Source organism: Ostrinia furnacalis, unplaced genomic scaffold, assembly GCF_004193835.3.
Source record: "Ostrinia furnacalis isolate ACB-3 unplaced genomic scaffold, ASM419383v2 OfSCF2101, whole genome shotgun sequence".
NCBI lineage: Eukaryota > Metazoa > Arthropoda > Insecta > Lepidoptera > Crambidae > Ostrinia > Ostrinia furnacalis.
The window spans coordinates 114519-384988 of record NW_021132340.1 but is presented as its reverse complement, the minus strand read 5'-3'; the positions used below and the strand labels follow the sequence as shown (position 1 = coordinate 384988).

The window sequence follows — 270470 nt, the reverse complement described above, 5'->3', positions numbered from 1 at the left end:
ATGCAAAACTTCAAAACCTGAGCAGTATTATGATCCGATAACCATAATGGTAAGACATAGCCATGTGGATTCATAATGTTACTTATTATTAAATCGAGACATGACTTGCCTCTAGTGGGATCGTTTATANATGTCACTGCCTTCCTTTTCTTACTAGAAGATTTAGGAGTTTTACAGATGTGTGTTAATTGATTAATTTTTAGTTCGTACTCAGCAATTTTTTTCGTCAAGGTGTAGTTTTCTGTTGCCAAGATTGATAATTCATTTTCAGCTATTTCTAGTTTTTCTTCTAGTTTTCGGGTTTTCAGTTTTAACTCACTGATTTCTTCTGTATAATTTTCGCGTAACGATAAGCAGCTTCGGTTTAGGTCGATTTTTGGTGAAGACATCAGAGAAGAATATTCTGCTTCTTCCTCAGTCAATGAGTCAAATGAGTTATGCGTGGTTATATTTATTTCCTCCTTGTTTTGCAGTGCAATATTCGCCCGCCCTTCGCTAAAGTTGCTCGTAGAAGCGACAGGGGGACTCATAGATTGGTATAACAGAGCCTTTCTTCTTGTAGTTGGTGCAGAGTAGCATGAATTGCATATATAGCTTTTTTTGTTTGCCGCTGTCATTATTTTAAATCTTTGGAATGATACCTCCGTACAGTCCAAATGGAAACATTTATTACATACAGAACAGGTCAGAAGCTGTTTATTCACAATTGCTTTGTTGCATTTTAAGCATTTTGCGTAAGTAGATGCCATCTTCCGACCGAGTTTTGCACTTTTTGCTGCAACTGACGATATACTGTGCTTGTACACTTTCTTAGTACTATCGGTGTTTTGTCGAATGTCAATAGATGGCGTTGTTTAGAGTATGTGCGAAATTGGCGTTATGTATACGACCATAAAGTTCAGTTTCCAATAACACAACACCAGATTCAAATAAAATTAACTGCCGGTTTCACTGAATTTTAGATTTTGGTCTTAAATTAGTTGTATTTGTTGTCCTATTGTTTCACACAGTTTATATTAAGTTCACAAAGGTTCTATTTATAGTTTTTTCCTAGAATAATTCACTAAAAGTTTATTTATTTAAAGGTACCACTTTTCGGTTTTTCGCTTAATCCTCGGAAACTATGCGTCCTAGTGACATGACTACTATGAACCAAAAAAAGCTTATTCAATTTGCTACAGGCGAGACCGTCAAGTTTTTCTATATCTTGTATAGTTTTTGCGGCATCTGCTCTAGAAGGTCTGTAAAATTGGAAATTTTATTTTTGTCTTACATGTTCCTATCAGGAGAAAATCGACTAAATCAACATTGAGCAAACACTATAGACATGCGGGAGCATGTTAAGCCTAGTTCCAGGGAGGGGACTGCACCGTGCGTATATTTATACGAACCAATTGGAGCCACTTTTGACTCCTCATCATTCAAAAACTACTGTGCATTAACTCTTCAAATTTGGCTCATGTATTGAGACTTGCAAGATATACATCAGCTTTAAATTTCATAAATATACCTCAAACGGTTATTTAGGTATTGACGTTCAAAAATCGACATTTAGAACACTAATATCTATCTATCACCTGTGAAATGTTAAAATTTACTGGTTTTTTATTTGTTCCTTTGTATTTACATAACTACCTTTCTGGATGCCAAATTTGAACCTTCGAGGTCATCTGGAAGTGGTTAGAATTTGGTATATAGGTCAGACATGTAGATTTTTGGACGTCAATACCTAAAGAACCGTTTGAGGCATATTTATGAAATTTGAAGCTGATGTATATCTTGCAAGTCTCAACACATGAGCCAAATTTGAAGTGTTAATGCACAGTAGTTTTTGAGTGATGAGGAGTCAATAGTGGCTCAAAGTGGTTCGTCTAAATATACGCACGGTGCACTCCCCTCCCTGGAACTAGGCTTAACATGCTCCCGCATGTCTAGAATGATTGCTCAATGTTGATTTAGTCGATTTTCTCCTGATGGGAACATGTAAGACAAAAATAAAATTTCTAATATTACAGACCTTCTAGAGCAGATGCCGCGAAAACTATACAATTTATCAAAAAAGTTGACTATCTCACCTGTAGTAAATTGAATATGCTTTTTTTGATTCATAGTAGTCATGTCACTAGGACGCATAGTTTCCGAGGATTAAGCGAAAAACCGAAAAGTGGCACCTTTAAACCCCCCTCTCCCCGCCGGCTCAAGGGCTAAGGACGGGGACTTTTGCTATGTTCACCTCCTAACTAGTCTAAATAAAGTCCTGAAGTCAGAAATTGTGTTCTACAGTTTTCCATCTATAATGCTTTATTGACTGGACTAATAATAAATAAGACTTTCTATCTGTACTATATCGTATTCGTTAAACAATTTCTAAAGGATTTCAATGTACACAAAGAGATAACTTAGTTTTATTATTCAAGAATAATATTTACAAGTTCGCTTTTCAGATAAGTTACCGCAACTGATAAATACATAGGTATACAGGGTGTTAGGTAAATGGGTATATGAGCCGACACTAGCCCATGTTAACATGGGCATATAAATGGTATGGTGAAGTCAGAAATTTGATATCATCAATTTAATTTTTTTAATTTTCATACTAAATAAATTTTATAAAATACGATTTGTATGAAAAATATAATAATAAAAATGAAGATATAAATTTTCTGACTTCACCATACCATTTATATGACCATGTTAACATGGGCTAGTGTCGGCTCATATACCCATTTACCTAACACCCTGTATACATGAAGGTATAACACCTTCTAATTTCTTGGAGAAACTACAAAAGTATCATTAAAAGCCCTTAAGCGTAACCTTAAATATACTTACTTGATGTGCGTATCAAGATTATGTTCATACCTTCCTAAATTACATTTAATATCATGTAGCTACGCTTTTATAAAGATAATCTTCTTAATCCCTCATTACGATCCACATTTACCTTCATAAGACGCTCCGATATTAAGAAATAATTTGATAAAGTATAATTTATATTTCACTTCAGTCGTTACAAAGTTTTAACATGCGGGCAGGTTTCAAGTGGGGATTTGATGGTACTTTAATCCCATTAAACGAGGGTGAAACATCGATTACGTGATGGAACTATTAATTGATACCTCTGTAATCTATTTTGAAATGTTCGCGGTTAGCTTTCCGATAACCCTACATAATATCTACATGTTTAATCTTGATTAAACAATACGAGTATGTATTATACTCGTACAACACAGATTTCATTTTTTAAACCAGTTACTAATAACATTTCCTCTCAAAAATATTATTTAAGTATTTGCTAATTGTTAACTAAACCATAGTTCGGCACACTCAAACAATTCCGAGAAGGTAAACAGAATACAGAACAAGTGTTATTTCAATCTAAAATACGTTTCATTAGGTATTCCCAAAGCCCCGAAATGTTATTGTTTTAATTGGCTTTAAGATCAAAGGTTACTACGGAGGTAAAGCCTGTGAAATGGGCATTAGAGTTTACGATGTAATTTCAGATGGAATAATATTTCATGGCGGGCTCAATGTCACTGCTAACGCCGTATTGCAGACTTTGCTTTCTTTGCCTAAAATGGACCCACACAATTTCGTGCCAATTTTTTTTTACTTGTGCTTAAATATTGCGCATTTTTGGTGCTCTTTAAAAGTTTATATTTTCTTGTCTTTATAGACCTCACTTTTTAATCATTTTACCATTAAATGGATCGTAACTACTGATTGATTTTTAAAGTCAATAATTTTGCACAGATGATCTTGATTGCTGCAACAAACACTATCGAAGTACTATTAATTAATATGACCTGGATTGAAAACCTATGCCACTTCTGAAGTGTAAATACTGCTCTTGATAAAAGGGCTGACAAACACGCAATTAATTCTTGCATAATATTAGCCCGTATATTATTGCGTAGCTTACAAGTTTCATCTTTCCAAAAGCTTTTTGTTTCCACCGCAATTTGGGTAATGACCCACCCACGTGTGCTCGCCGGCGGGACGTATCAACTAACATCGTTACTGGGGGTATGTCCGACAATCAGGTTAGTCTATGATATACTTTTAGCCTAAATGAGGGTAAGCAATGTTTAGGGTAATAGTTGGCTAAACTAATTGTACAGATTTTTATAGAAACAACAAAATGACGCACATTGACGTATTTTTTGGTTAATAGCATCAGCTATAATTTTTTTACTACTATGTACGAGTATGTAGTTTAACACAGGGGCAGGTTTCAAGTGGGGATTTAATGGCATTTTAATCCCATTAAACGAGGGTCAAACATCGATTACATGATGAAACCATTAATTGATACCTCTGTAATCTATTTTGATTTTTATAGAAGCAACAAAATGACGCACATTATCGTGTTATGTGGTCAATAGCGCCAGCTTACAGAATTTTTACCACTCCATGGTACTTACTGTATAATATCTTACATTTCCCATGTACGAGTATAAACTATTCACTTAACGTACAGTAACTCATGTTGCATTTTTTAAATTAAATTTTGGAAATGTAAATTCATAAAAAAAACCTGCTAAAAGTACCTACTTTGTAGCCGATAACTGTATGTAGCTCCAAGAAGATTTACGAGAACATTTTGCTCTTATCTTAGACAAGTTATAACCTGTCCTGGGAGCGGGAACTTTTAGCTGTCCCCAGGGGCCCGGGACAAAATATTATATCACCCGGCCCCGAACTACGCGCGAAGTGTTTTAAACAGCCACGCTCAGGGTTAAATAGCAAGTACTTGTTCTTACGAGTTTGCAGAGCGTTGTTGAGTAAGAGCATTTGAACAAACGTGCGTTACAAACATTCCTGCCAGTTGTAATAAAATGTATCTCGGTTTTAAGGCTATTCCTTTGATTTAAGGCTTTTTTATATATATTTTTGCAATTTAAAAAGACGTTTAATTTAAAGTAATAAACCATCATTTTAAGACTGACAATTGAAAAAAAAACAAGCTTTGGCAAAACACAAAAATAAAATCAATCAATATAAAAATCTAGTGTCTACGACTACGAAAATCCTGTATCGTAGTAGCTACGAACATGGGGCCTACGTCACGAGTCGTAGCCGTGCTACGCGAGGACGAGATGCTACGCCGTAGCCTACGAGATAATTTCATTTTACGCCCGACCGATTCCTCTCAATGGGAATTCAATTACTTTCACCATTATGACACTTAGGGTGGCGGTAAAACACCCATATTTGTATTTGGTCGTAAAAAACACCATTTATAAATCATTAATGAATTCGGGGATCTTAACGTTACTTTTTACATTAATTTAAACGAACACATAAAATTATGGTTAAAAATGTTTGTATTGTTGAAATACGTCTCGCAATCGCAAACGTTTTATTTAATTCCTTTTCAGATATATACATATAATAGAAATATAGGTGCCCATCTAATTAAAATCAAATTCAAAAACACATCTGAGAGCTAGAAAAATAGATGCCCATTTTAATTAAAATCTAAATTAAAAACATGTCTGAGAGCTAACGACAAACGACGATCTGATACCTATCATTACTGTGCCATGCATGCGTGTGGTCTATAATAACCCTGTTGTCAGATTTTACGAGCTGTCATGCGCTTGACATGACTCATCACGTAACGCCCACCATCAGAAACTGTAACTGGGAGTGACAGCTTGATGTCCTCAGTAGTCCAAACATGGAATCAAGACATGACTTTTGACGCAATCAGACCAGAGTTTATCTTGCATGTGTTAATAAAAGGGACATTATAAGTAATCCAAAGTGACTTTTTTAATTACTTTTTGTGTCTCAAATAGGGCTCAAATTCAAATTAAAAACGTTTATTTGCTAAAAACACAGTAATACAGGGTGACAATATTAAAATAGGATCATGTGTTAGTCTGATCGCAGACGTTTAACGTAGTAGTTGCTCGTAGTAGTTTAACTGCTAAAATATAAGTTATTAAACAAGATTTTTAAACAACAATCTGCAATACATTTTAATGGTTTTTCAGACTCACAAATGAAACATGTTTCCGTAACTCTAGCTACTAGATTTCAAGAAGTGGCAGAGTTCGAGCGAACTCATGAAATGGTAGAGTACGTAACATGAGCAACAACAATGAAAAGTATATGTATGTTGCTCAGCTACACTCGCTCTAATTTTCGAAGAACTTGTACCTCTCGTGAAACTACAATCCAGTACAAGGTTCCAGTACAATTTGATGCTTTTAAGATAACTTTACTTTAACCATATCTGACATAAAAGTTCGAGCAGTTAACCTAAAATAAAAAGGAACTCAACAAAAATCCTAAAAATATGACGGATCGTCAAGGAATTATGCAATTACTCTGGAAAAATAACAAATCTAAAAATCCTGTACTTTTCCAGCAACATTGTTTTACGATTACGTAAAGCAAGATGTTTAGATGACGCAACGTCTGGCTGCAGACTGGAGTAAGGACCCGTGTTCGCGACGTGACCGCCGAATTTGGCTTATTACCATTATTTTCAATTCAACATCTGCCCGGAATAAATGATAAGATAGGTCACGAAAACCCTCGAAAACCTCTGGAATTACGTTGTCTTTACTTCTGTTTTTGATGCTAATTTATTTATAAAACTTTAGCTATCAGACTGTCATCGACTTGACCTGGTTCTGCAAGGATAAAAGAAAGCGTATCGGCACTTACAATCTTTTTCACTCAAGATGGCGTAACAGGTAGAATGAAAGTAATTGTTAAAAATATATATCATTGTGGTAAAACGAAAACATCAGAAATTCCAATTGGTATTACGTAACCAATCAGGATTCCAATTAATTGATATCTTGGAAGTCACTTTAAATTAAATATTGTACAGTTAATTCTTGAGGTATTTCAAATGTTCATAAATACTCGAAATAAGTGTAAATACCTATGTTATAATTAATTGCGCTAGATTCTAAGCTCAAACGCGTCTATTATAAAATTACTGTTAATATTCATCTTTTTTTTATACTACATAATACAAATGAATTTCTTGTTTGCTGCTCGCACATGGCAGACAGTACAAATTAAGAATTTGACTAAAATCGATTAAATAAAACTAATAACTGCAAATGATAAATCAAGTGTAAATATACTCCCAATCTAGCGCAGTCCGCTCCATTACACGGCTTGGATTCTCTCGCAGACTTGATGGCTTGCTGAACAATACATTAGGTCTTAAACAATGTAGGTCACTGCTTATTTAGGCCTTCGGAACTGTTCTAAAGGGGTCGCGGGGACGCATTCCCGGTATTTACTTACTCGTGTAATGAAACTACGTTCACTTGTTTATTTATGGAACTTCAAACGAAACGAAAGTCATTGGCGTAATTAAAGTTTCTGCAACAACAGTTAGAGCAATTCATTTCTTTGGTTATTTTATTGGTTCTTAGTAAGATAAATAGTTATTTAGTTACACTAATATGATATTTAAAAAAGTAAGGTTTGAATTTAACTTTCCTCCGGGACAAACTTGACCTTCACTGGTTGGGTTTTTATTGGTGGTCAAGCTTAAGATCCTGGCTTCACAGGAGTTGCAGCGGTGGGGACGAGAACGAGGTGGGAATTGCAAAAAGTTTAAGAAATTGTAAAAAGTAATCTTTTACTCTACAAAACATTTCTTGACCAGTGACATGGGTTTTATATTTTTGTAACAGACCGAATCATCAAAATTATACTTTTGGCAAGGATTAAAGTACTTTTGATTGAGAGACACACTTTTGATAAGATATAAACTATTTATGGAATGTGAAAGATGAAAGACAATAAAAAATGCTAGGTATAGAGTTATTACGTCACTACCGCTTAAGTCTTATTATTACATTTTAGGTAGCTTGGATACACGAAGCTTCGCCAAGATCACGTTTCAGGAGCTCATAAAATAATCAAGCCTGTTCCTAGTTTGCAACATGTCCACCCTCGTCTTGGTGGACGTTGAGCTCAGACTGGTCAGAGATGTGACGTTAACTGTCTATTTCTTAAACAGTCTTAGGCCTTGTCCAAGAGGGCGAATTCGCCGCGAATGTCTTCGCTCGAACACGAGCGTATGTATGATTCGATTCACGCGCGAATTTTCAACTCGCGCGTGTCTTGTGGACGCAATGTATTGGCTGCTAGTATCTCGCCAACGCGCGTAATATTCGCCCTCCTGGACTCCTCCTTCTTACGCCCGTACGTTCGTTCGTTTCAGCCAAATGACGTCCACTGCTGGACAAAGGCCTCCCGCAAGGTTTTCCACAATGAACGGTCCTGCGCTGCCCGCATCCAGGCTCTTCCCGCGACCTTTACCAGATCGTCGGTCCACCTAGTAGGAGGCTTGCCCACGCTACGTTTTCCAGCCCGTGGTCGCCACTCGAGAACTTTCCTGCCCCAACGGCCATCGTCTGTACGAGCTATGTGCCCCGCCCACTGCCACTTGATTTTAGCAATTCTTCGAGCTATGTCGGTTACTTTGGTTCTCCTGCGGATCTCCTCATTTCTGATTCGATCACACAGGGAAACTCCGAGCATAGCCCGCTCCATCGCCCTTTGGGTGACCTTGAGCCTTCTTATGAGGCCCATAGTAAGCGACCACGTCTCAGATCCGTATACCATCACTGGCAACACGCATTGGTCAAATACTTTCGACTTGAGACACTGCGGTATTTCGGACGTGAGTATATGGCGAAGCTTCCCGAACGCTGCCCATCCGAGTTGGATTCGACGATTGACCTTACGCCCGTATTCACAAACATTTCTATGAGGTCTCACGGTGCGCGTGGACGCAGAGGGTCCCACACGAACCAATCACAGAGCTTTATTCTGCTTCACTTAAGCAAGCATCGTTTGTGAATACGGGCGTTAGAATCCTTTTCTCTTCTTGAAAATAATACATTTTAAGAATTATTTTAAGCCAAGCTTAAATTAGATTTATTTAAATAGGTTCTAGTTTCACAACAAATATGGATATTGTGGGATTCTGTTAGGACTTTTTAGTTTACAAAATAGTAGCGTTTAGATTTAAGACAAGGTAACCTACTTTACATTCAAAATAAATTGATGTTTAACAGTTATACCAGTTATACTGAAACTTGGAATATGCTTAAAATCTCTTGAGATTTTCTTTGGATATAAAATGTAAACTTTCAAAGTTAGTGTTTTTAATCAATGAGAATTGGCTGTGGATTAAATGAAATAAAGTAAGGCTCAGCCTCCATCAATATTGCCAAACTTTGATTCTCTTAATTAATTCAATTAATTAAGTAAGTGGACTTCAGAATATTACATTTTCATAAGTCGTAGATTTATAAGTACCTATTAATTTGATATTTGAATATTTCTTCGTTAGTAAGTTAGTATTGAATAGCGTTATCACAATCATGATTAGCAATCTTTATGAATAAAAGAGTTAACTTTTTTATTTCCAAAATTGCCTATTTGACATTATCGAACTGATTGTCACGTAGTACAGGAGCGGTCATTAATTATATTTCGAGGCAGTGTACCTACTAAAAGCGAAACCACAGATTTTCATCATCAATAAATACCCCTTTGTCGGGTAGGCACTGCCTTGGTCGCGGCATGTGGAGTGCCTAAGAGCCGTGAAGGGTAGCTCGTCTCAAGAAGGACAAGTACCACTTCTGCTGCTAGTTCTCTTCACTTTCTATGATTAAACCAAAGTTTAAACCAAAAACATCTTAACAAATGAAGATAAAATTTTTCGTCTTAATTTATTAATGTTGGGTGATTTTCATGAGTCACAACATTAATCACGACATGACAAAAGGCTTCTAAAATGATAATATTACGCCTGGAGGAGTAGGTGATTGACGTCATTGCGCCGTAAGATCCTTTAACGAGAAACTTATAATCCACCCTTTACGTTCTAGACTTCTAAAGCCTTCCAATTAGAGAGTGTTCTTGTTTAAAGTTTATTTACTTCAGCAAAGTGCGGTCAATTCTCTTTCCTTTTGTCTGCGAAAGATTTGTTTATTTCAACTTTTTATTCGCCATGTTGGAACCGCGATTCCATTTTGTTTTCCGAGAGCTTAATTGAAACGTTTTGTGAGATTCACCCGCTTGTTTTAGCGACAAATATTCGGATTTCTATTTCCATTCTGTTAACAGGAATAATATAAAGCAGTTCGAACATTCTCAAGTAAATTGGGAAGGGAGAAGGCTCATAGCGACAGCACAGGTGTGGATCGATAAGTCTGTGAGAAAATTGCCTCCTGCAAAGGAGAACCTTTCATGTGTAAAGGATTTGGTAAAAACGTAAATTAAACTTTACTCGTGTATGACGTAGACATGGATTATTGTTTTTTTAGTAAGCTGAAGACACAACAAAATAGAAATACTCGATACATATTTGCAAACAAAACATCGTATTATATTTATAGCGTAGATAATAGAATAAAAACGTCAATGCTTGGCCTTTTTATAATTCTTTGTGTAATGCCCTTGAGGTGGCGACTGGTCTCCATTTTATACGATAGGTATTTTCATAAAAACTTCAGCTTAGTCTAGTTAATTTGAGAATCCGATGAAAATCTAAATCAATGTTGGTACACGTGCGTCGGCCGGTGGGCGGCCCGAGCCATCGATTGTACGGAACTAGCGGCTGATCCGGACTTAGGGCTTCATAAACAAGCGGCTGTATTATCCGCGCCCGACAGCGATACAGCGGTGCGAATAAATCCCTTGTTATACAGATTGGTCTTGCTTTAAGTGCAGGAAGGAAAACTTGATCTGCTTTTAAAATTCATTACTTAGGTAGTAGTTACTTACCCCTTAAAGAAAATAAAACTGTATCGAAAATCGAAATCTCATAACGTAGGTACCTACTTAATCAACCTCGGAAACTCAGAACAACTTTTCGGACGTTTAGAAGTTAGGCATCCAAGACAAATATCAAGACAAAATGTTTATTTACAAAATGTGAACTAAAATGATTATTTTTGTTATAGGCATTTATCAGAGTAGGTACATAATTAAGTCCCATAGTAAAGGTACACAGTTAATTTATGTATTAAAATAAGCATAGTTCTAAAATGCTAAATCCATTTGCGCTTGTGTGTAATCCCTATTCATACAACCCACAATCAATTAATGAAACCATTCACTATCCAATATGCTCCGATAATTTACACATCATACCCGAATAACTGATTATACATGTTTTTGAACTCGGTGCTGGGATTATCTATTTACTCGTTAGCTTCTACGTAAATAGCTAATTATGTATTTTGAGTGTAGATTATATTTCTGAAGTCGTGACGTGCTCTATGTATCTATCGTATACTAATATAATTATGTAGGTACCTACTTACTTACTATAGAGAGTGGTAGACTAGCTCCTTAGGAGTGCGTATCTTTGATTATGAGAAGGATTTACATAAGTAACTATAATATGAGCGTGTATTAGAATGAAATCGAAAACTCGCTACAGTTTCAAGCATACAAGTAAGTAGATAGGTATATAGAGAAGGTAGGTTTCGTTTTCTGTATATCAATTAATTGGTTCGATTGAATAAAGTTGGACCCAATAGTAAAGTACCTAAGTAAATGTTTCTTTTTTTTCTATAGTGACTCATAAATCTGAAAGATGAATCATTATTCTAATCTGACTCAGTTGTTACAACCTCGTATGGACTAGAAGGCCGAAATAAATACATTTTTTGAATAGGATCGCGAGTCTTGTTTCAGATTAATTTATTGCAGTTTATTCCAAGTTGCACTAATTTACTTTAATCGTAACTATAGCAATGACCGGTGTTTTTTGTATGGAGTTTGACAGATTTTTGACGTTTGTTAAAGTTAAAGTAAGATGGTATAACTCAGCCTAGATCATTGATCATTTCCAACTAGCTGAGCATAACATTAATTCTAACCATCGTATCACTTAGAAGCCAGTTTCAGCATTGTTGTGTAGTTTCACAAAGCGATGCGTGCCGAGGGGATCGTTTGAGGTAGCGATTGAAGCAAGATTTCATATTGTTCTGACGTGAACACTTGAACATTGAACACGACCATTCAGTCTGCGAACTTGTTGTTTCCATTGTTACTTTTAAGACAAAACATTTTAACGTCTCACTTGAATTACATTTATATTTTAATACTTATTTCAAGTAACTTTTTTACAAAGATGATGGGTGTGAATGATAAAAGGATAGATGAAAAAAATTATAACAATGTAAAATTGTTTTGCATTTTCGTAACTATTTAAAAGCTTAGCAATAAATGTCTGTCAAATCCATATCTATCCATGACACTGACATTTCACTGAATAACACGCCCCCTTAGACAAAACGCACTTTTTGATCGAATCGAAAATCGAATCCGTCAAAACTCCATACAAAAAAGGGGCTTTTCGACCACTTTTCGACTGATTTGCGATTGTAATTTGCACTTTGTCTAGACCCACAGACAAGTAAATAGCTCGCGCAGTAGGTACTTCCCCTACTAACGAGTAATTCCGAGACATAAATGTCATTTTTTGAGCATAGTCATAGGGATACCATACATGATAAATTCAAAATCTACTAATTTTGAAAAAAGGTTCATAAATATCCGATACGTATAAAACAAATAAGTACTCAGTATTTATAAAAGGTCTTTACTTGGTATAGTTATTACGTTGAGCAGTCAAATCGTTGCGTTATTTCCATGATAATATAACAATTATTTTGGATGATCGTTTCCGTGACCATCATTACCGGGAAATAAGGAAAATCCAGTGCCATTCGGGCAAACGCGATCATTTGCCCGAACTGAGTACGTGCGAATCAGTGTTCCTGAATATTTTGTAGCGAACGGACCTGTTAATATGACGGGGAATAGCATTTTCGTATTCTATTATTTTCCTACACTTGGGGATTAAGGTTTTTGTATTTCATTGTTTATATTTTGTAGTAGCTACCTACATTCAACACATTGTTTTCAGATTCGAGTTTTACAAACATTTACTGAAATCCTCTAGAGGTCAAGCTATATCAAATAAACAATTCAACTGTGTTCCGGCGAGCCGACATACTCCAACTTATTTTTGGTTTTAAACTTTTGAATTAAACTGCGAAATGGTTTTCATTTAGGAAATGACTACTAAATAAGTATCTAATAACGATTTAGGTACAAAATGCAAATGTATTTTTTTTCTTCGATTGTAAGAAATTCGTTTATAACCTTTTTTGATGGCGTTAAAAATAATGTTTCCGTCAAACTTCATTTGTTTCACAGATTATCATAGAGTATGTCCAAGTGTGATGTTTAGTAATTTCTGGTAATTTTTTTATTGTGCTAAGTTGAAGTATAATTTTGCAGTGAAATTCCTGAATAGCAATATTATGAAAGGGCAAGCGCTTATAAAGATTATAAAATTGCTTTACAAAATTTACAGTTGTAAGTATAACCACAGAATAATAATAAGTAGGTACTATAACATGTAGATAATTAAATCAACGTTAATTTAAACCCCTCAAATTCCACACATCGAGAGTTGAATCGATTCCCTTACCGATTTTGAATCTTTTTAATATTTTTAAATCATGATATGAAGGTGCAAGCATGAGTGTTAGTTTTTAAAAATGAAAGTACATAACATAATACGACTATATTTCCTATTTAACTTTATGGTTTTAACAGTGTATGTAAGTAAAAAACATCTAAACCCAGGCAAGACATCGGACTGTACATTTTAATTTTTAATAGTAGTTTTAGAGCTCTTTAAAGCTCCTTGCTTGGCATTTTAGAAGTTACCGGAGAAAACTCAGACTGCCGAATACAGGGTTGAAATTTTTATTAACCTGGCTGACTCCACGATATTCTCAGGTTGTAGTCGGGTAGGGTAACTAACCGTCAGGATTTCTCAGGACTTTGGATAACTCAATCAGACAAAAGAATCCCCTGGTAGTTTTCGAACTGGATGTTGCCAGTTCGAGTCCTGTAACAGTCTTGAGGTGATGTCTGAGAATGGCAGGCTTGTTTTATTTTGTGGTTAGTGAGGTTTACAAACTTCAAACCACAGATTATAACTAAGAATACCGTTGAAAATGTAGGTTTTTTAATTTAATAGTTCTTCCTGTGCTCTACTTTGTGACAGTTGAAAAAAAACAGACCTTCCAGTTGACAGAAAAGTGGTTTAGATGTTTTACACTGCACCGTCCCAGCTTGACAGTGTCAGGAGGGCGCTACTATAGTTTTTGATTTTTGCCACTAACGTTTCAAAATCGTTGGACTAATTGCCTTTTTAGTCCTTACTTTACTTTTTTCACTTTAGTGATGCCATCAATTACTTTATATTTTTCGCAAACCAAACTTTCTTAAGGTCACCCTATACCAGACTATATGACTTCACCCGATTGGATTTCTCCCAACATACGCGAGCGGGGAATTTTCCTATAAATCGTTCCCCTGATATAAAACCCTGTAGGAAAATAAAATGGCTCCTATTGTGCTAGCAAATGGACCGCATAGCATAGGAGTTCTTTTGTTTTATGCCTAGAAATACCGGCCGCTTGGTTTGGTGATTCGAGTATTCTTTTGCCTCTTCATTTGTAGTTCGAATGTAGGTAATAAGACGTAATAAATATTACGTAGTATAATCATTACAGCGCCAGCTATTGGTGGCAATGCTTCTTTAGTGGCCGTATTCACTCGCAACACGAATTGTGAAAATTAAGGATAAAAAATAAGAAAGAAGCATGTTTGTTAACAACACAAATCCTCAATGTTTTTTGTTAGACATTTTGACGAATCGTGAAAAAACACGATTCTGTATGCTATTGTTTGAACCAAATAAACTATTTTTCTTTCTTTCTTTCAACGTGAACGTCCGTCCATCATGACGTATCGTTAATGACGGATCCATTGTGAACGCGCCCGATCACATGTTGATGATGATGATGATGATGATGATGATGATGATGATGATGATGATGATGATGATGATGATGATGATGATGATGATGATGATAATTGTTTGTTGCAGCCGGGGCATGGCACAGCGCCACGGTGTGGGCGGTGGTGGGCGGCGCGGCGGCGCTGGCGCTGGCGCTGTTGGCCGGCGTGGCGTGCTGGGCCGCGCGCCGCAAGAACGCGCTCGCTCACAAACTTGGTCAGTACATGCAGAGTTCGTTCGTTTCAGCCAAATGACGTCCACTGCTGGACAAAAGCCTCCCCCAAGGTTTTCCACAATGTACGGTCCTGCGCTGCCCGCATCCAGGCTCTTCCCGCGACCTTTACCAGATAGTCGGTCCACCTAGTAGGAGGCCTGCCCACGCTACGTTTTCCAGCCCGTGGTCGCCACTCGAGAACTTTCCTGCCCCAACGGCCATCGTCTCTACGAGCTATGTGCCCCGCCCACTGCCACTTGATTTTAGCAATTCTGCGAGCTACGTCGGTTACTTTGGTTCTCCTACGGATCTCCTCATTTCTGATTCGATCACGCAGGGAAACTCCGAGCATAGCCCAACATGCAGAGTAAGAAAGAAGAAAGAAAGAAAGAAAATAATTTTATTTTGACAACAACAGATTCAGGGAACAAAGACATACATAAAAAAAATTACTTTGTTGCCAAAAAAGGTCACCCACTCAGTAATATCTTGACAGTGTGACTGTCAAGACACTGATTTTCAGTGGGTGCCTTTTTGCAGCGCTATTTAACAAAAACAGAAAGAAGAGTAAAAAATAATAATATAAACCATAAATTAATAATTCAGTAAATTAATCAAATACAAATTTTAAATTAAATAATAACAACTTACATAATTAATTAAATTAAAACATAACAATATTAATAAAATTCATACATAAACATGTCAAAACAAAAACCATTTCTACTGCATGGCCATAAAAAGTCGAGGCAGAGACAGAAGAAAAAAAAATACATAAAAAAAATACAAATGAGTAGGTCATCTTCATAGAAACGCACCGAGCGCGCTCACATACAAACCGCGCTCGGACGTTTCTATGAAGATGACCTACTCATTTGCATTTACTCTGGTACAGGTCTACTTACTACTTCAAACTCAAATAAGTGAACAGTTATTTAAGTCTCCCTACCAGCCACAACCATTCATCGTAGCTAAAGTTTACTCGTAGTACAAAGAAAAATACAATAATCTAAATACATGATAACAAAATAACAATACAAGTTAACAAAATATTCACTACTGCCTAGGCGCAGACCTTCGATTTTTAATCGGCCGATAGTTGAACCCGATTTTAATTTGTATGAAAATCAAATCGGTGAAATATGCGCACTTCCATACATGCCCATACTGATTAACTGCCCGACTAAACTATCGGGCGACAAAAAATCGGTGGTCTGCGCCTAGGCTTACAACTACACTTATGTCGCAGAAGTATTTAGTTTGATGTGCAGTCGCAGGGAAATTGATATAACCAGGACTTTACGTTTTCCTGAAAGTTCGTAAGTTTATTTTGTGGGCCAGACTAATAGAAACTTCCCCAGGTTCAAAACTCTTCTTAATAGAATGATAGATCAATCTCTATCTAGTTTATCAAAAGGATTCAGTAACTGTCAGGAAGGTAGCGAACGTGGTTAGTAAAAGCGTTAAATATTTATTGCTACAGCTTCCGTTTCCGAAGTGAATTGTTTATTTCTATGCGTTTTATAGCCACTAATGTAGTGTAGGCGCATCTCCTGAGTGACGAGTGGGCGCGTATCGTAAAACGAAACGACATAAAAAGCTTCCTTGGACTTTATGGGGTCCCGTCCACGGGAGGACTAGCAGCCCTGTCTCTGATATGGTAGGACATGATAAGTTACAGAGGACAGCACATCAAGTTTTAAAAACACTGGCATCTATGTCTTTGTAATCTTACTTCTTACTAATATTATGAATGCGAAAGTTTGTATGGATGTCTGGATGTTTGTTACTCTTTCACGCAAAAACTACTGAACGGATTTTGATGAAATTTTAAAGTATTTTTGTTGATGAAAAATTTTAAAGTATGACGATCTGTGACAAACTATATTTCACGCGGGTGAAGCCGCGGGCAAAAGCTAGTAGGTTCTATTTTGCAAACAAAATTGTACAGACCTAGGTAATCTTCGTCAATTCCAATGAATGTAAAAAATAAAATGCGGGAATTTAAGTACTATGGGCTTTCATTTTGTAAAATGGGCTTACAAATAGTTAAAAGGCATTAGTATTTTTCCCCTTCATATTTCTGTCCGTTTGAATTTTTGAAACAAAATATCCTGAAGGAACATCTGAAAAGGAATAAACTGCAATAAAAATAATTTCATGATGCTTACCTGTAAGGGTTCTCAACAAGCCCTTTAGTAGGTACTTTTTAAAGCGATACATTCACATGCTAGAGTTAAGTTTAATAATGACTTTAAACTTTCGCACTCAAGTTCAGTGAGCTCTGTTAATTAGTTTGTGTTATTTCGTCAAGTACAACATTTGCTTACCAACCTAGTAATTACAAAACAAAGCTTGTTATTTTGTGGGTAAATATGTTTGAAGGGTATGATTATAAGGGTAACAAAGTTACACTGTCAATTGGCGACTTTTTATGATTAACAACTTACGATTACCTGTCACAAAATTGTTGATAACGTCTGAATTAATTTGAAGAATCTTAACATTTTGTGATAGATTCTTCTAGCCCTATCTTTTGCTAAAGTCACGCTACATTACAGGAGGCAAGCGTGGCCCAGACAAGGCGCTGGTGTTCCAGCCTCCCCGCCGTGCTACCGCGGTCCGTTCTCCGGGCTCGGCCACGCATTACCTGAGGAAGTCTCCGTCGCCCACGGCGCCCACTGCGCCCACGGCCACCTCCCCGCCCAGGCCACAGCCCACGCCCACGCCCACGCCGCAGAACCCGGTGAGTGAAGAGAGCAGGGATGAAATGGATTATTCCCGTTCGTCCTACCAAGCTTTATTCCACTTGTGGGACTAACCCTTCTATTAAATTTATATTCCCGTTCGTCCCACTGGACTTGATAGTAGGACAAACGGGAATATATATATTTTAAATTCCCGTTCGTCCCACTCAATCAAATAGAAAACAATTTTGGGATGGGTAGTAAGAAATTCACCTTTTGTACCCGTTGCACCACCGGCCTGCACCACTGGTGGTGCAGGCCGGTGGTGCAATGGGTGCAATCCCGGGTTTAATCCCTTTTACACCACCAATAGTGCATTGAAGGCGCATTTGTAATATGACCACCTTCCGAGACAACGATCACGATCTTGCAGCAACAGCAACACAAGCCGGTGAATGCATCACGAGTAGGGACTACTTATTACGCAGAATGAATACGCATGACACGGGACTATTCCCACCTCTCGTTCCCACCGCTGTAACTCCTGTGTAGCTAGGATCTACATACAGCTTGACCGCCTATAAAAACACAACCAGTGAAGGTCAAGTTTGTCCCGGGGGAAAGTTAAACTGTCATTGGACCCGCAAATAAATTAATCAGAAGAACATAGGAGGAGTTCGAAGTTAAGGTTCGACTTCCCTCCATTGCAAAGCGGATGACAGGTGACAAACAAAGGTTTAGTAACCTTTATGAAAAGATATGCACCACGTATGACAAACGAAGACCAGTGTATTGACATTAATTTGTGATCTGATGAAAAAAAGTGAATTTTACTTACCCACCAGCACACTATTTGGCGAACCTATCTTGATTTTAATATAAACTGGACATCACTTAAAAGCCATTGTCATTTGTTTCTTTCTGTTTACACTCGAGGGAAATCGCCTTTAAGCCTTCAGCAGTCATTCACCTTCGATTAATTTCGTTGTGAACCCAAAGTTAAGGTTTCCCCTGGGACCACCTAACCTTCATTGGCTGGGTTTATTGGCGGTTGAGCTGTCAATCTATCAATTGCAGTGGTGGGATTATTCCCTTTAAGTGCAGGGTTAAAGTATCGCCGCTGGAACAATGAAAATAAAGAATGTATGCTCTGTGCAAGTTCGGGATTTAGCTTTGACCTCAGGATGCCATACAACGTCGGGCAACCGCATATTGATCGACAAATACGGTTTTGAGGTTTCGTTGTTTTGGTAGGATGTATGAAACCTCTGGCATTAATGGAAACTATAATAACAAACACTTTAAAACGCAACAACGAAAACTGAAGTAACGTGAAAAACGGCAGATAATAATTTATTGATTAATCTTAAACTACTAAAATCAAATGAATAATATTTTATTAAATTTTGTCCAATATTTTGGCACTTGTGAATGTTAAAGATAATTTTAAAAAGTTAGCCCTGAACAACGGCCCTGTGACACTTTATAATTATGTCTCCTTTCTTTTGGGCTTACCTACTCTTTTATTACTGTAATATTATACAAAGATTTTTCTTAAAACATTTTATATTGTCTAACGACTACTTTTTTACCTACAGCCCACTCAGATTGTACTTATTTACTACAGATAGACAAGAGAGATGAAGCAAGAACAAATCTTATTCCCAAAACCTTAAGGTCTGTTTCTCTACGCAGCCATCCGGAGGCACCAGCCCCCACACACCGACAGCGCCGGAACCGGCCCCGCTCAGCAAGGAGCTCGCCGACGCCAACGCGACCGAGAAGCCAAAGCCGGTAGACAACGAGCCAGCCAACGAGGGCCGCCTTGGAGACCTCCACTTCAAGCTCCGGTATGTTGACGTGGAAGAAGTGGTCTGAGAATATATCGATTTAATGTGTTCGAGCGTTTTATTCAGTTTAGTCACAGAATAATAATAAGTACTACGTACAGAAGTTTTGCTTCGCGAAGGTATTTAAAAAAATGTATGCTCAATGTCATTAACAATATGGTGTAATTTAGCCTGTCTCAAGAGTCAAGCACCATTTTGTTGACAAACGTCAGTGATCGGCACTGCGCCGAAGCTATAGGGCTGACTTCGGTAAAATGATGTGACGTGAGGTGCCAAACTGCGGAAAATGGCGGAGGAAATACATGATTTAGCATGAATTATCATGAATAATATTAACTACTTATTTACCTCTCAGTGTCTTGAGGCAACTGAAAAAAGTACATTTTGTGTTTTTATTATTATTTAGGCAGTTGAATACTGCACAGTATTTAGTACACCATTTTCTTTATTTTCTCCCATCATACACAAGAATACGCGTGCGTGAGTCAATGTTCGCTCGTATGTGAGGCCTTGTCGAATAGTATCCTGTAGGTGGGCCATCGTGCGTGTTTTGTTTTCGATGTAAACTCGCGGAGATGAACAGGCCTGTTTAGTCACAGAATAATAATAAGTACTACGGTTTAGTTTTGAAATTAACTACAGATCTAGCGCTTATCTGAAGCAGTGTCAGCAGCGGAGACTTTAGATGTGCTTCTTTGTATGCTCTGTCACGTCTTATATGTCACCTCCCCCGTGTCGCTCCCATACCACAGGCTCATTTATACACTAGACCTGTAGTTTCTTTTGGAAATTGACTATTTTTTAATAAAATATTACAAACAGATTATGGAAAGACCATACCGTATGGAAAGTAATTCCAATGGTCTTACAGTTAAAAAACTTATTTCAGTTTGGACAATATTTTGAAGGTAAGTAGAGACCTTAACTAATTATAATTTTTATTTATTTGAAAGAAAGACATACAAGCAGGAAAAACATAGATACACAATGAAGGAGATACACAAATTAATGTACAGATAGCTGCTTGTGCCCCTCTGACAAAAAGGCACCCGATCAGCTAATTGGTAGAAAGCGGGTATTATGCTTTGTTTATTTATTTATTTATGCAACATAATTAGCTTACAGAAAACCCAAAGCGCTTACATGTTTAGTCACATTGATTACAACTAATTACAATTGGTAATTATTCAGTACTGGACTGTCATGTGTATATTAAGCTGAAATGTTGAAACTAATCGAAAGTTCGTTTACCTAAAGATAATTAAGTAGGTAACGCACGTATACGGTACTCTCATAAAAAGGCGGTTTAATAAAATAGCAAACAACCATCACGGTGATGTAATATTATGATGATTAGCAAAATAATTTCTAAGCGGCTGTCGCCCGAGGCATCGAGTGGTGGGCGGCACTGGGCGGGCGGCACCGGCGACGGTAGTAATCTCATTACTGGGCCCAAACTCGAGGTCAAATGCTAATCTTTAGTTATATGCCCGTAGATTACTAAATTATTTGGACATTTATTTAATGGAAAAACATAGGTATAATTTGTTTTTTAATGAAGAATAATTTTGGCACATTGACAATTTCAGTATGTCAACGACAATGCCACATAATGTGAATGTGCTAATGTGGTTAAGCAATAAACGATTCAGTATAGAGTAGTGTAGAGTAGAGAGAGTGAACAATATTTTACAAGCTTTTTATTACTTTCACATGTCTGGTGTCTGTCGTCAAATCTTGCAACTTAAAATTTACCCACTTCCCGGTTTTCTATTGAGCTGGAATTTTGCATGCATGTGTAAGTCGGATGACAATGCAATATTATGATGACACGGAGCTGATCTGATGATGGAGCTGGAAGGTAGTCATAGGAACTCCGCAATAAAACGACACAGGCCTATCGAGTTTGGGCTCGTTTAATTTGTATTGACGAGAACTATAATCCTGTATGGTAACCATTAGGGTCTGATGATGGAGCCGGAAGGTGTCCATAGGAAATTCGCACTGAAACAACACAACCTCGTCGAGTTTGGGCTCGTTTAATTTTTATTGACAAGTACTTTAATCATAGATGGTAACCATCAGGGTCTGATGATGGAGCCGGAAGGTGTCCATAGGAAATTCGCACTGAAACAACACAACCCCGTCGAGTTTGGGCTCGTTTAATTTATATTGACGAGTACTTCAATCCTACATGGTAACCAGGGTCTGATGATGGAGCCGCAAGGTAGTTCAAGGTAGTCATAGGAAATTTGCAATAAAACGACACAATGTCATCGAGTTTGGGGTCATTTGATTCGTATTGACGAGTAGGTACTTTAATCCTACATGGTAACCAGGGTCTGATGATGGAGCCGGAAGGTGGCCTTATGAAATCCGTACTAAATCGACACAACCCCGTCGAGTTTGGGCTCGTTTTATTCGTATTGACGAGTACTTCAATCCTACATGGTAACCAGTGTCTGATGATGGAGCCGCACGGTGGTCATAGGAACTTTGCAATAAAACGACACAATACCATCGAGTTTGGGCTCGTTTGATTCGTATTAATGAGGACTTCAATTTTATATGATAAACAGGATCTGATGATAGAGCCGGCAGGTGGCTATAGGAATTCCACACTAAAACGACACCACCTTATCGAGTTTTCGCTCATTTGATTCGTATTGATGAGCACTTCAATCACATAATATGATAACTAGGGTCTGATAATAAAGCTGGAAGGTGGTCACATGAACTTTGCAATAAAACGACACAATACCATCGAGTTTGGGCTCGTTTAATTTGTATTGACGACAACTTCAATCCTATATGATACTAGGGTCTAATTATGGAGTTGGAATGTGGCCATAGGAACTCCGCAATAAAGCGACACAACCCCGTAGACTTTGGGCTCATTTAATACGTCGCAAGTCGTAACCCTATCAAATGGGAATAATGTTCGTTACATTTAGTATGAATGTAAGTAGTTTCATTTTGATTAGATGAATAACCCATTGCAAAGGTGCACGAGCTGAGAGCTGAATATGAATATTATGAGGGTGTATAAAAAATAATATGTCATAATCACTAACGCTGCGCCTTAACCAAAATGTTTCAATAAATTTCAACTTTTCAAACCCGCATTATAAATACTAAAAAGTCGAAAATAAAATTAAATAAAAAAATATTTTTCAAAAACAAGCTTTTAATGCTCTAAAAAGAATAAAATAAAACAAACCCATCAACTTATTACTTTACTCAATTTATATGATTAAAAGCTTGTCGCGAGATTTACTTGTATAAAAAATACATTAAATACGTAACTTGATCTTGCTAAAACTTTGATCTTAGAAAAAAATCAAATAGTTAAATACATACATCTAGTAAATCTCGCGACAAGCTTTTAATCATATAAATTGAGTAAAGTAATAAGTTGATGGGTTTGTTTTATTTTATTCTTTTTAGAGCATTAAAAGCTTGTTTTTGAAAAATATTTCTTTATTTAATTTTTAACTTTTATCGTTTCGTCTGAATCGAAAAATACCATAGATAAGTTTTCCAATAGCTTCTGTTCGAATTTATCGAATGAAATTTGGCGACATTGATGTAGGTTTAGTCGACACCGCATTATGCTGGCTACAGACAGTAATCCATTTTATATAACTTATAGGCGAATTAGTTCATGTCGCAATACTTTATAGGACTTTAAAAAAGTATGTTTACTACTTTAAATCGTTCTTATAGTTTACATTTTTTGTTTCTATGTAAAAAATACGAGTATTCTTTAATTATAGAGAAGAAATTAATCACCTAGTATCTTAGTTTTAATTCGTTAACTTCCAATTAATTTTGATGCTGATCACAGACATTTTGTTTAATCCTGACTTCTCTAATTGACATCCTCTTAAGAATTCAGAGAGTAAGATATAAGTTTCAGGGAGTATCTCATTAATGAACGAATGGTCCCAATTTGCGATTCGTGAGAAATGGCGATGTAATTGAACAATCGAGTAGACCTACGTCAAACGTTGACAACTTTTTTTGGCGTCTGCGAAATACATTCGTAATCGCCTTTTGTTTTCCAATATTTGCTAATGTGGGAGAAGCTAGGGATTTACCTTCATACCTCTGTACTCAAACAAAATCTATCAAATTTTATGTCGTTGTTACATTTTATCAACAGAGACTGACGTGTCGAGTCGAGGGAAACCCAGTTATTATAAAATCGATAGCGATGTACAGTCGCGGAATGAAAAGGTTCGTCACCTTAGTGTCGGTTTTCGCTTGCACTAGGTACTGTAAGAGTCAAACTTGCCAACATAACCGTGCAAGAAACAATGCTGCTAACATTTAAATAAATATCGTCCCTTAGCTAACAACACCGCGTAAGTCATTTTTAGCAACTTTTCAGGAGACGAAAAAAACTGTTTATTTGAAAAAATCGGTGGATATTTCCTATTGTTACTTATTAAATACTTTATTTAGCGGTTAAGAAATAATTATTTATACTTAATTTGACGATTTACTTTATTTTAACCTATATTATATGACTTGAGCGGTGTTGACTGATATTTTTGTAGAGTTAGGCGGTGTTGTTTGCCGAAATGTAAAGGAATAAGGTATTAATAGATGATTTACAAAGAAAAATTATATTAAGAATTATTTAAAAAATAGTTAAACAATCATTATAACCTATGTATCTTTAACCTAAATCTTAGAATCACAGTGTGTAGATCAAATATTGTGATGGGGGGCCTTCAACGCGAAGCTGGGCAAACGAAACGACAATGAGCTGGAAGTGGGGCAATTTGGGTACGGAGAGAGGAACGCACGTGGCTAACTGCTGGCTGGCTTTATGGAGAGGGATGATGAACTCCTTCTTCAGAAAGCCAAAACAGCGAAAGTAGATTTCGCTGCATCCCAATGACGCTATGAAATATGAGATCAACTTCATCTTGTCGACGTAGAAGCATGTTGTCTGTGCGGTCAATTTGGTCAAAACAGGAAGCAATCACCAAATGGTAAGAGGCACATTAAATATATGTCCGAATCTCGATAGATGTCGACTGATAAAGTCTACACTCCGCCCAGCGTCCATCCAACCCCGAAAGCTCAACTCGAGTTGCAAAATCGTTCCCAATGCCAGGACATTGCAAAAATGTGGAAAAGTACAATGGCAGGTTCTTGGGAATTGTCCAAATGACTGGGTGTAAGGTTTTTAAAACCCGTCGTTTAAGAGAAACAAAAAAGATCTCTGATCTCATCAACAACCATATAGAAGATAGACGAAACATGGATCTGCAGTCATCTGAAGATGCTACTCAATACCGTCGTCTTAACAGATAGATCTCTAAATCTTTTGACTCGCGACCTACGCATATACTCGTAATACAGACGATTGAGCATAACAAGGACTCTAAGGTGTTCGTAAGAGATCAGCCTGTCTGTTGGCCAAAGCCAACTGACCAAGCTGAAGACCGAGAATAGTGTCGGGGCTTGAGATATTGGAAGAGGTTGAGAAGGTCTACGGACAATTATAAACGTCTGTGTTCACACCTGTCACAACACCTGTCTAGCCGAAGACACAAGAGCTAGATTGACCCGACACAATACCTAAGATATCCAGAACGCCAGTCTACATGAGCTTGGAATAGCTCTGGAACAGCTGATAAACAACAAGGCCCCGGGTGATGCTGGAATTACGGCTCAGCTTTTGAAAGCAGGTGAAATGTCGATGCTAAAGGCTCTTTGGAAGCTGTTCTATTCCGTCATCCTCGAGGGAAAAACCCCTACGGTACGGCACAGAAATGTGGTGATACTCTTCTTCAAAAAACGGCGATGAAACCTTGTTGAAGCCATCTAACTTCTGAACCATGTCTACAAGCTGTTTTCGAGTAATTATGAATCGTCTAGCTCGCAAACTCGACGCCTTCCAGCCTCTTGATCAAGCTGGTTTCCAGGCTGGCTGGCAGGCTTTAGTGTCTTAGATCACAATATACACGCTGCGGCAGATTATACAGAAGACCGAGGAGTATAATCAGCCACTTTGCCTGGCGTTTGTGGATTATGAGAAAGCCTTCGATTCGATTGAAACCTGGGCAGTTGCTAACGCCGTTTATGTCCTGTTTATTGTAATTGTGCACATAACAATTCATCACCTGAACTCGGAATACTTCAAGAATCAGTTCCTTCTCCATCAATAGTGTTTGACTTGTATAGCTTCCTAAAAGAATTAAAATACAGTTTGAAACACCGCCTAAGTTAGAAAAAATACAATTGTAAACACCGCTTAAGTAAATGAAGATATTTTCTATTATCATTTCCTTATATATTAATACGCGTAAATCATTAAAAAATACATTATTATATAGCTTACCTCTTAATCTTCTATTAAAACTTCTTTCATAGACCTTTTCGCGATAAAACTCACTTAAAAATATAAAAATTACGGAGCGCGAAGGAACTTTACGAGAAATGTATGGCAGACTAACGACTTGAGCGGTGTTGCGAGGCAAACCGACTTGCGCGGTGTCACTAAAATTCAAATTACGGCTTCTTATTGGCTGAAATCTATAACATGTGACCAATGGTTAGACGCGCGATGAGCAGATCTATCCAATGGCATTAAAATCACAGAATAAGTAATAGTACAGGTACAGAAGGATTACTCCGCAAGACGATTTAAATAAATGCGAGTCTTCCTACGACGCGATACAGTGGAATTCAGCTCGCACAGCACTAAGTACCTACAATTTTATTCATCTACAAGTTTTGTCTCTTTCTATCGCGTACTCTTCTTGCGCTGTTAGGGTTGCTGTCTAGTGAAAAAATAATTAATCTACTTATTTGTAATGAGGTACGTATATAGGTAAGTACGCATTCATTATGGAAAACCTTGGGAGAGGCCTTTGTCCAGCAGTGGACGTCATTTGGCTGAAACGAACGAACGCATTCTGAGCAGTAGTCATGGTAGGTTAGGTTCCTATACTATCCTAAAAATACCTACATGGCCAACATACCTTTCAGCATCTTTGGGAAGCGAAAAAAAGATAAATCCGGTAGATTTCTTTCCGAATTTAAACACCCGAACGCCGCACAATATTTCTTTCTCTTTATGTCCATTTTTAAATAATATTCTCTATAATATTATCTTCGATCATAGAATTAGGTACTACAACGCACGCCAGCGTCCTGGACGGGCGCGCGCATGACACTCGACTGATATAATACCCGCCGGCGGGGCGCTTCGCTGTAGGTAATTATCGGATGTACCGCGCGGAGTGAGCCAGGCCTGCTACGGTGCTACTCTTCAAATATACATAGAAAATAACTCCACACGAATTAAATGTAAAGTGATCTACCCCTTGATGAGTCTCTTTTGAAACTCTAATGTGTAGTAGTGTTGAATAGGATCTCTCACTTAAATAAATGAAAGGTGTTCACTTTTGTTCACCTTGTTTGTCATTATGTAAAGGATAATGTCCAAATTTTAGTAGTTAAATAGACTATCATAGGTACTTAGTTGTTAAAAAGTAGTTAGGTCACGACCTTTGAGCCGCAGACAGTCGTAAAGGCATCAATAGCCCGTTTTTAAATTCAAGTAAGTAACTATTTAGTCTTTAGGGCCCAAACAGTCTGCAGAACGATGTTACCTTATTACAAACAGTTAAGGTTCAACGTCAGTCAGTTATAAACATACTTGAACCGACTGTACGTCGAATACGTCGAAGTTTACAGCCGCATACGGCAACGACATAAAACTTTCTGTCTGCAGTATTTTTCTCAGGTCTTTATGCGGTATAACTGTAATATTGCTGATGTGAAACAAATATCTTTAGTTTTCTTATGGATCTTAACTTTATACGTTATTGCACGGTTAAACGATAGTAGCATAATCATATGACTGAAGCCGTGTGGTGACGGCAGAGTAGAATACATTTGTCACCAACCCCTACTCTTCCCGCGGGTGTCGTAAGAGGCGACTTAGGGACTACACATCAAACAGAGAATGGGCAGCAGCGCTCTCTGAAAAACATCAATCTTTTAAACTGCGATCTTCAACCCGCCTGCCAAGCGTGGAGATTATGGCAAAACCCTCCACTTTAGTGGAGGAGGCTCATAGTCCAGCAGTGGACTGTAAAGGGCTGTTGATGATGACTGAATGTACCCAATGTTACTCAATCCAATGGGCTATACAAAAACAGAACATATAGATCGCCTAATATTTTAATTTGGACATTTTAAAGTCAAAACTCAAACTTTTAAACTGACAGCGTTAACTACGAGTATAAGGGCTATACCAGTGACGTACTGAAAAAATAATTAAAAATCACTGTAATCAATAAATAAATCACTTCACAAAATTAAAAGGAGTCATAAGCCTTGTTAAATCCCAGTTTCTCCCACGCAATTTGTATGTAAAGTTATTAAACTTCGTGGCTCAATCATTGGATCTAAAGCCTTTAGCTTTATATCCGAAAACAGATGTCATTGGCTTAAAATGCAAACGAGAAACAACCTTATTAACCAAGTCGTAAGTTAACGTTAATACAGTCGCAGTAGAATATGTTGCGACGCTATTTGTCAGCGAAATTTAAGAGGCTCTTAAAAGAAAATTGGTAGCGGTACTCACTGTTATAGCACTCTTAAAAGTTGTTTAAGACGTTATGAGTAATACAATTTCGGCCTAAAGTAAATTAAATTGTCAGGAAAGATTTATTAAGGGTGATGCTCGTGCTTGAATAAACCTTACATTACTAAACATGATGATACCTATAACACACTCGATGTGGTTCAGCTAACATCTTTTAGTGTTTGTTTCAATTAAAAGATTTTTGTGTATTATAGAGCTATCAATAACTCGTAACTTACAAGAGTATAATCATCAACAATAAGCTAAAATGTAAGCATTTCGCAATGATTTTAATGGTTTTCTTGGAAAAAAAAACTTAATCCATGCTTACAAAAGAAAGATGGAGAACTTTGGCCGAGTACATTTATTTTTTTACTAAATGTAGAGTGTATCCAGTGAACATTATTCTGCCTGTATATTTATTCCAAGAATAGGTCCTATTAGATAAATGTCTTGTAAATGAGTGTTTGGTTACACTCGGACCACTTTGTAGGCTGAGCACGTCCGACGGCCCTTAGCCCTATTTTTAGATACCGCAGAGAACTATTGCTGAATTGTACGGCCATTTCCTCCTTCGTATTGAGAGTATTATGTACTTGTGTTATTACTGACCCTTTAGCCTTAGGTGCCTACTTGACCGAACCGTTTTATCATAAGGATAATAGCTTAGGATCTATTCAAGTACAGTTCTTCAGTAAGAGGCTCTTTCACGGAATATTTTTGGCGAGTACCTAAATGCTTTTAGTCTGAAGTATAATCTTTCTACGATACTATATATTATTTAGGCTAGATAATTTTGCTTATTGTAACGTAAATGCCAGATTTTTGTACTGAATGAAACTTGACCGAGCTTAATTGTATTGATTATTATTATGATATTATGAACACCTATAAAATTTTTGCTTGTGGTGTCAAATACAGAGTTTGTAGACAAACTATATAAAACTTAGCGAAGCGATTACCTATTTCAGATCTTTTATGGTATTTTATCGAAATTGACAACAAATCATCATTATCATTTTCAGCCATAGGACGTCCTCTGCTGAACATAGGCCTCCCCCAATGATTTCCACAATGGCCGGTTGGTGGCGGCCTGCATCCAGGCCTAACAACAAATGCTACACCGTAAAATAAAAAAAACATGAAGGGTGCATTGAAGAGCATTACCTAACTTATAGCGTGGCGTGGATCTAATGTCGATTATTTCTATGGTGAAAACCAGTAACAACTAGTTGCATGTGTACCTTACTTTACCGTACTGTACCTTACCAGTAACTATTAGTTTTATGTGTACCTTACCTTACCAGTAACAACTAATTTTATGTGTACCTTACCTTACCGTACTGTACCTTACCTTACCAGTAACAATTACTTTTATGTGTTCACCAGATAAATATCATCTAGTCTAACCTCGGTCCTTTTGCCGCAGATATGAAAACGAGAAGAACGCTCTGGTGGTATCGGTGGTGTCGTGCCAGGGCCTCCCGGGCAGGGAGCCGGCCGGGCCCGACCCCTACGTCAAGCTGCAGCTGCTCCCGGACAAACAGCATAAGGTCAAGACCAGGTATGTGGGCAAGGAAGTTTATATTTAAGTCGCGATTTCATAATGGCAGTGGGCGGGGCACATAGCTCGTAGAGCTGATGATGGCCGCTGGGGCAGGAAAGTTCTTGAGTGGCGACCACGAGCCGGAAGACGTAGCGTGGGCAGGCCTCCCACTAGGTGGACCGACGATCTGGTGAAGGTCGCGGGAGGCGCCTGGATGCGGGCGGCGCAGAACCAGTCTTTGTGGAAATCCTTGGGGGAGGCCTTTGTCCAGCAGTGGACGTCTTTCGGCTGAAACGAACGAATGAACTTCATAATGATGGCTATCGTTTTAACTTTCACCCCTTGGCGCCACTGTGGAGTAAGGTCACTGTCACTTGCTAGTGGCGAAGACAGTGGTGCCAACTAGTGTGTGCTGAAGCGGTAGGAGTGATGAGGTAAATTGTTGCCCAAATGAACCGTATGGTTAGGTTTTAAAGTTATCAGGGCTTATGTAGAGCCAAGCTATGCCCTAACTCTACACCTTAGTCAAAATCTGGCATGGCCGTTTCGCTATCGTCATACGAGCGCAATGCTAGGCGCTCCCCATACTAGTTTTCATTTTCTAGAAGCCAAGCGTCGAATTTGAAGACGCTCTTAGCCTGACAAGTTTTCAGGGCTAAATTGCCATGCCATTAGGAAGTATAGAAACAGATGAAAGAACCTTCATCGTTCTTAATCTTTACCTAATTATGCTCCTACCACTTCCAGGGTGGTCCGCAAGACCCGCTGCCCGGTGTACGACGAGGACTTCACGTTCTACGGCATCGCGCCGCACCAGCTAGCCGCCATCACGCTGCACTTCGTCGTCCTCAGCTTTGACAGGTTTATACACCTATTTTGTTGATATCAATAGACTATTCTGTTTATCGCTTTTTGTTTAGTTTTATCCCAAGAGTCGATAGTGTTAATGTGGTTTATCCTAGCGTTACGGGGCATGACAAGTTTTCATCCTTGAATCTGATATTTTTGTTATATTTTGTAGTTAATAAGTAAAATGGATATTAAAACTAACTAATGATGACATCATTCTGACACTCGAAATCCGATATAAACTCGAGCAAAGATTCAAGCAATTGGATTAGCTAGATTTCAATATCCATAGAATCAATCAAAAGTTGGGATTTGTTATTGAAAATGAATACTCCACGGGACTAACATAGAATTCTTCGAAAGGATACAGGAGTTACAGTGGTGAGAACGAGAGGAGTCCATCATTTTCCCGACTTAATATGTAACAAATCCGATGTCTCTTTCAATTAACTATCCTGAAGTTTTTCTCAACTTCAATCTAACAAATCCTATGTGTTCCTCGTCAGATACTCCCGCGATGAGATCATAGGCGAGGTGGTGTCCCCGTTGTCCACGCTGCAGCTGCACAGCGGCGAGGCCATGGCGCTGTGCCGCGAGATCCAGCCGCGCAGTCTCAAGGTATCGCCAGTAAGATAAGCACCTTGAGTAGTTATAATAGAGGCTAGTTTGCAACAAAATGTACAGTCTGACGTGAGTCCGACTATACACCAGTCAGTAAGCCACACGATGGATCTTAAGTACAAGATCATAGGCGAGGTGGTGTCCCCGTTGTCCACGCTGCAGCTGCACAGCGGCGAGGCCATGGCGCTGTCCCGCGAGATCCAGCCGCGCAGTCTCAAGGTACACCCAGTAAGATACGCACCTTAACTAGTTGTAATAGAGGCTAGTTTGCAAAGAAAAGCTGTAGTACCGGGTGTACCAGTAAGCTACACTGTCGATCTTACGTGACGAGATCATAGGCTGTACTGCAAATGCACAGCGGCGAGGCCATGGCGCTGTGCCGCGAGATCCAGCCGCGCAGTCTCAAGGTACACCCAGTAAGATAAGCACCTTGAGTAGTTGTAATAGAGGCTAGTTTGCAAAGAAAAGCTGTAGTACCGGGTGTACCAGTAAGCTACACTGTCGATCTTACGTGACGAGATCATAGGCTGTACTGCAACTGCACAGCGGCGAGGCCATGGCGCTGTGCCGCGAGATCCGGCCGCGCAGTCTCAAGGTACACCCAGTAAGATAAGCACCTTAAGTAGTTGTAATAGAGGCTAGTTTGCATCAAAATGTATAGGCGGATGTCGACTGTACTTTCGTCAGTAAGGTACACTATGGATCTTAAGTACGAGATCATAGGCAAGGCGGTGGGTGTGGTGTCTTCGCCGTCAAGGCTGCAGCTGCATAGCGGCGAGGCCATGGCCCTGTGCCGCGAGATCCAGCCGCGCAGTCTCAAGGTACCGCCGCCAGTATTCCTATTAGACGGTTGTTTAACCGTTCCAAGTAGCTCAATCCTTTAATAAATAATAAATAATAATAAATATATTTATTTTCTCTCCACAAACAGATTCTTAAAACTAGTCTTAAATTTAGTTTGGTACATTTGTCTGTGGGAGACTGGTGTCTAAACTAGGCAGAATCCTGCCTGTATCTTAGAGCACCAGGCCTCCAACCCAAGATACATAATTACTAAGGTTAGTAGGTACATCTTACAATTTGAAATTATTTATTTAGAGGTGTTGTGGAGATTTACTTTAAATATGTTTTATGTGTATAACGTGTATGTATGCATGTGTGGTGTGTATGTGTGGTGTGTATGTGTTTGGTGTTATTTATTTAATAAATTTTTCCGTTTCTTCATAGTTCTGACTCAAAAGCCATTTAGTAATTAACTTTTTAACTTCCGATTTAGACTTAGAATAGATGTTCAAAATTTTATTTGCTTGGTTGTATAACTTTTTGCCCAGATAACAAAAAAATCTCTTAGCAAAGACTGTTCGAAATGATTCTAATGTAACTATGTTCAAACGTCTTCGAGTATTCACTACTTGGCTATTATAATAAGTGAGGGAATGCTGAGCTAGCTTAATGAGAATTAAGCTCAAAAGAATGAATAATTGCCTTACAGTCAAAACTTCATGTAGGTAGTTCATTTTGTATTATGTAGTCTTGTTGTGTTAATGAAATTACGTCAACCTGCGATAATAATCATTAAATTTTCTTGAAATCTAATCATTAACAAGAAGTCGCATCAGCAGACTTTAGATACTACATCGTATCGTAGTTGCTGTGTTAATTGTTGTTATTAAAATTTGAACATGTAAAAATTCTAATAAAATTAAAGTACACTTTTGATTTTAACTGTACAATGTACTTACATTCTGTATTTTATCGCTACGAAATAGCGTTTCGAACAACAAACGCTGCGTATTTTATTTAGGAGGGTAGTTTACAGACTCCAACTAATAACCACTTGAACTCTACTAAGAGGCTTAGCGCGGAGCGTAGCGGGGCGGGGGTAGTCAGAAAATTTAGCGGAAAAAAACGTTTGGAAGAGCTTTTAAGCAAAATGGCGATCGCTACGGCAGTTTTCGGCGAGATACGTTTGCTAACAACAATAGTGACGTGTTTCATGCATCAAGAATGTATTATCACACTCAACGGTTGGAATGTGCAGGTGTCAAAATGTCCATACGGACCGGCTGTTAGTGTGGCAAAAAGTATGAACGTCGAAATGAGCAATGGTCAAAATGATGTGAAGTCAAAATGTCTTCGGGTTTATTCGAACAAGCGTCTTATTGTATAATAGCTAACGTGAACACGTGTTTAAATGCATCAAGGTAAAAATGTCAAAAAAAAAACTCTATTGACTGGACTACGAGAACATTGAACATTTTGATATTAAATTTTATTAATTTAATCATGAGCACAATATATTTGTGATGTGTACCATTTGTCACTAAACCATTGTAACCATGGTAATAATGTACATTTTGACACTGGGACTTTTTGACGTTCATACTTTTTGCCACACTAACAGCCGGTCCGTATGGACATTTTGACACCTGCACATTCCAACCGTTGAGCGTTTTTTCGCATTGACTACCCACTCCCAGAATGTTTTATTCATTTACCTGTTTTTAGTAACCCTAAGCCTAGGCGCAGACCATTGACTTTTAGTTGACCGATAGTTGGGTCGTGCTGTTGATCAGTATGGACATGTGAAAGTGCGCACATTACACCGATTTGGTATCGGCCGATTCTTCATACAAATTAGAATCGGGCCCAACTATCGGCCAACTAAAAGTCGATGGTCTGCGCCTAGGCTAGTAATTAGGTACTAAGCTCTGCGTTTGGGGCTAGGTGATTATTTTTATTGTTACAATAAATATTATATTTTGGCGCTGAAATTGTCGCGCTAATACGGATTTGTCCCACTTTGACTTTGCATACAAACAAAATGCATTCAAAAATCAGTCTCACGTTCCCACAGATATAAACTAACAAAAGGGAAATGTGACAAGGGGGCGTGGCCGGTGTCGCAGCAATAGGCCCAAAAACAGATCTTATTTCTCGTGAATGCAATGATGACAGCAGCGACGTCGTAATGCAAACAGTTTACATTGCTTGCGTAGTACTAAAGATTATTCGAACGTTGAGTACTGATACCGCAGTAGATAATGAGCACATATTTTGATTACTTTGTGTGCGTGAATTTCTAACGCGACACTGAGTTTCGAACTCAGTGCATTAGTTGGCATCTCTCTTTATCTCTATGCACGCTCCGCTTACAGCTCCGCTTTAAGTTCCGCTTATGAGCATAAACAGGGCCTTAGAGGCTTAACGGCGCCTTTGCGTTGAAGGGTTAATTTGAGACCGCTTTGTAGGTTAAAGTGCTACCTGTATTAATAAGGCTCGTGACTTTGGCCTGATTTAGGTATTTTTGAGGCAGATGTAAGGCAGACCTCTGAAAATAGGCTTTCAAGTGTTTCTTTCCAAGAGTTTTAAATGTTTGAAAATCAATGACTTGTTTGTATTTGTACCGTAGAAGTACTTATAACTTTAACGCTAGTGATGTAAGAAAGATTTAAATAAATTATTTATTCAGTATGATCACACATGCAAGATGAGAAGCAGTGACACAATTAACTAAGTCACCTGTTTCAAATCTTTTTTTTTTTTCAAAAATTTTACATGATGAATAAGCTAGGCAGTTTAAATAATCTGCATTTTTGTTTATTGAGTACCTCAGGTAGGTATAATTATTAAAATATCTACTTTTAATGTGAATAGGTAATTTATTAAAATAAATTGACAGATTTATTATACTAATTTTATTAACTTATCCACTTGCTTCAAATTTTAATGCATAAAATATCGGAGTCCAAAAGGTGAACTTAATGCCTTTTAGTTTTAGAGGTTAAGAGTAAAAAGGAAAACCTTAGCGTAAGAAGAACAGACACAGATTCATTGTCAACCATTAATGGAGTCCCATGTCTGATGGAACTTTCTTATCATTGCTATTATAAGCTGAAGTTACTTATTACTTCGATTTCCCCTGCTTATGGATTGGAAACTCGGACTCATAGGAAAACTTGCTGTATCAACGAAACGCAATCACTTGTGAGGGACGGACATCGTGGAGACTTTGGATAGTCCGATAGTAAGATAGAATTTGGCAATTCTGCAAACCAATAAAGGTAGTTTTAGACCTATCATCTATCACTGAATGTTTTATATTTTTGTTTCATGATTCAATACTTAGGTACCTACTTAAACATAGATTCTATTATTACGTTACTTTCGGTCGAAATCAAGGGAATTCATAACAAATATATCTATACCAAAAGGCATCCAAACTTCTAGGAGGGTTATGATTTAAAAAAAAAAGAAAACAATAATATTGACCTCCCCATCTCATAATTTTGTTGTTAATGCTTCAACATAGACATTTGGCAAAATTAAAGTGACGCTGTGAAAGCAAAGTAGTAAAACTATAAAAGTTTAATTCTTTATACCCGACTCCGCCAGAAGGAGAGTTATGTTTTTAAAACGCAGAATGAAAACAATTCTGATCATCAAAGTCAAAGTCACTTTATTTGTAGGTATTGTATTTAAAAAGTACTTTTAAATCGTCAAATATTTTGCTCTTAAGGAGCTTCTACATGTCTCATAATCTTTTAACCCTACTAGCGCTTTATCTGTGATTATTATACACCAAGACATAAACCACAGTATTTTAAAATTCTTTCATAACCATCTCAGGCTAGTATTTTTATAGCAATTACAAAGCAATCAAGGTAGTTCGGAATTTCATTTAAATTCATCCAATTATGAAAGACGTAGTGAGAGCGAGCGCGAGCGGAAGTGACAAATTGCAGGGAGGGGGGGCCCGGGACCCCCACTAGAGAGGCCCCGAGCTAGGGTTGCCAGATTTAAAAACAAAAGCCAGACTCGGTGCTTAATTTGGCTGGACATTTTACCCCAAAAGCCGGACATCCATGGGTGTTTTTATATGTGCTAACAAACAACGCCCGTATTCAAAAACATTACTATGGGGTATCACGGTGCGCGCGGACGCACAGGGTGACACACGAACCAATCACAGAGCTCTATTGGTGCGTTCGATTTGCTGCTTCACTTAAGCAAGCATCGTTTCTGAATACGGGCGTAAAAAACAAAAAAGCCAGACTCGGTGCTTAGTTTGGCCGGACATTTTATTACCCTTAAAGCCGTACATCCATTGGCGTTTTTATTTATGTACTAGCAAACTAAGCAGTAGCTAATCCGGCAATGCCTGCATGAAACAATAGGTATATTTGTTTAACTTTCTCCCGGGACAAATTTCAATTTACCTTCACTGGTTGGGTTTTTATTGGCGGTCAAGCTATATATCCTGGCAACACAGGAGTTGCAGCGGTGGAAACAAGAGGTGGTAAAAGTCCCGTTCGCCAGTGTCTACTGCGTTATTGCGTCATTCAAAAGTTAGCACATAAGCCCCTGCAGCCACATAAAAGCCCAACAAAAGGCCGGACGAGAGAATATTTGGCTGTCGTCCGTAATAAGTAAAACATGTCCGGCTAAACCCGGACACCTGGCAACCCTGCCCCTGCCCCCCAGAAGGCATTGTGCTCGTACACGTCACTCTGATGAGTCCGGATGAATGTGCCACAACGAATTACGCTTTTGATGCGTTAAGACAAAGTTTTCGACCGTTTACCTTAAATAAGAACAAAGCTTTATTTAGATTTGAATGGTACATAGCTGTTATATTATTTAGGTTTAGACTATAAAACGTGCTGAAAGCCATAAAACACAATGAGTTTTCAAGGCCAGAGTGAATAGGCACTTACAGTATGTACCATCCTAAACTACATCTCACATAACATCAAGTGCGATTGCAATCAAATACCTGCCTTGTTCTGCATAAAAAAAACTTTGCATTTGAAAAAGAATACTGCCTATGGTGAGATAACTACGAACTTATATCACAACCGTCCGTATGCTGGGCGAATGCTCGAATAAAATGCCGTATTTTAAAAGCAATTTGGAGAAATTTGTGCAAGAGCCACAGGCAAGTCGAAAATATGATTTTACACGTCATAATTTAAGTTTATTTATTGTACTGATTTATATATTAAGGCTGGGTTGCACTATCTTACTTTACTGTAACAACGTCAAAAATCTGTCAAACTCCACACAAAAAACACTGGTTATCGTTATAGTTACGGCCAATGTTTGGTTGTGCAACTCAGCCTAACAGTATAGTGCTTTTGTCTTGCTCCGAAACTTAATAACTAGGAGAGGTTGTGTTGTATAGTGTCACACATTTTTATCGTAAAACTAGCTTTCCGCCCGCGGCTTCACCCGCGTGGAATTTTGTCTGACACAGAAAAACAATATCGCGCGCGTATTTGCTCACCGTTTAGACCTACCCTGGACTATGACAAACATTTTAAAACCAAAATCAGCTCAATCGGCCCAGCCGTTCTCGAGTTTTAATCAGACTAACGAACATCAATTCATTTTTATTTATATAGATAACCAAATAAGTGCTGATGTATTGTCATCTGTTCCTTGAATTGTGAGACCACAGAGCATTGGCACAGACTTGGTAAAAGAAAAGAAAGAAGAAAAGAAGATAAGAGAAGATGGCAGCGATGCTCTTTTCCTCAGGCCATGCAGGCGAAGGAATATGTGCATACCACTTTGTACTCTCTCGCCTCCATGACCTGAGGAACTGGGCTAAATCACCAATCGAAGAAAGAAGAAGGAAATGAAGAAGTGTCAGGCTCTATTTACTGTTATACACAATTTTTGGTATTCTACTGTTCCTCTACATAAGAATTGTCACAAAATTGCATGCTGTGTAAATAAAGAAAATTGAGTGAGACTTCTTGACTATTTTGGTACAACAAGCAATTAACCACACCACTGATTAACCATGAGATTTTTTTTAAACTTAAGGTGTCAGTGTCCAAAATGATTTTACTTTATGTTTATAAGTAGTCGAACTTCTCTTATTCTATTTATCTTCATAGGTTTTGACATACCATTTTCGGGTCATGTACGAGTATATTTGTCTTTCTTTGAAATTAACATAGGAGGTACAAACTCATTTTAATACAAAGACAACAATACGATAAAACGTGTGAAATAACACCGGTTGTGTATTTTGGTCCAAAAATATGAACAATTTATGGGCGATTACGTTATTTGCTTAAAATCCAAATATTATTGAAATAATTAAATATGTGCTTTCATGATCTTGTTGACTCATAGCATTAAATGACTTCGAACATGCTGACAACTGAAATGGTTCGACAACTCAGTGGCTAGAATACTCTCCCAGAAAGTGAAAGGTCGTGGGCTCATTCACATTCGAAACAGAGTTTTCTAGTGAAAAATAATGTATTAAAAGCAATGGTTTCCTGGCTTTCTTGCATAACCCGATATAATTATTATGNACGAGATCATAGGCAAGGCGGTGGGTGTGGTGTCTTCGCCGTCAAGGCTGCAGCTGCATAGCGGCGAGGCCATGGCCCTGTGCCGCGAGATCCAGCCGCGCAGTCTCAAGGTACCGCCGCCAGTATTCCTATTAGACGGTTGTTTAACCGTTCCAAGTAGCTCAATCCTTTAATAAATAATAAATAATAATAAATATATTTATTTTCTCTCCACAAACAGATTCTTAAAACTAGTCTTAAATTTAGTTTGGTACATTTGTCTGTGGGAGACTGGTGTCTAAACTAGGCAGAATCCTGCCTGTATCTTAGAGCACCAGGCCTCCAACCCAAGATACATAATTACTAAGGTTAGTAGGTACATCTTACAATTTGAAATTATTTATTTAGAGGTGTTGTGGAGATTTACTTTAAATATGTTTTATGTGTATAACGTGTATGTATGCATGTGTGGTGTGTATGTGTGGTGTGTATGTGTTTGGTGTTATTTATTTAATAAATTTTTCCGTTTCTTCATAGTTCTGACTCAAAAGCCATTTAGTAATTAACTTTTTAACTTCCGATTTAGACTTAGAATAGATGTTCAAAATTTTATTTGCTTGGTTGTATAACTTTTTGCCCAGATAACAAAAAAATCTCTTAGCAAAGACTGTTCGAAATGATTCTAATGTAACTATGTTCAAACGTCTTCGAGTATTCACTACTTGGCTATTATAATAAGTGAGGGAATGCTGTCTCATTAAGCTCAAAAGAATGAATAATTGCCTTACAGTCAAAACTTCTGCTTCATGATACAGAGCAGTGGTAGGGTAAAGTCTAGGTTTAAACAAACTTACTTTCAAAATAAGTCTTTGTGCTCTCTCTAGTTCAATTAGCTTCGTCTTGGCTGCTCCACCCCATGAGGTTAATTATGCAATAAGACAGCACAGATTGAACCAAAGACTCATAAACACATCTCATAACACTTCGATCTGCAATATGCCTAAGCTGCTTAAATACAAATACCAGTTTTCTAACCCTTTGCGATATTTTATGGATATGCTCTGCAAATGTAAGATTTTGGTCTATAATCACCCCTAAGTATCTAATACTATTTGTACTATTAATTTGTGGACAGTTACATGAATTTTGTGGTGTCGCGGAGCATTTGTGAGCATATAATTTAAAATTTTGATATTTTTTCAGGGCAGAATTGTTTATGGAAAAACATACATATTTCGTCTTTTCTGCATTTAATGTAAGACTATTTTCCGCTAGCCAACATGATACTATATCAAAACCTTCTTGTGCTAACGCAAACAATTTATCCCAGCTTTCAGCAACAAACGTCAAGGCTGTATCATCCGCGTATGAGGTGATATTACAGTTTTTAATATCTAAATTACACAGATCATTAATGTAGCATAAAAACAACGTAGGTCCAGTTATACTGCCCTGTGGAATACCAAAGGTAATTGGTTGTTCATCGCTGATCATATTGCCAATTTTGACCTGTTGGAAGCGATTATCCAAATAATCCTCAAAAAGGCTAAGCTGCGTTCCACGTATACCGAATTTTTTGGAGTTTATTTATGAGGATGGAATGCGAAACCGTGTCGAACGCCTTTTTAAGATCTAGAAATATAGTAAGGCATTTCATGTTACTATCCAAATTTCTTGCCGCAAAATCCACGAATTTATTAACAGCATCATCAGTAGACTTGCCTTTGCGGAATCCAAATTGTGAATCCGATAACAGCTTGTTTGATTCGAGATAGTCCGTTAGTCTGTTGTTCATAGCGCGTTCGAAAACCTTTGATAGTGATGTTAGAATGGATATGGGACGGTAATTGTTTACGCAGTCTTTCTTGCCGGATTTGTGGATAGGGTGAAGAATTGATTTTTTTAGTGCTGAGGGAAAAACTCCAGAATTGAAGCATCGGTTTATTAGATCTGTCAATGGGGGAACAATAATTTTCGTATTGTTTCTCAAAACTTTTGCTGGGATGCAGTCATTCCCGGGAGCACAGTCTGCTTTCAGATTCAGTAATATGGATTCAATTTCTTTTTCGGTCACATCTAATAGAACAAAGGAGTTGATGTTAGTTGGTGCTGAGTTACTTAACGAATTTTGGTGTGTAAAAGATGGGATACTATCAGCTAGAGTCTTGCCCACATTTGCGAAAAAATTATTAACGCTATTTATTGAATCGCGGGTATTGTTTTTAATATTTAGTAGATCATGTGCACTATTTTTTTGTTGATTTAGGCTTGTAACGGTTTTAATAGTTTTCCATAGTTTTTTACTATTATTTTTAGCTTTTTCTAGCTCTTCTTTATCATATTGTCTTTTAATTTTTCGAAGTAAATTATTGCAAAAATTTCTATATCTTATGTATGTTTTTTTAAGTATGTCATTGTTGGGTTCTATTTTTAACTTTTTGTGCATTTTATCCCTAGATCTTATGCAGCGTAATAGGCCAGAGGTTATCCACGGCTTGATTTTTAATTGACTACGAGAACATTTATAAATAATTGTGTTTTGCCGGACTATTTCAGAGATGGTGTTTACAAACAAATTCGTGGCTTTATTCAAATCATTTTCAGCATAAACCGAGTCAAAATTAATATTAGAAATGGCCTGGTTTATTTCGTTATGATTATGTTGGTTCTTCTGCTAGCCTGGGATGCGCGCCCTTTTGTCGATTTTTGACGATAAGCCCAAATATTTGTCGTCTACAATCGACAGATTATATCGTGCGCGCCACGCCATCCTAGACCGGTTGGTCCCTATATTATGAGAGATTCCTACGCGTGCCATAGAGTCCGCACAACTCGCGGAACCACATCACTATTCGATTTAGAATGATTTTGAGAGAGAACATTAATCGCACGCTTCGTGTTGATGAGGACTCAACCTAAGGGACTAGTTGAACAGGCGCGCAGAACATTGTGTTTCGGGCGCAATAATTTGTTTCAGATTTTTTGCAACTGCTCAAGAAACCCATTGTTCTGTTATGAAATGTGCCTTAAGCAATGAGGGTTTTCGCGTATGAAAAATCCGCCAGATGGCAATACTAATGGTCACGCGAGGTCCAAATGCTGCATGATTGGTTATTTTTGACATGACTGACAGATATGTCAAAATCCACCAATCACGCAGCAGTCAGACCCCACATCCACGTCCCGCCATCTAGCGGATCTTTCATACGCGAAAACCCTCATTACATTACGTGCTATGTTGCACCACTAACATAGCTCGATGTGATCAGTGTACGAGGTTATTTCCTTCCAGATGCGGTCGGTGGGCCGCGGCGAGGTGCTGGTGTCGCTGTGCTGGCAGCCGGCCGCCGCGCGCCTCACCGTGGTACTGCTCAAGGCGCGCAACCTGCCCAAGATGGACGTCACCGGACTCGCTGACCCGTTAGTATTATAAAAGAACAAAATAACACGTCTTGGCGCTTTTCATTGCAAAAATAAAATCAATATAAAAACAATCATAGATATAATATAGCTATTGTTCTCATAATCATAGATGTTGTATATGTTCTTCTGATTAATTTCGTTGCGGGTCCAATGACAGTTTAACTTTCCCCCGGGACAAACTTGACCTTCATTGGTTGGGTTTTTGTGACGGTCAAGCTGTAGATCCTGGCTTCACAGGAGTTGCATTGGTGGGAACGAGAGGTGGAAATAGTCCCATATAGTTATAATATAGCGCATAACTGAATCGTTTTCTGCAGTTTAGAGCGGTGCTGGAGGAGGTTTTTGTTACCCATTAACATGGGTAACGCAAGACACGTCACCTCTCCTGCACCGCTCTTCTATCGCAGAAACTCCGTCAGAACTACTCAGACAGAAATCTGTGCGCTATGATTAATTGCAATGAGACTAAGGCTGAGTTGCACCACCTAACTTTGACCGTAACTATGACGATAACCGGTGTTTTTTGTATAGAGTTTAACAGATTTTTGACGTTTGTCAAAGTTAAAGTAAGATGGTGCAACCCAGCCTTAGCCAAGTTTTTTTTAATAACACCGTTTTTAGGTAGACAGCTATATGGGACATGTATTTTGAAAATACATGTAGGTTCGCTGAAATAACCATAAAATCAACGTAAAACATGAAATACATGTATGCTGATTTTAAGGTAATTTTTTGGCTTTGAAAAGTTTGCTTGGATAGTAAATCGACATTACCAAAACAACACTCGATCTTCCTCTCCAGATACGTGAAAATGTACCTGCTATACAACGGCCAACGCATAGCCAAGAAGAAGACCCACGTCAAGAAGCGCACGCTGAACCCCGTGTTCAACGAGTCCTTCGTGTTCGAGGTGCCCGCCGCGCCAAACGCCACGCTCGACCACGTCTCGCTCGAACTGCTCGTGCTAGACTGGGACAGAGTCACTAAGAACGAGGTAAACAGCAAACTATCTCTATCATATAGCAAGAAGGTTCAAAGTTGTAGAAGCGGACCTGAACCCGGTGTTCAACGAGTCGTTAGAGTTCGAGGTGCCCGCCGCGCCCAACGCCACGCTCAACCACGTCTCGCTCGAACTGCTCGTGCTAGACTGGGACAGAGTCACCAAGAACGAGGTAAATAGCAAACCTTATTACAAAGCACAAAAGGTTCAAAGTTGTAGAAGCGGACGCTGAACCCGGTCTTCAACGAGTCCTTCGTGTTCGAGGTGCCCGCCACGTTCGACAACGTCTCGCTCGATATGCTCGTGCTAGACTGGGACAGAGTCACTAAGAACGAGGTAAATAGCAAACCTTATAACCTAACAATAAGGTTCAAAGTTAAAGAAGTGAATGCTGAACAAGGCGTTCAACGAGTCCTTCGTGTTCGAGGTGCCCGCCACGCTCGACCACGTCTCGCTCGAACTGCTCGTGCTAGACTGGGACAGAGTCACTAAGAACGAGGTAAAGAGCAAACCTTATTACATAGCTCAAAAGGTTTAAAGTTGTAGAAGCGGACGCTGAACCCGGTCTTCAACGAGTCCTTTGTGTTCGAGGTGCCCGCCACGCTCGACCACGTCTCGCTCGAACTGCTCGTGCTAGACTGGGACAGAGTCACTAAGAACGAGGTAAAGAGCAAACCTTATTACATAGCTCAAAAGGTTCAAAGTTGAAGAAGCGGACGCAGAACCTGGTGTTCAACGACTCCTTTGTGTTCGAGGTGCCCACCACGCTCGACCACGTCTCGCTCGAACTGCTCGTGCTAGACTGGGACAGAGTCACTAAGAACGAGGTAAATAGAAAACCATCTCTATCACACAGCAATAAGGTTCAATGTTGAAGAAGAGGACGCTGACGCCCGTGTTCTACGAGTCGTTCGTGTTCGAGGTGCCCGCCGCGCCCAACGCCACGCTCGACCACGTCTCGCTCGAACTGCTCGTGCTAGACTGGGACAGAGTCACCAAGAACGAAGTACATAGCAAACCTTATTGCATAGCACAAAAGGTTCAAAGTTGTAGAAGCGCACGCTAAACCCGGTGTACAACGAGTCCTTCGTCAGAGCCTTCGTGTTCGAGGTGCCCGCCACGCCCAACGCCACGCCCAACGCCACGCTCGACCACGTCTCGCGTTAGATTGGGACAGAGTCACCAAGAACGAGGTAAATAGCAAACCTTATTACATAGCTCAAAATGTTCAAAGTTGTAGAAGCGGACCTGAACCCGGTGTTCAAAGAGTCTTACGTGTTCGATGTGCCCGCCGCGCCCAACGCCACTCTCGACCACGTCTCGCTCGAACTGCTCGTGCTAGACTGGGACAGAGTCACCAAGAACGAGGTAAAGAGCAAACCTTATTACATAGCACAAAAGGTTCAAAGTTGTAGAAGCGCACGCTGAACCCGGTCTTCAACGAGTCCTTCGTGTTCGAGGTGCCCGCCACGCTCGACCACGTCTCGCTCGAACTGCTCGTGTTAGATTGGGACAGAGTCACCAAGAACGAGGTAAATAGAAAACCTTATTACAAAGCACAAAAGGTTCAAAGTTGTAGAAGCGGACGCTGAACCCGGTCTTCAACGAGTCCTTCGTGTTCGAGGTGCCCGCCACGCTCGACCACGTCTCGCTCGAACTGCTCGTGCTAGACTGGGACAGAGTCACTAAGAACGAGGTAAATAGAAAACCTTATCACCTAACTATAAGGTTCAATGTTAAATAAGTGGATGCTGACCAAGGTGTTCAACGAGTCGTTGGTGTTCGAGGTGCCCGCCTCGCTCGATCACGTCTCGTTCGAACTGCTCGTGCTAGACTGGGACAGAGTCACCAAGAACGAGGTAAATAGCAAACCATCTCTATCACAGAGCAATAAGGTTCAAAGTTGTAGAAGCGCACGCTAAACCCGGTGTACAACGAGTCCTTCGTCAGAGCCTTCGTGTTCGAGGTGCCCGCCACGCTCGACCACGTCTCACTCGAACTGCTTGTGCTAGACTGGGACAGAGTCACCAAGAACGAGGTAAATAACAAACCTTATTACATAGCACAAAAGGTTCAAAGTTGTAGAAGCGGACGCTGAACCCGGTGTTCAACGAGTCGTTCGTGTTCGAGGTGCCCGCCACGCTCGACCACGTCTCGCTCGAACTGCTCGTGCTAGACTGGGACAGAGTCACTAAGAACGAGGTAAATAGAAAACCATCTCTATCACACAGCAATAAGGTTCAATGTTGAAGAAGAGGACGCTGACGCCCGTGTTCTACGAGTCGTTCGTGTTCGAGGTGCCCGCCGCGCCCAACGCCACTCTCGACCACGTCTCGCTCGAACTGCTCGTGCTAGACTGGGACAGAGTCACTAAGAACGAGGTAAATAGAAAACCTTATCACCTAACAATAAGGTTCAAAGTTAAAGAAGTGAATGCTGAACAAGGCGTTCAACGAGTCCTTCGTGTTCGAGGTGCCCGCCACGCTCGACCACGTCTCACTCGAACTGCTTGTGCTAGACTGAGACAGAGTCACCAAGAACGAGGTAAATAACAAACCTTATTACATAGCACAAAAGGTTCAAAGTTGTAGAAGCGGACGCTGAACCCGGTCTTCAACGAGTCCTTCTTGTTCGAGGTGCCCGCCACGCTTGACCACGTCTCGCTCGAACTGCTCGTGCTAGACTGGGACAGAGTCACCAAGAACGAGGTAAATAGAAAACCATCTCTATTACAGAGCAATAAGATTCAAAGTAGTAGTGGACGCTGAACCCGGTCTTCAACGAGTCCTTCGTGTTCGAGGTGCCCGCCACGCTCGACCACGTTTCGCTCGCACTGCTCGTGCTAGACTGGGACAGAGTCACCAAGAACGAGGTAAAGAGCAAACCATCTCTATCACAGAGCAATAAGGTTCAAAGTTGTAGAAGCGCACGCTAAACCCGGTGTACAACGAGTCCTTCGTCAGAGCCTTCGTGTTCGAGGTGCCCGCCACGCTCGACCACGTCTCGCTCGAACTGCTCGTGCTAGACTGGGACAGAGTCACCAAGAACGAGGTAAATAGCAGACCATCTCTGTCACAGAGCAATAAGGTTCAAAGTTGTAGAAGTGGGCGCTGACACCCGTGTTCAACGAGTCCTTCGTGTTTGAGGTGCCCGCCGCGCCCAACGCCACGCTCGATCACGTCTCGTTCGAACTGCTCGTGCTAGACTGGGACAGAGTCACTAAGAACGAGGTAAATAGCAAACCATCTCTGTCACAGAGCTATAAGGTTCAAAGTTGTAGAAGCGGACGCTGAACCCGGTGTTCAACGAGTCCTTCGTGTTCGAGGTGCCCGCCTCGCTCGATCACGTCTCGTTCGAACTGCTCGTGCTAGACTGGGACAGAGTCACCAAGAACGAGGTAAATAGCAGACCATCTCTGTCACAGAGCAATAAGGTTCAAAGTTGTAGAAGCGGACGCAGAACCTGGTGTTCAACGAGTCCTTCGTGTTCGAAGTGCCCGCCACGCTCGACCACGTCTCGCTCGAACTGCTCGTGCTAGACTGGGACAGAGTCACTAAGAACGAGGTAAATACCAAACCTTATTACATAGTACAAAAGGTTCAAAGTTAAAGAAGTGGATGCTGAACAAGATGTTCAACGAGTCGTCGTTCGTGTTCGAGGGGCCCGCCGCGCCCAACGCCACGCTCGACCACGTCTCGCTCGAACTGCTCGTGCTAGACTGGGACAGAGTCACCAAGAACGAGGTAAATAGCAAACCTTATTACATAGCACAAAAGGTTCAAAGTTGTTGAAGCGGACGCTGAACCCGGTCTTCAACGAGTCCTTCGTGTTCGAGGTGCCCGCCACGCTCGACCACGTCTCGCTCGAACTGCTCGTGCTAGACTGGGACAGAGTCACTAAGAACGAGGTAAATAGCAAACCTTATTACAAAGCACAAAAGGTTCAAAGTTGTTGAAGCGGACGCTGAACCCGGTGTTCAACGAGTCGTTAGAGTTCGAGGTGCCCGCCACGCTCGACCACGTCTCGCTCGAACTGCTCGTGCTAGACTGGGACAGAGTCACCAAGAACGAGGTAAATAGCAAACCTTATTACATAGCTCAAAAGGTTCAAAGTTGTAGAAGCGCACGCTAAACCCGGTGTACAACGAGTCCTTCGTCAGAGCCTTCGTGTTCGAGGTGCCCGCCGCGCCCAACGCCACGCTCAACCACGTCTCGCTCGAACTGCTCGTGCTAAACTGGGAGAGAGTCATCGAGAACGAGGTACTTAATAAACCTTATTGCAGTACATAATGCACCATTGTCATTTATGCAGTTGGCGTCAGTGCCTAGCTAAGCCAGCAGCAGTAGCACTTTCGAAGTCTAAGTTAATAATAAGAAATGTAAATGTGGGACAACATTCTTCATGACGAGGTCAAGTGAATCGCAAAATTGCACACAGCATTTACAGGACAATATAGAGCCACTTTAGCTGTCTTCACTCCACTTATTTCCCAACATCATTGATCTTTCATACAGTTGATTAAAAACTTTTTGAGTTTCCTTTGTTATTCTGAGAAAGTTGTGTATTAGTGAATATTGGTCTTCAACTCTTTAACCCGTTTGGTCAGCGAGAGGGTAGGTAAATCCGCCGTTTGCCTCTGGTACTGTAGTCTCCACTGAGACCTTATGGTGATAATGATGCTAACCGATTGTTTTCCCAAACGATTGAATCCCCAGGGATTCAATCCAGATTTTACTCCAGAGTAATTTAGTGACTTAGTGCTAATGATACCAAATTGTTCAGGTGATCGGTCGGCTGGAGCTCGGCGCCGAGGGCACCGGCAGCGCCCGGCACCACTGGCGCGAGGTGCAGGCGGCGCCGCGCCGCCAGATCGCCGACTGGCACAAGCTCAAGGAGTGAGCGCCACGCCCAACCCCCACCAACCACTCGCCAGAAACCCACTGCGGACTGCTGGGACAGAGATAAGTCCACTCTCCCTTTCTTAATCCTTCAAGGCCCGCTAATCTAGACACAATAGATCAGTTTTTTCAACCTTTTTCATGACACGAACCCCCATATAAAAAAAATTTTTTGGCAACCCCCCGACCGTTCGCTTTTTTTTTCATGCATTTTAAAATGTTGCAAAGATGTTTGTAGAACCGAATACTTCAATCCATATAACATTTTTGCATAATTAGATTTCAGATTAATCTGTCTTTATAAGAATTTTTTTTACTGAGGTACTTTTTACGACTTCTCGCGACCCCCCAGGGGGTCGCGACCCACAGGTTGAAAAACACTGCAATAGATAATCAATTGTTATGACATTAATGAATGCCGTCTGGGACTCAAGCGGTTAAGGTGGCCTTTCGAACTAAGCGTCACAGACGCAGCGCGTCTTTAGCTTTGGTCTTGTGCCACCAACGCCGCGTCACTTACTCTCTTCAAAAGGCTACCTTTAAGACCAAAGCTAAAGACGCTGCGTCTGTGACGCTTAGTTCGAAAGGCTACCTTTAATATCTCTACCTTCTTCGTTCACAAACTGAAAAGTACTTTCTCAAATCTGGAAAGATTTTAGTACAGTCAACAGCACATCAGACTACAATTTTGTAGCCAAAAAGCACCTATTTCAACTACTTATGATGCCCAAGATTGATGTGCTGGTTGATTATACTTATAGTAGATTGTGACAGAATAATAATTACTATTGAACATAATTACATTTTCAAGTTTTCTTTGTTAGACGACTGAAACTTACGGTGCCATGTAATCGTGCATCGGTCAGGAATAAAATGAATTTGTCATACGTAAATTGGCGCCCAACGTGGTGCACAAAATGAATAAAAAAAACTAACCTTTCTTTAAATTATTTTATTTATGTTATGGACAAACCTCTGTTCTAGTATTCGCCGCAGTGTCGAAAGACTTTAGCCCACCTCCCACTATTAGCCTATAGCTTTCCTATTCCTAGGATAAACATTGTAGAGTCGGTGTTTAGCACAGTCATTTACTAATTTATGTTTTCAAAGACCTTGACGAATAAGTAGTCATGACAAATAACAATCCTTTGTTATTAGTCACAAAAATATTCATTTGTGACAAAAAATACTTAATTCTTCACCATTAAAGTACTGCGCTACTAAATGACTGTGCTAAACTACCTGACTCTGACCATCCCCATACGAAACGCATAGCGAACAAGAAATATTAACTTCTTATTGCAACGAGATGATTTGACGATTGGAAATGATTTAATTATCGTTAATATTCTTCACTTATTATCCCCGCACGGAGTCCTGCGGCGAGGGTGGTTATCGTAAGAAGGCCAAGCCAAAGTCCACACAGGAACGAATGCTTAATTTAGCGTTAATTTGTATTATAATGTTACGATATTTTCTATTAGATAGTGAAATTATCGCTTTATTTTGGACTTCATTTTATTAGTAATACGAATGTATAATTTGCTTGTAATATGTTTAACGCACAGTTTGATAAATCCCGAGTGTAGATTCCCCGATGTAATCATAGTTTGTGTCTAAGTAGTGAACACAGGTGATCGTGTGTTTGCTGTAGATGAGCGGTGTACAAGCTGCCTAATTCGGCTTGTATTCCAATTTCTCTAATTATTCTACATATCTAAATGTAAGACACTTGATGTAATGGATACGATTTCATGTATTTAATGTGTCCCGGTGTGGTTTAGAGCTATGTAATTGTTTGCTTCGACAATATTAAGTCTACACGTTACTAGATCTCAGATTGAACCAAAGCATTATACTCAAGTAGTTTGATAAGACATACTATTTAGCACGGAAATTGGTGAATAACACTACAAATGATAATACTAATTGTTTCATAGATGTAACTATAACGCTAAGGATAAATTATACAATTAATTTTGGTCAGACGAACCGTTTATTTGTATAATTTTAAATTAGATTTTAATTTTTAATATTTGTCATTTTATTTATCAATGCAGATTTTTCGGATCGATACGTATGTATTTATTTATCATCTGATTAAATTCAATATTGTTCGTGCTTACATGGTTTGTGTGGGCAGAATAATAAAGTAGAGTCGTTTTAAGGCATAATAAGCACAAACAAAATTGAACTCATTTCAATACTCATTTTGATCAGTAAGTTCATAAATATGTATAGTATTAGGTTAGAGAAATAAATCTATTTTATACTAAATGTAGGTAGTGTGACCTAGAATCTAAATGTAAAAGCTCATTTGACGAGGCTTTGGGCTTTTAGCCGTACCTTCTAGTGCGAACTTATCACTATAGATGGCGCTTTCACTATCAGATCTCATTCCTTTCTGATAATTAAGTTACATGCTTTAATTAAATATTTATTCTGATGGTTTCTGAACATTCCTTTAAACTTTATTTACCTATCCATTCTGTTAGTCCTAATTATTTTGATTTGTGAATTTAATTCTTAAAAATAACTATGAAATCGATATAAAAACGAAAATTTAAAATGAGGAATAATAACTGTACAACAGTATATTTAGAACGTTACGATTGATCTAAGGTAATTATTATCTTTAGTCTTGTATTACGTAACCGAATATTTTAAGAGTTACTTGTATTCTTAAGAATCCGTACTTCTACATTCCAAAAAACTAAATGTAAATAGTCATCGCTTTAGTCATTGAAGACATTCGCTGTCTCGTTCTTATTGTTAACTATAAGTGAATAATGTAATAATAAGTAACATACCAGTAAATGTTTACGTTTAATCGAATCAGTGTTTTTGTATTTTCAATCGATGTCCATGAGTGTTGTAGAAATTATTTGCAGAAAATTGTAGTGGCTCAGCGGGCGTTACTCCATCTTTAGCTACCGAAAAGTACAAAGTAATTTAGTTAGAAATACTTCAATACAACATCATCTTAGTTCAGTAGTTCATGATCATACTATAATCCGGGCCTTTTCAAGGCGAGAGTAAATAGGCACTTACAGGGCAGATATGTACCATCCTAGACTACATCCCACTTAACATCGGATGCGATTGTGGTCAAATACCTGCCTTGTTGTGCATAAAAAAAAACATTCTTGAAGTTTTCAGGCTCTTTAGGTCGGACTGAAAGGTAACTTCTGGCAGGCCTGGCTCACTCCGCGCGGTACATCCGATAATTACCTACAGCGAAGCGCCCCGCCGGCGGGTATTATATCAGTCGAGTGTCAACGCGCGCGCCCGTCGGGGCTTGATGTTTTGCCTTTAATAAATAATTTCTTTTGAATACAATTTATGATGTTTTAAGAATTTTATCGTTAAAATATTAACTATTACCTTTCCGTGTAGGTAAATGAAACGGATGAGTAACATCGATACACCAAATTACGACAAGCTAGTTCTTTTACCATAATGCATAGGTACCCCAACAATATTCAGTAAAAAATAAATTGTTGCCAAAGTACCGCGAGTAACATTAGATAAAGTTTGTGCAAAGCCAAATACAAATATGATTTTCGGGTGTAGCCGTTTCGTGTTTGCGTAGTAAGTAGGTAGGTATGATGACGTCATTCTATCTTCTGTGATAGTAGGTATGTTTAATTTATTTGTCTTATGTTAAAATAGGTATGAATGAAGACATTTTATTAAAATAAGTACTTTTTATCCTAAGTAGGTAAATATTTAAAATGATATTTTTACAAAGGTAAAATAACACTAATACTTACCTACATACGTACCTCATTACAAATACCTAAGTAGATTAATTCTATTTTTTCACTAGACAGCATAGCAACCCTAGCAGCGTAAGAAGAGTTCAGAGGCACGCGATAGAAAGAGACAAAACTTGTAGGTGAATAAAATTGTAGGTACGTAGTGCTGTGCGAGCTGAATTCCACTGTATCGCGTCGTAGCAAGACACGCATTTATTTAAATCGTCTTGCGGAGTAATCCTTCTGTACCTGTACTATTACTTATTCTGTGCTTCTGGTTAATCTTTCCTTTGGTAGAGCTAAGCGGTGGTTGAATATACCTACGCTTTTTATAAAACATGTCAGTAGGTCCAGTTTGAAATTCACATTAATACTTTGTCATTTAGGAGCATTTAACGAATCTTTTACTGATGTTTAGATGGGATTTCATCGAGCTATGTTGAGAGTATCGTTTAAAGTAGCAAAGCATTTATGGTAAAAATAAATAAGACAACTTTTGGCAACGCTTCGTGCGAAGTGCTCTATGATCAAAAACTTGGATGGCGTGTGATTTTTTTTTCAGTTTGCAGGCTATTCCTTCCTATTTTATACTGATGCTACCCATACGTACGTTTTCATTACAATAACTATTAATCTTTACTGTGTGATGATTTTTCTTCAAATAGCAATAATAATATAATCAAAGCAGGATTTTAACATACCAGCTCACTGTTCACTGATACATTTACTATACATTAGGTCTATTGAAATTTTGCTACAGCTATTAGATGTTCGCCTCATGGGTGATCAATAGTGATCAGTTGAAGTAGCGCTCGCTGCCACATCACCGCACGTAGTCATCACCTCACCGATATCAGGTTTATATACTAAGAAGAGATTTTAGTAAATAAATTATTGACTGGTGCTTTCACATAATTGTGCGTTTTATTTATTTACCTTATCCATTTCAGGTGTTATCAAATATCTGGATATTTTTTAATAACTAATATTAAAAATTAGTGTAAATACTGAAATGAATTTAACACTAAAGATCTCCGTTTACTTAGTGTTGGTTTGTTTACTATATGGTTTCCAATTGATATTTTAATAATAATAATAATGACTAGCTTTTTACCGCGGCTTCACCTGCATGAAATTTAGTTTGTCACATATCGTCATAAATTATAGCTTAAATGTTATTCTGGGCTATAAACAATAACACTGCACTGTAAAGATTCAACGAAATCCGTTCAGTAGTTTTTGCGTGAAAGAGTATCAGTACAGTTTCAGAATAGGAACACTTGATTTACTTGAGTTTAAAAAAAGTACCATCTATTTACGTGCCCTGTTACCAACCGATTTTGCATACTCAGATTGCTACTCTAAAGTTCTACCTACAGGAATCAAATCAAAAGAAAAGGGACACATTTAATAAAATACAGAATTCTTATCAATTGTATATTTGATATCAAATCTTATTACAATTATACCACAGCTTAACATCGAAAGTAAAGGTGGTCGGACACGGCCTCCCCACGTCATGGCGTGCTCCGGTGCTACAGACAAAAATACCTTTTGCTTTTCGCTGGTCCAAGAATTTAATCGAAATATCAAGAGGTAAAAGTGTTTTTACAACCCTTAAAATCACTCAGAGTATGTTCTGTGGACTTTGATTTCCAATTTACACATTTTAATCTACACAAGTCTGTGTTACTGTCTCTACGGACTTTGTTTTTCATTTTTTCCACTCTTTTAACCGACTAGTCAGACGCTTTTGGTGGCTCTTGAAGTCTGAACCTAGTGATGTGCCCTAAGTTATTATAATTCACACGATAAAATAGTTTCCGAGTCGACAAAGTGTCTATTATAATAAAGAATTACAATAGTGACTACAAGATATGACTATAATAGTTTAAAAGAGTCAACATAGTTTAAGAGAACTCAATACGTAAGTAGATAGGTATTTCTTGTAATAAAACCTTTCATAGACCAGCGAAATGCAAACGAGAACCCAATCCAAAGCCTGTACATACATTGCTACTAATTATTGTGCTATCGACAAAGTAAACGAATCAAAAAATGCGTTGTGTGACTTAAAAAGTGATCTTCATTTTAGAGGAACAACTATAACACACACAGACTAACCCACTCGTTTTAAGATGTACAGAAGTATAATTATTTAATGAAGAAAACTTTAAAAAAGAAATTCGTCATCTCGTAGGAAATTAGTCATTTATAAAAAGTATTGTTTTATCAAACACACTAAATCCAAGTAACTAGCTTGCCGAAGTGCGATATTTACACTCTACATTTTTTTGTCGCAATTTGTTCACTTTCTTACCAAACCCTTGAATTGAATTGTAACTTCAAAAAAGTATAACTAAGTAACTACCCAAGTAGTAGACAAGTATTTTTGTCACATTTAGTGAGATTTCAGATGTGAGTTTAGTCGATATGTGCATTATAATATTCCCCGCACTAACCGAGAGAGAGTCGCCGAGAGTATAAACACACATAATATTGTCTTTTAATACAACTCCTATATGGACGTCTTTGATTTCGTCTAGCTATGAAGTCGGTGCTCGCTAGCTAGAAACACGTATTCACTTCGTGATAGGGAGGAACCAGAATTACTGCTGTTACTCTTAAAGTAGGTAGGTTAGGTATTGAATGTCAAAAAGATGGTAACGTAACTTACTAATTAATCAAGTTAAGAGAGCTTCCGTCCTTCAGTAGTTAGAAAATATACATATAAACTCTCCCAAGATAGAGATCCTAGGTATGACATCCTCTGACACGTTTTATAAGTTTAAGAAAAAAAATGATCCAGAAGGAAGAATGATTTGTTAATAAGGTAGAGTCGTCAACCAACAGACATTTAGTATATTAGCGTAATTTTTGGTTCCTCCTTCGGTGTCACACATAAAATTGATTAGCAATACAATGTTTTTAACAAGTTAACACCTAAACATTCAAACAAATTACATCACACTACACAGTGACGATTAGGCAAGAGTCGTATGCGGTAAATTTTGGGACTTACTTAAACTTAATTAAAACAATATCATCGTACGCTATGACTACAATATGTCGTTATTGCTAAATAGTGAGATATGAATTGAAGTTCAGATATGTTAGAACTGTTAGATATTACGATTTTGGTCCGAAATTGTGTAAACATTATTTTGTAGAGTCGCTTCAACTAACCAAAACTTCGTATAACAAAAAATAAATATATAAAAACTTAAAATACTAATTACTATTTCATTTTCGAAACCAACAGTATTTTAACCATACCGAATAACCTGAAACTTTATATTTTTGAACATTAATATTACATATAAACTCATACAAGATATTTAGAGCCTATCATAATTTAAGACATAAAAAATATTGTAAATCTGGTAACCGTTACAATAAGTGTTACATTAAAAAATTAGTCAATACAATCATATTTACAATTATTAAATGCAGTATCGAACTTGTTAATTGATACATAAATTAAAAAAGCATAATAATATAAAAGTCTAAAAATCCAGGCAAGCTTTATATACATCGACATAGTCAGATCTCAATGTTTAATTTGGTTGTGTATTCCTTTAGTCTTATAGTCATTTGCTTAATAAAATACTGGCATGTAAGGCAAGATTATAAAATAGGATATTTTGACTACAGTTAAAACGTCCTCAATAAAAAGGTGAGATAATCTTGAGTAGGTAGAGTCATACAATTAAATCATACACGTTCCTACAAACACGACTTAGCTAAACAATGATCCTATTGAACTCGTACGACACCAAATTATTAAACAAATATCATTTTCTAGTTATCCATTCATCAACACACATAAATTCATTTAGACTCCTGAAGATACTATCTCTTCGATTATAAAAAATCTGCAGTACATTTCCCATCATTATACAAAATTAGTACATCGATTATTTCCCTCTAAACCCGATACCCGATCAGTATAAAGACATACGTCATTTATGTTTAGCAATCCATTCTCAACATGAAAATTGTTTAAAATCTTTTCGACGAATTCCTCTGACAGAAATACCACATTTAATAACGAAGTCGTTTTCTGAATATGGCGTAGTAGTACCATAAAAAATAACCATTAAAGATAAGTGCGCCTACTCAAATCATGGCAGAAGCAAAATTAACGCACAAGCAAGAATTAATTTACTAATTGAGATCCTACCGTGGTGTTGACATTCATAACATCATTGGAGTTACAGATTTAATTTGTAAATAGTGTTATGCAAATATTGACTTTGTGCGCTAGATGATATTATACAGAATAGTTTGTAAGTTTCACTGTAAAGTCAGAAACGATCACAATACGAGACCATCACTAATTCGAATAAAAACACGGCCCTAAAACCCTTCCTTGTATACTCCAATCATGTCATCAACAAGTACGTCTGCACGTTGCGACGTGAAAGCATTCCTCGTGACAATAGAAAAATCTTTATTCCTAATAATATCTTTGAATACTTAAGAATAGAAAATCCAATCTCCATTTGTGGAGATAACGATATTGTTGTATGTGATCCCATAGTCGTTCGCTAGAGATACCGTTCATACTCAGTTATCTCCCGTGGATTGCGACGTGAGTCTGCTTGGGATGGTACGCACAGCTTTGGTAGTGGTAGGACGGCACAGGGGGGCGGGCCCCGGGGGATTAAAGCAGGCCCCGGTCCAGTTCTTTGCGCAGCATCCTGGAGAGTTTGAGCACATCCTCGTCGCACTGGCCTGCGAACAGAGAGTCCAGGAGCTCACCTCGGGACGCGAGGGAGAACACTCCGGCAAGTCGCGACACGGATTTGTCTGAAAGGTGGCGCTCTACAACTGATCTGGAATAAAAAACGGTGAATTTAGTTCATGTTTCACTAAAGAAACACTAGATTAATACATTTGTTGTTCATTAATGATATGTAAATAAATAATATCTTACTTGAGCGACTGATGTGACTCGCGAAGAGCATCTTGTAGGAAACCTCGGTCGTAAGAGAAATCGACCTCGCAGAATGATACCACAGCCATCAACACCGTCTGGAAACACGATAAGATTTTGTAAGTTCGGGCTAAAATTTTACAACCATATTCGAAACGAAATCCTATGCAGAACCCTGGATGAAACATGCCCTGAGATGGTGGATGCGTGATGAGGATAGTTCCATTCCCAACAATGAAAACAACAATATATTACACATACCCTGTGCTATGGGTTGGGAAACTTCCACTCTCAACAGTGGTATATCCTACTCATGACACGTAACTTGAAGCATAAGGCAGCACGCCCAGCTTCAGCTATTGATTGTGAAGTAGACCTTATGACGTGGACATAAGACACTAACGTGGAACTTGGAGCGGAAGGCAGCGAGCGCGCGCTCGTCGGCCGGCGACAGCTGCCCGTGGCGCCGCAGCACGCCCAGCTTCACGCGGCCTTGATCACGTGCTTCACCAGCTTGTCACAGTGAAGTAGACCTTATGACGTTGACATAAGACACTCACGTGGAACTTGGAGCGGAAGGCAGCGAGCGCGCGCTCGTCGGCCGGCGACAGCTGCCCGTGGCGCCGCAGCACGCCCAGCTTCACGGCGGCCTTGATCACGTGTTTCACCAGCTTCTCTGCTTCGCGCTTCTCTACTCGCTCGCGAAGGACCGTCAGGAACTGGAAATGATGAAATGTCACTTAATCAACCGCGCGCTGGTATAAGGTAATGTTAAGACATTAACGACTGCTCTTTGATTAATAAGTTAAAATATTAAGAAAATACAGACTTTAAACAACTCGAATCTACGGGTAGTCAATCAATTGTGGCTCTACATCATAAAGTTAATATACCTAGCGGAATATCCGAACCTCATAACCTAGAGAGACAGATGTTAGTAAGATGGTATGACGAAGGAAGATGTTCCCTTATCATACGAACAAAACAGATTTTAATTTGATTTTGATTTTATGCTTTGAAAAATCCAAAGTATTATACATTATAAATTACTAATATGTTCAGAATATTATTAATTTTAAAGATGTATTTGTGTAGGCGTGCGTAAATGGTATGATTAACGTTTTAAAGTTAGTCACTGAGTGCATTGTCGATTAGCCCACAATCAGAACGTGGTGGGACGTGATATCATAATTCTTGATCACGATTTTACCTACATACCTATTCACTAGACTAGTTCGCTGGACTGATTGCGCCATTTTTCCTTTTGGATACACATTCAGGCTATAGCAATTACGATTGTTGAGTTGAAAAATTTATTAGCAATATAAAATATACGATTTCAGTAAGAACGTTAATTTGAAATACGAGTATCATCCGACTAATAGAAATGGCGGGCACATAAATAAATGTTCTTCTTCGTGGTGGTGATCAAGGTTGATAAGAATCTTCTAATTTCTGTGTCCTATTAAAACTCTGTTTTAGCAGGTTATTGATCAGTCCCCCTAAACAAGTGATAAAACATGACAGTTGTCGTGGGGAGGTGGCGCAGTGGTCATCATATAGATGACCCACGCTGAACTGTCCCACCAAACTCAATGACAGGGGGGCGCTACCATCGTTCAACTATATGGTTTCCAACATGGCAAAAATCGGAACCAGCGATAGCCAGCGATCCGGTATTGACGGTGGCGCCCCACTGTCAATGTCATGCATAGGACAGTTCAGTATTTTGGAACTATACTTTTCTGGTATAGGGTCGCCCGTATACCTTTCTCTGAAAATCTGAAGTAGGTACTATTGTGGGCAGCATGATTTAATGTAGTATCAAATTCAAAACTAAATCAGTGGGTATTGATATTACGTTCGACGACTGCTGTCCAGCTAGTCTAGTCTAGTAAGAAACAATGCGTGAGAGAGTCTATTCAATGTTTTAAGCTTATGGCGGATTTATACTACGCGGAAATTAGCCGAGTCAAGTCAAAAAAACAGTGGAGTGGGGATGAAAATCATTCATATTTGACTTGGCTAATTTCCGCGCAGTGTAAATGTGCCTTAAGACTACAGTTTTTAGTACATACTTGGTCAAGTAACTTGGCAGCGTGTTCGTCGAGCACAAGAGCGCGGGCGCTGCTAGTGCCACCGACCCGCGACAGGAACTTCTTCTGCGCGCGCAGCGAGATGTCACGCGCGCACCACGCGCCGCCCTCCATCGCTGCAACAACACAACTACCGTCAAAATATGAAACACAACTACCCTCAAAAGTATATGCAGTCTAGAAGGTACGGAGAAAGTATTACTTCTCTATAACGTACGATTTTCTGTAGAGTGACTTATGATGTTATTTTCTCTCACATCTGCCATTTTTAACCAGTCTTTTGTTCCAGGTTACAGGATATATTGAGACAGAAACACGTGTATAAGAGCTTGCCAGAATAAAATGTAATAGATTGAAACAATTACAATCCGCACTTAAAACAACTAATGTAATAATGTGCAAGCAGTGTAGTAAGCATCAGATCAGAAATTTTCGAATTCGATAATTAACCATCCATTACTCATTAATACATGCGCATTAATGTCTCTGCGTGACGAATAAATTGACATTCCGATTGGTTTAACTAAAATATTTACTAGAACAATACCTCTCAATTATCGTCTCGTCCCAATTAAGTCTAGTTGCATTTTATTGGTAGATTATTCAAAACTAATTTTAACAAGGAAACACGATGCGCATTTGTTATATCGAACACTTCCTTACCCAAACAACAAACAAGTTATTTAAGGATTTTCAACCGACTTCAAAAAAGGAGGAGGTTCTCAATTCGACCCGTATGTTTTTTTTTTCTATGTTTGTTACGCGATAACTCCGCCACCGATTTGAACAAATCTTTTTTCGGCGTATAGGTAATACCTCAAGGGTGGTCCCATTTAAATTTAATAATAGAAAAAACAACCCCCAAGGGTGGAAAATTGGGGATGAACTTTTTTATACGCAATATCTCCGCCGATTATAAATCAATTTGAACGATTATTTTTTTGTTGAATAGGTATTATCAAAAGGGTGGTTTCATGCGAATTTGAAGAAAATATTTTACCCCCAAGGGTGGAAAATTGGGGATGAACTTTTTTATACGCAATATTTTTAATTTTTAGTTTTTTTTTGTGTTCACGCATTTGAAGTCGGTTTTATTTTTTTTAAAAGTTAATTATGTGCGGCAAAGTTTGGTTAGTGCACGCGGAAGTTATTCTTTCAGCGTATACTTTTGCCACAGATATTATAATATACTTTTGCGGGGATATGAGACTTGGAACTCTCACGCGAGCGCCATTCCGGGCTGTTACTGGAGCATCCCGTTCCGAATGATTACTTGCGAGTGTTACATTATCGAATGGATTCGCGTTCTCTCAACACGATGCTGTAAATAAACACTGCGAAATATTTTTGCTCCAATCTTAACTGCATATTCGGTGATGATCGGTTAAAACTTCAATAAAATTGTAAATGCTAGAAGGCTAGACTAATTAATAATACCACTTCAGATCAGTAATCTTTCAATAGTGAAAATTAGATTTATTCGTTAACTGACAGAGACTGAGAAATTCCAGAAAATAAGATTGCCGCTCTATTTTATTGGTTCGAGCGATGTTAGTTAATTAATTTAGTTTATGAAACACACCAATAAATTAGCAACGTATCCACTTTAGACCGGCGCCAGCAGAAGAAATTGTTTTGATCCGCCACTCCAGCGCGATGTAGCACATGGCCGTATCAATTGGGCGGTGTTAGAGCCAGAGCACACGAGGCGTTGCAGAGCCGCACCTCTCGTGTGTGATATTTCTATGTAAGGGCTTGTTACCACGGAGACATCCTGTTTTTGCAGGAATACGTGTTTTAATATTAACGTTTACGCACGAACGAACGAATTCCGTTTGCAATGTCCCGCAAAAAACCGATCCGTTCGATTTTGTAATTCGAATTTCAACACACTGTGTGTGTTCAGAGGACAGTACAGTTTTGTCCTGAATATTACCGTGGGAACATTCCCTAAGACGACGCAGCGATACCGCTCCGGCGTCGCACCGGCGCCGCAACGCATCGTGTGCTTTGGCTCAGTGTTTACAATTGCCTGCGCATGAGCAAGACGAATTTGTATCATCCCGCCGCGGACAATGGACAATTGCACTTCAATTGTATCTCTAAAGTGGAACAATGAACTGCTAACTGCTTGTTTTCGTCACGATGTACTCGTCAACGGACCGCGGAATGTGCTTATATGGGTGGTTAAAATATGGGCAGATTATTATCTTTAATCATGTCTATAACCTATAAGACACAAGTATGTCTTACAGCCAATTTCACTTTATACTAGACTAGCGGCCGCCCGCGACTTCGTACGCGTGGATCCCGTTTTATCCCCTTAGGGGTGGAGTTTCGTAAAATCCTTTCTTATCGGATGCCTACGTCATAACATCTACCTGCATGCCAAATTTCAGCCCGATCCGTCCAGTGGTTTGGGCTGTGCGTTGATAGATCACTATATCAGTCAGCCAGTCAGTCACCTTTGAGTTGTATATTATTTAGAAGAATAAAATCTAATCGATTTAACCTTTGAGACGGTTTAATCAAGATATTTTCTCAACAAAATGATTCAGTTTCTAATTCGCCGTAGGGGTGAACTTATTAGTTTGACTTTACAATGGATCAAGCATATTATGTAACATTGTACACTCATATCCCAACTAATCCCAACTAATATTATAAATGCGAAAGTAACTCTGTCTGTCTGTCTGTCTGTCTGTTACGCTTTCCCGCTTAAACCTCGCAACCGATTTTGATGAAATTTGGCATAGAGATAGTTTGAGTCCCGGGAAAGAACATAGGATAGTTTTTATCCCGGTTTTTGAAACAGGGACGCGCGCGATAAAGTTTTTCTATGACAGACAAAATTCCACGCGGGCGAAGCCGCGGGCGGAAAGCTAGTTATGTAATATGTAGAGCACCTACCCCACATGCGATTTATCGCATCTCCGGCCTACGCCTGAGCTAACAAAGCTAATCTATTTACCCTTCATATTACCTACATCTGACCCAGACCCGGCAAATCTGACCCAGACCCGGCAAATATTGTTATAACACATTTTCTGACACCTTATGGGCCGTTCGCGAAAATTATGCGAAGTTATTAGTGTTTACCGAAGATTTATTTATTTTTACAGCTCAAAAAACAGATGTTTAAACCTAAATAAGGTTGGGACTTTCTTCAAAGGAGTGATTCCACTGTTCAAATAAATTAACTTCTTATGTGAAAACGAAATTGAAATCTCAATAAAAATCACATTCTCACACAAACATAACAGCCGTTCTGATATTTAAAATAGGAAGTGAATTTTCCCTCTGAATTCGAAGTCCAATAAGGAAGGTTATTGCATACCCATTTTCTCATTCCATTCACGTTTCATCGTTACAAATCGCTAATGTATATCGCAATAAATGCATATTTCATTACGTTACGTAACAAGATCGTATATATCTGGGGCCATTGGCGCCATTTTTCAGGCGGGTGCAATTGGTATCATAGCTCATGAGTGTAGGCTATCAACTCCTATCTTCGAATCGGTAGCCCAAAATCGTGGGACCACGGCCTCCCGCTATACATATACGCGCATGTCTGAGACAAAATAACGCGTCGTATAACAGAATTTCGCAGATTTTCAATATAAAAGTTTTTCGGTATATCCCGAGGATGGGACGTGGGTTATCGCGATAAACAAAGTGGGTGTTAGTCGGCGGTTCATAAATTCAGACGGGGAGGTTGTTTTATAAACGGGGAGCGATCTTTTTAAGAAGAGGATAGTTTATCGTATATGAGATCATATCTAATGCACAAGCTGTCGTCATGGTTCCTTTATTCTCATTTTCATTTCTTCATACTGACGTTATTCTAAAACGGTTTTACAGTATTTTGTATTACATAGGTTAGAATCCACTACTAGAATATTTACAGTTTTTACAGCGTCATTTGTCTTCAAAGTTGGTACTTACAAACACCAAATGGAATACGTAGACTCTAGCATGTGATTCTACTTAAACGCAATCAAAACCTTGAATGGACCGACGTTACGGTCTACGAATTTAAGTGCCTAGTCCTACACTTGGATGTTAACCTAAAAAGAACCTTCCAGCGGTTTAATCCTTCTTTGCATAACTAAAGTCGGAATTTGGCAAGACAAAGTGTACCTATTGGCATTTTTATCTGGCCCTAGCGTACCATCACGTCGGGCGCGTTTGTTCAGGTGAATATATTTATTGACTCGAATGTTCTTTGAAGGGATCAATATACCGAGCTAGAGGATACCGATATTATCGCTACCAATATCTGGGGGTGACTGAACTCATTATACATCAAAGTGATTAATGTAACGGAAATACAAACATAATGAGTTATAATCAATCAGGGATGTTTGATTAATAACCTGAAATTATTTGATGAATGTTTCAGTTCAGTTAATAAGTTTCCTAAATTGGGTAAATTTTTTTAGTTAAGTACATACTAATTTTTTCTCAACTCAGATTAAAAAAATCACTTTAAATAAATAATGTGTAAGCAACTAACCAAAATATTTTAATAAAAAACACTTGATTTCAAATGTTATGATTTTCGATTCGATTGAGTTTCATTTTAAAAAAGTAAGCAACTTTGGTAACCCTTACCATAACACCCAACCCAGATAATAACGTTCATAGAATCGTCGGTCCATAGAATTTGCCTAATTAATTAGTTTTCTGACGGAGTAAGCTACCTCCTTTATAAAGAATTGGGGGTAACAACCTCATCACCGAAAGGCAATAAAAACTTTATATCGCTTTCCGAATTTTGGAGCAAGAAACCTGGCTCATGTTAATTTGGAAGATTCCTTGTAAAGTCGTTGACACAGGAAACAAAAGGTATTGAGAACAATATGAGCACTTATGAACGAAATTGGAACTGTGTTTGAATATTTTGTTACTAGGGAACCTTACATGCCTATGAGTGGCGAGCTTTGCGTTGTACCCACTGATCACAGAAACTAAAGGGTGATGTGCCAAGGGGGCGTGGCCGTTGTCGCAGCAATATGCCTAAAAACACAACACATTGCTGCAGACATCATAATGTAAACAGTTTACATTGCTTGCGTATTAGTTGGCATCTCTCTATATCTATGTATATGGTTGTAGCACTTCGGCGATTGTCGCAATGTTCACTGGTCGGACTGTCTTGGTTACAAACCTGCCACCTAAGTTTTTAAATTGATGTTTTCTATCCGCTAATTGCTTCCTTTCATGAAAATTAAATAGTCCAGTCATTATAGTAAGTTCACCTCGGAATTCGAGATACCCAGCTGTAAGTCTGTAAATACGTGTATATTGACACCCTAAAAGTTGTCTCAAAACCTACATATGGTAGGGTGTAAGCAACTATTAAATTTCAAGGTCAACGGTCACAAAAATCGGTTTTTTGCGCTTTTTTTTAGAAATATCTCATTTCCTGTGGGTTTTTTGCTATTTGTATTTATTATCAATATTGTAGAATACTAAATTCTCTACAAATTTTGTTTAAAAACTTTTTTTATACGGTGAACCGTTTTCGAGATAGAGGGCGGAGAGCGCGCGGTCACTGCATCACTTCAGGTCTACTTAAGCGGTTTAGATTTTTCATACAAAAGGATTTTCCCGCTAATTCCTGTGGGAATTTCGGGAATTCCTTGTTGTAACTAAGCTTTGAGTTTACTAAGGTACCTACATGCCAAATTTCAAGCGTAAACAAAATTTGTAGAGAATTTAGTATTCTACAATATTGATAATAAATACAAATAGCAAAAAACCCATAGGAAATGAGATATTTCCAAAAAAAGCGCAAAAAACCGATTTTTGTGACCTTTGGCCTTAAAATTTAATAGATGCTTACACCCTACCATATGTAGGTTTTGAGACAACTTTTAGGGTGTCAATATACAAGTATTTACAGACTTACAGCTGGGTATCTCTAATTCTGAGATTCTTACCTAATTTAAGCTTAAATGACTGGACTAAAATAATTATTTTACTTACCAATTACTAGCTACAAGCCAGGCTAATTATTAATGAGTCTAGAAATGTAGCACGCGTTGATCACACAGTAGTAATTAGTTAATTATTAAGTGTTCTACGCCGCGACTGTTGCACTGCACAACCCCTGAATAATTATGAAAGACGTTTGGCAACAGTAATTACAGCAGGCAGTGTTTTTTAGATTCTAATCACAGGCTTCAGATACTCAATTCCTAATCCTACCTAAATAAAAGTAGGTAAATATTTATGACACTTTCTCCCTAGAACCACCACAATCGATTTAGATGGATAAAACGTAGGATAACGAGAAAAAGTCGCGCTTGCAAGTATAAACACACACATATATATTACTAGAAACTTTAAACCATTTTAAACCCAATTGACCACCCATCTAGTAGTTTAAAAGGTTAAATTAAAACATTCCTCATCGACTGAGTATTCAGTAGTGCATAACATCGAACTCCTGAACGCTGAACACTTCTGAACACAAACACTGCGTCATGGTTGACTGACCGCCCATTCAGCCTGAAAGTTCCGATTCAAACCTCTTTGTTTTTTTTTTACAGAATTCCGCGAAAGACTTAATTGCTATTTCACTATTTGTTAGTGCTGGTATGTCGAATGGAGACACGTCTAAGTGATGACATAGGGCTACATGTGTCTCCCTTTGTCGGGCATATCTCGGACAAACTTTGAGAAGGTGGTCAATATCCTGGACAGTGTTTGGGTCACAATTACATTTATCGGTCGCGACTATTTTGAACCGGTGTAAATATTGCCGGTGATAGCCGTGACCGGTAAGGACTTGCGTTAGGTGGAATGATTGTTTCACTACTGAAAATAATTTTGTGACGCTGTCCAGGTTTGGAAGCCAGGTTCTTGTACGCACTCCTGTAGTTGAAGTAGCATATCTTTCTTCGCTACGACGTCTGTTAGCTTCGCGCGAGAGTCGTTTGACGTGGCTGATAGGGAATTTTGCGAAATCGTGGGCTTGGTGGGAAGTTGCGGCACTTTTCGCAGCTTCGTCTGCTGCTTCGTTCCCTTCGAGACCCGAATGTGCCTTAACCCATACAAATTTCACGTTCCCAGAGTGGTTTCGCAAGTGGTCGTGTGTTTTTGTTGCGAGACTATTGGTAGTATTACTATTCTCTAACTCCTGCAGAGCAGAAAGACTATCGGACAAGATAACAGCGTTTTCAATATTATCATCTTTGACCCATCCAACAGCAAAAAAAAAAAAAAAAAAAAAAAGAACAAAAAAAAAATATATAAAAAATATATAATAATTAAAAAAAAAAGATCTTGTAAATATAACCATCATCATCATTTGCAAATATAACCATCATCATCATTTGTAAATATTGTCTCGCATTAATGTCTTTTTCAGTTTGCTCGTAGAAAATTGCGAGAAACTATCCTACTCTCTCAAAACTTAATAAAAGTAACCTAATAATAACAACATGCAATTAAAAAATAAAAAAAATGATTCTGGTAGCAAAATACCAGTTAAAAAAAAAAAACCTCTTTGTTGGTTTAACGGCTTCAAGGAGGCCCCCAAGGTCACACAGGTTAGCTTCGAGTTTGACATTGGAGAGGGTATGACTAAAGTTTTCCATGGTCAAATTTTATAACGGTAGCAAAGTCATTAATCAATCATTTACATAGCATATGAACGGTACACAGAATTAAGGTCATATAAACTGCCTCTGTGGTCTAATGATTGTTTCGATTGTCAACTGTAGTATATACCTAATAAATAAATAAATAATGGAGTTGGACTCTCGTGACCATGCTGAAATATTGTATCCTCTTTAATTATCATACAGTTATAAGAGTCCCGCATTTAATAAAACTGGCCAAGAGCCAGTCGTACCTTGGCGGCTCTTAAAGACCAATGCTTAGAGATTAATCCTCCCACAGCTGCACAGGAAGAAGAATAGGCTACAATAGCACAAATTAAACGACACTTGACTATATCTGGCAGTTCAATAGTCATGGTCTTATATTTTTTGCAAGAAATGTAGCCTATGGCGTCTCCTTTGGCTAACACTAGTGAAACGACTCTAGGAGGTTAACAAATGATTAAAGAGGTATCGATTCGTTTAAAAATAACCACTCAGTTTTCAACACTTATGTGTGAGCCAGCCACGAATGTAGAATAGTAAATTATAGTTACGTGTAGCGGCTTCCCAATTTCATAAATGTGTAATTAATGTACAGGCATGATTATTATTTATAGGTCTGTATCGTGTTTTGCTGTAAAGCAGTTCAGAATGGTTTATTTGATTTGTGCCTTATCTGGCAATCGAACCCACTAGTTTCTAGGACCACTACGAAGGAATTTATGAGCGACTAGAGCTGATAATTTATTTTTAAACAGCTACTAAATAACAGGAATACAAAGTCATTAAACACTAATATAAAAGAAAATTTACACGAACTCTATTCTAAAATTATTAATTATATTTGAAATTGATACGAGTTTTTTACCGATAACTTAAATCATAATGTTTGTATGTTGACTCATTACCGAATAGTTAAATACAAACGCAATGATTTGTAGTGATTTATTAATGATGATAAGATAAGCACACAAAAAATAATTGGGCAAGTAAAAATAAATCAGATTTCCACCCCAATCGTCAATGTGACAAAAACCAAATTAAATTCCAATCCCACGAAACCGGGAATTTTTTCCACGTGAAGGGCACTTAAAGGGCTTCCTATGGGTTTTAACGCCCTTACAGAACGCCCTTAACTGAGGTCGTTTCAGTTCGCGCCATCGCTATTACCATACTTCCAGGAATATTCCCGAAATCATAACATTTGAATCGGTTTATTACTGGAATCGCGATTGGCATAAGTATTTCACGGAACATTTGAATAAATGGATATTTCGCAGCAACTCGTTAATTAACTTTTTAGGCCCGGCAAAGACGGGCTATGATTTATTTATATTTAAATTTTAATTAACGGCAGTAGTTAGCCATTTGGACTCTATCGACTTAGAAGAGTTGGGTTCGATTCCCAAGTTAGATTGAAATAATGTTTCTCTGAAATAGTCTAAAAATGTGTAATTAGCCGGCGAAGATATGGATACAGAAGTTTAGATATACGGCAAATAAAAGGCCTTACTTAGTCCCCGATTACTTAATTGTCAGCAACTCAAAACATTTATGGCATCTTGATTCATTTTGGTACAAAAAGTTCTTAAAAAAGACACGCAAACCATGTTCATAGTTAACTAAACTTTCATTTAATAATGAGTCACTGTATATTCTACGTAGAAGTCGTCAGTATAGAGCTTTAAGAATAAGGTAATCAGCTTAAAGCAAAAAGTAAGTACATACTACACACGAGCAAGGTACTTCGCATTCAGCGGAACTGATACCGCGATCATTACCATATCGCGTGCTGGCTGGAGGGCGGCCAAAACGGGCGCCTTCACCCCGCAATGTCAAGTACAGTGTCACTGCGAGCCAAGGCTCCGTAATGTACAGTCACGGAATGAAAAAGTTCGTCAGTTTTCAAATTGATTCCTTCAACGAATCGCGAGCACATAATTACCTTTTGAAACTATGTTACAAAATAATCTCGAGTTAGAGAAAATAATCTTTAACTGTTCGCCAGTAAAGTTCAAAATTATTCAGATCAAAGTTGTTTGACGATTTAACTTGTCAAGAAGATTATTATGATTGATAAACTAAAACCTTCTTATTGGTTCAACCTGCCATTATCTATTAAATAAAAAACACTACATTTTGTAACATTGCACTGATGGGATAGAAAAATAAACAAGCAAAACCTTATTTGTTAGCAAACGTCATATTTACTTATTTAAATGTTAGCAGCACTGTTTCTTGCACGGTTATGTTGGCAGGTTTGACTCTTACAGTACCTAGTGCAAGCGAAAACCGCCACTAAGGTGACGAACCTTTTCATTCCGCGACTGTACTACAGCTCCGTTACAACCACAACCACCTCTGTAATACTACCCCACCGCTTTATTTACAAACAGAGGGCTTAGTGTGAGTTTACATCAAACGTCGTCACTAGCGAGCGCGGTAAAAAAATTGAAGATTTTAGTTCTTGAAAGTTTCCGCTAGGGGCGCTGTACAATCCGTCATACATTTAATGTCACTTTTTTACGCAGACGACATCGAATGCATTTGACATAAACTCACACTACGCCCCCTGAACTCATATTCCATTTCAAGTTTAATCTTGGAAATTACCCACCGTATTTTTTTCAGCACAATTTGCTAGATTGTTCCAAGTAAGTATTCCGCAGGCACTTGCCTTCAACTTTTTATTTAGGATGGTATTTGCAGAGGAATTGCCCGAAATCGTGTAGAATTCAAAAAGGGTGCTTTCTCCCCCGTCGTATACTGGAAATGGGGAGTGGAATATGAATGATATTTTAATAATACTCACTTTACTAGCGACTCGGTATTTTAATACATATTAAGCCCATAAAGTTTCCGAGGCATAAATATTTAAGGCGTGAAATGGTATGACAAATCTGGCTTTAAGACGCGGTTCCAAAAATGAAACGAAAACGGTTAATCCGAGTTTTCACATTTTTCACGCAAACGCGAGTTGTCGCCGCCTAAAATAAATCCGAAGATATTGACGAGCCCGAGAACTTTCCAGAAGGAGGGGGTCGTGGTGGTGTTCGAGTAACAAACTTAGAAACACCGTTTTCCTCGCAAGTACTGTTAATCTAGTCGATACACGAACTTTTGTTGCCCTGATTCCTTGCTATAATAGAGCAACTAGGTAAAATACGAAGAAAACTTCAACTATTTTTGGGGTATCTTCTTCTGTTGAAGTCAAATTAAGCTACTTTATTATGGAATCCTATTTCTTAAGATGAAGCACATAAAATCGTGTTGTAATTACATTACCTCATTTGACCCTTACAACTCAACTAAAATCTTTTAATTATAACCACAAACAAAAGATTAACGAGGCCATCACTTTAAAGCGCGGGCTGTAAAAGTGCCGTAACTTTCCCAAGTGCGAGTGTTTCGCGTTAAATTTTTCCTCGGCGAGTTAATATACAGTGTAACGACCAGTGAGTTCAGTTAGCCGGCCTTCGCGCCAGGAAATTGTTCCCTGGGGCCGCCCAGTCCCTAATAACTCCACTATCCGACCCGTAACGAGCCCTTTTTATATTCACCTTTACACCCCCACTTTTAATGATGCACCCGCCGGGTGGAGCCTTTTGTTGCGGCTTTTTCAGCAAGTTTCATTAAACTGAGGCCAAGTGTGAATCAATTATGCGTAAATGGCAAATGCGGTTAATAACCTTGCTGAACTTGCGAATAATAAACATCGAGATTGATAGTAAAATTCGAATGAGTACCTACCTACCTACTACTATTGACCTACCTACCTACTATTTGAGGTGATAAAACTTAACTACAGTTTTCACATCACAACTTTGACCTTTGATTCAAAATCACATACAACTCACAACTCTTTACGAATAAACTAAATCGTATTCATTCGTAATTTGATAGTTTTGATTATTGATTTGGTACCTCGGGGAGTATCTATCATCATCGTTTACGGCTATCCCGAACATCAGAAATAATGTCTGTCCGAATCTTTGGCCAAAGTCAAATTACTCAGCCTGCGAGTTCACACACTCAAAAGACTAAATTGATGTGTGTGAACTCGCAGGTAAACACAAAAATGTTGCGAGTCACCTCCATCAATTTGGCCTACGTACGGCGTCATAGCCGACCTAAACCTATAGTTAGTGAAGCGTTGCAGTACGTGAGTCATCAAGATTTACCCGCCAGTTACTGCTGCGGCGCTAACTTACCACGCGACTAAATGGCAGTGTTGCCAAGGTAGACACTACTAAAATTGGTAGTTTTTTTTTTCTATTCACATTTTGTTTCAGTGTGATTCAGCTTAGATCAGTCAGTGGTAAAGAATTGTATTGTGATGAACTTATACCGATTTTTGAAAAATATATGTACTATGTTGTTTATTATTCGAATAAAAACATAGTAGGTACATATACCTACTTAAATGTCTTCGTAACTATTAAGCTTCATTTGTTAGCAAAAGTGTGTGTAGGTACTAATATTTACATACCGACTAAGTAAATACGCGTACAATATTGTTTACTGAACAATTGTCATCATATAATGGGTTTTAGTGTATTCTTGTAAAGAGTACATAATTCTTACAGCAGATTATGGCATCAAAAAGTTGGCAACACTGTAAAATGGTCATTTATTTAGAAGGCTGCGGCATAATTACAGCTTGCGTCATAAAGTTTAGTAAGTAATAGGGGTTGCACTTACGCCACTAATGTTGAAGGTGATTATTTCCCTAAGCTTTTCTTTAATGTGTTTCATATCGTCATCGATTATAACTTTTCTGTTTACTAATTCATTCAAATTAAGTCGCAATAATGCATGCTTTGCTTAGTTTGTGACTGGTTGTTGGTGATTATGATATGTCTGTCTACCATTTTCGTCTAAAATGTTACCTACTTCGATTTGTTAATATTTGTTATTTAAAAAACACTCCAACTTTGTTACTTTCATCTTTAATTACTTCAGCATATTTATCTATTCCATATTTTGGATGTCCAATTGACCGCGGCCAATCACATTACTTTGATTCCAAGTTAATCCAATTCATGTCACCCAACCCAAAACTACATATAGTTACCAAACCCAATGTCAAATCAGCGTTAACGACAACATTATCTCGAGGAAGCATCCAATTCCTTTCAGTCTGGATAAACCCTTCGTTGGAACAATAGTTTCAATTAAAGCACAGATATATCACCACGAGTGACAACTGGAGGGCTGAGGGCAACGGCCAGGTGGGAGGCAATTAAGACAATCTTTTGTTAATTGATGCTTGAGACCACCGCTTTTAGAGTCCAAACTTCGTACATGTATTGGGAACAGAGGGATTTAAAACGTGTAGTTGCTTGTGTTTCGGTTTTACTGAAGGATGGTAAAGTTTACTAAAGTTATAAGCAGATATGTCGCTACCGATACGAGAAAGATTGTCATTTGGGAATTTAATTTAAAAAATTGTGTATCTTTTCGAAATTAAATCTTTATGAACTCTCATTACATAGGAGTATGTAAGGCTTTATGTCGTTTTTAAGTAACATCCGACTAGAATGTGTATTTATGTTAATTCTGAAAAGATACCATATAACAGTCCGTCAAATCTTTATCCAACAAACCCTACTGAAACAACACTCGCAATCAGTATATGACCCCACGCTGAACAAAAACAAACGCCGGAAACATAAAATTTTCTCGAAACCAAAATTTAAATTAAAGCTTACCCAAAGATTTTTTCACTTTCTTGGCCCCCACTTATACAATACAGCTAACCGATTTTTAAATATTTACCCACTGAATACGATAGAATGTAAAAGAAAAATAAATTCGTGGCTACTAGACCTAACATATACTGATACAGAACAGTTACTACATACCTTAAACTAAAATACATCGTTTCGCACGTACTATTATTTAAAACAACACACTCGAAAACACTTATACTCACAATCACTTACACACACATACACTTGCATACACACACACACACACACACACACACACACACACACACACACACACACAATGCACCTGACATGCAGTACCTAGAGGCTCAATTATAGATTCTTCTAATTTCTCTAAAATTGGATTTACATAATATGTCTGAATCTTCCTTAATTTATCCTTTATCTACTAGCGGTGAGGTGGTGGGAGCCTGGTAATCTGTAACACAGGTCTTACCTAGTACGGACACCAGTCTCTCACAATATAGTTATTAAGCATTTTGATATATTCACAACAGTATTTTCTAGTGACTATATTGTGAAAGAGAAATAAATAAACTTTATATTATATTATATTATATTAATTCCATAAAAATCAACAGTTTGTCCCTTTCGTCACATTTACACCTTTAAAACTTAACAAAAATCAATTATTTTTCTCTTTTATAAAGTTATATTGAAAAAGTAGTATTACACACTAATAACCAAGTATTACAAGACATAAAATGAGTTACAAAAAGAGTTGACACTCGCATTTTTATTGTTTAAGAGATAATATTTATTAGGGGACGAGATCAAACTCTTCGTTACGAAGGAGACGTAAATGTGATGAAGTAGACATCTAACAATTAATAATCAATCTAACTTGAAAACTAATGAGTGTCTCAGCCATTTTTCATTAAGTACAGGCATATCTTTGCTTATTACTAAAATAGATGATGAAAAATATGAGGAAAATCAGCAAAAACCTACACAAATAGGAACTGAAACTAAGAGTATTAAGGAAAAAAAATTTCAAAAACTGCTTCAACTTTACAACAAACGGTTTACTAAACGAATACAAAATTCTTATACCTTTTTCTGAGGTGTTTTTAGTATTCTTAACATATTATCTAACTGCACAAAGGACACATCGTTTAGATGTAGNACACACACACACACACACACACACACACAATGCACCTGACATGCAGTACCTAGAGGCTCAATTATTAGATTCTTCTAATTTCTCTAAAATTGGATTTACATAATATGTCTGAATCTTCCTTAATTTATTCTTTATCTACTAGCGGTGAGGTGGTGGGAGCCTGGTAATCTGTAACACAGGTCTTACCTAGTACGAACACCAGTCTCTCACAATATAGTTATTAAGCATTTTGATGTATTCACAACAGTATTTTATAGTGACTATATTGTGAAAGAGAAATAAATAAACTTTATTATTATTATACCGTTCCTATTATAAAGTAAGGTGGCCACCGCTTATTTTTCAAATGAAGCAATAAAAACACCGGTAAAAAAGATAATGGTTTTATCACAGCTTTTTCAGGCCAAATCCAAATCTTCCAAACTGTAATTCTGTTTCAAGTCGGCTTTTCTAAAATATTATTTCCTGCGGCAGTGAAATAAAAACGTCACAAACGGTGCTCATCAAGCCACAACAAAAGAAAGATTTAGAGTCTGACAAAATGGCCGGGTTTTATTTTCTCTGGCATTACAGGCGCAGGTTTGGAATATTGTACGAGCGATGCGATCCATTTCACGGATGTCTAACTTAAATATCTGGTCTATTCAATTCCAGCTTGGAACTAGTACAGTCTGCAAAGGTAACCTTACTTTTCACAATTTATTTTTGAGTTCACGTAATCAAACTGACAAAGGCACTTAACTAACTAAAGTAACGTTTTACAATTTAAAAATTATGACACGATACGGGATTAATATTGTGTACACGATACGAGATTAATAAAATCAGTAAGAAGCTTTGTTTCCTTCTAAAAAATTATTTCATTTGATTTGAAAAAAAAAATTGTAGCGTGTTAGTAAATGTATAAATACATGCTAAGTACAGTCGCGGAATGAAAAGGTTCGTCACCTTAGTGTCGGTTTCCGCTTGCACTAGGTACTGTAAGAGTCAAACCTGCCAACATAACAGTGCCAGAAACAGTGCTGCTAACATTTAAATAAATATGACGTTTGCTAACGAATAAGGTTTTGCTTGTTTAATTTTCTATCCCATGCAATGTTACAAAATGTAGTTTTATTTTTATTTAATAGAAATAATAATGGCAGGTTGAACCAACAAGAAGGTTTTAGTTTATCAATCATAAACATCTTCTTGACAAGATAAATCGTCAAACAACTTTGATCTGAATAATTTTGAACTTTACTGACGAACAGTTAAAGATTATTTTCTCTAACTCGAGATTATTCTGTAACATAGTTTCAAAAGGTAATTCGTAATATTACCTTTTGATAATATGTGCTCGCGATTCGTTGAAGGAATCAATTTGAAAACTGACGAACCTTTTCATTCCGTGACTGTACATCGAAACGAATCTCATAACCTTTTCATTTCGGATCAGTCGCAAAGTCTTATGATTCCACATGCCTGGATAAAAATGTAGGTCAGATGATATAATGTAATATTTGTGGGCAGAGAAAAGACCGATGGACTGGCAATAATTTGATATTCCTTTCCTCTGACCGATCGCTCTATATTAACCCATTTGCCAAGACATAATACTTCGCGTACTGTGTTCAAATATATTTTTAAGGAAAATACAAAATACCTAGTGCTATTTCCCTACATGTAGTTTTCGCGTGTAAAGTCTTAAGAGAATAAAGTTGGCTCTGTCAAGAAAAATAAATAATCCTTTTTACACAGAAAATTTTGATTCCCATGTGCACGGATTACATGTGTCCTTCTCAGAAAACCGGCGACTTGTGCCTCTACACAGAAATCCACAAGTACCTACACTAAACAAAATATTTCGATTAAACTCCATCTGTGTATTCCAGGCAGGCTCTCCTACCTTTATTCTGAATAAAATAGGATCAAAGGAGAAAAGTAATTCTGACAAAACTCCTTTGAATCATTTACTACATAGGAACCCCTGACATTAAGGCAACCTTTCTGAGTTCTCTAATACCTACTTAGCTTTTAAAAAACAACATTTTTAAGATGTAGAAGGCAGATTTAAGGGAATCAAAAGAAAATACTGGCAATTTAAGTGGCATTAGAGAAGTAAAAGAAATAACATTAAGGATATTTGAATGAATAATTTAAATAAAGGATAAAATACCTTAAAACGTGCTAGGCAGGTAGATACAAAGTAACATACTTGAACGATTAATTTTGGTGATATATGAGTAGGTACAAGTATGTAACCTATCTATATGTAGCGAAGTATTTACGAAATAAAAATGCAAGCGTAAAAACATCTGACACAATCTTCTTTGTCTAAAGGAATAGGTGAAATTAACATAAAAAATAACTGCATATAGTTTATAATAAATGTGAATAATTAACTAAGTATGCAATCACTGACAAACTTTGATATTAAACGAACATTATATCTAGTTGAAACAGATCTTATTGTTTGCACTTTCCTTTGTTGTGGCTACGTTTACGGGAAACTAGAGCGTTTCACCGCAACTGTGCATCAAAATGTACTCTAACTTGCTAACTGAAGTCAAATTGAAACTTATTGAAACGCTTTCAGTACCATGACATCGTCCCAGTTCGCAACAAATGTAACAATTAACCAAAAACGCCTTTAACTTTATTACTTCGTTCGCGATACCTCGTCCTACTATTTTTATTGGCCGTATCGGCTTTTACATCACAATATCATGTTAACCCGATGCCTTATTACATGATACCCCATTTCTGAGCTGACCCAGAAAAAATCTGGCATTAAGGACATGAGAGGAGTGTTCTCGTAAAATAAACGACTACACGCCGACCTCTTTGTAAAACATACAAATTGCATGTCGAATCCTCATGATAATGGGTAATAATCATTTGCCTTTGAGGGTGACGAAGGGAGGTCAGCGGAACCTGACCTTTTCATGTTTGCCAAATGTTTGGCATGTGGTATTGTGTAAATACCAGATATTTTCAACTAAAGAATTAAAAGAGAAGATAATATTTGCAAATGCAAACACTAACCATAATAGTATATCCAAAAGTCAGTAGTGAATAAAATACGTGGACAAGTTTAAAAATAAGGTGAGCTCGGTGAGCTTTTAGAAGCTTTTTTATGTAAAACGGAATCTTGTTTGACCTCTATCAAGCTTGATGGAAAGTGACGATGAGATCTAGGTAAGATAGATAAAGATAAAAAAGATAAAAGGTATTTATTTCAGGCATAGCCCATAAAAGTGTTAGTAACAAAGGTCTTATAAACTATGGTTAGTAAATCACACAGTAACCTAAACACAATTAACGACATAGAGCATGCTTCCTTTACCTTACCTGTTTACACGAATTTCAAAAGGCACCCAGGTTATAAAATCAATATGCGACGTGACCCACATACTCATAACGTTTATTTGCCCGTAAAAATGTAAACTATTTATCAGTGTCCCAAAGGACTGCCCGCACAAAAAATTCGGTCCATCTTTGCATATTTACTTGTACAGTGTACAGCGGATCGGACTACACATTTTAAAGTAAAATCGCATCTACTACAAGCACATAAAGTATAACTTAGTGTCGCGTCGTGCAATAGCGCCGTCGCGTGCGGCACGCCACGCCATCGACCCGTGCGTGCCAGACTTAGTATGGAATAGATTTACCACGTTGTCTGGAAGAAAGCACGGGGAAAACCTGGGGGTTTCAGTATTCAAGCCGGGTAGTAATTTACATCAGAGACCGTAAGTCTCTAGATAATCCACTAAAACGAACTACATACCTACTATGGTCCGTACTTTAAACTTTTTTAAAAATATGAAAATCGAACGTTCGTCTCATCGTTTTTCATGTGGAAAATCTTGGTATTAGTTGTGAAAATGTTCAATAACCCACAAAAGGCCGCTGTAACCAAAACGATTTCTAAGTTATTACTCATAAAAAACCGTCAAAATGTTCGGTAACAAACCCTGAAATTAAGTATAAATATCCTAACACCAATCAACATACCGTAGCAGTATAAAAACTTAAAGGTACAATATCAATAGTGAAATACAGTGTGGGAAACTTTAAGTGGTATCAAGGCTTGGTAACATAACAGCTGTACCTTATTTTTAGCAGTTCATCAAATAATCAACAACATATCGACCACTGTCAATACATTCGGTACTTTCATCGCCCTGACTCTTCGGAGACTGACAGCTACGACGAAGGAAAACCGTGGAGTCGTAACAAAACATTAAACAAGGATCTAGAAGCATTATTATCAAATAAATCGTTCTTAAATAGCTTTAAAATCGACTAGTCTATGACGAAATGTCGTATTACTTATTTAATTTTCTACCTGGCATGACTAATGGGCAATTGTTTTATTTAGAAGTCGTTTTGAGTCCTTAATATATACATTTAACAAGAATTTTTAAGACTGGAGATGAGGATAAAGGATTCTTCGAACAGCTGGTAAAGTTTGTACAACCTGTGTACTTTCCCACAGTAATTTACAGGTCAACATTTTGTTAACGACTTCTCCTTCCAATTACACTGTTGCCAACCCCTGGCACAAGCTCGAAGACACTACAATATCAGAGACAAAATCGAAAATGGTAACACCATCGACCATCGTATTCATACAATATTGCCGCTTGAAGAATTGCGCAATAAAACCGCGTTGTTACTAGTAATGTCGTATTATTCAGCTTTATTTTTCTCATAAGGACCATTTTTCACGAAGGTGACCACCGCTAACTCGCGCTGGGCTGCTTTTAATTTATTACAGGTCGTTATCGGATTTTTGGAAGTTATAAAAATAGACTTGGAACAGTAGAACGAGGAATTCAGTTCAGAAAAGGTGCAGTTGAACGTGTAGCTTAATTGAGACCAATCACAATTAAGCGTTCGAAGCCCTGCCGAGCTTAAAGGAATCAACTAGTGCAGACGTTCATGCACTTGTAGAGCTAAAAAACAAGCTGGTTTTCACTTAATTACTTTTTAAAAAAGATCCAAAGGAACATAGAAAACACTTGCACTTACTGCGGAATGTATAAAATTAAAATATTTCTCCACTATTTCTCAGCTACATTTTCAGACATTCGACAAATCAAAGCCAGGGAATAAATTGAACTTTTACTAAATCAACATTGCTGAAGAAAAGTAAAAGTATTTTCTCGTCAAACTTCATTTAAAGCGTCGCATTGCATTGAAATTGCAAAGTTCCTTCGTGTCAGACTACTATAACATTTCTTATTCGTTAAACTTACGCTTGCAAAGCTTGTAGACTGAAAGTTTGAAGGAACAAAAAGCTGTAGTTCGTGGAGAAAAAAGCAAAACTTTGCCCGTCGATTCGATGTGGGGTGGGCTCGGTGTCATAAAAAATAGGACAGTATCAGCAAAGTATAGTAAGTCGTCTGAGGAAAAATTGTTATTTAATATGTAACAGAAGATATTTTTCTTAATATAAATCCAAGCTAAGTCTGTGGCGTTATAAATGGTTTGAAACAAAATTGTAGCCCGACTTGCCTGTCACCTGTATAAAAAGAAACTAATTTAAGTTATACGTCATCTACTCAACAGAAATGATTGCAATAGAGAGATTAAACTATTCACCTTATCAATCAAAAGATTTAGTTACTTTCTCTTACCATTACGCTCATAGAAATCGTGACAAACTGTAGTTAGTCGCCCTAAGTCCGCTCAAGATCTAAAGCAGTCTGCACACGTGGAAACTAGAAACTACACTCAACATCAAATAAACCGCACCTTCCGCGACGCGAACTTTAAAGATTTTCTTCTGACACAATCATGGTGCCCCAACAATATTGGTGTTATTTGAAAGCCCAATAAATATCGTTAAAGAAAAACACATTTAACTTCTTAATAAATGATTAACATATATTACAAATGTGACTTGAAAAAAGACCTCACTTTGGGCTCACCTCTGGGATCAATTAGACCAAATTTTATGGTTATAAAACCAAATAATGATCACACGTGTCCTCTTTAACAGATGGATAGCAATTAATCCCAACTTAAAAGTTTTATAGCCATAAATATTAGCTCAAGCGTAACTACCAAATTTTTGAAGAAGTGACTCTGGATCCTACTAAAAACACATTTTTGGGATAAAAACCTTTCCTTTAATGAAATGAAGTTTAGAACTAGGCTTTCAAATGCTACCAATGTTGGTGGGAAGTGGGGATGCATACGTTTGAGAAGTGCTTGTTGCGGGAGGTGCGATTTATTTGATGCCGAGTGTATTTGAATCATCACAGGACATTGGGTTCGCAACCGTATGTCAAAGCAAAATATTGGGTCGGCGGAAAGCCGGGCCGTCAGCGGGCGCTCGTAAAGACCGACAATAGTCGTAAAGGCGCGCAGGTGTGTGGACGACTACGACTTCTATTTACTCTGTGGCCGTACCAGACTTTGTTTCTCTAGCAGTGGCTCTCAAACTTTTTGTAGCCATTTTAAGACTTGACTCAAGACAGAATCAAAATCTGACTGCAACATAAATTGCCTTCGCTGATACCATTTTCTTAAATCCTTGTGCTGTCCTGACATTATTGTTGTATGTCAATGTCAAACCAAAATATTGGCTTCAGCGGAAAGCCGGGCCGTCAGCGGGCGCTCGTAAAGACCGACAATAGTCGTAAAGGCGCGCAGGTGTGTGGACGACTACGACTTCTATTTACCCTGTGGCCGTACTAGACTTTGTTTCTCTAGCAGTGGCTCTCAAACTTTTTTGTAGCCATTTTAAGACTTGACTCAAGATGAAATACAATCAAAATCTGACTGCGATATTAATGGCCATCGCTGACACCAATTATTTAATTTCGTGTGCTGTCTGGACAGTTTTATGTCATTTAAAAACAATATCTACTAAGAAAATTAAATAACCGTGAAGACGAATATTTATTTTGCGTAAGGCTCTCTCGCAAATGGAGATATCGCTTTAATGTGATGGCTGTTAGAAGTCAATAATTGATTTTTCGTAGACCCTTCCGTTTGACCCACTTATTTCGGTCCGATGTAAACAACTAATATACGTATTGGAAACGATACGATTCAAAACAAATCTATTTAATTGCTTGCAGATGGAGCACTGAACAATAAATAAGAAACCCGTGCCTATGTCCGATTGCGGTCACCAATTTCCTGTACTGTCCCAGATCGGTAACAAAACGACCTTTGTGCAGAGAGTGAGTTTGCTTGGTCAAGTCAAATTCATTGCCTGAAGTGTAAGAAAATAAATAAATAGTCTTATTTTCTAAATTGTTAATCTACCTAAATGTTCCACAAATCGTAATAAGTTTACAATTACTTTTCTAAACCTCGCGATAAAAGCATTATTTCTTTCTTCCCAAACAAACCATTTTTGGTGTCTGGCTCTACATTTTATTAAATTTTCAGAAGCACTTATAGCCACAAACCAATAGCTGTAAATCGAGCAGATTCGACTTGATGTTTACACCGTACACTGTTTGACTTGCGAACAGACGAAAAGAACCAGTAGACTGACGACAAATATGGGCAAGTACTTTTCCGAAGGCGAGCGCCGGCATGCCTTTTAAGTCATACAACGTTATCTTGTCTATAAAAGATGGCAATGGCGATCCTTTATTAGCAAAACACTGTGAACTATGATTGATAGAGGATATCCGGAGATATAGAAAAAGGCAATATTTTGTTCACGTCACGATTTTTAATTACTGACATCCTTCTGACATTCTATGTTAAATTATGTTTTCGTTTAATGATGTATAACTCGTATAAGATGAAAATAATTTCTGTTCTTTGGGCTCGCTAGAAATCTACAATGTTGTTTAATATCATACAGTAAATTTTTAGTCCACGGAATATACCTTCCTACAGCGTTCAGTGACAGAATAATATCCAGAGCTGCAGCTCATGCAAAAAAGGCAAGAAAACTACCCAATATTTGATCTCACAAATGATAGAAATAGAGGTGAAAAGGGGCCCTCGCCTATAACCGTCACGTCAGTAATAAAATCGGATGAAGGAGATCCATAGGCAGAGGCACGTGTCGCTCCGCCGGGAGCTCAGGCGCCGGTAATAGGGCCCCTTGATATATCCCGAAAGTGAATTCTCTTACTATCTGACAGTAATAGGAATGCTAAAGAAACACGTGCCTCAAAGTTACGTAAAAGAAAAATAATGGCACTTACAGATGATTTTCTGAACCTAAAAATATGTTTATGTCTGTAATTCACTCTTACTTTTTCAGAATACGCCATTTGTCACTTCAAAAGTTCTCACAAATAAGCAAAGAGGGCTTATTAAAAAATCCTTAATTAATGTCCCATAAATCGTTCAAATAAATTAAATCTTTACGCAAAATCTTAACAAACACCCTTAAAATTCATCTCCAGCCTCCAGCGCCTTTGACTACAGAATAAATCTAAGGTATCATCCCAAAATCATTATCCAAATCTCTACAATCTTTACAGCCTTTACACCCAACTTTGCGTGCCCTAACGAGGCACTTGACATTTACCCAGCGTGGCACATCTGCTGGATGAAATACCCCCTGTATTTGTTAGCGGAGCTCTCCGCTAACGAAGGGCCATAGGCTCTGCGGAAACACGCGACTGCTACAGGCTAAAAATAGCCCTCTCATATCCAGGTGACTTGGGGCTGATGAGGTCAGCTTTTACGATTCTATTTCGGTCAAAAAAGTTTTCAGGGAGTTTGTTAAACGATCTCTCATCAAATGTTAATTATTTCCAGAGTTTTTGGAAACTCTTTTAATTGGACAGATAAGCTACGAGTTTAATCTTTGACAAAAAATGATTTCTCCGTAGTTTTATGTAAATGTATTTTAACTATCTTAATATCAACCATCTCAAAGTTTACACCTATAATGCAGAGTTGGGTTTCAACTGGTATTTAATATTGATTAAGATAACTAATAGTAATTGATACTTCTATAGATACCACGCAGATATAGTATCATTATTGTTTGCTTGAACTAAACTTTGCTACACTCGCGACAAACATCACCGTAACTATGAGATGGGTAATTTGTATTTAAAAGACGAAAGTAATTAATGCTGTATGCTTGTAACCACCAGCTGTCTATAAAACGGTAAAAACATCATCGCTACAAAAACCGTAAAGTGCGTGATGTGTTAATAATAAAGGCTGACAACAAAAACAAATTAACTACACTTTCTGATTCATTGAAGCTTAACGAGTAGTCCAGTCATTTAAGCTTAAATTAGGTAAGAATCTCGGAATTAGAGATACCCAGCTGTAAGTCTGTAAATACTTGTATATTGACACCCTAAAAGTTGTCTCAAAACCTACATATGGTAGGGTGTAAGCAACTATTAAATTTTAAGGTCAAAGGTCACAAAAATCGGTTTTTTGCGCTTTTTTTGGAAATATCTCATTTCCTATGGGTTTTTTGCTATTTGTATTTATTATCAATATTGTAGAATACTAAATTCTCTACAAATTTTGTTTAAAAACTTTTTTTATACGGTGAACCGTTTTCGAGATAGAGGGCGGAGAGCGCGCGGTCACTGCATCACTTCAGGTCTACTTAAGCGGTTTAGATTTTTCATACAAAAGGATTTTCCCGCTAATTCCTGTGGGAATTTCGGGAATTCCTTGTTGTAACTAAGCTTTGAGTTTACTAAGGTACCTACATGCCAAATTTCAAGCGTCTAACTTCCGTTAAGCGTTTAGATTTTTCATACAAAAGGATTTTCCCGCTAATTCCTGTTCCCGTGGGAATTCCTAAGTAAACTATAACCTGCCCAGGTGTATGAAGAATAATTGTACCAAGTTTCGTTAAAATCCATCGAGTAGTTTTTGTTTCTATAAGGAACATACAGACGGACAGACAGACAGACAAAAATTTTACTGATTGCATTTTTGGCATCAGTATCGATCACTAATCACCCCCTGATAGTTATTTTGAAAATATATTTCATGTATAGAATTCTGTCCGTCTGTATGTTCCTTATAGAAACAAAAACTACTAGACTACTACTAGAATTTAGTATTCTACAATATTGATAATAAATACAAATAGCAAAAAACCCACAGGAAATGAGATATTTTTAAAAAAAAGCGCAAAAAACCGATTTTTGTGACAGTTGACCTTGAAATTTAATAGTTGCTTACACCCTACCATATGTAGGTTTTGAGACAACTTTTAGGGTGTAACCAATATACACATATTTACAGACTTACAGCTGGGTATCTCGAATTCCGAGGTGAACTTACTATAATGACTGGACTAAGACAGATTATGCATTTTCTATATTTCTGACAGTTCGATAAATGTTATCTACTTAGGCTGAGTTGCACCACCTTATTTTAACCGTACCAATAACACTAACTGGTGCTTTTTGTATGGAGTTTGACAGATTTTTGACGTTTGTCAAAGTTAAAGTAAGATGGTGCAACTCAGCCTTAGTTCTCTTGAAACTGACATTTTTAATTTTACTAGTTGTGCCAGCGACTTCGTACGCATGAATATTATTTGAATAATTTTCCCGTTTCGCAACATTTTTCATTTATGCCCCGCTCCTTCCCCGAGTCGTAGCTTCGTAGATATTTTTGCCTTTCTCGATAAATGAACTATTTTAAATCGAACCATTAGTTCGCATTTAACCAAACAGCAGTATTAAAAATATAACACTACTAAACATACTACTAATAAACATAGATTTGGATATATTTTTGATGTATGTTTATTGTTAGACCCAGTTCCCACTTGAAACGCCAAGGGAAATTATTTGAGAATGGCCTCCCGGAAGAAATCCTTCGGCCCGAGGTTGCTTATGTGGAACACTGGTTTGCCTTGACATGTCATAACACATTGAGCTTTTGCAGCATAGAGCTGCATTGCAACAACAAACACCTTGAAGGAAAGAACGAAACATTATGTTGGATGTGTTAAGGTGATATAAGGCTTTCCTAAACTTCTTACGCTGCAAAAGAAACGTGAACGCAGAACAAAACGTGTAATGTTTGTTTAAAATAATTTTAATTAACTTATAAGACAAATGTCAAAAAGAAACGTCAATACGTAATAAGTAGTTGTAAGTAACTTTAACTTAATTTTAAGTGATTAAATTGCATGTAAACACAGAATTTAGTAACAAGTTACTTGTTAAGTCTGAACTTGTGTTTACATGCAATTTGATCACTTTAAATTAAGTTAAAATTTTGCTATCTACATAATAACTTAACGTGTAAGTCAGCCTTAAGAAAAGTTTTTCCTTCGCAAACTACGATTTTTATTTTGACTCTAAGCTTTTGAAAAACATTTCTTTCAAAAGCAATAGAGCTTAAAGCTAAAAGTTCAGAATGAAGACGAAGTTATGAAGTCTCAGTTGTATGTACGAGTACTTTACGAGTAACATGTCTGCAGATGCCAATTATGTGTACTGTACAGTATAGTAACTAATATCATACCATCCTGTCTACAGTTTGTCAATACAATTGGGAAAAAACTTTTTGATTTGATTTGAAATATTGCAGAACAGCTCCCAAACAGCGCGAGTCCTTGCGCGCCAAGGCTGCGTTCTCCCCTTGACACGGACCTTGCAGATGTTTACTATCCATGATGCGACCACAATGTTACGCGCGTAACCGTGTTATGATATTGGCTATTAGTTTTCTAAGAGCTTCAGATTGGCAATTTACACAGATGTGGCCGAATTAGGGCAGCGAAACATAAAACTTTATTTATGATTGTGACTTTCATCGTTGTTCGTCGAGATTAAAGCTTAGTTATCAATATGATTTACGTACTAACTCTACATATGGGAATGGGTATGCGCACTGATTTGAAAGTCAGTAAGATTGTAATGTATGACCGAAACCTACTAAATAATTTTTACATGTGAAAAATGAGGATGGATATTTGAATGGTAGGATATTTGTTACTCTTGCTTTTGATGAAACTTCATAATCCATTTCGTAGAGCCCCTTCTGTGATAGATAGAACCACCAATATTTGAAGTAATTAAACATCAAACGCGTTCAAACATTGTATACCTTGATTCTACCTAAATAAAGATCATTTTACCACAAACAATCTGAGTTTAGAACTTGATATTAACTCTGCAGCCAACCGTACAGCTCTCAGTTACTACGGCCATAAAATTAATTATAAATCGTAAGAGAATCCGCAGCTCGTTACAATGAGGTATAATGCTTGTATTATAATGTTTAGTGTCGTTAACGTAAAACATAACAGTTAAATTTTAATTAAGACAATGCGATGAATCCGTTGAACCCGCACACACGGGGAAAATTTCCGAAGCATCCCACTTGATATGCGAAAGATGTGCACTAGGGCTGACGAAAAATGTAGATAGATATTACGTGAAAAACTACATGTTTTTTTTTTAGTTTTAAATATGTCATCAGTTCAACCCTGGTATCAGACATGGTACTCCATTTTACATTAGAAAGAAAGAAAAGTATTTACTTGATGCAAGTATCAAATAAATAACAACTTAAAGATTAAATGTACAATACGTCTGATAACATGGTACAGCACCAAAATAGCATCTATGTATTTTCCCACCCATGAATTGAACCCGTCCTGGGTTTTGAGTAGAGAGAGTCTCTCTCTCCTGACACAGAAATGTAATCAGCCAGTTATAGGCGTTTGTCGTAGCTCTGAGAGTGTGCCCCTTAAGGCACGGAATCACACGTATATTTCTCTGTTACTAAATAATTAGACATTTTAATAATGAAGATATTATTCAAGATATTGGTACGCGTCTGCTCGCTCTCGCTTCATGCATGACTGCGAAAACATTAAGATATAAAATGTTTGGAATTTAAACTTTTTTTTTTTATATCCGTGGTCCCAGCGGCAATCTGTAGGGAACTACAATAATCCACTCCTGTGTCCGTTTGCACTGTTCTTTGTCATGGGTAGGGTGGAGTCCAGTGACAATTTAAACTGTATATTTTTTATTATTTGACTGCATGAAGTGTTTTAATTTTAGAATATTAAACTATTCTTACAACGAAGATCGCGTGACGTGAGCCTTTACGTACATGAAAGTTATTTCTATACATCTACCTAAATACTTCCACCTAGTTTGTTAAGATATTATTCCCTTTTCATTTGGTCTTATCTAGAATTCAATAAAAATAATTTAATGGTCATGCCAAAAAATATCCAAAGTAATGCAAAAACTTGCGACGCCTAAAGTTGACTGATTATTAAAATTATGAAATGGAACAACATAATTATGGCAACCCTAACACAAACCTAAATAAAGGAGGTTATAAACCCGAGTGGAGGCGACACGAATCTTAAATAATCGCGTTTTTCTGATTAACTCTCCTCCATTACCACTTTAATTAAGACATGTTAAAGGCTCCCTTAAAATACGTAGAATGCTTCCAAATAAACATCCTGTTTCGTCGTTCAAACGAAGTGGTATTTATTACTAAAATAATTACGGTCTTGATGTACGCTGAGCGGGTGCCTTTTTGTCGGAGGGGCACAAGCAGTTAATTGTCCACTTGTTAATTTCTCTCTGTTTTAATCTATGTCTTACCTGCTTGTATACCTTTCTTGCAAATAAAAAGTTTTCTATTCTATTCTATTCTATTCTACTAAAAGATTTCTTAGCGAATCTTCCCGTTGTGAAAGGAACTGCTTAATTGCTTTTTGTCATTTTGGTAGTAAAGGGGTTCACCCCGAGCAAACGGATGCTGTTCTCAAAAAAGTCTCTTTACATTTTCATAAAAAAAAAAAATATACAAAAGCCCATCATTTATCGCATTTTCTCCACAACAACGAACAACCACGCGTTGATTTAACCCTTAACGTGCCATTAGCCAGCGCGTATCAAAACAAGTGAACTACGCAGCAGCTGGTGCCACCCGATCCATCATTTCGGGGCTTGCCTATCGTCCCGCGTCAATTCGCGGGATCAGATTATACTCGTTACATTCGACGTGTGCGCAATAAAATAACAAGGGTCACATGAGGTCAAAGAAGCAGGACTTATGCAAATAAGATTTGAATTTGGACTTTTATGAAACGTTTTACGTTTTGAATAAAAGGGTATTCGGTTGAGATGGCTTGTAAAATCTGAGATCTCACACTTATGTTGCTAAACTAATGTTATTAGTAGTGTTTAAGTTTCAATGTTTTCCTTGATGTACCGCAGCAGTTGGAAGAATCTGAGATTGAAATCGATATAAATTCCACAGTTTTACACAGTTATTTTATATTTATTGATTTTCATTTTTCATTAGTCTCAGATGTACCATTTACTCAGAAAAAATATTATAAGATAATTTCCATGACATGCAACCTAATAACCAAGCCTTTAGTTTCTTACTCTGTGCCTACTTCAATTATAATAAAATCTGAAAGTAAAGTAAAATACGGAATCCAACATCAAAATTAAATTACAAAGCCCTACTTACGCGTGTGCTCGTAATGGATATGACAGGGACTGTAGACGTTACAAAAATAAACTGTACCCTTGAGTGTATGGCGATTCTTAACATTACTTTAAGTGTAGTACCTGTATTTTGTAATACCTCAAAGTCTAAATAGTACCTATAAATACATCCTGAACTTGAAGTAATAATAGGTCATACCTTAAAAAACTTAGCACATAAAAAAACATAATTTCAAAACAGAAAATAATAATAACAAAATGTTAAATAATAAGAAAAATAAAATAAAACTTACAGGAAACCATGGAGGAAACTTAAAACAACACGAAGACTAACAACGCGCACTAGCCGAACAGCTTCTGTAAAGAAAAAAATAAAGAAACATAAATAAAAAGCAAAAATAAAACAAAAGTAATACAAAACAGGAAAAAGTAACGTAAAAAGTTTGTTTTAAATAAAAGACGATGGGATATTGTTTTGAAATAACGTTTATTTCATGTATGACGAAGATAAAATACACACAATCGTCTACCGTCGTCACGCATCCTTCCATACATTTGTTTACGATGGTCCTCTGCAGCGATTATAGCGCTCTGCGGTTTACCGTTTTCCCTGTTCTATATTTAAATCCTTTTATCTGGATGTGCGTGGCGGGCCGGATGCCGCAGGCAGGAAAAAAAGTAAAAAGAAAATGCGCCCTGAAGCTGACACCATATGCACAGAGCGGTGCAATATCTAGTCGCTTGTTGGACAATTTAAAAATAGAACTGCTTTTTTCTTTTTTTAAGTTTCGAAGCAAAATAGTGAAAGAGGAGTGGATGAAATCTTTTTTGACGATAATATCTGCGCGGTCTAGAGGTTAACATACTTTTTTTTACCATACTTTTCAAAATTTTAAGAGTGTAGAATTAAACCAAATATCCATATCATCAAAACAACAATATGGAACAATGCTCATTAGAGTTGTTCAAATAAACAATCAAGGTACGAGCTTACGTTTTATTTAAATGAGTTCTGTGGAATTTTACTTTTAATTACAAAATTAACCGGTCTTAAAGGTTATTGAACTCCGAAGAAAACAAAACGAGGACGAGCGAATGACTTATCGGGTGTAAGTGCAATCATTAATCACATTGGATTGCAAAAAATGTTATGTGTGGAAATAAGAAGTTATTTTTTGTAGTTTCATCATCATTAACACACTCGACGCTGGATAAGCCTTGAGTGCCGAGTTGATTTGTTTAAAAAAGAATGATGTAGAGATGTCAAGCTACGCACTGAGGCATCTTATTTAATTGTAATTGAGTAATCTCATTAGTAACTTAATCTGTGGTAATAGATGCTATTTTATACACAATAAAAAGTTATAAAAATTAATTTTCTTGTATGCGTGCTGTCTTGTTGGTTGTCCTAATCAATAAAATAAAATACATAATGACAATCCAATGACCAATAGTTGAGTCGGGCTGTTAATCAGTACGGAGATGTATGAAAGTGCGCAGATTACACCGATTTGGTATCGCCCGATTCTCCATACAAATTAGAATCGGGCCTAACTATCGGCCAACTGAAAATCGGTGGTGTGTGCCTAGGCTTCATTTAATGTGAGTTTATTATCATCACTCATTATATCCTTGTTTCCAAATTTGAGTTCGCTTCGGAATGCAGATTTTTTGCTAATGTAGAGTCCATGTCGTCAACCAGTTTGTAGTCTGAGTAAACCTCTTTAATGAGCCAAATTAAGGCAGTGCTTACGAGATGATGGTATGTGAATGGAATGCTGAATAAAGCATGCTTTTGTAAACTGTCTACTGCAACTTTTTAAAGATGTGAAAATCTTTACAATTAAATTAGCTCACGTATCTTTACCAGGTGTTGATTTTGGTCAGTTTAAATAGTTTTATAATTAAATCACAGTGGTAAATAAATAATTAACTCTTCAAATAAAGCACCTGTAGATATTACAAATTATCACTATAATAGGGCCAGGACGTTTGATCAAAAAACAAACACGATAACAGTCACATGTGCAAACAAACTTGTGGGCGCGTCGATGATTCGGACAATGACTCACTTGATGACTTAATTTTAACTGTTCTATAGTCAGAAATGTTATTAAAAATAATATTGAATGTAAGAAATAAAAAAAATAAAAATGGTTTATATCAGTAAATCTTGTACAATAAAATTGTCGGGGCCTTCCAGAAAGTAATCGTTAGATTCTTCTGTTGGTAGTACCTACCTCGCTCTTCCACGTTAATTTCAAATTAGATTTACATAAATAAATAAATAAAATGAATGTTGTTTCAGTGCACTGCAGTGTACCTCTACTGCATGACCGCATATGTCAGTGAATTTTACAATGTAGGTAGGTTATTTCATTCATAAATACGTAGGTTACCTATTTCAATTAAGACTGTGGTAGCCAACAAATTGCAATGGCATCCATAAGGAAAATGCATGTTCCACCTTTTTGCTTTTAATAGATGGTAGCAGTTTATAGCAATTTGTTTTTGTTTTGATGGCAAAAGCAATTTAACAGGAACTCTACTATCCGTTCGCGCTAAGTTTGCCGCTGGCGATATGACGTCATTCGAAGGAAAGCGTCTATAACTTTAACAAACTATATTTATAATATTTTTTTATTTATTATTATTGATAAAAATTGTGTATTTGCGTAAAATAAGACTAAGAATACGCAATTAATGTGTAATTGCGTTTAATCGCGGTTGGGGGAGGGAACGCGGATTTCACGGATCGACAAACTTAGCGCAAACGGGTAGTACCACCATATTTGTTTAGTAAACTTTGATATTTCATTCATTTATTTATTACACTTATAGGAAGTTTAAAAAAAAATAATCAATCAATTCCTTCCATCAATGAGATGAATAGTTTCCCAAATGTTTACTACGAAGTCTAACCCACGCGGGAATCTAACGATTCTGAAAACCACTGATAGGTAAAACAAAACACTACACTGATTCCAACAGCTGTCCGTAACAAACATTGATAGACGATGCAAACCGGGAATTTTCCGGGTTTTATCGAAATACTGCAGTAAATTGTACATAGTGTATATTTAGTTATTTTATGTATCTTGTACGAGCTTTACTTCATTTACTATTTACGTATACTCGTATGCACAGAATATAAAAATTATTTTGTATACTTTACATTTTTGCAACAATGACTCCACACCTACTAAAAAGCCCACTCTATAATCACGAAAATACACATACCATAATATAGATAGTTTATGCTCATACCATCTGCAAAGACAGGAATCGATCTCACAAACTAACAGCTACACAGTACTAAAGGGTATGCCATGTCATCCAGGTAGCCATAGAAAGTTTAAAGAATGAGTGACTCTGTATTTTAATGGAATTACAAGGAAAAAGAAGGAATTACGCACATGCATCACTATGACTCAGTCTGTGGTAAGAACATGCGATATTTTGTGTCGTAACGCGACACCGATCCTTCGTTCGTTTTACTTATTTTTGGTCGACGGGAAATGTTTTGCTGACGTCTTCAAACATCTGCCCTGTTTAATATTTTCATTTCAATTAACTTCAAGCTACATGCTGATGCATTTTAATAGTGAATAATTATGATTCCAACAAATCTACAAGCCGTTATTTTATAAAAAATTTATCTGAGATGTTTTTATAAAACTAAACGAATCAAATGAAATCTTATATTATTAATCAATTATTATTTTTTCTTTTAAGCAGGAATCTTAACAGCGAAACTAATCCAAATGAAACGACTTGTGCATGAAATAAATAAAAATAGAAATGTATTGCTTTTAATTAAAATAAATCGCAGTATCTACATCAATTTATACCCTTGTCAAATTGTTGCAAATACGCAAAAACCTACTCTCCTCGTATCATATCTAAACCTAAATTATTCATGTCCGATAAAAATACTATTTGACTAAAAGCTAAGCAAACTCATTGACATTGCCTCGATAAGGTAATTGTATAAAAACCACGTATAAATAGTTCTTTACTCCTTGTTTTGTTGTTGTTACATTATTATTTCTGATTCTGGCATTCTAAAAGTTTATTTATTACAGTTCTCTTTCTTTTCCTTCCCATTTGGAACAGAAGTAAAAATTTAATGTTATATGTAATAAGTATTAAGTTCTCAAGAGAACTCATTTTTTTTAACCCTCCCTTCAAGATTTCTAGTCATATTCTAGGTACAAGCAATCACCGTTAAATTAGGTTTTACATTATTATTAAAATAGATGCAGAAACGATTTACTCAGTGACGTGCTGTCGACTGCACAACACGCTAAACACTGCGGCATCTTATGTACTTGTAATAAGACTGATTTTGCATCAAAATGTAGAGTCTGATGTGCATGACGTCACACACAGCATGGGTGAATCCTTTGATCACAGGACGTGCCTTTAACACAATAATGACTAACTTTACGTCTGGTCGGTTCCTGTCTCTATAAAAAATATTTTTATCCGTAAAAGAAAGCGTAAATTGAATAGTGTAGGGTTACGTATCATTGAACTGACAATTTTCCCATATTTGATATCACCCTTTTCCCGGAATTGTAATGCTAACATTTTCCTTTCCTTTTTCCTTGATTTACCTTATACCTACCTACTACTATACACTATTTCCACGGTGCTCAAATAACTGGCAGTGCTTCTTAGGAAGCTTACTTAACTTAGGTTAAGCATTTACTGTTTCATACATATGATATTACATGAAATTAACTCAGATAGAAGTTACGCAGGTTTATGTTTTTTTCTTCTTAAATCATTGTGCAAAATAAGGTTTTATATCTGTCATAATATGCTTTGGAATTTACTTCAATGAAATTACTGCACTGTAGTACTGTCCGGGTAATACCCGCGACATCGATGATAAACTAACGGAATCTGTTTTTAATTTGAATACATCAATCCAGTATGCAGAATCTAATTAGAACAATCTATTAGAATACATTTGCATGAACGAGCAAACCGACCGTTGAAGAAACTCTGAAATGTTTTCGATATTCTCGATTACAAATCGCTTGGTGCAAACGAGGTGAGAAACGTAATGCGTGAGAATATTCCAATAACCAACCGGTCGCACCGTTTCCGAGCCAGTGTACCGGTAAATAGCATTAGCAGATTACAGGCAACCGGTATTAGGTTATTATCTGGTTAGGTATTGTAAACAGGGGTCGTTGCACTCGTGATGTTAAAGCGAGCTTTTTGCTGCGTCTTCGGCGAAATTATGCTTTGACTCTGATGAATGCAATTCGAGGTCGTCGATTTTAATTTATTTATTAAGGTTATTACATTACATCACATAATGAATTATGCGAGTAGGTAATTTAGAATGTCGTCAACAAACCTCTCAACCAAAACTGAACTATTATACCTATTCTGCTATTCTATAAATACATAGATATAGGTATTTCAATACTAATAAAATTACAAATACAGTAAACAAACAGCGTTTAGAGGATAAACAATGAGAAATATTGACAAATAAGAGATGACAACAACCAAAATGCACTTTATAAATAGGAATTTAGGTATGTTTTATCGCGATTCACTGTGCTGTATGTAGCTTAGGTTATATTATAAAACATGACTAATTTAAACATTAAATGGGAAGAAACTTCTACAAGTAAATAAACTGATAACCAATAAATAGACCGTAATTAAATGACAATACAACTTTCGCCCATTAGGTAAACATCAGTCATGTAACTCCTGCGCCGCGGAAACAGATGTCTGTGGGTATATGAAACAATAATCATAAAAATGTATCAGCCGCTTTCGCGAGTAAAATCGTGAGAGACATAAAACAATAACTGTGTGAGTGTGACTGCTAGAGACATGTTTCGTAAGCTACCACGTGGTGCCAGGGACAATCGCTCTTCATAATAGATGTTTTTAACTTAGTAATATTAAATTCGTTTCGTTGTGCTTTTTTTTGGACTGACTGTGCTGATAGCTGTGAGCGGCTTTCTCGGCTTCATCAGGCAATAGGTGAGCGCAGATGGCTCTCAACCTCAAAAAAGCAACGAGCTTAAGAGCGTTTACGCGAANACAAATAATAAATCAAATTTATGTTTAAATGCAGTGTATGACATAATTTTTAAATTGTCACTATTAATATTTTTTACTGAATAACCTGTAAAAGTTAATTCTACAATTTCTGAAAAATCACCTAAAAGTAACCTTTTCATTAGTGTAACCTAAAAGTAACCAATGCAGTTCAAAAGTAACCTTCGGGCAACACTGGTTATTGCAGCAATTCCTATAATTATGATTATAAGTAGAGATGAAACGGATAGTTGTTTGGCCGCTCTGTCAGCTGCTAGGCCGGATAGCCGGATATCCGGCGGCCGGATAGTTGGCCCATTGTCTCGTTTAATGTCGTGACGAGTTTAGCGCCGCACGCCTTCGAATGCGATCAGTGGGTCTATTAGTAGACTAGACTAGTCACATTTTTCGAAAATCGAATCTGTCCGAATAGAATGTCAGATTTTGCCACTTGTCTAGGGGGCAGATCAATTCGAGCGATTTCGGTTGCTATTGTGAGTGTGTGATTGAATAGCGAAAATTAAATTAGTTAACTTGCTGCGTAATCTGACTGAACTGCATGCATCATGTCATCAAATTTTAATTTGTGATTTCTTATTGTAAAATGCTTAAATCTAAAAATTTTCTCAGATAACTATTTGCCCAAGGATCTATGCTATAGGTTTTAAATCGTTTTCACAGTATTTTTATAAAAATTTCAGCTTGTAAACTGACGCTAAAGTGGAAATTTACAAAACCTGTGTGGACTTATCTTGATAGAATTCTTAAATACTAAACTAATCGCAATATTTTCTCAATTAACTATTTAGACGACAAAATTGCCTAACTATTTATGCCTATAACATATTTGTAGTATTACTGGTTAATTATTGTAACGAGATGAAAAAGTACTGTTTTTGCGCCAAACGGCGTAAACGCTCTTAAGGGCGCCTCATAGTGGGGCTCGGACCTCGGCCTAGGGCGTTGCTGGGGGACGGTAACCTAACAGTTCCGTTGTGCAAGAAGTCTTCATTGCCTGCTTTTCTGCTGCTTCATCATAATCAGGTCATATAGTCTCCACTGCAGGAACACGACCCTCTAATTGACCAGAGAGAAATGGAGGATTTGTATCAGTCTTATATGAGTTAAATAGACCATGATTGGTCAAAGTGTTAATGCCAGTGTTGCCAGTCGGGTTTTGGCAGAAATGACCAGAAATTTAAAACTTGCTGCGTAATCTGACTGAACTGCATGCATCATGTCATCAAACCATCAGTGAAAAAAAGATCGCCTTTTTTATTTGGCAATATTTCGACATTAACAGATATTATTTACTACAGGGTGGCCCAGAAGAAAGTTCACTTTTGAAAATTCAATGAAACGAAAACTGTACATTTTTGTAGAACTTTAACTATAGCAATTTAAAGGAAATTTAGTGCAATTTAGTTTAAAATTTACTTCCTTTTATAAATTTTATCGTACATGTGATTCCCTTGACGTTTACAACATTCGGTCAACATACCTACATCAAAATTTTGGAAAACTTTCGATACCTCGAAATGGATTCAGGATGGATGAATGCTGCAGAGTTTTTGGATTATTAGAGTATACTCTGCTCATAAGGTAACCCCGCAAAAAGAAGTCTGCTGGAATGAGATTAGCGCTTCTTAGAGGCAGTGAGATTTCATCCCTGCTTTATTGGTTTGTTGCATTGAAAGGATGATTAATTTTTGAGAATGCTATACTGGTAGGCTGAAAAATTAAAGCTGCAAGATTCGCAAGGCCATGACCGGAGCACTTGGTTTCATCAAGATGGGGCTACGTGTCACACTTCAAATGAGAGCATTTAGATGGTAAGAGACATGTTCCCACAAAAAAATAATTTCAGGCAGGGATGACATCTCCTGGCCACCAGGAAGCCCTGATCTCACTCCAGAAAAATATTTTTTGTGGTGTTACATTAAGAATAGAGTATACTTTTATAACCTAACAAACATGCAGCAACTGAAGCTGAGCATTCGGCAAAAAATTGAAAATAGGTTTCGAGGTAATTCTAACAAACGCATTTTAAGATTTTGATGTATGTTGATCGAATGTTGTAAGCGTCAAGGAAATCTCCTGGGCGATGTAATTTAATTAAGGTAAATTTAAAAATAAATTGCATTAAATTTCCTTCAAATTGCAATAGTTAAAGTTCTATAAAAATGTAGGTACAGTTTTTGTTTCCTTCAATTTTCAAAAGTGAATTTTCGTCTGGGCCACCCTGTATTTATGTATTCGTCATTAAACTGAATAGCCCAGAAAAAGAAATTAGTTTTTTGAAAGGCTTTTTGAAGAATGGCTTTTTGTAACTTTTTGGTCTTTAAATAAAAGCCGTCATTATTATAAGCCATTTTATTGATATTTACCTGAAAGATTAATGTATTTCATTTTATTAATAGGAAATTGTACTACTTTAACGACGAACGAACGACGACGACGATCCGGCCTACCGGATAGTTGCCGGATATCCGTTTCATCTCTAATTATAAGCACAAAATATAACAGAAGGTAAACTCATGTATGTACCTCGCTTTGCATACCTCTCTCGCTCGCACGCTCGGCCGTCGCGCTAGGGTTGTCTTGTCATGTGTTGCGTTTATTTGTAAAAATGTAACTCTTAATACTATGCAAGAAAGACAATAACAGATATCCACGTATACTTATTTATATTTAGTACGTTATTATAGTAATAGTTTGCAAACAAATACACGAGAAGGAAGTAGTATTTAGTGGAGTGGTTGACACTATTATCCAACTAATATTATAAATGCGAAAGTTTGGATGTCTGGATGTTTGTTGCTCTTTCACGCGATCACTACTGAACGGATTTTGGTGTAACTTTACAGTATTATTGTTTATAACCCTGAATAATATATAGGCTATAATTTATGACGATCTGTGACAAACTAAATTTCACGCGGGTGAAGCCGCGGGCAAAAGCTAGTTATCTAATAATTCCTAAAACCTCTCTAAACAATTCGATATTCCTAATAATTGAGTTGGCTTTCAATTTCAATTGAAATTCAAATAAATAACTTACTTACCTCCCCGAATCGACTGGTAATTTAAAAAATGAAAATTCGGCATTTAATGATGAGTTTAAGCAACCAAATACCGAACAATTAAAATACGACTTTTTCTGTTCACTCATTTTCGTCAATTGCGCAAAACAAAATAATATCACAGGCGGTTGACCGGCGCGTGACTCAAGCGAACCACAGGGAACGTGTGGCGAACGTCTGTCTGTCGCGCCACGTCGCGCTCGCATTCGTCCAAGACAGTCTTGCTCGAGCGGTGTCTGTCTATGTGNGAGAAGGAAGTAGTATTTAGTTGAGTGGTTGACACTATTATCCAACTAATATTATAAATGCGAAAGTTTGGATGTCTGGATGTTTGTTGCTCTTTCACGCGATCACTACTGAACGGATTTTGATGTAACTTTACAGTATTATTGTTTATAACCCTGAATAATATATAGGCTATAATTTATGACGATCTGTGACAAACTAAATTTCACGCGGGTGAAGCCGCGGGCAAAAGCTAGTTATCTAATAATTCCTAAAACCTCTCTAAACAATTCGATATTCCTAATAATTGAGTTGGCTTTCAATTTCAATTGAAATTCAAATAAATAACTTACTTACCTCCCCGAATCGACTGGTAATTTAAAAAATGAAAATTCGGCATTTAATGATGAGTTTAAGCAACCAAATACCGAACAATTAAAATACGACTTTTTCTGTTCACTCATTTTCGTCAATTGCGCAAAACAAAATAATATCACAGGCGGTTGACCGGCGCGTGACTCAAGCGAACCACAGGGAACGTGTGGCGAACGTCTGTCTGTCGCGCCACGTCGCGCTCGCATTCGTCCAAGACAGTCTTGCTCGAGCGGTGTCTGTCTATGTGTGCGTGGCTCGAGCGCGTTTAGTATGGAGTTTGTCTTCTGTTATATTTTGTGTTATAAGCCTGTACTATTATGGGTTGAAGACCTCATGACCATATCATGTCGCTGTACGATAGGTACAAAGACAGACGACGGTTTTTCTAATTTAATATTATTGTTTACTGAGAGGTGTTATCATTATTTCATTATTTGTAAAAAGTTATTAGGTATATTATTTTAATATTACGTAATAGCACGTATATATACTATTAATAATTACTTACTTGATGTCATATTAAAGAACCATAGGCTTTGACTATAAATATTTCAAAACTTTTACTACACGAAGTGAGTTGATTTATAGTCTTTCTGTCTTTTTCCATAACATCCAATATCGCTTATCAAGATACGTCACTTTACACCACATTGCATCCGGGAGACTAATAAATTCCTTAGTAAATATACTAGTAAATATAATCCAGCTAGATCTTGATAATTCTTACATCGATCAGCTTCAGATCACATCCTGTAATATGATACCATAATTACCCGTTTTAATATTAGCAGAGAGCAGGAATAAATGGTTGCAATTTAAAACATGCCTAGCGACATCCTGACAGCGACAAATAAATAACCCTGGAGAATTCTGAGCAATTCTGAAATGTCTTTGTTCAATTTCACAAGAATTTATCCCAAAAATATAGTTTCCAAAGTCTAGACGATCGTTTCCTTAATAACCTCCCTAATTGGTTTCTAAAAGTACTCCGTTGCGACCAGAAACCAGTGTTTCAGTAAGCCCCAGACATTACGAGTATGTCTCAATTCCTATTATCTTGTCTGAGCACAACGACCCCACTCCAGTTTTCGTTATTTCACTCCAGTTTTCGTTATTTTGCGGTACCCTTTTTTGTCTGCAAGAAATGGTAGTACAAGGCGATTAAGACTGTCAAAATTGTACCACTCTCTTCGTTCGTTTCAGCCAAACTACATGTAAAGCCTTCCCCAAGGATTTTCACAACGATCCGTCCTGCGCTGCCCGCATCCAACATGCTTGACTACTATCCCAAATGTTCTTTAATGTTTTATAATTGTCAATGTTTATTGTTCAATGAGTATAATGTAGAAGAGATATACTGATTTCCAGCTTCATTAGACTTTTCGAAATTATTATCCATTACCTAATGTAGAGATAGAGTTTGCGATCTAGGAATCGAACGCTAATTCTGTCCGCATTGATAGATACCGTTACTTGAGCGGATGTATTTAATCCTTTATGCAGGCAGATTATTAAGATGCCTGCTTAATAACCTGAGACCTCAGACAGGATTGGGAAAGGCTGATCTAGAGATAAGATATTCCCACGGCTTAATGTGGACGCATAAATTGATAAAGATATTGACATGAAAAGTAGACAAGCTGCTTATGAAAATGTTCACAGTGTATGTGAAATTAGTCCTAACTCCAACCTAAAAATATCTAAAAGGAGTCCGTAGGTATTTGCAATATTCATTTGATAAAAATATAGCATTACGCTGTACCATTTTTATCCATTTACTTACATCTTCAAAAGTTCGTGACAAAGTTGTCTTGGACATTTTAAATAACATCCTGTCGTCCAAGTTACTTCGTGACCAGAGTGTGAGCTTTTTGTGGACTTTACACCGCTGTCGTAGTGTGTTAAATCCAATGACAAATATCAGAATGTACAATGAATAAATATACAGGTTGCTTCTTTATAATTTGCTAAGTCAGTGGGTTATACCTAAGTAACCTATTGCATATTTGAATTTGGTAATAGTTTAGACAAATAACTTTCCGAAAGTGCAATTAAAATTTCACTTATCCTCGAAATGAATAAAAATAATCTGGATTAGGTAACCATAATTTACGAAACGCTCGAATTTCTATTGCGTCGGCTTATAAATACCGACGTCGAGTTAAAAAGAATCACAGAATAGAAAGGAATCTACTAATGTGCCCATTACATTTATTTCGCAGCACTCTCAATAATATTACTCTCCAAAGCACTTTACAAATCACATCAATTCTTATTCAACAGCTTACCCCTTTCAAGAAAACTCCCAATTACAATTTATTCCCATCGTTGGTAAGTGTTTCAACACAAACCCAAAGGGAACAGGAACACGTGTAGAAATAAAAGAAAAACAGGTCAAAGCAAGATCACGTTGTAGGCCAAACGAGGGCTACAAATTTATCAATTACGTTACATAAAGCAACGGGAGATGTTTTCGAGAGCTATAATTGCCTTCAAAGTAGGGCACTTTGAGTTCAAAATGTATCAAAAAGCCAGAGCAATTCCAACGAGAGATTAAACAGGAAAATCTGATGTTATTAGTATAATTGTGTCACACTTTATGAAAAACTTTTTTATGGATCAAAAGCCAAAACAGGGTCACAGCGTACCTACGTGACGGCAAGTACGTCTCAAAATATACATTATGTTCTAACCAACTCAACTTTAAAAGTAGCTTTTTTACACATTATATTCAATTTATTTACATTTGCTATTGACGACTTTTTTACCTGGAGGTTTGAGAACCGCACTATCCCAACTAATATTATAAATGCGAAAGTAACTCTGTCTGTCTGTCTGTCTGTCTGTCTGTCTGTCTGTCTGTCTGTTACGCTTTCCCGCTTAAACCTCGCAACCGATTTTGATGAAATTTGGCATAGAGATAGTTTGAGTCCCGGGAAAGAACATAGGATAGTTTTTATCCCGGTTTTTGAAACAGGGACGCGCGCGATAAAGTTTTTCTGTGACAGACAAAATTCCACGCGGGCGAAGCCGCGGGCGGAAAGCTAGTACATAATAAAGCACGGGAAACAGTTTCGATCTCCGCACAATACAAACATACTTATTTTGGACCACGCCTTTGTGATTAGGACTTATTTAAATTTTGCTTCCTTTGAGACTAGATAGCGCTGTAAAATGTGCAAGGGTATTTCATTTATTAATATGGTTTATATCAATCAAAGCGTAACTGTGCGTCAATCGGCTCAAGTAACCCGATAGTCGGCGACAAGTCGGCGTTGCGGCGACGACGCCTGATCAGGTTGCTCAGCCACTTATTGTATAACTCATATGAGTAGCTCATAATCAACACACAATGATCAATTTGCGAAGGTAGAGACACTTTTCATAACAGAAAATGAGATTGATATAAAGCTTTCCGCTGGATATGCGAGTAGCGATTGGACGTGATCTGTCTTCGTTATTTTTGCTTGTTATTTTGCATGAACAGGAAGACCTCCCAATTAAGGTTTCAACAACGTAATTCAAAATATCTTTTTCCCCAAAACCTTATTTATTTATCATTCTAAATGTCAAAATATTAATGATGTTAACAAATAAAAACAGGGAGTCTGAACATTATTAAAACAGTGCACAAGTTTGTGTGTTACTTGGGAATCAAACCCGAGACCTCCGGATCGATAAAATCAAACTCTACATGATGACGGTGCACGCGGTGTGACAATAAAACGTTCTAGTAGCATACAGAAACCTAAATATAGAGTCCACAATTGACCTCACCGTTTAAGTGACAATAACACTGGCCGTTTCACATCATTTAAAAAACGAATTAACCGAATCCGGTGCGCAAGCGCGTGTCCGAAACGCCCGTTATTATTACGGTGCACGTGAACTTGTTTATTGCTATATTGGGTCACACATCAAGTTGCTTCTCTCGTAAATTAAAGGTTGCCAAAAACTTTGTAAATTCTAGAAGTATAATTTAAATATTACCCAATATTTCATCATGAGTTTGTAACGATTCTTGTTGCCAAAATAGTCGTGTCAAAAAAAATATTGCTGAGGCCCATAACCTAATCAGAATTGGTATGATGAACAAACGATTAAAAAGATTGAAGTTTATGCCTCTTTACTTAGCTTTTACAAAATATCAACGTAGGTACTTAAAAGCTTTAGTATTATCTCCGTCTAAGTCTGTCTGATATCATTATGCATAATGTGTCTGGAAACAGCAACGCCTATTAGTATAAAAACTAATTTAAACTAACTCGTTTGTCCCCAAAACTCCTATATAAATAGTTTTTTTAGAAATTTTATCTAGTACCATGAAAGTAGAACAGGTTAGACTAGTTTTCTACCTACATGCAATACATTTCGCTCGTGTTGTACCCGTCTAGACGGTTTCGACCTTGGCATTCGGCCTACAGAGTTTAAAGCCTTACCAATATAAAAGGTCCTAACGACGCACGCGCACGGGCGAATTTAATCACCGTGACAGTATATCCTCTCTTTCTCTGTTTATAATGGTGCAAAAGAAACAGATATACATATTTTGAAAATTATAAATAACTTGAAAAAATGGAACTGCCTAAGGCGGGAATTGAACCCACGACCTTCCGCTTGCTGGGCGACTGCTCTTCCAAACTTCTCTTCGACTCTTAACACTAAAAATTAAAAAACAGATATACATATTACGTGATAGTTACTGTCACCGCGAGCGACAAAAGAGTCACCAGTACCTCTAGTAGGAAAAACTTTCGAGTTCGTTTCGTTGCGTATTCAAAGTGTCATCGAAAAATTTTGTATGAAAAATGAAAACAGCGCCCCCTAGGGCGGCTATAATATAGGGGGCGCTGTTTAATTTTTCATACAAAATTTTTCGATGACACTTTGAATACGCAACGAAACGAACTCGAAAGTTTTTCCTACAAGAGGTACAGTGCGCACGCGCCTAAGTGGCCAATTCGAGTGTGAATGGAAAAAACAATAGCTAAACTGACGTCGAATTAGTGTCTTTTTACAACGATCTATTCATGAATCTGAATAATGTATGATTTTAATTATTGGAAGCTCAGACAGATGATGGACCATCAGACTCTACATTTTTGCACACCATAAAATTTTAACCAAAATCACCTCTATTACAACGACATTATGTTGACGTGTCCTTTGTACACGATACACTAAATTTACTATACAATGCAAGAAGAGCCGGCATAAATAAGGAAGTTTTGATATAATATCCTCATCTACGAGTATTACTACATCTACATGTGAATGTTTATAGGAGTCTATTTTAGTGAATTGTGTCATCGCGTACCAATTATTATTAATATAACTTATAGTACAATATTTCTATGGTTGCAGGGGAGTATTCCGTACCTAGTCTCATAGCTGAATTATTCTAAACTAGCTGCCGCCCGCGACTTCGTACGCGTGAATCCCGTTTTACCCCCTTAGGGGTTGAATTTCGCAAAATCCCGTCTTAGTGAGCACCTACGTTCTAAAAGGAACCCCCATGCAAAATTTGAGACTCCTAGCACATGTAGTTACTTACTGAGATTTCATGATGAGTGAGTCAGTCAATAAGTGACCTTTCGCTTTTATACTCGTAGGTATAGATTACTTCCCCAAAAGTTAAATTTCAAGTGCGTTAAGAATGTGTGATTAGTAGTCGTGAATAGACTGCGTTATCCACATCTGACGCCAAAATTATTTCATCCATTCACTCGCTCGCTTTGTGAACTAATACAAAGAATTAGCATATTCAAAATTACACTCCAATGATGATTAATTGTTTTGGTTCAGTATTTCAAAGAAAATAAATCTATTTATAACTGGTGGATTAGCTTGTGTCATACAGAAATACTCTATGATTCAGGGTCTACAATAAATAGGACGTTGGTTTTACAAGTTGGTTGTTACTCGTAGATTAATGTACGAGTATAATTAAACTTATTAACTGACGGTGACGGTGTGTGCTTATCCACGTAAATGGTGACAAAACTCAAAGATTCTATTTTAATCCATGAAAGAGGAAAATGAGGAATTTGTCATAATGTATTTATATCGTCACAATTCGTATGTGTTACAATTACTCTATTTATAAACTATAGATAACAATACCATAAAAAGGTAACAACGAACGTCATAAACACAACCATACTCGTAAATATAATCCAGTCATATATTCCTTTAATTTAAGATTCGAATGCGAAGACTAAATTATCACCTCGTATCGTGTAAAATACTCTCAACAAAATTCTTTGCAAATCTCAACAAAAATCACACCACTAAGTAATGAAGAATTCTCAAAATTATCATTCTCGTGTGTACAGAAGACAAAAAGTCATACGTTAACGGTCGGACCGGACCGGCCGCATGCCACGCTTCATCATCAACGGCAACATAATTTTACATTTACAACATTCTACATGTTTATGGAATTGTGGAGATGCTATGAACTTTTTTAAACATCAATTACTTAATTACAATAAAAAAGTACTAAAAACTTAGTTTCTAACAAAAAAATTGTAAAACAAATGTCGCCTTCTAAACAACAGCAACTGAGAACAATGGACCCAGAAACAAATTCACTACAACATTACGATGATGTCCACCCACAAGGTGGACCGACGACCTCATAAAGGTAGCAGTAAGGCTGTATGCAGGCCGCTACCAACCGAGCGATGTGGAAATCATTGGGGGAGGCCTATGTTCAACAGTGGACGTCCTGTGGTTTAAATGGTGATGGTGGTGATGATTACAATAACTAATTTATTTAAGTGTGACTAGTAGTAAGTAGTGTGTACTAAAATATAACCGGCACCGAATGACGTGGAAGGAAACGAAAATTGACATAAAAGTGAAAAGGAAGAAGGAGAAAGCTTCGGTGCTTTGTATGCTTATTTTGTACAAGAGAAGTAAATATATATAAATTATAAATAATATTATGTGTGCAGTGAGCAGTCAGATTCTTTTCCATTATTGCTAATCAAGAGAAATCGACCAACCCAAACTAAGCTGCCAATCCAAGACTATGTAAAACATACCTAATTCACCTTTCCTGTTCTACGACTAATTTAAAGCATGCCCAAGTATTATCCAACATAGGTACTTAATCATGCATTACGTGCCAACGAATGCGTCTAATAAGGCAGACATTTTATTAATATTGATAACTCGCAACAATCCCCTGTGGACTTATCATGGGCTGAGTCAACGCGGTACAATGCAGTGTTTTATTTATACCATTACATCGTCAATATAGAGCGTGTTTGAATTGGGTATTTGAAACAAAAGAATTTACTAATATAATACTCACGGTAATTCTAAACATGATTGTCTTTGTCAATCCTTGGACTAATATTTTGGAGATTTATTCTCTTATAAATATGTAGGTACTTAGATAATTATACTAATTATCAAATTATGCGTAATAGGGTTGCAATAAAGCCACTGTCATTAAATCTAAGGCCACGGGGAATCTTACTATTAAACAATAAATAATTACTTATAATTAAAGACATTTATAAAAAAAAAACAGTAGTCGTTTAATATTCCATACTTTCTCATACCAACTCTATCCTTATCTTGCAATTCTAAAGGACAAGTACGCAGCCAGGTGTGACGAGAAACCATTCAATTTTGAACTTTATTTATAAGAGTAAAGAGCACTTCATTCAGGAGTGACACACGAAGGGTGCGCACGAGTCGACCGTTACGTTTATGGAACAGCTGGCACAACACCTGCCTTCCTGTAAGCGATGCTAAAGAACTCATTGTTAGAAGCTTCTTGCCTTTTTTAAGACGAGGTTAAGAATACATATACATACCTACGTATAAACAGACAAATCGATTTCTTAGTTTTCTATACCAATGAGGATGCAAAACCAGTGTCTAAATATACTCGTAAATACAAATAACGACTCTCTCTATCTAAAAATAAAATGCAAACTAGCTGGCATCTGTGGCTCTGTGCTACACGTTTTTGAAATGACAGGTCCTCTTAGGCTCTGGGGTCATGATTTGTGATTGAAACTATTTGAAACCGTTGTACCCACCACGCGTAAAATAGATTGTGTTGTGCGGCAGAACGAATGCTCTAGGACGGACCTGTTTATCCGAAGTCATTGTTATTTACTACTTTTCAAATTCAATTTCCCTAGCGAAAGTCATAGGACTTTAGCTTTATTATATCTTCATATCGTTAGTAATAACACAAAAATTAGATTTTGCAATGGCTGCCCGCTGATAAAATATTAAAACACCCCAGATGAAATTACAACGGGCGCCATAAAGGATAGGTTCCAAATGAAGTCCCTTCATTACGCCAAATGACGTCTATCAAGGCATCCACACACGCCCGGGAATGCAAGGCTGTTCCACACGTATTCCGATAAAGCCTAGAACACACAGCCGTGACCTTGCCCATACTCCACATTCCGACGGCACCCCAACAAATAAATAGCCGCCCACTGCCATGGACTTCAAGTTGATTTGAATAAACTCTATAATGTCTACTCTATAGCTATAGTTTGGTAAACTTTGTTTAACAGTGCTGTAGCTGGAGACAAAAAACATAGTTACTAATTACATTTCATCATCATGGCATCATTTCAGGCATAAGAGATCCACTGCCGAACATAGGCCTTTCCAAATGATTTCCATAGTAGATTACATTTAACATGTACCTATGTTATGTAAAGCCAATTTTGACTGTCTGTATTATTTCACCTTGTCACGCCTTAACCTAGGAACCGATTGAGATGCAATTTGGTAAGATTGAAATCGAAGCGAAATCATAGGATAGGTTTTTATCTTGACTTTTGAAAGGTTTAAAAAATCACTGCCAGTTAAAGTATTAGTCAGTTAGTAGTATAATATGCTAACCCATGGGTCCTAATAAGTTACAACACTGGGAACAAAGTTTTGGAAAAAGGTTAACGTGTCCTTAAAAGTACTATTGTGGCTTTAATATCTCCACTAATGCCTAGTGCTATTGATCCTCTATTTGTTCGTTAGTTACTCGACCTGAATCTTTAATTCTGCAGTAGCCGTCTCCCACATTCCCCTGCGGCCAGATTCGAGGGTGGCAAACACTCGAATTGCCGGGAACATCAGCCTTGGCCAGGGAATGAGTTTACTATTGACGGATTCGCCAAACCTATTGGTTCTATATTGGTTTTGGTTTGGTCTTAAATTAGTTTTAGTCAAATATTTACACTTATTTCTAGGGGATAATTCATCTTCGTAGTACACGCTCTACCAATTCTAGCTAACTACTATATTATGACTGTTAAAACTATTTATTTTATTTTTTCCATTGTTTGCGATGTTTTTGCTGTGTTACTATCAGGCTTATTTCAGGATGTTTTCCATACCTGCTAGAGCTATTTAATATTCTATACACAATGATACACTATATACCTAATACATATGTAGCGTTTACGAATACGTGAAGCTTTACGTAAGTAGGTTAATGTAATACATATTTACTTATTCGAAGCCCGTAAACGTACGTAAACAACATAGTAGCAACATATACGAGTATTAATTAGGTACATTGATGATATATAGCACTTAAAAATTCTAAATTGAGGCCTGAAGATAGCTACATTTCAATATTTAAACCGACAAACTTGAATATTACATATTTTTGAATGTAGAGTCATATTTGAGTAGGTATGGTTTAATAATACGGGCATGAACCACAGAATTGACTCTATGCTTGAGTTTGTAGAGTTATGAGCGACGTTTCATGCTCGTATGTACATAATGTGTAACTTGTGACCCCTTACGGGTTTGGAATGAGTAAATATTAACATAAACTTACACAAAACTTCACGTAATCGTCAGTCAGTCTATTTTATAGACTACTACTCGTACTACAGTGAGATGAAACCGATATTAGGAAATACTTTCAAATACAACGACCGATTTTTATCTTAATCCTGGACAGTCATGGCGAAATTAATTATAAATATCGATTCATTCCCTTCACGAGTTCCTATAACTTCGTAATCACTTAGGCATCTCGAAGGTATTAAATTCCTCAGACAGCTGCCAAATTATCTCCGAAGAGGGTTTGATTTCAGCGTCCTCGAAGATGGAAGTTTATTCGACTGAAGGAGTTCTGAGGGGAACCTCAGTAGATTAGAATCTATCGTTGCTAAGTAAAGGTGGGTTGCTAACATCTGTTATCAGTTACTAGTGAAACTACGAACTGTAAGATTGAGGTGGTAGAGTCAGCATCAAAAGTTAAATACCTATTTCACTTTGATGTCGGCGATCTTGAAAGTGTAGGCGATTTAGAAATGAGATCCACAAATAATCAATAAATACATGGGTATTTCGTTAATAAACATACGATTTCGTTAAAAATAAATAAATAATATGTTTGTTTGTCAAACAATTTTGATACGGTGTAGTCTGTAGCTTTAATGGCCTAGCATATTTTGATATATTTTAGGAAATTCAAGACGACATTAGATATAGAGAGAGCCCGATCTAAAATATTTGAGTTAAGACCGTCCTTTCTGCAAAACGAAAACACATTAAAAACAACTTCTAAAAAATAGGATACCTGTGTTGTTATGAACGTTAAAGCCGTAAGACACGACCTTGGGCGGCTCCTGTATGCGTGACAAGACAATCGATTCTCTGCCTACCCTACCCACCTTTGTGTAATTATTGTTGTTTATTTGCGGGGAAGTACGCCACATATTTAACTCAAAAGCTTTGGGAAGTGGAAATCTGAGTATAAAACATAGGCAGAACAGTACATAATTGTTACAGGTTGTTGGGGCAAAAATGTTCTGTTGGTACCTTGAAAAAGAGTTTACTCGGAAGAGTTGTGATGAATAAACATAACATAATGAGGGCTATCGTTTTTATACTTAACAGTTGGCACCCCTGGCCATTGACAGGACCTTACTCTACAGTGGCGCCATCTTAATGAGTGCAAATGCGATAGTCCTCCTACCACTTTAGCGCTCACCAGTTGGTGCCACTGTCTTCGCGACTAGCAAGTGACAGGACCTTACTCTACAGTGGCGCCATGTTAATGAGTGCAAATGCGATAGTCCTCCTACCACTTTAGCGCTCACCAGTTGGTGCCACTGTCTTCGGGACTAGCAAGTGACAGGACCTTACTCTACAGTGGCGCTAACTGGTGAGCGCTAAAACGATAGCCCTCATTAGATTGATTTTTTTAAAATAGGATTCACAGATATGATCGGATCACTTAGTTACAACGTTCATAACTTCGACATCTTGTTCCCTATGTTTACTGGATTTCAGTAATTTTAATTAAGTAAGTAGGTACGGCACTTAAGTATTCTGAAGTTTCCAAGGTCAGTGCTCTACATTCCAGTCGAAATACTTAATTAAAGAGGCTCGTTTCATCTTCGTTTGATGTTTCTTTCTTTCAAAGGATTTAATTTTGTTTTTAATAATTAAAGAATAATCTACACAAGAAGTTCGTGGTGTTAAACGAAAGTTCTATGCGAAAAGATAATATTTAGACAATCGTAATTAATTAAGTTCTTTGACCTTAATGGCGGCAGGGGCACGATGATAGGCTACAGAAAAGAATAAATTAATTTCTAGTATCCATTTGTGTGAAGTATAATGGCTTTTAATAAAATCCACGTCCAGGTTAATTTATAAAAGATTAAATTAAGACCGCGATCGACAATACTGTAGAACTAGCGGAATTTCGATCCCAGTAGCTGGATGCGACAAGCCGAAGATGGTAAAATGGCAGGTACTTATTGGGGGAGACATATTATGAGCAGTAGTGGACTGCTGATTATGATGAAGTGGACTGAGAGTCTGAGATAGAGACCTTTGTACCTACGTGTATTTTGTCAATAGCAGGCTCTATGCTTTATACTTTACGTTCGTTGGAAGATTCTAATCGCTCCATCAACTAAGGAACAATACTGTAACATATTCAAATGAGTGTTTCTCCGAGCCCCATTGCACCGCGACAGAGAGCTGCGTGTGCGCACTTATAGCAATTAACAGTAATTGAACCGCACGATAACCCGCCAAATGCAAGCTTCAAAGCAGACGTCTTTTGTTTCGTGTTTATTTTAGTTCTTAGACCAACTCCTTAATGAGTCATAATAGCACAGTTCTATGACTAATCGTTTTGGACTCATTGACGTGTACCGTTCTTAAAAGATAAATAATTTTCTTAGTAATTTCCTTTCGGAATTGATTAACCTTTCATACAACTAATAGTAATGTTCCAATTTAAGTTTCAACGAAAACAATAACATGAAGTTTTTCAACAAATATTGTAGCAAAATAACAGATAAACAGGTACTTAATTCGTGGTTTCGATACCCGCCTTCCTTAGGCAGTTCCTTTTCTTAATTTTTTTTATAATAATTCATACATATCAAGGTTTTTACTATCCTTAATGTTACGATAGCGCGGCGCACGCGCACCCAATCTGTAAGGTCCCGGCTTTGATTCCACGGTCGAGGTAAATGTTCCAAATTATCATCATCATTATTGTAAGTGACCTCCATGAAGTGAAGTGAAAGTTAGTATTTATAATATTAATTAAGATTGCATAGGTCATTAGCTAATTAAGGAAAAGCTATTAATTAGGAGGTAGTGAGTGGACGTAAAGTAATTTATTAAATGTTTACGGTTGGCAAAACAAGGAGTAAAGAAACTAAAAGTACAATAATTTATTTTGAATTATAATATATAGTTATTTATAGCTAATGGATTTTTTATGAAATCAAATTCTTATTCTTTAAATTAATTATTTTGCACTGCGTAACCACGATTCTAAAAAATCCAAGTTATAAAATAGTTTTTTGTTTACCTACCTACCTCAATTGGGATCATTAAAATTAATTAGGAGTTCTTCTTATCAAAACATACAAAAACAATAGCACTATTGTTAGAAGTTGAATTAATTAATGCTGATACATATCAGCGTTAAGAATAGATACTCACAGTTGCTTGAGACGTGGCATTCATTCAGGACACACTGGTAGATTATCCAGGACTCCAGCTCAATCATAGTAGAAGCCGTCATTTTAACCACAAAATACGCACTGACAATTAGTAATAAAGTCAATAATTACACACAAGGTATCTCACGGTCTATCTAATATAATTTCAAAACAGTTACAGGCCATTTATGTTCAGTCAATAATTTATAAATTCGAATTTTGTAAATATTTCGCGCAACAAACAAAGCGGATCCACTGTTTGGTCAGCGCCCACTTGCTACCCGAGCTGAATGATTTTGATTGGGCCTACGGCCCGCCCGACAAAAATCCGGAAGTTGATTCAGTGCTGCCATGCCAAACCGTAAAAGCTCCAAATGTATTTCTCAAAGTTCTGGGGTAATATTTATTATTCAAAGTTTTAAGAGGACCTAAAAGCTCGTATTTCAATAATGTTATGTATTTAGAATGCTATTACAGTAGCATAAATATAATTCACGGTACGGTTATATTTTTTCTCAGTAGCAGCATTACGGAACGCGAAGTTGTTTTGTTTGTATTTATATAAAAGTATTTTTTGTCTAGGCCCGAAGCGTTATTAATTTACCCGTATTTTAGCTACTTTACAAAACCTGGTAACATTTTAACCATAGACTAGAAGTAGGGCTGCCAGTATTTGACATCGCTTTATTTTTATTATCAATTGAATACTAATTGACACTATTGTAATCGATTACTCAAAAAAAGGATTTCAAGAGGACTCATAAACAGGATCTACTTTATTACTTAAAGCTAAGTCCAAGTAATAAACGACGTAAAATCAAATATTTAATGTTTAAATGACGGCTTATGAGTCATAATAAGCCGTCCTAGGGGCATTCGGAAAATAACTACCTGCTTCATCTTCATCAACATAATAATAACATAATTTAGTTGCGTGAGACGGAAAAATTAGTCTCACTCAACTACATTATTTTGATGATGTAGGTACATGGTAGCAATCCCATCAGTAATAATAACTTTATCAGGTAGTTATTTTCCGAATGCCCCTAGACATTTTGCTTAACTTTTACGCTGATTTCAATCCTAGTAATAAAAACAACAGAAAGTAAAATAAAACAACATTTCACGATTAGCGCGCCCCCTATAATATCGATACCGTGATAAAATCGAGTAAATAGTCGAGTGGTGCAGCTCTAGATCTACTGTCATTGAACTGTCACTCACTTACAGCTGTCAGATATTTCTCGTCTATGGACGACTTCTTACAAGAATTCAGTCGCGTAGAAAGTGGTGTGTTTTGTAAATATTGTAAATAACTGAAGTGTTTTGTGCTTAGCAATCTCATATCAAGTTCAAATTATTAAATTTGTGTTCTATGGATTAGAGAGTTTCAAAGAAGCATAAATTTCTCCCCAAAAGGTAAGCAATTACTTTTTTACGAACACGCAAAGTACGAAACACCTGTCGTACAGTCGTTCGTATTAAAAATATTTTTATCGCAAAATAATGTAACTTGCCTAGAAAACTTGATCCACTGTAGAAAGTAGTATTTATAGTAATTGACATCTGTAAAATGGATTTAAAATAAATTTTACGTTTGTATTTTGGCTACACATTTTGTACGCAACCTTGAACACCGCAGTCATCGCCTAAATTGACTTTACGTCCCAACGCAAAAGCGTACCTGTACATAAATGGCATTCATATTTACTTATCGAATTGGAACCGCGCGTGAGCGCAAAACAACTTAATTCGTTACCTTTTAGAGGAAGCAGTCGCTTCAAAAGTATCAAGAAAATTATTAATTTAATTCCTACTTGTATATCGAAACAAATATCTTTATTTACCACCAATATTTAATTGACTTCTTTTAATAACTTATTTATTACATAGTACAAAACTCTAAACTTTATTGTATTATAAAACAAAGCATATTATTGTTCGGGTATTACCATGTGTTAACTAACACCATATGTGTGTGGAACTGGATTGAACAAGTAAAGCAGACACATTGCAGTGGAAATGTGACACTGAAATCCACACACTAGCAACGCTAAACACTCAATGCTAATATGTTACAGTTAAGTATTTTCCTTTTGTTGATTAAGTTTATAATCTGGTTGTTTTTTGACCTAAAAAAATCTATTATTTTTCATCAAAAAGCTGTGTAAATTAAAACAGAAAGACTTAACAAACAACACCAAAGTAAACAATTTGAAAGTAAAGTGCTAAAGAAAGTCATTAGTACCCAACTATCTTTTTTCCTGTTCGTTTTCCTAATTACTAAGTTTATTTTTGTTACACTTGCTTTGAAACTAAACTTAAGTAACAAATACATTAGTACAGAAAAAAGCAAATCAAGTTCTATTGACATCTAATGTATTTGCAATAGGGGCTGTTTTGCAACAAAAACAATCTGATGTACTGGCAACTGTATGTACAAACAGAATTTGTCTCACAAATGTGGATATTGCGATAAGATGAGTTATCAATACAAAAATAATATTTAACATTCCATGATTCACCAAGACAGATTCTGCATTTGAATCATTGAGGATTGTGAAAACAATGCTATTTTTTCACATAAATTTCCCGTATGATATCTATCACAATGTTTATAGCATTTGATAAGTTATCAGTCTTCTTATAATGATTCATCAGTCACGTTTGAGTTGGACGAAAATAAAACCATTTCATAATAATAACAGATAAATAAGAACTCAATGGCCTTGGTTAATTAAAATTAAAATATAAAGTTGTTTTTCATAAGTGGGGAATACCAGAACTATCAGACAGTATTGTTGTTTTATTTCAGTTTCTAAAAATTGAAATTGTGTGTTTGAAAAAGGGGCAGATGAAACATAATTAGTGCTTTTAACCACTGAGGTAGTAAATGCCATCTATCTTCACCTGTCCTCCATAGGCTTTATGGAGCAAATTGCAATAAAGTGACAATACCAGAATTATAAATATGTACTTAACTTTTACATAGTTTAAAATTATTTTATATTTCACTTAAGATAATTTATGAAAAATATTGTTAATATTATTTATATTAGTTTTAGAGACTAGAAACTAAATGTAATTGCTATTCTCATTATTTTTATTAATGTAACAATTAATTTCATAATAATTGAAAATATTGACTAGTTAATTAAATTTAATTCACATAATGATACTAGCTGAAGTTCGCGGATTCTCTTGGATTTTAACTTACCGCGCGTCTTGTGAATACTTGCGATCTAAAACCTTAAGAATTTATTTAATTTTCGCACAGTCCAATATGAAAAAAATCCTATCACTAAGTACGCCAATGTTCTTTTTCTAATTTAAGTTTTTGCGATAAATCGTAATCCGATAGTCCATGTTATTTTCCAAAGTCCGATATTATGTTTAAATAAAATACTTCTTTTAATGAACAAACTGACAGCGCTACTTTCGCAGTTATGCATAATTTTAAATTATTTACGTAAGTATTTATTACTTATTTAATTTTCGCTTGCACTTACATGATTTGTACCCATTTGCTGTAGTCTTATTATTATTCATTACCGTTTAGTTGCTCAGGCGTCATGCACGTCTCAAATGCTTGTTCTAAACCACAATTAGTACAGATCTTGTTTGAAAGAACACTAATTATGCATTTCTAACGAGTCGTTAGCGCAAATCAAACGTTTTTCCATTTTCTTCAAAGTTTGTTAGGCGCGCCATAAACGAACAACTTGAAGCAGCTAGTATCGGCTTCAAGTTGCGATTGCTTATCAAACTACAGTATTCTACGTACACACATACACGGTCTGGTAAAGGTCGCAGGAAGAGCCTGGATGCGGGTAGCGCATGACCGTTCATTGTGGAAAATCTTGGGGGAGGCCTTTGCCCAGCAGTGGACGTCATTTGGATGAAACGAAAACATACACGGAACCGCTCGAGCAGTTTTACCTACTGCGGGCGGATGGCACATCTTACACATCTTAAACATCTTACGGTCAAGCAGTCGCCAGGCATCCATTGACTAGATAGAGCTGTCGACTGCTCTCGCGCAGTTACCTCCGCCCTTCATTCCATGTCGAAAATGAAAATAAAATAAGCACCAATTGTTGTGGCAGTTATCAATGGCACCTTCAAGCTTGTTGAAGCCACGATAGCCGAACGGTGAAGGGGTCGGACTGGCCGACTCGTGATCCGGGGAACGCGGGTTCGGTCCCCGCCGCTCGACTATTGTGGTGAGCTCACCCGTGACACAAGCATATTTAGCTTAGAACGAGGGGCTGTGCAGTAACAAATTACTAATAATCTTTAAAAAAAATCTGTTGACTATGACTGCAAGAGCGGCCCGTGTATGTTAATCACTGACCGACTCGAGTCGTCTGTGTACGGCCGGCCTTAATCAATACCCTGCGTTTAGTAGTTCAATGAAACTATTACAGCGCCGATTCCACTTTCTCTTCGGCAATGACACGAGGTGCATGCACAATCAGACCCATGTTGATATCATATTAGGTAGGATGGCAAATCAAGCCGAACACTGCGGTATCTTATTGCAGTTGTTATAAGTGCGAATTTGCAACAAAAATGTAGAGTCTGATGTGCTGTAAACTGCTCACCTATTTATCGGTGCGTGTCTAACAGTCCCAAGTCTCAACTATTTAGTTCTACCTAGTTCCTATTTCTTACTAGGTAGGTGAATGAAAACATGTGTGATAATTAGCGGAAAATCACAATATTTAATACATAGTAAAAATCTAAAACTTTCAGTAAGTTGGCTTTACACATCCCAATGTAATATTTTAGCATTAACCCTATCACTGCTTCGAGACAACTTATTCTAGAATTAGAGGAAACAGTACATCTATTAAATAGATTATGTAATAGTTTTAACAACATTATTCCCCGATAAACGTAGTATAATCAGTGTTATGTCGATGTCTAAATAGGCGGGACAAACCGCAAGTCTTTTAATTATTTTATTTTTTTATTGATTAGACATAATCCCAGCCAAGCCACCCATGTTGATATCATATTAGGTACACCTATTTAAATAAAATAAAATAAAGTCACTTCTAATACAACTGCTGCGCTAATCGTTTTTGTAATGTTTATTATTAAGACATAAATGTTTCTCTGTAAGTGATTACATTGTAAATCGTTTTGAGACATAAATGTATCTTTTTAACCACATTTATTGGTGCGTGAGATACTACGGTCACGGGCATGAAGGACAAGTCTCAAGTTAACTGTTACTAGGCAAATATACCCAGTTCGAAGCGACAGACACTGACCTGTCGCTTCGACAAATATCTCGTTAAAATTTTGCGTAATTCATATCTCAGTCGTAACAACTTATACTTGTTTTGATTTGATACAATGCGGGTTCTGCGCTTATAATTGTGATTTATTGATCTAAACTTTTGTTTTAATAGATAACTTTTTGCAGTTGCGTAAAAAAGGTGACCGTACCAGATTTTTTATGTTTTTTATAAAAATAAGCCACAATAAGCAATAAATGGCGGCAATAATAGGCTATAAATGTTAGGAAACCACGCAATAACTTTTAACGGTTGAAATACCTGCGTGGAATATTTGCTGCGTGCGTTGCCAGATTATCGTGAACCATCATAAATTGGATTTGTGTTAATTGTAGCGATCGCATACTTGGTTCGTTGATATTAGGTCGGCAACCTCATCGATTAAAAATTCATCAACATACCAAAACGGCTAATAAATTTTAAAATAATTCCGCATGTGTTGTAATTAAAAACATTTTTGAAGTCTTTTACTACCGAGAAATTAAAACAATAAAAAATCTATTTGTTTGGCGCCCGACGTGTTAATATGGGATTCAATCTGTTTTTCTTTGTACATTCGTCATACAAAGTTTCCGGGCTTAGTCCAAACTTTGTGTGACCAACCCTGTTAAAAATAAACGTGAGCAAAACCCGAAAGTACATTATCCTTTGCAAGAACAAAAAACATTTCCTTCAAATGGAATTTGAAACTAAATACAATACAGCAAAACAATAACCGCGCACTAAACATCTGACGCAATGATTTTTACAAACGTACACTTCTTTTGCAATATAAGTTCATTGTCCTTTATTTTTTAACCCTATCACAGCTTCGAGACAACTTATACCCCTTTATAAGTTGACATTTAGTATGGAAATGTCATTTTAATCCAGGGTTCATCATAGGTTTACCTTTTTATTAATAAGGGGGATAGAGTCTGGAAACACTACATAACTATTAAATAGATTATGTAAAAGTAACTATTAAATAGTTTTTACAAACGTACACTCCTTTTGCAATGCAAGTTCACTGTCCTTTATTAATCTCGTTTGTATTAACAATACGGTTCGCATTGCATTTTTTGTTCACATGTTTCTGCTAACGAAGTTTCGTCAGTCCACTGCACCATTCACCATTATCGTTCTGTAACTCTTAATTTGGGAACTTGGACTCGTTGTGTAAGTTTTGCCTTGGGCTCTGAGGCTTTAATGTAATCATTAGTATTATGTTATTTATTTGTGCCATTAGTTACATTAAGAGCATTCGAATCGTCGCTACGAGATTTGGGGACGTATTTTATAAGCAATAGAACAACAATTTGCAAACGAATAATGCCCCTTCTAAACAAAGTCTTAACATCCATTTTCAGGATTTTATATGTAATTCTGTACCTTCTCAATTCCTAGTGTTGTTTAAGAAAGTACAGATAAAATACTGAAAATTCAAAATAAGGTGATGTTTCACCATTATCAACCACACTTATATAATATCCCAATATGCATCGATTTATTTATATGTTACGTAGTAATTCCTCGTACAAAACAATGTTGGTTTCATTTCATCCTATTAGCGCTCCCTTGTTAGGTATTTGTCAATATATTGACAAGATTATCAGTGATGATCTCATAGATCGATATGCAGGTAGATTAGTTTAACGTCTTCATTAACTGAACAGTTTTAATAGGGTTTAGAGACGTTACAATAATTGGTAAACTCATGGTAGAGCTACTGATTAATATTGAAATTAGGTCTTATTTAAAAACATAATATCATGATTTCTACTTGAAATAAACAATTGCGTCAGATCTCTGAGGATTTTCTTATCTTAACATAAATAACTTATCATAACCCGAGTTATTTTTAAAACTCCCGCAATGTCTTAATTAAACAACAATATTACATAACAAATTAAGCTAGCACCCATAACACAAGCATTAAGTTGCTTACTTTGGGGCTAGCTGGCGCTGTGTGAAATTGTCCAAAGATTTATTATTATTATTATTATTATAAAACGCGGGGAATCATTTTTATCCTAAAAAGTCTAAACAATCTTTGTTTTGTTACACTTATCATACCTACTTACCCTTTTGCGTCTTACCATTAAATATCCATGTCGTCATAATGTCTGTCTGTGGCGTAGGCGCCATTAGCATTATTTTCCTGTCCGCCGAGGTCGGGTTAAAGGTCAACTAGATTCAATATAGTGGATTGACCTCTGCTAGTCCATTTGTATTGGTTTTCTTTAAAACAACACATCTATGCTAATGTTATAACTACCTACACGAGAAAGTTATTCTCTATAAAAACATTTTTGGTATAAATGATAGATGATATCTTTGGGCCTAGGCCTAGGAAAAGAGCATAGACCACAGAATAAGTACTAATAATATTTAGGCTTCCTTTTGTCGGAAAAGAATATTTATTTGTACAACGACAGAAACTTATTTTGACTTGACTTTCTGTCAGACAAAGACTCAACAAATCTACATGAGAAGCTGCAGGCCAAAGCTAGTATTTCTGATTTAAACGCGCAATTTCTACACCTCATTAACTCACGATTTTTAAACTCGGATGTTTTAAATTTTTAAATTAGTTTTTAAGATTCTGAACTGATTTTTAATGAGACCTTGCAGGAAAACTAGAATCACTTCCTAATGCTAGGCTTTTGTTTACTAGATAGGTGATTATAATGATGTTCCATCCAGGGTCGCCCACAATGGGTATCTCATTATGAAATCTCAATACATTACTGTTTTTGTATTTATCTAAATATTTGTTAATTATTCTGTCCAATTTATCGGAAACATCAGACATAGGCTCGACCCTTGTTAAATTATCTCACGTTTGCAAACTCAAATCCTACTGAAATTATCAAAAACCCATAATTTTTCTCGGTGATTTATCGTATTACATATTGTCGTAGTATCTGATCGTATCGTGTTTCTATAAACACTGGGATCTTACGCAGTTGTAATAGGCTAGTTTCCTAAAAAAAAACTTTTAGTCCGTCAATTACCAGTTATCAAGAAATATTAGACACGTATTTTTTTATTTGTCAATCAAACAAGTAATTACGAAGTTATGATGCGTTGAAATTTCGCGTGACGTCACAAAGTGCTACCCTTTTTAGCACGCCTTGACGACACGAGCCTCTTCTTTGAACTTTGGAAGGCTTTATCTCTTCCAATTTTCATTAGTTTGAAAAAGTGGAAAATACATGTCGAGTATTTTTTGATAAGTTAACCAACGGACTAATTCAAACTCTTGCTCTCCCAGGAAACATCCCTATTAGTGCTACCTTACAACAAGAATGTACAGATCCATTTTAAAAATAATGCTCAAGAAACCTTTTAGATACCCTACAACGGATCTCTATAGGGAGGCTCAGGTTCTTACAGTGCGTCAGTTGTTCATCCTTAAAACCACCCTGATTGCCCACAAACGATTAATCTCATCTGATGAATACAATACTCTCATTAAAAAGCGCGTATTCAAAATCCCCACTGCCTCCGTAAATTCTCGATTTGCAAGCAGATTTGGTGACTATGTTAAGGCGCGTATTTATAATAAGGCAGCAAGCTCTTGTAATATAAAATCTTGTTCTGTTTCGGAAGCAAAGATAGCCCTAAGCAAGTGGTTACTCTCGCTGGATTATTCAAGTACAGAAAACCTGATAAATTGATGTTTTTAGGCAACTCATGATGTTTCTTTTGCACCAGAAATTGCATTGTTGTACTGGTTTTCCTTTTCTCTGCAAGTTACACACTTAATTTTATTGGTTTTCCAAGATACAGGCTTGGCCTAGTTTGGAAACCTCTGTATATTTACTCTGTGTCTCCTTCAGCAATGCACTATTTATATTTATATTTAAATTGTGTTACTTCCATTGTAAAAGTTTTGTGCAATAAAGAAATATTATTATTATATTATTATTATTATCTTTGAAAGTGCTACCGACTGTACCCTTTTTAGATCGACAAAACAGATGTTCTTCTGCATTGGACGCGTCGAAGCACCGTTCGTGGAGCGATTCGGGGTCATATTCGTCACACAGCGTCTGCGTAACAATAGATGTATTCTTATTTTGTTGTACAGTAAACTTCAGAACTTGTTTTGTAACTCCCAAACACTAATTAGTTACTAATAAACATGTAAGTTTATTTATTTTAAGCTTCCAAAATTCATGACGCTACCATTATTATGTTAATAGATCTTACAAGTTACAACTGCTGCTCGAAACGAAAACTTATTACCGTCTCGCAGTATTCTAAAACAGCTGGTTATACAGACACTATGGAATGATATTCTTGCACCATGTTTGATCATCATACCTTATCAGCCTACTATGACCACGTCGATTCCGCGTGTTGATCAAAGAAAAACAGGAAATCAGTCCATATCAGAAGATCGATTTCTCAAAATTAATTGGGATTCGAAATATTTGACTTAAGAAGATTGTTCTGGAGAGTCAATTGTTTCTCTAACGGGTCAATTTTTTAAACACAAGCTACGGTGGTCATTTCTAGTTTTCTCGTATTGTATTCTTTCTTATCATACGATTGTGTCCACATGCGTAAATGTTGCATTATGACCTTTAACAACTGCCCTCGCCATTCACGGTATGTTTGTACTTGTACATGAGTCATCTCGCCAGGCCGTCTGGCGCTCGCTTATCTTCAAGGAATGTAGCATTGGAGTGTTGATAAACAACGCGTGTTGCCCCGGTTGCCCCACCGTCTGTTAGCAGGTGAGGGGTGTAGTATACAGGTGGTAGAGTCAACAGCTCTTCGGACTGTACGTACAGTTTTAGGGAAAATAGCACATATAACAGCTGCATAAGGTACTAAAGTACAGTGTTAGCTCAATGTGCGTTGTCGATACAATGCCCGGCAGGTGTGCATTCAGCGATGTCTGCGTGCGAAGGTCAATGCTACCTTTTTTGTCCCTGTAAAAATCTTCAAACAGAAAATAAGTTCTTTTCGTTCATGCTTGAGTTTCAGACGAAGTGGACATAAAAACTAAAAGAGCATGCAAATATTAGACTATTCGCATATTTGGTTATACGCCCCTTTAGTCTGCAGCCCACGATATGTAGATGACGTTACCAGATATGCAATTCACGAAGGATACTTAGGCTGACTTTATGAATAATGATTCCCAAGATGTTTTTAGAATGTTTGTCTACACCGACCAAAAACAGTAATGTTCTGTGTTTGACAGTTGACTATTGGTTGTACAATACGTCTAAGAATATTGTTCGTTATGATGGTCCTTCGAGACGACGACCTTAAAACTTAAACAATGATAAAATGACCAAAGTCGTTTAGTAGCATAACTAATGAGGAACTTTTTATGTAAATTCTTTGAGCGCAACTCCTTAAATTCAAGTACAATCCGTCATAACTCATGTACAGAGTCTATGTCTTCTGTACCCACAACAGACGATGGAACATAAAGTTAAACAAAACACTGTGGTCTGTGCTGTTGTGCTATAGCATCTTTATGTAATTGCAATAAGGCGATTCTGCAACGAAAATATATATTCTGACGTGCTATCGACTGTACATAAAAAAACTAAAACCCAACTACGACAAAAAACGACGCTGAAAAAGTATAAAACAAGATTTTCAGAATACTGAACTGAACAAAGTTGCTAATGTACACACACCGGCAGATTTAGCGGAACGCAAAAAAAAGTATGAAAATAAGGAAAATTACTACTGATCTATGAAATATTTACTATACAAAATAAAGAGATAATTAAAATAAAATAAAATAACATATATTTTTTAAATATTTAGTCGTTTTTATTTAATAAAAAATCATCGAAACGAAATTTCAATTTTTCAGTTTTGAACAAAAATTAGAAATTGTGGCCAGATTAAAAATTAGGGTAGCTTATCACTATCCAAATGAATGAATTAATGATGGGTATTTCCCCCTCTTGCTCTGATGATGGTTTCCATTCATCTGAGCATGCTGCAGTTAATGATATGAAGGGTATTTTGGGGCAATGTCTGCCATTCCTCTAGTAATCATTTACCGTCATCCGCAGACCAACCCCCCCCCCCTAATTTAGAATGACGTAATATATGGACGGCCCCTAAAGTAGTTTAGAAGTTACGAGGGAACAGATGAACATACATACATACATACATACATACATAGCCTGTCAAAATCATAACCCTCCTTTTGCTTTGCCGTAGTCGGGTAAAAACGCACACAATCATCGTTTCAATTAGGCAGCAAATGGACTGGATCTAGTCGGACAAAAACAATCATTAAATATCCGATCAGTTTGATTAGTCACGGTCTGATTTAGATATTATAATTAGCTCTACGCCTTATGATGGACACATGTGAAACTAGTGTTGACTGCTAGTTCGTTAAGGCCTCCACTCCGGTGTTTTAAATGCGGAAATCCAAGGCGATCGGATTGAAGCCGAGATTTCATTGGCTGGTCGCGCATGCCACGACAATCTATTTAAAACCGTATGTGGGTGAGATATGAGTCAATATCGCTCACGCATTTATTACTGTATTTTCGATACTGGCAAACATAGATGTAAACAATGATTTAAGTCCAAGAAAATACTTGTGTGTGTACTTGGGTCACGTGTCGCGTGAGTGACATACGCAGTTGGCAGAGCACCCACTGAATAAGACTGGAAAATCCGGCCCATTTATAAAAGAAAGAATCCAGACCTTAAATTGCTGTTAGTCCTTGAATTGAAGTAGACGTAGCGTCGGGAAATTGCCCTCTTAGGACAAAATAAATAGTAAAACAAGGGTCGAATAAACAGAACCAACAAAAACTAAAATTCGTTTAGAACCACATTGGCCTCAATACCTACTTAGTAGCTCTATCTCTGGAAAAATCGTATACCATTAACCATAAATCAACTTTATGTGAAATTCATGACCCTTTTGTTGTTTCAGGGTAATTCGACATGGTGATGGAAGCTGACCCCATAGCAGGGAAACACACAGAAGGTACAGTCTAATTTTTTAGAAATCAGCAAAAATGTCATCAAAAATGGCCAACTGACATAAAAATATTTTTAGTCTGTGAACTAGTGATGCGACAAAACCTCTCGTTAATCGCGAAGTGAAATTATTGTAGTACTTGCGTATCATCGCCGGGTGATCGTCAAAATACTAAAAATATGCAACAAAGTCGCAACATTGAATAAGAACTGGAAATTTTCGAGAACAGGAAAAAAACTGTATGCACAGATGTAATCAAAAAACACACTGGACAGTAAAACAATCAATGATATCCGTAAAGTTATTAAACTTCAAATTGCAACAAGTTCTGTTTGACAGTGTTGCTACTAGTGACATCTCGCTCGCTCAGTTCTTTGTTGCTCTATTCCGCTAGGGAGGTAATTTAAGATGCTATCAATGAGGGTTTTCGCGATTGAAAAATCCGCCAGATGGCAATACGTAGACGCGAGGTCCAAATGCTGCATGATTGGTTATTTTTGACATGACATTGATTATGTCAAAATCCAAGCATAATTGCATAAAAAAGTTAAATAATTTCGTTTAAATAAAACTGACTCCGAAAAAGCCTACACTAAAAGTACAAAAATAATTTTACGTTATCTCCAATATTGTCGAAGTTATCGCTGGAAAACTAAACAAAGTATCGTATATTTTTTATTTAAAATTAATCAGTAATCGGAATAAGTGAATACTTAAAATAATATCGATTAAATTTACAGATTATTGTCTATGAGTCACAGGTTACAGCACTGATGTGTCAGAGACAAGTCATAGACAATATGGAGATAACACATGATTTTAAACGTCAAGTCAATTTGACAAGTCTCACAAATTTTCATCGTCCACGTATTTTGCAAAATTAATTTGTTTCAAAGATTGATTTCAAACTTGTTTAAACGTGAAAATAAAGTTGGTTTCATGGGCTTGTTAAATAATGTGTATGATATTATGAACACGTAAGTGATTATGGTGTAATTGTGTATGAAAGTGTTTGTTTACATCTCTGCTGGATTCTAAAAAATCAAGGTATAAATGTCTTATCTCTACTGAAAACAAATACTAGCCAAGTGCGAATCGGACTCAAGGTTCCGTATACCATGCACTATACAGTGTGAGTCACGTTAAAGTGTACATATGAAAATAGATGAAACTAGACCTATTTTTATCGACAAAAAAGTGGTCAAAAATGTTTTGAGATTTTTTTTTAATTTTTTATAGAATTTTTTTTCTTCCAATTACTTATTGTAAAGAAAACGTAATAACTTTTAAACTAAGCAGTATATCCTGATAAAATAAAAACAGTAATAATGCTAAATAACAGGCGATACTAAAAAAATACATACAATACACAAAAAATGCCAACAAATAATAAAAAATGATACTTTTTGAAAAAAATCTGCTTAAAAATTCGTGATTTTTTGGTTATTTGATAAATTTCTCCGAAAAATGCCCCTATAATAGGTGGTTTTTATTGTTTTGTATTATTCTCTATTGTATAACCTTTGTAAAACCAAAAATTGCATGTCTCTATCCCTATCACAACATTTGCTATGATCGTTTGAACTAAGCCTCTCCGGGCGCGCCATTCAACGCTTCGTTAACAACGAAACTGAAAATGGCTCTAGATTTGTAATTTTGATAAAGACAAGTTAGATTTCAAGTAAAAACAAAAGATTTCGAAGTAAAATAAGCATTTTAGTTAAAATTAAAATTGTCCCTACCTGTAGAGGAGAATAATGTTGTGGTAGGCCTTTGTTCAAACTATCATAGCAAATGTTGTAATAGGAATAGAGACATGCAATTTTTGGTTTTACAAAGGTAATACGATAGAGAATAATACACAACAATAAAAACCACCTGTTATAGGGCATTTTTTGGAGAAATTTATCAAATAACCAAAAAAACACGAATTTTTAAGCAGATTTTTTTCAAAAAGTATCATTTTTTATTACTTGTTGGCATTTTTTGTGCATTGTATGTATTTTTTTAGTATCGCCTGTTATTTAGCATTATTACAGTTTTTATTTTATCAGGATATACCGCTTAGTTTAAAAGTTATTACGTTTTCTTTACAATAAGTAATTGAAAGAAAAAAAATTCTATAAAAAATTAAAAAAAAATCTCAAAAATTTTTTGACCTCTTTTTTGTCGATAAAAATAGGTATAGTTTCATCTATTTTCATATGTACACTTTAACGTGACTCACACTGTATTAGCTGTATTTCGTAAATCGAAAAGAAAAATCGTCAAAAAACACAGACTGTTAACAGACAGTCAGCGAAGGCATTGTTTACGATTACGACCTTTGGGGAATCCTAAAAACTCTGGTATTTATTTGGGTGAAAATTACTACCAAGGCCAAGAAGACAATGAAACTAAGCTGATGTTCTAAATATCAAGATGTTTTAGTGTAATGCAGCTGTCGTATTTGTTAACCCACTTGGCGGGAAAGACGGCTCATATGCGTAGTATAAATGAAGTCATAGATGCAATAAACGCACTTTCAGCCCACATAGACATACATAATACAGATATATCATTTGTTACACCCACGCTATAACTGTGTCGCAAATGTGACTATTGTCAGTGTCCTTCTGAGAAAAAATAATTATGTATCTTCAAAGAAGTCAGAAGTTGGTGAATCTCTTTTGAAGTAAAGCCTCTTTACTAAAGCCCTTTCTTAGCTAATTTTGGAACAAGGTGCTGGCATGTAAAATGTTCAAGGAATATTATTATTATGGCTTTATTCTTGTTACTAACCAGGTTAATTATTAAATAACTTGGATAAAAGATAATTAAACAGGCAATTTTCCCAGTGATGCGCGGAAAATATATTCCTTCTTGTTACTTGTAATGACGTCTTGTAATGACGTAGAATTCACGTATGAATAACATGAATAATTTCACGCGATATTAAATGTGTCCTTACAATACATTGTAGTTGTACCTTATGTTTTGACGGATTCCAATTATTCGTACAAACTATTCATCATACTTACGCAAAAGCATATCGTATAACGTCACAATGATAATAAAGCCATTGTTCCGTTCCAAGGGATACCTACTTGAAGATAGTATCGGTTTGCGGTGCATTATGCAACCAAGCAGTGTCTACTTGATTAACATTATTTAAAAATCGCCCTTATTACCAGTGCTTAAGATGCCACAGTTTAGATTAATGTGATGCCGTTATAGACTTACACAAAATGCTTATTTTTTACTAAAAATATACACAGAAACAGTCGATAATCCGATCATGATAGTATGTCTGATATCTCAAATAGTCTTATTATCGTCCCCGTCATTACCTCTCGAAGTCTACAAGCATGTCTGCCAGATGTCGAATTCCTATTTCCTCCGATTTTTATTGGTCAGACAGTTTTGGCATTTAGAATTTTGGACACGATCCAAGCTTTTTATTCGCTATAAACTCATTTGATGCTGTCCTGCTTCAGACGGGCCGTATAACGTATTAGTATACAGCTTTATGTGAATAACCTTTAGTATTAGCTAAGGTAGAAATGTGGACATGAGTTCCATTGTTAAAAAACCGGCTTAGATCTGCCGACCTATTTTTCTTTGTGGAGCCATTTCGCTCAGTCGTTGCTCCAGATTGTAATTTGAGGTGTGGCTATAAATACTGGTCTCGTGTCTGTTTTGTCTCTTCATTAGAGTGTAACCACGGAGGGATCAAACGAGAAGGATGGAAGTTATTTACGAGCCCGATCGTATTACTTTCAATGCAAAGGTGAAAGACTGATTAAACGACTAATCAGTGACGATACCTCTGACGTCGATTTCCAGATTATCTAATCTGGCAATCTTATTTAATGTCAGACTGTTCCTTTATTCCTACCAGACTAGGCGTTTGAAAGAAGACTTGCTTCTTCTGCAACTTCTGAATCGGAAGAATCATTGCGGGATTATTCTCACCTCTCCTGCAATTCCTCCGCTGCAACTCCTGCGGAGCCAGGATCTACGGCTTGACCTCCAATAAAAACCCAAACAATTAAGGTCAAGTTTGAAGAACCATTAGCAGTTTTGTGATCGTGTCCATTATTTATTGCCAAAACTCTTCTCTTTAACTCCCCGTTGAAAACACACCTGTCTACCATGTCTTCCATATTCTAATTACATGCAGTCAATCGGAACTAAATAAAGATTACTTCCAAGAATACCTTGAATTAATTCTTCAACAATTTAATGGATTTCTCCACTGATTATATCCTGAAAGTTTTACATAGCCACTTGTACTGATTAGATTCAATGTGATTAGTTGTAATGATCGTTAGTTTGATTAAAGGTGTCTTATAAAAATTGAATCTCTTCAGTTTTCATAGTCATTGGTTTTACTCACAATCTACAATCTTTTGTGGACTCTCTTCATTGTATTAGAAATCGTTTGAAATTAAATGTATGAAATTAATTATGAAAACTCCAATGGCCAAAGCATACAATAATTATAAAACAAATGCCAATTTCATGCATTTTGTTTCGCATGTTCTCGGAAAATGGTCCATTGAAAGTGAAACGACAGAATGTCCACAGTGCAAAAGAGCTCTTGAGCTAATTGTAACCGCGAAAATGTCATTTCTATTGGCAATTAATTTTAATTCCCTTAAATCCGGCGTCCTTGACTCTTCGGAATGTCTGACTGACACAGAATTTCACAATAAACTGCCACAAATGTTCCGTATCAAGCCATTGCCGATCGCATCCTGCGCTTCGCTTCACTGCGCCCATTGTTAGTTTTCACGGTGCTGCACAGATAGCTTTGTTTAGTTTACTCTATTAAGGTTAAATTGAATTTAAATCTCTCAAATTCGGATCCCAAACTCTGTAGAGAATCTCTTCTACGATCACTTCATAATGTCTTTATCTTAAAGGTTACAGTTTATAACAAAAACCCCAGAAAAAAAACAAGGTAAAGTTATTGTCTGAAATAAAATAACTCTCTGAAACTCTTCGACGCAGCCATATTAAGTTGTCTTCTAAAACAATAGCTATATTTTTTAACGAAGAAAATTAAAGTGGACGGGAACCTCTATAAGCTACTGAACTGTACATCTTGTAAATCTTTCTTTTCTTTTATACCTTCCACTGGCTGGACTCAGGTCTCAGACGATCATTAAATCTAATTTCAATATTTATTAATCTTTTTTTTGTTTCGGCATTTTGAGGTTCAGCCAGAGCCCAAAGTTTACGCGTTGCTCTCGTCTACGTTCTTTGGAATTTTATTTGTTGAAAGATTTTAGGCAACTTACTACTTTCATACCTTTTGTTATCAGTTTCCAAGATTCTACTTCAAGTGCATTGACTTGTTTTCATTACAGATTCTCTTATTGTTTTCTTTCCTGTTTATCTGATCGCCTCATTCATGGTCGCACGGCCTTGTTTTTTGTTTCTTAATAGCCTTTGCGTGTGACTTCGTGCACGTAGACTTTTGGTAAAAGTATGAGTAGGGACTAGGGATGCAATTCATCTAGGTTTCCCTGGATTTGTCTTTGTTTAGAGTTTTCATAAGTAGTCCGGGATCAAAATTTTCACTCTTAGGCCGTTGATTGGCAACGACTAGGTGACGGGTTCTGAGCTCCAAAATCCTTGTCTTGGTTGCCAAATTTTAGAGATGGCAGGAGCTATACAAAGCTACATAGTACTACATAGCTATAACATTGTGAAGTTGCATCGAAATTCGCGCATAAGTTGTTTTAATTAAAAGGTAACGAACATCAATGATCCATCCATCCTCACTACTTTCACGTTAATTTTTATTTATGTACTTAATCAATAGAGTATAAAAAATGTTATATCTTGGATAGTCATAATTGGCCTACAAAATCTTATAAAAACATTATAATTCCAAATGACAGTGTGCTGTGTAGGTACTATTCCTAAATAAATAAAATAAAAATATTATTTAATATAATCTTATTTCTATCTCGAATTTTGGGATTTTCTCCTCTGTTATAGTTTTTGTTGCTTATTTGAAAATGTTCAAAATAGACCAGATTAGTAGGCCGATCCAGCCGCGTGGGAGGCTGCCTCTAAATCTGTTACACGAGTCATCTCGGAGGTAATCCTACGTAGGTGATGGATTTATAATATTGTAGTTATTTTTATTTTCTCTTACCACCCCAGCAAGGACGTACACAGTTAATTCTTAATTATTTCTTTTTTTGTTGTAATGCACTCCATTCTATCTATCCATCCACTTATGGTATTATTGTTGACCAATTAGCTTATTTGATAAGACAATTTTAATTAATTTATAAATACCTAAGACCGATCAGGATCTAGGTATCTATTTATATTATTTTCTAACTTTGATACACAGTGTTATGTAATACAGTAATGGTGCCATTTTGAAAGTCTTATGTGATGGATGACTGTATGTACAAATCCAGAGCTTAGACGAAAATTAAAGACTCTACATTACATAAAATAAACAGTCGCAATTTATTCACGTAAATTATAACATGACAGGTATAATAATAAATACAAAATACACGCATGAAACTGTCTGCTGTCGGAAAATCTAAGGCGTAATTGTGGTATAATCCTCGCGAGGCCGCAATTGTTCGTGACACAGTTCTATTAGGAAGCGGGTGTAGGAGGCGATACCGCAATGGCAACTGTTTTATGCATAATTTACAGACGACAGCACTTCAAACTATACATTTTTGTTCTAAAGTAACCCCTAATACAACGGCATAAGATAGAAGTGTATAGTGACATGCCGTCGTCTGTAGGGGAGGCCGAGCTGAGTTGTAACAGAGGAGAGTTGTGATATTGTTGATTTTTTCTAACTTATTTACTACATACTAGCTTTTGCCCTCGGCATCACACAGTTAATTTGTCACAGATCGTAATAAATTCTAGCCTATATGTTATTCTGAGTTATAAACAATAATACAGTAATATACATATAATAACAGAATGAACATGGACAAGACAAAAATCATGTCTAATGTCCGTGTTGCACCCACTCCTCTGAAGGTTGGAGACTCTACACTCGAAGTTGTCGACAATTATGTATACCTGGGACAAACAGTCCAGTTAGGTAGGTCCAACTTCGAGAAAGAGGTCAATCGTCGAATCCAACTCGGATGGGCAGCGTTCGGGAAGCTTCGCCATATACTCATGTCCGAAATACCGCAGTGTCTCAAGACGAAAGTCTTCGAGCAGTGTGTGTTGCCAGTGTTGACATATGGATCCGAAACGTGGTCGCTTACTATGGGCCTCATAAGAAGGCTCAAGGTCACCCAAAGGGCGATGGAGCGGGCTATGCTCGGAGTTTCCCTGCGTGATCGAATCAGAAATGAGGAGATCCGTAGGAGAACCAAAGTAACCGACATAGCTCGCAGAATTGCTAAAATCAAGTGGCAGTGGGCGGGGCACATAGCTCGTAGAGACGATGGCCGTTGGGGCAGGAAAGTTCTCGAGTGGCGACCACGGGCTGGAAAACGTAGCGTGGGCAGGCCTCCTACTAGGTGGACCGACGATCTGGTAAAGGTCGCGGGAAGAGCCTGGATGCGGGCAGCGCAGGACCGTTCATTGTGGAAAACCTTGGGGGAGGCCTTTGTCCAGCAGTGGACGTCATTTGGCTGAAACGAACGAACGAACGAAACAATAATACTGTAAAGTTTCATCAAAATCCGTTCAGTAGTTTTTACGTGAAAGAGTAACAACATACACAATCACAAACTTTTGCCTTTATAATATTAGTACCTTTGCGCGTTTTTAGTCCGCAAGTCTCGAGCTAACAAATACGCGCTGTTGCGTACTCGTTGATAGTTATCAAGTTTTCAAAAATCGACAACGTCACAACTGTCCTCTGTTACAACTCACGTCGGTCTCCCTTACATGCGTCGGGGCCGGTACACATCAACAATGCATGCCCAAAAAAGGACGCTCCATTCATTGTTGTAGGTTGAAGATTGGATTTTATGTTCAACTCGCAAATACGCAGCTTTGTTATTCATTAATCTTCTTTCGTTTGCGGTCCAAAGTAATAAGTATCACTGTAAATTAATTTAAAAAAATCTATTACGATGAGATGTGTCTTCCCACTTTCGTATACTAGTTTGCCTGTAAGACTTTAGTGAACAGACAGATATGTACAGAGCAAGCATGGTCTTAGATCACATATCATATTATCATTAGGTGACATTGAGGTCAATTAAACGTTTGTAACTTTGTAGTGCGAGTGTGTATTGTAGAGCACATAATTCATATTGATATCTGTTATCTACATGCCATAACATGAGTCAGGTACCTAAGTAATGTGAGTGGATGTGAGTTTATTTACTATCAGTAATTTTTGATCTAGAATGAAAATTATAGGTGGCTAATATCGTAAACACATTCGCCTTAAATTTCTAAAAGGAAAAATGAACACTCTATATCATTTTAATCTCGAATTCTCGAGTTACATGCTTCAATGATTTCCAATAAACTCCAGTCATTTTATCAAATATCATTGCTTAACAATAAAGCATCCATCTCAAATTTCGCAGTGAAAGAGTATTGATTGTGTCTTTTGTCTGTCGAGAGTCGAACCCTCGACCTTCGGGCACCTGCCGGGTCAAGGTTCGCAACACCCTAAAGCGATTACATCGTTCGTGATTCACCCGCATAGGTTTGACTGAAGCCGGTTATTCTACCTCCCTCTTTGCCTAAATTACACCCCTCCAAAACGGCTCGACTTTTCCAACTCATATGTGTCAAATACAAAGTTTTTGTCGTCACGAAAGCTTTCAAAACTTTAACCCTAATAGATTACACATGACAGGGTTAGGTTTTATTTAATTTATTTGGAAATGGAAACATTTTTTACCATGTTTCGAACGGCAAATTTATAGCCTTATCGTATGAAAGTAATCTGTGCTTGCTTATAGTCCAAAAAAATTTTTAAAAATACTATGCCTGTTAGGGAATGAACTTGGAAGAGATTAAAACCACGTGTTTTTAACCAAATAAAAAAAATTATTTACTTCTTGTTTAACAAAAAATTACAATATTATTAGCGTGTCTTTTTTTGCGGAAAACAAGTGCCGAATTTTCTGTATTATGTATTTATTTTCACTGCATGTATAGCGTGATCTAGTGCTGCATTAATGAATTCCGCAACTATTTTTATATCCAAATATTCGTTACTGTCTTTATTATTTGTTACATTATCAATAATAACATGTACAACGATTTATAACGTTTTCCGTTGCACCGTCTTTCATAATATTTATTCACTCACATTTTTTTATATGAAAATCAACCAGTTTTCACGTAGATATTCAACTAAATCTTGGTTCTGACACTCTACACACATTTTGTAAGATAATAAAACCGATAGACTAAAAATTAAAAGGGTTAATGGTTCTAAAAAATGTGTTTACATTTGATTTACACGCGTCTTTGTTGTGCCTTTGTTCTTCTAAGCGAATCTCTCATCGACGGCCGTGATGAGTTCTACATCATGAGACGAAAATACAGTTTTTAAATTGTTGCCTCTCAAAAAAGATTCCTGACTCAGTCAAGTTTAATATAGCCGTATTTATATTTAGTTAGTACGATACGATGACACAAAATTCTAACCCTGCAAAGTCAAATACATTTAATTCAGATTATGTGGGAGTGGAGAACACCCTATTCAATTGACACATTACTCTTATGGGCTGTCAAAACGCGACTCTCCTATAGAGATTTTGTACAATAGGGACTATGACGTCATCAAACAATTTATCGATTTCGAAGATACTAAAATCGTAAGTGCACTTGTGACATTGTCTCACGGAGATCCTATTAGTTGTTAAGCAACATATTTGGAAACATGTCGCTCCATTTGTCCCCTTCATTCATGTTCAGTGAGAGTGGAATACTACCACGCCATGAGTGTATGAGCGAGTGAGAAAGAGAGAGTTTATTCTCATTAAATAAGTCTTGTGTGTTTATTAATTTGTGTATCATTTGTTTTAGATAGAGTGCACGGCGCATCGCTGCGGGCGCGGGCGGGTGGTGACGTCATCGCTCCCGAACGGTCCGTCAGCTCTCTAGACCTTGCGATGCAGTACTCCGCACCCTCCAATCTGGTGCTCACTCCTGCGCCGGAATGTGAGTCTTATTTGCAGTGGAATAAAAAATATTTTGGTTTATCAGTGGCATAAGTGATACGAACTTGGATTATTGGCATAAAAAATGGAATTGTTTGGCGATTGTACGGGTATGTGGATTTCAGGTTTAATTCATAGTCCATTTATTTTATAGGGCTATAAAAGAAAATTTACACTAACATTTATATGATTACTCATTCATTTAATCTCATTTGTGATGTTTATTTTATCAACACGCAGTCACCGATAGGTAGCATTTTTTTTTAAGACAAAGGGAGAATTATGCGAACACAGACCTCCGCTGGTAAATGAGGGTTTCCTAAATTGCACTCACCAGTTGGCGCCACTGGTGAGTGATAGGACCTTAGATGCCAGTAGCGCTAACCTGATGATTGCAAATGCGATGGTCCTCCTACGGCTTCAACGCTCACCAATGAGGGCTATCGTTTTTATACGTAACAGTTGGCACCCCTGGCGATTGACAGGACCTTACTCTACAGTGGCGCCATCTTGATGAGTGCAAATGCGATAGTTCTCCTACCACTTTAGCGCTCACAAGTTGGCGCCACTGTCTTCGCTACTAGCAAGTGACAGGACCTTACTCTACAGTGGCGCTAACTGGTGAGCGCTAAAACAATAGCCCTCATTGGCACTATTGTCTTAGCCACGGGCAAGTGACAGAACCGTACCGACAGTGGTACTTAACTTGTAATCGCAATAAAGGAAACCCTCATTAAAGTCCTGTAGTGGAGACTAAAATGACCTTTCCCCTCTAGGCAAGTGGCACTTAACTTATCAGTTGTCATTTGGAAAAGCCCTTGCTCTGACCATCTGACGTTATTTTCTAAAGTTAATTCGCTCCGTGAAGGGATTCAATTTTTGTGGGCCTGCTGATGTTAATTGATGATGATGATGTGTCTTTCCAGGTCGGAAGCTGTCCCGCGGGATCTCCCGGGCCACAGACAACGAAGGCCTAGTCTGGGCCCTCAGGAGCAACACAGAACCGGAGCCCAGCAACCTCAGTTCAGACCACATCCTGCTGCTGCCAGATATATCTGTCTACCCGCCAGATTTTAGGTGAGCTCACTTGAACTAGCAAGAACTCCTATGTTCTTCTGATTAATTTCGTTGCGGGTCCAATGACAGTTCCATTAACTTTCCCCCGGGATAAACTTGACCTTCACTGGTTGGGTTTTTATTGGCGGCCAAGCTGCAGATCCTTGCTACACAGGAGTTGCAGCGGTGGAAACGAGAGGTGTGAATAGTCCCGTTTGAACTAACATTACTAACAAGAAATCCTCCTATGTTCTTCTGATTAATTTCGTTGTGGGTCCAATGACAGTTCCATTAACTTTCCCCCGGGATAAACTTGACCTTCACTGGTTCGGTTTTATTGGTGGTCAAGCTGTAGATCCTGGATACACAGGAGTTGCAGCGGTGGGAACGAGAGGTGTGACTCCCATTGAACTAACGTAATTAGTTCTAACTTGTACTCAACTCGCGTGTAACTTCTTATGATGAGACTAAATGCCTGATGATGATAAATAAAAACTAGTAGGTCCCTATTTGCTTTAGTAGATAGATAGGTACCTATTTGCCCCTAAGAGATTCAGAATTTCAGATTTCTAGCTCAGAATGCATAAAAAAATTTCTGCATGCACACCGTGAATGTGAGCCTCATTTCCGGGGCATATCATGTCGTCCACGTAAAACGTCACCGCAGCACAGTCGTAAAAGTGCGGTTTAGACCTTGCGGGAAATGTTTGAGTGCTTCTTGTGGGTATTATTTATTTACAAAGAAACGACAGAGGGCCGTGACATGTTCTCTTTTGTTTCATGTTATTTTTAAGTTTTATTTTATTTATAAACTGCCTAAAATAATGTATTTTTACATATATGGTTTGTGAAATTCGTTCATGTCTCTGTGCACGCATGTCTGTTTCGTAAAATGACAAAAATCACGGCCATTTATAAACTCTCAAACTCTGTCATATCCATATTCATCTTCCAACAATTTGGCACCAACCTTTGGCTTCGTGCCATTTATTTATGCATTTGTATCAATTGTCACGTTTGCCCTGTTGCATTTAATACATTGTGATTAATTTAAGTTTAACCGTGCTCAATCTAAATGGAATCCAAATCAGAATGTCGTACCTTCTGAACCGACCCGTCTATTTGCATTTTAGTTTGGCGGCGCGCCATGTGTTTAATTATTCTTTAGCACTACAAAGAAGGTCGACCTTTTCTAGGTGTTACCTACCTTACTTGGTGTTTAGGCGACGGTTGTCATATTGCATGGAAACGAAACGATCTACTCGCGTCACTATTCGACCGACAATCTACTTTAGGGCATGCAATACTGGGCCTTATGCATTGAATGATACTTTTCCAAATTGGAAATCCATCTCTAATAGGGAGCATGTCTTCCAAGATAAAGATGACGCATCTCCGAGCAGTCAAGTAGCATCAATTGTCACACTACCTTATTTACGGTATACGTTTTAGGGCCAGTTGTTTGATCCTTGGCCAAATAGACAATTATGACACTAAGAGTAGGCGCACACCGTTGATTTTTAGTTGGCCGATAATTGTGCCCGATTTTAATTTGTATGAAGAATCGGCCAAATCGAATCGGCGTAGTGTGCGCACTCCCATACATGCCCATACTGATCAACTGCCCGACTAAACTATCGGCCGACGAAAAATCAACGGTGTGCGCCTACTCTAATTGAGACGTACCTTTGAAGCATTTTTAAACCTTGTTGTTTGACTGCTCTAAGATGCGTCACCTTCATCTTCGTTTACACGCAGGGTGTATTTTAGAGGTGATTTCTTGTTGTTTTCACTGATTGAAAATTAGAACGATTCTCTAATCACCCTCGCTAAAAATCCCTAAAAATTGCCAACCAATTTAGCCGCCTTTTACTTATAATTAAAAAACCAATAAGCAGTCTTCAGTCCATAATCAGTCCGTCGGATCTACCAAATCGGCCGTCTATTCGGCAGTTTGGCACTCCAGTTTGGCGACCGGCCAGCGTTCGTTACCCGCACGCAAGCCACCCCGCTGTGCCGTTGAACCCTTGTTATTGTTTATGGTACCATGACGCCGACACATTAAAAAACAACAAAAAAGCAAAGTAAATTAATTTATAAGTCATGTACTGGCTGTGCCCGCGACTTTGTTCGTGTTACAGATCGTGAAATAGAGTATTCGAGTAGAGAGCCGTAAAGACATTACTGGATTCACGATTATCTGCATTTCTTTCTTCAATAATTGCTACGAAGACCTCCACTAAAGGGACTGCTATCATTTATTACAGCAGGATCTGCATATTATTTGTTATTTATCATAAAGTCTTCCTCAGCAGATTTTAAATGCTAATGCTTGATGACCAGCTGAGTTACTTAGGACATTGACACCATGTTTATTTATTTAGCCACAGTTTAATACAGTTTTTTATGTCTGGATTGAGATTTTGACGTCGTAACCAAACGTTTCCAGCAAAAACGACAATGTACGGCCAATGTAATTTTGTGGAAGGTCAGGCGTCATTGTAAATCAAAACAGGAAGCGTTAAATACACTTTATAAGTAAACATTTGGCAACTCTACAAACTACGTTGGGTAATGGATGACCATTAGTCTCCAAATAGAAACAATTCAAAATAACTCTCCTAATTGAGTCAAATCTAGCTGTTTGGTTAACACTCGTTATAGTCTTTCTTTATACTTTGTATTTGTTGTAGGTACAAACATTTATTTGTCATTAAAGTTAATTGTCCACTTAAAATAATATGTTAATTAATATCTTTAAAACTGATAAAAATAAAAGTTATTTCCTACTTGCAATGAAACTTTAGAACACGAGAACAATATTTTTTACCTATTTTTTAATATTATTGCGTACCTATATACTTACTAATTTTTGTTGTATTTACTTCATAGACACGCTTATTTAATAGACACGTACGGACACAAATAATATTTTACCTTGGTAAATAATACTTTACCTTAAGCTAAGCACGTTTCAAAGACTTAGGTATTATAAAATAACGCTAAAACTAATTTGAAACGCAAATTCTCTAGCCCTAACAAGATATTCAAATTCCGCTTATCTAAACCTGAAATAAACCCAACCAAATTACTACCTACTTAAATCTTGTCATCTTTCCAGAACATTCATCGAAAAGGACCTCTTAGAGACAGCTACCCTAGTGACCCTAGAGTCAGCTGGTATCCTTAACTGGTGGCGACAGGGCCGCATACCAGGCGCTCCAAGACTGCTGCCTCTGGCGACTTCTGGAGACGGCAACTGTTTACCCCATGCGGCTTCGTTGGCAGCTTATGGCTTCCATGATAGACTATTGGCGTTGAGGACTAAGGTCCAGGCGTTATTGTCTGGAGAAGGGGGAGATGCTCTCACAAGTGAGTGTTAGATTTTTAATTTATTTATTTCCAATAATGCTTATATCGATCTCTACTTTAATGACTTTTGAGTCATCGTTTTCGAATTAATTGCGTAGCAACTGCTTGGCCCATGCGAACATGCCTTTCATCTGACTTCTAAAATAAGTAGCTTAGCTGGACATGAGAGAAGTAGTATCTTGCTCTATGTCCCAGCACTAAGAGAATTTCACGCATGCTCTTCAACACAAGCAGTTTGTGTATCCTATGCCGAGTTAATTCATTGTCATTCAGGACAACTCTATTTAACTCACGATTTACGAATTGACATTTTAACTGTCTACAATTTCTTAGATACTGCAAATACCTATACGGAATACACTTTATTCTGTTGCAATACTCAATAGTTTAAACCTGACAACATAAATTTGATTTGGAATTATTATTCCCCAGGTGCAATCAAACGCCGATGGCGGTGGTCAGAGAGCCTCTGCCTCCGCTCAGCAGGGCTGACGCCCTCTGAGGCTGAATGGGAGCGCGACTGGCAAGACGCGGTCGCGGCTGCGTCAGCGGAGCCCCGTCCGAGACAACCAGCAACCGCTGCGCCGCCGCCAGCGCCGCACTACGCTGGATTAGAGCAACTTCATGTATTGGCGTTGGCGCATGTCATGAGACGACCGGTCATTGTGTTCGCTGATGTGGCTTTACGGGTAAGTTGACTTTAAGCCCCGCCCATTACTGTTTCAAGCTAGAACAACGCCCCTCCTTGAAACAGCTGTAACTCTAGCTCTGGCGCATGGTATGTCGTTGTCATTTCTGACGTCACATGGTGAGTATCCTGACGCCATCCGAAGCAGAATGGGAGCGCGACTGGCAGGACGCGGTCGCGGCGACGTCAGCGGAGCCCCGCCCGAGACAGCCTGCGACCGCTGCGCCACCGCCAGCGCCGCACTATGCTGGATTCGAGCAACTTCATGTATTGGCGTTGGCACATGTCATGAGACGACCGGTGATCGTCTTTGCTGATGTAGCATTGCGGGTAAGTAGACGTGAAAAGTGTATTTGATTCCCTTTATAAGCCCCGCCCATTACCGTATTGGGCTTTAACAAAGCCCCGCCCCAAAATACGCTGGCCTGAATCAGCTGTAACTACTAGCGTCGGCGCATGTGTTTGTCATCACTGACGTCACGTGGTAAGTATCCTGACGCCCTCCGAAGCGGAATGGGAGCGCGACTGGCAAGACGCGGTCGCAGCGGCGTCAGCGGAGCCCCGCCCGAGACAGCCTGCGACTGCTGCGCCGCCGCCAGCGCCGCACTACGCTGGCTTGGAGCAACTTCATGTATTGGCGCTTGCGCATGTCATGAGGCGACCGGTCATTGTGTTCGCTGATGTGGCTTTAAGGGTACGTTGACATAACATTTGCTTATAAACCCCGCCCATTATTGTATTGGACTTTAACAGAGCCCCGCCCCAAAATTCGCTAGCTTGGAACAGCTGTTCCACGCTGGCTTGGAGCAACTACATGTGCTTGCGCTTGCGCATGTCATGAGGCGACCGGTGATTGTGTTTGCTGATGTAGCATTGCGGGTAAGTAGACGTGAAAAGTGTATTTGATTCCCTTTATAAGCCCCGCCCATTACCGTATTGGGCTTAACAAAGCCCCGCCCCAAAATACTCTAGCGGAACCGCTGTAACTACTGGCGTTGGCGCGTGTATTTGTCATCTCTGACGTCACATGGTGAGTATCCTGATGCCCTCCGAGGCTGAATGGGAGCGCGGCTGACAAGACGCGGTCGCAGCGGCGTCAGCGGAGCCCCGCCCGAGACAACCTGCAACCGCTGCGCCGCCGCCTGCGCCGCACTATGCTGGGTTGGAACAGTTACATGTGTTAGCATTGGCGCATGTTATGAGACGACGGGTGATCGTCTTCGCTGATGTGGCTTTACGGGTAAGTTGACTTTGAACACTCTACGCTTTATATTATAAGCACTGAAGGCGTAGATTAGTAAGCCCTGAAAGCCATCCAGAGACTGCTGCGCCGCCGCCAGCGCCGCATTACGCTGGATTAGAGCAACTTCATGTATTGGCGCTTGCGCATGTCATGAGGCGACCGGTCATTGTGTTCGCTGATGTGGCTTTAAGAGTAAGTTGATATGACACTTGCATTTGATTCCCTCTAAAGCCCCGCCCATTGGTGTATCAAGCTGGAACAACGCCTCTCCTTGAAAAAGCTGTAACTCTTACTCTGACGCATGGTATGCATTTGTCATCTCTGACGTCACGTGGTGAGTATCCTGACTGCGCCGCATTACGCTGGCTTGGAACAGTTACATGTGCTTGCGTTGGCGCATGTCATGAGGCGACCGGTGATTGTGTTCGCTGATGTGGCTTTAAGAGTAAGTTGATATAACACTTACCTACATTAGATTCCCTTTATAGGCCCCGCCCATTAGTATTGGGTCGGAACTACACCCCGCCCCAAAATACGCTAGCTTGGAACGGCTGTAACTACTCCCGCTGGCGCACGGTATGAGGTATTGTCATTGTCTTCGCTGACGTCACACAACGCTCCTCCTTGAAAAAGCTGTAAGTCTTACTCTGGCGCATGGTATGTATTTGTCATCTCTGACGTCACGTGGTGAGTATCCTGACGCCCTCCGAGGCTGAATGGAAGCGCGACTGGCAAGACGCGGTCGCAGCGGCCTCAGCGGAGCCCCGCCCGAGACAACCAGCAACCGCCGCGCCGCCGCCAGCGCCGCATTACGCTGGCTTGGAGCAACTTCATGTATTGGCGCTTGCACATGTCATGAGAAGACCGGTGATTGTCTTCGCTGATGTGGCTTTAAGGGTAAGTTGAAATGACACTTGCTTATAAGCCCCGCCCATTACCGTATTGGGCTTAACAAAGCCCCGCCCCAAAATACTCTAGCGGATCCGCTGTAACTACTGACGTTGGCGCATGTATTTGTCATCACTGACGTCACGTGGTGAGTATCCTGATGCCTTCCGAAGCGGAATAGGACCGCGACTGGCAAGACTACTCAGCAGAGCCTCGCCCGCGACAACCCGCAACCGCTGCGCCGCCGCCTGCGCCGCATTACGCGGGGTTGAAACAGTTACATATACTTGCGCTTGCGCATGTCATGAGACGACCGGTGATTGTGTTCGCTGATGTGGCTTTAAGGGTACGTTGACATAACATTTGCTTATAAGCCCCGCCCATTACCGTATTGGGCTTAAACAACGCCCCGCCCCAAAATACACTAGCTTGGAACAGCTGTAACTACTCACGCTGGCGCATGGTATGAGGTATTGTCATTGTCTTCGCTGACGTCACACAACGCTCCTCCTTGAAACAGCTGTAACTCTAGCGCTGGCGCATGGTATGTTGTTGTCATCTCTGACGTCACGTGGTGAGTATCCTGATGCCCTCCGAGGCTGAATGGGAGCGCGACTGGCAAGACGCGGTCGCAGCGGCGTCAGCGGAGCCCCGCCCGAGACAGCCAGCAACCGCTGCGCCGCCGCCTGCGCCGCATTACGCGGGGTTGAAACAGTTACATATACTTGCGCTTGCGCATGTCATGAGACGACCAGTGATTGTGTTTGCTGATGTGGCTTTAAGAGTAAGTTGATATGACACTTGCATTTAATTCCCTCTAAAGCCCCGCCCATTACTGTTTCAAGCTAGAACAACGCCCCTCCTTGAAACAGCTGTAACTCAGCGCTGGCGCATTGTATATATTTGTCATCTCTGATGTCACGTGGTGAGTATCCGATACCTTCCGAAGCGGAATGGGAGCGTGACTGGCAGTCAGCGGAGCCCCGCCCGAGACAACCAGCAACCGCTGCGCCGCCGCCAGCGCCGCACTATGCTGGGTTGGAACAGTTACATGTGTTAGCATTGGCACATGTTATGAGGCGACCGGTTATCGTGTTCGCTGACGTAGCGTTGCGGGTAAGTTCATAATACTTGCTTATAAGCCCCGCCCATTACCGTATTGGGCTTAACAAAGCCCCGCCCCAAAATACTCTAGCGGAACCGTTGTAACTACTGGCGTTGGCGCGTGTATTTGTCATCTCTGACGTCACGTGGTAAGTATCCTGATGCCCTCCGAAGCGGAGTGGGAGCGCGACTGGCAAGACGAGCGCGATTAGAGCAACTTCATGTACTGGCATTGGCACATGTCATGAGGCGACCGGTCATTGTGTTCGCTGATGTGGCTTTAAGGGTACGTTGACATAACATTTGCTTATAAGCCCCGCCCATTATTGTATTGGACTTTAACAGAGCCCCGCCCCAAAATTCGCTAGCTTGGAACAGCTGTAATTCTAGCGCTGGCGCACGGTATGAGGTATATCATTGTCTTTACTGACGTCACTTGTGGGTATGTAAACACCCTCCGAAGCGGAATGGGAGCGCAGCATGTCGCAGCGGCGTCAGCGGAGCCCCGCCCGAGACAGCCTGCGACTGCAGCGCCGCATTACGCTGGATTAGAGCAACTACATGTACTGGCATTGGCACATGTCATGAGAAGACCAGTGATCGTCTTCGCTGATGTGGCTTTAAGAGTAAGTTGATATAACACTTTCTTATAAACTCCGCCCATTATTGTATTGGGCTTAACAACGCCCCGCCCCAAAATACGCTAGCTTGGAACAGCTGTTCCAAGCTACGCTGCTAGCGCCGCACTACGCTGGCTTGGAGCAACTTCATGTATTGGCGTTAGCGCATGTTATGAGACGACCTGTGATTGTCTTTGCTGACGTAGCGTTACGGGTAAGTAGACGTGAAAAGCGTATTTGATTCCCTCTATAAGCCCCGCCCATTCTTGTATTGAGGCTTAACAAAGTCCCGTCCCAAAATACTCTAGCGGAACCGCTGTAACTACTGGCGTTGGCGCATGTTATGAGACGACCTGTCATAGTCTTTGCTGACGTAGCGTTACGGGTATGTTGTCATAGAACTTGCATCTGATAGCCTATATTACTGTCCAGCATGATGGAGAGTGAGTAGGTCAAATCCTCCAATTGCTTCTAGTAAATTAGAGAGGATCTCGTCTTTCTAATGGGAACCAAATTTTATAAAGAACTAGCGGCCGCCCGCGACTTCGTACGCGAGGACCCCGTTTTACCCTTAGGGGTGAAGTTTCGAGTTTTTTAGGGTTTACCCGGAAATTATTCAAACTTTTCTCGCTGTAAAAACCATCCTTGGACTTCAACAAACATTTAAAAAAAAGAATTGGTAAAATTGGTCTAGGCGTTGTTGAGTTATGCGCTTACCAACACATTTTGCGATTCATTTTTATATTATAGAAGATATGTCAGAATATCTAATACTAGCTGTGCCCGCGACCTCGTACGCGTGAAAACCCGTTTTCGCAACATTTTTCATTGTTGCTCTGCTCCTATTGATCGTAGCGTGATGTTGTATAGCCTATAGCCTTCCTCGATAAATGGGCTATCTAACACTGAAATAATTTTTCAAATCGGACCAGTAGTTCCGGAGATTAGCGCGTTCAAGTAAACAAACAAACAAACTCTTCAGCTTTATAATATTAGTATAGTTTTTACGAGTGTTTTTAATCACAGGAAGTGAGATAAAGACTTTCTGTGTCAGACCTAAGTTAACTCTGTCAAATTACATAAAATACACATTTAATTACAGGACTTCCGTGGCGACCCCATAGCACCGATTCCGTTCGGCGGCATCTATCTCCCACTAGAACTCGACCCAGAGTCGTGCAGCAAAGCGCCGATACTGTTGGCGTATGACGCTGGTCACTTCTCAGCGCTAGTTCCCACGGAGCCACTGCCTACAGATGGCGCTAGGGTGCCGTTGGAAGACCAAACGGGAAACCCACTGCCGATCAGGTAATAATATTTTCCTTTGCTGGTTTATGTTCTTGAGATCGCTAAACATGTACAGTACCCAGCAATAAATATTGCACATCGACCTTTGGAAAGAGAATCGGTTAATTTCGGCTCGTAGAGCGTTATCTCTGTCGCACACTACCTATACGATTGACAAAACGTCATTGACAAAACATTATTCAATGAAAATATTGTCCGAACTCTTAGTATTTCTCTTCGACAAATACTTTAACACATTGTGAACCACTTTTCTTTCACGACTATAAAAAGTTTTTAACAATTTAATTCACAAAATCAATTGCACACATTTAAAATAAAGTTTGTTTACGCTTTGACAAAACGTCATTGTCAGTCGTTGTTCAAGTGCGACAGTGATAACGCTCTACGAAACCGAAATTAGTTGATTGTCTCTTTCTAAAGGTCGATGTGCAATATTTATCGCCGGGTACCTATTGTATCTTTTAATCAGACAATTTATAGCTGACTTGCTTTCACCCGCGTGAAATTTAGTTTGTCACAGATTGTCATAAATTATAGCCTATATGTTATTCTGGGTTATAAACAATAATACTATAAAGTTTCATCAAAATCCGTTCAGTAGCTTTTGCGTGAAAGAGTAACAAACATACATCCATCCAGAAATCCAAACTTTCGCATTTATAATATTAGTAGGATGTAAATGGAATACAAAATAGGAATTATTGTCTATTAACTCGTAGAGCTAATGGCCGTTGGGCAGAAAAAATCCTGAGTGGTGAGACCAGCACGGACCAGAAGAAGTAGAGATCCTTAGGGATGGAATCTTTAGGGAAGACCTTTTTCCAGCAGTGAACGGGCATAGGTTAAAACGACTACTACACTACTGAATTGACTAAAAACTGAAAGTTACATAATTATCTTATCTTTTCCTTCATGTACAAAATACATTGTCAAACCGCATTTTGATAGCTCATAAGGACTTCGATTGACTACTATGTTCCGAATCTTCCAGATTCAACGTAGACCCAGGCGATGACTTCCGTTGGGACATAGAACCTGACCAGAAGACGATCAACAACCTTCTACCTGATGAGTACCAGCGTTCCGCCATGTTGGCTGCGTACTTAGACCTTGAGAGAGTGGAGTGTCTCACGCAACAGCCTTCGGAAGAACTGAGGAGGTCTCTGGATGCACTGTCTACGAAGAGCTCTAAGCAGATGAACTCGGTTGCTAAGCAGTTTGGTAAGTCTTTGTCAACCTTCTTATGTGTCCAATGATGCATATCATACGTCATTCGTGACGCTAAAAAACGGGACTTATAGTTCCAAAATACTGAACTGTCCTATCAATGACATTGACAGTGGGGCGCCACCGTCAATACCGGATCGCTGGTTCCGATTTTTGCCATGTTGGAAACCATATAGTTGAACGATGGTAGCGCCCCCTGGCATTGAGTTTGGTGGGACAGTTCAGCGTGGGTCATCTATATCCCACCACACTTCAATATAGCCAGGATCTACAGCTTGGCCTCCAATAAATTCCAACCAGTTGAGGTTGAATTGAGCCCTGTGATATGTGACGCTAGTTCGATACCGCTAGACTATCATGGTGAACCCACTGCTCATACAAGCGTATACAGGGTGGAAACGATTATGTGATCTCACTCGATTATTTCTAAACTGTACAAGATATCGAAAAACTGGTTACCGATCCTGAATGTGCTTCACGAGCTCTATCAAACGATATCAATAATAGGTTACAAAATAAACTGGATCTATCCGAAAATTCAATTTTTCCAGCTTCCTTGTATCTGTTATCTGTTTTTTTGTTATCTGATTTTGTGTGCTATATTTTAAGTTGGAACCAAATAAATGTTTTTCTTTCTTTCTTCCGTACATTTAGTGCAACACTATTTTTAAACCTCCTTTATTCCCCAACAGGTAGCATAGGCAGACAAATGAGTAGCAAACTAAAGAAGAACTTCGGTTCTATGGCCAAGCTGACCGGGAGAGGAAGCCATAGCAATCCAGAGGAAGGTCTAGCGAGACTTTCTAGAACCTGTGAAGTGGTGTGTTGTCGAGTATTGGCTGCTAGAGCGCCTGTGCAGGAAGAGATGGTCAAGAATTACCTAAACGAAGCGTGGATTGGGTAAGTTCTAAGATGTGGTTGTTAAGGCTACGCAGAAAAAGGCCTATTGCCCCTTCAAGACATGCGAGGTTGTCTCCTGTCAAGTACGGGCTGCTAGAGCGCCAGTTATACATACAGGGTGTCCCAAAATTAGCACGTCACACTGACATGCTAATTTTGGGCTGACTGACGGAGATAGATGGGCCTGATATGCATCGAACAACGCATGCGTCAAGTGCATTAGCTAATGTACATATATAAACCGATTTATGTAGTAACCAACTAGCAATAGCTTTCAGTGGTTAAATGAGAAAAATGTGAGATGGTCTTTTGTTTCACTCTTTGGGGAAATCTTACGTACCGCCATTATTGATACAATATTTTATGTCTGTTGAAACAGAAAAGATATTTGTCGGCCGTTTGGTGTAGTGGTTCGAAACGGACTACTATTCCGGAGGTAGCGGGTTCGATTCCCGCACAGTACAAACATTTGTGTGCATGAACATATTTGTTTGTATTGGACTGGGTGTTTTCTATCCCAACTAATATTATAAATGCGAAAGTAACTCTGTCTGTCTGTCTGTCTGTCTGTCTGTCTGTCTGTCTGTCTGTCTGTCTGTCTGTCTGTTACGCTTTCCCGCTTAAACCTCGCAACCGATTTTGATGAAATTTGGCATAGAGATAGTTTGAGTCCCGGGAAAGAACATAGGATAGTTTTTATCCCGGTTTTTGAAACAGGGACGCGCGCGATAACGTTTTTCTGTGACAGACAAAATTCCACGCGGGCGAAGCCGCGGGCGGAAAGCTAGTTGTATAATAAGTATGTATTTACAAAAAAAAAGTATTTAAGTATGTTTATATCCGTTGTCTAGTACCCATAGTACAAGCTTTGCTTAGTTTGGGACTAGAAGCGCAGTGTAAAATGTCTAAGGATATTTATTTATTTATTTATTTATTTTATTTTACTGCCTTTTTACTTACGACCTACCTTTCATTCTCAGGTATACAGCAGAAAAGAACCGCAAAGAAGGCACACCGCCGGCCTCCCAGCCTCGCTACGGCACCGGCCGCTCGCAGTTCTACGCGGAGGCCTCACGGGCCGCCCATGACGTGGCCCGAGGCCTCGCTCCAAAGTCCAGCCGTCCTGCCCGGGATCGAACCTTGTACCTTTCCAAATCCACCTTCTACGACGACCGTCCGCCGTCACCGAAGCCCTGCCGAGCCCCACTGTGTATGTACTACGGTAGTCCCGCTAATAATGATTACTGTTCAAGGTGTGCGAGGCTGCAATAAATGGTTTTAGTTTTTAGTGTAAGGATAATAATTGGCAGTGTTCTGTGTAGAGGCAGCTGCGAATGGTTAGAGGATGCGTGGAACTAAAATCGATGACCTGTAAGACAATTGGTATGATAAGGCGATGCTATTGTAGTTTCGTGCATAGACAATTCCAACCTAGAAATACACCCCGTATTAGTTGTTACCACTGCTTAGAAGACATATTTTTCAAAGAAAATAAAAAATATTTTTATATGTATAATCGGTACATAAAAACGTTTTAGTATATACTAAAGCCTGGTCCGTAAACACGTGGAATTTTGTCCAATGACCCCAAGCTACCCATCCTTATCGCTCGCTATCCTTGTCGCGCTCGCACACTTACTGCGGGCGCCCGTCGCACAGTCGCGACAGCAATATAATTACGCGCGAGCGGTAAGGATGGGTAGCTTGGGGTCATTAGACAAAATTCTACGTGCTCACGGACCAGGCTTTACCTGACTTTGTATTGACTATTGATTTTAGTTCCACGCACCACTGCATCTGCAACCCAATAAATATAAGCAGGGCTGTATGTGCTTCCAGCTATGCTTATTTATCTCTCAAGTTGAATAAAACATTTTTGCGTATTGAATACCATATTTTATCAATCAATTCTCATTCTAAATATGTTTTTTGGAACATCCTGTATTTGCCTGGATATTGCGTTATCCCATAAATTATATACAACTGCAATTAAGCGCAGTAGTTGCTGCAAAAATCAATCTTATTTCTTTGATAATAAAGGCGATCTCAATCAATGTTAAGGCGATGTTGGGTCTTATGTGTGTATTGGCAGCTTGCAGTTAAAGAAAATTGACTAATTTAAAGTTTGTTTTCTGTACTTATTCGAGTAATTGAATCATAGACAATAAGAATAGATAAAACAAAGTCAACATAAACCTACGTCTAAGTGCCGCTATAATGCGAGTAAGTTCGAAATATTCGATTTCGAGTTTCAAGTTTAATTATGCAGTTTATTTTTACTGATGTAGCTATTCTTGTAATTAATATAATCTATAAAGTGTCGATTCAGACAAAGCTAAAACTCAAGTATAAATTCATTATGACCGACTACAGCTAAGAAAGACTGTTAACATACATGCGAATCCACATCTTCGGTTGGAGTCTTCTAGGACTAATATTGTTTATTAATATATTTCAATTTACTTCCATAGAAGCTAATAAAAACTTTAATCTAAAGTTCAATTGCGAATATTAAGTTTATAAGAACACAAAGGGTTTACAAATATGTTTGTGTATTTTGCTTACGCAATGATACTTAACTGACATGAAACTCGTTATGTTAGGAGTATATTTATATTTAAGTAAGTGTTTTTTTACGTTTTGTCATTTCTTAGGTCGTTAAGCACGTCTTAATATTAGCCTATATCTGGGTTAGCTTGAATTTCCGACGTTAATGGCACAAGTACACTGCGCAAAATTGTTCAAGTCGAAGCGCTAGCCCGCACACCGAAGTATGGGCGACACACGGGTGGAAGAAGTAGAAAGTAACCGAGATGGTGTTCACACTTACGTCTTGGTCAATTTCCCGCATAGTGTACTTGCGCCATAACAGTAGGATGAGGATCAAATTATAATGGCTGCGCTTAGTGGCAACGTTTATTATTATTTATCATAAAAGGTTTATGTGATTATTAACCGCAAAACAAACTGACAGCTACACATTAATGTTTTAATCCAGATGTAGACTAATCCTATACTGTGCGAATAGATTGTATGCTAGTGATAAGAATGTTATTTAGTTCATAAAATGAGGCACCTTATTTACTCCTAATTAAACTAATCAAGCATAATAATAAAAAAAACGGTACTTTTGAGTATGTCATATACAGGGTGAGTCAAATCACTGAACTACGCGCTAAAAAATCCGCTTTAACTTTATTCAAAATAAATTAATTGGCTTTAGATTTGACTCCCCCTGTATTATTTTAACAGAACAGTCTTCTCTTATCAACATTGTGATTAAACAAGTGCCAAATGTGGCTTCTAATTTTTTACAAAGATTTCTTTCGATCACACGGAAGTATGTGTAACTAATGTGTTCAAAATTCAGTGCCAGGGAATTTGGGTAAAGTAAATTTGGACAATACTAGGCAAGCGAACATGAGGGTACATTTCACGCGTTTTTTACATAAAATGTTTTGAAATGGTCAGTTTCTTTTACGACGTACAAAGCAGTATGTCCTGTTGGAAGACTAAATTCGGACGTTTATGCTCAGAATGCCAACTTCTCAAAATGCCAACCGCTCGCAAAAAGACAACTTCGCAGAATGCCAACTTCTTCGGAGTTACCGGGTCTCAAAGTGTCATTTTTTTATATGAGTTACATAATGTACTCACGGCTTCAGAGTTGTTGAAATTCATAGATTATATTTTGCTAATTTAATCCAATTCAATGATTAAACGCCTCCGTGATCTAGTAGTAAATGAGACTCTTGACTCGGATGTTCTAAGTTAGATTCCAATATGGGACACATGGAACTATAGTTGATCCGTGAAGCATTAAATTGGACTAGTGTTGACCTTAAATTTTAAGGCACTCTATAGAAAAAGATTAAATAAAATTAGTTGCGTGGCATGCATGTCACATGCGTGCCTCTCTTGGGTTTAGTACGCACTTCCCGAGAACATTTATGTAAATAATACCCTATAAAAGGTTGATTAAAAATAAAAATTATACACACTATCATACAGGACATACTGCATTTCGATAGTTTCCTCGATCTCTAAAAGAGAACTGAGATGGAATGTGTACAAAACTATATTTTTTCATTTGATCACCCATCTACCTCATACAAAACAACAGTGTATTAGACACATATCTAATAAGTGTTACAAACAGTTATTGGATTTGTAATGGTGTTTTTGGACTCAGGGTATTTCAAATGCACTATATTTTATGATACTGACTATGTTATGATATTTTCTCATTGTTACTCATTAAACCCTAATATAACATGAGCTTGGAGTGTGTCTCCGTCCTTATTTTGCTTGATTAAGAAAAATATATTTTGATAAAAGTAAAAAATGATCTTCTAGTCGTAAGGTGGAACTCTTAATTCTTTTTTCACATATTTTACTTGATTCACAATTGTATAACATAAGCATGTTAAGAAAATATATGAAAAGGGAACAGAGAGACCACCCTGTATTTTAGAATAAGTTTGTTAGCGTACGTGTGATGTAATTTAAGTGATTAATAAAGTATTAAGTTTGTATAAAACTCGATTGCATAGTCTAAAATTAATATTTATGTACGTTGAAACTTTGTTTCCCACCTGAGATGTTTCTATGAATTTAATTCAGCTTATTTTATTATTTTCATTGCAAAAACTGAATATAAAAGATCTGTTTGATAAGAAAGTAGAAAACATGACAAAATACTTTATTACTCTGACTAAACTTTATTATAATAGGTACTTAAATGTATATAAAGAAGAAAGTATAACATTAGAATCCAGTTAACACAGATGGTAAATGTTTATTTTTTCATAATATGTAACAAATAGAGAAAACATATCATGTTTTGTAGTGATATAAAAACGGTTATTATGCAATTCAAGCCTTTTATTTATACCACAACTCTTATGTTATAAATTGGTTATAAATCCTACACCTTCTATCGAGTATCGATAATAATAATTTAAAAGAAATGGTATGGATACTATTGGTAGTGCATATCACATTGACATGCAAAGCCAAATACTGGCATTTTATATGTATAGCCGTACAAGTGCGTTTTTGCACCAAAAATGTAACAAATAAACATATACATTATAAATAACAGATACAATTTTGAAGAATGACCGATCATGGACATTGGCACCAATTTGTTGGCACGAAAACCATTACAATATCGATACTCATAGTTCTCGATATTATCGCATTATAAGTTATCGATGTTACAAACTATATTTTTTTAGTAGAGCACTATCCATACGATTGCTTTTTGTTCTCGAAAGATCTTTCAGTTTCGGAATCTCTAATTATTTTCCTTTAATACAGTTACAGTTATGTGTCCAAAAGGAAATAAAGAACTAAAAATTAAAAGATTATCCCAACTAATATTATAAATGCGAAAGTAACTCTGTCTGTCTGTCTGTCTGTCTGTTACGCTTTCCCGCTTAAACCTCGCAACCGATTTTGATGAAATTTGGCATAAAGATAGTTTGAGTCCCGGGAAAGAACATAGGATAGTTTTTATCCCGGTTTTGAACACAGGGACGCGCGCGATAAAGTTTTTCTGTGACAGACAAAATTCCACGCGGGCGAAGCCGCGGGCGGAAAGCTAGTTATAAATTAATTTTTCTGTTTTTTTATGCTCAAAATCCAAGGCCCAGTTCCAGAACTTTAACTTAATAATTAAAAAAATAAATCGTTCAGAAATTTTCATGCGTCAAAAAAGCTAAAACAAAGAAAATTAATACATACGTTGCAGAGCGTTGCCGCATAAAAATTAAATAAATCAATAAAACATTTTATAATACGTTTAAAAGTAAGATTCTCGTCATATTTTATTACTTGAAACCTAATTTATCGAAAAAATTCAATGCCAAATCGAATCAATTCGAATCGAGTTTTGATTTCCGGACAGTACTTTAAAATGTCAACAAGCTTCGTGTCGAAATCTATGATGCTTTGCGTTTTTCCTGAATAAATTAATAAAATAAATGTAAATAGGCAATATCACCTGTTCGAATTATGTCTGGGGGGCTAATAGATAAAGTGTACATAGGCTTGGATAATGCGCCGGCCGCATTCGACATCAAAGGACGAATCCTCGGCCCAGTGAGTGCATCCGACCGATTGTACTTTATTTTTGTAGTTTCAGCATCGTAAACGCTGATCGTCTCATGTAATTTACAGAACAGCACCAACTTGGAGTACATTCGTTCGGAGACAGGTGTCGTGGCGGTGTTGAAAAGTGAGAAATTCGAGCCGCTGCATCTGGCTTTGCATCACACGAGATCGGAGGCTTTGGCGGCCGCGAGGTCGTTGGCGCAGAATCTGATCGAGACGATAAGGGCCGAGCTGGCGCAATGGAGCGCCGCGCAGGCCGGGGGCCCGCCGCCGGCGCTGAACGTTCCGCCGCCGACTCTCAGCACCACAGCTGCGCCGCCGCCCGTCCCGCCGCCGCCGCCGCCGGCCGTCGCGACCGCCTCGCTGTCCACGCCGACCTCCATGACGCCCGCCGTCATGCCCCCCGTCGTCAGCGTGGCCCCCGCCGCCCCCCTCATGACCGTTCGACAACCGACCGTCCTCCAACTTCTACCTCAGCAGCAGTATGTCTTGAACCAGGAGAACGGGCAGCTCATCCCTATAGTCCAACCTGGGGTCCAGGTTTCCAACACAAACTTCACGTCGCTACCTATAGCGCAACCTCTGGGCTTGCAGCAACCTAATTTTGGCACACAGTTGGTTGACATATCGAGCATGCAGCCTGTGAATGTGACGCAGTTACGTCTCAGTGGTGTTCCGTCTTCCATGTCTATGATTTTGCCGAATGGTTTGACTTTCCCGCAAGCGAATCTGGCTGGGACGGACACTACAACTGTGAATGCGACAGCTACGCCCGTTGTCTGTGCAGCTCAGAGTAACTCGTCCCAAAAGATTTTGTACACCGATAAGGGTGATAAAGATGGCAAGTATCACATCCAAGGGGCTGACACTGTGCAGTGGACAATGCCTGGGTCACAGACAATGCTAATTCCATATCAACAATTGCAAGATTTGACATCTAATCAAGCAGGATTAGCAAATTTGCAAGCACAGCAATATGTGTCTGTAAGTACTAATTATTTACGTTTCTTACATATCTCTGACATAAATCAATAATCTTATTGCTCTAGCTAGATGCTATGAAAATAAAAACAATGATGAAACTACTTTATTTCCTTTTGTAAAAGATGTTATAATAAACTTTGTGTTCCCAGTGTATCATAATAATTATTATGACCATTATATTAATTGAGTGATGTAATATTTTCCAGATTGCCCCAGCTGGCACTTTACCACAGTCATCACTGCCCCTAACGGCAACTCAGTTGCAGCAGCTTCAAACGGGAACTATTATGCAGCTTAATCAAAAGGTAAAGACTGCTTGTTATGATAACAATTCCTCTTATAAGAATAAAAAATCTATTTTGAGAAAACTGAGTATGACATTAATTTTGAAATATACACTTCAGTATTATATGCAGCAAAAATATTTAATTACTTTTTTCAGCCTCCTTTAGAGATGTTTCTGTTGATCAGATTAATTTCATTAAAATTAGAAGGCAAAATTATCCAAAATAATACAGATTTTTCTACTATCCAAAAGAAAAAAACAAGCAGAATCATCTCTCAAAGGAATCCAAAATATCTAGTTGGTAGACCAATGTGTTTTCAAAGAAAATGTATGTATTTTGAATTCCCCAGCCGATAGTGAGCAGTGGTTCTTTGATAAACATAATATCGACTGGACAGGCGTCATCGCCGCAAATTTTTACTGTGAGCATTAAGCAGCATAAGTACTGTTCACATCTTATGTCACCCTTAACAGCTTTAAACCTACCAATGCTGTTTTCGCTCATTCTTTATTTCGTTACTTATGTGGGCTCTTAACGCGGGCGATATATTATTGTATGAATTAAAATTAAAAATGAATGAAGGAAAGTGTATCGCTCACGTAAAAAGTCTCGCCCCCTTAACCACAATATTTTGACTCCAGCTATTTCAATCCACTGGGTTTTTGTTCTTGGTCTGCTTTCGTTGTATTCATTCACTTGTCCTCAATTTGTTTTTCCTTTGGTGTTTAGGTGTCTGATCTCATCACATCTTTGGTTTAAATTATAATTTAAGTTGTTTTTTAGTTTGTAACCTAAATGTAACCCATTTCTTAGCAAAAATAGCCTTGCACTAATCTTTTCTTTTGCGTCAATACTTAAAGTTATTCCATTAATTTATTTCCCTAATCATGCAATACATGAATTGCTTATCACCTAACACATTTCATAAACTAATAAAAATTGTGTTAATTTCTATGACAATAATAATGTTTGTCTATTATGTTAATTTTAGAGTTCATCAACACCGACTAAAAATGTGAATCATGAAGTCCGAGGACAGAAGAGGTTATCGGACGGTACCCCCAGCCAACTGCAACTCAGGCCAATAGCCCCAGCGGGGTAAGTCCTAGAAATAAGAAACCTCCATTAATATACTTCATTTTTTACTTTCAGCCCAGTCCTGAATATAATCAAAACATTTAAAATTGCAATCTTTTCCATGTCAATTTAAGTAAAAAATGTTTTAATCATATCTAATCAACTTCAAACCTTACGGAAACGACATTGTTCTTGTTAAAATTTTAAGGACTTTAAGCAATTGGCGTTAAAACTCGTCGTTTCTTCAAGGAAGAAGTTTCTACTACGAGCGGAGTTCTCCGGAGCAGCTGCGGTCTTCAATTTAGTTTTAAGAATAATTCATTTTCATTTCACAATCATGAGCTTCTTCATCATTCATTTACTTAACTGCAATCAAATGATGACGGAGCTTATGAAAAAAATCATAGCATTGCTAGCAGATAACCGTACCTAACAGAGAACTCTAAAGCCTAAGCTCTAAGAGTTATTTTCGACTGGAAGACGAAGATCCCTGAGGAGACTTTGATATGTTTGTACGATGTGTGTGTGAATTGTAACCATGTGGTCTCCAGGTCGCATGTACCGCAGGAGAAGAGCTCGGCGAGAGAGTCCCGAAACTGGACCGCAGCCGCAGGTATTTTGACAGCCGAGATTGTGTCGTAACTGAGGCGAATTCTTGAAACCAACCTTTTGATTGCGACATAAAGTTCAAACTTAAGGGGCCTGTTTAACTAGAGATCTGTGAAGATCGTTTTCTATGATCTAATCTAATCATAGAGAATAGGATCATAGAGACATTATCACAATGATTTTTATTAAAAAACAAACACATACCTGCTTACCATGTATGTCGTGACATTTCTATTCTATCAGTACGGCTAGCACGAAAAAATTTCGAGTTCGAATCGTTTGCGTATTCGTATCGCCATCAAAAGATTTAGTACGAAAACTACAACAGCGTCCTTGTGAACGTGTCGTAAAGTGAACTTAGTATGAGAAATGGTTGCACAAAACTTATTTAGAGAATCAAAATTGTCACGTTATCGTTTAATTCGAAAGTTGAGTATCGAATTTTGTCGAATACGCAAACGATTCGAAGACGAAAGTTGTTCATGCTAGAGGTACTGACATACTGCATAGTTTACAAAAAACTAGTGTTTGTATGTAATACATTTTTGACGCGGAATTCAAAGTCGAAGCATTTTGACGAAGGCATAGGTAAACACCGAAAATAGGAAACTGATGTCACCGAAATAATAATTTATTTTGACTTCAATAATAGCACTATTACTCTTTGTTTTTACATTTAACACAATGTAACGTAGTTAATTAAAAAGTCGAATAAATTAAGACCTGGTAAACACTAGAATTTCCAAAATTCTATGTGGAAATCCGGTTGTTCGGGATTTCCACACGACAAATTACAAGCAAGATAGATTACTCATACATAATTTCCTACCGCTTGGGTAGTTTGTCAGTTTTCTTAGAAAGCCAACAGAATCATTTATTACAACTACGTAGCTGCCACGATGTTAAACTTGATTTGTCGTCCCTTCAATACTTTATTATAAAAATAATTGGTCTCAGTTACGATTACGCTTTTGTAAACTGTTTTAATGTATATGTATTTTAACTTTTAATGTACAGTCGATAGCACATGAGACTACACATGTTTGTTGCCAAACTAACCCCTATTACTACCTTATTAGACCTTTTTTTGTCACCTTTTATCCGCTTTGCAATGGAGGGAAGTCGAACTTTAACTTCGAACTCCTCCTATGTTCTTCTGATTAATTTCGTTGCGGGTCCAATGACAGTTTAACTTTCCTCCGGGACAAACTTGACCCTTCACTGTTTGGGTTTTTATTGGCGGTCAAGCTGTAGATCCTGGATACACAGGAGTTGCAGCGGTGGGAACGAGAGTTGGGAATAGTCCCGTACCATATATGCCACAGTGTCAAACTTGATGTGCCATCGTCTGATTCTATAGGCTTTGCGTAAATTGCGTAGGTCAAGTGAAAATGCCCTTGCGTAGCTAGCTACAAAAGTACAAACTGATCGAGTTGATTGCGTACCGAGCCGTGACGTCACATCGACGCTGGTACGGACGGGGCGAACGCGGGGAGGTGTGCAGTGGGAGGGAGAGTCGCATACCAGCGAGGTGCGCATTTACAGAGTAAATACAAATGAGTAGGTCATCTTCATAAAAACGCACGGGCGCGGTTTGTATGTGAGCGCGGCAACACGTATGCGGCGCGCACGCACACACTGACAAAATTTAGCAGTTCACAGCGTGTCAGTGTGTGCGTGCGCGCCGCAAACGTATATTGGCGCGCTCACATACAAACCGCGCTCGGTGCGTTTCTATGAAGATGACCTACTCATTTGTATTTACTCTGGCAGTGAGCTCGATCGGGTTGTACCTCTTGTTTTTGCATTATGCTTTTGCGTAATTATATTCAGTTATTTTTCGCTAAAACGTGTTATATTTAAAGGATTAGCATTTGCGCGTAAAACGTAAAAAATATGGCGTAGTTTGAACATTGACGAATGATCGCAAGGAGCAGTGACCCTTTTTGAGGCAAACATGTTATTATTAACATATGTCTTCTGATACTCGTGCGATCTTTATTCAATTCAAACTTCAATGTATTTTTGAACAGACAAAAAGTTTTCTGTAAACTACGTATATTATTTAAAAATAGTGCTACTTACAATAATACTACAAAATATGGTCTCTAAAAATCTATGTGTACTTAATGGTGCTTTAAGTATTTGTTGATGTTTAATGTTGTGCACAGCGTAATCTATATTGGTGGCTCTCTTGAGCCATAGTAGAAAGATATTAGTTTATTTAGGCATTAGAGCACTTAGCGTAATTTACTACACTACAATCTTTGTGTCAACTTTAAAACCTACATGGAAACTTAATCACTAGAATTTCCTTACATTATTTTAAAATTTCATCAAAATCTGTCCAGTAGTAATATGTATAGAAAACATTTATATTAATATTTAAGCTGGCCTCAGACCACGTCAAATTAGCGTAGCGTAAACCTCAATTATTTATTATTCGTGAAACAACGGCGGCAACGGCGTCTTATTTTAATTGTTTTAATAAGTTTTATGTTGATTGTTCTTACCAAAGTACCTCCTGTGTGCATCAGCGTTTATTTTGTTATTAGCATTGCGTAATTAAAGAAATTAGTTTCTTTCAAAAAATTTTTGACGCGTGCAGAAGCGTAAAAGTTTAAAAAAATATATTTTATAAAAAGTTGACACCCATTCTCACAAAAATTTGCGCTTTTTTTTTGTAGCAACTTGTGTCGCCATTATCGTTTTCCCTTGGCCCGATGCGTAACCCTCTAATTTGTATGTCGAAAATCCTTGCATGTAATATTTTCCAGATTTGTAGTTTATAATGGAAGCAGTTTTTGAAGGAGAATTCATGAAGAAACTACAATATGTATTTAAGGCGACAAGTTGTCCGGAGCTCGCGTCGTCAATTCGTCATACATAAAAATGGCAGCAGTAGCAGAATTGAGAATTATAAGTTTTGTTGCTTTTATTTCTTAGGTTTATCTTTTGGCATTCGATCCTGGGAAGACCTCAGTTGCTGTTAAGCTGAAGTAGCTGATTCAGAATTCCAGACGAAACTTATCCACGTTTTTTTATATTGAACCCTCTTTAATTCTCTCCCTGCATGTTTTATCTGTTTTTTACGTAAAGTTCATAATATTTTTTTCATTTTACCAAACAAAACTAGCATGTAGTTTTGTACATACTGTGGTAACATGAAAAATGGCATTAACGTTAAGTACTTATTTTAACATTTATTTGCGTTCTAGAATTATGCGTAATTCGGATAACATATTCATGAGGCAGATTTGCGTAATCGCTAAGCGTAACTTTTTATGATTTTAATTAATAATTTTGAGTATAACACGGCATTAGCGTAATTCATAGCGTCAGCGTAATTTGTAGCGTCGAGTGAAGTAAATAGTTTATTTTTGTAATCCTGCCATATTTTCCTGCAGCTAGAGACAACACTGTGGTCAGTATGGGAATGAAAATCAACCCCGCCCACGGCACCATTATACACGTGTCTTCTGGTCAGCAGACAAAGTAAGAAAAATCCTAATTTCTTCCCCCACTAATAGATACACTTTTTGACGACCCCTTAAACTTTGATTTACCCATTTGTTCACAGCGTATCAGCTTCAGGAGTGACACAAGACGGAACGGGAATGTACATACGGCAAATAGACAGAAACTCCATTCAAATACAATCTAGCAAAGACGGCCAGAAGCAGGATTTATCGGCGAATAAGCAAATACAGAGCACGGCACAGAATGTGCAGATGATAACCGTGCCGCAGGGGATGACAGTCCTGCAGAATCCTCTGAACATCGGCCAGATGCCCACCATGATCGGGCAGCCCAATAGTCAGGTTTACATGATACCTGCCAACCATCCGAATCTCGTCCAAACTGGAGGACTGCCCCCGGGACTCATCGGCCAACAGGTCCTCCAACCGGGTCAGAACGTCACGGTGATGCAGCCGAATCAATTGGCCATGCCCGGTGGCGTCCAGTACAATGTGCCGTTTATGAACATGCCAAACTCTCAATACATGCCTGGTATAAATCTAAACACGCAGCTATCGGCCCAGCAGCTCAACGCGGCCTTAGCCGGCCAGCAACTGGCGAATCCTAACCTCATGTCGGGGACCATCCCCATAGTCCAGGCGCCTCCACCGTCTTCCCCGATGGCGAACCCTGCTCAAACCATCCCGGTGTCTCAACCGCCGCCCGTGCATCAAATCGTGCAACAAAATCCCTACGGAACACCCACCTCGCAGTACGCCGGAATGCCTCCACAGTACATGATGCAGGCGAACTCTAGTGCCATAACCGTTCCTACTAACAACCCTAATGTACAGTACACAATTCCCAATAACCAGAGCACTAATCCCCCCGCGAGCAACGGCAATGGCCAGTCTAACAACTCGAGCGACACTGACACTAGCAACGGCGCCACTAACCAAACTAATTACATCACTTCCTCATCACAAGAAAGCTACGCGATGTCGACGGCGACCAGCGTACAGAATCCTCAGCAAAGCTATCAGTCTGATTCGACGAACCAGGCGACGGCGTTCCCCCCACCGAATCAGCCTTCTACCCCACCGAACTACGGCAACTCGAATGGCAACGGCCAGGCGGCGGCGTACAACGTGAGCCAGACGACCACCGCGCAGCCGCCGCCGAATTACAACCCGAACGGAAGCAACGGGTCGAATCCTCAGGCAGCTAACCAGGGCTACGGGCCGGCGACGACGCCCATATCCCAGAACAATTCCCAGAGCAGCTTCTCGCCGTCGACGACGCCGGCGCCGAACCAGTCTTACCCGACGACGAATCTCCCGAATATGCCGAATGTGGCGTACCCACCGAATCAAGCGCCGCAGAATCCGTATCCGAACGCGACTGGGCAGAACTTGGCAGCTTACGCGAACAACCAGTACCAGTACACTAGCAGGCCTTGGTTCCGGCCGCGCTACACGTCTCCGCAGGGCTCGCCCTACAGCTCGGGCGCCGGGCCGCCCGCCGGGCCGCCCATGCCCGTGCCTCCTCCGTCTGCCAACTACAACTACTGGCAGGATAGTTGAGAGTGTGACATTCTAGAATTGGACACGATTTCAAGTGACGAATCTATGTTTTATAACTACAATCAATATCAGTGAACATAAATACTGTACGTAGATATTATTATTGTTTAGCGTAAGGTAGAATAAAGAAAACTGCTTTAATTGAAAAATGATTTATGATACATTTATAAAATGTAAAAATATGTAAGAAAACTAAATTGTATAAATAAAATTAATGAAGCATTCCATAATATTTTTCTTTGTGTTAGTCTGTCACAGAAAAACTTTATCGCGCGCGTCCCTGTTTCAAAAACCGGGATAAAAACTATCCTATGTTCTTTCCCGGGACTCAAACTATCTCTATGCCAAATTTCATCAAAATCGGTTGCGAGGTTTAAGCGGGAAAGCGTAACAGACAGACAGAGTTACTTTCGCATTTATAATATTAGTTGGGATTAAGACAAAATGCTGATGATGATCAGAGATCAGAGGGTACTCTCAGACCATAAACCATTTCTCCAGATAAAGGCCTCTACCTCATTTACTTCATCGTGTCTATGGCCAATGGCCTACGTCAACTTTGATTCATGATTTGAGATACGCTGTCACTTTTGCAAACTACATTTCGGTTTAAAAATGAATACCGAGAATCGTTACCCTGTAACAGCCTCGTTATTTATGCTTCGAGAGATCAAACACCGTCAGGAGCAAGTGCATCGAGGGTACCAGCTCTTGAGGCGTAAGGCCGAGGCTCTGCGTCTTCGAGGAAGGCAGGCGGCAGCTGAGCTTGCTTCCACCCAGGCCATCCTAGGGCACACCTTGAGGGAGGCCTACATATCGCTGGCTGCTGTCAAGTTCACTAACGGAGAGTCTAATGCGATGGTGTTGGAGAATATTGGCCAGGTTATGCAAACTTTTTACTTGTTTCCTTACTAAGTATCAATAACATTTCTGATACAAGACGTCCATTTGCTTAATATTAGACCTTCCCGATTAATTTTTAGATTGGCTGAAGCGGTCCTTCCTTTGTTAAAGTGACCATTACAGCCAGTTTAAACCTCCATTCCGTCGCCTATAAGTAAGATTTATAGGTAGCTTAGTAGAATACAGGTAGTTTGTGCATGGAAGTTTTAAAATAAATACATCTCTAAAGGCTCAAGTCAGAGTCCAGCGAATCCCAGAAAACATATCCGGAGTCGCTACTGTCTCCTTACAAGCGGTAGAAGACGCGACCGTGAGTGATGCCCTGCGGTATGCCGGCTTAGGTGCAGGAGGCCACCGCACTGGTGAAGCCAAGAAGGCCTTCCGCGAAGCCGTGCTCACACTCATCAAGTTCGCTTCCTTGAGGAACACCTGCATTCTTCTGGACGAGGCAATCCGGACTACTCTCAGGTACGACGCTAATACCTATTGCTTTAGAAAAAACATTCGGATTTGGTCGGTTGAGGTTGAATTATTGATATTGATATGGTAAAACTCTTGTAGAAGAGGTTTAGTTAGATTGATAAATTGCTATCTTGTAGAGCTTTAACGATGAATCATTATTTTTCAGAAAAGTAAACGGCATTGAAAAGGTTATCATGCCGAAGTTACGCAATACTGAAAATTATATTTTGATGGAAATGGATGAAAGGGTAATATTAGAGATTTATTTGTGAAACAGCTTTGTTTCAGTTTACTTATTTTAAATGTTTTTTCTTAGGAGAGGGAGGAATTCCACCGCTTGAAAATGGTGAAGGCAAAGAAAAATCGCACGCAAGCGTTCGCGGCCCGTGCAGAAGCCACTTGCAAAGCTATTGGCGAAAGCGAAACTAGTGGTTAGAAATCCATTAATTTATACTTCATTTACCTTTTGCAATTCGTACGTAATGAGCGGTTACTTGTTATTCCAATCAGAAATATTGTGCGATCAAAGTCCCATCCATAGCTAAAAATAAAGTGAATTTCGCGAGAATTTTGATTGTCAAGTCGGAACGTAAGCATCATTTCTGTGCATCTTTTCAGTCAGTCATTTTCATTTCACAGAGTAGGTACTGAACATAGGCCTCCCCCAAATGTTTTCAGATTGAACGATTTAGATTGTTATTTCTTGCTGCTAGTTATACCCATGGAAAAATTTGCTTACAGACTTGTTGAGCACTCCCTCCGTGTCCCGCATCCGATCCCTTGAGTGCCTGACGGTGGCGAGCATCCTCTACCCTTGCACCGCCATTTCCTCCACCACGGACTCTGCGGGCGACTTCAAGCCCGTCTGCTACCCTCATAACTGGGACGACGATGATTTGCTTTTCTAAAGTTACGTTACCTTACCCGTGTGTTAGCACGACGCATTAATGTTTAAATGGCACAATCTTACACAATGTGTCGCTTCACGCTTGTATTGAAATCGTCAAATTCTCTAGAATATCGGAAATTCGGAATTGACTCGAGCAGTTTGTGCCGTAATTTATACTATGCGTAGGTTCTATGTAACTTGTTATCCAAGTTGGGAAACTGACTGCTATTGAATTGAAAAACCATTATTTATTACTAATGAAATATATTTTCATTTAAATACAAGCATTTTAATTTGCACACCGTAAATAATAAATAAGTTGACGCACACAAAATTACAAAACCCAACCATTATCCAATCTCTCCTCCATTGGTTTGGTGAAATATTGGCACCGGCGGAATTTTTCCAATATTTCTCCCTGAAACGAAAAACAACGCGCTATTAGCAAAACTTGATAGTAGATTAGACGGGTTAACGAGTTCTTTTTAAAATACAGTGTGAGTCACGTTAAAGTGTACATATGAAAATAGATGAAACTAGATCTATTTTTATCGACAAAAAAGAGGTCAAAAAATTTTTGAGATTTTTTTTTAATTTTTTATAGAATTTTTTTTCTTCAAATTACTTATTGTAAAGAAAACGTAATAACTTTTAAACTAAGCGGTATATCCTGATAAAATAAAAACAGTAATAATGCTAAATAACAGGCAATACTAAAAAAATACATAAAATACACAAAAAAGGCCAACAAATAATAAAAAAAATATACTTTTTGAAAAAATTCCGCTTAAAAATTCGTGCTTTTTTGGTTATTTGATGAATTTCTCCAAAAAATGCCCCTATAACCGGTAGTTTTTATTACTTTGTATTATTCTCTATCGTATTACCTTCGTAAAACGAAAAATCGCATGTCTCTATCCCTATCACAACGTTTGCAATGATCGTTTGAACTAAGCCTCTCCGGGCGCGCCATTCAACGCTTCGTTAACAACAAAACTGAAAATGGCTCTAGATTTGTAATTTTGATAAAGACAAGTTAGATTTCAAATAAAAACAAAAGATTTCGAAGTAAAATAAGCATTTTAGTTAAAATTAAAATTGTCTCTACCTGTAGCGGAGAATAATGTTGTGGCAGGCCTTTGTTCAAACGATCATAGCAAATGTTGTGATAGGGATAGAGACATGCGATTTTAGGTTTTACAAAGATAATACGATAGAAAATAATACAAAGTAATAAAAACCACCTGTTATGGGGGCATTTTTTTGAGAAATTTATAAAATAACCAAAAAAACACGAATTTTTAAGCAGATTTTTTTCAAAAAGTATCATTTTTTATTATTTTTTGGCATTTTTTGTGTATTTTATGTATTTTTTTAGTATCGCCTGTTATTAAGCATTATTATTGTTTTTATTTTATCAGGATATACCGCTTAGTTTAAAAGTTATTACGTTTTCTTTACAATAAGTAATTTGAAGAAAAAAAATTATATAAAAAATTTAAAAAAAATCACAAAAATTTTTTGACCTCTTTTTTGTCGATAAAAATAGGTCTAGTTTCATTTATTTTCATATGTACACTTTAACGTGACTCACACTGTATACGGCAATCTGATGGAACTTTGTCATACTACCACGCAAGTTAGGTACTTACAGGGCCAGTCTTCTTTATAGATTCACTATAATACGTGATTGCACTCGATCCAGTTCCATAAAGTGGATACTTGAGATGCATCTGTAATAAACACATTGTAGAGTTAGTTGTCGTATCTAATCTACTCAGCATTGACGAATTTAATTTGCCCTTAAAAACCCTACAGTTATCGGGATTATACAGTGTAGGAAAATGAAAAGATTGCCTCACATTTTTGTCGGCAGTAACTTCTAAATTGCGTGGTTCAAAATTGTCTCGTATGTAGTTGGCGTCGTACTCGGAGCAATATTCGACCACTGGCTGCGAGGTGGCTAATTCTTCAATCACTTCGTCCAGCATTTGCTCCCAAAAGAAATCGGTCAACATCCTTTTGCGAATACCTAAAATTCACATAAAAGATCTAAATTAAATATTATTCACTTTTAGTAATTAAAAAAAAAACTATTTAGAAATCCGTGATGATTAAAAAGTTGTATGCATTAATTTTCTGTGGTTGAAACAATCTTGGTCCTGCTGGGTTCGATTCCTAGATCGGAGCGCATCATAAAGCATAATATCTAAAATGCTTTGTGTAGAACTTACTTAGTGGTTCCCAGTTTAGTTTGAAGAAAGATGATTGTTAACAACAAAATAAGATCTTAATTCCTAGCCTGCTTCTAAGTCTTACTATTACTAGACCTAAGCCTAAGTCCTACCTTCGCCATGTTTGGGTTTTTTAGGAACTGAAAAGCTATCGCGCATTTCACTGCCTTTGGCAGGAACTTCTCTCCCATCCTGAAGAATCCAGTCTCGGCTAAAATTCTTTCCTTTCCCATATGCAGATTTTTCTATGGGAACCTTTGGATGAAGTTTTATACGTTCGAGGGGTCTTATTTTAAGTTGATCCTCTTCGTTGTCTGGTTCTGGGAGATCTGCTTGTACGCCTTCATCAATAGTATCAGATTCCATTGTTTAAAATGTTTATATAAAAATCTCGAGAAGAAAAGAAACTGAAAGCGTTTGAGTCTGAAAAAAACTTCGTTGTCATGGAAATTACAATAACATGGTGTATAAATAACTAAACGCAATGCTTGCAATCTACTCCTACGAACAAAACGTAATCTGTCAAAGTCATTGTTTTTGTTTGTCATTTCTGTCAGTGTCATTGAAAAAAAAAATACACTCAGTCAAAGTCAAAAATGGCTGAGGCTTGTCAAATAATTCGAAAACAAGATTTGCCCCCTCCTGGGGGCTACAAACCCATACCATTTAAAAGAATCCCCGCTAAATCATATTTTAGTGGTAAGTTTACAATTTATTATAACTTAACAGTGCTATAAACTTGTTATGTAATCTTTGAGGTTAGGTCTGTTTACCTGTAGATATTTGAGAAAATCATTACAAAACTGTAAAAAAGATACATTATTTTTGCTTTATAAACTGTCTATTTAACACTGTGAGCTAGAAACATTCAGGGATAACTTTAGTGTCGTTTAACGGCTAATTTGTTGTAGTTCTAACAAGATCTATTATGACCTCTATAAGCAGCGCTAAACTCTGATTTTTATCTTCCAGGCTACGCCATAATCGCTGGTTACATCGGTATCACAGCCGGAGCGATCTACCTGTACAACTTGACGTACAAACAGATCAAAAAGAATGAGATCGAGATGCGTTCGGCCAAGATGGCCATCTACCCGATGTTGCTGGCCGAGAGAGACCGCGAGTACATGAAGCAGCTCCGCAGGAACCGTGACGCGGAGGCCGAGCTCATGCGCGACGTGCCTGGATGGGAGGTAAGCTCAATTCAATGAGGGCTATCGTTTTAATACTTAACAGTTGGCACCCCTGGCGATTGACAGGACCTTACTCTACAGTGGCGCCATCTTGACGAGTGCAAATGCGATAGTCCTCTTACCACTTTCGCGCTCACCAGTTGGTGCCACTGTCTTCGCTACTAGCAAGTGACAGGACCTTACTCTACAGTGGCGCTAACTGGTGAGCGCTAAAACGATAGCCCTCATTTCTTTAGTATCTACACCAGTATTGTAGTTGTAATAGTGTTATTTTGAAACAATAAAAGAGTCAGAAGTTCTATTGTCTCTACAAACTATGAATAACTCTAGTTATACTATGATAAACCATGAATAATTTTATAGTAAGAAGGATTTCAGTTAGTGCCAGACATAAAAATCAAACCCTAAAACTTTACAGCCTGTTGGACTAAGCTTCTTGCTCAATTTGATCTCATCACTTGTTTTCTTGCAATTTATGTAGTTAAAATTGACTAGCAATACTAGTAAATCTTGTGATTAAGAAACTACATTTATTATCAATCCATAAAAACTTTGATAAACTTTAACATTCAATATTGTAATTTTTGCCATTATTCATGGTTTCATATTTATATTTCAGGTTGGCACTTGGTATGGCGAGCGGGTATACAAAAAGTTGCCCCCTGACGCGTTGGTGGAGCCAATCTTCCACGAGTACTACGCCCACAGTGACCCCCATGACTGGTTCCAGAGAGCTTACCTTAAACTATGGTCGTAAACAGCTCCCATAAGCGTACAAGCTATCAACTACAATTAAATTAGTTCAATTTTGAATGGTAGTAGCGTTTCAAGTATCTGGCTGCCTCGATAACTTGCAATTAATATCAAGTATGTATCAATTATGGTTGTCTGCTTGAAGAATTCAATAAAATATTTAATAGAGATTTTGCAGTATTTCTTTTTAAATAGATTTTTTTATTTAACTAGCTTTGCAGTTATAAATGGCCTATTTCAAGCAACTAAATGGTCTACTAAAGAACAACGACATCTAATCTATCCATCATCAAAACTTTCATATTTGTTATGGTTAAATTGGTATAGGAAAAACACATCACAAAATCAAAGGTAATTGTTATAAACATTTATTGACTCTCTTTCAAGGACCTACTGGTCCATCATTACAAACATAAATATCACAACTAAATAAATATTCAATTTTCCTAAATTTATTTCCAAAGAACTGAAAAACATAATTTACCCACAGCTGTTGCAAACAACAGGCAGCATTTATAAGTTTATCAATTTAAAGATCAAGTAAGTATGTTCACAGCTTTTAGGCTGAAAATGGCGCCCGAATTATTACTAGGCAAAGAGCCTATTATTGCACAGTACTTTTTTCTCTTAGCGTATATTACATCTTCATGACTCATAATAATTATAAACTGACTAGCGCCCGTTTCCCATATTCAATCCTTGTCCAAATCCGGATTTCAACTGTCAAATTTAATTCAGTTTTAGACTAAATATCCACAATTTTTTTTCGATGCGTTTACACTTTAACATTGTTTAAATAGTCTTATGAACAATATGAAAATGTAAAAAGATCGAAAACCGTAGATACTTTGACCAAAAACATATTGAAAGACAGTTGGACGGATTTGGATTAGGAATTTAGGATTGAATATAGAAATCCAGCATAAGTGCATACAGCGAGACTATCCTACTTGCATTTCCTTATCACAACCCTGGATCTGAGGTGGCGCTTCCGTTGATGGTACATGTACCTCATGAGGATCGCGCCAGCTCCCATGAGACTTATCAAGTACCCTCTCATGAGGAATGGCATGTCGAAAGTGAAATTCCAAGCGTTGGGCATCGTCACAGTTAGCCTCTTCGTCTCTTCTATGTACGGAATGTTCCTCAATATGAGGACAAACTCGCAAGTGATGCCGCAAGGGTACAGAGGGACCCACAGCGAATATCGCAGCCATTTGATTATCCCGATCTCCTTCTTGTACAGCTGTGTGATGTAGTAGAGACATCTGCAATGAAGAAAAGAATAAATTAGCAGGGTTCGAGGATATATATCAAGGGATATATATCAAGATATATATCGGATATATATCCGATATATATCAAGCCGGTTTTGATGATATATATCAATTTTTAAAATTTGTTACTGTATTTGTACTTTTTGACATAAGATTTTTATTTTTTTAGTTGATTTTGCCGTATTTCAAAGATATTTTATGTTTTTGCTTTATTTGTCTGATTTTAAGTTTTAAAAACATTAAAAACATGTTTATGTAACACATATGCAATAGTATTCATGAATAATACAATAAAATAATACTATGGCTTTCATACAAAATTGATATATATCAAAGTTGATATATATCGGATATATATCATAAATATCCAATATTTTGATATTTATAATAAATATCGGATATTTTCGAACCCTGTAAATTAGTGATGTGCTAGGCGTCGCTTCATAGGCGCGTATCCGTCATTATACGCTTGGTGTATGCTTGCTTATCATACAAGACGATGAAACACACAAAATACAATTAGCCAACAAACGGAGCGCTAACACGGGACTATTTCCACCTCTTTTTCCCACCGCTGCAACTCCTGCGTAGCCAGGATCTATAGTTTGACCGCCAATAAAAACCCAACCAGTGAAGGTCAAGTTTCCGGCAGTAAGTCCTTGGCCAGACTGCATAAGTGGACTCGGGGCAGTATGCAGTATTGAGTACACCGCGTCGTGCCCGCATATGTAGTCTGGCCAAGCACTAAAGCTTTGCTCGCATTTGTCGAGTAATTTAGTAGAGTAATGCCCGTTTTCACCATCAATCCTTAATTTTTAAGTGACCCCTATTGTAACACAACAGGAGTTTTGATTCATAGGGGTCACTTAAAAATTAGGGATTGATGGTGAAAACGGGCATAACTCGCCGTTAGTAACTAAATTACTTGCTACTGACCAAAACACCGTGCACACTTTGGTCGAGTATAGTTTACAAATTAATGATTAGTGATATAAATAAAGCCTTTAGTGAGCGATTCATGGTTGTGCACGTCATTATGACGGGGAAGTTACTGAACGCGGAAATATTGTGAATTAATGGCCACTGAATTAATGGCAACACATGATGATATTATGTGTATTTTTTATTCCTAACGTTACCATCGTACATGAACGGATTCTCAAGTCCAAGGCAACCAAAACTCACAAGTCATTGAAATTTAAATTTTATTTTGGGTTTCATTGGTTCGGTGCCTTATGATTTGATATATTTAGGTTGTTTTCTGATATCAAACTACAATATTACTAAACTTGTATATTGACTGTCTGACATAAGTTCATGACTGTTAAGCACTTTTCAGCACTTCGGCTTCAGCTGAGAGAGAGAATCCCTTTAAAAATAAATAAAAAGACCTAATTTCCACTCTTGGAAACACTGTTTACTTGAAGCATCGTCATTATTCTGAGACTACGATTATACGGTATGTTATTTTTATAGTTGATCTATCCAAACATTCAATTCTAAAAAAAAAACTAAATAAATGTACGATTAATTTTTGTTATGGAATTGTTTTTTTCATTAAATTGACCCTTGGGAAAAGTTGACGCAGTCGTTTTTGATCAAGTATAAAAATAACAGCCTGTATATTAAAGATAAAAATAAATGAAACTTACCTCATCATCTCGATCAAGCTCCACGTTATAAACAAGTAGAACACTGCCGGTTTTGTCTGCAGTCTTGGTTCGATTTCGAGGTTGAAGAATACTGTGATTATTCGCCCGATTATTTGGAAAAACGGCATAAATGCACCTCCCTGAAACAATTTCAAATATGTATTAAATTAGATTCAAACAGAAAGCGTAGGTATGCACTTGGTTATGAAGAGAAAAACAAGTCAAGTGACTACTTCATTAATTGAGAATGTTACTAGGTATGCAAAATCACTTGAAACCTATGTTACAGTTAAGATTTTACATTTACAAATACATTAGTTTTTATTTCATTCAAAAATACCCAGTAGTTATGATTTTATAGGCATTCAAAGTTCGCTTAAATATTGAGTCCCGCCGACGGTCACGTGACCCCGTGTGACGTACATTCACAGCGTCCGCTCACTAGAAAACGGATATAAACATACTTAATTTTTTTTTTGTAAATACAAACTTATTATACATATTAACACCCAGACCCATCACAGAAATTAAAATTGAACCAAACCCAAACTTGATGCGATTGTGTCGTTTTATTGCGAATTACCTTCCAGCTCCATCATTAGACCCCGATTACTATATAGAATTAAAATACTCATCAATACAAAACGAACGAGCCCAAACTCGATGCATTTAAGTCGTTTTATTATAGAGTTCCTATGGCCACCTTCCAGCTCCATCATCAGATCAGCTCCATGTCATCATAATATTGCATGGTCATCCAAATCACATGTGTTTGCGAAATTTCAGCTTAATCGGTTGCCTGGAAGTGGGTCATAATTCAGTTTGCAAGATTCCACCCATACAAATATGAGCCAGTCGTTGTAAAATGACGTCACGCGCATAAAATGGCGGGACGGCCGCCGCCCGCACTTTTAAAATTCAATATCTTGGAAACTAATTGACGTATCGAAATAATTCTTTCACGTGTATTTTTTATTTTTAACAGAGAATACAGAAAGCTAAAAAACAAAATTAGTGAACATTCTTCATTCAGTCGAATTTAATTGTTTCTATGCATATAGATCGTTTCATCCACGAAGACGCGCCCCACCGTTCTTCCGCGAATGTTTGAGTGTTATCGGTATACGCTAAATTATCAATGAGTGCACACGCACACTACAGTAATGACGCTCGGATTGCTCGGATCAAGCTCCCCGCACCCCGCGCGACCGAGACCAAAAATTGGTGGGGCGTTTCTTCGTGGTGATTATTTGGGCTTAAAAATTGTACAAAGGTATATACCATAATGAGGATTTATACCGAGAGCGAGTGTATGATTTCCAGCGCCAATGCATGTATGTGACGAATGAATTTCAGAAACTCAAATAACGGGTGCATGATATATCTGCATGAGTTGCAGCAAATTTATCGTATTGCCAGTATGCTCCTCAATGGTAGTCTAGTTTTCTATACATACTAAAACTTTTTTTAAATGTTTTCATCATCATCATCATTTCAGCCATAGGACGTCCACTGCTTGCAAAAGAAAGTGCTTTTTTTAAGCCTATTTACACAAATAAATGAGTTTTATTGTTTTGCTCTGCACAAATACTTTAGTTACTGTGCTTTAGTGCACCGGGATAAAGGGTGCATGATATAAAAACTGCATGAGTTGCATCAACTTTATCGTTTTGCCAATGATAGCCTACTTAGTTTTGTACATTTATTTAAAAAGTGATATTTCATCACAGCAGCAGCAAAACTGACGGCCGATGGGGCAGCATGGTTCTGGAGTGGAGGCCACGTACCGCAAAACGCAGCGTGGGACCTCCACCCACAAGTTGGACCGACGACCTCATACAGGTAGCAGAAAGGCACTAGATGTAGGCCGCTACCAACCGGGCGACATGAAAATCATTGGGGGTGGCCTATGTTCAGCAATGGACGTCCTGTGACTGAAATGATGATGATGATTACTAAGGCCCAGAACACACGGTGAAGCAACTGCAACTTCTAGGTACTTTTGAGTTGCAGTTGAGAGACCACACATGACGCGACCAATTTGAAATGGTCGCGTCATGTGTTGTCTCTCAACGGAATCTATGGCAGAAACTTAGATGCAACTCAAAAGTAACTACAAGTTGCAGTTTCGTTGCAATTGCGTTTCACCGAGTGTTCTGGGCCTTAGTCTAAAAAAGGTTTTGCTCTAAATACTTACTTTAGTGTAACCAAATAACGGGTGCATGATATCCAGAAAGAGTATGAGTTGAAGGAACTTCATGGTGTTGCCGACGTGTTCATACGTGGTGGGGACAGACGCGTAGCCAAGCTTGGCGTAGCGTGTGGCTATAACGCTCAGGATGTAAGCGTAGCCCACGACTTGGAACAGGTTGTAGAATATCAGGTACACTTTGATGGTCTCCTCTGCAAAGATAGTTTAATGGTCAATATCCGCCTTTATATGCCATGACATTGCAATGGGGTTACATTGCGATATTTGCGATCATTATTTCTAGACTACTTCTCAGATTTTATTAAACATACTTAAAGACTGGATTTTTTTCCTACTAATATCTTACCATCCTTTTTTTTTCGACTGGAAAATGCATGAAACTGCATACTCACCAGCCCGGGGGAGCCAATGAGTTATGTGGGGCTCTCCTCGCCTGAAGGACCTTCAGGCGAGGAGAGCCCCACATAACTCAATATCTTACCATCCTATCTTAATCCTACTAATATTATAAATGCGAAAGTTTGTATGGATGTCTGGATGTCAACATGTTTGTTACTGTTTCACGCAAAAACTACTGAACGGATTTCGACGAAACTTTACAGTATTATTGTTTATAACCCAGAATATTTATAGGTTATAATTTATGACGATACGATACCTAAGTATAGAAACTAAATTTCAATAAATAAATAAGACGTGAGAAATATTTACAAAATAGCGCCATCTATTAACATTGCTTTTCACATTCGTAAATAATAATGAAATATTAAATAAAGTTGTATGTAGGTACCTATTTGAATCACAGAGTATTGGTTAATAAAACAGGGTAAAACGGGGTCCACTCCACGCGTACGAAGTCGCGGGCGGCCGCTAGTAATACTATAAAGGTGTTTTGTGAGGAAGGATGAATGTTTGTTACTTTGCAAGAGTCGCACAAAAAACTACTGAACATACCTGCCTTGTTATGCATAAAAAATACAGGCTAGCATACTACAAAACAATTATATTATGCATTTTTTACTGACTGTGATGATGTGATGACAGCAAGTTGTTCACAACTCTACTACTTATAAAAAAAGGTCGCGGGGTCGAGTCTTGTTCAACACAAATATTTTTGCTTATCATGGTATTGGTCTTTGTATGTATATTATGTATTTACAGAAAAGTATTTAAAAATGTTTGAAATGGCGAGAAGACAACTGTGTCATGTACTACACTGGTAAAATGTACAAGGATTAAATACATTTTACGTGGAAATTTGCTTTAAAATTTAATGTATTCGCACATTTTATGTCGACGTACTGGTTTAAGTACTTGTGAAAAAATATACAGTCATGGACAATTTAAAGGAACGCAAAAAAAATTAAATAACGTAGGTATAGTCGACATTCCACCAGCTCGTACTAAGCTGCTGTCTTTTTGTCTGCCTTTTCAAGGCGAGAATGAATAGGCACTTACTACAGGGCAAATGTTTAACATCTGGTGCGATTTCGGTCAAATTTCTGCAGTGTTATGCATAATAAAAAGGATTTTCTTATGGTATCGTCGATGCCAGACTCATCACACGCATGACAACCAATGGCATTTTACTAATCTCTATTTTTTTTCATTAAGTAAAATTATTTTGTGTTAATTAATGCTAGTTAATGATTCTATTCAACAAGTCTTAACAAGCTTATCATTATTATGTATTAGACAAATCAGTACATTAGTTTTTTTTTTGTTGCGTTCCTTTAATTATGTCCATGAGTGTAGTACCTATTAATAAATATTAAGGCGATTAGTGTCCTCAATCCGCGCCAAATGGGCATTTTGTAAAGCCTACTCCTCTTATACTGCTGGACAGAAATAGTTGAAAAAAATATATGTTATACAACAGTTCAAGGACTACATTTGTGACGTTTGAATTTTCGCTAAGTCTCTTTGTTTTGGATTAAAAAAATAAATACGGGACATCGATTTTTTACTTAAATTCCCTACTCCTCCAAAACGGCTATGTTAATTTAAAAGATTTTTGCACGAATAGATTGGGAATTCTTTAATCTTTAAATGACACGTTGCGTTTTTCAATCGAACATTACTTTCATTCATAAATTTTACTTTTGATAAATTCCGAACGTTTTGCTGTTGAGGGGGCCTTCGCGGGGTGCGGGCGGCAGTCGGCCGCTGGCCTTCAGACGGGGAGGTTGTGTCACTCGCTACAAACTGACATTAGCGATCAAAATGAATTTTTTCTTTGGCTAAGTTGCACCACCTGACGTGACCTAACTTTGACCGTAGCTTTGGCGATAACCGGTGTTTTTTGTATGGAGTTAGACAGACTTTTGACGCTTGTCAAAGTTGAAGTAAGATGGTGCAACCCAGCTTTTGTTCGACAATAGATTTTATGTCAGAATTGTTCATAGAGTACGTGCAGTCAGACGATACAATTGAATTATGACGCGCTCAGACGCTATTTTCTACCTGAATAGAATCTATTAGTGTAAAAAAACTATAATTGACTCCAAAACAACTGCACTAGATAAATACAAGTAGAAAAATTATTACGTTATTTATTTACTAGGCCTTTGCAATCAGTATCCAAATTAGGAGCTAGTCAGAATCTGTAACTTAATCGATTTACGTGAAGAAAACAATTTATATTTTTCATACTTATTAGAATTAGATTTTAAATATGTTTCTTCGCGAAAATACCACAATTAAAAATAACACCTGTAACGCCCCTGGGTCTGCGGGTGTCTATGGGTGACGGTAATCATTTACCAACAGGTGATCCGTTTGCTCGTTTGCCTCCTGTCACATTAAAAAAAATTAAGATAAAGTGGTATTGAATTGTTCTATAGAGCTTATTAAAAATTTGGATACTGATTACAAAATTAGCCATTTTCGGAGTCGGTGTCGGTGTCCTACCTTTTGGTGATTCGTTTTGGAGTTGGTTTTAATTTTTAGTGAAATTAATCTATTTCATGCCTTTAGTAGACTATAGGTACCCAGTAGACCTTGTTGTTGCCACTGAAGGTGCATAGGTACTCAGTACATTGATACCATATTTTTCATGTTAAGTGCAAATAAACTTCCCTAAATTACCAAACCATGAAACGTACCTATATTATTAAAAAGTTTCGCAGATAAAAACTAAAATCCTCTTATAAGGTGATGAATTTTAGGAGCATGTCATGAAACCAAAATTATTAGCATAAAAGAGCTTGTTTTAAAAAAAATCTTTTTATTTATGATGGGGAATTTACTGCGGCGTAGTAGCAGAGATTTTCCGTTTGTAGATCGTAATAATTTCGAAGAATAGGGATGTTTCGTGGATAAAGCAAGAAAGTAGCAAGAGTTTGAATAAGACCGTCGGTGAACTTACCAAAAAAAAACTCTAAATGTATTTTTCACTTTTTTAAACTTATGAAAATTTAAAGAGATGAAGCGCACCAAAGTTCAGAAGATGAGGCACATGACGTCAAGGCATGCTTAAAAATGTGGCGATTTGTGTCGTCACGCGGAATTTCATCGCATCATTATCTTCGTAATTACTTGTTTAATTGAAAAATAAAAATATCCTGTGTCCAATATTTTTTGATAATGTAAAATTGACGGACCAAAAGTCTTTTTTAAAGAAACTAGCCTATTCCTATGGCCACATTCCAGCTCCATCATCAGACCCTGCAGTTTCCCTTAGAGAATTGAAGACTCATGATTTTCAAAGTAGCGTACCTACTTACATAACATTAGGTACTTGCTTATACAGGGTGTCCCAAAAACAATGGATAACCCTTCAACCATCGATAGGCCTCGCCATGGTCTCCCTAACGTCCAATTTTGACCCCAGTAAAAATATCACCGTTTTCAAGATTTTTAAGTTTTTGTGCATTTTTAGAAAATTGTAATGAAATTATTTAGGTATAATAATAAATAAATACAAATCAAACGAGCCTAAACTCGATGGAATCGTTTATTCCCGGAGTTGCTATGGGGCCACTGGCATTCCAGCTCTACCATCAGATCAGCTCCATGTCATCACAATATTGCATTGTCACCCGAATTACATGTATATCCGAAATTTGAACTCAATCAATTGATGAAGGATTTCTAATAAAAAGACAAATACATTTTCAGTTTATTCTTCATAAGTGATAGACAAAAGCAGAAACATTTGCTTTTTTAGGCCATAGACAATACTAGGTAGGTACTAATGCGTTCCAATAGGGATGATGACTGGGTAATGAAATCGAAATTCTATTTAGTCCGTCAGACAGATAATTAGAAAATATTAGACTCATATTTTTTATTTTTTTCCATAATCGAATAATTACAGTATTATATTGAGTTGAAATGTCGCGTGACGTCACATTTGAGTAAAAATTCTACTCAAGCGTGGCGTATCGCGCCATTTCAACTCGATGTAGCACTGTTATTATTTAATTATGAAAGAAAATAAAAAATATGAGTCTAATATTTTCTAATTATCTGTCTGACGGACAAATAATTGAAATTTTGTCATCTAGCCTAGTTGTCGTCAGGAAGTTGGTCTAACTAATTCAGCTTGCAAGATTCCACCCGAACAAACATTTATGTAATTACCTACATACATCATAAATTGCAAGCTAAATAAAAGCTTGTAATAAAGTCGGGTTTGTTCAAATTTCGAGAACGACTGAACCGACAAAAGCATTAGAAAATTTACGAAAAATAAAATAAAATTTTATCCCGTACAAAATGTTCATGGATTTTGTTATTTTTATTAAATACCTTTACGCCTGAGTTAAATGACACCGACATCAAGGTTCATCAATTTAAGTTTAAAATAATAGGCAGTAATGTATGAAGAAAGAGCTTCTATTCTGTATCTACCTATGCCCGTGTATTTTTGATCGGTGTCAAATCGGAGTTTTTGGTGCGGGGTACGCGGGTGTTGCTCGCGGCGTGAAGGTCAAACGCCCAAGGTCATTGAGGACTCTAATCGCCTTAATATTTTTAAGAAGCGAGCTATTTTACGTCACTGCTGTGCTAAAGTTACGTCAAGTAATGGAAATTTGAAATAAACGTTTGCAAAATAACCTGTCAGCGCTGCGACCCGAACCTGACTTCTGTTTTTGAAACTTAATCTAAAATAACAGTAAAAAATCGTACATTATCCTATTGAAAAATATGTTTTTAAACAGAGACAATAAATACCTACTATTATTTAGCTTATTCTTTAGACGGCCTATGTTCAGCAGTGGACGTCCTGTGGCTGAAATGATGATGAATACCGTTAACCCCTCGATGCTTGTGTCACGCACGAGTGGGTTTACCACAATAGTCGAGCAGCGGGATTCGAACCCTCGTACCTCGGTTCACGAGTCGGCCAGTCCGACGGTTCACCGTTCGGCTATCGTGTATTCCTTGTAACTGAAACGTGGCTAAATTTCGTCGCCTACGCCGAAAAGGGGCGGACATCATAAAAACGGTCAAAAATTTAGTTGTATACAGAAATGCTCCATTCTTCAGGCACTATGTCGTTTTACATTTTTTGTTCTCCTGTATAATTGTATGCGGTCCACAGACCACACAGCTTATGTCCGCAGTCTGTGGAACACTACGTATTATTTATGTACTTATATGGTCGCGAATAGAATAGAATAGGTTTATTGACACATTAAAAGACACAATACAGAAAAAAAAAATGTCGCGGTCCTAATAATTTTATAAAAAAGCTTCGCCCCTTTGCGGCGTCGGCGACGAATTGTGACATAAAGTACCTCTTCGATAGCCCATTTCTTCTTTCTGCAGCCTGTCGTACATGCCCGGATAGTCCTTCATGATGTCGCGTCTCTCCTCATCGCTATCCTGCGGGTCCTCCGATTTCCATAAGTCGAAATTTATCTGCAATTCAAAACCAGTATTAGTAGTGACAATGTCTTCAAGCTATTAACATCACCTAATACAAAACGAGGATTTTTCGCAATTTGTAAAGTACAAAGTGTCAAGGAATTGTGTACCTACTATTATTCTGTGGTTATGGAAATCTTACCGACCGTCAAGGTGTCGGACTGGCCGACTATTGGTCGAATGTTGCTATCGCGCTCGCACACTCACTGCGGGTGCCAGTCGCACAGTCGCGACAGCAATATAATTACGCGCGAGCGATAAGGATGGGTAGCGAGGGGTCATTGGACAAAATTCTACGTGCTCACGGACCGGGCTTTAGTGCTTCGAGGAACGCGGGTTCGATCCCCGCCGCCGCTCGACTATAAATTGTGGTGAACCCACTCGTAACACAAGCATTATTTAGCTTACCACGAGGGGTTAACGGGATTATTAGTAATTTGTATTTCAAAAAAAATACAGGCCTCCCACTAGGTGGACCGACGATCTGGTGAAAGTTGCGGGAGGTGCCTGGATGCGAGCGGCGCAGGACCGGTCTTTGTGGAAATCCTTGGGGGAAGCCTTTGTCCAGCAGTGGACGTCTTTCGGCTGAAACGAACGAACGAATTTGTTTTTACAAATTGCTTTATACCGCTTTAAAAGAGGCAAGAAGTGTTTACCTTTAACCAGGCGGGTTTCTGAGGCTGTGCCGTGAGCCGGGGCCACCAAGCTGGCTTCCTCTTCTGCAGGACCACATCCACTCGGTTCTCCAACACCCGAACCACTGCGGGCTTCTCATCATTTGAGGTGTCCTGAGAATCAAAAAGCTACTGAGTCCACCATGGTCCAGTGTAATCGCGATGCCTGTAAGGCCTGCTATACACGGACAGCTTGAAGCAGTTACGTGTCGGCAGCTTCAAGCTGCGACTGCATAGCAAACTACGGAAACAGTTGTCACTGCTCGAGCGGCTCAGTGTATGTGTGTGTACGTAGTGTACTGTAGTTTGCTATGCAGTCGCAACTTGAAGCTGTCGGATGCTAGCTGCTTCAAGCTGTCCGTGTATGGCGGGCCTAACCGACAGAAATGGAAGCACATCGCCAGGAGAGCTACCCTTGGAGATGACATCGAACACCCCACCGTGTACCTCGTCAGCGCAACCACAAGAAGAAAAGAAACAAAAATTGTTTATCGTTAAGAGATATCTCCTTAGTAACTAACTATGAAATTAGCTGTTTCCGGTTGTAAATGAAGGCCATTCTCACGCAGTGAACGTCATTGGGCTGAAACGAACGAAGCTGTTTCATCTGAATTTTTGTTGAAGTTTTGAAGGGTTATTTACTACCCAGTATTGATGAAACAATAGTCGTGCGTGACAGCGTATTACACTTGAAAACTATGGGTTCACCTAGTGGCCAAGTGGCTCAGATGGTGAGAGTAGTCGTCCAGCAAGCGAAAGCGAAATCGTCGAAATTTTCTATTAATCGTCTTCGATCATTTAACTTTCAATATGGAGTAAAACGCAGCGTGGGACGTCCACCCACAAGGTGGTGGTTAGAGGTAGCAGGAAAGCTACCAACCGGTCAACATGGAAATCATTGGGGTAGGCCTCAGATCATAGAAGGGAGAGGTAGGCCTGTGTTAAGCAGTGAACGTCCTATTGGTTGGGTTTTTATTGGCGGTCAAGCTGTAGATCCTGGCTACACAGGAGTTGCAGTGGTGGGAAGTAGAGGTGGGAATAGTCCCGTAGTGAACGTCCTAAATGTGGTCCTACGTCCTATGGCTGAAATGATGACCTAAGTACCTAATGTAGGCTTGCTGACTAGGTATTTTACAGTGTACGTATGTGAAAACTAATGTGAAATATTTTGTGACGTGTGACGATGAATTGCTAATCATGATTTTGATCTATGAACTATTCGACGATTACTTACATGTACCTACAGATTGAAGTCTTACACTATGCAGGAAGTTGGAAAAACAAGGTTTTCCACTAAATGGCGAGATCTTTCAAGGTCTTTTATTTTTAATATGTTTTAGGTTTAGTTATGCATAAACTACGATGGATAAGTAATTTCTATCCCACCAAAAACATTGTAAAAAACTAGCCAAGTCTCGATGGAGCTGCTTGTTTATCTCTAAAAAAAAACCGGCCAAGTGCGAGTCGGACTCGCGCACCGAGGGTTCCGTACAAACCTGCAAGGTTTACAAAGTTCGTTCATTACGACAATCGAGTCATAACTATGGTATTTTTATTGCAAAATGAAATTCATAACATTACAATGGGGAAAGTAACTACTTAAAAGGAGAATGCCCAAAAGTGGTATCGCTCGAAATCTAATTGTACATTGAGGGTACCACACCGTAAATTCCTTTCTTCATTTGTAATGATTTGCGAAAGTAGTAAGAAATTGTAAAACCTCCGGANTCTCTGCCGCTTTAAAATTTTCATTAATTTCCGTCATAGCTTTGCCCGTTTGTCCAATAAAGCGATTTCTCAACTTCTTTTTTTGAACTACTTTCCATTCTTCACTATGGCCATATTCTTTCCACTCGCCGTTACGGACAATATCAGCCATCGATTTACGACCGGCCGCGGGCGCAGTGTGTCCGCTCTCTTGCGCCACGGCAGGCGGGAGGGAATGAATCATCACTGCGGGCCCTTGCGCATTCAAATCTCGCCGGCAGTTGCTCGGAGTGCTCGGCGCAGACACGAGCGCGCAGGTATCCTTAAGTTCGCTCGCGCTCGACTCGCTTTCAATGCTATGTGTTATAGGCGGTTGGAGACAGCTTTTTTGTTCGTTCGTGCTACCCTCCGGTGAAATATGGTTGGGAACGCTTTGTGGTGATGTGATGGATTGCATAGGTGGTAATCCCATAGGGCCACTATCATAGTCATAGCTGCTCATAAGACAAGCGCCTCTTTTCACGGCAACATTTTGATGAAAGTTGTTTACAATTGATGCCTCTTTTAGTGCGTTTATTTCCAGTTTCAGTGATTTAACTTCTTCATTTAATGCGTAGCCTTCCTTAATCTGCTTGATATCGGTCTTTATTTTCACAATATCTTTTAAAAGACTAGTTACATCTACGTGGTCAAATGAAACCGGAGGTAATTTTTGCAACTCCCTGGCCACGAAGATTGGAATACTCTCTGGGTTTATATCCTTCAGCAAACATATGATGTCTTCAATCTCTCTTTGTGTTTTACCGTGATTCTTCCGAGTTTTCTTTTTCGATTTTGGAATCGAATCAAACAGTAAGTTTTTCGCTGTCGTAATTTCACTCTGTGAGAAAGCACTTGCACATATTAAACTAATGCTTTCTTCATCCATAACGTCTATTTTATTTCACACAAAGGCAAGAACTTCATTTATAACTATATTGCATTTCGTACATTTCACTGTGTTAGACATCTCGCTTGACTTGATTATATGACAATGCTTTATGCCAAATTTCAAGATTCTGAGTTTACGGGAAGTATCCTGTAGGTTTTGATTCCTTTGCGAGTGTCGAAAATTTGTTGAAAATATCGACATAATCGGCTGTATCTTTTGATTGACTTGGCTTAGAAGTTTGATATTTTCACAGCTTAAAGGGACAATAGACCTGAGTATTTCATGTGAATTTCAGCTTGATACGTCCACGCGTTCTTGAGATAAAGGGTCTTGACAGACAGACAGACGGACAACAAAGTGATCCAATAAGGGTTCCGTTTTTTCCTTTTGAGGTACGGAACCCTAAAAGTAATGAAATCTAGACAAAGTCGTGCCAAGTCTATGATGGTTCCTTACTGCGATTACTTTATTATTATACTTAATATTGTGTGACTTGGCCGTTGAACAATCTTTATTATGATAATCATACATAAGTATTATTGAATGGGTAGCGGTTCTGGCGACAGATTGGGGCAATGATGTCATGGAGCACCTGATTTTGTACCCTTCAACGGCCAAGTCACACAACATTAAGTATAATAATAAAGAAATCGCAGTAAGGAACCATCATAGACTTGGCACGACTTTGTCTAGATTTCATTACTTTTTAGAGATAAACAAGCAGCTCCATCGAGACTTGACTAGTATTTTACAGAATGTTTTTGGTGGGATAAACCTTTACAGGACCGTAGCCTAGGTGGACGGTTACGATACGATACGATACGATAGTGCTCACCCAGCCAGGACGAGGCCTGCTCCGGTCAAACCGGCATACCAGGAGGCACGATTTTAAGGAAAGACACGCTCTGGGATGGGAGAGGACGGCCGACTAGCCGCTGCGTCTTTAAACCGCAACCGGTCGACCACAACCAAGTAGATATGCATCCTGAGCCTGGTCTAGGAAAATAGGTAAAGACGGGTTATCGTTGATAGGACTGAGCGTTGATGCGATGAGATGGGCGGTCTGGCCTTTGATGAGATGGCTTTGGTTGTTCTTGGTTCATGTACTGCTGCTAGACTAGCCTCGTTGTTCTCTTGATATCTGCGGTAGGTACTNTAAACAAGCAGCTCCATCGAGACTTGGCTAGTATTTTACAGAATGTTTTTGGTGGGATTGCACTTATTTTTGTAGAAAGTGGCATAATTATTTAACGTCGCGGCGTCGTCGTCCTTTAATAAGTATTATCGACATTTTTTAACGATATTAAACACAAATAAACTAACCTTTAAAATGTACAACGAATAAGAATCGTTTAATAACTTCTTAACCTTAGCTAACATCACGATAAATTATAAACGAAATCGACGAAATGCAAATTACACAACATTCAACTTAATCGACGGGGGGGTCTAGAAAGGAAAAAAAATCTGGACACCGCGGTGCAGAAAATCGACACTCAAAGTGCTAGCGCCATCTACCGGTGAGCGGTACAGGCGAACACCACGGTGCCAGTGTGGCGCTAGTAGTATTGATTAAGAATGTGGTGTTACTTCAAATCTTCGATTTTCCTAGTTTTTATACTTTTCCCTTTATGTGGCCATTAAACCCTAACTCTGTACCAAATTTCAGCTCTCCGGGTTTATGGGAAGTACTAGTTCTATTTTGATGATTATCAGTGAGCGAGTGTCATAAATGCGAAACTTTGCTTTCGCTTAACTTCGGAACTAAATGACCTACAGACCTGAAATTTTGGATTTTAAGTATGTGATTATAGCTTACTAGATGACGAAAATTTCTGCGTTCTGGTCTTATCCAGAGGTTCTCAAATAGGGGCCTGAAAATGCGGCGAAATGGTTCCAGTAAAGGATGGTACGGCAGTGTTTGCTTCGCGCTCGACTTGGCGGGGGCACTGCCGTGCCCCCAGATCTATCTAGAAGGCCGACTGGCCTAGTGGGGCTCGCGAACTATTATGTAGAAGTCGCGAGTTCGTACAATACAAATATTAGGGTGTATGAATAAATGTTTGTTTGTATTATTTAAAACAAAAAAGTAATACCTATCTTTGTCTTGATAATGGACTCTTCCTATTAGGAGGGCTGAAATACATAAATCACTACTCCTTATTAAGACACAACAAAGATTACTTCTAAAATTAAGAACATAAGAACCTCCTTTTGTTGAGGTCGGTTAAAAATTCACAGGACTTTGCACGAAAAACTTTTTTTGCGTACGTCATCAAAATCCGTGCGGCGAAACTGAGAGCAGATAATAAATTTTTACTTTGAATTTCTTCCTGCTGGGCTTATTTTAGTCACAAGTCAGTAAATAATTTTAACTTTCCTTCTGTATAATTCTCGCCAGATATAATTTTTATAAAAAACAATATTTATAATAGATGTAATAATCCAAGGGACTACAATGAAATTAGTGATTTATTTGATTTGAAATTACTGGACCAATTTGGCTGATTTTGGTTTTGAATTTTATTTATTTATTTTCACCAACTTAAATGATTAGATAAATTAAGATGAGAAAATATTTGAAAACGACTTCCACGCATATGAAATCGTGGGCACAACTTGTTAGAAATAAACATTCAAAAGTAATTATTATTATAGTATGCCTACTACTTAATATACAAAAATGAGACACTGGCATCTTACCTACCTTGTTGCAAGTAATTATTATAAGTACGTCCATGGTACGGCTAATTGAAGAAGTGATGATTTATTTATACAAAAATAGCTAAATATTTACTACAGTAATACAAAACAACATAAATCAAATTATTCCTTACAGAAGCTATAAAAGATGCATGAAAGTGAAAAAAACATTTTTATTTTCAGAGAAACTTTAAAATTTCTGATAAATGTTTTCCAGAAATATTATAATTAAACAGCATGACATGTGTTATTAGTTGATGGGAAAAATGTAAGAAGCAGCTACAAGATTTTGGCATTATGTATAACTAGATTATGAATAAATGACTGAAACGTTAGTTAACATTTACACCCTGATGTTTATGAAGTAAAGATAAAATGTGTACCTTTCTTAATAAAAACTTTTACACCAAAACTTTAGTGGGTAAATTTTTTTATTTTCTATATTTCACACTTTTTAAGTTTTATATTGTTTTACACAAAACATTTTATGAAATTAAAAATGTGTGATAGGTACATGAATCATAAAATATATTGTTAGCTTATTAAGGTCAGAAAATTCTCATTCATACCCTGTAAAACTTGACCCTTGAAATGAACTAAATAAACCACTGCAAAGGTATAAAGAATAAATAATTAAATATTAGTCTAGCAAGGATTAAGTAGAATTACCAGACAATCATTATTCTGTAACTAACAAAACAACAGTTCATAAACAGCAAACAAGTCTTATGAAAATGAAGATAAAGGTTTTTAATTGGTAGAAAATAAACAAGAATAAAGAAATAAGTACTATTATTTTTACTGATTTACAATGTTTACTGAAAACTACCATGAATAACTTAAAATGGTAAATATTAATTACAAAGTTAACTTACAGTTTTTATCGGAGAATATAAATTCAATCCAAATTCATATTTGCATTTCCCGTGTGCACCTACGCCGATAGCAGAAAACTTCACTTTATCTTCTAGAACTGCAAAGTCAGGACTTTCCACATTTTTCAGGTCAATTCTTAACGAAACACTACTTTCTGTTTGAGCCCAATAAACGAAGGGACTCGGGGAGCTTATGATGACCATTTCTTGAACTTGTTCTATCTTTATTGGCACAAACAATCAATTAATACTTGTGAAAACATCTATTTAAAACCACCAAATCAATGAAAGCCGCGCAAGCTCTCTCTCTCATCTAGACATACTCTCTAATCTGTGCTCTCATCTGTCATCGTACCACTACACTACGCGCACATGTTAGCGCGCAAGTATTTTTAAATATTTTTTTTTACAGTTAACACAGAAAAGCGGAAGCAAAGCAAAATTTAAACCTAAAACATACGGAAAAATCTTGGAAAAATACATTTTTTTACTTGTGAGTAGTGAGGGCCGACTAAGCTAATGCTAGGCTAAATAAAAGAACTACGCGTTTTTATTATTAGGCCAGTAGAATTGAACACAAAAATGAATTAAATCGGAAATAATTCCTACTAAAGATTTTAGTGCTTTAATGGCTTCATTAATTGCCCATAAAGACTCTCCTAGGTTTTCGACTTCGACGGAGTTGTGCTTAAGAGCGTTTACGTGAAGCGCGGCGTTTCAAGGGGCATCATTGGAAATGATTCGCGCGCGGCGTTTTTTAATAGTTTCCAAATGTTTATAGCAAAACAATAACAATGAATTATATATCTTTTCGAAGTAAATATTTTAAAGAAGATGTTATTTTATTATATTAAACTATTTTTATGTTGAATTAAAGAAGAATAATGGTGTAAAAATCACATTGATTTTTGGGTATTTCACGTTTTTTTAATTTGTGATTTTCTTATTGTAAAATGCTTAAATCTAAAAATTTTCTCAGATAACTATTTGCCCAAGGATCTATGCTATAGGATATAAATGTTTGTTAAATAATTTTAACAGTAATTTCATAAAAATTTCAGCTTGTAAACTGACGCTAAAGTGGAAATTTACAAAACCTGTGTAGACTTATCTTGATAGAATTCTTAAATACTAAACTAATCGCAATATTTTCTCAATTAACTATATAGACGACGAAATTGCCTAACTATTTATGCCTATAACATATTTGTAATATTACTGGTTAATGATTGTAACGAGTTGAAAAAGTACTGTTTTTGCGTCAATCGGCGTAAAAGTGGTGGGGGCCCCCGAAAGGGGCGTTTTTACGGTTTTCCGTTTATACCGCGTAAACGGCTTACCCTATCGAAAAGTGGTCTTCCTGACGGTTGAAGGGCATTTAATCCTGCATTAAATAAGACCTAATTCATATGTTTTGAACAAACAGTTCTCGTGATGTTCGGCAAAGTAGAAAATATGTGTATAATTAAATTAATAACCCACTCCACGTTCAATGGATCGTTACCCGCAGGCTTGCAAGTCTTGAAAAGGAGCGCCTCAACCAATGTAACCCTATCAAGGCTTACGAGCTGGATGCGCCTGTCCTTGTTTGTCCCAGCCGTTCCTTAACTGCGGTTGCTGCACTTCTTCCTGGCACTCACCTGAACGACTCTGTTGCCTAGCCGTATGCCTGGTCTAAGGTTCGACGCCAAAAATCAGCAACAAAAAGTTCATATTAAAACGTTGAAGAGTTTTTTGTTTGTCTGTTTGAACGCGCTAATCTCAAGAATTACTAGTTTGATTGAAATAATTATTTTTGTGTTGAATAGCTCATAAATTGAGGAAGGCTATAGGATATATACAATGATATTATATAAAAACAAAAGTTCTATAATATCATTGGATATATACAATCACTCTACGACTAATAGAGTCGAAGCAGTAAAGAAAAATGTTGCAAGCACGGAAAACAGTATTCAAACTATTTTCACGCGTACGAAGTTGATTTTGTGGAGTCTAACCTTGGACCAGGCATATGGCTAAGCAATGCAATCGTACAGGAGGGTACAAGGAAGAGGGGCAGCCACATTAGGTAACACAGAGTCGTTCAGGAGAGTGCCAGGAAGAGGTGCAGCAACCGCAGTTAAGGAACGGCTGGGACGAACAAGGATAAGCGAATCCAACTCGTGAGCCTTCACAGGGATACGCTGGTTAAGGCGACCCTTTAAAAGGCTTGGGAGCCTACGGTCAGTGACGGCGTAGCATGGCTTGGCCCCCGGGGGGATCCCCCCCCCCCCCCCCATGCTCGGGACTATGGCACCCCAGAATGGTCAGGTCTGGTGGCCCCCAGAATTTTCGGGTTACCGATTCGAAGATGAAAGATGTACGAATCAGCTATANGCCCCCAGAATTTTCGGGTTACCGATTCGAAGATGAAAGATGTACGAATCAGCTATAATGATACCAATCGTACCCCCCCGTATCATAATCTTTGTCATGCAGATGCGTGAGTACTAATTTGCGCGACTTTTGTCACCCCCTGATGCCTGGCACCCGGGGCGGACCGCCCCCACCGCCCCCCCCTTACGCCGCTACTGCTACGGGTGACGAGCTATTGGACGTGGAGAGGGTCATAAATTATACACATATTTTCTACTTTGCCGAACATTTGCACGAGAACGGTTTGTCCAAAACATATGAATTTGGTCTTATTTAATGCAGGATTAAATGCCCTTTAACCGTCAGGAAAACCACTTTTCGATAGGGTAAGTCCTTAATGCGGTATAACCGGAAAACCGAAAAAGCGCCCCTTTCGGGGGCCCCCACCACTTAAGCACAACTCCGTCGAAGTCGAAAACCTAGGAGAGTCTTAATGGGCAACCAATGAAGCCATTAAAGCAATAAAATCTTTTGTACGAACTATTTCCGATTTAAAAGCTAATTCTACTGGCCTATATAGTTTTTAGGGTTGCGTAGTCCTGACAAGGAACCCTTAAAGTTTTGTCATTTCTGTCTGTCTGTCATGTCCGTCCGAGGTTTTTCTTGGAAACTGTGGGCACTAGAGATCTGTAATTTTGTGGAGTGGAGTATGTAGGTATATTAATCATGCCAACAAAGTGGTAAAATTTTAAAAGATTTTTTTTTAGTGTAGCTCATCATCGTTGTGTAGCATTATTTTCTAATGTAATCGATATAATTATATCGATATTAGAATCACATCCCTTCTTCTTCTTCTTTTATTGATGGCGATGAACTTGTGCTTTTTCGCCACTGTTCCGCCAATGTCACATGCGCAGCTTTTACACAGTGATAGAGACAAAATAAAATAAAATAAAATAAAATAATTTAACTACAAGACTAAGCGAACTTATCGACCTAAAACAAAAAAGACATCACAAATCACAATCACGACAAGACAACACAAAAAAGACGAAACACACAAAAATTTTGTACAGCAGGGGTTGGGGAAAGGGTTGAGGGATGGGGGTGGTTTGAAACGAAAGAAAAAAAGAAAAAAAAATGACACAGGGGATTAATAAATTTCGCAAGGCCAATTTTTTCCTTACCTACAAATCACATCCCTAGTCTGCAGCTACAATTGACTGATGATGAGTTGATATTTACCACAAAATATAACAGAAGGTAAACTCATGTATGTACCTCGCTTTGCATACCTCTCTCGCTCGCACGCTCGGCCGTGCGCCAGGGTTGTCTTGTCATGTGTTGTGTTTATTTCGTTATGATAGAAAAATGTTACTCTTAATACTATGCAAGAAAGACAATAACAGATATCCACGTATACTTATTTATATTTAGTACGTTATTATAGTAATAGTTTGCAAACAAATACACGAGAAGGAAGTAATTTAGTTGAGTGGTTGACACTATTATCCAACTAATATTATAAATGCGAAAGTTTGGATGTCTGGATGTTTCTTGCTCTTTCACGCAAAAACTACTGAACGGATTTTGATGTAACTTTACAGTATTATTGTTTATAACCCTGAATAACATATAAGCTATAATTTATGACGATCTGTGACAAACTAAATTTCACGCGGGTGAAGCCGCGGGCAAAAGATAGTTATCCAATAATTCCTAAAACCTCTCTAAAACAATTCGATATTCCTAATAATTGAGTTGGCTTTCAATTTCAATTGAAATTCAAATAAATAACTTACTTACCTCCCCGAATCAACTGGTAATTTAAAAAATGAAAATTCGGTATTTAATGATGAGTTTATGCAACCAAATACCGAACAATTATAATACGACTTTTTCTGTTCATTCATTTTCGTCAATTTCGCAAAACAAAATAATATCACAGGCGGTTGACCGGCGCGTGACTCAAGCGAACCACAGCGAACGTGTGGCGAACGTCTGTCGCGCCACGTCGCGCTCGCATTCGTCCAAGACAGTCTTGCTAGGAGCGGTGTCTATGTGTGCGTGGCTCGAGCGCGTTTAGTATGGAGTTTGTCTTCTGTTATATTTTGTGTATTTACTCTGTGGTTGATTGTCTGTCAAAAAACCGTTTGCACTGTTGATGGGTGTCGAGTTTCTGTAAAAATCCAATTTGACTATATGATTTGCGGCTTGATAATATTCCTGTCGTTATAAAATGGTTTAATTACGTTTTAGTCTAACAAATTGTGTCGAGTGGTGGTTATAAGTGTATGCTGTAAGTTGTAAACAAATCCAAAATGTCCGTTCCGAGTACGGGTTTGAGCAAGTTGAAGAAGAAACACATTCGCGTAAAGCATCAAAAAGTGAAATTATTCCGTGCCAATGAACCGTTACTGTCTGTTTTTATGTGGGGTGTAAATCACACGGTAATTATATTATTTATATTATGTTAATTACCATAACCATGTCAGGAACCTAATGGGATTTCGTTGCAATTACATTATGTCATTTCCTTCGTTACCGGATTGTTGTGGTTTTACAATATTTACATGCGAGGTACCATTCGAAAGTATTATCGTCCGCTCTGTTACCATATACCTTTCTGGCACCTGATCAATGCTTATTGTTTTATCAATGTCCTTGCTATGAACATAAATAGTCAACTTCAAGCTTCATGCAAATTGCGTCTTAATTGCAAGAATAAATAAATTTTAAAGTAGTAATTCGCCATTTTGTGTACCAGAAGCATTGGCCAAATGCGGTGTTGGCCCAAAGTTAATCTGAATAACAATTAAAAATTAATGATCAAATACCATAATTATAGAATTTGATTAGGTTAATTATCTTACCTCATTCATTAATTGTTAATTTGATTATTAATAACTATGTGTAAATAAAATGTAATGATATATTGTGATGAAACAACTCAATCTAAAAGGCCTAAATTCCTAAAGCCCACTGCACTAATTATTGTATCATAAACATTGTGGTACTAGCTATAGAAAGAAAGAGGCACATTTGAATAAAAAAAAACAATATTTTGGAAACTAACTTGAACGGAAAAAAAATACAATGATTATATTGATATCATAATTTATCAAGCGTGGCGTCAGAGTGATGGCTTTTGGCTGAAAAGGTTAACCATTACTTCGCCTGCATATTTTATATCAATTCGCTATAGCCTGTGTTACACAGAGATACTGTAGCTAACTATTGGTGAAAGATGCTATTATTGATGCTAAAGATATCTATATATATAAAAGAAAGTCGTGTTAGTTACTTCGCTTATAACTCAAGAACGGCTGAACCGATTTAGCTGAAAATTGTCAGGGAGGTAGTTTAGAGCCAGGAGAAGGACATAGGATACTTTTTATCCCGTTCGAAATTAAAAAAAAGTCTGCTTATTTATTGCCATTAAGGCGGAACAAAGTTCGCCGGGTCAGCTAGTTATTTATAAAATAAGTATGATTAGAAACTGATCTAAACACAATCATAATCGGTAACATTAAGTTCATCAGTTAGTCACTAGTTGCATAGTAAGTAGCTTATCATTTCATACAAAAACACTAATTTATGGTTATTTGTTCATGGACAATAAAACTTATACGGATTTGTCTTTCAGATAAACGAGTTGAGTCATGTCACAATACCAGTCATGCTACTTCCCGATGACTTCAGGGCATACTCCAAACTCAAAGTCGACAACCATTTATTTAATAAGTAAGTATTTTAAGCGCCTACCTAAGTTTAGTCGTTATACAAAAAGTTGCAATAACGTTGAAGTGACCTTAATCTTACAGAATGCAATAATCGATATCATTCTGTTCTTGACACTGCAATAGTTAACGATGCTGATAAGTTCTGGTTATTCTATTGGGGAAACTATGTAATTCTTATGTACATAGTTGTAAAAAAATGATTGCAGTATTATTTTGAACTGTTTCAGTGCATTGAAAGAAATTCTAAAGGATGGTGAAGATTTTTAACACACTTTTTTATACATATTATGAGTTAAAAAATGAATGAAGACTTGGTTGTCTTGATTATTTTGACTTTTATTTCAATAACAAAAATATTTTTGTAGATTTTACTTAGGTATTAACTGATAATAATATGTTGGGTTTAAACAAAGATAAGCTGTTAATGACAGTGGTGTATTTTGAATGTCTGATTTCTGTGATTGATTTGATGATAGTCTTTTTAAATAAAGCTTGATTACCACTCACTGACTCACTCAGTGATCGGGGCCATTTTTTGGGGGGTTTATAGGAATGACAATAATTTACTAATCTTGAACTAGTCTAAACATTTAATATTATATTGAACTAAAAGTATTTTCACACCAGACTTAAAATTATTGCAGAATAGCACTTATTATAACACCTAAGATGTTACAATATGTATTTTCCTTTGGGTAAACACTGTAGCTCCTTGTAGTTGTAATAGGTTCGATAGTATGTAGTATCTGAAGTTGTAGATAACACATTCAAAGTTGTAAAGTTTCCTTTTCTTTCCAGGGAAAACATGCCATCTCATTTTAAAGTGAAGGAATATTGCCCGTTGGTGTTCAGAAACCTCCGCGAGAGGTTCGGAATTGACGACCTCGATTACAAAGAGTCGCTCACAAGGTAATAAACTTTATCCATACGAAAAACAACCAATTGATTCTGAATCGGCACGCGATAACGCTGACAAGACATCTTTATACGTTTATGTACGCATTTATTTATTATTTTTAATTCCCACATAATTTGGACTGGTATTCCCGTTCCCACCCCCGTCCTGTCCCTAGGTTTAGAAAGCCAGATAACTACCTCTGCGCGAGGATTCAGAAGCGGTCGATCAGCAAGCTGCGCCGGTCGGCCACCGCACCTACCGACGTTGCCAACATGAAAAACGAAACCCACCAAGAAGGCCTATTCCATGACGCGAGCGAATTCGTCAAAAGAGGCCTGACGATTAAACGCCTGAGGTCAGCGGACGTTTTACTACGAAGCTGTACGATTTTTAAGTTTTATTTTTTTCAATTAACAGTATGTAGTGTGCCTTTTCAACTGACACGGCAATCATTAGAATAGACCACTGTATCACGTCCCGATAACTGCTTAAAACTGAGTGACTCGGAAGGTTTAAGTGTTGAGTTTTCCGCGTGAGAAATGTTTAGTCCTGTCTTGGAGTTTGAGTTCATATCATGCCTAAAAAATTTTACCATTTGGTACATAATCTTACTATGGTTTGTAAAGATCCTAAATGACACGTGTATCTCTCATCATATGAAACGTCTCGCCGTTTCCTATTGATTATTCCATGATCGGTCGTGACCTATTGTGTTCCCTAACCCTGCATCTGCCCCTCATTATTTTTCGCATTGTTTTGCCTATTTGCTCCCGTTTTACTTTTTTATCATTCATCAAAACACGATTTTATGATGGTTTCCAATCTTGTGCATAGACAGGTTGGAGGTCGCTGATTAGACAAAGAATATTATTCTTGGATCTTGGATCGATAAAATGGTTATTTAATACGAAACTGGTATGATTCCGATTTTTCCAGGAGCCTAAAAATGATAAGATAGCAAGTAATTTAGTGTTCAGATAATGATTATCTATGCTGTCATGAAGCATCCTGTCGAATGCATTTACATACGATTACTAAAGTTTGGTAGAAATTCAAGATTAGAGAATTCGTATTTTTGGCTTTACCTGTCGCTCCTGCTCCTGAAACTGATTCGAAAAGGCGGACAATAATTCTACATGGAGTAGCTAGGCATATCTTATGGGGTTACAGGATTGGAAACCATCAGTATTAAGGCACACGCCAAAAATCACATCGATACACGCATAAAATTTACACGCGCAAATTACACACGTAAATAGTGCATATTTCCACATGCACAGATGCGTTGGCAATGGTAGGTATTTAACTATTCGTTTTGTCAAATTAAGCACAATAATAGCCTGTAAGGCTATGATGCATGCCACGATAAAATCTTGCCGAAGCATTAGACGATAAGCCCATACATTTGTCGTCTAAAAACATCGTTAAGATTTTATCGTGGGGCGCATCCTAGCCCGGATCGTCAATTATTTGGATCACAGCCTTTGGGAGCATGCTCTTCACTGAAATTCCTGTGGTGCCTGGATCTATAGGACAAACGCCGGTCACACTACAGGACAAATTAATAGCTTAGGAAAAGATATTTAAATAAATTTTGATGGTTGCTACTACCGAGTGCAAAGCAAAGCTGAAGGTAGATAATCAGACGGAACTGAAAAAGGAGAGATTCATACAAAAAGTTGCGAATTTAATATAGGCTTTAGTTTTCGGTTAACGTTAAAAATTATGTACGATAAAATTTAATATCGATAACAACTAATACAGCTTCTAGGTAAATGCGATAACATGATATTGATTCGTTAGGAGGATGAACTTAAAACGTACTTAATGTTTCGTCAGTAAGTGTCCGTCCAATGTCGTCATACTGGTTGGCATACGTATGTTTGTTTTTATTTTTGCTACAGGAAATGTGGCTTTGGTGTGTGTGAAAATAGAATGTTATACGACCGACATTCGCTCGCTATTGTTTTATTGTAAATGTATTTTGTAAACTTGATACAGATATTATGATGGTTTCTGGTTTTCTATGGTTCTAAAATCAATTTAGGTATTACATAAATAAACACATAAAATATGATTGTATAAAAGCAGATTTCGATGACTATGTCCGCATTCTGAAGTAAATATTGAACTTTAATCAATCATAGGATTAAGATTGAGTGTTGAGTACTATAATTTCATGATACGGTTCTAAACATCAATATCATAAAGCAAAGGATTTGTGTTTGTTTTATTCATGTAAAAAGCAAGTTTGTTTCGTCATTTTGTTTACGGTATTGTTACGTCACTATCTGTATGTTTGGATGCCTTACAGGGTGACTTTAAGCTGGATGGTTCCAAGCAAGTTCGGCACAGCAATTGGGACACATACTGGGGAGTGGAATCCTGACACTATTTTAGACTTTAGAGTAATATAAATATGGTTGCTTGTCCCAGATCGCAGCCAACCCCGGACGACTCGTCGGGTAAGTCGGGCGCCAAGTTCTACCAGAGCTACGACCGGCTGTTCATCTTGAAGACTCTGACTTCGGAGGAGGTGGAGCGGATGCACTCTTTCCTCAAGCATTATCACCCGGTAAGGATCTAGTTTAGAATAAAGCGTTTTTTAATGAGCATTGACAGATATGTCAAAATCCACTAATCATGCAGCATTTGGACCTCCCGTCTACGTATTGCCATCTAGCGGATTTTTCAATCGCGAAAACCCTCATTACTTAAGCTTTAATGCCATATTGGTACCTACATAAGGCGAACTTAATGCCATAAAGGCATTCTTTGCGAGTTTACCTTCGAGCTAAACAGAAAAAAATCGTTTGGCGGTGCTAGAAAGCAAAGGACGAATAAAAACTGTTGAGGTATTGTATGACAATACATGCCTATTTCAAAAAAGTTTTTCTATTTCGAAGCTACTAACAATGTTTTACAAATTCAAAACTATGAGTTTTAAGTGTAAAATTATAAGTTCCATAGAAAAGTAGTGCTTGCTTCGGAATTATTGGCAAGGTAAATTAATTATAGGTACACATGTATCCTTGTAGCCAATGACAGTCCAATCTTAGGAAGGCTATTATAGTAGCACAATCCGTCATATTATTATGTCTATTATAAAACACGCTAGTTCATACTCCCACACAAAGAAGTAATTAATCTTGTTAAAAAGATGATTCATAATTACGCCTATTTCACGAATCATGCTTTTATTAGCTGATGTAGCGATAGATAATTGTATTTAAGAATCAAAATAATATCTTGTAGATATAAAATGTCATGATAAAGCCAAGCTTTTGATAATTTACTATCTAATCTCTAGTAAGGAGAAATTGTATTCTATCATTTTGTTCTTAGTAAAGGAAAGGCTTATCTTTTCGTGTAGGTAGATAACAGAATCTATATCATGTAGATACATTTAAAGATTCTATTTCTTTTCAAAGATAAAGGAATGTTTTCTTTTAGTAAAATTTTCTATTATTAAGAGTACTTTCCCTCCAAGTGGCATTACAAAATTCCACCCTGTATAAAATAATATGCTTGCGTTAGAAGTGATTTCACCACAATAATTCAGCGGACGACGGGGTTCAAACTACCGATCCTTGAATCCGTTATTGACGCTGTTTGGTTATTGTCTCTTAAACTACATAGAGATCGTTTCATCCGCCGTATCATAATAATTCAGACCGCTAATGTTTGAGTGTTATCGGTACACGCTAAATCATCCATGAGTGCATACGCACACTACAATAATGGCGCTCGGATTGCTCGGATCAAACTCCCCGCACCCCGCGCGACCGAGACCAAAAATTGGTGAATGAAATTATGAAACGATCTATAACAAGCAATCTGTTGTTATTTAATTTTTAGCGTTAAGAGTCTCATCTCAAACTAATTTAAAAATTATAAATAACTTGAAAAAATCGAACTGCCTAAGGCGGGAATTGAACCCACGACCTTCTGCTTGCCGGACGACTGCTCTTCCAACTGAGCTACTTAAGACACTGGATGAACCCGTCGAAATTTTCAAGTGTAATACACTGTTACGGCCAGAGCGTTTGTTTCATCAATGTTTGGTATTTATTATATTGCCTTAGGCAGTTCGATTTTTTCAAGTTATTTATAATTTTCAAAGCAATCTGTTGTCCACAGTACATAGTGGAGCGGCACGGCAAGACGCTGCTGCCGCAGTACCTCGGCATGTACCGGCTGACGGTGGACGGCATCGAGCACTACCTCGTGGCCACCAGGAACGTCTTCTCAAACCACCTCAACATTCACAAGTGAGTGCGCAAACTTTATATTACGACTGAGATGACGTCATCTGAAACTAACTCAACATTCACAAGTGAGTGCGCAAACTTTAATATTGGGACTGATGACGTCATCTGAAACTAACTCAACATTCACAAGTGAGTGCGCAAACTTTAATATTGGGACTGATGACGTCATCTGAAACTAACTCAACATTCACAAGTGAGTGCGCAAACTTTAATATTGGGACTGATGACGTCATCTGAAACTAACTCAACATTCACAAGTGAGTGCGCAAACTTTAATATTGGGACTGATGACGTCATCTGAAACTAACTCAACATTCACAAGTGAGTGCGCAAACTTTAATATTGGGACTGATGACGTCATCTGAAACTAACTCAACATTCACAAGTGAGTGCGCAAACTTTAATATTGGGACTGATGACGTCATCTGAAACTAACTCAACATTCACAAGTGAGTGCGCAAACTTTAATATTGGGACTGATGACGTCATCTGAAACTAACTCAACATTCACAAGTGAGTGCGCAAACTTTAATATTGGGACTGATGACGTCATCTGAAACTAACTCAACATTCACAAGTGAGTGCGCAAACTTTAATATTGGGACTGATGACGTCATCTGAAACTAACTCAACATTCACAAGTGAGTGCGCAAACTTTAATATTGGGACTGATGACGTCATCTGAAACTAACTCAACATTCACAAGTGAGTGCGCAAACTTTAATATTGGGACTGATGACGTCATCTGAAACTAACTCAACATTCACTGTAGTCCGGTCGCCGAGCACGTACAATTTTGTCCAATGATCCCAAGCTACCCATCCTTATCGCTCGCGGCTAATTAGGTTGCTGTTGCGCTCGCACACCCACTGCGGCCGCCCGTCGCACAGTCGCGACAGCAATATAATTACGCGCTAGCGATAAGGATGGGTAGCTTGGGGTCATTGGACAAAATTATACGTGCTCGGCGACCGGACTATAGTGAGTGCGCAAACTATAATTTTGTGACTGTGGAAGAACGTTACCGTAAACCACCTCAACATTCACAAGTGAGTGCGCAAACTTAATATTGCGACTTATATGACGTCATCTCAAACTAACTCAATATACACAAGTGAGTGCGCAAACTTAATATTACGACTGAGATGACGTCATCTCAAACTAACTCAATATTCACAAGTGAGTGCGCAAACTTAATATTACGACTGAGTTGACGTCATCTCAAACCACCTCAATATTCACAAGTGAGTGCGCTTTAATATTGCTATGCGCTGAACTGACCAGATAAAATCCGCAGTGAGAAACCGCGTATCTGACTGCGCCAGGCAGTCTGCCATAGGCAGCTGTATTCACCTTTAACATAGACGTTAGCACCTTTACGTGAGCACGAAACGACAGCGAAGAAGAAAACCTTGGAACCTCTAGGGCAGTTTTCCAGCCAAGCAAGTGTCGAGATGAGATGTTCAAAGACGAGCAGCTCAGCAAGAAATATAAGCGAACAAACAGCTTTTCTATTTTTTATTATAGATTTTTGTCATAAATAACCCTTTTTCTGGCGCAGTCGGGTAAATAAAAAGTGGGCGTTGCAGGAAGCTAGTTTTTACCGCGCAAAGATATCTACGCCAAAGACTAAACAATTAAAACAGTGGTTCTTAACCTTTAAGTCATGAGGGACCATTTTACCAAATTTCTGTCTTGTCAGGGACCACCTCATAATCATAATAATCGGTCAAAAGTAAACCAGTTTGACTGCAAAAATCAGTAAAAAGTGGTTTTGACCAAGGTGTGCAAGTGCACTTCGTGGACCACTTGGAATGCCTCCAGGGACTACCAGTGGTCCGCGGACCACCGGTTAAGAACCACTGAATTAAAAAGTAAAGCTATTTATTAAAGCCTTTCTTTCCATAGTGCTAATTTGTATCCAATATCCATTTTCCCAGGAAGTACGATCTAAAAGGGTCGACGGTAGACCGGGAGGCGTCGGAGAAAGAGTTGGAAAAAGAACTACCCACGTTAAAAGACAACGACTTCATCAAGCAGGGCGTCCGCATTGACATCGGCGACGCCGCCAAGGACAAACTGCTCGAGACGCTGACGGCTGATGTCGAGGTACGAATAAACCAAATTCCATGTTTCAAAATAAATTGTGGAATCAGAGATTGCCATCCTAATAAAAAATAATGAGAAACCACAAGCATTCAATTTATTGAATACTTCTTAAGTGCGTTCTTATTTCCCGAGTCGTAATATTTGCGCTGACCCGATATCTAGTTGGTATTTTTGATCAAAGACTATACAAATTTAGTTTCGTATCCTCAATATTTTCCATTATGCCATATTGTTTACTAATAAAATATTTTTTATCTTGTTACATGTCACGTAAAATTAAAATAATACGTTCCATACTGTGTTTATATGGGCTACACGCTCATTATGTGACGCCACGATCAATTGCTTCCATAAAATTACAAATATTATATCAGTCCTAGGCCTAGTTCAGACACGGCGGAATCCAGACGGGCACATAAGAAATAAAAACAATTTTTATGTAGTCATATAAAAAATGAATTTAAAAAATTAACCTCCCCCATTCCAAGAGGAGGGGGGTGGGCTCACATATGGGGGCATTTTTGTCGATAAAATTGACATCACAACATCGCATTAAATTATCGCTAGCCCTATCCCAAACACACTGTAGATGTGTCATTATACTGAACCGTCCCAGCTATGACATTGAGAGGAGGGCGCTACTATCAGTACTGGATTAATATAGTCTATCCAATATAGCTTGATTAGAATGACAGCTGTCATCAAAAGTAACGACATAACTTTGTAGTAGCGATCAATGAGAGCTAAATATTGGCGGACGTGAAATAATTCACGTCTGACCTACAAACAATATTCCAGTGTACAACAGTGCTTCCAATAAAAATGTTAATTTCGTGTAAATGCAGCGTTAAATTACACCAATAAGTAGTAATTCGAAATCATAAAAATCAAGCTAGATTATTAACGACGTCTCTACAAGGTTATCTCGAGTTACAAAAATGTTAGTGATGGGACATATCGACAAATGTCTTAATAAAATTAAAACTAATTTTTTAACCTATTTAAGTCAAGTTATACGTTTTTCTAAATGTTCACTATTAAAAACCAAAAACCATTTCATTCTTAAATAATCAAACATCGGAAATCAATCACCATCAAGTGATTGATTGTTGCTCTAGAAGAGATGTCCACCGCCCGAGAGGAAAAAACCACTGAAGAACACTGATGATGATGACTACGACTTAGGTTGTACAGTACACCCTTGACATACATTTTAAATTTTACTGTCTTAAAATAAAAATTTTAATTGTCATTTTTATGAATAAAGATATGAAGAAAAATTGGGTGCATTTTTTTATATATTTTTTTCGAAACTTATCGATACATCTATGTGAACCGTACGAAACATACCTAGCCCTAGTCACATTCGTTTGACAGCTCTGTCATTCTAATCAAGCTATATTGGATAGACTATAGTTCCGATTTTTTCCATTTGACGTTTCAAAATCGTTCAACTATACCGCGCGTGTTTGAACAAGTTCTAATAGCACTGTGTTGTTCCAGTTTCTAACGAAGCTCCACCTAATGGACTACTCGTTACTACTGGGCGTGCACGAGTGCGGGCGCGGCGAGGCCGAGGCCGAGGCGGCGCGCGCGCGCGAGGCCGACAACGACAGCGACAACGACACCGACACCGACACCGACACCGACAACCGGCACCACGGCGACAAGTGAGTGTCTTTATAGCTGTAGAGAGAAAGTATTTTTGCAAAGCATATTATTATCGCGAAGTACGGACGTGCTGCAGTGAGACGCTTGGTGTGACGGTGAGCCAGTGTGCACATTTAGGTACACTACAGGCACCACTGCAACAAGTGAGTGGCTGTGCTGTGTTACAAGCGCGGGAGGCCGACAACGACACCGACACCGACACCGACAACCGGCACCACGGCGACAAGTGAGTGTCTTTATAGCTGTAGACAGAGAAAGAGAGTTTTTGCAAAGCAGATCGCGAAGTCACTTATGTATTTTCCTCGTTTGATGCACCGTGAGTACATCAGGCGCGTGAAACTGACAATGATACTTACCATATTATCAAAATTACCACTGAACATTATCCTTATGGAAGGTTCGGTCGCTGAGTAGATAGAATTTCGTCCAATGACCCCAAGCTACCCATCCTTATCGCTCGTCGCGGCCGCAGTGACTGTGCGAGCGCGACAGCAATATAATTACACGCGAACGATAAGGATGGTTAGCTTATGGTCATTTGACGAAATTCTATCTGCTCGGCGACCGGACTTTAGCAACCATGACAATGATGATAACGCCCCCAATGAGAGCTATCGTTTTTATACTTAACAGTTGGCACCCCTGGCGATTGACAGGACCTTACTCTACAGTGGCGCCATCTTGATGAGTGCAAATGCGATAGTCCTCCTACCACTTTAGCGCTCATCAGTTGGTGCTAAAACGATAGCCCTCATTATATTATTTGCAGGTGGGGCTACAACACGCCGCCGGACAGCCCGCGCGGGTTCGCGCGGCAGTCGTCGCTGCGCTACCAGGGCATCATTCCCGAGCTCGACATCTACGCCATCCCCAGTCAGGACGGTACGTAGATAAAGAAAGAAAGAAAGAAAGAAAAAATGTTTAAAAAAATGTAAAAGATAAAAGAAATGTATCTTAGATTTGTTGATACGTTGTTGAGGCGACATTGCGCCGTCTAGGATTTTCATTGTCGCGTCTTTGCCTCGTATCATAGAGTTATGGGAACGTGAGCCACTCGAGAACTTTTCTGTCCCAACGGCAAACAGGGGGGTAGTGTGAGTTTACGTCAAACGCATTCGATGTCGACTGCGTAAAAAAGTGACATTAAATGTGTGACGGATTGTACAGCGGCAACTTTCAAGAACTAAAATCTTCATATATTTTTTTTAACTCGCTCGTTATTACGACATTTAATTTTGATGTAAACTCACGCTAAGCCTTCAGTTCTACTAGCATTCCTGCGGGCAATGTCGATTACATTGGTTTTCCTACTATGAATTAATTAATTAAAAAGTATTACATAAATGAATATCTACTAGAATTATTCATTCATTCCTATATAATTAGTGAATTCTTCTATTTTACAGGTGCACCTAAGAAGGAAATATACTTCGTCGCTTTGATTGATGTGCTGACGCACTATGGAGTTAAGAAACAGGTGAGACTAACATACTAATATCTATCGATTTATCGATTTTAGTGTGTTAACTCGAGAACAGTCAAGTTAAACTAATTTCTTCTTTCAGGCGGCGAAAGCAGCGAAGACTGTAAAGTATGGTAGCAATGTAGACGGCATTTCTACTTGCGACCCGGAGCAATATGGAAGGCGGTTCATAGAGTTTGTAGCTAAAGCCATAGAGGGCAACTAGGCCATCACCTTCGGAATACCACCGAATGTCGAATACATGCCAGCAATTATTTCTTCACTTTTAAATCGTATACGAATTATTTTCGCGTGAATCGTTAATCACGAATATGCAGTTCTAATCGTTCTTAGGTAATCGTTGATATTGATACTTTCTATCGGTAGAATTCGAATGTTAACGGCGGAAATTTTAAAGCATAATAATGTGAGATCCGTTTTAAATTGTAAATTGAAGTGTCTTGTCAGACATAACAATGAAACCGTTGTCTTTTTATGAATTACTCAGGATATATCCGAAAATGAGAGAATAATGAACAAAAACGTTTATTGTCGTACCTATTCACAGTGATATCTTTATTAAAGACTCAGATATTTTTGCATACAAATCTATGTGAAGCATAGGTCAACTTTAAGGATTTTTCAAAGTTTATTTTCATTTTGCAATGTGATTTTTATATTATTTTTTATATTAATTATTCGACATTCGGTTGTATTCAAATACCCTACCTCAATGGTAGGTTTTGGACTTTTTTGTCTTTACTGAGTCACAAAAAGTCCTTGATTCAGTGAATAGAGTACAATTACCCTAGATATGGTATTTCTGTTTTAAATTGTTTTACAGGTCATTTAAAAACGAAATAGTCTGCAAGTTTTCTTTATCTCCGCCATCTTAAAGAAAACTTGGATATTTAATTATTTTAACGAAGTATAACATATAAAAATGCAACTACCGGGCGCTTTTTGGCCTCTGTTCACTGAATCATACTTGTACAAGTGAAAAAATCGCTAAGCAGTGCTTCGACTAGCAACGACTAAAGAACACTGGTGGGTGAAGTGATTTTCGTATTTATTTCTTACGCAATGGGTGTTTAATTTGTATATCAACAAAAGAACCGATTGCCTAAGAAATAAATGTCAATAAATGAAAGTGAAATGCGTTTACAGATTACTCATTGGAATTTAAAATCATGTCAACAGTTTAAAATGGACTTTGGGAGCCATAGCAATAAAAATGGGACTCAAATAACCAGATTACAGTGTTATTTATGATCTGGTCAATTATTAGAATTTTCATGTTTTTAGGTAAAATTAAAACTCAAAAACAATGTTGGCTACCCTAAATCTATTTTATCTGTGGCAACATTAAAAAAGATGGCGTCTGTTCAAGACTGTACCAGATATCGAAGTCATTTTTAGTTTCCGCTAGTCTCACTAGACATGTTCAGTTTCAAAATTGATACTCCGTTAGACTTGACCGCACTGAATCACTGGTGATACAACACTGTAATATTCAGCCTTATTGTGATCGTACTGCGGGTGAATATGCAATGATTGTTCGCCAGTGACTAGTGATTCGTAGTCAAAATGGAATTTACAGGGTGTTGTAGTTTTATAGTAGTTTCTGTAGCTCATGTCGCTTGCTAGAGGAGGCACCGCACGTATCGCGCGACGAACGCAGCACTAAGTGTAACGTCGATTTCAACTTAATACGATTAGAGTTGAAACGTTCTGTGGAGGTTTCTTAAAGTTTGATATTTATAATGCTAAAGATATAAACAGATGTCGGATGTTTGTCGTTTTCAAATTTTTCTCGTATTTATTCGCTTCGCGTGCGAATTGTAACACTCGTGATTGTAGCTGTCAGTGTGCTTTCAATTGCCAAAATGTTAAAAATAATATTTGTGCGTTTAAAGACAAAACCATAGTGTGGCGTGCGGTTGTAATAGGCCTATATGAAATTTGAATGGAAATTTTATCTGCAAAGCTTATTTTTAATTATAAAAAGTCAATTAAATGTTCAACGTACAATTCTTTTAGCTAGATGTATCCCGATTTCAAAACATAGTAAATGTAATGGAATCTACCATGATCATCGTCAAGAAAGTAGTAGGTATGCATCGATTTTAAATATTAATCGATGTGAGTGGTAACCACATTAACATGGTAGACGTGTTTATCATGGAAAAATGCGGTTTATCGTTTGTTGACAAAACACGATGGCAAAGGGCAAGGCTTGAAATGTACGCGTCAGTACCTTTTTTCTTGGTAGAAAACATTATACATCTTAATCGGGTGTAATTAACAGAAATGTAGGTATGTATATTGTTTAATAGTTGTTGCAATTCACGATGGCGAGTGAGCTTTAATGTGTGGTGGTTCACTAATGTCGTTTTTCAAAGGTTTTGATAGACATTACATTATCGTTATGTGCATGTAGTACACACACAAGTAAAGCTCACTCGCCTTCGTGAGTTGCAAGAACTATACAGATGACAGCACATCAAGATAATCACAGTGGCGTCTTAACTCGTTGTAATACGGGCTATTTTGCAACAAAAATGTAGTCTGATGTGGTGTCGACTGTACTAAACTTGACGTCCTGTGTCATTTGGCAAGTTGAAAGCACTGGCTGCGCCGGCGCCGCTACATGAAGCATTCACGTTTGAACTGAACTTTGAGCACATTTCGCAATAATTCATAACTGTTATTAGCTTTTATAATGTTCCGCTATCGCGTAGTTTTAGTGATGAACAAATTAAAAATGTTGGATATCATTAAATTTAAGATGTTCGCGTGTTAAAATTGGACAAGTAATAAATAATGTTATTCTCAAATTAGTAAACAGTATAGGTTTACGGCTGTTGTATACTACCCTGTTTGTGGGTTATCTTAACCTGTGTAGTCGAGTATGACGCGTTGTTTGACTGATATGTGACTGGAGTCCATACAAATATAGTACATTGCAATACAGAATGTAAAGTTTATGGAAGTGTAATTATAAGTTGACCGTCATAAACGCGACAGTCCTCGGAATGGACCTGTCAATTTAAGATTGTTCACATAATGCTGCTTACTAGTATTATATCGTCCCTTTGTCTCATTCAAATACCTTTATGTTGACTGAAAGACTGTTCGCGTTAATGACGGTCAATGTATAGAAGAAGTTCTGCTTGGTTTTTAATTTGACAAATTCCCTCGTTGGGGTATTATTAAAAAACTTATTAACTGCCTTAAAATTTTGACGAGTTAAATATAGGTATGCGTGAAAAGTTTGAATGGAATTTTTCGGCAAAATAGCTGTCTTGCTCGCACACAAAATAATCATACGCGCGAGAAAGAAACGAATGAATTTGTGAACAATACGTATAATTCTAAAGTTATTGACATTAGACATTATTTATCTTATTATGTAGTGATGTTAAAGCATTTTTGTTGAAAAAAATTGTATAAAAATTGAATACACCATGCAGAACTTCAATGAGTTAAAGGTAAAACCCACGTTTTACCCTATTAATCCATACGTCATATTGCCAATATACCTTTACCTAGTGTCGCTTAGTTTCTGTCTAGTGTAGAAAATAGTATGAAGTAAGATTTTGTTATTTATTATTCTATTTCGGATTAAGACTTGGATTGTTATTGGAGTCTTTGTGATTTATTTTGTAGATGTTAAGCCTTATGGCTTGAGAAGGGAATTTTATACTTTAATAGTCATCGCCAGTCTCGATTTAAATATTAAATTCTTTAAAAAATGTTGAGGTATTAAAATTACCTCTTTTTAAACAAAGTAATTGAACAGTATTTCAGATCCCACTCCTAAACTTGAAATTGGATTAAAATGTGTTATGAAAGGATAGATTTTGTGATAGATATTGTTTACTTTTAGAATATAATTTTACTTTTATTTTAGATATAAAGTTGGTCACTCTGATCTAATCAATCAATGAGTTGTAGGTGTTAATGTAAAATAATAAATCCAATTGTAAAATCGTTTTAATACAAATCTCTAAAATAATCCCAGAGTGGTCAGTTTTGCAAGACGCGTCGTTTAGGGGCCTGACAGACAATATAAGGCCGCTTTCACATTAGGGCGTGAGAAGCCTGACAGACAGCAGCGTTTTTATAATGTGAAGGCAGGCATCCGCTGTCATATAGTATGAAATTATCTGCTAAAGTCGCCTTAATGTGAAATCGCTCTAAAGCTGATTATTCGGACAGTGAAATGTCAAAATACGAGCCTTAATTCTCCAACTTGGTTGATTGAAGAGAAAGTTGAATTAGAGCGCTTTCACATTAGGGCGTTAGAAGCGCGACAGCAGCGCGGCAGCGGCGTTTTTATAATGAGAAGGAGTGCATCCGCTGTCACATCACATAGTATGAAGTTATCGGCAGCGCGTCTGTCGCGCTGCTAAAGTCGCATAAATGTGAAAGCGCTCTTACATTGTCTACAGGTTCGGTCTCAATGATATGTCCGTTATCTTTCCCCCTCACACCAATGTAACAACGTAGATTCCTGAACAATGTGTTAGTCATGGTAATGATTAAAATATGTCATAATGTGTTGCCATTGTTTAGGTCGGTAATATTATTTTATTTTAGTTGTGTTACTATAGGTTTTATTTTCTTGTTATACGGTGACGGTAGAAGCCACATGCCTCAATGTAAGGCGTACGATAATATTTATTATAAATACGATAGCTTCGCTACGAACATAAGGTATTCGGCATGTAAGCAACACGATTGAAATGTTAATTCTCTAGTCTCCTACTCTTGTAAAGACAAAAATGTGTATGAAAAATTTAAACTTAATTTTTTAAATACATATTCGGTTTATAAAGTTTCTGCAATATAACTTGAGTGTTTTATTTCTCATTTCCTATTTCCAGAAATAAACTAGGAAAGGTATTTCAGAGTCGGTACCTTTACAGTGTGACACGAAGTTCACTATACTAGTACCTCTAGCACGAAAAGTCGTTTGCGTATTCGAATTGCCATCAAAAGATTAAGTATGAAAACTTAAACAGCGTCCCTATGAACGTGACGTAAATGCACTTAGTATGAGGATTGAGGAATGGTAGCACGAATTGAGCACGAAACTAATTTTGATAATAGAAGCCCACGTTATCGTTGAATTCGCAGGCTGTCGAATTTTGTCCAATACGCAAACGATTCGAAGACGAAAGTTTTTCGTGCTAGTAGATGTAGGTACTAACTACTGAGCTCACGGTTTCGATTCCCGTATAATTTGTGTGTATTATTATTTAGGTATTAGCCATATTATGGTACTAAAAACAGACGGGTGATCAAAGTGGACTCCTGCCGACACTTGGCCTTTGGTCACCTATGGATGCCTTGGGTGATTACAGTGGACTTCTATCCATGGGTCACTACTCCTGGATGATTAAAGACACCAAAGTATCGCCAAATACTTTGATCACCCGTCTGTTTAACGTTTAGATCGGAAGTTCAAGCAGAAACATAATGTAGACATTTTGAATCTAATGGCAAAGATCTACCTACCTACATAGAATCTACATTCTTGTAGACAAATAAAAACAAAATAAAATCGGATTTTAGATAGCTTTATTAATAAAACGTTAAGATAATACCAGCATCCCATACACAAACACATTAGTCCATCCTCGTCTTGACGTGTTTCTCGGTGATCTTGTCTTTCTCAATGATGTACACGACAGCGCCCCAACCGGAGATCGCGTCACGATCGGCTGCGTTCACGAGTGCCTGTAAAATAAAATAATTTATAATTTTGCATGCGTGGAAGATGCGAGATACTAAAAAACTTGGAACACCTACTGTACAAATTCTTAGTCTATTGGAACTTCAATACAGACGCACGCTAAACAAAACCCTATAGAGTTAACTGCGCACTTCGCTGTATGCAACTCCTTCGCACTCAACCGCGCACCTCCGCGTGTTCGCGTCGCTCGCGTGTGACGTCACAGCTGTCAGGTGCGCAGTTAACTTATTCAGCCCCCCTAGACAAAACGCACTTTTTGATCGAATCGAAAATCGAATCCGTCAAAACTCCATACAAAAAAGGGGCTTTTCGACCACTTTTCGACTGGTTTGCGATTATAATTTGCACTTTGTCTAGACCCACAGGTTGTACAACACAAGCCATTTTCATTGGGTCTTAAAAGTGTTTAAATACCTACGCGTCACACTAGAAGTTTTTGTCATTACTACTGTCACTAGATTTAAATCGTAAACTTAAGAATGTAGATTGTATAAGTCTGTCAATATAGTAGTATGGAGAACTTGTAAGCACTGGTTTTCTTGTAAGAGTTATGAAAACTGTATGCAGGTAATCTAAGTCAAATAAATATTATTTTGTCAAATGCTAATGTGACCAATTAGATCCTATGATAAAGTTTGTCATCATTATTACCCAACTGTGCTAGAAGGAGGGTTATTTACTTATGTACTTAAGAAAAATGTACCTGAGAGATTGTTTCAAAGAGCTCATCAGGCTTGAGGTTGGGTTCCCAGAGCGCTTCACACATTCCATACAGTTGCTCTGAGCATGTACCCGACACCACAAAGTCTTCTGGCTCATTGGGGCAGCCAATCTGAAATTGAATTGTATATTTCTTATTGATTTTCATACTGCAAGAGCAATGCAGTTTACTAGTGTCATAAATCCATCCAGAGTTTATTATTGATTACTAATTTTATCTGAATAGAGAGATGATAAACACATACAATTGCCTATTTGCAATAATGCAATATTATGAAAATAAAAAAGCAAGAAAGACCAGGAGTAATGTGCACTCTCCAAAAGTCTAAAAGCACAATATCCAATCTGATTGCAGCTGCTGGGCTGAATGATGATTGTACTTTATTTCATGGGTGACTTTTACAACAAAATTTAACAGAAGCCTGGCAGTAACTAAAAAATAATATTTAATATAAAATAATAATTCAATCATAAAACAAGTTTCTCATGATTTCCACTCTCACCGCTTTGTCAATGACATTACCATCTTGGTACCTACTAAAGTTTGTAAACCCATGTTCGTAAATAAAAATGATTTGATTTCAAACTTACCAGATCCATATTGCACACATAAGGCTGGTTATCGTAGGGGTCCAGCCCGGCGATCACGGGCTCAATGAAGTAAGGCCCAAAGCGCCTCTCGTAGAGAAGGTTTGAGAGCATCGCTGAGAATGTCTTGGGCCTCATTATTCTGTTCTCTTTAAGCTCATAAAGGTTCATTCTGGAAAAATATAAATGAAAGAAAGATGATTATAGAGTTCAAAATGTTTTGTACAAAGAAAACTTTAAATTTTAAAGGAATATTGACTAACTTTTGCTCTACTTGCTCTGCAGCTTATAAAATTTTATTAACTGCATCATCACATTTAAAATATGTTTTCTCAGTGATCGGTATGAATGGAGCTAAAATGACTACCTTACAAGTATTTTGTCACAGTACTCATAAATGCTGGTTAAAATAATTTTAAGAACATGAAAATTTGTTTACCTGAACTTCAGTCTCTGGAACACAGTCTGTGTATCAGTTGCAAGACCTGGTAGACCTACATACAGTGTGGGGCCCATCTTGTAGACTTTAGGGAAGTTTGTCGACACTGTCTGGGCCTGGATACCGTAACGCTTGTCTGTAGCGATTGCCACGCAGTCCTGCCCTTTCATGGCAACCACAGCACCTCCATTGTACGCCAAGATCGACTGTAATCATAGTTGGTCATTACTGATTTAAATAATTCTACAATCTACATACGTTTCATAAACTTATTATTGAGTAAAATATTACTTATTAAGTAAGCATATGAAGCCGTGAAGCGCTATTGAACTAGTTATATCTTGAAAACCATAAATTATTTCTAATACAAACTCGGAAAAATGCATTGTAATGGTTCAGACGCTAACATAACCTATCTACATTATAAACTATCTTAAATACTAGTGGACATTTTATATAATTTATAAGGGACTTACCATTGTCGAATATTGTTGATATTTCCTTGCTAAAACGTAATTTATTTGCTGAATGAATTTATTTTATCAAAACCGACTCAAAAATGACATATCATTCGGCGACAAAATCTGCCACAGATAAAAAAAAACACTTGGCCAACCACAGATAAAATCTGAATAGTGTTGTACACTATTATTTATCCAATTGAACGATTAAAATCATTCAATTAAATTTACTAAAACACCGATTTCATTAAATAAAAACACCAAGTCCAAAACTATTAATTAAAATTTATTTCAAACGTTGATCAAGCGTTTCATTCTCCTCCAGCAATCAAGCTACAGGTAGATTTTATAGATAGTCTACATTCGTATATTTGATAGATTTGACAAAGTGCATAAGGTTAATCCATTTTCTACATCTACACTAATATTATAAAGAGGAAAACTTTGTTTGTTTGTTTGGTTGTAATGAATAGGCTCAAAAACTACTGGACCGTTTTTAAAAATTCTTTCACCATTCTAAAGCTACATTATCCACGAGTAACATAGGCTAAATTTTATTTTGGAAAAAAATAGGGTTCAGGGAGTCGCGCGCGTAGCCGCGGGCGGAAAGCTAGTATTAAATAAAACATGATAGGAATTTAAAATTCATTGAACTTTACGAGCTAATTCTGTTGCGTACAGGTCCAGGCGAGAAGTTATATTAAATCCCCACCGGTCTTTCACTTGTCTACACAAGTTTAAATCGAGTTCTCCTATTATTAAACCATCTTTCACCCTGGACAAAGATGGGGTTCGGCATCCGTTAGGAGCTGTTATGTAGCTGGACCCATAATAAGTTCTTGAAACAGTCATATTATGTTCTTTTATTTCATCCTTCTTTACGTTAAAAACTTCGGTGCCAACTCTGTTGATGCTGCATGTGAAATAGTTGTTAGCGATTGCTGCGTTCCGAGCTTCTATGCCCCAGAATGATTCGCCAAACTCTGAGATGGTTGCCGCTGGGTTGAACACAATGTCGGCTCCATTGAGTCCAAACATCAACCAGTTGAGTGCATGATGCCGTCCGTAGCAGATGTTGACAGCAATTTTTCCGTACGTGGTTTCAAACACAGGGTGTCCCATGTTACCTGGTTCGTAATAACCAATCTCGCTGAAGCTACCTACACTAGGCAGATGGTTCTTCCGATGTTTCCCCATATAATTGCCATTCTCATCAATGACCACTGCTGTGTTCCACCATACTCCATGATCGTTTTCTAAAATGGGCGATATGATCACCATCTTGTTCTTCTGTGCTATTTTTTGCAGGAATTTTGTACTAGGGCCGTCAGTTGCTGACTCCGCAAAGTCTGACCATCTTTCCTTTTCTCCCGTGCAGAGAAAGAATGGCATTGACCATGCTTCTTGTAAACAAAGTATTTGCACTCCTCCCGAGGCCGCGATATCTATTAGTTCACTGACCTTGCTGAATATGGCTTTCCTCTGTTCATTTACAGGTTTATCAGTGGGTAAAACAATGGAATGTTGAATTAAACCGACTTTTACTCTTCTTGGCTGCCTTGATTCTTCTTTTGCGGCTGGGTAATTGTATCCCGCGATGTCAATACCCTTTTCTTTGCACTTTAAGGTTATATCTTCATCAATGTAGAGTTCGTTCAGGGTTTCTTGGCCATAGTGAATCCTGTTGTACTCTCTCAGTTGTTGAGGGCTCAGTTTTTTCTTGATGATGTCGTCAAGTGTTATTTTCGTTTGTGTATCCATTCTGTTCAACTGGTTTGATATGTCCATTAATATTTAATCAGTCGTGGAGGCGACGTTACGTAAGATTGTTTACTGAGCACATAGCTTGGCAACTCACATATAGATACTAACTTCATGTTTATAAATGCGATTGAGAGCGCGTGGTGGTGTTTACGCTCTTTTCAGTTTTGATTAACTTACTTACTTATTCCTTCTTGGATACTATTTTTTCCCGAAGCTTCGTTCGCCTGCAGTTTAGTTGCATTTCCAAGAAGAAACGGAATACTGCTTGTATATGTATAATCCTCGTGAGAGGTTTAGACACAAGATAGTTAAATTAAATTGGAACTTTATATGCTATTAATTAGTCGATCACCATGGTTGGCTAATTAATTAATAGGTAGGAAGTTAAAAAAAATCTAAACAAACTGAGGTCTAAGTAAGTAGGTATCAAATAGTACCAATACTCATCATCATTCATCTTCCTTTAACGATAAATAAACATTTACTTAACTAATCATACTAATTATCTACACGCGTTTTGATTTGTAGGTGGTCTACTTATTAGTGATTTTATACCTACTTAATTGTTTTAGTAATAGAAAGTACTAAAGGGCGTTACACAAGAATAAAAGTATTTTTAAAAGGTCATTTACTTATCAAATATTTTTTGGTAAAGTATCGCCATTACCAATCTAAAAAAGTGGCACATGCTACAGGCTGGGCATTAAATTTTTATAGGTACTCGTAATACCTATCGCTTATTTGTTTCGCGACATAAAGTATAATTAGAAAATGTTTTAAGTGCCTAAGCCTCTTAGTAACTGGGAAATGGTTATCAAACAATAATTACTTCATTTACCACAAATTGATAGCCGGTTGTTTACAGTTTTTATTTCCTACCGACCGCTATTGTGCACCAGGCCTTACACGCATCTCTCAGGTCACGTAGTCAAGCTGATAAGTATACTTAAGTTAAATATTTTTCATTCGGATATTGTCTCTAACTTATCACACCAGGTCGAAGGCCATCAGGATCGGACCACACAGATAAGTAAACAAGCTCCGAGCTCAACGAATTCCATTAAAGCACCTATTTATAGCGGCCACCGTTCGAGAGTGATCAGTCGTCGCCGGCACACCCCACGGACACACGCCTCCACCATGGACAACGAAACGCAGAGCCTCGAAACCATCATCAACAACAACCTAAGCGGCCGGGACCTCGAAGAGTTCAACAGAATCTACTACGGCAGAAAGGACAACTACGAAATTAAATTCAAGGACTCCTCCATTGCCGCTGCTAAGGATGGAGACTTCGAAATCGCTGCTTACGCCTTCCCCGCCAAGAAGGAGCAAACCAGACCACCTAGGATTGTCAAAGTAGGAATCATTCAGCACTCCATCGCCGTGCCCACCGACCGCCCCATCAATGAGCAGAAGAAAGCTATCTTTGAGAAAGTGAAGAAGATCATCGATGTAGCCGGCCAGGAAGGCGTCAACATCATTTGCTTTCAGGAGCTATGGAACATGCCATTCGCCTTCTGTACCAGGGAGAAGCAGCCGTGGTGCGAATTCGCTGAATCAGCAGAAGAAGGCCCCACGACCAGATTCCTTAAAGAATTAGCGGTGAAGTACGCCATGGTAATTGTATCCTCTATTTTGGAAAGGGACGAGAATCACGCTGAGATTCTGTGGAACACAGCGGTGGTAATTAGCGACACTGGCAACGTGATTGGCAAGCACCGTAAGAACCACATCCCTAGGGTGGGAGATTTCAACGAATCTAACTACTACATGGAGGGGAACACTGGTCACCCAGTCTTTGCAACTCGTTACGGAAAGATTGCTGTAAATATTTGCTTCGGGCGTCACCACGTCTTGAACTGGATGATGTTTGGCCAGAACGGAGCTGAGATCGTGTTCAATCCGTCGGCGACTATCGCTGCTGAAGCTGGCAGTGAGTACATGTGGAATATTGAGGCTAGGAATGCTGCTATCACTAACTGCTACTTCACTGCTGCGATCAACCGGGTGGGGTACGAGGAGTTCCCGAATGAGTTCACTTCTGCTGATGGGAAGCCGGCGCATAAGGACTTGGGTCTGTTCTATGGCTCGAGCTACTTCACCGGTCCTGATGGCGTGAGGTGTCCTGGTCTCTCGAGGACTAGGGATGGTCTGCTTATCGGAGTGCTGGATTTGAACGCCAACAGGCAAATCAAGGATCGCCGCTGCTACTACATGACGCAGCGCTTGGACATGTATGTAGACAGCCTCAAGAAGGTCTTGGATCTGGACTTCAAGCCTCAGGTGGTCCACGAAACCGACAAAAAAGATAAATTTTAATAGGATTAACATTAAATGCGACTGATGGAAAACATTGATTTGTACGCTTTAATTCGTAAGTTTTAGTTTTTGACTGTAACTTTAAGAAAAACACATAATAATTTTGTTAGCTAACTAACAATTTATGAAAAATAAATATTTTTGAAAAATACAGTGACTTTAGTTAATTTAACTTCGCCATAAGTATGCAATCAATAAAAACACCCTTGAATTAAGTACATGTATAGAATTAGTTAAGACTAGCGGTGTGTGACGAAGTCCTTGCGAGCAAATCCGTGGGTTGCGGGCGTACGTTAAAAAACCCATGCCAAAGCGGGAATACAAATAGATACAGCAACATTCATTGTAACGTACCTACTAATTATTATGGAGTACTGTAGATGTAGCGAACCGTTGATGCATAGTTGTCGATATCTAGACAATAAATACATCGACGTTCGATAACAAAACATTCATTGTAACGTACTAATTAATATAGAGTACCGTAGATGTAGCGACCCGTTGATGCATAGTTGTCGATATCTAGACAATAGATACTTCAACGTTCGATAGCAAGTATGACACCCCCAGGAGGTATGAAGAATAATTTATTGTACCAAGTTTCGTTAAAATCCGTCGAGTAGATTTTGTTTCTATAAGGAACATACAGACGGACAGACAGACAGACAGACAAAAATTTTACTGATTGCATTTTTGGCATCAGTATCGAATATCAATCACTAATCACCCCCTGATAGTTATTTTGAAAATATATTATTATTTCATGTACAGAATTGACCTCTCTACAGATTTATTATAAGTAGGTATAGATAACACCGGTCAACAAAAAAAAAATTTTTTTTTGCGCATGGATTTTACTTATTATATTCTGATTATATAAGCAAATTTATATAAAAAGTGCGATTACAAATCGAAAATATTTGCTTTTTAAAGAGTTATAGCGATTTGAATTTTTCATCTTCATAGTAGAATGTCTCTAAAGATGCACGTCACATTCTCATTGGGATATGTTTATAGATAATTATGGGGGCTTATTCGCAAGAACAAGGGGCACTCTTTCATTAAAATATAGTGGGATTTGAGAGACGACGTTACCAAGGCCAGTAAACTGAAAGCATGATAGGGTTAGATTTTATGAGAAAAATCTTCTATGGAACATGACAGGAAATTAGAACTTTTCATTTTTAATAAATATTTGGACTAGAGTCCAATGTAATAGATTACATTTTTCTCTTGTGAGTATGAATCTTAAATGGATGCTTGGTATGTTTTAATAATTAGAAAGAATGAAAGAAAAAAATATACAATTTGGCAACAAATTTAATCATCTCTATGTTCATGTTTCATACATTCATTGATATGAATTTTTTCTATTTTTTACACATAAAAGCAAATTCAGAAAAAAGTTTTGTTGTTATTCTTATTTCTAGGTATTAAAGCAATAAAAATAAGCTATGCATAACCCGTGCGCAAAAATGCTGTAGACAGTTGTAATCAATCATTATGACACAAATAAATCCTACTACATACTAGCTAGGTAGATATGATGTTAAATAATTAATAACTTCCAGTCCTAATAAATATCTAATAAGGATAATCTTCTATCAGCAAGTTTAAAGACAAACGGACTTAGGTATTTAAAACAGATAAACAAACGTAGTGCCTACTTATTTAAACAATTATATTTTATGCCTGGTAAGTAAGTAACGTAATATATTTATATGACTACAACTCTGTTAATAAAGGCTCACTTTAGCTAGATTCTAGAATGTTACTTAATATATTTAAGTAACGGAAAATTCCAGTCTTAAATTTTCCCTCGGAGTGATTTAATATTTTGATCGATTGTTTTCTTATTCCTGTTAATGGCGGATTTACCTGCAAGTTTAGTAAACTGAAGCCTAGGGGCGGCAGATTTAGTTCATAATTATTTTAATTTTGGATTACGAATTTTAGTCCAGTAGAATTAGCTTTTAAATCGGAAATAATTCCTACAAAAGATTTTATTGTTTTAATGGCTTCATTGGTTGCCCATTAAGACTCTCCTAAGTTTTCGACTTCGACGGAGTTGTGCTTAAGCGGCGGGGGCCCTCGAAAGGGGCATTTTTTCGGTTTTCCGGTTATACCGCGTAAAGGATCTTACCCTATCAAAAAGTGGTCTTCATGACGGTTGAAGGGCACTTAATCCTGCATTGAATAAGACCAAATTCATATGTTTTGGACAAACCGTTCTCGCGCTAAAGTTCGGCAAAGTAGAAAATATACGTATAATTAATGACCCTCTCCATGTCCAATGGTTTGTTACCCACAGGCTTCCAAGTCTTGAAAAGGGCCACCTCAACCAGTGTAACCCTATCAAGGCTTACGAGCTTGATGCGCCTATCCTTGTTCGTCCCAGCCGTTCCTTAACTGCGGTTGCTGCACCTCTTCCTGGCACTCACCTGAACGACTCTGTGTTACCTACTGTGGCTGCCCCTCTTCCTTGTATCCTCCTGCATGACTACGTTGCCTAGCCGTATGCCTGGTCTAAGGTTCGACGCCAAAAATCAACAACAACAAGTTCATATTAAAACGCTGAAGAGTTTTTTGTTTGTTTGTTTGAACGCGCTAATCTTAAGAATTACTAGTTTGATTGAAATCATTATTTTTGTGTTGAATAGCTCATACATTGAGGAAGGCTATAGGATATATACAATCACTCTACGACTAATAGAGGCGAAGCAGTAAAGAAAAATGTTGCAAGCACGGGAAATAGTATTTAAACTATTTTCACTCGTACGAAGTTGATTTTGTGGCGTCGAACCTTGGACCAGGCATATGGCTAAGCAATGAAATCGTACAGGAGGGTACAAGGAAGAGGGGCAGCCACATTAGGTAACACAGAGTCGTTCAGGAGAGTGCCAGGAAGAGGTGCAGCAACCGCAGTTAAGGAACGGCTGGGACGAACAAGGATAAGCGAATCAAACTCGTGAGCCTTGTTAGGGTTACACTGGTTAAGGCGACCCTTTACAAGGCTTGGAAGCATGTGGGTAACAAGCCATTGGACGTGGAGAGGGTCATTAATTATACGTATATTTTCTACTTTGCCGAACTTTAGCGCGAGAACGGTTAGTCCAAAACATATGAATTTGGTCTTATTCAATGCAGGATTAAGTGCCCTTTAACCGTCACGAAGACCACTTTTCGATAGGGTAAGTCCTTTACGCGGTATAACCGGAAAACCGAAGAAACGCCCCTTTCGGGGGCCCCCACCACTTAAGCACAACTCCGTCGAAGTCGAAAACTTAGGAGAGTCTTAATGGGTAACCAATGAAGCCATTAAAGCAAAAAAATCTTTTGTAGGAATTATTTCCGATTTAATCAATTTTTGTGTTTAATTCTACTGGCCTATTTACAATGTTCGTCGAATGTTTTTGTTAACCCCCCCGGCAAGTCTGAAAATTCGCCACTGATTCCTGTTCCTAAATTTGGAGTCTAGAAAATCAAGAGATTGGAAAAATGAAAATCGAATCTTAGACTTCTCACGTATTGTCACTGCTCTGTATCATCGGACGGAACATTGAGTTTTTAATTGTTATCGTAAAAACCTTAGGTATAATTTTGTAACATAAACAAAAACAAGATAAATGAACGCTTAAGCAATGTCTTTAGAGATAATTGGGTGCTGGGTTATCGAAAAGTTTTAATTATTAGAAGACTGAACTTTTAAGTGCAATTATAATGACTGTGATGTTGGTTTTTAATGCCTAATCTTTAACTTAAGTTAATAAATTAAAGTATTGTATTGTCTGCACTAATATCATAAAGAGGAAAGATTTGATTGTTTGTTTACACGGAATTGGTTGCGAAATAATTGGAACGATTTAAAAGATTTTTAGATTTTTGATTTAGAATCCCATTATAAATATACCTAGACGATAGAATATTTTCAAAAAACTTAGGAATTCCGTATGAAAACTTCGTTAACTTCACCCTTTACTGCAATTTCTCATGTCACACATTAATTGACTATTTGGCGGTTCTAACTTCGCCGATCCCTCTCGTGATTAAATGTGTAAGGGCCCTCTTTTTCTGTCAAGATCAAGAAACACATCTCTCCCAACTATTATTCATTATTTATTTAAATTCAATGAACGCTGGTTTATTTGTTGGTGTCAAGAATTGAAACCTTTTTAAAAGCGCGAGTCGCGACACTCAAAATGTCATAATTTCTGTGCAATTTTCTCACTCTCGTCAAGAGATGTCCCTAATGTGTTGGTCGACTACAGTTCCATCTAGCATCCAAAACTGCAAACTTATTGGTGTAGTTCAAAAGGACTTACAATATACGTGCCATAAGGTGCAATTTTGCGTGTCCTTGTAACCAAAGAGTTGCTGCCATTCCACTTTTGAAAGCACTTGTAGAGTTGCAGCCCGTGACATCCATTACAATAATGATGTCTTTGAGCAGGGGTGACAAAACAAGTATAATGCAAAATCATCAGTACAAATGTTTACGAATATTTATAATTTTTCTTTCGCTAGATATTATTTTGATGCAGGAAAAGTAAAAAAGTCATCTGTTATATTTTTTTTTAAATAGGCTTTTATCACCATGTCCTACTACTTTATAAACTACTTTAACCCACGACTTATAATTTTTATTCCTCTGCTTCACGCCTTCTTCACTTCTTTTAATATTTGTATTAGTACATAAATATTTAATTAAATCAATGTTATAGTTAATAAACAACGTCAAGGCATGGTGTATACTGCAATTAAACCTCTAACCTTCAAATCGGTAAAGTGAACCGTTTACCAAACTTTTTATTCACTGCTTGCGGTTAAGTGAAAAACCGCAAAATTAAAAAGAAAAGGAAAGTTGTTTATTAACGACAGCCCTGGGACGTAACTGGGTTGCGTGTAGTGTCACTGCGATGCGCCGGAAGTCACGGGAGCACTCGCTCCATCTCCATGCACCGCGATTTATATCTTACTAGCTTTCCGCCCGCGGCTTCGCCCGCGTGGAATTTTGTCTGTCACAGAAAAACTTTATCGCGCGCGTCCCTGTTTCAAAAACCGGGATAAAAACTATCCTATGTTCTTTCCCGGGACTCAAACTATCTCTATGCCAAATTTCATCAAAATCGGTTGCGAGGTTTAAGCGGGAAAGCGTAACAGACAGACAGACAGAGTTACTTTCGCATTTATAATATTATAAGTTGGGATGGTGTTAAGGTATCGTTTGTATTAACATAGAGGCTGCAAAATTCAGAAATCCAAACCCTAACAAAAAATAACTCTACATAGAAAATATGCTATTATATTTTCCAATTTACTCTACATAATCGAATTATAACTCATAAATATTCGTTGCATTTGTTTTTACGGTTGGTAATTAAGATATCATTACGGTTCCTTAAGAAACATGGCCGCGGTTCCGTTTCCGGGAGTTTTTAATTTTTCATTTACGGGCGAGCGGTTTCAATTTTTCCTCTAATTTCTCATTAAACTTAGCTGCACGTTTTGGCCTGGGGACTATTTTTTAATGTAAATTAGCAAAACAATGTCGCGAGCAATTAACAGTGTAATTTATGTTTGCTTTTTTATTTATGTGCGCTCGTTTATTTATTGCTTCGCTGTAAAAAGTTATTATTTAACTTGACAACTGCTGTAACTTATCATAAAAAATAAATGTTGTACCTATGCCTGGAAAATAAGTAAGATATTCCAAGTGAGGGTGTATGTGCTTGCTTAAAACGGTCACGTAAGATGCAAAACCGAAATTGGTAAAAGGATTTTCCTGTTACCTTCTACGTAAAGGATTCAATAACGCTGTGAAGCGTCATGAAAAACAATAGGCGGTAGAAAAAGCGTTGCTTACGTAACATATTCAAGGGATGATGGTGTCGACTTTAAGATAAGAAGACCAAAAATATAGCCTACTTATTTGTAAAATTATACAGTGTCTTTTAGCATAGCAGTGTGGGAATAAAACACAGTTAATATTTAAAAAAAATTAAAAACTGGTTCGAAGGTTCGAAGGAAATAACCACAAAAATACAGTAAAAAAACTTTGCGATTACAAAACAAAGTTTACGTTCTATGCCCTATTCGAAATTTAATTTTGAGCTACGCAGGTGCGTCGTTCCAATCGCCGCCATTTCTCTAAATTCCCGCCACGTTTGACAAGTGTCGTAACGTTCCGTTTCGCGTAGGGTTTCCGACAATAGTTCGCGCGATTCCATCTGCACACGTGCTCCGTTTCATTTCCTGCACCCTGTCCGCGTGGGTTTTTCAACGGACCAGTGAAAAAAAGTTTAACTATTACACGAACTTGATTTGGGCGGGAACAGGGGAATCTGTAGAGCCGAGGGTGCGGGACTTTTATTGAGAGTTTAAAATAATTGGAGAGGAGAGAAGAGAGTTTAAAAGTCAAAATGGCTAAAGTCTTTTACATCCAGTATTTGAACACGACACTGTTTTAGTACAGATTTTAAAAACATCAGCTCAGAAATCGGAGAGTAGGCTCTTCGTGATTATCCTGACTTTAGTTTCGTTTAACTTAATTTTTTTTACAATAATAGACTATGGGGCACAGTGTAAAACTTTGTCATAAAAGCGGTCATGGGTTCTTTTCCAACTTGAGTGAAGTCGCTAATTATTTAGGCCAGTCCATCTTATACTTAATTTTCCATTAATAAGACTTTAAAGAAATATCACAACTTGTTGTCGACTCCATCACTCCATGTTCCCATATCGGCGGAAAATTGAAAAGCCACACTCCAAAAAACCCTTTAGTGCGACATGTTGGCGTACAATGGCGGTGTACGCGCGTATCGCGGTTCCGATCAAAGTTGACAGTTACTACAGAAGTTAGTAAAAATGATCCACGGGAGTTCATTGGAATGTTTTTAACTTTTTAGCAACCTGTATGACAAAAACAGGAATTCAACCAGAGTCCTATATGCACGGGAATCTGTACCTTACGTATAGTCAGCGTCAAATAGTTCGTGACACCCAAAGTAGCCAAATAGTTTGCGACACCCAAAGTAGCCAAAAACTTTTGTTCTGTTTTTGTTTCAATTGGAATAAGGTTGTGTTATCAACATTTTTGGCCACTTTGGGAGTCACGAACTATTTGACGCTGACTGTACATAACTTTTCTCGTAATATGAAACTATAGCTTTACTTATTTATGCCAGTATTAGTAAAAATTTACACTTTATTTTATTCTCAAATGAGGTGTACACATACATAATTAATTGGTAATAATGTTCTGACAAATTACCAGCATATTTCACCTCTTAGGAACATTACATCTACCTACATTTCTAGACTAAATTTAGAATCTAGACAAACCAGTATTTCATAGTTGTTTAGGCATTCATTAGCGAGTACATAGCTCAGTGACTAGCCTCTGACTAGCCTATGTTAATAGTTGCATAATTCAGTCAACAATCTAGTAAACGATGTATCTATACTATGCATAATAATGGAGTAGCTGGATCTATGGATATAAACCTACATTCAAGAATTTTATAAAAGTAAGTTTTGTTACGCATCTAGAGGTCAGGAAACACGCAATCAGGTCAGTTCAGGAGGTTTATAGGTCTGGAAAAACGTTGTCTGCCTTCGTTAATACCTAAGATTAGTGGGAGTTAGGGCTCCAACATAAGCACGTAGCAACGCACACTTTAATAGTGAAAGCAATATTGCTAAAAAAATAGAGTCATAATGTGCTCTATTTTTATTTATTTATACTTTAATGCCAAAATTTTAACAATAGGCGAACTTAATGCCCTAAGGCATTCTCATCCAGTTTTCCTTCAGGTTATGCAGAAAAAATTGTTTAGTAGTTACTATAATATGCTGTAATATCGGATATTTTGCTAATATTATAATGCTTTGAAAATCATTAATTATTCCATGTTTCAGAGATCGGTTTACGAGTATGTCATTGCGTCTTATAATTTTTAACAAATACCAGGCCTGGCTCACTCCGCGCGGTACATCCGATAATTACCTACAGCGAAGCGCCCCGCCGGCGGGTATTATATCAGTCGAGTGTCACGCGCGCGCTCGTCAGGACGCTGGCGCGTGACGTGCGTTGTAGTAGTATGATTATTATTCTATGATCGAAGTATTATTTAAAAATGTACATAAAGAGAAAGAAATATTGTGCGGCGTTCGGGTGTTTAAACGAAAAGTAATCTACCGGATTTATCTTTTTTTTTTCGCTTTCCAAAGATGCTGAAAGGTATGTTGGCCATGTAGGTAATCAATAATTCTTAGGATAGTATAGGAACCTAACCTACTATGAAGGATTTCCATAATGAATGCATACTTACCTACATACGTACCTCATTACAAATAAGTAGATTAATTATTTTTTCACTAGACAGCAACCCTAACAGCGTAAGAAGAGTTCAGAGGCACGCGATAGAAAGAGACAAAACTTGTAGGTGAATAAAATTGTAGGTACGTAGTGCTGTGCGAGCTGAATTCCACTGTATCGCGTCGTAGCAAGACTCGCATTTATTTAAATCGTCTTGCGGAGTAATCCTTCTGTACCTGTACTATTACTTATTCTGTGCAAATACGTACAACGCGTTATTCAATTGCAGAGACGAAAGCACATAAAGCTAAACACTGGGACATCTTATGTAGTGATAATAGGTACTATTTCACAACAAAACTGTACAGTCCAATGTGCTCTTGCCATAAATATTAGAGTGTAAACCACATCATGCAGTCAGCGACCTGCGGTGCGGGCGCCATCTATCATGGCTTATTGAATTATGCCCCTCGTCCCCAACAATTATTGCTGTACTAATGACAATTATTGCACTTTCCCGCGTGTGGGCGATGCGTCAACATCTAGTTGTGGTGGGAAAGGTGAGGTCAAAATATGGTTGTTTCGTACCATACTAGTTCTTGTAGCTTTACGCCTACATGACAGGTCTAGTACTTAGTTAGTAGTGTATCTAGCATAAAAACCTAGCTTTCAATTATGATATCGATGAAACAATTTTTAAAATTTGAAAATTGATAATATTGATGCTTCTTTTACCAAATCTTTTTTAGTAGACTAAATCATAATTGTAGAGTCCTCTCGAAGACTATTTATTTATTTTAAATAACTTGAAAAAATCAAACTGCCTAATGCGGGACTCGAACTTGTTCATAAGAACTTACTCGAATATTTATTTATTGATTGTAAGGCTGAGTTGCACCATCAAATCAAATCAAATAAAATATATTTATTGATTTAATTTACTTTAACTGTAACAAACATCAAAAAATTGACAAACTTCATTCAAAAAGTAACGGTTATTGTTATAGTTACGGTAAAATTTAGGTGATGCAACTCAGCCTAAGACCCAACAAACTTTACCAACACACTCAATTATTATTGGTTATGGCTTACGCAACATGAATAATTGCAGATTTTGACAACACTAATTCGTCATGTCCAGGAACACAAAGCAGTACGCAGCTTTATTCCTTTGCGTTCTATTCCGTTGCAAAAAGTTTCATTTTGTCTCTACCCCAGTGTAGTGTTGATCACCCTCTGGGGTCCCATACGTCATCGGACGGGGGCAAAGCAGACAGTTTAAAATTTGGAATTACCCACCGCACGATCCATTTTCCAAATTGGAAAGAATAAGGGACTCAAACATCGAGAAGGTATACTGTTTGGGAGTGGGTAACAACACAAACAACTTATTGCTATTGTACAAAATAGATAAGACTTGCAATTTTGTCACCGAAGCCGAACCTGACCACTTAATAGGTCAGAAAATAAAGAAACTCTTTCATCAAAACCAAAAGCTCTTTCTCCTAACTTCGAGCTCTTTTCACTCTAAACCTTGTCTTGCCAACTTCAGGATTTTAGTGCTTAAAGGTATTTTAAACAGGTAAACCCCGCATATTGGTCAACTCTAGCACCTTTTCTCCCTAATTTCACCAAGTATAGTACCTACTCGTAAATCACAACTCAATTGCATTAGTATTTAGCGACTTTTTCAGTGCCTAGTGCTTCAGTATTCCCCAGACACGACCCATCAGCTGAAAGGTCGCGACATTTGGCGGGTCGTGCCCTTTCGAAGCAAAGGTTGCGCCCTCTATAAAAACGTGTGGTTGTCACTGTGACATTTTCGCTAATTACTTGAAGAGTATGGCTCATTGTCATAGTTTTTAGACAATAATGTCGCATAATAGGTTGGGAATGGTGTGTTCAAGCAAGGACCACATACCTGGATGAAGAAGTACCGAGTCCTCTAGGAACAAAGTAACATTCGTGATGGACTCTATTTTCAGTATGTCTAAGGGATTGGGCCTAGACTTCTGAATGTATTTTACCTACTCGTAGACCGGCAGCTGTCCTCAACTAAAAATCTCACTGAAGGATGTGATTGCTATTAGAAATTCTCAAGTCGATGACTCAGAGGAGTAGCAACGAAGACAAAGCAAATATACCTACTTAACACGCATATTGTGTGTAGGTACTTAGGTAATTAATAACGTGCGCATTTTGTTTACATGATTGGAATAAATAATTGGAATTGGTAATCGGAGCACGCTTGCGCTATGAAACAGCTTTTCTTGTCAGATTCTCTATAATAGTGGTATTTACTACTTAGAAGTATTTCATATCAATGAAAATCAAATCAATTGAAGTTTTCGTTGAGTACCTACTTCATTTATTCAGTAAAGGGGTGAGTTAAGGACAATAAAACACGCGTTTGCCTGTTATCCGCAGTACTCGGATCGTCAAATAAAGTCGCTCGTTAAATTGCACCGTACTTTTGAGTCATTAACTTGGTTTGACGGATTACACAGTAGCACATTATTTGGGCGTATAAAAGACAATTGTATAGCTACTTTACTATACTACTATACTGAAAGGATTGTGACATCGTAATTATCAATTTAATTAAATTTAATCAAAAGTTAAATCTGTTAATATTTGTAACTTGAAATAGAAATTAAGTAGAATAAATGGCGTTTTTGATTGTCTATCGAGAAACTGAATATTATGTAAGTTATAAAGGTACGCCTCGTAGTCGTAGTCTGTCGTAGCCGTAGTCTGTCGTAGTCATAGTCTATCGTAGCCGAAGTCTGTCGTAGTCGTAGTCTGTCGTAGCCGTAGTGTGTTGAAGCCGTAGTCTGTCGTAGTCATAGTCTGTCGTAGCCGTAGTCTGTCTGTCGTAGTCATAGTCTGTCGTAGCCGTAGTCTGTCGTAGTCATAGTCTGTCGTAGCCGTAGTCTGTCTGTCGTAGTCATAGTCTATCGTAGCCGAAGTCTGTCGTAGTCGTAGCCGAAGTCTGTCGTAGTCATAGTCTGTCGTAGTCATAGTCTGTCGTAGTCGTAATCTGTCGTAGGCGTCCGTAGTCTGTCGTAGTCGTAGTGACTACGAATGCTACGAGTAAGTTTCACAAGTTTAAGGCCAGATTAAAATTTAAAACTTTTCTGAGCCATGTCAAATGCTCGTAGCTATTAATTTTTAGTACCCCAGTACTACAGTGTACAGTTGTCGTTAGTAATAATAATATGTCGCATTACATCGCGATACCAATGCGTGCTCAAATACCTGCCTTGTTATGCATTAAAAAAAATCCAAATCAATTGAGGAAGCTTGTCATTTAGTAAGGTCATGCTGTCGACTGTACTTACAATAATGGCCGCTTTAAAATCTTTTTGAGCCGCCCTAACCCTTCTCCGGCCATAATTCGCACCTGCGCGGAGTCAACGCGCGACGTCGAAGACTAATTTCTAGTAAGAAGGATAAATTCGCCATCACGACCGCCATTTTGAGGGCACTTAAGATATTTGATTGCCTACTTATGTCGCGGGATGCAAATGAGGAAAGTATTATCTAACTTACAAAGATATCGTTATTTATGTTTGAGTCAATTTTCAATTCAATTTTTTTTATATTACATCAAAAAGCTAAGCTTTTGGCCTTATTTAACATTGCATCTCACCTGAAGGAATGTATGATCAATGAAGGTGGAAGCTGTGGTGGAAGCGAGCTTGAATTCGAAACCCTAAACAACTAACTACTCGTATCTTAATTCAAAAAATAATAAAAGCCTGTTCAAGTAAGTATTTCAAGATATTTTCCCATCTTAAGAAATTCATAATCGAACTAAAACAGTATCGTATTCCGCAGAAGATAAATGATGGCATGCTTCAAACCTTAGCATTACTATCAATTTACAAACAAATAAACTTAACATAAAAACCTTACCATAGGTCGAAGTTAATTTAAGTTAACAAATTCACAAGATGTGAAACGGATTGCATCAAAACTCATTAATTTCATTTCCAAACCGAATTGTCATTGGCAAAACTCGCGTTAACTTTAACAATCTAAGCAAACAAGCTTTCTCTTGTCTCTGGTTAATTAATTAAGTGGGGATGCCCTCCACCCTCCGGGTTGCAGATTAAAACCGTTAAAACAGCGTAGGGCGATGAAGAATTGAGGTCTTAATTTATTGAAATTAAACGAGTAGGACTGTATAGGTGAACATCATGATGGCAATGAAATCATGTAGCATTGTTTCAATGACGCTCACCTGCTTGATAGACCGACGATCTCTAGAAGTAGCTGGCAGGTATGATAAGAGTCCCCAATCATACTATGGCCTGAAAAAGCCTGAAATCTGCGGGGAATGTTAAGTAAAAGAGGAAACAGCTCATAAAAACATGGCAATTGATTCGACGTGTCAATTACCATTTACTTCAAAGATAATATGATATTGTGTAGTTTAAACTCCCTACTAGCTCGGGAATCGAACTACAGACAATGCGGCGCATCGCGAAAGTAAATCTTACTCGTACATTTAAAATGGATTCTTGTTCTTATCCTATAAAGGGGTAGAATCTTCAAGCCGACTGTGAACAGCGGGGTGCTTCAGAAACGGAATAACTTTCAGATAAGAAAGACTGTTCATGTTGCACGGTTTTGTTCGTAAAGCACACATTTGGATAGGTCTAAAAGCCTGCTGTGTGAGGTAAAAAATGTGCACAGGAAATCATACGATAACCAAGCAACTTCAAAACAATGTTTCTAAGATGTTTTTATAGCATAAATGAATTTATTGATTGCAAATTTTAAAGAAATTGACACTGTTTTTCTATTATTTTTTTTAATCGAAATGTATTTTGTTTATTATTATTATTGAATGTATATCATTATTGTTAATTAATTAATTATTTTAGTTGAATTTTTATAGTCTTAGAGACTTATTTATTTGTCTTTGTGTGCTTTCTGTTTCACTGTATGTTGCATGCCAATTGTCGTTGGTTAGATGTGTGAAACGGACATTCATTGTTTATCACTACTTTGTACCACATTTACCGCAATAAAGAAATTCTATTCTATTCTATTCCTTTCTTCCTTTTTAGAATCTAAACCAAAACCACCGTATTGGACATTTTACACTGCGCCGCTAGCCCCAAACTAAGCAAAGCTTGTAATATGGGTACTAGACAACGGATATCGTTCGTTTCAGCCAAATGACGTCCACTGCTGGAAAAAGGCCTCCCCCAAGGTTTTCCACAATGAACGGTCCTGCGCTGCCCGCATCCAGGCTCTTCCCGCGACCTTTACCAGATCGTCGGTCCACCTAGTAGGAGGCCTGCCCACGCTACGTTTTCCAGCCCGTGGTCGCCACTCGAGAACTTTCCTGCCCCAACGGCCATCGTCTCTACGAGCTATGTGCCCCGCCCACTGCCACTTGATTTTAGCAATTCTGCGAGCTATGTCGGTTACTTTGGTTCTCCTACGGATCTCCTCATTTCTGATTCGATCACGCAGGGAAACTCCGAGCATAGCCCGCTCCATCGCCCTTTGGGTGACCTTGAGCCTTCTTATGAGGCCCATAGTAAGCGACCACGTTTCGGATCCATATGTCAACACTGGCAACACACACTGCTCGAAGACTTTCGTCTTGAGACACTGCGGTATTTCGGACATGAGTATATGGCGAAGCTTCCCGAACGCTGCCCATCCGAGTTGGATTCGACGATTGACCTCTTTCTCGAAGTTGGACCTACCTAACTGGACTGTTTGTCCCAGGTATACATAATTGTCGACAACTTCGAGTGTAGAGTCTCCAACCTTCAGAGGAGTGGGTGCAACACGGACATTAGNAGAAGTGTGGTGGTACTCTTCTTCAAAAAAGGTGACAAAACCTTATTGAAGAATTATAGACCCATCTCACTTCTGAGCCATGTCTACAAGCTGTTTTCAAGAGTCATTACGAATCGTCTCGCTCGCAGGCTCGACGACTTCCAGCCTCCCGAACAAGCCGGTTTCCGAAAAGGCTTTAGTACCATAGACCACATACATACGCTAAGGCAGATTATACAGAAGACCGAGGAGTATAATCAACCACTTTGCCTGGCGTTTGTGGATTATGAGAAAGCCTTCGATTCGGTCGAGACCTGGGCAGTGCTACAGTCTCTCCAAAGGTGCCAAATTGACTATCGATATATCGAAGTGTTGAGGGATTTGTACAAAAACGCCACAATGTCGGTCCGCCTCCAGGATCGGGATTCGAAACCTATCCAGTTGCAGACAACGGATATAAACATACTTAAATACTTTTTTTTGTAAATACTATATTATACATAGAAAATACCCAGACCCGTCACAGAAATTAAAATTCATTATTTCAATTTCTGCCCGGCCGAGAATCGAACCCGGGATCTCTCGGCATAGTAGTCCGTTCTGAACCACTACACCAAACGGCAGACTATTGGGTTATAGGTATAGAAATTATTATAATTTGTAGTAAGAAAACAAACAGAACAGAAAAAAGGTGTTCGTTCTACTAAACACATCATAATCTTCCCAACTTCAACTTCAAGAAGCGCAAAAAGAAAGAAGACCGCAAAGTAAATTGGCAAAAGTAAAAGAGGCGGCAATGAAGAGTGACACGGATTGTATAAGTAGCAGCGGAATAAACTAAGTCACTCTGACACTCCGATTCGGTGACTCGCGTCGTGGAACACTTTCCCTCCCGTGAAAAAAACCAACGAAATGTCACCTGTATACTGCGACTGAATTGTTTTGATACTTGAAAATTTTATTTTTATGAATCTAGTTCAAATATTGTTTATTTCTTTAAGGGGACTATTGTATTTACCAGTTCTACTCTGTGATTCACCAGAAAATAAAGTGTTGACCATAAAAGGCCAACTTAGCTTTTTTACTCGCGCTTTGAGACAATTATCACGTTGATATTGAGAAGAAACGCCCTAATACTTACATGATTTTATCATAGTCCTTAATAATAAACAAAACATAGATAAGCGCGAAACGGACTATTTTTTTTAATTTACCACAGTAAGCTCACAAGCTGACTTAAAATTGTGCTGATGAAAGAATTTTGTTCTTGCTCAATTGTTAAGCATATTTTGGCCATCAAGTCTCAACTCACCTCACTCCCACTAGTTCCCCGCGAGCAATGCAAATGGCGCCCGAACAATAATCACGAAAGTAAGCGATACGCATAAAAATACCGCCAAAAACCTCCTCAGCCCTCCGAGGGCCGGATTTAACATGCCTAATGCGGTTTACGTGTCGCCTCCCCTCGCACCTCGGTAATCGTTTTAAGACGTTGTTGACTTGCTAAGTTAGTGGTGATTTTTGTGGTTTTTTTTGTTGTAAGAAGTAGCAGTGACGTTTTGTTTTGATGACACTTCGGGGAGTTGGCGCGATCTGGCATTTTGAGTGCCCGTCCCGTTGAGTGTTAAGTTTCAATTTGATTTGATTGATTATAATTGAAGAAATATCTTTCACAACTTTTATTACCTACAGGCGCTTGTAGTTGCGTGTAGCTTTTGTGCTCTAAAATCATGTCATAACGATAATATTTTATCTCAGAGCTACGTTTATCCGTTACGGTCATGCCCATGCTGATTTTGATTATCACAGCAAAAGTTTAAATCAGATTAAACCGCGATTCAAATGCGCTCAGCGCCTCTAGTGGCCATAAGACGGTTCTACTAAATGCTGGCACTACATGATGAAAATTACAAAATAATTTTGCACACAGATGTATTGTGCTGCCTATGTTTATGCAAAATTGTGAGGCAGCTTATGTTTGAGTACTCTTTCACAATATTTGCTTTCAGGCCAAATTGCTTGCTAATAGAGAGAAGTGCTCACTCAGTGAACAGTACCACAAGTCGCCGCAGAGGGCGCCACGCTCGGACAATGGCAGGTGGAGACGCGAGCGCCATCTGCATACCCGCATTAAGTAATTGGCCTTATAGTAGGGCTGCCGCAAACGGAGAAAGGTCACGACGTAGAGTTACTCGATCTCGTGTAATACATCGTTGGTCTGTGTGAACTGTTTCTACTGGTCTAGGTCCTGAGAAGAAAAGAGTCTTGTAAGCTTTGAAAAGGAAAGGTTTTTGACAGATTAGGTTTTCGGCAAGTAGGTTTTGGTAGAGTTAGGTTTTGTAAGTTAGGTTTTGTCAGTTAGGTTTTGTCAGTTAGGTTTTGGGAGTTAGATTTTGTCAGTTATGTTTGGTAGAGTTAGGTTTTTGAAGATTTACGTTCTCGGAAGTTAGGTTTTCAGAAAGATAGGTTTCCGGAAAGTTGTTTCAGTTAGAAAAAGGCCTATTTATTAAAGCATGGATATCTTTATTTTCTGTAAAAGTAATGTTTGTAGTTCTTTTAAATTTTCCTCGCCAGCCCTATAGCCCTGGGGTGCGGTTAGGTCGCCTTCAATAGGACTCTCATCACAATGAGTGGCGCCTTCATTATTTACAAATGAGCGCATAAATCTCCCGTGAACGATCCAGACAAAATTGCAATCATCTCCGTCCTTGTCACTCCACCCAAATTAACCCAAGCAAGACAGGGACAGATGCTGCGAAGATTAGCGACAGTCAGACGCGACAATTGGTCTTCAAAATTTATGAGGTAACAGAAATTATAGTATTTGTATTTCAATGCTGTTGAGTATTCGAGGCAGGTACGTCATTCGTGGAAGATGTTTTCTTAGCACCAAGGTGGCCATAACATTTTTAGACATTATTTTATCGGCACCAATTATGTAGCTGTGAACTCTTTAGACTAGATATTGAGTAATGGATTATAACATAAAATAGGTTACCTTATAAAATAACAATTAATTGCTTCGAGGAAGATTTGAACCCGGAACCAGGCAAGGTGACTGACTTGGCGACTTAAAGTAAGTTTGCCTTATAAAAGAACTTGCATGTTTTCCTTCGACTAAGAATTTGCTGTTACTATTTGTCAAGGGTTAACAAAATAAGACGGAATAATATTGGTAGTGTTTTTTTTAGTAGATTGAAGTACATCTAATAGTTTTTCTCGTTTTTTATTCAATGAAAATTCATATTATGTGGGTGGTAACTACTTTTAAAAGATAAAATGATACATAATACGTTCATGCTCACAAAAGTACAGTGAGGGCACAACCTACAACCTCTGGTAGAGTTATCAGAGTCTCAACCTTTGAATTCAACCTATAAATGGCATATGCCCTCATTTTCATTCACTTATGTATCTCGATACCTGGACACTAGAGTCCAGAATCGATCCGGGCATCCCTCTCGAATCCCGGGAATTTCATTACAGTCCGGCCGGGGCAGGGCAGCTCTATTGTGCGCTGAGTTATGACCGCACTAGTCCGCACTATTGGCACAGACCTAGTTGCGGGTGGACTGGGTATTTTGTTTTTTTGTGAAAGTCCGGCCTATAAACTTTTAGAAACAGAAATTAAACTAAGTATACTTTGAAAAAGGATCAGTGCTTGAGTTTATAGGTATTTCTAGCTAGTGTTTTCAGTTGATTCAGACTGAAATGCATTGACTGAAATGCATTTACCTACATAATATCTTTTATATTACTGGCAATTTAGATTTCCAAATTATAACAAAACGATAACAAACTTACCAAGCCTTAAATTTTGCCTGCTGGCATGGCATTTTTTGTAAAATGGCTTTTCAAGTCATATTTAGACATAACAATGCGCTCTGGTGAAAAGAAGAACTGCCAATCAAAATCTAAGAATCACACACATTTTAGAGTTGATACACTGAAATGGCTAAATTCCTTATTGTACCGCCACATGACAGTACCGGCGCTCAAATTGGCCGCGACTGGGCCACTAATTGTTTGAAATATGCACGGAGATTGGAAGGAATAGTTTTATGAGGTTCACTGACTGCAGCTTAAGCTTAAGCTTTGCTTTCAAAAGCTAAGCATAAGCTGACAAAGAGAATAGGTAGATATGTATGATAGTTGATAATATCCTAGGCCAAGCATGAAATAATATCAATGTGATTTTTATACCAAAAGTAGAGGAGATTTTATGACTGAAACTTGAAAAAAAATCCTTGTAAGGAAGGAATTTAATCGTCCGACAAAATAGTAATAGAATCTTAGGTAGAGTTGTGCAATATAATAAGTTAATCCATAAAGTAAAATGTTTATTTTTGTCCCTAATTTTAGTTTTATATCTCGTGCCTGTACTTGAGAACTGGAACAAAAAACGATGATTTATTTCCCGAGATAATGTATCAGTAATGTGAAGTACCATACTTTGCTCATGCTTAGTTATTATTATCATAACTAATTTGTTTATCACCGCAGTCAGTGAGAGCACAGAAATAGCATAGAATAATAAAATTTTAGTTATTCAAAAGATTTTGAAATGAGCCAACCTCTAAATAGAAGTGTATGAACTTCATCAACTAGACTGCCGTTTTGTTACCTAAAGATCTATTAGTACAAAATTAACACTTAGTTATTGATTTTCAGTTCATAAGTCCACATGATCGAGTGTCTGTCATTCTTACAAAACGGCCTAGCCACCCATTTTGACTAGGGTGTAGGGATTGTAGAGAACATAAGACTAGGATTTACGCAAGATGTTATGATTAGACTAGCAACACCCGTACTTATTCACAAACGATGCTTGCTTAAGTGAAGCAGCAAATCGAACGCACAGCGTTGAATAGAGCTCTTTGACTGGTTCGTGTGTCACCCTGTGCGTCCACACTCCACGCGCACTGGAGACCTCATAGTAATGTTTGTGAATACGGGCGTTAGGAGCTTGTAGAACCAAGCAATATGTATGGTACCTACTTGTCATGATTTTTATACGAAAATGTTTTTTGATGGATTTAATTTTGTGCGTAGAGCTCTTTCTCTGCTTTTTTCGTTATCTATCCCAAAGCTTCGATCCTTGATTTATTGCCTCTTAGCCGATTGTTGGCATCTTTGAAGTCTTATCAGCATATTTGTGTTATCAGTACGATGCAGTTTCTGCTGCATTCGGCTATTTTGGGATTAAGTTCAGTTTTATGGAAACGCATAAAAATGAGGGATGTTTTTAAGTTTTAATAAATATTAAGAGCTTTGGAGTGCTGCTTTAAGTTCAATATGTATATGATTTGTATGATTTTATGTAACTTTTTTTGGGATATACCATCTTACTTTAACTTTAACAAATGTCAAACGTCTGTCAAACTAAATACGAAAATACCGGTTATTGTCACTTGTATTAATACATAGTTACTTTACGGTTAGTAATTTGTGTAATAACAAATTACTAATAATCTTTTTCTTATAAAAAAAAAAAAAAAAAGTAAGATGGTGCAACTCAGCCTTAGAGATTATGCTTTTTAAAGCCAACTGTGTGAAGATATTTTTGATGTATGCTTTATTGTGATATTTGGACGAAATAAACGCAATTCTTTCTTTCTAATTCTGACTGAGAATCATGTTTCATTTGTTACTCATATTACATACAAAAGTGTCCACTCACCGCCCTCGCAAAAGTTAGTACATACGTATCCTTATGTAAGGGGGTGTCCACACAGGTGGGGTCAAAGGTGAGCCGACCAATGGCGCCGCGGAAGTAGGGCGCTGCTGCATCCGGTTGTTATATTTTTTTAATTGCGTGGCGCGGGTGTGTTTGGCCAGGTGCGCTATTGGTTGAAGGGTGGACTTCTATGATTGTAAATCATTCATTTGTGAAAAAAAAAATTAAAAGCACAAGAGAAATGTAATACGAGAGTAAGACTTCATCAAACTCAACAACACTACATTATAATCTTTGATGATAAAATAATGACAGAAGGAGGGTGAGAATTTCTTAATGAATTGATTTTAGTTGCAAACATGATAGATATTATTATGCATTCCAGTTGGGAAAATCGAATTTGTAATGATACTAATCCTAAATACCTATCCACTACGACTCTATTCGACAAATAGGATCATTGATCAAAGGTCATAATAATATTGACCGTTAGTTTAAAATGTTTAAATAGAGACTAAGATTCGTCACATTATTTCCAAGTATATTCTAGTAAATGACACTTTTGCGTGCGTCACTTAACTAAAATAGACTCATCTTGATGCTGGTCACTTATCTTATTGTGGGCAACAGCTTCGTACACAGGAAACACAAATTAAAGGACGTGTCCAAACATTGTTCCCAGTAAACGCCGGATGCGCCGTTTGACCATCGCGCCTCCTTGGATCTGATAGTGTGTTCTGCGCTTAAGTATTGTGTGTGATTGTTATGTTACTAACAAATGACTGAAGTGGACTGTAGATTCATAAACACAAGATACTTCTGAAACATTTAGGTTACTCTTTGTAACAAATGACTGAAGTGGACTGTAGTTTCATAAACACAAGATACTTCTGAAACATTTAGGTTACTCTTTCTAACAAATGATTGAAGTGGACTGTAGTTTCATAAACACAAGAATCAAGATACTTCTGAAACATTTAGGATAACATATACATAGGCTAACGCTCTTAGGTATGTATAAAAAGCTAGCATAAGTTGCTTAAATCTTAAATCTATGTCAGGATGGCACTTTTCAATTTAGAGCGCTAGTAGAGTCCAAAAGATAAGGAGATAATAATTTTTGACGAATGAATATCTAGAAGACGATGTTTAACAACTTACAAATAATGGTTTTCAGTTTTTTCATGGTTATTTTGTAGCGTTTTATAAAAAATCTGGTACCAAGCGATTTTCACAAATTCAATCATGATTATTTTTTCCATCAATCTATCTGAGGCACAACTACATCCTACGGACTTGTATTTTTCATTGCGAAACACAAAGTTAATTTGTCACCACATCCCTTGCCGTGGTTGCTTGGAATCCGACCATTCCGCTCACCCCCATTGTTTTCCGCGAAATTGGACTCCGTGATTAATTTGTTTAAGGCCCCTAACGTGTATTTCCGACGGCCAGCATACCTAGACCTTCCCCTCCCCGCATTTTAGTTGAAGATACGACTAAAATGCGGGAGTTTGAAAGGTGTGAGAGTTCAAGTGTTACTGGTGGGGTGATACCTAAATTTCCATCGTTATTTGGTTAGTTGACATCGGGATCTCTATGAATTGAATGGCTGGAACATGAGATGTTTGCGCTGCGGGCTCGTAATTTGTTTGCGTCTTGCCTGATTATCGTCGGTTACCAGATTCAAGTGTAATGTTTATCAATGTGATGTGGATGTTGTGAGAAGACGGTTCGCCTCTACATCCCTATTTCATGCGAAAGACCATCTTAATAATTTTATCAACTGTTTATTAGTTTTTTTTTGGTGAATTATTTGTAGATTATGAAGGTTAACTTGACTGGGATTTGGACTTGATAGATTCTATTGGCTCTGTCTATTTATTATGTGCCCTTTTTTCATGCATTGTTTTGTTGTTATGACTAATTGTATGCTTTATTTGTTCGCTTTATTTGATATGCAATGGATGTGCATAGCATGTTACATTTTAATTAGGTACATTATGAGATTACAACTACTATATGACAGAAGATACATTTATTTTCAAGTCATAATAAAGCTCCTGAAGTTAATGTAAATAGCAATGTAATAATAGCAATACTCGCTAACATCCCAAAGGTTACTCCTGGCAACACAATCGCATAAACACCGTCAAATGATTAGAAACTCGGTGGTTACCGTCGTTATCTCATGGGCTATTCCTCACCCGCCATCTGCGTATCTTCGGCTTCCCCAGGGACCTCATTACTCCTTTAATTACCACTACCTGCCTCAATTAGGAAGTCAGTCCACTGAGTCGGAGCCTTCCGTTGGTGCTTGCCACCTTGTGGTGACGTCTTTGCTCTCTGATTTGGGGTAGTGTTGTTCTTATGTCTGAATTTTTTTGCCAAATTAGCATCATCGTGTTATTGTGTCCGGTGAAATACATAACATCATCATCATTTCAGCCACAGGACGTCCACTGCTGAACACAGGCCTCCCCCAATGCTTTTCATGTTGATCGATTGATAGCGCAACCATTATGATGTCGTCGGTCCACCTTGTGGGACGTCCCACACTGCGTTTTTCGGTACGCGGCCTCCATTCCAGAACCTTGCTTTCCCATCGGCCGTCATTTTTGCGTACTAGGTATGTGCCCTGCCCATTGCCACTTCAGCTTGCTAAACCGTCGGGCTATGTCCGCAACTTTATTCATTTGGCTGAAACGAACGAACGAACGAATTATTTAATGCAGGATAAGGATAGATGGAACAAATTGATGTTGTGCACAATGTACGAAGTCTTATCTAAAAATGCCATTTGCATTCGAATCGACAAACGGCACTTCCCGATTGCAGCCTTACAACACTAATCCTAGCCCCAAGATAAGGGTTACAAATGGGCCCGGCAAATCTTGGGTTTCGGCAAACAGGGGAGATTGTTTAAATTATCGTCTGCGCGGTTGTCAACGGGTTAATTTAAGGAGTTTTTCTTCCGCACCGATGAACAAATTATTTATTTTGCGGGAGACGACTTCATAAATTGTGGAGTTTTGTTGACGTCACTTCTCATCGCGGTGATTTATGGGAGACGAAATAATGCTGCAATCAGAAAGTGAACTTTTGGATGATAAAATGTCTGGGATGTTTTATGGCGGAAACAGGGTGGATTTTTAGAAAGGAAAAGTGTCGGTGCCTACCTACTTTTCCTTAGCGGTTGTTAGTGGAAAAAATAAAAAGTGATTTTTTCTAGCCTTTGGAGAAACTGCACTTAAGAAAAGAAAAATAAAGTTATAAGGATAAGGGTCTACAAAGCATCTGTATAGAATCAATTGAAGTTCAAAAATCCTACTAATACCTACTATCTATAGGCTATCTGAAAGTTTGTGTAGATGTACGGATGGATGTTTGTTTGTTATTCTGTCACGAAAAATTATTTTGAAGAAAATAAATTTTACTCACGAGTGAAGCGGCGAGTAAATTCTTGAAGTACTAAAATTCTTGAATACCGCCATGTAGAGTATTGTAATTACTCAAAATATTAAACAATAACGCACTTGTATTTTATTATTTTGAACATCCAACTTCCTGGGCCCCTAAAACGAAAATACCAGTGGTTTATCAGCATCATCCCCCATAATCCGGGCGGTAAATCAACCCCCAGTCCGGAGTCCGACCCGGTTCGACCGACCCTGACCAGTTCAGGGAAGCTATTCTTTAACACCGCTAAAGTATTTTCGATTCTGTCACTGTCACTCATTAAGGCATCTAGTTTTGAATGAGAGAGATGGATATTTTTGAAAATTTGCTATCGGTGTTGAGGGTAGCCCTACTGGTTTACGTTTGTTTAATATCACGGATTAAGAGTACATTTGTTGCTGTCTACCTTTAAAACTGTATTAATGTTGATAGATTTATGGGAAATTATTAAATAGGCTTTACGTCATTTGTTTCGTCACTTAACGTATATTTTAAATTTACGATCATTCACATTTAAAAATGGGTTTAAAAAGGTTTAAAAGTATTTCTATTCACATAATTTCTATTGAATATCATATGGAGGGAATTCCCTTAGTTTTATGAAGCTTTTACGTTTCTTTTTCGACAAATTACTCAATTGATTTAAATGCTTAGGCTATTGATTTCAAAGAAAATATACATATGTATACTATTGTATACGTATATCAGGCTAAAATAGGTATGTAGATATAGGTAAATGATGTCTAACACCCAATCAGCGCTTCCATCCGAAGTCGTCGCAACTAGGCGTATATTCATAAGTTTGTCTTAATTTGAGTCAAGATTGGCTGCGTGATTGTATATCACTTACGGGACTATTCCCACCTCTCGTTCCCACCACTGCAACTCCTGTGTAGCCAGGATCTACAGCTTGACCGCCACAAAAACCCAACCAATGAAGGTCAAGTTTGTCCCGGGGGAAAGTTAAACTGTCATTGGACCCGCAACGAAATTAATCAGAAGAACATAGGAGGAGTTCGAAATTAAGGTTCGACTTCCCTCCATTGCAAAGCGGATGACAGGTGACAAACAAAGGTTTAAAACCTTTAAGAAAAAGATTATGCACCACGGACAATAAATTAAATTAAGGGGGCCTATCTTATGAGCAATTAGCAATTACCTGCCAATAATATTGTTCACAAAATCGCTTAAAAGCACGGAAATTTTTCCTTGTCGCGACAAGATCGGTGTAATAAATTGCGGAAACAGATGTATGTTGTATTGTATTAATGTATATCACTTGAATAACTTACTAATAATGCTAATAATTCAATATCCTCCAACCAAACAATAAACCTCATAGCCCATTCTTCACTCCCACTGATTTACCGAAATCTATTTCAACTAGCAACTACCCACAAGACGGATCGCTTAGGGTGACCACTTCCCAATAAATAGCGGGCCAGTCCTAATGCGGTGGATTACAGCGATTGTCGGGATAATCCTCAATCGACACGGGATTAGCGGCCAAATTGTCCTGAGCACCCCCTAATTTATAGACACCCTTAATTGGTGAAGAGATTCGGAACATCTGCAAAGATTTTTCAAAGCATTTTCATTGATTTAGTGTATTAGCTGATACAGTTATAGGTGCAAAGTCCATAAAACACCTGACGCCTTTACTGCCTTTATTATGAAGTCTCACAGTGCGCGTGGACGCACAGTGTTTTGAGCTCTGTTCAACTCTGTGCGTTCGATTTGCTGCTTCGGGCGACGGGCGTGAGACCTCATAGTAATGTTTGTGAATACAGGCGTTATTTTGTCTAACGATTCTTTAAAATTGTCAAAAGTCAACTCACATACGTTCTTTATAAGCTGCTATCTGCAGGCGTTACAGCTGAAAAAACATAATTATCTAGCTCACCGGACAATGTTTATTATCAATATTTATTAGAAAAACCTTAATAAAATTGGCTTTTTCAGGTGGACACAAACTTTTGGCAGATTTGCATATCTCTGTTACTCAGTCTGCAGCCAGTCCCGAATTAGAAGTGCAACTGTTTCGCCCGTATTCACAAACATTATTATGAGGTCTCACAGTGCGCGTGGACGCACAGGGTCACAAACGAACCAATCACAGAGCTCTATTCAACGCTGTGCGTTCGATTTGCTGCTTCACTTAAGCAAGCATCGTTTGTGAATACGGGCGTTAGACCTTATAGTAATGTTTATGAATACAGGCGTTATTTTCTTGCTTAATTGTGTAACGATTCTTTAAAATTGTCAAAAGTCAACTCACATACGTTCTTTATAAGCTGCTATCTGCAGGCGTTACAGCTGAAAAAACATAATTATCTAGCTCACTGGACAATGTTTATTATCAATATTTATTAGAAAAACCTTGATAAAATTGGCTTTTTCAGGTGGACACAAACTTTTTGCAGATTTGCATGTCTCTGTACTCAGTGATTACTACAGACAGTCCTAAATTAGAACTCCTAATAAGAGCAAATCATGTTTCAGTCATCATCACTTACCATCTGTGTGCCTACCATGAGTTTACGTTAGGTGTGCTCGCTAGCGATTGCGTAAAAAAATGACATTTGTATGACATATTGTGCAGCGCCCCTAGTGGCTACTTTCAAGAAATAAGATCTTCATATAATTTTTTGTAGCCGTGTGGTGACGGCAGAGTAGAATACATTTGTCACCAACCCCTACTCTTCCCGCGGGTGTCGTAAGAGGCGACTTAGGGACTACACATCAAACAGAGAATGGGCAGCAGCGCTCTCTGAAAAACATCAATCTTTTAAACTGCGATCTCCAACCCGCCTGCCAAGCGTGGAGATTATGGCAAAACCCTCCACTATAGTGGAGGAGGCTCATAGTCCAGCAGTGGACTGTAAAGGGCTGTTGATGATAATTTTTTGACGTATTCGCTAGCGAGCTCACCTAACGTAAACTCATGGTAGGCACACTGGTAAGATTTACAGGCCAAGAGCTTCCTCGTTGTGGTTAAAAAAAAGTCATCCTATCCACTGCCTCAGATGAACTACGAATTAGTAGTAGTAAGGCTACCTGCGTCTCAAACAGTGTAGTGTAGATGCCAAGTTTGTCCTTAGGAAACTTACTTTATATTTCAGCTTGACCTGAAATACCCCCAACACCCAGGATCAGTATAATATTTAATATTTATACCAAACCCGAGGTCCGAGCCTCATTCGCTAAGTGGCGCCGTAATGACAGATTAGTGCGGTGCCGCGCCACCTGAGCGCAGGCGCCATAATTCACCGGGCCCTCCCGAACTCGATAAATTCGTCAGTGTGATTAGCCGGTGTAGTGTGCAACTAACTTTATTTGGATTTATGTGTGTTATTGGTAAAGCAAAAATTGTTATTGTCCTAGCAGCAGCGAATATTCTGGCCCTAAATGTAGGTATGTATTCTGTACGATCACCTGTAATTGTTACCTAATCCTATTTATGTTACCTTTAAATTATATGTGACGGCCGATGGAGCAGCAAAGTTCTGGAGTGGAGCCCACACACACAAGGTGGACCGATGACATTATAAAGGTAGCAGGAAGGCGCTGGACGCGGCCGCTACCAACCGGGCAACATGGAAAGCATTGGGGGCCTAAAGGCCTATGTTCAGCAGTGGACGTCCTATGGCTGAGATGATGATGATAATGAAGTTATAGGTAATGAAAGTGTAAAAGAAAAAACAAACACCTGGACTCCTAAAACCAATATATTAACACCAATACAAAATAAGATTACACTATACGTAAGCTAAAATTACAAAGTTACATTTAGTTTACTATCTTTACGCCTGCTCGAAGGCCTACGTAGTTGCACGTCAATGTCATCTACAGGTCTTTTCTTCAGCTGAGGTATTTGGCTCTTCATCTTTGGCGGAGGGGACTCTTTTCTTGGAGGTGACGGTGGTGTATTCGTCATCTGACAAGTGCTCGTCTTCGGAAGCCTTTTCGGGATCTTGCTCCGCTTTATACCCTTCAAAGGATCAAATATGCCCCCAATCCCCACGCTTATCTCTGCCTGCGGCTTATCAATCTTTATCTCCAAGTAAGGCCGACCAGATTCTAGCCTCAGTCCCACGTTTTTGCACTTCTTATCCGGCTTGGCCTCATCGTCCATATTTATCGCCACATTCTTGTCAAAGCACACCTCAGGCGCTTTGTTCTCCTGATTCACGATGGTTATCTCACTCCCAACTTCAGCTTCCAACTCTAAACAGGCAAGACAAGGACAATCTTTAGCCATTTCACCTGAAACTACTGGTGTAGCAATATGTATAGAAGGTATGTTTTTACGTTTAAGGTCACTCGAGGATTTCACGTGGGTAGTATTGGATATTCCTGATATTGTTGTATCTAAAGGCTCATGCATTTCTTTTAAAGATGAAATAGTTTTACCTAGTTCCGTTGGGATAGTGCTGTAGCTGTTGGTGGTCGCACTCTGCTGTGGAGTGCATTTTTTGCAATTGCACGGCCTCTTTCCCGAGGCGCAGGTTCTGTCTGACCTTGACTGCTTCATTGATACAGTTTGTTGTATGGGAGCTGTATGTGAGCTGCGTATCTTCTTCAATGACGACTTTAACGGCGGTGGCCTAGTCTCATGGATCACGCTCACAGCGGAACAAGCATTCGACCCGAAATATGATCTTGTGTCCGTGGCGATGGAGCCCCGCGAATCAGATGGGATGAAATGAGATTCTAATTCAAGGTTTTCTGAACGTGGCCGATTTTCGATCTTGAATCCTTGATTTTGATGTTTCATTTTGTATGAGATGCCTTGAAATACATTGTCATTTTTGGTCCTCTTTGCTTTATTTCGGCAAGCGTCCAGGAGAGTGTAGATGTTGTTCTGCTGCTTTTTCTTCTTTTTTCTTGCAAATGCCAAGTAAATTAAAGCTGGGATACACCAGGCGATCTCAAGAAACAATATCAATCCAATGATCCAGGTTTTCTTTGAGGTGAAATCTATAGGGAAACCAAATAACACGTAGTGGCGATTTGTCGGTTTGATTTTGGAATCGTAAATATTCAAGACTCTGTCACACAGGGCCCTCGATTTGTTGACTAACGTCAGTACACTGCCCAGAGGTAAATAGACGTTCTCATCACTGAGATGCGGCACGACATCTGAGCTCAGCCATGATTGAAATCTATCATCGAATTCTGCTTGGTCAGCATTGTTACTCTCGTCTATACAGTTTTTGGCTGCATCGTAGTATTTGAATAAGGTATTGGGGTAATTAGGTGAATCAAGAGGAATCAATGACTGGTTGCGAAGAGGCACAAACATTGTGTGTGAATCGTCTTCCCAATCAATGTGAGGGGTAGGAATAGATAGACCATGATCTGTTTTCTCATAATACGCTAGATGCTGACACGCATTCTTCATACTTCTAGTTATATGTCGTGGTGGAGCAATGTTTATCGTTATAGACTTGAGTAGAATCTTATCAGGACTCCGCCAGCCTACACCATCTGTCCCCATATACCTTTTGATCTCATTGTGAAAATTGTAAAGTTTTACAATGTTATCCTGGGACACAGTTCCTCCGTAGAACGATAGTTTTGAAATAGGTAGCACCCAAAGTTTTAGATAGCCTCCCAAAGCATCAGAGAATGCTGTTGTCATTAGGTTGTCAGAGACTGGGCATTCTGCTTCTCTTTTGATGGTAGCATAGGTGTCTTTGAAGTATTTGAGCAGCGTGTGTATGTAATCCTCGTTTGATGTATCTATGAAACTTGGCGGAGGTAGCAGTTCCTGAAAATATCGTCGAGCTCTTATCAGCCCTAACTCAGTCTTACTCCAATGAGTCTTACGTCTGTCCGAAGGAGAGAATAACACAGTTCCAACATTGATGGAGTACTCGTAAGCATGAATTACTATTTTCGTAGGGAAAACGAACATTAACAATATCGTTAAAACATACATTTTGAATAAAGCGACTATAAAATAAAACTGTACAAAACACAAAATGACAATGACACCAAATGAAGTTTGTTTATCTTCTTGCTTGTCAATTTCACGGCAGTCAAAGATGAATGAAATCAATTAAAGAAATTGAAACAAGGAGGTTTATACGTGTCTTCAAAGTCTATTTAAAGTTTACTAAAATATTAGCTGTGCCTGCAACTTCGTTCGCGTGAAAACCGTTTGAAGTATTTTCCCGTTTCCCAACACTTTTCAATGATACTTTGCTCCTATAAGTCGCATATAGCCTATACAGCCTTTCTGGCTATCTAACACAAAAAGCTTTATTTCAAGTAGGTATGTTACTAGTATGTTATCATATCTAAACATTCGAAAGAAAGGGCTAGGCAGGGTATATTGATATGCGTAAGCTTAATATGTGTGTACTATGTATGTATATATGTTACAGTTTGGCTTCAGGTGTGCCCAATAAATCAACGGAGGGTACGGGAGCGTGTGCCAAATTGTTTCATTAGAGAATCTGTCGGATGACTCGAGTGCAAGGGATCATGTTCTGATAGGGGAGAGAGGGGAGCGTTCGTTAGTACCACCGCTAATAAGTAGCAAATGATGTGCGTTATATCCCTTAAATCAGGGGTCTCCAAACTTTGAAGCCTTGGGGCTATAATATTTTTTTCGGTATGTTGCAAATGCCATAACAATTTTAATTTTTCTGTCCACCTATGCAAACATAGACTTAGTCTTAAGGCTTGAAACTGCGTTAAGCGGACGCCCGTGCGGTTTCATACGTAAGTCCGCGACGAAGCACTTTTGTTTGAAACCGCTAAGCTGTCGCGGCCCGATTGATGGCAGTGGCGGGCCGGATATAGCCCGCGGACCGTAGCCTGGAGACCCCTGGCTTAAAAGATGTGGCAAATATTTTTTATAGTTATGTCATTGGTGCATGGTCTAGCTAGTGGTTTATGTACCGGACTACAATTCCATCTTATTCTGTTTGCATCTGAAAAGAGCCCCGCTTATCTGCGCACCGTTTCATGGCTTCGCTACATTCTCGTTCCATTCATCTTCTTAGGACATCTCTGGTGGAAACTTAACCAATCTTACGAGTACGAGAGAATAAGATTGGTGTATCCGAAAATCCGTTAAAAGCAAAACTCCGAAGATAAGCCTGCGTTTTAATTATAAATAGATGATTTAGGTACTACGAATGACGGCAAGTCAAAGTAAATACTGCGGCACTTTATCTGGTTGTAATAAGAGCGATATTGTAACAACAATGGATAGCCTGATGTGCTGCTGACGATAGTACAGCCAAGGAAGTATTAACGAGTAGCGCCATTAGCTGAAGAGCTTTTTATTTAAACCGATAGGAACATTGAATTGGAACTTCTGGATGTGTCTTCAAGACTTTATTGTCTTCTTTGTTTCAAGATAAACCTACTTCAGTATACAAACATAAAATATACCTACCTAGGGATGTATTAAGTGAACGACCAGCACAATACCGATCGTTGTGAAAATCTTTGGAGGAGGCCTTTGTCCAGCGGTGGACGTACTTTGGTTGAAACAACGACCTTTTGTGTTTAACTGATATCACTTCCAGCAGCTAGTATAGGTACAAGTTGTCTTTTCTTACTGGCTCTTAGGTTTTCTAATTTGTGTTAGCTAATTTCTTTTTGGTAAAAGTTAAGGTAGTGTCTTCAAGAATACTTTACAGCCCTAAACCAAAACTTAAACACATACTTTTATATGTTTAAGCATAGGCACAAATGTATTCTTCCGAGATCGAACCCGCGACTGGCATAGTAGTCCGGTACTCAAACCAATAGTAGTCGTAGTCATTAAAACAGAACATTCGTCTAAACTCCCAATTAATAGCCGTGTAATCTTCCAATTAAGAGAGCAACACGAAGCGTCAGCCGGACACGCTAGCTACATTTTGTTACGCTCGCGAGCGTTGGTTATCAATGAAACAATAGCTGAGAAGACAAATTAAAATGTACTTTATTTTGTTTTGGGCCAGTTGTAGTGGTCTTTGACAATGATGTAGTTATCTATCAGATAACAAATAAGCTGCAGACTACCCGTATTGAGTTTTAGGCTGAGTTGCACCACCTAACTTTAACCGTGACTGTACAGATAACCGGTGTATTTTGTATGGAGTTTGACAGATTTTTGACGTTTGTTAAAGTCTAAGTAAGATGGTGCAACCCAGCTTTAATGTACCTACAGCTGGCTAAACTGGTGACTATCTGCGAGATATCTCTACCTGTGAACAAAAACAAAACAAATTGAGTTGAAATTTTTTATGAAATGCACTTATTAATCTACTATCAAACTACTATCAATTCCTTAATCCTCTAGTTAAGAATTTTCAATAACAACGCCTGAGGTATTATTTACAGCAATATGTTTAAACTGAAGGTAAATTTTAAGATAAAGCGAAGGTGAAGGCGATAATGGTCATTGATTAGGATGCGAACTTCATGAATAAACACAAAATTATTTTGAATTAATTAGTATTATATAAAAAATAATAGTTAATAGATTTCCATTTAATAAAAGTCAATGAATATTGAAATATTCTACTGGTGAGCTTTTTAGAGATTTCTTCTAGTTGACCACGGGTACAGGATAATGGAGATTATACATTTAAGAGTATAATTGAGTCAAATAAATATAGAGAATATATAAAAGTAGAATAGTAATGGCAAAACACCGTGTCTCCAGTTAGTCTATCTGTCAAAGATTGCTTACAGCGGGGGCGACAAATTGCGGCGTCCCGCGGGAAATCTGAGTTATTAGCTGTCAATCATCCCCATCGACGCCGAGATTTGAGGGTAGTCTGCCATCGGACCGCTTATTGAGGTTATGATTATTTCCTAAAATAGAGAAGTAACCTTTATTTAAAAACTTCGAACTCCTCCTATGTAAAGCTTCGAACTCCTATGTTTTTCTGATTAATTTCGTTGCGGCTTCAATGACAGTTTAACTTTCCCCCGGGGAAAACTTGACCGGCACTAGTCACATTTTTATTGGCGTCCAAACTGTAGATCCTGGCTAAACAGAAGTTGCAGCGCGTGGGAACGAGAGGTGGGAATAGTCCCGTTCCGTAGCCTTTTTAAGAAAATTAATTTGCCGCCATTCGGCATCTCAACTGATGACCGCAACTTTACCTACTTGTCAACCTTGGTTACACAATGTAAAGTTTACCAGAGTATAGCAGATCAAACTTACCACAGTAAGTAACAAGAAAGGAGTAAAGGAGCCATTTAGAACAAAACTGGGTAATAGAGCGACTGTAGGAGATTTCATATTATCACGGTAATAATATCATACAGTATTGTAACTTCATATAAACCGACGAAACGCGAGCATTCCTTCGAATTTCGAATCTCGGTACGCGGTCGAAAGTAAAAGTTAGGGGTGTCGCGAATGTGCCGAACGGACGTCGATGGCCTAGTGTTGAAAATGACTAAGTTGGTTGAATTTGACTTACCGTCTTAAACGGTCAAATTTGTCAAAAACTACCTAGTCATTAACTGTCAGAAATGGTCATTTTCAGTAAGTTTGATTTGAAATGAAAATTATATTGTATTTAAAACCAGCTTTGGCCCACGACTTCACCCGCCTGAAATTAAAGCAACAGGTCATTATGATTAGTAGATTCAAAATTATTTTAGTATATTTTTTTAAATTAAATCTACTAATCACAAAACAACACGCATTTTTATCCTATTCCATTCAAAAAGTATTTTGTTTGTCTAAATAAAAAAAAATTACAATAAAAAAACATCTTTCACGTAAAAGAAATCCAAATTAGCAAAAGCTTCATTCAATTCAAAACACTCAACGAAACTGTTGATGGGGTAATTTAAACAAAATAATTAAAAAAATATACTGTTGGCAATTATTTTTTTCATATTTAGAATTAAATTAAAAAATAATGTCATAATTAGGCATTTTTTTCCTAAAATAATGATGATATTGATGCTTTTTTTTCCGTTCCTCTAAATCTGCCGGTGTGTGTAGATAGAAATTCTAAGTAGACAGATGTAATTAGAATGGGTACTGTAGGTGAGCAGCCCTATCGCATGTTGTCATACCGTGACGTACCGCGGGGCTGTTGACATTTATTTCAAAAATATGGCCGAGTTGGAATACTGTATAGATAGTATTACCGTGATATTATGCTTCAGTAAAGATTATAACAAGAAACACCCATAGCACAGGACCATACCACAACACTGGCAGGTAATTTAACCATATCCAAAAAAAAATCAATTTCCACAATTTAAAAATTCAAAAATAGAACGTGAAAATCCGTTCGGAAACGGAGTGGATTTAATTTTTTGAGCCCGCGCGGACAAAGAGCGGAGGTGCAGATAGGCGTTAGATCGGCGGATTGCAGCTACGTGGAAATTGTGCGGCGAGCCAATTTCCGAGGGGGAGGGGCGAGGAGGCACCTGTGATACGTATCACTGGGCGCACAGTGAAAAGAGCTGCATGAAACAGTGATTTTGGAAGAAATTCGATTTACTTGCAAAAAAAGCTATGTTTTCGTAGGATGATCACTAAGGGTGGATTCGACCAAACAAGAGTAAATATGAATCTCAGAATAAATCGTCAGTTTTGACATATGGGAAATATGTCAAAACTGATGATGTACTACTACTATGATACTGAAACTGTCAATGTGCCAGTTATACCAGGAGTTATTCTCGGATAAAAGTTTGGTCGAATCGGGCCTAAGTTACGTACTCGTAATTCTAGATTATGTATCTCAATATTGTTAATATTTCTAGTCTCTTTAACTTTAATAGCTAGTTTACAAAATAAACTATTTTTTTCAACTTTCCACATACTGATAAGTGAGGAAGTCTTATCTAATAATCAATGATGGCATTTATTCAACAACAAACTTACGAAAAAGCTTTTCAGAGTGATTCTACTTACAGCAGAAATAATACTTTAATATTTTTCAACACTTAAAATTATTTTGTGATGATTTTTAATAAAAATTCTAATGTTTTGACGATATTCAGAACATTAGTTTTGGTTATTATTTAATCGGAATAAATAGGGGAATCAACAACAGTAATTTTGAAAAGAGGATTTAAAATTATGGATTCTACCAAACACATCCTGAAAAAAAAAGTTATTTTTTTATCAGGTCAATCAAACAGTCATGTAAATTCCTAATGGTCTTCCAATTTCGAATCAGTAAACAAAGGTCAGCAGGCAGGTGGTGTTTTTGAAGCCGCTGGCCGCTTGCTGAATACTTGATGCCCCCAAATGCCAGGCCAAATGGAATAACAAATGACCGCAGCCCAAATTGGCCTGGTCGATATTCAGGCTTTGTTTTGGAGCATGGATTAAATGGACATGGGCATTATGTGATAAATGACCGAAAAAATATATGGACCACAGATCTCTATGCAATTGCATTGGAACATTAAATAAAAATAATCAAAAAGCTAGGATAATATTTTTTTAAATGAAATTAAACGCACAGACACACCTACTTTGTGCTTACAGACAATTTAATGAAATCCAACTTATTTTTTATTTTCCTTAAATCACTATTTTTTCTACGACTTTTCTATGTAACACACAAACAAAAAAAACTAAACCATTACCAAATATGAAAGCTCATTAATTAATCTATTTTTTTTATGCATAACAAGGCAGGTATTTGACCACAAATTTTATTTATAAGTTTTATCCCAATCACAAAGAAATTGAAAAGAAATATACTATCACATAATAATGGATTAATAATGCATAAGTTTTACAGTCAAACAAAAATAAAAACCAAAAAGTTCCATGTGGAGGTGCTGGGATTTGAACCCAGGACTTTCAGCATGCGAAGCAGACACTCTACCACTGAGTTACACCCCCCGATAATAAAGGCGACGAAATTATCGTTTCGTTTCCAAGCGTTTGACGTCAATCGACTAACTGGAAGGATCGCGCAGTGAAAGTTAAAATTCTACTGCGCGCGCAACTGCGGTCAACACTTGAGCTCAGAGAAGAAATAAAGTTAATGAATTGAAAATGTTCTTAGTAATCTAGCTTAGGACGTAAATATTTCTTAGTATATTATTGTACTGCTTGTAATACTACATAGCTATGACTGTTAAGTAACAAATAAATACATAAACTTTATAATTTTATTATTACTAATAGGTACGTATCTACATCTAATTATGTATTCCTCGTCCCGGAAATTATTGTTATTGATAAGTAGCCTATTTGAACTTGAACTCTTCCTATAAATAATTCATTTATTTCTATTTGTTTACAATAATATTTACAATTTACATTTATAATTAATCAAAAATATGGTGACAACAATTTCCATATTCAATTAGCACTCGCGCCTATTCGGCTTTAGTGCGGGCGTAATCCACTAGATGGCGCTGAACTAAAAATTAATAGTTATTTAAAACAACTTGCGCGGTTCAATGGTGCCGTATCAGGGGAATGTTTATCCAGGATTCCCTTTTAATTAACGAATGAAAATATTTAGCCCGCGTTATGGTGGATTGCTTTTGACTTTTGTTGAAACGTAGGTTAATTGAAATACAAAATGTGATTGAATGTGGTTGAGTCATGGTTTTCATAAAGCTTTTAAGTAAAAGGTCACAAGCGATTATAGGGTTTTTAATAGCGTAGTAAAAGAAGTATGTGGTGGTAATGTTGAATAATCATTTTGGGCGTTTGAGTTTCGTTTATTAACTTACTGGTATTTAGAAAATATTTCAATAGAACAATAAACTTTTGTGTGTGATAATATGATTAAAAATATATTAGAATGTCGAAAAGACCTAGCTGCATACCTAATGCACGCGATAAAGTATGTAATAATCTTGAATTGAGAGAATAACAAATAATTCCAAAATTGCAGAAAAAAGACTAAATCATTTTGCTTAACTACCTTATTATATTAATTGTCACGATTGAACTTATTGTTGAAATCTAGATTTCTTAATATTCGGTGGCTGCAGTAATTAAGTAAGTTAATGGCCCACTTTTCAAAGAAATAAAATCAAATATTATTCAATAAACTGCAGCTCTGCAGCCATCAAGCCCGATGGCATTCAAAGCAACGCCACACGCATCGGTGCGTGAAAATCACATAAAAATCATTACGTAGTATTTTGTCCCCTTTCCTACCCCACCACGTAATTATACGGGACCGTCTCGCTGACGGCGGGGGTAGGGTTGTCAGACGTCCAGCTTTAGCCGGACATGTTTGGCTTTTTAGGGGCTTGTCCGGCCAAATATTGTCTTGTCCAGCCTGTCCGGCTTTTGTTAGGTTTTTTATGTGGCTGCCGCGCCAGTCGAAACTCGTGTCACAGAATAATGTTCATTCAAAGATGATAGTACCCACTCATGAGCTATGACGCTTATTGCACCCTCCCCCGTGACATGGTACGTTAGCTATTAAAAAGGTATGTCCGGCTTTTAGGGTAAAATGTCCGGCCAAATGAAGCACAGAGTCCGGCTTTTGTGTTTTTGGTCCTGGCAACCCTAACGGGGGGATGGTCACCTTGTTATTACAGCGAAGGGGTTTATTGTAGCGGTGTACTTTTAAACGGGCGTTATTAATTTTTATAATTGATACTTTTGGTCTAAATTGTCTATGGATGGCTTGGTATTGTTGTTCTGTGTTGAGTAATTATTGTGACTGAGGGAGTGCGAATTGTCCAGTTTTAATTGGGCTGAAATAAAATGAAATAGTAAAATATGAAACTGCTTACATTTCAAACTGGGAAAATACATGCAGTGGAAAATAGAACCACCTCCTTTTTGAAGTCTGTTAAAAACCCAAAACTTTTTCAAAGGAGAGAGATGTGTTTTTGTTTAGTGTTTCATTTATTTATGGTCTCTGCTGATTCAAGTCAGTTTATTTAGTCTCCATTGTAGGAGCATGACTGGTTCTAACTTACTAGACATATTTGTAAGGTAACTCTCAACTTCTCAACACACACTTGTTTACCCTAACTCTGAGTTCGGACAGAAAACGAACCCGAGACCTTAACCTCAGGTGACTAATCCAATTGTCGTCCAGTCCCTAAATTGCAACAATGGCGTTACCAGCAAACATGGTGTAGTTAAGGATATGGGCGCTGACTGCATGCAACCCGGAAGAGTCCCGGTTATGACGCCAACAATTGACAATCGCGCCCCGCTATCCTGGTAGTGTGGCCACACGTCCCGAATTCCAAGGACATTCCTTCTAAACAATAAGTCGTCGTTTCAGCTAGGCGGGAGGTTTTCCATAATACGGTCCTGCGCTGCCCGCATCCAGGTTCTTCCCGCAAACAATAAGTCACGAAAAATAAAAGGTCTCGAAAAAGTATGGAGTGTAGACACTCAAGTTTAATTAGAAGTTGCCGTAGTATATCGGCACGTTTGTAGCTATTTTTCGAATCGGATAATGGTACCAAAAAGAGAAATACTGAAGTACCAAACATAATAGCAGTAGCAGTTCAGTTTATTCTAAACTCTTACCATCCTGTGACATGTTGCGTTAACCAAGTTTTAAGCTTCTATTTGCCTAGAGCTTTTTGAAGACTGTCATTTAATAGGTAATTTGAGAAAAGCTATGTATATTTGGGACGTATATAAGTGCCCTGGAAAGGGCCTATGTACTGAATAAAATATTTGAATTTGAATTTGAAAAACAACTTTTGTAGGTGAAAAAAGCACCTTTAGTTATCATGTTTTAAAACATAAGTATATCCTACAGTCTACCTGATATTTTTCGACCTTTCTGATTCAGATTTTACAATACATTTTAACTGTTTCATCGAGTTTCTTGTTTTAATATCTCACATTGCTCGTGCTCGTTTTATTTTGTTGCCTATAAGCTGTCCCGGTTTGAACACACGCGGTAGTGCGCTTGCAAGCGGCTCGTGTGTTAATAGTGTTGCCAGTGTTTTGAATGGGACGGAAGGTATAATCGGGACTTTGGATTTAAAAACGGGACAGATATTTTTTCCTTAGGTTTTTTTTGTGTTTACTAGACTTCCTAGTAAAATAGTGATGTATTCTTTATAACCCTTTAAAGAAAGCTTTAAACCAACAACAACAACAACTTAGCTTGCAAGTCACTTTCCATCAGGTGATCCGTCAGCTCGTTTGCCTCCTGTCACATAAAAAAAACCGGCCAAGTGCGAGTCGGACTCGCGCACCGAGGGTTCCGTACAAACCTGCAAGGTTTACAAAGTTCGTTCATTACGACAATCGAGTCATAACTATGGTATTTTTATTGCAAAATGAAATTCATAAGTTTATATTTATTAAAAAATATATATTTTGTAATGTAACTAAAAATTTAAGGTTTTCGGAATTTTTCCTTTATGTGTGCTATAAAACGTTGCTTCATGCCAAATTTCAAGATTCTAGGTCGACTGGAAGTACCCTTTAGGTTTTGATTCCCTTGCGAGTACTTGCGAGTTTCAAAATATGCAGCTTAAATTGCTGTTTCTTTTGATTGCGTTGACATAGAAGTTTGATTTTGTTACAGCTTAAAGGTATTATAGACCTGAGTATTTGGTATGAATTTCAATTTAATACCTCTACGCGTTTATGAGGAAATGGGTAGTAAGTTTAAAATTATTAAAAAAATATATATTACTAGCTGACCCGGCGAACTTCGTACCGCCTTAGCGTAGAGATTTTCTTAATATTTTTTTCCGTAAGAACCATCCTTGGACTTCCACAAACATTTAAAAAAAAGAATTATCGAAATCGGTTCAGCCGTTCACACGTGATGCCGTGACAACGCGAAACGGGTTTCATTTTTATATATATAGATGTGATGTAACTAAAAATTTATGGTTTTCGTAATTTTTCCTATTATCTATGCTATAAGACGTTGCTTCGTACCAAATTTAAAGATTCTGAGTACACGGGAAGCACCCTGTAGGTTTTGATTCCCTTGCAAGTGTCGAAAATTTGCGGCATAAACGGCTGTATCTTTTGATTGCGTTGGCTTAGAAGTTTGATTTTTTCACAACTTTAAGGGACAGCAGACCTGAGTAATTGATATAAATTTCAGCTTCATATCTCCACGCGTTCCTGAGAAAAAGGGTCTTGACAGACGGACGGACGGACGGACAGACGGACAACAAAGTGATCCTATAAGGGTTCCGTTTTTTCCTTTTGAGGTACGGAACCCTAAAAAAAAGTAAACTTTCAAGTAAAATTAGGCTATATTGTCGTACTTTTTTCATAACCCTTGGTTTCTCTTAATTTTGCCGTTTTTCGATGATTTAAGCGTAGACTACGAGTTTAGTGACAACCGGGACTTTGGCGTCCCAATCAAAGGTAAATCGGGATGTCCCGCACAAATCGGGACACCTGGCACCGCTAACGGGCTACAGGTAATGCGGCAACAGAGAGCATCTTCTCAGTTTCAATTATAGCGCGGTTCACGGATTGTGGAATTGTGTGTTGCTATTATATGAGAGGAAAAAAGGCGGTGTCAATTACTTTTCAAAAATGCGTCTATTAAACTCGATATTTGACTGACATCTCAAGATCTCGTAGTAAGCGAATTTTTGTAGTTCTTAATGAGAATAAAACTTAAACCATAAATATAATTTCGATTAGGTAGATGTCCTTATCCAGACCAAGTAGACTAGACACACTCCTCCCTTTCGTTACCCTTTACTTTTGTGTAGTGCATTATTTGTTATAATTATGGTAGAGTTTGGTACTTGAAAAAGTCTTTGCCTACGAATACTTATGTGTCATAAAACTAAATAACTCTACAATCCACATAGCTGGAAAATAGATGGACGCTGCCAAGTCGCGGACTTCATTTAAAGCCATAACTTCTTTGCAAAAAGTCAATGGCAGAGGCTGGATGCGCCAAAACCGAAGACAGGGTAAACTTACTAGGGCGTGGCCTACTATGTACCAGCTGTAAGCTGATGATGATGATGATGATGGTACCACAAATGAGAAAAAATAGAAAATTATAAAACGGTAAAAATGAAAGCCTCAATTCTTGTACCGTCTCACCCAGTGCAATTCTGAGGACACCCGGATCCACGCGGCGATCGAATCGTGCGCCGCTAGAGCAGTGCGCACTTATGTGGACTTACACAAGTGTGAGCGGGACAGCAGACGTCTCGAGATGACCAGCGGTCGGGTCAGGGGTGAACGCTCTCGGGTGAGATGTTAGGCCGGTATGCCGCGACTTTGCCGGGGGCTAGGCGCTCCAATGTTTCCATGATTACGCTTTTAGGGTCTACACCGGTCCCCGATAAAGTTCCAGACAGTTATCTGGCACAAAAATTCTTTATTCAGTAGTATTATGACCGTTTTCACCATCAATCCCTAATTTTTAAGTGACCCCTATGGTAACACAACTGGAATTTTGAATTTTGTTTTCATAGGGGTTTCTTAAAAATTAGGTATTGATGGTGAAAACGGGCATTATTACGGGTATAATGTCCCAAAATTAAATTCTTTATTAGTACACAAATAAAGGTAGGCCCTTTTTGGGGCACTTATGTAGGTATACACGTCCCAAACTGTATGCTTGCTCTACCACCACTTCGGGACACCATATCGGCTGCTTCTGAGAAATTGCGGAAAAAGCTCTGTCACATTTGTCACTTTCTTATTTATTACAGGAAATACATTACAGCTCTTACAAGATAATATAGGTTATAACTTAAAGCGCCAATAGTCCAATGGTGTCGGTGGCGGAATAGCCGAATCGAGATCCAAGGAACGTGGGTTCGAACTCCGCTGGACTATTGTGATCCACATACAGCAAATACATAATAATATACATAACATCCATATTCAGCAAAACAAAAAAGAACATATAACGATCTAATAAGAATAAAAAAATATCTAATAAGAAAATATTTTGCTGTAGTAGATTTTTTAAAGATGTAATAATAAATCTTATACGAACCTAACGTTTAATCACAAGCTAATTTTGGAACCCTTTTGGGGATCTATCCCGATCGAATACCAACATCTAATACCAATGGTATTTGTTTTAAATCTTTATTATTTTTTATTCCGAACGGATGGTCTTATTTAGTAAAGTTCACAAAAGCAAAGTCATAGACTAAATAAATATAGAAAGTAGAAACCACAAACAGGCGCGCTGGAGCTACACATGTTATTAATTTTCTTGAATATTAAAAAAAAACTAGCAAAAACAAAAGAAAGTGCCTAATCGAATTCCAGTACTGGATTGTAACGACATCTCAAAATACAATAATCGTATCAAATAAGGCCTCTGACACACCTAATGAATCAATGTGGTCACTCAGTTTTGCATGAGTGGTTGAAAATGTTCTATTCATCATAATATTCATCATGAATACATCTTTTTGGCAAAATATCTCCCCCATTAGAATGCATATGCATCCCCCAGGTAGTTATCTAAGAGGAAAAGGCCATATTACATTATAATATACGATATTAGTGTAATTGATTAAGGCTTGATTAAATTAACATTTAAGTAAAGCCCAGTCACAGATCACTAATCCCGGTTTCCACCATGGTGGAGAGGAGTATCTCATCTCTGAGAGGAGATAAGCTTATTACAATCAAAAGCACACATCTCCGCTACGAAAAGCTCACATCCCCGCTCCTCTTCTCTGTTGTAAGAGGCCCCATTTTGATCAATTCCTGTCTCTTATGCTGGTTTTAGAATCGCGCTGGTGTACGCTGACCATCGACGCTGATAGCCGAAATGTATGCAACGTCGGTGTTGAGCGACTGACGATGATCGTCAGTCAGGAACGTTTCCTTTAAACATTACATCATTTGATCTGTCAGCACCGATGATCAGCAAGCGGTCAGAGCGATTTTAAAACCAGCTTAAAACATTTGAGCGTTTGCGCAGCCTTATTTTTCCAAAGAAGCAATTTCGGCGGTATTAACGAGGTCGGTCAAGCGTGAAATTCGCTGTAAGCATCGCGACATTAGTGGGTGTTTTATGACGGGTGATTTATGGCGGTCCCGGGTTCGATTCCCGACTGTTTTTATTGGAGCCGTTTACAGTTCAGGTGGTAAGGGCGTAAAGTTTAGCGTACCTAAGTATATAGGATTTTCGGACTTAGAACCAGATTCTTCAATAAATTAATGTAAGTTACATGATTTTTAAAAATTCACAAAGTGATATGAATACTTACTTGGGAAGTATTAAAGTGTTTAATGATTACGTATATTTTTGATTTTATATTAGGTCTGTTAAGTTTTAAAAAAGTTTAATTTTATTATTCTGGCACGGATGCCATTGCACTTACAAGAAAGAGTCCACTAGATTATTTGTAGTGTTTGATAATGCAATAAACATTCTTCATTTTCATTTATTTTTTCTGTAACAGACGTGAAGAATGCAAATAATACACAATGTAATCAATCTACTCGTAGCTCTAGGTTATGCCAACGCAAAAGATCTCATTAGAATATCTCTACTTCTCAGATAAAAGGGCCATAAACCTCAAGCCTTTCACTAAAGTTATTCAAAACAACCGGTGAGCATTCGCGGAGAATTTTATCAAACCAAATGTAAATTACGGTCCCCATGAACCCCCCTCCGACCCCATTGTTTGTTTTCTTACTAGATTAGGCCGCTACAAAAGATACTGGAAGCCATTTGTACAAAGAAAATGATATACTAGTCATCCGTGCGTGTTGCCACACATCACTTTACCAACTTCGAAAAAAATATAAAAAGGTATCAACAAAAAAGTTTTGCACCTTATTTAGTTGGGAACAAGAACGAATTTGCCAAGAAAACTGTAAATCTTGCCGGCAAAAGAGCAATAGGAAAAGAAACCACAGTGAAAGACGAAAACAGAATAAAATATGGCAGAAAAGTGGACCCCGGCCGCAATAAAATATCAATTTTTTTTACCTCCCTCGAATAGTTTTAGTTCGAATGTTGAGTGCGGAGGGAGAGACAGGGAAGCGGTTTTTAAAAAGTTGCCAAATGGTACTTTATCTGTATGTGTAGAAATTGGAATTCTTTATGATTTATTCCTATAGCTAGAAAGATAAGTATGCATTTATTTTATTACTTTTAATGTGCTTTGTAAGACAAGACTACGTAATTAAGAATAATGATTTCAGCCCATAGGGATTAAATAAAATTCAAAAATGTATGCGGCTAAAATTATAGTTTAGTGCAAGGGAAACATTATGATGTAATCGATGTTCCTTACGATGTCATTGCTACATCAACATACATTTTTCTGTAAGTAGCACTAGCATCTCAATAATTTAAAAGTGAAAAATTTTCTTACTTGACTGCCAACCTGTAGAAGTGATTTAGTTCAGAACAGCTAATCTAGCTCTATAATGTAATTTGACTATAATATTACCTAGACCTAGAGTGTTAACTGTATCATAGACACTGCATTGAGTATACACATCGACCATAGAGACGCGATGGCCACAGTTAGTGCTAATTGATGTCTGTTTGCTCTATAATTGTACCGCACTGTGATGCTCTCTCTGGTTCTATACATTATGCATGCGCTATTGACATGCATTGATTGTGCACCTAACACGGATGATATGTTTTTGGATTGTCAGAGAGCATTGTAGGAATTTAATATGTTGATACAGCTAGGAAAATGTATAAATTTAAGATACAATAAATGCTATAACATTTAAACGACTGAACGAACGTTTGTTAATGAAGGATATTAGCGATTAAAAGGTAGCCTGAAAGTTAATGTCAGACAATTCAAGAAGATCTCTTGCGAATAACTCAGATGCTGAGCAGGCCTATATTTGGCTCTACTAGGTACGAGTATATTAACGCGTAGGTCAATATTTAATACTTTATTTATACGTGTAGTCGGCCGTTTGGTGTAGTGGTTCAGAACGGACTACTATGCCGAGAGGTCCCGGGTTCGATTCCCGGCCGGGCAGAAATTGAAATGATGAATTTTAATTTCTGTGACGGGTCTGGGTGTTTTCTATGTATAATATGTATGTATTTACAAAAAAAAAAGTATTTAAGTATGTTTATATCCGTCGTCTAGTACCCATAGTACAAGCTTTGCTTAGTTTGGGACTAGAGGCGCAGTGTAAAATGTTCAAGGATGTTATTATTGTTATTATTATACCTTTTCTATCTGCAAAAAATAGGTTTTATAATATAAATACATAATTTAAGACCCTATAAACTCTATTTACAACATCGCATCTGTTTTATACAGAATCACAATACCGGGTGTACCCCTACACGTTCTCACGCTACTTAAAATGTATTTAAAGTCGTCAAATCGATCAGAACTTTATTTCACCCACTAAATCTTGCGGCTAACCGAAAGGTTGACCTTAAACTTGAAATAATGGCCGATCTTATGTTTGGACGTATTCGTGCACAAAAGGTCATTGTCATTTGAACCTCTAGATCTTGCTGAACGGAATTCAATGCTGATCAGAAGCAATACAGATGGTTTTGAATAGATTTGTATTGTGTTTTGACAATGTTTTCGGTAGTTTTCGATTGTTTAGTGTCGTGGGAAAGAAAAGCGGTGGCGTATATCTCGTAAGGTTTGTATTGACCGCAGGACATTGTCGGTTGCTTTATAACATAGTATTTAGCGGACTCGGGAGTGTACTGGGACTGTGATTTTTGATAATTGTATTTTTTTATTAGAAGACGTTTGTGTGACAACCACCTGGCCTGTGTAGTTTGCGTACCGATTCGGGGGTACTTTGAAATTAGTATATACTAATTTTAAAAATCATCAAAGGCTTGATCAGCAATGAGAAGATTATGTATCTTTTCAAATAGACGCCTACGGTCGACTAATTTCCACTCGGAGGTCCTAGGTTCTGAACATTTCAGGCTTGAATCAATTTAGTTGTGTTTAAAAGTTCAAGGCTTGGCAGCTAAATAAGTTTTGAATTGAGCATTTGTAAATAAAATAATTCGGATTTCAGATGTAGTTTGTAAAAGTATACGGGACTATTCCCACCTCTCGTTCCCACCACTGCAACTCCTGTGTAGCCTCTACAGCTTGACCGCCACAAAAACCCAACCAATGAAGGTCAAGTTTGTAAAAGTATCAATACCGTTCAAGCGGCGTACAACGCGCAAGCGCCGCTCGCCACTCGATCGCTATTGTCCGCGCATGATATATCACCGCAACAAACCGTACTCGAGTATTGTCTTCTTACTGGGTGAGGTAAAGTAGAACTCAACATCTAGTTCTTATTTTGAAAAAAAAAAAAAAAAAAAAAAAAAACTGTACGCTGTTTTATAAAATAAGATGTTTTTAAAAGTAACATAGCTAGGAAAAGTTCAGTATACACTCTTGTAGTGATCGCGACAGCTGAAAGAAGGACTAATACTAATCATGTATCAGAAACATTTTTTGTCTACTTTTCACGATAGAAGAAAAATATACGAAAAATTTGCTTTACAGTGAAAATTTAATAACTCTCATCAGTTTATGTTGTTGTTTTGAATATTAAGTATAAATCTCTTTTACCTACATTCCGATTTCTGTAAAAACGAAAATTTTATTTTACAGACATTGCTCTATGTTTAGTAACTAAAATAAATAATCCAACCACCACAGACTTATTAAAACAAATCCCACATTTGCCAATAATTCATTACACTCGGAATTAGGAGCGAACAAAGGGGCAAGAGCGACAGGAGCCGTGTTTTTCATTACCCTTGCACAAAACGGTGGCTCTTTGTGTTTTAACCACCGTGCTGCGGTCGGCACTCGCGTTAAGGTTAGGGCGTTTGATGCCCCACATAATTCACCATAGTCTACTATGCGGTAGAAAGAAATACTGAGTTTATATTTGATTACTACTATTATTAAATAAAATAAAATTTAATTATTTGATCTTCTTGACTTTATCTATTCTTGGTTTCATGTAACTTACGTTACTCTATAAGAATACGAACAAAGTAAGAAACTTCTACACTCCCACACTATCACACACGTTACACCTTACACCTCACACCACCCACCACACAACTCTCACTCACCACACTCCACACGTTTAAATTATGTCTTTTCTAACATAATCAGTAAGAAAATAAACCTTATATTGCATTAATTCTTGTATTGCCTTGTTAGTTTAGTTTAGAAGCATTCTTTCTATTGTGTTATTTTCGGTTTAAGAGGTGGAGACCTGGTGTCTTGTATTACAGGTTGTCTCAACCCATATCAAGCACCAGTCTTCACAATAAGTAATATTGATTAAAAAATGCGTTTTATTGTTAGTACATGTAATTGGAAACTTACTTGTGAAGAAAATTAATAAAGATTTATTTATTTATTATTTATTATTATTTATTATTATTCGATGACTCTTTTATAATGTTAGCTAGGGACTGGGAATTCGTTGCCTGCTGCTGTCTTTCCCGAAGACTATAATCCGGGCGTTTTCAAGGCGAGAGTGAATAGGCACTTACAGGGCAGATATGTACCATCCTAGACTGCACCCCATTTAACATCAGGTGCGATTGTGGTCAAATATTTGCCTTGTTATGCATAAAAAAAAAATCTTATGCGAAAACTATGATTATATTTTAATTCAACTAGCTTAAGCGCATTGCATACCTACATCATCAATTTAATGATGTAGCAAGTTACTTAGCGCGAATAGTGAGTATGTGCACTTCGTAGTCTATGGAGCACTTGGAGTTCTAGAGCACTTTGCGAAGTAGAGCCTATAAAAACAAGCGGGTGATTTTACGGCGGTGAGCTTAACTTAAAAGCCTAGCTCATTAACTTAGTCAGTATCCCCAATGAGCTTTTTAAGTCTGCGTTAAACTTATATGAGTCAGCTAATTCTGATGCTTTGAAGTAGTAATAAAATTATCGTGACCCACGCAAGCTGAAGTGGCAATGGGCAGCAAAGTTTTGGAATGGAGGCCACGTATTACGTACGAGGCCTATGTTCAGCAATGGACGTCCTGTAGCTGATGTGTGGATGATAATGACCCACGCAAGGGGAATGCACATTGTCGTGTGAATGACAAACAGTATCTAATGCGCCGTCAGCAATAGAAAAACGTCTCATCAGAAAATAAAGTTTTCCCCGCGATTAGACCGAGTTCAAAGTAGGAGTTTTGTCATCGAGGCATTGTTCCGAGATGGGTTCTTTAATATTCCCGGTTTTGTACCTTGTACCTCCCGTACCCTGTACCCCGTACTCTGTCCCGATGCACCTTTTGTTGTTGATGATTGACTTTCATGACGTTTCCGAGTTTGAAAACATTCACGCGCTTTTGCAATCGATTGATTTCCTATTTTTCGACTATTGTGGTGAGCCCACTCGTAACACAAGCATAATTAGCTTAACACGAGGGGCTAATGGGACTATTAGGTAGTAATTTGGGCAATACAAATTGCTAATAAATCTTAAAAAAAATAGGTGAAATGGTCACATGTGAAAAGCATACTAAGATGAATTTTATATGAAAAACATCGGACTTTTCACCCAAAAGCCATACAAAATAAAAGCCATTTTTCCAACTTTCCGTGCCAACCATACCCTCATCAGACAGTGTTAACCCTTAAATTGGCACTCATTGAACCCTTGCTTCAAAAATGGTCAAATTTGGGATTTAGGTATTGTTTTGATAGATTAAGAAAAAAATATTTACTTTTTGAAAAAATTTCAATTAGTATAGAAGTTATGACATGTCACTCAAAACGGACATTGCCAATTATTTAGCATTACAACCATGTCACTTAGGGCGGACATTGCCAGTTTAGAAAAACAAACGTAAAACAACTTTTCTTAATAACAATACAGGAATACCTGATAATCATCCTCTGGCTAATCCAGCGCCTTTTACAATCCATCTGGACTATTTACTGTTGATTTTACATAAATTTATCAAAAAATACCCTGACATTTATAAACAGAAAGTGACTGCCTGATTTATCAACATAAATCCCAAACCGGTGGGTATAAAGACACAAAGTTTGGCATGTAGATTCCTTATTAGGGTCTAGGGGTGTTATCAGAAAGGATTTTTCCAAAATTACCCCCTAAGGGGGTGAAATGGGGGTCCAAAGTTTGTAGGGCGAAACAAAATTAGTTACACTATTTAATTCGAAACTTTACAGGATACATTTCTATCGATAAATGAATAAACACGTGTTTCAGGTTATTTCAGAATTCAATCCCTAAAAGGGGGAAATTGGGTAAAAATGTCTAAAAATCAACATGAGTATTTATTACTAATACATGGCATTGTCAGTTTTAAGTGACATAACATTTGTAACCTTGAAATGAATGGAAAAAAATCGATATTTTTTTACAGTTTTGGCAATAACCGTCAGTTTTATTCGTTAATATTCTAAAATCAATCAATAAAGCACAAGAACAAGTGTAATACCTTCAGTATTGCCACATTTATCAAAAGTGAAAACTTGACATTGCTATTGCTTTTATTCAACTGTCTTTATTTTTAAAATTCGCGGCTTTTTATTGAACTACAGCCCCGTGTTTCACATAAAATATCATGCTTTTTATAAAATATCCCTTGAAAGTCGATAAATTGCTTTAATTTAGATTCTGTAAGCAATTATTTGACATGTCCTTTAAAACGGACAAAAACAATTTAAGGGTTAAAACAAACAATACTTAAAACGGATCGCCGCAAAAAGTAAATGTAATTAAACATTTGAATGAGCGGCCACCCATCAATTAGCGGCCCGATCCATCACTGCTTGCTTTTTGGGGTTTTAATTAAAGAATGTCCCCTGGACGCGCTCGTATGGTGTGATAGAAACCTCCCTCGAATATGCAGCTAGATGAATTTTTAGACACAACTAAAAAGATACAAGCTCGTATTCACAAACATTACAATGAGGTCTTACAGTGCGCGTGGACGCACAGGTTGACACACGAACCAATCACAGAGCTCTATTAAACGCTGTGCATACGATTGGTGCTTCACTTGAGCAAGCGTCGTTTGTGAAAACGGGCGACAATGACATAGGTAGGTCAGGCGAAATTTTTTTTTGTAAAAACATAGATTAATAACTGGAAAAACCCGGTTCGATTCCAATCTTAGGCAATTTGATTTAAGTTGTTTAAAATTTAATTTGAGATGCGACTCTTAACTCTTAACGCTGTGGATTTAATCTGTAATCGTATTGGACACATTTTTGAAGACACTATTTTTTACAAATTAAGTTAGGTACATCTCACGATTGCTATTTCATACATTAAGTATATTATTATCTAAATATTTTATATCATATTATTATGAAATATTTGGATAAGTTTGTTCAAACCCATTGTATAAGTAAACTTTCCTATCTCAAACAACCGGCTGATTATGCCAAAGCTCGAAGATGCCGTCGAAATCTCGATTCGACCTAATTAAGCCATATTTCCGAATAGACAACCTTATCTTTTGAACTTACCTGCTTTATCCTACAACCCTCCTTAGTCTGAACACTCAAAAATCAACCCAATATTTTGGATGTTACAGTTGAATATCCCTTGCAGGTTTTCGGAGGTAAGGTGCAAGCAACCCTCCTTGGGCAGCATTAATAAGGAGAATTAAGATTAGAATGATATTAAATTTTGATATTGTGTTGTGTTCGGATTATTCTCAAGGAAATTTTAATATGGGCTTCTTTCGCTTTGAGTTTACGGCTCTTTGTTGGCAGAGGGCGGAGTTGCTCCGTGTGGTTGGGAAATGTATGTGCAGGTATTTTAAAAGAGAAAATACTATGTAGAGGGCTAATATAGTGAATGTTCATGTAATTTTTGTTTATTCTGAAACATTTTCTTGATTTTTGGAATAGAGATCTGTTCTGCTGAAAGTGAAATAAGGGATGAAAGTGTGTATCGGACCTGTAGAGATATGATAAAGTTCAGTGTCAGTACGAAATTAAGATTTTTTCAGAATAGTCCTACTTATGTTCGTGCTTTTGGAAGGGGGACTTAAGAGCGTTTACGCGAAGCGCGGCGTTTCAAGGGGAATCATTGGAAATGATTCGCGCGCGGCGTTTTTTAATAGTTTTCAAATGTTTATAGCAAAACAATAACAATGAATTAAATATCGTTTTAAAGTAAATATTTTAAAGAAGATGTTGTTTTATTATATTAAGCTATTTTTATGTTGAATAAAGGAAGAATATTGATGAAAAAATCACTTTAATTTTTGGGTATTTCACGTTCTTTTAATTTGTGATTTCTTATTGTAAAATGCTTAAATCTAAAAATTTTCTGTGATAACTATTTGCCCAAGGATCTATGCAATAGGATATAAATGTTTGTTAAATCGTTTTCACAGTATTTTTATAAAAATTTCAGCTTGTAAACTCACGGTAAAGTGGAAATTTACAAAACCTGTGTGGACTTATCTTGATAGAATTCTTAAATACTAAACTAATCGCAATATTTTCTCAATTAACTATTTAGACGACGAAATTGCCTAACTATTTATGCCTATAACATATTTGTAGTATTACTGGTTAATGATTGTAACGAGTTGAAAAAGTACTGTTTTTGCGCCAAACGGCGTAAACGCTCTTAAGCCTGAAACTAAAGTCAGATTTCCTTCCAAAAACCTAGCGGATAGAGTCGTGGGCAGAAGGTACTCTAACATGAATTAACGTTGATGTTTTTGTGTTTTCAGTAAATATGATAGAATGTTCATTAGTGCTAATCATTATCTCACAACAAATAAAGTACTTTACTTTATAAACAATGAGGGTTTTCGCGATTGAAAAATCCGCCAGATGGCAATACGTAGACGGGAGGTCCAAATGCTGCATGATTGGTTATTTTTGACATGACATTGACATAATATATGTATGTATCCACCAATCATGCAGCATTTGGACCTCCCGTCTACGTATTGCCATCTGGCGGATTTTTCAATCGCGAACACCCTCATTCCGAACGACTATAATTAATTATAGAGACAATCTTATATAATTTTCGCGCTCTTTTCTTCGTCTTTGCGAAATAAATGCTCTAATTTTATACAAGAGTTGTCAAAAATCAAGATTCCCGTCACAAAACAATAAATTGAACAAACATGATCATAGCAGCGTCTCGGAACCGCGTCCAGCTACGTACTTTGAATAATTAATTCTGTGGAAGGGTCACTTGTGCGTAGGGCTGACCATTCTTGAAAAAAAAAACAAATAAGAAAAAGTTATTGTACGCAAAATAAATATAATCAGCTTAATCACGCGTGGAATTTTGGATTGTTATAAAAGCCTCAAAAACACTTTTCTTTACTACCAAAGCATGATAATCTGAACATCTTAATAAAGGTATGATTAGGAGACATGGGTGAAGCATTTTGAAGAAAAAAAATCAGGAAATGAAATTTTCATAAAATCTACCTGACTAAACAGAAATAGAACTTGCAGAGTTGATAATCTAAAATATTACTTAAAAATTGATAAATATTTAGTCTTTGAATAATAAAGTTTGAAATGAGCTGTTTTTATCCTTAGAAAGATTTTTAGTAATTATACCTAATGCAATCTGCCACCTTATTTTCAGTAGCTTTCTTTTAAAACGAGAGGATCGTTTGAATTAGTTAGTCCCGCTGAAAGATTAGTTCTTTATTAAAGTGTTCAGCTAACAGATGGCCATACACAAGTAAGGTCACTTGTCACTTGGCAGCCCTGCCCCTCCCCCCGCACCAATCATCGCTAATCAAGCCCTATTGAGCGCTTTTTACAAGCGCTTCACGCTCGCTTGCTCCTCACTCATTGGACTAAGATCAATGTCTTTCAAAATCAAATATCAATTGTCTATGACTGCAAATAAAGGTGGAATGAAGATCTCACGGTTGAGTAGACTCAGTGATAGTATTATGTTTACAACCTACTTTATTTTACTAAGCCAATGATATTTTAGATAGGTACAATATTTTGATCGTTATGTGAATGCACCTAATTAAAATGTAAAGCTTCAATCTTTATTAGTATTTAAACCTTTTCAGGGCATTTATGAAGCTCTAGGAATCATAGGTTGTACATTTTTACTGTCTGTCTTTTAGCCAATGCAGTTACTGCTGGACTATACATATTATCTGTCGCAGAACTGTTTTTATATGATACAGAAGTAGGTATATGGAGGGAGTTATTGAGCGGAGAGATTTGACTAAAAAGTAACTTAGAAAAGATTGACATCTCTACAAAATTGGGGTCAAGTTTTTACACGGAAAAATAATAACATTACTTCAATTTATACTAGTTCATGCCTATTACTATTATACCTAATTGTTGTCACGATAAATATCCGCCGATCGCTATAAAGATGCTACTTGATCCACCGACATGATAAACACGTGGTTCATCACGACTGAAATTACTACTCAAGGGTCACAAGATTTATTAATACCGACCGAGTATTATTAGACAAACGTACTGATCCTATTTCCGAAGATGTTAAATTTCGTGCTACCGCGTACCGAGGCAAATCGCACGAGATTTTATCTAGGGTTTATCTGGGGTTATCTCGAATCGTCCCCTACTAATCTCTTAAAAGTCGCGATAGAAAAGCGACAAATTTCCAATAGTTACATACATAGTAGCGGGGCTTTACCAGTTCTGCAAAAACATTCAAAGACAACCAGCAATGGATGATTAGGGATTCAGTTGGGTATGTGGACGATATAATTTGTGTTATCGGCACGGGAGGAGGGACAGCAAAAGCGTGATTATAGTTACATAAAGGTATTCATGTAAATCTTATGGTTATCGGGGGATCTTCTCGAGCATTGTCAACGAGGAAGTGAACATTACCATCGCTATTTGTAGCTGTTGACTATTGACGGTATGGATTACACGTATTGGAAATTAGAGTGACGTATGTTAAGTAGGTGTAGAATTGTAGAGCTTAACCATATTGTAAAGTATGGTTCTTTAATATAATCGTAAAGGTATTAATTTAATTTGACTAAAATCATTTTAAATCAGATACGAATACGATACTTAACCTTCGGAAGGCAGCAGAAAAGTCTTCACACGTTAAGTTGCTGATATTGTGTCTTTCTGTCGCTTGTCTATTCTCTAATTGGGAGGAGAGCTATCAATCGCGTTACATTTTAAACCAAAAATATTCCATCTGTTCATATTTTCTCAAAACAATAGAAACTTTGTGTACCCGTATCTTTATTCATCAAAAGCAAAAGTTAAAAGTTCCAAACTCGCCTCATGGATCCATCATACCGAAACAAAACTGTTAAAAACAATCACCAGCAATAAACTTCCAATTGAAATACCACTCAAGAAGTTGGAGCAATTAGAAACGGTCCCGACTGATGAAGGGCCTAATAGAAAAAACAAAACAATCAGAGGAGAGCGGGGTAAAAAGATGAAAAAGTGACACCGAATTTGTTCGCTGACAACATCCATCTCAATCAATTTTGGCTGCCTCCCTGAGGAGTAACCCTTCTGTCCCCTGAGGTGCGGCCCTCCGTAACCCAATTAATGGTGGGGTAGTGTTACCCCGACACACTCGCATCAACCGCAAAAAATGTAAATTGAAATGTTAATTCGATATGGAGGATGCGACATACGGCCACTACTCTTGCTTGTTTGGAAAGCTCAAAACTTTTTAGCAAGTTTGACTTCAAATAAAATCGTCTCTAAAACAGTTACTAATGTAACTAAGAGAGAATTTTTATTTTTGTCTTGTTGGTTACACTTTGACGAAATCCACGAGGGCGAAGTCTGTAAATAAGCTAGTTTTAGGCTGGGTTGCACCATCTTACTTTAGCAAACGTCAAAATCTGTCAAACTGCATACGAAAATCACCGGTTATTGTTACAGTTACGGTTAAAGTAAGATGGTGCAACTCAGCCTTAAATTAAGATAAAAGCATGTACAATTTGTTGAGTTATTCCTTCCAGTGTGCATGTTGTCTTCATCTATAGATTGCTAGGTTTTGCTTGTTACTTAAGTGATGTAAGATGAAATTAGGTGCACTTACTATGAACACATCATGTTGATGAATCATAAACATACATTAACTATGCAACGGCCATTTAAGATTTTACTGCCGGCGCTAGCATCAAGATTTACGTATATATACATTCTGGAATCCGGCGACATTACTAATTAATAAATTAACGTCAATTAAAATCGAAAACACATAAATTGTGGCGTAATTCAAAAGACATAACCTTTGCTAATAAAACTCAAATTCTGTAGTCAAACTTGTCAGCCATCAGCTTAATATAAACCAATAAACCACATGAAAGAGTCGAACGGTCGTAAAGTGGTCGTATAAGCCTCTAAAACATTGGGACATACAGACAATAAAACGTCGTTATAAAGCAACAATAAACAAATGAGATGTAATTACAGAACACTGGCTATGCGTAAACGCAATAAAATCAGGGAAACCTGTTCGGGATAGTTGCAAAGTATAGACAACACATCAGACTATACATTTTTGTTACAATCTCACCCTTATTACAACGATATAGAGACCTCAGTATTTAGCTTGATGCTGTCGTCCGTACATTAGTGGTGTGGCCGGACGAATAAATACAGAGTGTAGCAGATTAACAGTGTAGTCGACAATGGTTCACATTACTTTAACGCGACAACTGGATCTATTCTCGATCCATTGCTGCTTTTGCTTGATGCTTGTACTTCTTATTCAAACCAAAAGATCGATGGATACTTAATAGAGGAAGGTTTCGTAATATCCCCAGGTGTGAGATAAGAAGTTGAATTACAGTTCTTGGTGTAAACTTCGAGTGTGGCCGACCAGCTGACAGCGTTCTCTATCAGCCGGATTGATGGAGGGGAAATGAGGCGATTAACTTATTAGATAATGAAGTTATTATGATTCATGTTAATAACTTTGCAATATAATATGTTAGGAACATGGACAATAAATGAAATATCGTTAAAGGTAGCTTGATATAAAGTCTTAGAAATTTTACTAGCATTTAAAATCGTAATGCTTGATGGTGTGCATGATAAGGCTCGGATTACACTGTATCTAAAAGAGGACTAAGGAGGGCACAACAATGTAAGTAACAGGTTTCGGCGGCTTTTGCTTTGCAGTTGCTGTTTCTAAAGGGCGCAAAGAAAAAGAGTAAAGTAGTCTTAAAATTGACAGTTAGAAGTCTTGTAGATCTAAATAGGCGCCTTAAGGTTTAAATGGTTAGTTTAGCAACCTTCGTCTAAATAATGTGCACTACTGATACTTTTATTTGCTTTTGACTGGCAGTTTCCAAGTTTGTTGCTGCTTATGGTGCTTGGTTAGCCTTATCTTGATATTGAAACAAAATGATGGTTGATGATTTGTAAACTACGTATGTGATAAATTCATTAGATCACACGAACAAAGCAAATGTCGAATGGAGAAAATTTTGAAATGTGCTTCTACTCGTATCAGTAAGTCTGAAAAGCTCTATGAAAGTCCTATATTTTGTCCTCGCTCAAAGAGCATCTATAAAAGCTTATCAATTTATTAAGTTAGTGAAAAGTCAAGCCTAACACTTTGGTGGACAATACAAGATAAGAATTACTTCCCAAATGACACTACTTATTCACACACACTGCCTATGGGCGTAGTGTCAACGCAAAACGAGTAAAAACTATGACGTCTATAAGCATTCTGTCGTATCATTCTTCGTGGACGTTACTGTCCATCAATGTGTTAAGATGTAGCGTTGCCAAACAAACCATTCGAGATCCAAACTCGTGTTTTTCGAGTCTAGTAGGTACGTCATAAAATTCGGCGGCTCGCGGTCACAGAATGCGTTTTCCATCAATCTTCGACGACAGAGATAAGCATCTTGAGTGCCGTTTTTACTATCTCGCATAATGTCGTATAATACTTTCATTATCGGGATGTCGTCTCATCATTTGTCAGGGACTGATTGACTACACCAAGACACCTGTACGATTTATATCTGGCTGGCTTTATGAATATGCATCGGTCATTAAGTCAAAGCCAAGATTTAGCAAGTAAGCTGGCAGTATAATTAAGTTTTTAATTGGTGGAACATAGGAACTTCTTTAGAACCATTAGTCAATGGTAGTAAAAATATTGCATTAACAACATTGCATCGCATACTTACACTAAAGAAATCAGATGAGAATATGCTGGATTGAATAAGAATCACTTTCAGCTTTCTAAGGCGGAGTTGCACCACCTAACTTTGACGGTAACTATAACGATAACCGGTGCTTTTCGTATGGAGTTTGACAGATGTTTGACGTTTGTCAAAGTTAAAGTAAGATGGTGCAACCAGCTTAAATATCACACTAAAATATTACAGGGACAAGCAAAAAAGAATCTTCTTACCACAGCTCTCCTTTCGTTGGTCGCGCCACTTGGGGGCGAAAGTACTTTCCTAGTTCTTTCATGAGCGTGAACATAATAATATCCGTATCAATTACAAATATTAAACTGCAACCCACTAAAACCACCCGCGGTGCGATTGAGAGATTACACATCAAAGTCAGGCCAAAAACTTTTCTAATTTCGCGCCAAAACCAGGATTTGCATGCACCGGACAATGAGCGGGTATTTTGCCATATTTTCAATACCGCAGCATGGGTCCTTTCTGATCCGGGGGTCGCTGCTTTGTCCCCCACTTTAATATCTGTGGGAATAGACATGCCGCGTCCACTTCGGCAATTTATCATTCTTAAACGAGTGTAGACTATTATGCATAGTCTTTTCGGCTGAAGGGCGAAGACTCACCTATTGTGCGGGCTTGTTCAAATTAATGACGGATTTGCCCCAACGGGTTTCGCCAAGGAGTCCGATGTCCGATTTTATGAATTATTAGCGATTTTGGTTCCCATAAAATCGAAGGGATGACCAGTCCGGCCGCTTGCGCGGGGTCAGTTTTGATAATGGATAGTTCAAAGCTATTAATTATAGTTTTGGAATTATGACGTTGCTTTAAAAAATAACGGTTATTGCAACGGCAACAAAACATAAACTGCCAAATAAATTACATAATAGCAATTTTAAATTATAATTGATAGACAAAAAATTTATTAGTGTTTAAGTTTTTTATGACCTATTAATTAAGAATGCATGGAATGTACTGTATAAGAATCAATCAATTGAGAAAATAAACAAATTGAAAATTTGGGGAAATATCGGTACACGGTAAAGCAACACAGGTTTGACACGCTTCTAAATCAACCTGTTCGCTCGATTGCCTTATTAGCATTTGAATAAACACGTTAAAAACCGACGCGTCGCACGCGCAGCATCCCGGTACTGACCCGGGGTCAGCGATTTACACTTTTTATGGGAGTGAATTAACATTTGAGGGATGTTATAAGATGTGGTCAAGCTCGTGCCTCTGAATGATAGGGGAATTTGTAATGTTTAGTCAGTTTTTGTTGAATTTATGGAGATGTGACGGATGAAAGTAGTTTGTGTTTTCAAAATTACCAGTTTTCAGCCAGGTGGACTGACGTCGCCACGAGCCAAAGGCGATTACGAATAATCTCCATCTATGAATATTTAGGAGACAGACTGTGTTAAAGAAAAAACATCATCATATTAACAATCATTTATTTTTCACAATATCCAGTAGGTACTAGCTGACGCGGCGAACTTCGTACCGCCTATGTTCGTCAGAGATAACGTTTTTTCAAATCGGTCCAGTAGTTTTAGAGCCTATTCAATACAAAAAAATAATCAAATCTTTTCTTTATAATATTAGCTTAGATAAAAACATAACTCTCCTTTTGTCGCAGTCGGATAAAAAATCACAACAATTCGCAAAATATCTGCAATTTAATGCACAAAAACTATCGTTTTCTGTGTTTTGAATCATCTTTTACAGTAAAAAAATAAGATGTCCGCGGCATCCTCCCTTGAGGTCAGCGAGGTGAGCACCAGTCGCCACGTGCTGAAGGCGATTAAGAACAATCTCCATGTGATCATGAACATTGAGAATGGGGATTATGAGGCTGGCGTGTACACGCGACCATTTTTAATAATTTGGGGACGTTTTTAGAGGTGTGAATGTTAAAAAGTGTAAAGTTTTGTGGGGATGACAAAATGATTAAGTTAGTATATTGTAATCTCGTATTATTAAAATTTTTTCGAAGCGCACTGGTTTGAAAGTAGATGCTTCCCTCTCTTTTTATTATGCCAGCTA

At 37.8% G+C, this 270470-nt stretch overlaps 13 protein-coding genes and 1 non-coding gene across 17 annotated transcripts; 7 read left to right on the top strand and 7 right to left on the bottom strand.

Moving 5' to 3' along the window:
- The first annotated feature begins 13330 nt into the window (after positions 1-13330).
- Positions 13331-48014, top strand: Syt4 (Synaptotagmin 4). The gene is made up of 10 exons (XM_028307122.1): positions 13331-13395; positions 14984-15109; positions 17669-17853; positions 19490-19644; positions 29688-29822; positions 30552-30665; positions 31160-31271; positions 41877-42004; positions 42809-43001; positions 47790-48014. The coding sequence occupies exons 1-10, from the start codon at positions 13341-13343 to the stop codon at positions 47904-47906; spliced, it is 1320 nt and encodes a 439-aa protein (XP_028162923.1). The 5' UTR covers positions 13331-13340; the 3' UTR covers positions 47907-48014.
- A 5072-nt stretch (positions 48015-53086) lies between these two features.
- sigmar (Tumor necrosis factor alpha-induced protein 8-like protein sigmar) lies at positions 53087-110624 on the bottom strand. Its single transcript, XM_028307107.1, has 6 exons — positions 110314-110624; positions 87871-87934; positions 58681-58814; positions 57163-57321; positions 56603-56700; positions 53087-56501 (listed from the first exon to the last, which is right to left on the bottom strand). Exons 2-6 carry the CDS (start codon positions 87878-87880, stop codon positions 56330-56332), a joined length of 573 nt encoding a protein of 190 aa, XP_028162908.1. The 5' UTR covers positions 87881-87934; positions 110314-110624; the 3' UTR covers positions 53087-56329.
- A 933-nt stretch (positions 110625-111557) lies between these two features.
- Positions 111558-146720, top strand: LOC114354631 (OTU domain-containing protein 7B). Of its 3 annotated transcripts, none has more exons than XM_028307116.1 (10): positions 111558-111731; positions 122539-122591; positions 132579-132713; positions 133639-133789; positions 136890-137140; positions 137573-137829; positions 142786-142991; positions 143983-144212; positions 144911-145118; positions 146099-146719. In XM_028307116.1, exons 2-10 carry the CDS (start codon positions 122549-122551, stop codon positions 146388-146390), a joined length of 1773 nt encoding a protein of 590 aa, XP_028162917.1. In that variant the 5' UTR covers positions 111558-111731; positions 122539-122548; the 3' UTR covers positions 146391-146719. The 3 variants fall into 3 exon arrangements, with proteins under 3 accessions (XP_028162917.1, XP_028162918.1, XP_028162919.1); XM_028307117.1 differs by having other exon boundaries at positions 122538-122591; positions 132583-132713; XM_028307118.1 differs by lacking the exons at positions 111558-111731; positions 122539-122591; positions 132579-132713 and adding an exon at positions 132720-132822 and having other exon boundaries at positions 146099-146720.
- A 4301-nt stretch (positions 146721-151021) lies between these two features.
- On the top strand, positions 151022-159351 carry LOC114354628 (proline-rich protein 36). 2 transcript variants are annotated; one of them, XM_028307113.1, is made up of 8 exons: positions 151022-151223; positions 151302-152219; positions 152426-152524; positions 152856-152927; positions 153498-153604; positions 154135-154196; positions 157600-157687; positions 157773-159351. In XM_028307113.1, exons 1-8 carry the CDS (start codon positions 151137-151139, stop codon positions 159232-159234), a joined length of 2895 nt encoding a protein of 964 aa, XP_028162914.1. In that variant the 5' UTR covers positions 151022-151136; the 3' UTR covers positions 159235-159351. The 2 variants fall into 2 exon arrangements, with proteins under 2 accessions (XP_028162914.1, XP_028162915.1); XM_028307114.1 differs by lacking the exon at positions 152856-152927.
- Positions 159352-159849: 498 nt separating this feature from the next.
- LOC114354625 (V-type proton ATPase subunit D 1) lies at positions 159850-161519 on the top strand. The gene is made up of 5 exons (XM_028307110.1): positions 159850-160116; positions 160367-160605; positions 160766-160847; positions 160916-161030; positions 161341-161519. Exons 1-5 carry the CDS (start codon positions 159850-159852, stop codon positions 161505-161507), a joined length of 870 nt encoding a protein of 289 aa, XP_028162911.1. The 3' UTR covers positions 161508-161519.
- A 235-nt stretch (positions 161520-161754) lies between these two features.
- LOC114354626 (uncharacterized) lies at positions 161755-164169 on the bottom strand. Its single transcript, XM_028307111.1, has 4 exons — positions 163836-164169; positions 163351-163520; positions 163141-163221; positions 161755-161906 (listed from the first exon to the last, which is right to left on the bottom strand). The coding sequence occupies exons 1-4, from the start codon at positions 164086-164088 to the stop codon at positions 161823-161825; spliced, it is 588 nt and encodes a 195-aa protein (XP_028162912.1). The 5' UTR covers positions 164089-164169; the 3' UTR covers positions 161755-161822.
- Positions 164170-164269: 100 nt separating this feature from the next.
- ND-B16.6 (NADH dehydrogenase (ubiquinone) B16.6 subunit) lies at positions 164270-165838 on the top strand. Its single transcript, XM_028307112.1, has 3 exons — positions 164270-164421; positions 164695-164915; positions 165535-165838. Exons 1-3 carry the CDS (start codon positions 164319-164321, stop codon positions 165670-165672), a joined length of 462 nt encoding a protein of 153 aa, XP_028162913.1. The 5' UTR covers positions 164270-164318; the 3' UTR covers positions 165673-165838.
- Positions 165839-166301: 463 nt separating this feature from the next.
- On the bottom strand, positions 166302-183893 carry Hacd2 (3-hydroxyacyl-CoA dehydratase 2). The gene is made up of 6 exons (XM_028307109.1): positions 183574-183893; positions 177340-177471; positions 176554-176677; positions 170795-171000; positions 168598-168737; positions 166302-166936 (listed from the first exon to the last, which is right to left on the bottom strand). Exons 1-6 carry the CDS (start codon positions 183775-183777, stop codon positions 166615-166617), a joined length of 1128 nt encoding a protein of 375 aa, XP_028162910.1. The 5' UTR covers positions 183778-183893; the 3' UTR covers positions 166302-166614.
- A 4160-nt stretch (positions 183894-188053) lies between these two features.
- On the top strand, positions 188054-204940 carry PIP4K (phosphatidylinositol 5-phosphate 4-kinase). Its single transcript, XM_028307124.1, has 10 exons — positions 188054-188381; positions 189578-189675; positions 190473-190583; positions 193009-193147; positions 194713-194843; positions 196784-196952; positions 198456-198622; positions 199393-199505; positions 200030-200100; positions 200189-204940. Exons 1-10 carry the CDS (start codon positions 188253-188255, stop codon positions 200309-200311), a joined length of 1251 nt encoding a protein of 416 aa, XP_028162925.1. The 5' UTR covers positions 188054-188252; the 3' UTR covers positions 200312-204940.
- A 714-nt stretch (positions 204941-205654) lies between these two features.
- Prosbeta3 (proteasome subunit beta type-3) lies at positions 205655-208193 on the bottom strand. Its single transcript, XM_028307121.1, has 5 exons — positions 208070-208193; positions 207594-207799; positions 207158-207326; positions 206550-206678; positions 205655-205830 (listed from the first exon to the last, which is right to left on the bottom strand). The coding sequence occupies exons 1-5, from the start codon at positions 208070-208072 to the stop codon at positions 205720-205722; spliced, it is 618 nt and encodes a 205-aa protein (XP_028162922.1). The 5' UTR covers positions 208073-208193; the 3' UTR covers positions 205655-205719.
- A 481-nt stretch (positions 208194-208674) lies between these two features.
- On the bottom strand, positions 208675-209957 carry LOC114354629 (beta-ureidopropionase). Its single transcript, XM_083287602.1, has one exon. It carries the CDS (start codon positions 209840-209842, stop codon positions 208700-208702), a length of 1143 nt encoding a protein of 380 aa, XP_083143728.1. The 5' UTR covers positions 209843-209957; the 3' UTR covers positions 208675-208699.
- Positions 209958-210897: 940 nt separating this feature from the next.
- LOC114354630 (beta-ureidopropionase) lies at positions 210898-212176 on the top strand. The gene has a single exon (XM_083287603.1). The coding sequence runs from the start codon at positions 210959-210961 to the stop codon at positions 212138-212140; it is 1182 nt and encodes a 393-aa protein (XP_083143729.1). The 5' UTR covers positions 210898-210958; the 3' UTR covers positions 212141-212176.
- A 26944-nt stretch (positions 212177-239120) lies between these two features.
- LOC114354632 (uncharacterized) lies at positions 239121-241330 on the bottom strand. The gene is made up of 2 exons (XM_028307119.1): positions 239812-241330; positions 239121-239625 (listed from the first exon to the last, which is right to left on the bottom strand). The coding sequence occupies exons 1-2, from the start codon at positions 241316-241318 to the stop codon at positions 239174-239176; spliced, it is 1959 nt and encodes a 652-aa protein (XP_028162920.1). The 5' UTR covers positions 241319-241330; the 3' UTR covers positions 239121-239173.
- A 5841-nt stretch (positions 241331-247171) lies between these two features.
- Positions 247172-247243, bottom strand: TRNAA-CGC (transfer RNA alanine (anticodon CGC)). The gene has a single exon. It is a non-coding gene; the product is annotated as a tRNA-Ala (tRNA).
- Between the last annotated feature and the right edge of the window lie 23227 nt (positions 247244-270470).

Coding starts and splice junctions, on each gene's coding strand:
- LOC114354628 (XM_028307113.1), top strand. CDS start 151,137: ATGTCTGGGGGGCTAATAGATAAAGTGTACATAGGCTTGGATAATGCG. Junction 153,605..154,134: donor AGGCCAATAGCCCCAGCGGG/GTAAGTCCTAGA, acceptor TGTGGTCTCCAG/GTCGCATGTACCGCAGGAGA. Junction 154,197..157,599: donor AAACTGGACCGCAGCCGCAG/GTATTTTGACAG, acceptor ATTTTCCTGCAG/CTAGAGACAACACTGTGGTC.
- sigmar (XM_028307107.1), bottom strand. Junction 57,322..58,680: donor CTGCCAAGTTACTTGACCAA/GTATGTACTAAA, acceptor CATCATTTCCAG/TTCCTGACGGTCCTTCGCGA. Junction 56,701..57,162: donor CCTTCCGCTCCAAGTTCCAC/GTGAGTGTCTTA, acceptor TCGTGTTTCCAG/ACGGTGTTGATGGCTGTGGT.
- LOC114354625 (XM_028307110.1), top strand. CDS start 159,850: ATGAATACCGAGAATCGTTACCCTGTAACAGCCTCGTTATTTATGCTT. Junction 160,606..160,765: donor GCAATCCGGACTACTCTCAG/GTACGACGCTAA, acceptor ATTATTTTTCAG/AAAAGTAAACGGCATTGAAA. Junction 160,848..160,915: donor TGATGGAAATGGATGAAAGG/GTAATATTAGAG, acceptor GTTTTTTCTTAG/GAGAGGGAGGAATTCCACCG.
- ND-B16.6 (XM_028307112.1), top strand. CDS start 164,319: ATGGCTGAGGCTTGTCAAATAATTCGAAAACAAGATTTGCCCCCTCCT. Junction 164,422..164,694: donor CGCTAAATCATATTTTAGTG/GTAAGTTTACAA, acceptor TTTATCTTCCAG/GCTACGCCATAATCGCTGGT. Junction 164,916..165,534: donor GCGACGTGCCTGGATGGGAG/GTAAGCTCAATT, acceptor TTTATATTTCAG/GTTGGCACTTGGTATGGCGA.
- Syt4 (XM_028307122.1), top strand. CDS start 13,341: ATGAAAGGGCAAGCGCTTATAAAGATTATAAAATTGCTTTACAAAATT. Junction 17,854..19,489: donor CGCCCACGCCGCAGAACCCG/GTGAGTGAAGAG, acceptor TTCTCTACGCAG/CCATCCGGAGGCACCAGCCC. Junction 43,002..47,789: donor ACAGAGTCACTAAGAACGAG/GTAAACAGCAAA, acceptor CAAATTGTTCAG/GTGATCGGTCGGCTGGAGCT.
- LOC114354630 (XM_083287603.1), top strand. CDS start 210,959: ATGGACAACGAAACGCAGAGCCTCGAAACCATCATCAACAACAACCTA.
- LOC114354632 (XM_028307119.1), bottom strand. CDS start 241,318: ATGTTCGTTTTCCCTACGAAAATAGTAATTCATGCTTACGAGTACTCC. Junction 239,626..239,811: donor CACTATCCCAACGGAACTAG/GTAAAACTATTT, acceptor TTGCCTGTTTAG/AGTTGGAAGCTGAAGTTGGG.
- LOC114354626 (XM_028307111.1), bottom strand. CDS start 164,088: ATGGAATCTGATACTATTGATGAAGGCGTACAAGCAGATCTCCCAGAA. Junction 163,222..163,350: donor AAGTTACTGCCGACAAAAAT/GTGAGGCAATCT, acceptor TGTTTATTACAG/ATGCATCTCAAGTATCCACT. Junction 161,907..163,140: donor CTATAAAGAAGACTGGCCCT/GTAAGTACCTAA, acceptor TTTTCGTTTCAG/GGAGAAATATTGGAAAAATT.
- Hacd2 (XM_028307109.1), bottom strand. CDS start 183,777: ATGGTCATCATAAGCTCCCCGAGTCCCTTCGTTTATTGGGCTCAAACA. Junction 176,678..177,339: donor AGAAACCCGCCTGGTTAAAG/GTAAACACTTCT, acceptor TTTGAATTGCAG/ATAAATTTCGACTTATGGAA. Junction 168,738..170,794: donor CGTTATTTGGTTACACTAAA/GTAAGTATTTAG, acceptor AAATTGTTTCAG/GGAGGTGCATTTATGCCGTT.
- LOC114354631 (XM_028307116.1), top strand. CDS start 122,549: ATGGTGATGGAAGCTGACCCCATAGCAGGGAAACACACAGAAG. Junction 133,790..136,889: donor GTCTACCCGCCAGATTTTAG/GTGAGCTCACTT, acceptor TCATCTTTCCAG/AACATTCATCGAAAAGGACC. Junction 144,213..144,910: donor CTCGGTTGCTAAGCAGTTTG/GTAAGTCTTTGT, acceptor ATTCCCCAACAG/GTAGCATAGGCAGACAAATG.
- Prosbeta3 (XM_028307121.1), bottom strand. Junction 207,327..207,593: donor TTCCAGAGACTGAAGTTCAG/GTAAACAAATTT, acceptor ATATTTTTCCAG/AATGAACCTTTATGAGCTTA. Junction 206,679..207,157: donor ATGTGTGCAATATGGATCTG/GTAAGTTTGAAA, acceptor ATTCAATTTCAG/ATTGGCTGCCCCAATGAGCC.
- PIP4K (XM_028307124.1), top strand. CDS start 188,253: ATGTCCGTTCCGAGTACGGGTTTGAGCAAGTTGAAGAAGAAACACATT. Junction 189,676..190,472: donor GACAACCATTTATTTAATAA/GTAAGTATTTTA, acceptor TTTTCTTTCCAG/GGAAAACATGCCATCTCATT. Junction 199,506..200,029: donor CGCCATCCCCAGTCAGGACG/GTACGTAGATAA, acceptor TCTATTTTACAG/GTGCACCTAAGAAGGAAATA.
- LOC114354629 (XM_083287602.1), bottom strand. CDS start 209,842: ATGGACATATCAAACCAGTTGAACAGAATGGATACACAAACGAAAATA.